General features: G+C 44.1%; 3 protein-coding genes, 1 long non-coding RNA gene and 1 pseudogene across 9 annotated transcripts; 1 reads left to right on the top strand and 4 right to left on the bottom strand.

Moving 5' to 3' along the window:
- On the bottom strand, positions 7,419-10,113 carry ADAM20 (ADAM metallopeptidase domain 20). The gene is given in 3 exon segments (XM_005709718.3): positions 7,419-9,979; positions 9,981-10,083; positions 10,086-10,113. Coding segments are annotated over 3 exon segments (2,376 nt in total). The 3' UTR covers positions 7,419-7,734.
- Positions 48,758-68,482, bottom strand: MED6 (mediator complex subunit 6). 2 transcript variants are annotated; one of them, XR_001918648.1, is made up of 9 exons: positions 68,380-68,482; positions 62,804-62,963; positions 61,648-61,739; positions 60,277-60,359; positions 59,871-59,979; positions 58,380-58,495; positions 54,345-54,409; positions 49,625-49,652; positions 49,082-49,164 (listed from the first exon to the last, which is right to left on the bottom strand). XR_001918648.1 is itself a non-coding variant. In XM_005686030.2 (8 exons), exons 1-8 carry the CDS (start codon positions 68,399-68,401, stop codon positions 49,034-49,036), a joined length of 741 nt encoding a protein of 246 aa, XP_005686087.1. In that variant the 5' UTR covers positions 68,402-68,482; the 3' UTR covers positions 48,758-49,033. The 2 variants fall into 2 exon arrangements, 1 of the variants encoding a protein (XP_005686087.1); XM_005686030.2 differs by lacking the exon at positions 54,345-54,409 and having other exon boundaries at positions 48,758-49,164.
- Positions 52,417-53,602, bottom strand: LOC102172816 (annotated as a pseudogene).
- On the top strand, positions 120,006-201,906 carry TTC9. 2 transcript variants are annotated; one of them, XR_001918647.1, is made up of 3 exons: positions 120,006-120,587; positions 148,715-148,897; positions 150,958-155,351. It is a non-coding gene; the product is annotated as a tetratricopeptide repeat domain 9 (long non-coding RNA). The 2 variants fall into 2 exon arrangements; XR_001918646.1 differs by lacking the exons at positions 148,715-148,897; positions 150,958-155,351 and adding an exon at positions 199,550-201,906.
- MAP3K9 (mitogen-activated protein kinase kinase kinase 9) lies at positions 201,974-287,848 on the bottom strand. Of its 4 annotated transcripts, none has more exons than XM_018054016.1 (12): positions 287,101-287,848; positions 279,263-279,676; positions 239,012-239,192; positions 228,338-228,486; positions 227,226-227,401; positions 221,945-222,185; positions 219,407-219,532; positions 217,551-217,704; positions 215,240-215,308; positions 213,699-213,811; positions 211,634-212,440; positions 201,974-210,073 (listed from the first exon to the last, which is right to left on the bottom strand). In XM_018054016.1, the coding sequence occupies exons 1-12, from the start codon at positions 287,498-287,500 to the stop codon at positions 209,589-209,591; spliced, it is 3,315 nt and encodes a 1,104-aa protein (XP_017909505.1). In that variant the 5' UTR covers positions 287,501-287,848; the 3' UTR covers positions 201,974-209,588. The 4 variants fall into 4 exon arrangements, with proteins under 4 accessions (XP_017909505.1, XP_017909506.1, XP_017909507.1 ...); XM_018054017.1 differs by having other exon boundaries at positions 219,407-219,529; XM_018054018.1 differs by lacking the exon at positions 215,240-215,308.

Raw genomic sequence — 288,358 nt, 5'->3', positions numbered from 1 at the left:
CCATCCCAGGGAGGTTTCCTGGGTTATCTTTTTTCATAGCTGATTTTAAGAATTGATTGGCTCTTTCTACTTTTCCCGAAGATTGAGGCCTCCAGGCACAATGGAGATAATAAGTAATGCCCAACGCTTTTGAGACCCCTTGGTTTGACCTTGGAAGTAAATGATGTCCCATTGTCACTTTGTAATGACCCGGGCAGACCAAATCTTGGAATGATTTCGTGGAGCAGTTTTTTTACCACTTCCTCAGCCTTCTCAGTCCGGGTGGGAAAGCCTTCAATTCATCCTGTGAATGTATCTATCATGACTAATAGGTATTTATACCCTTGAGAAACTGGCATCTGGGTGAAGTCCATCTGCCAGTCCTCTCCTGGGTAGGCTCCACGTCATTGGATGGGCTGGGCCAGCTGGGGTCTTCGAGCTCCTTGGGGGTTGTTTAATTGGCAAGTGGGACAAGAGGAGACCACCTGTCTTATAGCCTGTTCCTCTGAAGGACCTTTCTAGTAATCTTTGGAGGGCCTTTCCTCCTAAATGAGTAGTGGCATGTAAGGAGTTAACCAACTTCCATTGGAGGTTCCCAGGCAGAAAAAGGAGTCCCTCCTTTTGGAACCACCCCATATGATCTTCTTGAAAGCCCTCGCTCTTAGCTTTAAGAGTCTCACCTTCAGTATATGAAGGAGTTTCTGGCAAATTAGTCTGTGGAACTAAGGTGCCAACCCCTATTAGGTCATAGTTCTATAATGCTGCTCTCCTAGCTGCCTGATCAGCTGCTTGGTTCCCTTGTGCCACTTCTGTGCTCCCCTTTTGGTGTCCTTTACAGTGGGAGACTGAAACCTCAGTGGGCAGATGGACTGCCTCCAAGAGTGGAAGAATCTGATCACCATATTTTATTGGGGACCCTCGGGTGGTCAAGTGGCCCCTTTCTTTTCAAATAGCTGCATGTGCATGTAGCACCAGAAAGGCATACTTGGAGTCAGTGTAAATGGCTATTCTTTTTCCTTTTCCCAGCTCCAAAGCTTGAGTCAGGGCTATGAGCTCAGCTAATTGGGCTGAAGTACCTGGTGGCAGAGGCTTAGCCTCTATGGTCTCAAAATTGGAGACTACTGCATACCCGGCTCTTCTTTTTCCATCCAAGACAAAGCTGCTTCCATCAGTGTACCAGATTTCCTCAGGATTGGTCAGAGGATCTTCTGACAATCCCTCTCGGGGTTTTGTCCAGTGGTCCAAGGTTTCTAGACAAGAGTGAAAGGGGAGAGAGCCCTCGGGGGTAGGCAGGAGGGTGGCTGGGTTAAGAACCTCACAAGGGGATATAGTGAGGCCTGGATTTTCCATCAGCATTACTTGCTATCTGAGGATTCTTTGATCAGACATCCATGTATGGCCTCTCCCATTTAGGAGTTGTTTTACTTAGTGGCTGGTAAAAATAGTTAATTTGCCCCCAAAGGAGAGTTTTAAAGCATCTTCTTATCATGATTGCAATAGCTGCAAGATTCTGAAGGCAGGGGGGCCAGCCTTGGGTAGTTGGATCAAGCTTTTTGGATAAGTAAGCTACAGGCTGGGGCTCAGATCCCAACCTTTGAGTTAACACTCCCAAAGCTATTCCCTCTCTTTCATGGACATAAAGTTGGAATGCTTTTTTCCGGGTCTGGCAACCTCAAGGCAGGTGCTCGAGTTAAGGCCTGTTTTAGTGTAGCCTCTGCCTTCTTTTGAGGAGTTCCCCACATCAGTGGGATTGAATCATCTCGTCCCTTTAAGCTTTCATATAAGGGCTGGGCAATTAGACCATAGTTGGGTATCCAGATTCTACAATATCCAGTTAGTCCCAGGAAAGCTTACAATTGTTTTCGAGTCATGGGGGAGGGAAACTGGAGGATTCCTTGTACCCGATCAGAGGACAGCCTCCTGGACCCGTGTGTAATCTGAACTCCCAGGTAAGTGACCTTTGTCTCGACCATCTGTGCCTTAGCATGGGAGACTTTATATCCCCTTTCTGCCAAGAAGTTTAGAACCTGAATTGCATGTTGTTGGGCACGTTTCTCATCTGGAGAGCAGATCAGTAGGTCATCTACGTATTATAATATTTTTCCATTAGGTCCCAGGTCCAGATCTAGGAGATCCCGGCTAAGGGCCTGTCCAAACAGGTGGGGGCTATCTCTGAACCCCTGAGGTAAGACTGTCCAAGTCATCTGTTGGCGTTTTTCTCCTGGGGCCTCCCACTTAAAGGCAAAAAGATATTGGGATTCTTTAGCCAGTGGTATTCAAAAAAATGCATCTTTGAGATCCAAGACTGTAAACTACTTGGCACTGGGTGGGATTTCTCCCAAGATTACATAGGGATTGGGTACTGTGGGATGGAGGGGGACTACAGCTTCACTTATAATCCAGAGATCTTGAACCATTTGCCAGGTTCCATCTTTTTTCTTTACTGAGAGGATTGGGGTGTTACATGGTGAACTGGTGGGGACTAATAGCCCACAAGCAAGGAATTTATTTATTAAAGGCTGTAGTCCCTCCCGAGCCTCTCTTTTGAGAGGGTATTGTTTTTGGTTAGGAAACCGAGTGGGATCTCGGAGGACAATGATGACCGGTTCGGCTTGGTGGGCTTGTCCAGGAATCCCCTGGTCCCACACCTGGGGGTTAATTTTGCCTTTCCATGGTTTTTGGTCCCTCTCTATTGAAGGTGTAATGGGTTGCTCAGTAATAACCAGGAGCTGTAGAGCTCTAGGGGCTGAAAAACTTCCCATCACAAGGGTGGTCCCCAGTTTAGTGAGTATATCTCTTCCCAATAAGGGAGTAGGACACTCAGGGACCACCAGAAACTGGTGGGAAAATATTTGTCCATCCCAGCAACAAAGAAGTGCTCGGGTGAATCTTTTAGTAGTTGCTTTTCCTGTAGCATCCAAAATGGTACACGTTTGAGAGGAGAAGGCTCCGGAGTAGGAGATCAAGACAGAGTAGGTAGCCCGTGTCAAGCAAGAAATTTTCGGACCTACCTGCCACATCCAGTTGCACCCTTGGCTCCAGCCCCGTGATGGTTATCTGTAACAGGCGGGCTGGCTGGAGCGGACTGCTTCAGTCCTCTTGAACCATCATGAGGATAGGCTTGGCACTTGACCTTGAGGCTCTTGGGTCCCAAGGACAGAGTGCCGCCCAATGTCCCAGTTGATGGCATTTGTGGCAAGCCATTCTAGGAGACTTGTCCCGGTTTGGACACTCTTTGGCCCAATGCCCCGCCTGTCTACAGATCAGGCATTTGTCTCGTGCCTTGTCCTTCAAGGACTCGGGGTTTGCCATAGGGCTTCTCTGGAGGGCAGCCAGCATCTGGGCATGCCTTGTCTCTTTCTTTTTCTCCTTCTCCTGGGCCTTGGCCTCCTTCTCCTGTTCTCTGTTATAAAAGGTATTGGTGGCTGTCTGGACCATCTCATCTAAAGAGGCAGCAGGGTCCTGCTGTTGTAGTTGTTGTAACTTAATTCTGATATCTGATGCACATTGGGACAGAAATTTGTCCTTTAAAATCACCTGTCCCTCGTAAGAGTCTAAGTCCAGATTGGTAAAATTTTGGAGGGCCTCTTTCAGCCTTTCCAAAAAGGCAATGGGGTTCTCATTGGGCTCCTGAGTTATTGCTGAGACTGGGCACAGTCCCACAAGTAATAGGCTTCCTTCTGTCTCCATAGGTAGACTTCCTTAGGGGTGAGTCTTTCTGAAGCTTATGCTACCCAGAACTGTTGCAACCTGAGAGCCAGGCATCCCTGGGTCAGGGTGCAGATCCCCAGGCAGGCTGAGGCATGACAGCCTCCTAGAGATCGAATCCCTGGGCAGGTCGAGGTGTGACGGCCTCCCGAGAACTGGGTCTCTGGGCAGGTCGAGGCGTGATGACCTCCTGGGACCCCTGGGACTAGCGGATCCCCGAGCAGGTTGAGGCGTGACAACCTTTCGAGGACCAGATCCTTAGGCAGGTCAAGGTGTGATGACCTCCTGGGACCCCTGGGACTAGCGGATCCCCGAGCAGGTTGAGGCGTGACAACCTTTCGAGGACCAGATCCCTAGGCAGGTCAAGGTGTGATGACCTCCTGGGACCCCTGGGACTAGCGGATCCCTGAGCACGTTGAGGCATGACAACCTTTCAAGGACCAGATCCTTAGCCAGGTCAAGGCGTGATGACCTCCTGGGACCCCCAGAACTAGCGGATCCCTGAGCATGTTGAGGCGTGACAACATTTCAAGGACCTGATCCCTAGGCAGGTCAAGGCGTGATGACCTCCTGGGATCCCCAGACTGGAGTTGGGCATCCCCGGACTGGAGTTGGGCATCCCTAAGGTCTCCAGTGTGACCAGTACTAGGTAGGATTAGAGGGTTGGGTATTATAGAGTATTTCCTTCCCAAGGCCAGCTATTTTGTGGTTGTCTCTCCAGAAGATTGTAGAGGCAACCTTGTGGGTCTGGATCGGGCTCAGGCAAAGAGCATGAAACAGGAGGGAAGGGGGCAGAGCACAACCTTTGAAAGAATGACATAGCACAAAGGGATAATGTAAACCAATTAAAACCAACTGGGTCCAAGCTGAAAAGTAAAATTAAAGTATTTAATCCCCAATCTATAAGCCAACAGACACACCCAGTGGTGGCAGGACAGCTCCAAGGCATGGTCAAAAGAGGGAGGAGTGGGTGGTTCCCCAATGGTAGGGATGATCCTCCCACTCATTAGCATATGAATTCCACCCCCTCACAAAACCTAGCCAGGCCTAATTCTGGGGCCCAGCCCTTGCCCTCGGCAATGGTTCACACCCTGAAGAGTGGCTTCTCTCTGGATCCTAAGGAATCCACCTCTTATCACTTTGTCTCTCAATTAATTTTTGCAATGAGACATCAAGGCCTGAGTTACATTAGTTTTGGCCGAGCTTGAGTCCCAGGAGAGAGGTGAAGGACAGGAGGAAAAAGCAATGGGAAAAACGTGCCAAGGAATCCCCTTCATAGCCCACCGGAAAATTTGCTAAATATCTGACTGGTGCTCACAATTTCATTAGTCTGATCCTTTGCACAGAGATGAGAAAGGACAGAAGAACCCCCACTGGCTTGTGTAACAGCTACTGGGGCTCAGCAGATAGTGCCTTTGGGACATGCTGAGGAGTAGCCTCTCCAGAGTCCTTCAGTTGTGCCCCCTGCCACCTGCCTGTTCGCAGGAGGTTTGAGGGAACAAGAAACAAGAGATTGTAAAGGAATTAAGATTTCGTTGGGCATGTCCCTCCAGCGAGGACCTCTTACCTTAACCAGTGGTCTTCTGGGATCTGAGACTGGGCCACGTGAGCTTTCTGCCGAGTTTGTTTTTCGCTGTCCCGGTTTCCAGCACGATGGGCCTTCCCATGCTGGGTTTCTTTGCCTTCCGCTTCTAGCATGGGAGCTTCACTGAGTTGGGCTCCTGCTGTGCTTGGCCTCTTTCCACGCGGAGGTTGTTTCAGCCTGGTTACATCTGAGTCACGGCACCATAGATGTCACGCGAGTGTTATGTTCCTCGGTTCTTTGTCTCGTCACAACAAACATTTGGAGCAACGGACATTAAAGCCCTCGGCGCGTCACAGCTCTCGGGTCTTGGACAAACTGTGTTATAGCTCTTGGGCAAATCAGTGTTACAGCTCTGTTTTATTTAGAAGATAGCAGGAGAATACATCCTTGAAGCGTGAGGGCATGCCAACCCAAAGACTTGAAGAGAAGAGAGTGGAGGAGCACGTGGGAGAGAGAGGAAGAGAGAGGAAGAGAGAGAGAGAGAGGGAGGGAGGGAGGGAGGGGGAGGGAGGGAGGGAGGGAGGGAGGGAGGGAGGGAGGGAGGGAGGGAGGGAGGGGGGAGGGGAGGGAGGGAGGGAGGGAGGGAGGGAGGGGGAAGGAGGGAGGGAGGGAGGGAGAGAGAGCAAGGCTTTGGCTCTTCCTTTTATATGTTTCTCCTCCACCTGGGCCTGCCCTATGCAAATTGGGCTTAGCCAGGAGTGATGTTTGTTCTACCTGAAGTCTTCACTCTGGTCCTCGGACCTTCTTTTGTTCTATTTTCACGGGCTTTTCCCTTCCTCGTCTTTTAGCCACCGCCATTTTGGACTCTTTTCCCCTATTCTACCTACCTAACAGATCACTGTAGTAGCAAGAAGAGGGCACAGTCTTGACGGGCATAGCTGAGCCTAATCATAGGAGGCAGGGCAGGTGTGTGGAAGCCAGGTGGTCTCAGGTGCCTCTTCTTATCCTCCAGCTCTACTGTGACTGTGACTGGATAGATTCAGCAATCCCAGTCTGAGAAAGGCAACGTGATCAGACGTTCGGGGACCTTAAAGATAAAGACCTGGGTAATAACACAGGGTGAATATCCCATCCAAATCATCAGAATGCTCTCTAGAGATGAGGGAAACCTGAAGGCATAGTGGAGAGAGGCAGTAACAATCAACTTCAGCTCCAAAACCAACACAGTAGTAGGGTCCATGCTTCATCCCACTAACTTCCCTCTTCTGTGGTTCTCCAAAGGCAGAGGTGCCTGCCAGAATCCCGGAGAAGTTGTTTTAAGACATAGAAAGATAAGCTGATCCGAGCAATGTTAAGGTCACACTGTGGAATTTCCAAATCAGCCACCTTCATCCTCCTTCAAGGAAAGTCTTGCTGACCAGCTGCTGAATTATCAGCATAGAGCCTCCAGATATTAGCTCTTTGGGGTCAGCCTAAATTGCCAAGGTGCACGGCCCAGTTCTTAGTCTTCTTGGGGCACCCACATCCAGTGAATGGGCATGGAGAAAGCATGAAGACCTGTCCATTTTAGCCCAATTCAAGACTAGTCTGTCAGATAATATTCATTTCAGAGCTTGCTGCCATGTTGGCCAAGGCTGAAATGGTAGTATTATTTCTCATCTATATAGCTAACTTCCTCCACCCTTTGTCTTTAAACTCTTATTTAGTGTCTGCCCCTGGACAATTCAAACTATCACAATGAACTAACTACTGAAAGCACCTTGCAGCCACAGGGACAAGGGAACAAAAGAAAGATGTTGGTTCATTGAAGTACTGGTGATTTTAGGCGCTCCTCTGCAGAGCAGGGACCAAGACTTCTAAGGAGGGCAAGTGACCAGCTACTGCTGGTGCTCCAGCACTCAGAGGAGAACCACACTGCTAACCCCAGAGCTACAACGGTGACCTCTCAAAGTATCACTGGTCAACTGGTGCTTGTACTTCTAATGAAGAATGAGGGTGGTTCTAACAGAGTCAACAAAACTGGAGTCCAAAACCAAGCTTGGCTACCAAAATGACAGAGTAACTTTTAGCACACAAAAGGGTAAACTCCCTTCGCTCTTCATCCATCATTCCAGGCTACTTTTACTGGCCCCCCTTGGCACAGATCCCCAGAAAAGAGTGGGCAAAACAGAAAGAGGGTATATAGTGGCACATCTTGGACATGACATTTTAAGAGTACAAAGGTGGGAGGATGTTTACAACTGATAGACATTAGCTTACAAATGTGACTGCCATGTCTTTGCTCAGGAAATATAAAGAGATGACTTCCAGAGGGAAAAAATGAACTTTTAATATTGCTTAACACACTGAAGAGTAAGTTAAGAACACGATAGGAATCCTTCAGTGAAATATTACTGCTTATGATCCTGCCATGAGAGATCCTTAAATTTTTCTTGAAGCAGTCAGACATGCCCCTAATGCTCCTCTACTATTTAAAAGGAAAACTAGGGATTTCTTGTTTGTGTGTGAATGAATCAGGAGCCTTAGTCACTTTCTTCTTCCATATCCTCTTCTTCCGTTTCCTCTTCCTTCTTCATTTCTGGCTTTTCCTTTTTATGCTTCTTACAAAGCACAAGGAAGCAACATACAAATAAACAAATCAAAGGAATAAGCCACAGTAACATGTGACTGTTCTCTACCATTTTTGTCTCCTCTACCTGTTCTGCCTCGTCGTCCTCGTCTGCCTCTTCTTCCTCATCTCCTTGGGGATTACCAGGTGGGCCACTACTATTACTACCTCCACTGCCTTCATCCTTGCAGTAGGGAGGTGCCCATCCAGGGTTGCAGTGGCACTCTTGCTTACTATTGCAAACCCCCTTCATGTGGCAGGTCTCGGGCTGACAGGCTTGTGGCTCAGGAACCATACTGACACACCTGCTGTGAACACAGATCTTTTTTTGACCACATATCGTACCATCTTTCACCTGGCCGACATCAGGTATGGACATTCCTATGTGATAGTCGGTGCCCCAGCAAGTGGTGTCATTGACTTGAAACTGATGCACTGTGGAATGTTCCATCAGATTTGGAATTACTTCCACATTTTCACACTGAACTCTCCCACACAGGATATCAGGGACTTCACATTTTATGTACTCTATGTCTCTGATACCACAGTGACCAAATCGATTTCCTTGGGTGTTGATTTCTTTGTAGCAACTCCGAGATGCACTCCTTGCATCTTTGCCAAAAATCTCCCTGCACTGTTCATCATGGTTAGCACAGTTCTTTTTATAGCAATAGGCACTGTCACTACAGGGAATCCCATCCTGCACATATACATCTTCTGGGCACTGATGCGATGCCCCATTGCACCACTCTGGAAGGTCACATGCATTGATCTGTTTTCTGCACAAAGTCCCTGCAGACCTGACCTTGCAGTTTTCGCAGCAAGACCCAAAAGCACAAGCAGCTCCAGGTTTCAGAGTGCAATCCAGCAGACAGCAGTGATCATGTTTACATTGCTGTACGGTTCCACAGTCACACTCCTCTCCTTCTTCGACCACTAGGTTCCCACAATACTTTATCCTAAAGATATTCGCTGGATTTGGAGGAGAGATGAGACAAAATCCATTCCTCATCACATTGTTCCAAAATTCACCATAACTGCAGTTGCTGAATTTACTCGTTACTGCTTTGGCAGGATACATTATGCAAAACTCAAATTCACACACACAAAATTCAGTATCATGCAGCATACCTAAATTATGACCAAGTTCATGGGTAACAATAAGCCCAATATCAAATAAACTATCATCTTCGAAAACAACAATTCCACAATTAAGAGGATTCTGGCATACTCCACCAACATAGGCCAATCCAAGCTGCCTGCCAAAGGATTTCTTTATAAAAAGATGGGCTGCATCATGCGGCAGTCGGTTATCAAGGTTAAAAAACTTCCAAAGAGCAAAATCCTCCAACATTTTTTCCATGTTTTCAGTGGCAATTTGGTTTCCTTCAGTCCAGATTTCAAGCCCAGTTAAAGTTACATCAACTTCCAAAGGGTGATACAGGCTATTTATTACATTGACAACAGTAGCTATCTCAATTTGTACTACTGACACATTGCTTCCCGAGTGAACGAATCGAAGATTGTCCACAACCACTACCAGCTCAAGAAACAGCAAGTGGGTCCACCAGCCTGTGTAAGAACTTTGCTTCAGAGTGAAATTGTGCAACTCCAATTGGCGTGCTATTTCCTCTTCTGTTAACCCACATCTCTTACGTGGGAACTGAGTATCATCGCTGTCTATTCTATACACCCAGTGTTCAAATGTGGCAGAAGACCTAACTGGTTCAATTTCATAAGCAAGATCATTTATCTGTAGTACTCCTCGAAAACCTCCAGAACAGGTACTGAGGGCAACCAGGGACTTGGGAACACCCTCCACATAACCATGATAGTAGCAGTCATCAGGAAGATAAGGCTGGTCCTGGTGCAGGGAACGCTGGTCTGTGTAGGTGAACACTGGGAGGGGTCTGGAAATCAAGAGCTTCTTGACCTTCATGTGGGTGATGTGTCTTTGGCCCCCAAATCGCAGGCTATAGGAGAGCCAGCCTGGAACCTTTGCATTTCTGCCCCAGCCAGTCACCTTCAAGGGGATCACCAACTCTGGGGAAGAGAAGTGCTGGGAGGGCCTGGCCTGACAGTGACCAGAAATGAACAGACACACCCCAAACCAGAGCAGCAGGGGAGTGACTCTGAAGTGTACCAGGGCCTCACCCACTGTCATTATGGAGCCACCTGCTCAGGGCAGAAGAGGGCGGGACATCAGGCACTGCTGGTCTGGCTCCTCCCTCTGAGCTGTTGAGGGTTGCAGGGATGACCTTTATGGATCTGTGTCCTGGAAGAACTGGCCCATCAAAGCTGCAACGCTGAAGTGAAAATAGAAAGAAGATCTAGGATAGGGTGGTTGGGGCAGAGAGGGTAGGGGAGAGAGGGAGAGAAAGAGAGTGATTTCAATTGGGACAAGGCTTGAATCAATAAAATTCCAGAGATTGTCTCATATCTATGTAAGGGCAAGGGATAAGGGAAGAGCAGGTTTTCAGAGAAAGAAATGAAGGAAATTCATCATAGATGGGTAATTGTTGAATCCTGTTTTAATACAAGGACTCATTAATATACTATTCTCTAAGCATGTACACTGGCATGACATTTTTCATATTAAAAAGATTGACATCTGACTCCCAATTTACTCTTCCACCCAAAGTCGACTGGTCCTCTGCTAGCTTCAGTAAGCATGTGGACAGCCCATCCAAAACTCACCATTTTTTGGTTTCTTTATTCAGTTTGCTCCATCGCCCCTTCTCTTCTACAGACATCTTATCTAGCTCCCGTTCTGTTTGAGGTGAGCAGTCAAAGTCAGTCTCACTTAAGGGACTCATTAGTTTTGGAAGTCCCCACCCCCATCCAGACAAAGATGTATTTTATAACACACGCTTATCTGCAGTAAACCCCTGGACATTCCAAGGAAGGCAGCTATGTTGACAGAGTAATAGGAATGAGGCTGTTATTTGGAGACTAGTCAACAACCCAGTTGCCTCTAATCACAGCATGGAAGCAGCAGTCTTCCCTGCACCTAGCCCAGCTGCATCATGTTCTCAATCATAAGAGACTCACCTTGGCTGTGTTTAGATATATCCCATTCTATATTTTACATGCATGGTGAGTTAGCTGAATTCTCTAGAGAACATTAGACTGAAGAATTTAAATCTAGAGTCAGTTCACTAAAAGATTCAGAGATCACAATTTGAATGGACTTATTTCATACCTGTTGAAACACAAATTTTAACTCAAGTAAAAGCCAATTTTCTTCATTTGCTGACTTTCAGTTAAAAGTATCAATAATTTCCTTAACCTTTGAAAACAACAGATTTTAAGAAATTGGAGACACATCAGACATACACTGGTGGCCTGAATATTCTAAACACGGACACAAATGGGGTTGACAGTAGAGCATAAGAATACTCCTGGCATTACGATGTCAAGAACACCTGGATACTCCTAGATACTTTGCCAGAACTAATGGATAGCTCCTGGAAGCCAAGAATACAAGATGAAACTTCTAACAGAAAGCATCTCTGATATAGGTCAAATCCTAATGACCAGATTTCCTTTCCACGTCTCCCTACATGATATCCTTGGTATCTGCTACAGACTTGGGGATATTAAGATGGAAATGTGTGAGGTGAAAGAGGACTATTAGAAACAAAGCATTATAAAGAGGAAAATAACCTATATTATTTCATCAGAAATAGGATGTGGTAACAAGAGAAAATTTCATTGCCAAGGATCTTTAAGTCATACCAGTATTTGTCACTATTGTACCATTAAATACATTGAACTGGTGTCACTCCAAAGCCCTTCCTCTCTGTCATCACCTGCACTTCAAGTAGTGTCAGAATCTTCCTCGGCATCAGTAATTAACTCTTTCTTCTATTCCCAGCAGCTACTTCAACTCCTCAAAACCTCTATCTTACCTTGTCTCCACTCACTCTTGCTACTGCTACTGCTAAGTCACTTCAGTCCTGTCTGACTCTGTGCAATCCCATAGACGGCAGCCCACCAAGCTCTGCCGGCCCTGGGATTCTCCGGGCAAGAACACTAGAGTGGGATGCCATTTCCTTCTCCAATGCATGAAAATGAAAAGTGAATGTGAAAGTGAAGTTGCTCAGTCGTGTCCGACTCTTTGTGACCCCATGGATGGCAGCCTACCAGGCTCCTCCGTCCATGATTTTCCACTCACTCTTAGTCACAGCTAATTCAGGGCTTCTTACACTTAGGTCACAAACCATTCAGGCTCATGAGAAGAATGTAGTGAGCCACAACTAAATTAAACAACAGAAAATATCAGACAGCATCACACCAATCATTTATCACCTCCTACATATCACCTGTCACCACAGAAGCTATTAGCAGAGCTCTGCTGACATAGCTTATACTGATTATCAACTATTTTCTAAGTCCTAACGCTTTGTCTATGGAGCTAGAGATTGGAATCTACAGATGATATTTCCCCATTCTAGCTGGATTCCTGAAAAGTGCTGTCAAGAAAAGCCTGAGAGGGAGAATAAAAAGCAAAAAGGAAGGACAAGGGACTCTTCCTGTTTGCCTGCTGTTACTGTCAGTGACCTTCCCCCTACGCCCAGAATGGTATCTTGCTCTGGTGCTGAGAGTCAGCTACCACATTCCCAGAACCAGCTCCATCAACCCCTACCAAAGGCACCTAGTGTCAGTGCCCCCTCCCCAGAGGGCTCAGAACCAGATGTACAGAGCCATCTTCCAGTACCGTGGACAACCCATACCAGCCAGCCAGTATCTCCTTCTCAGATGTTTCAGGCTATACCACAAAGCTCCCTGATACGGGCTTGAATCACTCCATGAGAGGAGTAACCCTCTGTCTCTGAAATCTGTCAGAGTCCTGGAGGACCTTCTTCCAAGTGCCTAAGGAACCAGTACCAGCTCAATATTACCTAATAGGAAGTACAGCTATCAACTCCACACTGCTTTTCTGAGTTCCTAAATTACCAGCATCGCCTGGGCTTGTAATGCTCTATCTTCTATTGTCCCGGTCCAGACCTATGAGGCCACTGTGAGAGCTTCTAGGTTATGAAAATCTCAATCTCTTCCCTTCATTCCCACAATCTCAGGGGTGCAACTCTCTGTGGTAATTCATACTTCTCTGTACTTCTGTGCTCCCTTTTTACCTTGTCAGCTCTCTAATACCTTTCCAAGAATTCCCTATAGTAATTACTCTTGGTGGATTTTTCTTTTCTGGACTAGATCTTGACAGATACATACAGGACTTGGTACCAAGAGTGCTGCCAAGTGAGACAGATAAAATGGGTCTTTGAGATCGCTTAGGTATGTCCATGGCCTTAACACACTGCTGAACTCCTGTTGAATGGGGGATGGGCTCATAATAACATCACAATTAGTTAAATTTCTACTCAGCATTGATTGTGATGAAGTGCCCTGTTGAAGCAAGTGTGTGGGGGTCCAAGGGAGGGCTGTGATGATGCCTAGAAGTATTTCAAAGACTGAGGGGTGGAATGGGTGTACTAAATTTTAATGGACATTTTGCACAATGAGGCTCAAGGCTCTAAGGTCTCAGCTCAGATTGCTGATAATAGGAGACTTAAAAAAAAAAAAAATCTCTCCTTTAGCCACAGACCCAACTTCAAAGAAAACCAGAATGTAACTGTGGAGTTTCAGAATCACAGCGTAAGTTGAATACTGAGATTTGCCAAGACTGTAGTGGGAAATCTGATTGAGACAAAAAAAAAAAAAAAGTTTGACCTTGATAATGGGATTTCCAGGTGGACTGGATTGGTTCTGAGTATCTAGGTACTCCCAAGATGCCTGACGTTCCTCTACCAGGGAAGATGCCTAGACTTTTCTTGTCTGAAAAGCCTAGCCACCTCTAGCTAGAGACCCTATGATTATCTCAACTGGGGAAATTATCCCACTAACCCATGATGAGATGGCTGGATGGCATCATGGACTCGATGGACGTGAGTCTGAGTGAGCTCTGGGAGATGGTGATGGACAGGGAGGCCTAGGCATGCTGCAATTCATGGGGTCACAAAGAGTCGGACACGACTGAGCAACTGAACTGAACTAAGGGCATGTCTAGTGTCCTCAAGACATACTCCTACTGCCCTTTAATGGCTCTAAATGCAAACCAGAATCTAATTCAATATGCTCCAGAAGAAAAGGTTCTTTCCTCTGAACTGAGAGGAAAGAACTTCTACTCTAAAATAATGACAATAGTTTACTAATTTATATTGACAAGAGAGGAAACAAACCATATTAATAGCAGAAAAGATGAAGTCATTACAGATATAAAGATATATTCAATATGATAAAATTCAGCAGGAGTTTGTATCTACTTAACAAATAGCTTTGAAATATATAAAGCAAACACCAACAGAACAAAAAGGAGAAACAGAAAAATTCAAAATCTACTTGTAGGTGTTAACATACTTTCTTTCACCAACAAATACATCAGACACCCCCCCCCCCAAAAAAAAAAGAGAGTTAAGTAGAAGATTTAAGCAAACTTAATCAAATTAACCTAATTGAAACAGGCTTCCCAGGTGGCCCTAGGGGTAAGAACCCACTTGCTAATACAAAAGACATAAGAGACGTGGTTCAATCCCTTGGTCGGGAAGATCTCCTGGAGGAGGGCATGGCAACCCGCTGCAGTATTTTTGCCTGGAGAATCCCATGAACAGAGAAGACTGGCAGGCTACAGTCCATAGGGTTGCAAAGAGTCAGACAAGACTGAAGCAACTTAGCGCACAAGCACGCACATGATATTTACCAAAACAGACAATATTTACTGTCATAAAGAAAGTCTCAACAAATGCTAAAAATAAAAACTGCTTAACCTTCCTTACTTGCAGAATTAAAATTGTAGAAAGAAGAAAAACAAACTAGAAAATAGTAATTTGCTTCAAAGTGAAAGAACAGCCAAGATCCAAACATGGTGTAAATGTGTAACTGAAAATATTTTGGTCTGAATGAAAATAAAACATATTACACATGTAGAATGGAGTTAAAGCAAAAGCTTACATGAAAATTTCTGGCTTTGAGGATACAGAGTAGGAAAGGAGAAAGACTAAAAATACTTTGTATAAGATATAATGTCACAAAACTTGAAAGATAACAGCTAATCAATCTTTAACAGCAAAATTAAAAAATAGAGTACCAAAGACATAAAAAACAAACACTAAAAAAAAAAAAATTAAAGCCAGTTCCTTGTAAAGAACTGACAAACACCCACCAATGATGATCAAGAACTACACTGGAGAATCAAACTGGGGTCTCCTGCATTGCAGGTAAATTCTTTACCAGCTGAACTACCTGGGAAGCCCATCTTTTCACAAAGACATAAAAAATAATGAACATATAAACAACTTTATATCAATAAATTTGAAAATTTTAGCAATATAGGAAAATTACTTGAAAAACCACACTAACAAACATAATAAGAAAACTAAATGGTTTTATATTAACTAGACGTTGGATCTATAGTAAAAATATAAATTAAAAATAATATATCTTTTCACAAAACCCCTAGTACAGTAGATTCTTCCAACTGTTTTTGGCGGTAATATAAATGACTGAAGAGTAATAAATCAGAGATCCTTATCAAGTTTTATTAATAAAGCTTCAATTGCTTCAACAATAGTAACCTGAGAACAACCGTTTGAATCTGGAGGAGTTACAACTGTCTGTGCTATGATAAGACCCTTAACGATACTGGGATAATGATACCAATTACACTTGTATTTAATTCACCTGTTTCACGTGTACAAGTGGGTTGATCTTGAAGAGTTACTATTGAGCTTCCTAAACTAGGCAGGCTGGAGAAGGCAATGGCACCCTACTCCAGTACTCTTGCCTGGAAAATCCCATGGACGGAAGAGCCTGGAAGGCTGCAGTCCGTGGGGTCGCTGAGGGTCAGACACGACTTCACTTTCACTTTCCACTTTCACACATTGGAGAAGGAAATGGCAACCCACTCCAGTGTTCTTGGCTGGAGAATCCCAGGGATGGGGGAGCCTGGTGGGCTGCCGTCTATGGGGTCGCACAGAGTTGGACACGACTGAAGTGGCTTAGCAGCAGCAGCAGCAAACTAGACAGGGGTGATTATATTTACACTTGCTATTTCAGTTGTGATTTCTTTACTAAATAAGCCAAACCTAATAAAGGTAATTATGCAAGGCTGAAAGCAAACAATAAATGTGGATATTAAAAAGTAAAGAAAGCAGTCAATGCAAACATTATAAAACTAAATCTTATTAAAAGATGACAAGGTACTGACAGTAATAGAAAGGTATAAATCAAGTAGAGAAACACCCAGTATGATTAAGAAAACAGGGACCATTCCAGTATTTTATATGCACGTAACAGCATAGCTTCAAACCATACAAAGCATATGTTGAGAGATGAGAGATCATGAAGCAAGAGTTGAGAGATCAAAAAGAAAAATCCAGGATCATACTTGAAGAAGTTTACCAAGAGTAAGCATGCAAAAAAAGTAAAGACATAGAAGAGTTAAACAATATTAATCAAATTGACCTTGATATATATAAAATACTATACTCAAAAACTGTAGAATAAACATTACTTTCAAATGGATGTGGGATGTTTACCAAGATTGATGATCTTGGTAAAGATCACTGGCTTCTGCTAAGCCACAAAGCATCTACACAAACCTTAAAACATACAAATGGCACAGTGGATGCCCTTCCAATTTCCATTCTGACATGTAGATCTTGCACTCCCACTCTCACAAAAAGAACAAAACTAAACTGAAAAGCAATGAGTTTTCTTCAGTTCACTTCAGTCGTTCAGTCTTGTCCGACTCTGTGACCGCATGGACCACAGCACGCCAGGCCTCCCTGTCCATCACCAACTCCCGGAGTTCACCCAAACCCATTTCCATCGAGTCAGTGATGCCATCCAACCAGCTCATCCTCTGTTGTCCCCTTCTTCTCCTGCCCTCAATCTTTCCCAGCATCAGGGTCTTTTCAAATGAGTCAGCTCTTCACATCAGGTGGCCAAAGGATTGGAGTTTCAGCTTCAACATCAGTCCCTCCATTGAACACCCAGGAGTGATCTCCTTTAGGATGGACTGGTTGGATCTCCTTGCAGTCCAAGGGACTTTCAAGAGTCTTCTCCAACACCACAGTTCAAAAGCATCAATTCTTTGGCCCTCAGTTTTCTTTATAGTCCAACTCTCACATCCATGCAAGACCACTAGAAAAACCATAGCCTTGACTAGATGGACCTTTGTTGACAAAGTAATGTCTCTGCTTTTCAATATGCTGTCTAGGTTGGTCATAACTTTCCTTCCAAGGAGTAAGCGTCTTTTAATTTCATGGCTGCAATCACCCATCTGCAGTGATTTTGGAGCCCAGAAAAATGTCAGCCACCATTTCCACTGTTTTCCCATCTATTTGCCATGAAGTGATGGGATCAGATGCCATGATCTTAGTTTTCTGAATGTTGAGCTTTAAGCCAATTTTTTCACTTGCTTCTTTCACTTTCATCAAGTAGCTCTTTAGTTCTTCTTCACTTTCTGCCATAACGGTGGTGTCATCTCACACCTGAAGTTGTTGATATTTCTCCTGGCAATCTTGATTCCAGCTTGTGCTTCCTCCAGTCTAGCATTTCTCACGACATATTCTGCATATAAGTTAAATGAGCAGGGTGACAATATACAGCCTTGACGTGCTCCTTTCCCTATTTGGAACCAGTCTGTTGTTCCATGTCCAGTTCTAACTGTTGCTTCCTGACCTGCATACAGATTTCTCAAGAGGCAGGTCAGGTGGTCTGGTATTCCCATCTCTTGAAGAATTTTCCAGTTTCTCATGATCCACAGTCAAAGGCTTTGGCATCGCCAATAAAGCTGAAATAGATGTTTTTCTGGAACTCTCTTGCTTTTTCCATGATCTGGCAGATGTCGGCAATTTGATCTCTGGTTCCTCTGCCTTTTCTAAAACCAGCTTGAACATCTGGAAATTCACAGTTCACATATTGCTGAAGCCTGGCTTGGAGAATTTTGAGCATTTCTTTACTAGCATGTGAGGTGAGTGCAATTGTGCGATAGTTTGAGCATTCTTTTGCATTGCCTTTCTTTGGGATTGGAATGAAAACTGACCTTTTCCAGTCCTGTGGCCACTGCTGAGTTTTCCAAATTTGCTGGCATATTGAGTGCGGCACTTTCACAGCATCAGCTTTTAAGATTTGAAATAGCTCAACTGGAATTCCATCACCTCCACTAGATTTGTTCTTAGTGATGCTTTCTAAGGCCCACTTGACTTCACATTCCAGGATGTCTGACTCTAGGTGAGTGATCACACCATCATCATTACCTGGGTCATGAAGATCTTTTTTGTACAGTTCTTCTGTGTATTCTTGCCACCTCTTCTTAATATCATCTGCTTCTGTTAGATCCATACTATTTCTGTCCTTTATTGAGTCCATCTTTGCATGAAATATTCCCTTGGTATCTCTGATTTTCTTGAATAGATCTCTAGTCTGTCTCATTCTGTTGTTTTCCTCTATTTCTTCGTACTGATCACCGAGGAAGGCTTTCTTATCTCTCCTTGCTATTCTTTGGAACTCTGCATTCAGATGGGTCTGTCTATCCTTTTCTCCTTTGCTTTTCACTTCTCTTCTTTTCACAACTATTTGTAAGGCCTCCTCAGACAACCATTTTGCTTTTTGGCATTTCTTTTTCTTGGTGATGGTCCTGATTCCTGTTTCCTGTACAGAGAAATGAGGCCACTGCACTGACTGGAGAGACTGGCTAATACAGAGAATACAACGAGCTTACCTGAAGCAGAGTGGCTGGAGCCAGCAACAAATAAACAATGATTTCAACAAATTCGTGGAGGCTAAGTGTAGACTACCACCAGAGTTAAAAACTCATGGGGGCCCATTATAAAGGGAGCTTCTACACTGCCATAAGTTTGTGCTGGGAGCCACCACAGGAGATCCCACCCATGGCAAAGGTCATGAGGATGAGGCCTGATGGGCAAAGGCGAGATCAGGCCTTTAGGGGCCCCCCTTCTCAAGCATCTACCCCAAGACCAGAATCTGTCTGTCTTACTATTTCATGTCTTTCACCAACTCTCCTGACATTAACAGGGGGCTATCCCCAACCACATTTCTCTGGAGAAAATCAACTTAGGGTTCTAGCTAATAAGTCTCCTGGACATGAGAGGAATATTTCAAATCAAACTCCCTTTGTTAGCATTCTAGCTTGCTTGGCAGGTTTATCCAGACTCTTGCAGCTATGCATATGATTGTTCACAGCCCCCCAACTGTGACAGGCGGGAAGCCTAAAACATAGAGCCTTTCAAAGAGTTAAAAGTTATTAGAGTAGGGCTGGTGTAGGATTTCATTATTGGGCCAATGCTTGTTGCTAAGCTCCCATATCTCTTATCCACTGTGCACCTGGGAGTGCATTAGTTAACATAGTTGGAATGTAAGAAAAACAAGAAATAGCCTTGAAATTAATCACATCAGACTTTTGAACTAATAAGTTCTTTTTTCTGTTGTAATTCACTGCACATTTGTTCCTTGAGAAATGTAACTCTGTTTAGCATTTTCTGAGGCTGACACAGATTAGAAATATAAAGAAAAAACATTTCAAGGAAAAATAAGTTTTCTGGTTGAGCAGGCTTTATCAAAAGAGGGTCATAAAATGTTCACAGGCCTCCAAGGCCAGAAGATAATGTACACAATATTGTTTATGGGAAAGGCTTGCAGAAAAAATCATGGTTTTGATAAAGGCAAAACAGATGTAATGTTTGGGCTGACTCTATGAATTTGTATCTTTCATTTCCCTCTATGTATAAGTTAAGGTATAAAAGTCCCTTTTAAAATAAAGCTATTGGGCCTCGCTCATCGAAGAAGCTTGGTCACCCCGTGTCTTTCTTTTTTTCTTTCTTTCTCTCCCCCCCCCCCCCCTCTCTCTCTCTCTCCCCCTCTCCCTCCCTCCCTCCCTCCCTCCCTCTCTTTTTCAGGCTGATCCCTTGGAACACAGAGGCTCTCTGCATTCACTTTCCTGTCTGGGCTTCTAAGACTTTATTAGCTTTCTGTGTAAACCAAGGAATATCAGTGTCTTTCTCTCCTCTATTCTCTTATCTGCAACATTCTTTCCTTATCTCTCTCTAAATCATTTGCCGACACCGTTTCTCCTTCGGGTTCCCCTGGATCCTGCGGGGGCTGGACCCTGGCAAGTTTGACCTCCTAGACACCTACCATGTTCTCACAGTAGAGCCTAGGAAGAAATTCATCATGTTTGACCAAGAAATGTGACCTTTCTGATATATGGAAAGAGTAATAGTCACCATTTGAAATACACCCAAAGTGTCCTCAAAGTAATGGTCTAATCAACAAGGTAAAAGACTTCATTCACCATAGCCTTTTTCAACTTGAGGGAAGGGAAATTACCCAACTTCAGCCTCCTCTAGCCTTCTTATCTCACCTAGGGGAAGAAGGGTGCAGCTTAAATGCACTTGTGAAATTCACAGCCCAGAAGCACAAGACCATTGTAAGACTGAGACCTAACCTTAAGACTAGAGAACGCTTCCCATCCTCCCATACCTTATACCATATCAAAGGTGCTCTTGTAATAAGTGGATTATAGAGGAAATAACTACAGGCATAGGCTCTAATTAAGGGGTTTCTCAGAAAATCCTAAAAGGACATGGGAAACAGAAATAAGAACATTAGAGGAAATTGAAACCTCTGACACCTACAACTAAAGGAAACAGTAAACACAGACTAACACCTAATCAGATAAACAATAAAGGCTTATTTACTTCAGTTTCTATTACTTAAACTTCATATCTGGTTTTCAACAAAAAAGTTGCAAGGCATGCTAAAAGGCAGGGTTAAAAGAAAAACAGTCTGAAAAGAAAAAACAAGCATAAGAACCAGACTCAGATATGGCAGAGTTTTTTGGAATTATCTGGGAATTTAAAATAATTATGCTCTATATGCTAAGGGTAACAGAAAAAGTTGACAACATGCAAAAAAGATTAGTAACATAAACAGAAAGATGGTAAGAAAGAATCAAAAGGAAACCATAGAAATAAAAAAACAGAACTGGTATATTTTAAATGGATAACCAACAAGGTTCTACTATACAGCACTGGGAACTCTGCTCAGTAAAATGTGGTAGCCTGGATGGGAGGGGAGTTTGGGGGAGAATCGATACATGCATATGTATGGCTGAGTCCCTTTGCTGTCCACCTGAAACTATCACGACATTGTTAATTAGTTATACTCCAATATAAAAAGTTTTTTAAAAAGATACTGTAACAGATAAGAATGCTTCTGATGGGCTCATGCTTAGACTGATGGGTCAAGGAAAGAATCAGTGAGCTTGCAGTCAGTTGGAAGGACTGATGCTGAAGCTGAAGCTCCAATACTTTGGCCACCTGCTGTGAAGAACTAACTCATTGGAAAAGACCTTGATGCTGTGAAAGATTAAAGGCAGGAGAAGGGGAAGGCAGAGGATGAGATGGTTGGATGGCATCACTGACTTGATGGACATGAATTTGAGCGAGCTCTGGGAGTTGGTGATGGACAGGGAAGACCAGCATGCTACAGTCCATGGGGTCATAAAGAGTTGGTCACGACTGAGAGACTGGACTGAACCGAACTGAACATCCAAACAATAAAATACTATTCAGTGCTTAAATAATAAAGCTATCAAGATATGGAAGGACATAAAGAAACTTAAATGTATATTACTAAGTGAAAGAGCCAATCTGGAAAGGCTGTACACTGTAAGACTTTAACAATACAATATTCTAGAAAAGGCAAAATTTTGGAGACAATAAAAACATCAGTGAGGGGAAAAAAAATCAGTGGTTGCAGAGTTAGGTCAAAGGAGGGTGAACAGGGCACAGAGGACTGTTACAGCAATAAAACTATTCCATATGCTTCACTGGTGAACATATGTCATTATACATTTCTCCAAACCCAAATGATGTATAACATCAAGAGTGAACCCTAGTGTAAACTACAGACTTTGGATAATAATGACAAGTAATGTAGGTTCATCAATTATAACAAATGTGGCACTCAGATGCAGGATGTAGATGGTAGCAGAGACTATGCTTGTGTGGAGGCAGCAGGGTGCAGTATGTGAGAATGCTGTACTTTTCACTCAATTTTGCTGTGAACTTAAAACTGCTGCAAAAAAAAAAGACAATCTATTAAACATTTCAACAACAAAGAAAATTAAATAATATTTTGAATTAAAATAAAAACATATCACAATATATTGAATGCTACTAGAGCAATACTTAGAAGGAAAGTTATAGAATTACATGCCTAAGTTAAGAAATAATAGGGAGAAATATGCAGCAATACAATAATAGAAGGGGACTTCAATACCCTATTTTCATCATCTGGACAGAAAATCAACAGGGAAACATCACACTTAAGGTACATGTGATATCTGATGGACTTATCATATATATGCAGAACATTTCTTCAAAAACAGCAGAATACACATTCTTCTCAAGAGCACAAGGAATATTCTCCAGCACAGCTTATATGCTGAGCCAAAAGCAAGTCTCAACAAATTTAAGAAAGTTGAAATCGTATCAAGCATCTTTTCCAACCACCATGGTATAAAACTAGAAATCAATTACAAAAAGAAAACTGGAAAATTCACAGATAAGTGGACATCAAACAACATGCTATAACAACCAATGGGTCAAAGAAGAAATTTTAAAAAATATCTTGAAAGAAATGAAAATGGAAAGACAACATACCAAAATTTACGGGATGCAGCAAAAGCAGTTCTAAGAGGAAAGTTCATAACAATAAGCGGCTACATTAAGAAACAAGAAAAATCTCAAATAAACAGCCACCCTTTACACCTCAAGGAAACAGGAAAAGAAGAACAAATTAACTCCAAAGTTCACAGATGGAAGCAAACAACAAATACCAGAGTACAAATACAAGAAATAGAGACTAAACAGAAAATAGAAAAGATGAATAAAACTAAAAGTTTATTTTTTTGAAAAGATACACTAAAGAAAACTTTAGCTAGAATTATAAAGAAAAAAAGAAACAGCAGCCTAATAAAACTAGAAATGAAAGAGGAGATATAACTGATACCACTGAAATACAAAAGATTGTAAGACAACAATATGAACAATCAAATGTTAACAAAATGGACAACGTAGGAAAAAATGGATAAATTCCTAGAAACATACAATCTACCATCTACTCTGGCCACCTGATGTGAAGAGCTGACTCACTGGAAAAGATTCTGATGATGGGAAAGATTGAGGGCAAGAGGAGAAGGGGGTGACAAAGGATGAGATGGTTGAATGGCATCACCAACTCAATAGACATGAGCTTGAGCAAACTCCAGGAGACAGTGAAAGACAGGGAAGCCTGGAATGCTACAGTACATGGGGTCACAAAGAGTCAGACATGACTTAGCAACTGAACAACAACCATCTACTAAGACTGAATCATGAAGAAACAGAAAAGTTGGACAGATCAATTACTAGTAAGGAGTGTGTGTTAGTCACTCAGTCATGTCTGGCTTTGCAACCACATGGACTGTATAGCTTGCCAGGTTTTTCTGTCCATGGAATTCTCCAGGCAAGAATACTAGAGTGGGTTGCCATTCCTTTCTCCAGGGGATCTTCCCAACCCAGGGATCAAACCCAGTTCTCCTGCATTGCAAGCATATTCTTTACCGTCTGAGTCACCAGGGAAGCCCCACTAGTAAGGAGACTGAATTAGTAATCCAAAGTGAGTGAAAGTCACTCAGTCATGTCCAACTCTTTGGGACCCCATGGACTATACAGGGGGTCCCCCTGGATTCTCCAGGCCAGAATACTGGAGCGGGTAGCCTATCCCTTCTCCAGGGATCCCCATGGACTATACAGGGGGTCCCCCTGGATTCTCCAGGCCAGAATACTGGAGCGGGTAGCCTATCCCTTCTCCAGGGATCCCCATGGACTATACAGGGGGTCCCCCTGGATTCTCCAGGCCAGAATACTGGAGCGGGTAGCCTATCCCTTCTCCAGGGATCTTCCCAACCCAGGAATCAAACTGGGGTCTCCTGCATTGCAGGCAGATTCTTTACCAGCTGAGCTACCAGGAGTAATCCAAGTAGTAATCCAAAACCTCTCAACAAAGAAAAGTCTAGAACCAGATGTCTTCACTGCTGAGTTTTACAAAACATTTAAAGAATTAACACCAATTATTCTCAAACTTTTTACAAAAGGAAGGAATATTTCCAAACTCATTTTACAAAGCCATCATTACCAATACCAAAAATAGACAAGGATACTATAAGAAAACTACAAGCCAATTATCTTTAATGAATATCAATGCAAAAATACTCAATAAAACAGCAAATCAAATTCAACAATATATTAAAAAGGTCATACAATATGATCAAGTGGAATTTATTCCAGGATAAGTCAGAGAGAGAGACACACACACAAATATTGTATGATCTCACTTATACGCAAAATCTAAAACCAAACCCAGTGATACAGAGAACAGACTGTATTTGCCAGAAGCAAGGGTGGGGGATTGGGTAAATGGGTGAAAGTGTAAAAGATATAAACTTCCATTTATTTATAAGATAAAATAATCCTGTCTGTTCAGTTCAGTTCAGTCGCTCAGTCGTGTCAGGCTCTTTGTGACAAGCCAGGCCTCCCTGTCCATCAACAACTCCCGGAGTTCACTCAGACTCGTGTCCATCGAGTCAGTGATGCCATCCAGCCATCTCATCCTCGGTTGTCCCCTTCTCCTCCTGCCGCCAACCCTTCCCAGCATCAAAGTCTTTCCCAATGAGTCAACTCTTCGCATGAGGTGACCAAAGTACTGGAGTTTCAGCTTTAGCATCATTCCTTCCAAAGAAATCCCAGGGTTGATCTCCTTCAGAATGGACTGATTGGATTTCCTTGCAGTCCAAGGGACTCTCAAGAGTCCTCTCCAACACCACAGTTCAAAAGCATCAATTCTTCAGCCCTCAGCCATCTTCACAGTCCAGCTCTCACATCCATACATGACCACAGGAAAAACCATAGCCTTGACTAGACAGACCATAGTCGACAAAGTAATGTCTCTGCTTTTGAACATGCTATCTAGGTTGGTCATAGCTTTTCTTCCAAGGAGTAAGTGTCTTTTAATTTCATGGCTGCAATCACCATCTGCAGTGATTTTGGAGCACAAAAAAATAAAATCTGACACTGTTTCCACTGTTTCTCCATCTATTTCCCATGGAGTGATGGGACTGGATGCCATGGTCTTCGTTTTCTGAATGTTGAGCTTTAAGCCAACTTTTCACTCTCCTCTTTTACTTTCATCAAGAGGCTTTTTAGTTCCACTTCACTCTCTGCCATAAGGGTGGTGTCATCTGCATATCTGAGGTTATTGATATTTCTCCTGGCAATCTTGATTCCAGCTCGTGCTTCTTCCAGCCCAGCGTTTCATGACATACTCTGCATAGAAGTTAAATAAGCAGGGTGACAATATACAGCCTTGACGTACTCCTTTTCCTATTTGGAACCAGTCTGTTGTTCCATGTCCAGTTCTAACTGTTGCTTCCTGGCCTGCATACAGATTTCTCAAGAGGCAGGCCAGGTGGTCTGGTATTCCCATCTCTTGAAGAATTTTCCACAGTTTTTTTGTGATCCACACAGTCAAAGGCTTTGGCATAGTCAATAAAGCAGAAATAGATGTTTTTCTGGAACTCTCTTGCTTTTTCCATGATCCATCAGATGTTGGCAATTTGATCTCTGGTTCCTCTGCCTTTTCTAAAGCCAGCTTGAACATCAGGAAGTTCATGGTTCACATGTTGCTCAAGCCTGGCTTGGAGAATTTTAAGCATTACTTTACTAGCATGTGAGATGACTGTAATTGTGCAGTAGTTTGAGCATTCTTTGGCATTGCCTTTCTTTGGGATTGGAATGAAAACTGACCTTTTCCAGTCCTGTGGCCACTGCTGAGTTTTCCAAATTTGCTGGCATATTGAGTGCAGCACTTTCACAGCATCAGCTTTTTTTTTTTTTAATTTTAATTTTTAATTTTTTTTTAAATTTTAAAATCTTTAATTCTTACATGCGTTCCCAAACATGAACCCCCCTCCCACCTCCCTCCCCACAACATCTCTCTGGGTCATCCCCATGCACCAGCCCCAAGCAAGCTGCACCCTATGTCAGACATGGACTGGCGATTCAATTCTTACATGACAGTATACATGTTATAATTCCCATTCTCCCAAATCATCCCACCCTCTCCCTCTCCCTCTGAGTCCAAAAGTCTGGTATACACATCTGTGTCTTTTTTCCTGTCTTGCATACAGGGTCGTCATTGCCATCTTCCTAAATTCCATATATATGTGTTAGTATACTGTATTGGTGTTTTTCTTTCTGGCTTACTTCACTCTGTATAATTGGCTCCAGTTTCACCCATCTCATCAGAACTGATTCAAATGAATTCTTTTTAACGGCTGAGTAATACTCCATTGTGTATATGTACCACATCTTTCTTATCCATTCATCTGCTGATGGACATCTAGGTTGTTTCCATGTCCTGGCTATTGTAAACAGTGCTGCGATGAACATTGGGGTACATGTGTCTCTTTCAATTCTGGTTTCCTTGGTGTGTATGCCCAGAAGTGGGATTGCTGGGTCATAAGGTAGTTCTATTTGCAATTTTTTAAGGAATCTCCACACTGTTCTCCATAGTGGCTGTACTAGTTTGCATTCCCACCAACAGTGTAGGAGGGTTCCCTTTTCTCCACACCCTCTCCAGCATTTATTGCTTGCAGATTTTTGGATCGCAGCCATTCTGACTGGTGTGAAGTGGTACCTCATTGTGGTTTTGATTTGCATTTCTCTAATAATGAGTGATGTTGAGCATCGTTTCATGTGTTTGTTAGCCATCCGTATGTCTTCTTTGGAGAAATGTCTACTTAGTTCTTTGGCCCATTTTTTGATTGGGTCGTTTATTTTTCTGGAATTGAGCTGCATAAGTTGCTTGTATATTTTTGAGATTAGTTGTTTGTCAGTTGTTTCAGTTGCTATTATTTTCTCCCATTCAGAAGGCTGTCTTTTCACCTTGCTTATATTTTCCTTTGTTGTACAGAAGCTTTTAATTTTAATTAGATCCCATTTGTTTATTTTTGCCTTTATTTCCAGAATTCTGGGAGGTGGATCATAGAGGATCCTGCTGTGATTTATGTCTGAGAGTGTTTTGCCTATGTTCTCCTCTAGGAGTTTTATAGTTTCTGATCTTACATTTAGATCTTTAATCCATTTTGAGTTTATTTTTGTGTACGGTGATAGAAAGTGATCTAGTTTCATTCTTTTACAAGTGGTTGACCAGTTTTCCCAGCACCACTTGTTAAAGAGATTGTCTTTACTCCATTGTATATTCTTGCCTCCTTTGTCAAAGATAAGGTGTCCATATGTGTGTGGATTTATCTCTGGGCTTTCTATTTTGTTCCATTGATCTATATGTCTGTCTTTGTGCCAGTACCATACTGTCTTGATGACTGTGGCTTTGTAGTAGAGCCTGAAGTCAGGCAAGTTGATTCCTCCAGTTCCATTCTTCTTTCTCAAGATTGCTTTGGCTATTCGAGGTTTTTTGTATTTCCATACAAATCTTGAAATTATTTGTTCTAGTTCTGTGAAAAATGTGGCTGGTAGCTTGATAGGGATTGCATTGAATTTGTAAATTGCTTTGGGTAGTATACTCATTTTCACTATATTGATTCTTCCGATCCATGAACATGGTATATTTCTCCATCTATTAGTGTCCTCTTTGATTTCTTTCATCAGTGTTTTATAGTTTTCTATATATAGGTCTTTAGTTTCTTTAGGTAGATATATTCCTAAGTATTTTATTCTTTTCGTTGCAATGGTGAATGGAATTGTTTCCTTAATTTCTTTTTCTACTTTCTCATTATTCGTGTATAGGAATGCAAGGGATTTCTGTGTGTTGATTTTATATCCTGCAACTTTACTATATTCATTGATTAGCTCTAGTAATTTTCTGGTGGAGTCTTTAGGGTTTTCCATGTAGAGGATCATGTCATCTGCAAACAGTGAGAGTTTTACTTCTTCTTTTCCAATTTGGATTCCTTTGATTTCTTTTTCTGCTCTGATTGCTGTGGCCAAAACTTCCAGAACTATGTTGAATAGTAGCGGTGAAAGTGGACACCCTTGTCTTGTTCCTGACTTTAGGGGAAATGCTTTCAATTTTTCACCATTGAGGATAATGTTTGCTGTGGGTTTGTCATATATAGCTTTTATTATGTTGAGGTATGTTCCTTCTATTCCTGCTTTCTGGAGAGTTTTTATCATAAACGGATGTTGAATTTTGTCAAAGGCCTTCTCTGCATCTATTGAGATAATCATATGGTTTTTATTTTTCAATTTGTTAATGTGGTGAATTACATTGATTGATTTGCGGATATTGAAGAATCCTTGCATCCCTGGGATAAAGCCCACTTGGTCATGGTGTATGATCTTTTTAATGTGTTGTTGGATTCTGATTGCTAGAATTTTGTTGAGGATTTTTGCATCTATGTTCATCAGTGATATTGGCCTGTAGTTTTCCTTTTTTGTGACATCTTTGTCAGGTTTTGGTATTAGGGTGATGGTGGCCTCATAGAATGAGTTTGGAAGTTTACCTTCCTCTGCAATTTTCTGGAAGAGTTTGAGGAGGATAGGTGTTAGCTCTTCTCGAAATTTTTGGTAGAATTCAGCTGTGAAGCCGTCTGGACCTGGGCTTTTGTTTGCTGGAAGATTTCTGATTACCATTTCAATTTCTGTGCTTGTGATGGGTCTGTTAAGATTTTCTATTTCTTCCTGGTTCAGTTTTGGAAAATTGTACTTTTCTAAGAATTTGTCCATTTCTTCCACGTTGTCCATTTTATTGGCATACAACTGCTGATAGTAGTCTCTTATGATCCTTTGTATTTCTGTGTTGTCTGTTGTGATCTCTCCATTTTCATTTCTAATTTTATTGATTTGATTTTTCTCTCTTTGCTTCTTGATGAGTCTGGCTAATGGTTTGTCAATTTTATTTATCCTTTCAAAGAACCAGCTTTTGGCTTTGTTGATTTTTGCTATGGTCTCTTTGGTTTCTTTTGCATTTATTTCTGCCCTAATTTTTAAGATTTCTTTCCTTCTACTAACTCTGGGGTTCTCCAACTCTTCCTTTTCTAGTTGCTGTAGTTGCAGAGTTAGGTTATTTATTTGAATTTTTTCTTGTTTCTTGAGGTATGCCTGTATTGCTATGAACTTTCCTCTTAGCACTGCTTTTATAGTGTCCCACAGGTTTTGGGTTGTTGTGTTTTCATTTTCATTAGTTTCTATGCATATTTTAATTTCTTTTTTGATTTCTTCTGTGATTTGTTGGTTATTCAGAAGTGTGTTGTTCAACCTCCATATGTTGGAATTTTTAATAGTTTTTCTCCTGTAATTGAGATCTAATCTTAATGCATTATGGTCAGAAAAGATGCTTGGAATGATTTCGATTTTTTTGAATTTATCAAGTTTAGATTTATGGCCCAGGATGTGATCTATCCTGGAGAAGGTTCCATGAGCACTTGAAAAAAAAGTGAAATTCATTGTTTTGGGGTGAAATGTCCTATAGATATCAATTAGGTCTAACTGATCTAATGTATCATTTAAAGTTTGCATTTCTTTGTTAATTTTCTGTTTAGTTGATCTGTCCATAGGTGTGAGTGGGGTATTAAAGTCTCCCACTATTATTGTGTTATTGTTGATTTCCCCTTTCATACTTGTTAGCATTTGTCTTACATATTGCGGGGCTCCTATATTGGGGGCATATATATTTATAATTGTTATATCTTCTTCTTGGATTGTTCCTTTGATCATTATGTAGTGGCCTTCTTTGTCTCTTTTCACAGCCTTTGTTTTAAAGTCTATTTTATCGGATATGAGTATTGCCACTCCTGCTTTCTTTTGGTCTCTATTTGCGTGGTATATCTTTTTCCAGCCCTTCACTTTCAGTCTGTATGTGTCCCTTGTTTTGAGGTGGGTCTCTTGTAAGCAGCATATAGAGGGGTCTTGTTTTTGTATCCATTCGGCCAGTCTTTGTCTTTTGGTTGGGGCGTTCAACCCATTTACGTTTAAGGTAATTATTGATAAGTGTGATCCCGTTACCATTTACTTTATTGTTTTGGGTTCGAGTTTATACACCCTTTTCGTGTTTCCTGTCTAGAGAATATCCTTTAGAATTTGTTGGAGAGCTGGTTTGGTGGTGCTGAATTCTCTCAGCTTTTGCTTGTCTGTAAAGCTTTTGATTTCTCCTTCATATTTGAATGAGATCCTTGCTGGGTACAGTATTCTGGGCTGTAGGTTATTGTCTTTCATCACTTTAAGTATGTCTTGCCATTCCCTCCTGGCCTGAAGAGTTTCTATTGAAAGATCAGCTGTTATCCTAATGGGAATCCCCTTGTGTGTTATTTGTTGTTTTTCCCTTGCTGCTTTCAATATTTGTTCTTTGTGTTTGATCTTTGTTAATTTGATTAATATGTGTCTTGGGGTGTTTCGCCTTGGGTTTATCCTATTTGGAACTCTCTGTGTTTCTTGGACTTGGGTGATTATTTCCTTCCCCATTTTAGGGAAGTTTTCAACTATTATCTCCTCAAGGATTTTCTCATGATCTTTCTTTCTGTCTTCTTCTTCTGGGACTCCTATAATTCGAATGTTGGAGCGTTTCATATTGTCCTGGAGGTCTCTGAGATTGTCCTCATTTCTTTTAATTCGTTGTTCTTGTTTCCTCTCTGATTCATTTATTTCTACCATTCTATCTTCTATTTCACTAATCCTATCTTCTGCCTCCGTTATTCTACTAATTGTTGCCTCCAGAGTGTTTCTGATCTCATTTATTGCATTATTCATTATATTTTGACTTTTTTTTATTTCTTCTAGGTCCTTGTTAAACCTTTCTTGCATCTTCTCAATCCTTGTCTCTAGGCTATTTATCTGTGATTCCATTTTGATTTCAAGATTTTGGATCATTTTCACTATCAATATTCGGAATTCCTTCTCTGGTAGATTCCCTACTTCTTCCACTTTTGTTTGGTTTGGTGGGCAACTCTCCTGTTCCTTTACCTGCTGTGTATTCCTCTGTCTCTTCATCTTGGTTATATTGCTGCGTTTGGGGTGGCCTTTTTATATTCTGGGAATTTGTGGAGTTATTATGGAGCTTCCTCACTTTGGGTGGGGTTCTATCAGTGGCTTGTCAAGGTTTCCTGGTTAGGGAGGCTTGTGTTGGAGTTTTGGTGGGTGGAGCTGGGTTTCTTCTCTCTGGAGTGCAATGGAGTGACCCGTAATGGGTTACGAGACATCAAAGGTTTTGGGATAATTTTGAGCTGCCTGTATATTGAAGCTCAGGGGAGTGTTCCTGTGTTGCTGGAGAATTTGCGTGGTATGTCTTGTTTTGGAATTTGTTGGCCCTTGGGTGGAACTTGGTTTCGGTGTAGGTATGAAGGCATTAGATGGGCTCCTATTGCTTAATGTTCCCTGAATTCAAGAGTTCTCTAATGTTTTCAGGCTTTGGATTTAAGCTTCCTGCTTCTGGTTTTCAGTTCTATTTTTACAGTAGCCTCTAGACTTCTCCATCTATACAGCACCGTTGATAAAACATCTAGGTTAAAGATGAAAAGTTTCTCCACATTGAGGGACACTCAGAGAGGTTCACTGAGTTATAAGGAGAAGAGAAGATGGAGGGGGTAGTTAGAGGTAACTGGAATGAGATGCGGTGAGATCAAAAGAGAAGAGAGCAAGCTAGCCAGTAGTCACTTCCTTATGTGCGCTCTATAGCCTGGACCGCTCAGAGGTATTTACAGAGTTATACGGGGAAGAGGAGAGGGAGGAAGTAGACAGAGGTGACCAGGAGGATCAGAGAGAGGAATGAGTAGGAGCGAGACAAATCCTGCCAGTAACCTGTTCCTTAGGTGTTCTCCACCGTCTGGAACACACAGAGATTCACAGAGTTGGATAGAGGAGAGATGGGGGAGAAAAGAGACAGAGGCCACCTGGTGGAGAAAAAGGAGAGTCCAGAGGAGGAGAGAGTGGTCAAGCCAGTAATCTCGCTCTCAGGTAAACTGGGATAGTGAAGTTTGGGTTTTTAAATGTACAAAATTGACCACAAAAACCTAAGAGCAAAGATTAAAAATCTAGAGTAGGGGTTGGATTTTCAAAGATACAATATTAGAGAGAAGCAGAAGGAAAAAGGAAGAAAGAAAGAAAAAAAAAAAAGAAAAAGAATTATTAAAAAACAAACAAACAAACAAACAATCAAAAAAAAAAAAAAAGCCATCAACAACCATCCAAAGACTGTATATGGTGTTTGCCTTAAAAAAAAAAAAAAAAAAGTCTTTTTTAAAAAACAAACAAAAAAAATATAGTAATAATAGGTTATAGAAATAAAAATTAGAGGAGAAATAGAAGACTTAACAATTAAAAAAAGTTAGAAAAAAAAAGCAAAACAAACAAACAAACAAACAAAAAAAAGGAATGATTTTATAAATATTAAAAATATCTGGCCCTTTCTGGTGTAATGGGCCGTGTGGGATCACTTCCAAGGTGGTTCCCTCTGTTTAACTTCTTCTGTTTGCTGGCTTTTTAGGCTCACAGCTGCGCTGTGGGGAGGGGGGCTGCTGCTACCAAATAGCACTGTCGTGTGCATGCAGTATCTCTGCCCGGCTTGACCTGTCCTTTTTCGCGGCGCACAAACCGCTCCGGCTCTAGGATGCTCAGCCGGGAACCGTCTGGGGCCGGCCCTAGGCTGCGTGCACTTCCCCGGTCCAAGCCGCTCAGGTTCGGCGCTCAGGCAGCCCTCAGAGGCACAGATTCGGCTGGAACTGCACTTTGTGCCCTTCCCAGGTCCAAGTAGCTCAGGAGTTTGGCGAGCTCGATCGCCGCGGCTTGTCACCTTTTCTGCCGCTGCTGCTCAGCTTTCTGGGCGGGCCGCTGGCGCACCCCGTGCGGTAGATTGTGACTGTCCAGCACCCCCAGAAGTCTTAGCAAAGGAGCTTGCTTGCAGTTAGGTAAGTAAAGTCTCTCCGAGTTTGCAATTGCCCCTTTCCAGTCCTTACGACTCTGGCTGCCTGTCCCCGGCGGGGGATGGTCTGCAGCCGGCTTTTCCCGTTCCGTCCTTTGTTCTGTGCTCGGTCCTGGCGGTGTCTTATGTTCGAGCTTTTCGCGTGGTAGCTATCCCACAGTCTGGTTTGCTAGCCCAAGTTAGATCGTTCTGGTTGCGCGTGGGGCGTTCCTGCCCGATTCTTACAAAGCTCTGCAGCCCGCGCCTCCCGCGCGTCCCTGCCCTGCCCCCACTTCCCAGTGGCGGATGCAGGCGTCTGTGCTGCTTTTCCGCTGGGGGAGTTACTGTTGGGCTTGTAATCTGTTGGTTTTAATTATTTATCTATTTTTCCTTCCTGTTATGTTGCCCTCTGTGTTTCCAAGGCTCGCCACAGACTCGGCAGGGAGAGTGTTTCCTGGTGTTTGGAAACCTCTCTTCTTAAAATTCCCTTCCCGGGACGGGCTTCCCTTCCCGGGACGGAGCTCCCTCCCCACCTCCTTTGTCTCCTTTTTCGTCTTTTATATTTTTTCCTACCTGTTTTTGAAGACAATGATCTGCTTTTCTGGTTGCCTGATGTCCTCTGCCAGCCTACAGAAGTTGTTTTGTGAAGTTTGCTCGGCGTTGAAATGTTCTTTTGAGGAATTCGTGAGGGAGAAAGTGGTCTTCCCGTCCTATTCCTCCGCCATCTTTCCCTCCCCCCTCAGCATCAGCTTTTAAGATTTGAAATAGCTCTACCGGAATTCCATCACCTCCACTAGCTTTGTTCGTAGTGATGCTTTCTAAGGCCCACTTCACTTCACATTCCAGGATGTCTGACTCTAGATGAGTGATCACACTATCGTGGTTATCTGGGTCATGAAGATCCCTTTTGTACAGTTCTTCTGTGTATTCTTGCCATCTCTTCTTAATATCTTCTGCTTCTGTTAGGTCCATACCATTTCTGTCCTTTATTGAGCCCATCTTTGCATGAAATATTCCCTTGGTATCTCTAATTTTCTTGAAGAGATCTCTAGTCTTTCCCATTCTGTTGTTTTCCTCTATTTCTTTGTACTGATCACCGAGGAAGACTTTCTTATCTCTTCTTGCTATTCTTTGGAACTCTGCATTCAGATGCTTATATCTTTCCTTTTCTGCTTGGCTTTTTGCTTCTCTTCTTTTCACAGCTATTTGTAGGGCTTCCCCAGACAGCCATTTCGCTTTTTTGCATTTCTTTTCTATGGGAATGGTCTTGATCCGTGTCTCCTGTACAATGTCAGGAACCTCATTCCATAGTTCATCAGGCACTCTATCTATCAGATCTAGGCCCTTAAACCTATTTCTCACTTCCACTGTATAATCATAAGGGATTTGATTTAGGTCATACCTGAATGGTCTAGCGGTTTTCCCTGCTTTCCTCAATTATAGCATGGATACTATAGTTAACAATACTATATTGTATTCAAAAGTTGTTAAGAGAATAGACCTTAAAAGTACTCATCATAAGAAAAAATATTTGTCATTATGTGTCATTATGTGATCTTAACTAAACTTCTTGTGGTAATCATTTCACAATATGTACACATATCAAATCATTATGTTGTATACCTAAAATTAATACAATGCTATATGTCAATTACATCTCAATAAAAAAGAAACAATAAAGGTCTCAAATCAATTATCTCTATTTCCACCTCAAGAAACTAGAAAGATGACAGCAAATTACATCCAAAGTAAATAGATTAAGGAAAGTAATAAAGATCAGAGTGAAAATTAATGAAATAAGAAACAGAAAAACAGGACTTTCCTGGTGGTCTAGCAGTTAAGACTCCAGGTTTCTACTGCAAGTGGTGTGGGTTTGATCCTTGGTTAGGGAATTAAGATCCCACATGCCACATGGCCAGGCAACACACACACACACACACACACACACACACACACACACACACAGAAACAGAGTGGGGGGGAAAGTACACAGAAACAAATGCTGGCCTTTTTTTGACAAAGCCAGTAATAATCGTACACCTCTAGTCATACTGATCAGAAAGTAAGCCAAAAATTACCAACATGAGGATTGGTTGAAGGATAATGCCATGGTTTCTATGGTTACTGAAAGGATAATAAAAGACAATATGAACAACTTTGTGCCTATAAATTAGACAACTTAGAGATGAAATGGACACACTCTTTGAAAGACACAAACTGTGAAAGTTAACACAAGAGGAAATGGATGACCTAGATAGTCCTGTATCTTTCCAAGAAATTGAATTTGGAACTTAAAACTTTCCCACAAGGAGAACTCCAGGCCCACACTGATTTCACTTATGAATACTATTTTAAAAAATACAAGAAAGAAAATGAGAACAATTCTATATAAACTTTCAAGAAAACTGAAGAGTAGAAAATATGACCCAACTAGTTCTTTGCAGCCAGCATTACCCTGATGTGAAAATCAGTTTAAAACATTAATACAAAAATTCAGACCAATGTCCCTCACAAATACAGATGGCAAAATCCTAAGCAAAATGTTAGCAAGTGAATTCAACAAAGTATAAAAAGGATAATATAACACGACCAAATGAAATTTATCCTATGGACACAAGGTTGGTCTGAAAATCAATCATTGTATATTACCATATTAACAAACTAAAAATGAATAACCATAATGAAACAGGAAGACAAGAGTACATAGCCATCTTGGAAAAGGACCGAGGAAATGACCTGGAGCAAACAAAACTACAAGCCCACTGAAACAAAGTGCCCGAGGGCTTAGGTCTTTGAGACAACAACTAGAGGTCTACAAAATTACAAGATTATTTCTGTTCCACTGATGTATATACAGTTTCCAAAGGGCAAAAGCTGGACTGTAAATCCACCACACAGTAGAATCACAGAACTCCCCATTTCCTGCAAGACAAAGGCCTGACACACAATCCTAAGTTGTATTTTCAGGAAGTAGACCCCGACCAGATGAAAACTGCTGACTGCAAGCATGCAGACCTCAGACCAATTGAAACCAGTATGTTGATGAAGCTCAAAATTTCACTCTTATGCCAAAAATGATGCCAAGCTAATCAGGCATCCTGTGGCCCCCTCCTTCACACTGCCTTTAAAATCCTATTCCTGAATGTCCTTGGGGAGCTGGGACTCTTTCACCATCTCCCTTGGCACACATTATCCCTCCAATAGAAACTACTGCTTGGCTAAAAATCTTTTGGGAACAATATTCATTTTTGTGGTATTTCTGTCCAAGAATCTGGAGCAAGGCCAGTAACAATATGATCACATCAATAGATCAGAAAATTCATTTGACCAAACCCAACATCCAATCCTATTAACTCCCAGATAACTGATAATAGAGGGAACTTTTCAACATGAGAAAGGAGATCTGTGGAAAAATCTACAGCTAATGGTAGCTTCCAATGGTAAAAGATTGAATATCTTCCATCTAAGATCAGAAACAAGAAAAGAATGTCTACTCTCATTACCTCTACTAAACATTGTACTAGAGGTTCTGAGCAGTGCAATCAGGGAAGAAAGAGAAATAAAAGGATTCCAGATAAGAAAGGAAGACTTAAATTTGTCTTTATTTATAGATAACATTTGTAGAGGTCTATGTAGAAATCTGAGGGAATCTACAAAAAAAACCTACTAGAACTAATGAGTTTAGCAAGCTCAAAGGATGCAAGATGAATATGCAGCAGTCAATTCTGTTTTTATAATACTAGCAACAAACAACTGGAAATTAAAAATTTTAAGGGATATTATTACAGAGCAAAACAGTTAAGTACTTAGCAATGATTCTGACAAAAGTTGTGAAAGACATGTAACTTAAAACTATAAATATTGAGAGAAATTAACACCAACCTAAATAAGTGGAGGGATCTTATTCATCAATTGAATAATTTACATCAATTGTCAATTTTCCCCAAAAGATCAATCACAAGGTTTTTCTTATAGAATTTGACAAACTGATTCAAAAATTCACATAGAAATGTAAAAGATCTAGAATAGCCAATCCACTTTGAAAAAGAAGAAAAAAATTGGAGGACTACCACTTTCTGATTTTAAGACATATAAAGTCACAGTACTCAAAACAGTGGGGTATTTGTGTAACAATCAGTTCAGTTCAGTTCAGTTCAGTCACTCAGTCGTGTTCAACTCTTTGCAACCCCATGAATCGCAGAACGCCAGGCCTCCCTGTCAATCACCACCTCCTGGAGTCTACCCAAACTCATGTCCAATGAGTCAGTGATGCCATCCAACCATCTCATCTTCTGTCATCCCCTTCTCCTCCTGCCTTCAATCTTTCCCAGGAGCAGGGTATTTTCAAATGAGTCAGCTTTTCATGTCAGGTGGCCAAAGGACTGGAGTTTTAGCTTCAACATCAGCCCTTCCAATGTATATTCCAGACTGATCTCCTTTAGGATGGACTGGGTGGATCTCCTTGCAGTCCAAGGGACTCTCAAGAGTCTTCTCCAACACCATAGTTCAAAAGCATCAATTCGTTGGCCCTCAGCTTTCTTTATAGTCCAACTCTCACATCCATACATGACCACTGGAAAAATCATAGCCTTGACGAGACAGACCTTTGTTGGCAAAGTAATGTCTTTGCTTCTTCATATGCTATCTGGGTTGGTTATAACTTTCTTGCCGGGACTAAGCGTCTTTTAATTTCATGGCTGCAATCACCATCTGCAGTGATTTTGGAGTCCCCCAAAATAAAGTCTGACACTGTTTCCACTGTTTCCCCATCTATTTGCCATGAAGTGATGGGATCGGATGCCATGATCTTAGTTTTCTGAATGTTGAGCTTTAAGCCAACTTTTCACTCTCCTCTTTCACTTTCATCAAGAGGCTCTTTACTTCTTCACTTTCTGCCATAAGGGTGGTGTCATCTGCTTATCTGAGGTTATTGATATTTCTCCCAGCAATCTTGATTCCAGCTTGTGCTTCTTCCAGCCCAGCGTTTCTCATGACATACTCTGCATAGAAGTTAAATAAGCAGGGTGACAATATACAGCCTTGACGTACTCCTTTTCCTATTTGGAACCAGTTTGTTGTTCCATGTCCAGTTCCAAGTGTTGCTTCCTGGCCTGCATACAGATTTCTCAAGAGGCAGGTCAGGTGGTCTGGTATTCCCATCTCTTGAAGAATTTTCCACAGTTTTTTGTGATCCACACAGTCAAAGGCTTTGGCATAGTCAATAAAGCTGAAATAGATGTTTTTCTCGAACTCTCTTGCTTTTTCCATGATCCAGCAGATGTTGGCAATTTGATCTCTGGTTCCTCTGCCTTTTCAAAATCCATCTTGAACATCTGGAAGTTCACAGTTTATGTACTGTTGAAACCTAGCTTGGAGAATTTTGAGCATTCCTTTGCTAGCATGTGAGATGACTGTAATCGTGCAGTAATTTGAGCATTCTTTGGCATTGCCTTTCTTTGGGATTGGAATGAAAACTGACCTTTTCCAGTCCTGTGGCCACTGCTGAGTTTTCCAAATTTGCTGGCATATTGAGTGCGGCACTTTCACAGCATTATCTTTCAGGATTTGAAATAGCTCAACTGGAATTCCATCACCTCCACTAGATTTGTTCTTAGTGATGCTTTCTAAGGCCCACTTCACTTCACATTCCAGGATGTCTGACTCTAGATGAGTGATCACACCATCGTCATTACCTGGGTCATGAAGATCTTTTTTGTACAGTTCTTCTGTGTATTCTTGCCACCTCTTCTTAATATCTTCTGCTTCTGTTAGGTCCATACCATTTCTGTCCTTTATTGAGCCCATCTTTGCATGAAATATTCCCTTGATATCTCTAATTTTCTTGAATAGATCTCTAGTCTGTCTCATTCTGTTGTTTTCCTCTATTTCTTTGTACTGATCACTGAGGAAGGCTTTCTTATCTCTTCTTGCTATTCTTTGGAACTCTGCATTCAGATGGGTCTATCTATCCTTTTCTCCTTTGCTTTTCACTTCTCCTCTTTCCACAGCTATTTGTAAGGCCTTCTAAGACAACTGTTTCGCTTTTTTGCATTTCTTTTCCATGCGGATGGTCTTGATCCCTGTCTCCTATACAATGTCATGAACCTCTGTCCATAGTTCATCAGGCACTCTGTTTATCAGATCTAGTCCCTTAAATCTATTTCTCACTTCCACTGTATAATCATAAGGGATTTGATTTAGGTCATACCTGAATGGTCTAGTGGATTTCCCTACTTTCTTCAATTTAAGTCTGAATTTGGCAATAAGGAGTTCATGATCTGAGCCACAGTCAGCTCCCAGTCTTGTTTTTGCTGACTGTAGAGAGTTTCTCCATCTTTGGCTGCAAAGAATATAATCAATCTGATTTCAGTGTCAACCATCTGGTGATGTCCATGGGTAAAGTCTTCTCTTGTGTTGTTGGAAGAGGGTGTTTACTATGACCAGTGTGTTGTCTTGGCACAACTCTATCAGCCTTTGCCCTGCTTCATTCTGTACTCTAAGGCCAAATTTGCCTGTTACTCCAGGTGTTTCTTGTCTTTCTACTTTTGCATTCCAGTCCCATATAAGGAAAAGGACATCTTTTTTGGGTGTTCTTAAACTATTAACAATAGACAAATCAATAGACAAGAACAGAAAGCCTAGAAATAGACCCACACAAATATGGCAACAGATTTTTGACAAAGGTAAATCACTGGAGAAATGATAGCCTTTTTATATACAGTGCTGGAACAAATGAATGGAAAACAAAAGAACTTATTTCATATCTTGCATCACATACAAAAAATAGTGTAAAATAGACCACAGACCAACATGTAAAGCCGAAAACTATAAAACTTCTGTAAGTAAACACAGGAGAAATCTTTTAAACTGAGAGCTGAAGATTAAGCAAAAATTTCTTAGATGTGGTAGTGAATAAAAAATTCAGGAAAGAACAAAGTGATAAGTTGAACTTCATCAAACATACAAGCTTCTCTTTAAAATATTTCATTAAGAGAATTAAGAGACAAGCCACAGACTGGGGTAAAATATTTTTAAAATGCATATTTGCTCAAGGACAATTCAAAATATATATTTTTTTAAAAAACCTCAGAACTCAGTAAGAAACAAATCCTCGAGAAATAGGCTAGAGATATGAACATATACTTTACCAAAAAAGATACATGGAAGGCTAATAAGCACAGAAAAAGATGCTCAACATCACTAGTAATAGGAAAATGCAAAATTAGCCACAACGTATATCACTACACACTTATTAGAATGGCTAAAATTTAAAAGACTGACCATACCAACTGATGGTAAAGATGCAGAGGGATTAGAATTCTGATATATATACTGCTGACGGAAATGTAGAATGGTACGACTTTGGAAAACAGTTCTGCAGTTTCTTTAAAAGTTAAACATTCAACTGCTATATATCCAGTCATTCCACTCTCAAGTTTTTACCCAAGAGAAAAGAAAGCCCAGGTTCATACAAAGATATATGGAGGCTCAAAGCAACTTCATTTGTTTAATAGTCTTAAAGTGGAAACAAAAAAACTGTCCACCTGTCGACTGGAAAACTGATAGCAAATCATGGTGGTTTCAGGGATGTACACATATATAAAAATTTAGCTAGTTATGTTACAGAAATCACAAGTCTGTGTGCCCAACACACAGTGAGGCCCATCAATACTAAACATTAGAGTTTAGAATAGAGAAAGGTTCATTACAGATTCATACAAAGAGATGGGTGGCTCATGCACTAAGAACCTCAAAGCTGCTGAAAGCTTCCAGCAAGTCCATGTAAAAGCCAAAGGTGAGGGATGGGTGTGGTTAGTTATTGCAGACTTCTCAGTATCAGGTGCTTTGTTCTTGAGGCCCGGTCATAGTCAGGTAATGATATTCCTGTAAATCTCTACCAGATGAATGTTATTCTCTGTCCTGACCAGAAAGGGCAAAGTCCCAACGCACAACTTTCACCCTCCAAGCTTCCAGCCCTGGCTAAGAGGAGGCAGATCTCAGTTGGCAGCTCCTTCAGGGCCAGATACCCTGCCCACTTGTCATGCCTGAGGGAGCCAGGCATCCAGCTCAACTGGCCCTCAGTCTCCTCAGACCGCCCAAATGGGGAGACCAGGGCCCACAGACTATGACCAAACAGATGGCTACTGCTAATAGGTCGCAGAGACAGGGATGAGGAAGACGTTCACCGCTGCCTCAAGGCCTGGACCAAGGCTAGTGGAGGGCCTTAATGAGGGCTCTGGAGCCCTGCAGGACACAGGGCCCAGTCTGTTTCCTGGGCCCTCCAGCTCACCTGCTGGCCCAAGGCTTGGGTGAGCTGGAGGCCCTCCAGGAGAAGGCCTGGTTCTGCCTCTTACCTCACACTCCACCTGATGACCACCACACCACCCACCCTTGACTGAATCACTTTCCCCAGTGGTCCCTCACTGAGATACCAGTAGGCAGGGCCCACTGAGAACCCGGAGCAATGGCTGAGCAAGACCTGTTGCCTTTAGTTACAGGGTGCAGAGTAGTGAGGCACAGCAATGGCTGCCTGCTAGGAGCTGTGCTCTTTCTGCTCTGTTGCAGTTACACAATGTATGTGTAGTTTGCTATAGAATAAATAAACTGCAGTAAAACTTTTATTAAAATAAAATTTAAAGGGGTGAAAAATTATACTGTATTAAACTATTAGCACTCTCTGTCTCTCTCTCACACACACACACAAACATAAACACACACACACACCCTATTTACTCTTTACTGCAGGAGTTCAGCAAAAATGCAGTTAACACTCTCTTAGACTTCCTCACAGAAACAGACTTACCTTATATCCCTTTTAGGAACAGCCAGCAGCTGGCTTTAGTAACATTTTATCAGCCCATGGTGGGAACAAGTTACTGAAAATTTTGTTTTGCCTATTTGTTCAGGACCAATACCAAGAAGTGAAACAGGCTTGATCTCTCAATTTCCATAGCCTCTTCCAGTATGCTGACCCCGTAAACTTCTCTCTTCCAAATTAAATTCCCTTCGCCCCAGCGTACCCTTTTGCTGCTGTCTCTTCCCTACAACTCCTCACGCCTCCCCTCCAAACCGCTTCAGTTGCCTGCTCAGCTCCCTCTTGTTGTCACTCTACTTTTTTTTTCCTGTACTTCTCCCTCTGGCCAGCTTCTAGACCCTGGAACCCCAGCCCCAGTTCCTTTTACCGGACCAGCACTGAGGAACCACCTTTTCTCAGGGTCAGGGCGGTGGCCGCCCAACCCAGAAAGCTGGGTTCCCGCCTTGCAAAGGGTTTGCCTCGGAAGCAGATTTTCATACTCAAGCCTCCATTACCCACCTTCCCAAGACTGCAGAGAGTTGCGCTGCAGCCCTCCGAAAGGCCGCGCGATGGAAAACTTAGGCGCCTGCGACTGCGCCCTCCTGCGGCTCAGGCTGCAGGTGCTCCTGACCCGCCCACAACACAAATCCAGCCCAAAGTGGGGCTAGCCCAACGTCGCCAGTGCACGTGCAGCCTTCGAGGGTGGCTCAGGGTCTGGCCTCCAGCTGCACTGGCGTCATTCGTCTACAGCCCAAGAAGCTCTTAAGCAGGGTGGATTCCAAGAAAATTAGCCCTTCATCCAAGATAACTGCTACTATCATGGTTACGTGAAAGGGCTCCCAATTCTCTGGTTGTCCAGCATTGGGGGGCCTTTCGAGGGATGCCACAGATAAATGACCTCACTGACGACATTGAGCCCTGAAGCACTCTACCACATTTGAACACCGGTTGCGTTAGATAAGATAGTAACAAGGGTCCGTTTTCATGAAATGCAGCTTCAAGGAAGAAATAACTATTTCAGAAGCTGGAGTTCAAGGCAGAGAGTTTAAAACTGCCACAATGCCACAAAACTGCCATTCCCGTGGCTGCTGGACTCACTGGCCCTTTGTAGAGTGTGCTTATGGTAGTGGACAATTACTGTTTCAATTATACAGATGTCTCCAAGGCCACAGAAGATATATTAAATGTGCCTAATGTAACAGATCCAATCTGTCTACTGCTATGTCTTCACGTTTCTGTAATTGGGACTGAGATTTGGAACCACAGGAATCTTATTAATGTCGACCTAAACATGAGTCAACTTCTTGACAGCTTCAAGTCAAGGGAAGTGTTCATCTGTACCCCCCGTTTGCCACGTTTCTGGGCATCTGTTTGTGTGCAAGGACTTTTCTAATGTATTTAAGTTGGCTTGAATCTCAGGGATATGCTACCGTCACTTTGGGCTAGCCTCAAAGGTAAATCAATTGCTTTCATTCTGCAGTGGTCATTGTTCAACAAGGGTCATAATCTTGGTATGTCTCATACATAGGAATTGTTTATGTGAGAAAAAAACATTGCATCATGAATGCCTATAATACAAACACCAGTGCTCCTGGCAACTGCTGCTATGGAAGTTACTTTAATCTCATTAATCACAAGAGACTCTGTGTGATGAATACATCAGCTTCTCAAAACATCACCCATCAGAATAATGTCATAACAAGGAAGCGGAAGTTGAAAAAGTATGCTGTGACTATGGATCAGAATGTTAGTGCAGAAAGCATCCTTGTGTACTTCTTGTAAATTGAAATCTTGGGCAGGCTGCTTTTGGATCTTGCAATGTAAAATGTAAGTTTACTTCTCTTAGAATGCTCTGTAGAGCACAAGAATGTAACCTTCCTGAGCGGTACAATGGAAGTTCAAGGTGATGCCCTGACAATTTCTATGTGCAGGATGGGATGCCTTGTGGTGACACCATCTACTGTTAACACAAAATGTGTAACAACCACAATAAACAAGGTCAATACATTTTTTATCAAATAGCAAGGAGTGTCCCCCGAGGTGATACAAAACAATTAATGTACAAGAAGATAGTTGAGGCCAATATGGTGTGGAAATTCTACATACAGAAGATGTCTTCCTTCAAATGTTTTGTGTGAAGGAGTAAAGCGTGAATATATAAATAATTCCCAATCTAAAGTAACACAATGATATAATTCAGATGACACTGTTAAAGGTATCAAGTATTAGGAAGCCAGCTCCCACTTCAGGAAAGATACAGTTGATATTGGAGAAGTAAAAGATGGCACCCTGCGTGCTCTAGGCAAGGTATATATAAGGAGCTGTGTCAGTTATTCGACCCTCAACTCTGTAAATTAGAGAAATGTCATTAAGAGAGTATGTAATGATGAAAAACATTGCAACTATTGGTTGGAGTATGCTCCTCCCTATTGTGACTTTACAGGCAATGGAGAATGCAAAATAATGAAGCTTGTAGATGACAGAAGAGTACATTTTCATAACTGCAATGTAGAGAAAAACCTCAAACAAGACATAAAAAAGCATTAATAACGGAGGAGAATGACTAAGCTATGTTAAAATTAGAAACGCTTGATCATTTTTCAGTTCAGTTCAGTTGCTCAGTCGTGCCCAACTCTTTGCAACCCCATGGACTGTAGCACACCAGGCCTCCCTGTCCATCATCAACTCCCGGAGTTCACCCAAACTCATGTCCATTGAGTCAGTGATGCCATCCAACCAGCTCATCCTCTGTCGTCCCATTCTCCTGCCCTCAATCTTTCCCAGCATCAGGGTCTTTTCAAATGAGTCAGCTCTTCACATCAGGTAGCCAAAGGATTGGAGTTTCAGCTTCAACATCAGTCCTTCCAGTGAACACCCAGGACTGATTTCCTTTAGGAAGGACTGGGTGGATCTCCTTGCAGTCCAAGGGACTCTCAAGAGTCTTCTCCAACACCATAGTTCAGAAGCATCAATTCTTTGGCACTCAGCTTTCTTTATAGTCCAACTCTCACATCCATACATGACCACTGGAAAAACAATAGCCTTGATTCGACAGACCTTTGTTGACAAAGTAATGTCTCTGCTTTTTAATGCTGTCTAGGTTGGTCATAACTTTCCATTAAAAGGAGCAAGCGTCTTTTAATTTCATGGCTGCAATCACCATCTGCAGTGACTTTGGAGCCCCCAAAAATAAAGTCAGCCACTGTTTCCCCATCTATTTGCCATGAAGTAATGGGACCAGATGCCATGATCTGAATGTTGAGCTTTAAGGCAACTTTTTCACTCTCCTCTTTCACCTTCATCAAGAGGCTCTTTAGTTCTTCTTCACTTTCTGCCATAAGGGTGGTGTCATCTGCATATCTGTGGTTACTGATATTTCTCCCGGCAATCTTGATTCCAGTTTGTGCTTCTTCCAGCCCAGGGTTTCTCATGATCATTTAAAGTCACCATTAAAGGGTAAGAAGGCAAGCCACAGTGGACTTACACTCTGGCTTTAAAGATACATTTAAAAACAATACATGTAAGGACTCTTGTCCATGCATACAAAGGACTCTTTTGACTCTGGGAGACAAACAGACAAAACATACTTCACAAAAATGGACACACTTCACAAAAAAGAATATTCAAATAGTCAATAGTCACAGGAAAGAATGCTTAATTAAGATCACTAAATCATCAGGAAATACTAATTTCAGCCTCAACAAGATACATATGATGGGTGGTAATGGTGCTGTTCAGTCACCTGGTCATGTTCGACTCTGTGACCCCATGGACTGCTGCAAGCTAGGCCTCCCTATCCCTCACCATCTCCCAAAGTTGGCTTTTCACACCAAGTGGCCAAAGGGTTAGAACTTCAGCTTCAGCATCAGTTCTTCCAATGAATATTCAGGCTTGATTTCCTTTAAGATTGCTTGATCTCCCTGCTGTCCAAGGGACTTTCAAAAGACCCTTCTCCAGCACCACAGTTCAAAAGCATCAATTCTTTGGCGTTCAACCTTCTTTATGGTCCAACTCTCACATACGTACATGACTACAGGAAAAACCATAGTTTTGACCATATGGACCTTTGTCAGCAAAGTGATGTCTCTGCTTTTTAATATGCTGTCTAGGTTTGTCATAGCTTTCCTTCCCAGGAGCAGTGTCTTTTAATTTCATGGTTGCAGTCACCATCTGCAGTGATTTTTGGGGTACCTTTTAATATATACAGAATAAACAGATACGTGTGCGGACGTATGTGTATTCATTCATGTCACACACACACACACACATTTCTTTTCTTTTTTTTGGCCATGCCATGCAACATGCAGGATCTTACTTCCAGAACCAGGGATTGAACCCATGCCCCCTGTAATGGCAGCATGGAGTCTTAACTACCAGGCCACCAGAGATGTCCCAGTATTTATCTATTTCTTAATTCTTTATCAGCTAGAAAAGCCCAGAAGCCATGGCACCCCAGTAGCAAATGAACACACCTAGCACACAGATCTTGATTTCCAAATATATTCTCTATTAAAAAGAAGGAGGGATCCTTAGAGAAATGGCTGACTCTAGGGTTTTTGAGATGAACTTGGGGTATCTTATTGTGCCAAAACACAAAAGAAGATACTCAATGAATGACAGGGTTATGTCAAAAGGACCACAGCAATCAGTTTGAACCGGTTCCCACTGGCCCAATCTGGCACAATTTGAGCATCAGTATAAGTTAATGACAGTGAAGAAATAACAACACATTGAACAAATACAATTCCAGGTGTCTATAGTGATATAAACAAGTAAGTACGGGGGGGAGGGTGCGGGTGCAGCTCTTATTTATAACAGAAAGCCAAGTAATAAGCACAGAAAGAAAGCAGGAATTAGAAAACCACCATCTGGCAACCCTAATAGTAATAAATGATTCAGGTAAGAATGATCAATGAAAGCTGCCGGAGGGTAAAGTTTTGAGGAATAACATGGTATTTACAGAGCCTCAAACTACTCCCCCACCCACTACCCCCACCTCATGATACTTAAAATTATGAAAAGAAAAATTCTAACTTTACAGTGGAGTACCTGACAAACACTACCTTAACCAAGTATTCCAAGTTAACATCACCAGCAATGGAATAAATAGACAGCTCATGGCTCCATAAGCATCTTTTCCATAGTATTCCTAACAGAAGTACATGAGGTGAATTTAATTATGAAAACATATCAAACAAACGCAAACTAAGAGACATTCAACAAAATAACTGGCCCAAACTCTTTAAATATCAAGTCATGAAAAACAAGGAAGATTAAAGAACTGTTCCAGATTAAAGCAGACCAGAGAGACAAGGCAACTAAATCTAATGTACATTTCAGGATATTCTTTTGCTGACATTCTTGGCACCACTAGCAAGACCTAAAAAAGACCTACAGATTAGATAATGGTATCATACTGGTTTAATTTTGGTAACTGTGCCAAGACTACATAAGAGAATGTCCTTGATCTTAGGAAATGTACAATAAAATTCTCAGGGGAAATGGGTATCATGACTGCAGCTGTCTCTCAATTCAGAATAAGAGGTGTATATATGTATTATACATATGCATACACACTCACGGGGCTTCCCTGATGGCTCAGTGGTAAAGAATCCACCTGCCAATGCAGGAGACACAGGCTTCACCCCTGGGTCTGGAAGATCCCCCGGAGAATGAAATGGCAACCCAATCCAGTATTCTTGCCTGGAAAATCCCATGGATGGAGGAGCCTGGTGGGCTACAGTCCACGGGACTGCAAAAGAGTTGGTCATGACTGAGCAACTAAACAATAATACACATTCACACACATACAGAGAGAGAGAGACAGCAGGACTGAGGGACAAGGAGAGAGACAAAGATTGAAGAATAAACAAACGTGGAAAATGTTAATACACGAGGAACGTGGGCAAAAGGTATATATGGAGAAATTATTTGTACTATTTCTACAATTATCTGTAACTTTTCTATAAGCCTGAAATTGTCAAAATTAAAAAATCTTACACAATTCAGAAAATTAGATATTTCAAATCAAAGATAAGAAATTATTCAACCAGTTAAAATAATGAAACACCATTTTTTTGTTACTTTGCACTAAAAATGTGTACTACAATACTTAGTGTTGGCGAGATTCTGGAGAAGTTAGTATTTTCATATTTTGCTGTTACAGTAGTAACAGCAAAACTTTTGAGAAAAACAACCTGGCAATATGGACTGACAGCAAAAAAAAGTGCAGATTCTAGTGATTCTACTGCTGGGAGTCTATACTAAGGAAATAAATGCTAAATGTAATCACTGTGTGTGTGTGCGCTAAGTAGTTTCAGTCGTGTCCAACTCTGTGCGACCACATGAACTGCAGCCTGCCAGGCCCCTCTGTTCCTGGGATTCTCCAAGCAAGAATATTGGAATGGGTTGCTGAGTCCTCCTCCAGGAGACTTTCCCAACCTAAGGATCAAACCTGTGTTTCTTGCATCTCACCTGCATTGGCAGGCGGGTTCATTACCACTAACACAACCTGGAAAGCCCCGAAATCACTAGTCTTATTTAAACAATGCAGACTGGGAAAAGCTTGAGTGCAACACAGGGAGAGTTTAAGAAAACAGAGACAATCATTCACAGGAACTATTTGGTCAATAGACTATAAACAGTCTATAAAAACTAAGTAACCATGGCACAGTGCATGCAACAGACAAACCACGATACAGCGAAACAGTATGGAGAGAAAAATTACAAACTATGGTTTTAAAAATATCTACACACAGGAACTTTCCTGGTGGTCCAGTGGTTAAGACTCCATGCTTCCATGCCACACAGTGAAGCCAAAAAAAAAAAAAAGAAGAATCTATACATAGAAAAAGAAGACAAGGAAAATTCACACATTGCTACAGTATTTGTGGGACAGTGGTTTCAATGAATAAGGTTGTTTTCCCTTTATCTTTCACATTTCCCTTTATTTTCACAGTATTAACTTTACTATTTTAATACTGAGGAGTATGCAACTAAGAATAGAAAATCAGCTTAGTTACTACTTTAACAAAAATCCTTTGTGTTTGCAAAATGTACCTGGAAATATTTCAGAGGGAAAATGGGGGGGGGGGGAGTCAAGATACAGTAATTTATGCAAACACCTTTATTTTGTTTTTAAACATATATAGCAGTAAACATGTGAGACAGGAAGCTCCTTAAGTCCAGAAGGGAAAAGGTTACAAAAGATACATTAAAAATATTTAGGTTGAAAGCATGAGCATCCTTAACATTCTTTCTTAAAGGATAAGCACATTCTATACAAATGATTGTGACAAAGAATTTTAAAGTTCAAGAGCCTGTCACAATAATGAGGTAAACCGTGGACAAGAGGAGTCTTGCCAGCTTCTCTCTTCTCCAATACTCACTGAAGTCTCATTCGTTTTTCAGGCGGGCCTTTAGTGCCCACTGTCTGTTGCACATTCTTTGCGGTCTCCTTCTCCTCAGATTTTACAGTCTCTGGTAGAGGCTCTGCCTCTTTCTTTGTCTGATCCACTAGACACCAAAGCAGATATTTTTTGGAGGGGATGGTGGGTGGAGGGATGAGACCAGTTTAGACAATGGTTAACATGAATGGTTCAGACTCTCAAATTCATTTAAACTACTTATCCCAAGTTCTAGATTTAGCTGTTTCATCAGGCAGATGTTTAAGAACCAATTCATTTTACCTGGTAAAACCCCAAACCTGGTAATACAAGCAAATTATGATACAACCTCAGATCACCTCCGCTTTTCCACACATCCTCAATACCTATTCATCCCACTCTAATTCATCTTTTAAATATTACTATAATTACCACAAAAGCACCATCTTTTGGCCATTCAGCAAAGCAAAATAAAGGTTAGGAGTAACAAATTACCATTAGAAAGTCTAAAAGGACAAAATGACCATTCATCTCACATGTTGTAGTTATTATTATTTCAAGTTTAATAAGAATTATCAGATGAACCATACCTGGGACAGGCTTTTCTCCAGACTTCTGCTGTAATTTTAAGAAAGAATAGGGGAGGGAGGTGGAGGAAAAGGAGAAAAAAAACAGGGAACGTTAGCAAAGCTTTCTTCTTCTTGACTTCATAATTTTCATTAAAATTATACTTGCATGCAAATTATATTATAAATGACTTCATGAAGAAGAACTACTATCCATGTACCATAAAAAGTAAACTTATTTTCTACTTCTTATCCCCTAGTTCCAAAAAGACACAAATGTAAAACTAGAACAAAAGAATCAAAAGTTTTAAAAAGGGAAAAACCTTGAACATCAACAAAGTCCTTTGTGTCTGCACTGAGGCTACAATATTTTTAAAAAGTAGCTAAGAAGAATCCAATGAGAGGGAATAATGAAGCTTTTCAAAACTCCATAGACTTACTTGCTTAGGGGAAACAAGCGGAATGAAATCTGGATGACTGATTTTTAAAGTTGGCAGGTATTGGAAGTAAAGAAATAGAGGTATTTTTCTCTGAATATGAGACTTCTGTTGAGTGAGGGCACTATTAGAAATCAAACTGCAGGAAAAAATGACGGGTGCACTAGGCGTCAGCAACAAGGTCAGATCCTTCATTCAGCATGGCAATTCTTTTACTTGAGTGGGCCCTGTCATCTCTGGGATCTCACTACCCAATTTAAATGCTTTAAATCATTTTCCTCCTCCCCTGCTCCTTCTTCATCCTCAAGGCTCACAACCTACCCTTCACCATCAGCCAAGGAAGGCGTGAACATCCCAAACTCTCTCCCTTCTACCTACCTTCAAACTTATAATACTTTTACATGCAGACATACATACATGGAAAATACTTCTCTATACTTCCCTGTCATCTCAGAATAAAAGTGTTCTTTAGAACACTTAATGCCTCTATTTCGGAGAAGGCAATGGCACCCCACTCCAGTACTCTTGCCTGGAAAATCCCATGGGCGGAGGAGCGTGGTAGGCTGCAGTCCATGGGGTCACTAAGAGTCGGACACGACTGAGTGACTCCACTTTCACTTTTCACTTTCATGCATTGGAGAAGGAAATGGCAACCCACTCCAGTGTTCTTGCCTGGAGAATCCCAGGGACAGGGGAGCCTGGTGGGCTGCCATCTATGGGGTCGCACAGAGTCGGACACGACTGAAGTGACTTGGCAGTTGGCAATACCTCTGTTTGTTTTCTGAATTTCCTTCTGAATTTACATGCCCTCCCTAAGCTTTCTTTTCTATTCCTATGAATAAAGGCTTCAAAATTTTCTGTTATCACATGCTCCAGAGTCAGGCTGTCTACTGCCTACCAACCCACTCCAACTACAAGTTCTGGGAACCACTACACTTAATAAGCCCAAAACTGAATTCCCCATTATTACCCACTGTACAGAAAAGGTTAACACAGAAGGCCTGAGGCTTCAATCCTTAAAAGGGCAACTTGCAAGGTTGGCCTCTGATGGTATCTGGAAACTTGGATTTCAGGAAGGTTCCCACCATTTCCTAACTGATAACGGCAGTTAATTATGCCTAGACTGTATTTACAACGCTGTTTTTGCTTCCTTCAAAGAGTGTGGTGGAATTTTGGTATGTGCTAGGTGCGTGGGTGCTAAGTCCCTTCAGTTGTGTCCAACTCTGAGCCACTCTATGAATTAGAGCCCGCCAGGCTCCTCTGCCCATGGGATCCTCCAGGTATGAATACTGGAGTGGGTTGCCAGGCCGTTCTCCAGGGTATCTTCCCAACCCAGGGACTGAACCCACATCTCATGTCTCATGCATTCACAGGCAGGTTCTTTACCACTAGTGCCACCTGAGAAGCCCACGTGTTAGGTAAAGGGCGCCTGAAAAACCTCCCGAAACCTGGGCACCAAGTCTCTAACAGACTTCCTAGGGCAGAAACATCACAAACATTGCTGCGTTTTCACTGTTTAAACAAAAGAGTATATCCCGTATGACTCTTGGGTTATGGGTTTAAAATAGTGACAACACTGGACTATAGAGTTAACAATAAACTCCTTTGTGGAGCATATAAAGTTCTTCTAAATATGACTTTAATCCAATTTTTAAGTCTCATATTTCACCACTCTTTCCTTCATAAAACATGTAAAAGTAATCAAACTTCAGAGTATTTTCTGGTTCCTTTTTTTTTTTTTTACAACTACACTGCAGTATAACTGACATGCAAAAACACAGCACATATTTGATATACACAACTTGGTGAGTCTGGACATATACATATACTGTGATACCATCATCACAATCAAGGTAATAAATATACCCATCACCTCCAAGATTCCTTTTGCTCCTTTAGTTTGGAGTTCTGTGTGTTTGTGTGCGTGCACTGAAGAACACTCAACATGAGATCCACCCTCTTAGCAAGTTTTTAAATGCACAACACCATACTGTCAACTATAAGCAGTATGTTATACAGCCTATCTCTACAACTTATTCATCTTTATAGAGCTGTAACTACATCCTTTTTACAACTCCTCATTTTCCTCTTCCTTCATCCTCTGGAAACCACTATAATGTTTTCTACACCTGTAAGTCTGACTATTGAATACTTTGGATACCTCATATAAGGGAAACCATACAGTATTCATCCTTTGGTGACTGACTTATCTCACTTGGGACAATTATCTCCCAGGTTCATCCATGGTATCACAAATAGTACAATTTCCTTCTTTTTCTAAGACTGAATAATATTTAACTGTATGTCTATCCCACAGGTTTTTTCTTTTTTGGAAGTTAATTTAAGAGTTTATTATGAGTTATAAAAAATATCAGTCCATCAAACAATGTAGAAATAAGTATGCAAAAAGTCTGCAAAACAAAAGATACTTTAAACATGTTTAAGTAGAGAAGTTATCTGAAGTTCTGGATTTTCAGTCACTTAATTATTTGCATTATTATGCAATAAGTGAAGTCGCTCAGTCATGTCTGACTCTTTGCAACCCCATGGACTGTAGCCTACCAGGCTCCTTCATCCATGGGATTTTCCAGGCAAGAGTACTGGAGTGGGTTGCCACTGCCTTCTCCAGGGGATCTTCCCAACCCAGGGTTCGAACCGGGGTCTCCTGCATTGCAAGCAGATGCTTCCAAATAATCCTTAACTTCAATTGGAGTAAGCCTCCTAAATCCAGCTTCGTTGCAGATTCCAACTTCTATATTATCTTCTGTCATCTGCCCTTCAAAGCTTTCCTTTAGGGTTAATATGACTGTATGAATGGCATCTTCAAGTTCCAGATCTTCACTGTATCTTTTCTCAAGGAAAGTTTTCCCATTCACATAGTTCTTTCCCATTGCTGTGGCTTTCCAGACAAAGTAAGCTCCAAATGGATCTGACTGAAATAAATATGGCCATCCCTCATTCCAACCACAGATAAGTAAAGAAACTCCAAATGGGTGAACACCACCTGACTGGGTATATTCCTGCATCATGGAAGCTACTCTCTGGACCAGCTGAGCTGTGGGAATGGGTTCTTGGTAAACAAAATAGTACTGTGGAGCTAGTTTTCAAGCTCTGTGCACAAGCATCCTGTAATCTGGGCCCATGCCACTATACACCAAACCTATATGCCTGGTGATGGTTCCACTTTGTGGACACTTCGCTCATCATACAGAATGGATTTGTTTCTCCTCAGTTGCCAAGACCATGCCATTTGCAGCTTTAATTCCCACTGAAGGAGCTCCTCCAGCTATAGCAGCCAAAGCATAATCTATCTGGACAAGTTTACCAGACAGGCTGAATGTTGTCAGTGAAAAGCTGTAACCATGCTCTGCCATCTTTACCCAAAGGCCTTATCCCAGTTTCTTTATCCATTCATCTGTTGATGGACATTATGGCTGCTTCCAGATTTTGGCTATTGTGAATAATGCTAAAATATTCACAATAATTACAAATGTGGGAGTACAGATAACTCAGATTTCAAACTATATTATAAAGCCACAGAAACCAAAACAGTATGGTATTGGAATAAAAACAGATACAGAGCAATGGAACAAAATAGAGAGCCCAGAAATAAACCCATGTTTATATGGTCAATTTACACCACACACAAAAATTAACTCAAATGGATTAAAGACCTGAATGTAAGACCTGAAATCATAAAACTCCCAAAAGAATAGACAGTAAGTTCCTTGACATTAGTCTTGGTGATGACTTTTTGGGTATGACACCAAAAGCAAACATAAACAAATGGGACTATATACATCAAACCAAAGAGCTTCTACACAGCAAAGTGAATCATCAACAAAATGAAAAGGCAATCTACAAAATGGAAGGAAATATTTGCAAATCTCGTATCTGATAAGAAGTTAATATCCACAATATATATGAAGAACTCATACAAGTTAACAGCATAAAACAAACAACTCAGTTAAAAACTGGGCAGAGGACCTGAATAGGTATTTTTCCAAAAAGACACAGATGGCCAACAGATACATGAAAGGTGCTCAACATCACTAATCATCCAACACAGCACTGTGAAACAATGACACTTCAATTAAAAAAAGAAAAAAGACAACTGGTGAGAATATTTTTAAAAAAAAAGGAGGGGAGGAACACTTGTGCACTGGTGGTGGAAATCTAGTATAGCTACTATAGAAAACTGTATGGAAGTTCCCCTAAAAATTAATAACAGGACTATCATATGACCCAGCAACCCCATTTCTGGGTATATATTCAAAGGGAATAAACACAAATTCTTGAACAGATACCTGCATTTCCACGTTCACTGAAGCATTATTCACAAAAGTTAAGATACAGGAAACCACCTATACATCTGTCAACAGAAAGGATAAAGATGTGATGTGTGTGTGTGTGAGAGAGAGACTTCTGTGATACACACACACACTGGAATATTATTCAGCTGTGAGAAAGGATATCCTCCCATTTGTGAAAAAACAGATGAACTGAAAGAGCATTATACTAAGTGTTGAATAAGTCAGACAGAGAAAGCCAAATATGGTATCATTTATATGTGGAAATCAAAAATATTTAAACTCAGAGAGAACAGAGTGGTTCCCGCCAGTGGTTGAGGAGTGGGGAAAATGGGGAGATGCTGGTCAAAGGTAAAAGAAGAAATAAGGTCTGGGAATCTAATGTGCAACTTGGTGATTACTGCTAATATTACTGTAGTATATATTTGAAAGTTGCTAAGAGTAAGGAGATCAAACCAATCAATTCTAAAGGAAATCAACTCTGAACATTCATTAGGAAGATGCTGAAGCTGAAGCTCCAATACTTTGGCCACCTGACGTGAAGAGCTGACTCACTGGAAAAGATCCTGATGCAGCAAAAGACTGAAGGCAGGAGAAGAAGGGGACAACAGAGGATGAGATGGTTGGATGGCATCACTGATTCAATGGACAAGAGTTTGAACAAACTCCAGGGGACAATGAAGGACAGGGAAGTCTGGCGTGCTGCAGTCCACGGGGTTGCAAAGAGTCAGACATGACTGAGTAACTGAACAAGAGAGTAAAACTTAAATGAACTCTCCATAAAAGAGAAATAGTAATTATGTGACATGACAGAGGTATTAGCTAATGCTATGGAGGAAATCATTTTGCAATATATAAGTGTATCAAATCCACAAGTTGTACATGTTAAACTTACACTACACTGTACACCAGTTATATCTCAATAAAGTTGATAATAAAAAGTTTATACCCAAGTGTTGTTTGATGTTATTTTATATGGAATTTTCTTACTACTTTTACTGATAGTTTGTTGTTAGTATACAGACATGCAACTGATTTGGGGATATTGATTCTATATCCTGAAACTTCACTGAATTCATGTATTGGTTCTAACAGTTTTTTAATGGAGCCATAGGTTGTGCTATGCAAGCAGACAATTTTACTCCTTTCCTATTTGAATCCCTTTATTTCTTTGTTGCCTAATTTCTCTAGCTAGGCCTTCTAATACTGTGTTGAATTGAAGTATGGAGAATGTGATCTTTGTCTTGTTTTTCATCCTAAGAGAAAATGCTTTGTTCTTCACGACTGAATATGATAGCTGTGGGTCTGTTACAAATGGCTTTTATTATGTTGAGGTATGTTCCTTTCATACCTTTGTTTTCATCGTAACAGGATACTGAATTTTCCCAGCTGCTTCTTCTGCATCTATTGAGATGATTGTGGGATTTTTATTCTTCATCCTGATAATGTAGTGTACTATAATGATTGATTTTGGTTTGTTCAACTATCTCTGCATCCCAGGGATAAATCCCACTTGATCATGATATATGATCCTCTTAATGGGCTACTGCACTTAATTTGCTAGTATTTCACTGAGAATTTTTACACCTATTTTTACTAGGAATATTGGTCTGCAGTTTTCTTGTCTTGTAGTGTCTGTGTCTTTGGTATCAGAGCAATGCTGGCCTCATAAAATGAATCTGGAAGTGTTTGCTCCTCTTCAGTTTTTTTGAAGAGTCTGAGAATGGTGTTAATTCTCTTTAAATGTTTGGTAGAATTCACCCATGAAGTCATCTCTTCTTGGACTTTTCTTTGTTGAGAGGTTTAAGATTACTGATTCAGTCTCCTTACTCAATTATTGGTCTGTTCGGATTTTCTATTTCTTAATGAGTCAGTCTTTGGTAGGTCATGTACCAAGGAATTTCTTATAGGTTATCCAATTTCTTGGCATATAAACTGTTTACAGTAGTCTCTTATGATCATTTTATTTCTGTGGCTTCAGTAGTAATGTCTCAAATTTTATTTGAGTCTTTTTTGTTAGTCTAGCTAAAATTTAGTCAATTTATCTTTTGAAAACACCAGCTCTTAGTTCCTTTGCCTTTTTATTGTTTGCTTGTTTTTTAAATTGAAGCATAGTTGATTTAAAATGTTGTGTTAGTTTCTGGTGTACCATTGATTCTTTTCTATTATTTTTCTAGTCTCTATCAGTGGAAGTTAAACAACACACTCCGGAACAACCAATAGGCCAAAGAAGGAATAAAAAAGGAGAATCAGAAATTATATGGAGAGAAATGAAATTGAAAACATAACATATCAGAACTTATAGGACAGCAAAAGAAGTACTAAGAGGGACGTTTACAGTGATAAAACCCTTCATTAAAAAGAAGGAAAGATCTCAGAAAACATAACTTTCCACCTCAGGAAATTAGCAAAAGAACAAACAAGGGATTTTCTTGGTTTCTGAGTATATTTTCATCATTTTCATGTTTCTTGTTTTGCATTTTCCATTTCCCTTTTCTAAATCAACAATGCCAAAAAAAAAAGTGAGCCACAAATGCAACTATATATGTAATTTAAAAATTTCTAGTAGTCACATTTTCAGAAACAGATGAACTTTAATATTTTTAACCAAATGTATTTCAAATAGTGTCCTAGACATATAACCAATATTTTTAAACTAGATATTTTATACATATTCTTACATACTAAGTCCTTGAACCCAGTATGTCTTCCACACATATCACAACTCAATATGGACTAGGTGTGTTTCAAATGCACAATAGTCACATGTGCTGAGGGTCTATTGTACTGTGTGGGTCTAGATGTTCTGCCTCCAACATTCCTAGTATATATTATGTACTCACAGAATGAATGGTCAACCACACCTAATCTCTTACACTCTGTAGTCACTACTCATTGTCTTACATACAGTTGTAATTCACTGATATATTTATTCAACAGACACTGTTTCATCTTCAAGTGTAATTAATGAGATTTCCCTAAACTGACTTTGAGTTCCAACCGAGCCTCTGCTCCCTTCAGTACCGTATCGCCATTCCAACAGCACATTTCATCCAGCAGAGTCAACGAAGGGGGAAGGGGAGGTCTGTTCTACAGTCATCTCAGGGTGTGAAAAATCTCAATCAGAAACTACCCTTGAAAATCTCTCAAATAGGCCCTCAACAAGAAAAACAGTATCTATGATCTTAAGTCTAAGTATCTAAGTTGTATCTGACTCTTGCTACCCTATGGACTGTAGCCCACCAGGCTCCTCTGTCCATAGCATTCTCCAGGCAAGAATACTGGAGTGGGTTGCCATTTCCTTCACCAGGGGATCTTCCTGACCTGGGATCGAACCCAGGTCTCCTGCATTGCAAGCCAATTCTTTACCAACTGAGCTATGAGGGAAGCCCATCTATGACTGTGTGTGTATACAATCCTGTAAAGACAAATAAGAGCTGAGACAAATCATAAGAATAACATGTTCACATATTCCATTTCACACCTACTTCTCTGCCAAAGCTCATTCAGTAGACCTGCTATTGCTGTTGGAATACCCAAAATAACATAATAGAATTCATTTTAATTTCAACACCAGTACGATATAAGCCTATTTATTTTTACTCTTGCCTCCTCCATTTGTCGTCAAATGTGCTATTGTGTTACAAAAGTTTAAACTATTCTATAATTTAACGACTTAAATATCCACTATATTCAGGCTAGAAGGTAGCATACAGAGTGACAGCAGGAGTTCCAAATTCCAGTTTTGTTACCAACACTTTCGGCAACCTTCTGAATATATTATCTATAAGCAGGCCTCACAGTCTGTGAGGATTCCATGAGGAATTAAACTTAAGAGCACAGAACAGTATTAATTAAGATTCCCTTTACCCACTTCTCCCATTAAGTCCTTGAAAAACTTTCTTTTGATTCAGAGTTTTTAACTAATGAGGAAATCAATATGTTTAGATCACATCCAAAACAGTTCTTACTTAAAAATTAAAATGTCAGAAAAAGTGTTGAATCAAAATTAACCACATGCATTCTCATTACCTGCACAAATTTGGGTGGAAATTTTTGCCTAAGATCTAGAAGCAAAGCATCCACACGCTGTCTCTGGAAAATAGAGCTTGGTTCTTCTTTCCTTTTGACTTTAGGTTTGACTTTATCTATTAAAATATGAAGTCCAAATCAAAACACTAATTACTTTGATGCCTTATATTTTACAAATCTTTGTCTGCCACAAATGTATTCAAATTTCATTTTTTTAATAGCTGCTATTCCAAAGGCAATCCCCCCAAGTACATTAAACATAGCATAAGGACAGAAGCACTGAAACTCTGAAATGAGGTTAAAATTCTAACATTTATAAAGCTGACATATCTTTTAAAGATATTTCAATTTTAGCATGGACAGACACTGTTCTTACGTTTTCATAATTATTTAATTATGAAAAACTTTAAGGCTACATTTTCCATAATTATTTAACACATTCTGATTATGTGTGAAATTATCTTATGTTTACTTTAAGTGTATTAAATTTGTTTTTCCCACAAATGGAAAATGTAATTTTCATAAACTTTAGTTACCATACTCAATTATGAAGACTATAATCCACTAAAAATCAGGACAAACCAGACAACAAAAGATCATGAAGAGAGAAAAGAACTTACAAGAGAAATTCTGAAATTAATCATGTGTGGGAGTTTTCCTGGGAGGGCAATGTGCTGGTGGGTTGTTTCTAAAGGAGGGGTTCCATTTAAGTTTTATTTCAAATACTTCATTAGGGGAAAGAGCTCTTGGGAGAAGTTTATTCAACTCATGCAAACTTTCCTAAGTCAAATGTTGTTGCCAGCACCTACTATCAAGAATAAATACAACTACATCTCAAAGACCCTTTATTCCACGGGTCTGAATTTTATTTCAAGGCTACCTTTTCCATAGTAATTCATCCTAAGTTGCTATTTCTCTAAAGAGAAATACAGAATATAGGTATACTGCTGTGGATATGTTTCTAGAAGTATTTTTATCGGCAAAATATGGTGCAAATCAAGTAGTGGATTAGCAGCTATGGAAACTACACCTGGCATCACAACAGGTGCTAATATGGAAAAATCAGAAACAGACTGGTAATCATCTGGAGATATGGCTTTAAGAGCATCTCCCCTAGTTCAAAGACTCAGATTTAGGTTCCAGGCTTCAAGATGACTCAAGAGTTAAGTACGAAGGAAATATTATCACTACTCTTTCTTCATCATTGATTTCCCTTATGTTTTCTAAATATTTTAAAACCTTGAATCAACTTATCAAAGATGTCACTTACCAAAGAGATTAAAATGTATGCCTGCTGTTGCTAAGGGAATGCTATGACTACCACATCTAGTTACAGGAAACCTAGCTCTGACAATGTTATCATGCTATGAACTCTTCCTATAAGAGGTAAAACACACCAAGAAATCACTGATAGCCATTTTTTGAAAGAAAAACAGCTTCATCCTCCAAGTAACAAAAAGTGTTTTAGGAGGGTCCAGGTGTCCCACCTACCTTGCTCTTCGTGATCTTTGAAGTGCCACCAATACCCTTTGGAAGGGTGATATCGACAGTATGACATAGCTTCATCAAAAGCTGACTGAATGCCATGCACTGCAGTAAGCTGATAAAGGGAAAACCAATTTTGAACTTTTCATCAGTCATCCATAATTTACAAAGTAACTACAGTATTACATGTGCAAAGACAGTAATTCTTCTGTTTTTCAGAACCTGAATCACTATGTATCTGGGGCTGTTGTATATACTTTGAACAGGGAGCTGGCCCACAGGAAGCAATGCTTAAGACATTCTAATGGTCAACACTTTATTCCAAGGGAGAAGAGTTCCTGTTTAATTCTTGGAAGCAAGGTAGGTCAGCTAGAAGTTTTCTGTAATGTTTAAAGAATGTAACGACACTTACCACTCTAGAGTTTATAACTGACCCCAAGTCTGGTGCCTGATAGATCACTCCAGCAATAATATAGTAATCAGCCAGTGGGATAACTAAAGTAGTGGGAGAAACAAATGCTTATTAATACAGCTATGCACACAAACTGCTAAATACACTTTCTTGAGAACAAAACTTTGACCTTTTCCCATATTAAAGCTTAAGGTGGGATTTGCCAATTCCTGTTTTTGTAAATAAAGTTATATAGAAAAATCACCACACCCCTTCATTTCCATCATTATCTAAGGCTGCTACAGCACTAGTGGAGTAGTCTCAGAGACCGTGAGGCCCACAAAGCCTAAATACTTCGTCTTTGTAATGTGGACCACCACAGAAGTGTACTAACTTTTGCTCCAGGAGCAGTGCTTCTTAAACTTACTGATCATCTGAATCATCTGAGTATCTTGTTAAAATTAGACTCTGAGTAGTAAGGAAGGACAATGCATTTCTAACAAATTCCTAAGTGATCCAATGCTGCTGTCAGTCAACCACACTTCAGGGAATAAGACCTTAGAGCACGAGAGATTTGGGGTCCAGGATGAAGATATCAGACGCACTGAACTTGGCTCTGTGCTCCAGTCCAAGGTTCTAAGGAATAACAGCTGCTAGTGAGGCTGGTGTCATCATGGGTCACTTCTGTACCTGGAATCCTTCCATCATGTAAACTGTGTCCCTGGGGAGGGACTCTGATCTTTGATTATGAAAGTTAGTTTGGATTCTTGACTCTGGAACACAACTTCATTAGCAAAGTCATTCTCTGGAATCAACACCAGGGTGAAGGTTGTTCTCAAAGGTCTTGAAGAGAGCATGTGATTTAGGAGATGTAGCTGATCATCTCTGGAATGAGTGACTAGCTCTTTGATTCAAAATCAAGTCTGAACTCTATACTCTCCATACGATTTCTAAAGCAAGTTTTTATTTGGTAACATAACCCAAAAAAGACTTCTGGTTCAATGTGTCGATGAGGGTTTTCAACTGATCTTTTATGAATCTGGTGCAACTGCATCTACCAGGAATTAGACATGATTTCCTTCTGAGAGACTAGACTTCTGACAGGCAGAGGATGTCTACACGATCAGCCCTCAGTAAAAACTCTGGACTCAAGAGTCTCCAAGGGTCTTCCCTGAGCAGACATCTTATGCACATGGGGGTGCATTTCACTACTGGAGGGAGGGTGGACTTGGTGTGGCCCCTCACAGAAGGGAAAGCATGGGAAGCCTACACATGGATTCCCACAGACCCCTAAAACAGAAGGCAATCCAAAACATAAGAACATACAGCTCAGGAGTCAATATATCATGGTATTTTAAGAAGAAAATAATACCTGAAGTTTGCACATCTTACCTTGAGTAGGGGACTGCCGCTGTTGCTTCCGAATGATAAAAAGAATGGGCTCTTGAGCATGTAAAAGGATGTATTCCACTCCAACCATCTGACTGAAAACAGGAGGCAAAAATTCAGAGATCTATGAATGCCCTACAAACAATTCTGCAGAACATTCAATTATTATATAAAAGCAGAGCAACATTGTAAATAGGATAAACTGCCTATGTGTGATATTAAAAATTGGCTGTTCAATAAAACTGGCTGTTTTTCCCAAGAAGGTGGAGCACAGATAAAGGAAGATTTGGTTTTTAAACAACAATAAAATTTCTCTGTAAAAATTCATGATGAACTTACGTTAGAGTACTTTCAGTCATGAAAGTACACTGAACTTACATTTCAAAAAAGGCAACTAAAATACCCATGATGCTTCCTGAACAAAAAGATATACAAATATATATAAAACATAAAAATATACATGAACACTATATCTGTCCTAATTATATATCTCTACTATATATTCTACCCAAACAGAAAACATCAAACCTTATCCTCACCTCCAAAAAATTTTCTTCTGACATACTACATTTAAAAGCAACATCAAGATGCTTCAGTAAACATAAATATTTACCTCACAACAAAAGCTATTTAAAATACCAGAAATTTAATTACCTGGAATCCACGCTCCCCATGTTTAGCTGACAGATGAAAAACCCTATTACACAGCCGTTTCAGAAACTTCTGTATCAGTAATAAATTCTTAATTATTTAGCATCTGAAGTCTGAAGAATCTTGCTTTGTATTTGTATGGCTAAAATTTTACTTGTCATACAAAAAAAATTTCTATAAACGGCACTATGGTTTAAGACATTAAATTAGATGTAGAGGAGATAATAAATACAGTTACCTGGTTAAGGACAACAGAGCTGCATTGTTAAAATCAATGACATCTACATCTACTGCATTTTAAATGGACTATAATATAGGAAGTTATAAAAAAAAGACTTCCTAGGTTCCAAGTGACTACTAATAATTTCTTTGCATGTCAAACTTGTACAAACAAAACTCCGGTTCTTCCAAAACTTCTACTCTGTACTTCATGACCCACAGCTGGAAAGAAATATTCATTACAAAATCTGTAGCTGGCAAAGATGCTACCTTCTTACTAATAACTTACTTTAAGTGCTCTAAAGTTAGCCTCTGCATTTTGACAACTTCGTTATTACATGTCCTGTCATAAAAAGGATTACTTCTTTCTGAAAAATAATCCAGGACACTTCCACTGTTCAAAATAGGGATCCAGGAACTGTCAACCCAAGAGATTCCCAGCAGATTATCTTCAAAAAAAGAAACAAAATGATAAAAGATGAGAAAAGAGAAAAAAAATCCAATCCAACAAACATTTATTATGCATATAACAGAGGAGGCACTATGAATCTAAGAATGTCATGGATCCTAAACTATATACCCTCACAGTCTAACAGAAGTGGTAAGTATGCAAGAAAACAATGAAAACACAACATTAAGAACTATAATAAAGATGTGAATAAGTATGTTATGGGAGCACAGTGGAGCGAGCAGAATACCTCACCTGAGGGAACAGAAATGAGTTTTCCTGGGGTGAGGAGAAGGTGGGTTTTAGCAGGTGAGTTTTAACACGATATGTTAAAGAATAAATAGAGGCTCACCATGGAGAAAAGAGAAGCAAAGCAATTCCAAGCAGAGAGAATGTAAATACAAAGGTAGGGAAATATAAAAATACATGATTAAAGGTCTAGGTGAAGAAGTTATAAGACTTGAAATCTAGAGAAGTCTTTATTGGAAATCCTGAGTTTTTATAATGTTGGCAACTAATACAAAATTTTTCAAACAATACTCATGCCAAAGAAAACACATCCACTGCCACTAGTCTGAGACCTTCCAATTAAAGAGACAGAAATAAGTTAGGAAGCTATTATTATAGATGAGACAATAATGTTGTAAAGGGGGCAAATGAAAAGTTGAATGCCCTTAATTACAGCCATACAATGTCATATTTTAAAGAATTAAACCTTAAATTGTTCAAAATGGAAAAAGAAAAAGACAGACATGGAAAGTAGGGCTAGACAGCTTTAACTGAGCTTTTACTGGTTAACAGCTACAATGTTTCATAACACTGACAGTACCAAATCCCACTAGGTATTAAGTCATGGATGTCAAACTGCCTATATAATACTGGTTGAAGGAGGCAGAACTGAAAACTTCAATCTCTTCTAAACTGTAATTATTTCTGGCATCTATAAAGAAGTCAGACCTAATTCAAGGTGACAAGCAATTTAGAGGAAAACGAATCAAATTGAAAAAGCAATTACACAAAGGTAAGACATGCTGTGCACACTATAAAATGAAGGAGGAAGAATAGATGAAGCATGTTAACGACCAAACAATCAGTAGAGACCACTGAGATGGCCCATCATAAATGGACCATGCCATAAACAAATATCTAACAGGCCAGGAAAAAACATTTTCAGAAAGAGAAAGGTTTTCCAATGAAAAACAACTAAAGATAATCATTATTTTCAGCTTTAAACACCACAGTCCAGTTACTAAAGTTGTTTTCCTTAAAGCAACTTTCTCACACTTTTCTTTTTTATTTACTTAGGAACAATCATATAAAAGCATCTGCAGAAGAACAATTTGAGGTTGGTTTCTCCTTTACATAGTAACTGTGTATATATGGTGTTAAAAGTTATTGACAAACCATTACAGTATCACAGATCATTTCAGCATAGGCAGAAAAATAATCTGCAAAAGCAAATAAATGTATAATTATAGATTCTTCCTCTCTACAATTATGGAGCATTAATGATATGGGCATGAGGTGATGAGGACCTAGTGGAAGGCAATGGCAATATACAGCAAGATAAAAACAAACATTTTTTAGGGGGGGAAAGAGACAATTTTCTGAATGACCAATTATAAAGTCAGCGAGCTTAGGAACCAGCAAATGATTTATGAAGGTATAATGAATTTGGCTTGAATACACTGAGTTTACATATGGAATCAGACTCTCAGAATTAGGAAAAATTACAAATGTCATATTATCCAAGAGACTGTTCAGTAAATTCTCTCTACAATTTTCTTCATCTGGCTGTTTCCTGATCAGCAATTTTATGTCATATTTTCTTCATTTAGTAAACTAGTCAAAGACAAAAAGGTGAGTATGACCTGGAAATAAATACAGAGAACAGTATTTACCACTTTTGAACACTAACAGTACAGATACTACTTTACCCAATAACTCAAGATTGGTACTATTATTAATATTAGCTTATAAAAGAAAAACCTGAAATACAGCAAGGTTAACTCGTCAAGGTCACAGAACCACTAAATGGTAGAGTTGAGATTTGAAACCAGGCAGCTCAGCTCCAGAGCCCACACACCTCTACACTCGGCTGCCTCAAAATCAAAATACCGAGTCAGGAGAATTTCTGAGAGAAGCTAGGGCTGATACCACAGATTTGGAGACCACTAGTAGAACAATCGGAGAAGGCAATGGCACCCCACTCCAGTACTTTTGCCTGGAAAATCCCATGGATGGTGGAGCCTGGTGGGCTGCAGTCCATGCAGTCACTAGGAGTCGGGCATGACTGAGCGACTTCACCTTCACTTTTCACTTTCATGCACTGGAGAAGGAAATGGCAGCCCACTCCAGTGTTCTTGCCTGGAGAATCCCAGGGACGGCGGAGCCTGGTGGGCTGCCGTCTATGGGGTCGCACAGAGTCGGACACGACTGAAGCGACTCAGCAGTAGCAGCAGCAGTAGAACAATGAGTGCTGTCCTGTAGAAGAGGCAGTCTAATCAAATTCATTTCCTCTTCTCCGTTCCTTTTGCCAGTATCACATCTAATCTTCCAAGTGTCACTTGGACAGCAGCCTCCTTACGGGGCTTCCTGTCTCCAGATCTTCTCTCAATCCTATTCAGCCTTAAAAATGCCACTTATACATTAAAAAAAAAAATTGATTGATTACTTTTGGCTCTGCTGGGTCTCTGTTGCTGCGAGTGGGCTTTTTCTAATTGCTTAGAGCACGGGCTACGCTTCGCTGCAGTGCGACAGCGTCTCACTACAGTGGCTTCCTGGCACATGGGCTTAGTTAGCTGCCCCATGGCATGTGGAATTTTCCCGAACCAGAGATCAAACCTATATCCCCTGGATTGGCAGGCAAATTATTAACTACTCGATCACAGGGGAAGCCCAACTTGTACATTTTTCAGTGAGAGCTGCGTAATACATCATGATATTCTATGCAAAATTTAATTATTACTTTAATCTTCTTAAAGAACGGCAGTGCATCCACAGTCTAAAAGAACAAGGTCCAAATTCTTTAACACAGCATTTCACAATCTAGCTCCAGTATTCCTACTTCACTGCCCACAATTCACCATCACACAGCAGAATGGCACAAGGAAAAAGTATTGACAACTATAAGACAGCAGGCGAGTTAACCTCGTCATGCCTCACTTTTCTCATCTATAAAACAGGTATTATTATGTATGTAAAAGGTTTAGTACACTGTAAAAATTCAGTGTCAACTATGACGATGATGGTGGTACTGCTGGTAGTCAATTTCATTTAAGATCAATACAACTGACCTTATTTCTGGCTCAACCAAAGGTGTCCTAGTTTGGGCCTCTTTTTTCTTTTTTTTCTAGTTTATACACTTTTATGGAAAAAATAGAAACCTTTTATTCTCAAAAGGGTATAGGTTTACCAGAAAATTCAAAGGGTCATGTTAGATTAAACTCATTTCAAATGTTACTAATCTCTGCAAAGTCTTTCTCCAGTTTCCAAGGTAGAAATAATGGTTTCTTTCTCTATGTTCTCAGAGCAGTTTCTATATACTTCAATTATTAATTATTAATAACCCACAAATACAAATGTGTTCCTGTTAAATGCTGACTTTTTAAGAAACTGGGGCTGTGGGTTACTAATCAAAACTAGCACAGGATCTGACTGGTAAGAGTTAGAAAAAGCTCATTAATTCATGATTAACGGCTAAGGATAAGTTACTCTACTGGTCATAAATTTACACATACTCCAGTATCCAAAGATGTTCATCTACAAAATAGTTAACTGGGTGGTGTGTGGCTGTAAAATAGAATACCTTAGCTCTCCCACATAGAAACTACCTAAGGCCACAGCCCAATAAAGAAAATACACTACCAAAACAAGCAGACTCCAATAACTTCTTGCCATCTGCACTGTTACCACCCTAGTCTGAGCTATCCCCAAATCCCCATTCATTACAAAAATGGCCTTCTAACTAGCCTCCTTAATTTCACCATTGCCCTCCTACACTGTTCTCAGCAGCCAAAGTGACCCTAAGAAAAAGTAAGTTACATTATGTTCATCCTCTCTGGTCAGAACCCTCCCGTGGTTCTCCGTTTTTACTCAGAGGAAAAGCCAAAGCCCTTACAACCGCCTACAATCTCTAGATGACCAGGCCACCAATTCTCTCTGACCGCCTCTACTTCCGGCCTCCTCACTCACTCGGCTTCAGTCATACTGGCATCCTTGCTCTTCTGACACACCATACACATTCCCACCTTAGAGTCTTTGCCTTAGAGGCTTTAACAAATCTAAATAAAAAGTGAAAGTGAAAGTCGCTCAGTCGTGTCCGACTCTTTGTGACTCCATGGACTGACTATACAGTGATGGAATTCTCCAGGCCAGAATAATGGAGTGGGTGGGTAGCCTTTCCCTTCTCCAGGGGATCTTCCCAACCCAGGGATCGAACCAGTTCTCCCCCTTTGCAGGTGGATTCTTTATCAGCTGAGCCACCAGGGAAGTCTAAAGTTATGAAAACTAAACAGTCTGATACACTTTTTATTTTTTATTCAATTGCAAGCGAGAGCGCGTTGACGTGGCCCTAACAAAGCTCTCTGACAACAAGCGAGTAATGAAATTAGGTGCTTGATAGTCTCACCTATAATGAAAGGAAAACATATAGTAAGCATTATTCAGAAATGCTGAAGATCACTAGACATTTTGACAATATATAAATGACAATATATTTGCAATGAACGTGCCAGACTTCAATTTGGTCAATAAAGAAAAAGGAGTATCAAACGTCAGGATTAAGGCGGCCCCCAGGAGAAGGCAATGGCACCCCACTCCAGTACTCTTGCCTGGAAAGTCCCATGGACGGAGGAGCCTAGTATGCTGCAGTCCATGGGGTCGCTGAGAGTTGGACACGACTCAGTGACTTCACTTTCACTTTTCACTTTCATGCACTGGAGAAGGCAATGGCAACCCACTCCAGTGTTCTTGCCTGGAGAATCCCAGGGACGGCGGGATTCACGACTGAAGCGACTTAGCAGCAACAGCAGGCCAAGTTCCAAGGATGAACCAAACCCTGTCAGCGGCTTATTACCCCACCCCCTTCTCTACCCAAAGGCCGTTCCTTCACCCGGATAGAGAGCCCCAACCAATACTGATGGAGACGTATGCAGAACAACACCGCAGCTATCAGGGCTCAAAGCCCAGGGTTTCTTCCAAGCCCCTTCGTTTTAACGTTTCTAAGAGACTCCTGCACAACTGCGAAAATCTAGGCAGTTTTCCGCCAGATTTGAGCTTCGAGTCGTTCAGAAAAAAAAAAAATCAAAAGAGCTTGGCAGATATCACAAAGGAACCAGAATTTTGCCCTCAAGAGCTATAAATCCCTAAACCAGGTCCCAGACAATCAGAAAACAAAGGATGATAACATAGGTTACCTCGGATATCGACCGCCGCCATAACTCCGAAAGTGTTTTCAGGCCCTTCTTCCGGCGCAGAGAAATCGTCACAACTCAGAGACGAAAGAGGCAGCCTGCAGAGCGGAAGAACGTCGAGGAGGAACCAAAAGAGGGCGAGGCGGACAGAAGAGGGGGTGGAGCGGCGACGGGGAGAGGGCGGGACTGAGACCGAGTGGGCGGGGCTAGGAGGCGGAGTTGGGAGGGGAGGAGGGGATAGGAGAGCTTTGCAGGAAAGAGCTGCTGCTGCTGCTTAATCGCTTTAGTCGTGTCCGACTCTGTGCGACCGCATAGACGGAAGCCCACCAGGCTCCCCTGTCCCTGGGATTCTCCAGGCAAGAGTACTGGAGTGGGTTGCCATTTCCTTCTCCAATGCATGAAAGTGAAAAGTGAAGGTGAAGTCGCTCAGTCGTGTTCGACTCTTAGCGACCCCTTGGACTGCAGCCTACCAGGCTCCTCCGTCCATGGGATTTTCCAGGCAAGAGTACTGGAGTGGGTTGCCATTTCTTTCTCCATGCTGGAAAGAGGGAGCAGATTCAAAGAAAAGAGAGGTAGAAGCAGGAGATGCTATCGGGTTAAAAATTTGGGGACTTTGAGAAAAAAGGGAATGAACAGAGGCCTGCCCAACGCCCATCACTGAGGGATTCGAAAATTCCACCTTGATTTGTGATCGTTTTAAAAAAACAAATTCTGATTGTGCAGAATTGGAGGTGGTAACATTTTTAATTTTAATAACTCTTTCAGGCGTATTCAATGAACTGCTCAGTTTAGGAGCCACTGTACTGTTCTTAGTCGTTCAGTCGTGTTGGTTTCTTTGTGACCCCGTGGACTGTAGCTTGCCAGGATCCTCTGTCCATGGGGATTCTCCAGGCAAGAATACTGGAGTGGGTTGCCATGCCCTCCTCCAGGGGATCTTCCCAACCCAGGGATGGAACCCAGGTCTCCCACATTGCAGGCAGATTCTTTACCATCTGAGCCACCAGGGAAGCCCAAGAATATTATAGTGTGTAGCCTATCCCTTCTCCAGGGGATTTTTCCCACTCAGGGATCGAACCAGGGTCTCCTGCATTGCAGGTGGATTCTTTACCAGCTGAGCTACCTGGGAAGCCCTTAGGGGCCACTGACCATTCTATTTTTCACCCTACCTCAAATGTGGGGATAGGACAGGACTAAGCAGGAGGAATTTGACAACTATTAGATTTATGTAACTAAGCCCATTAAAATATTACATACCTTTGAGACAAAATTTTCACAAAACAAGGCTTCCAGCACAAAACATTAACAAAATTAAAAGAAAGGGAATACCTTGGGTCCCTGAGTAAAGACCTGGTGTCCAAATTCCGGGTAATCTGGGCTAGATAGCAAGATGCCTTAGAGGGAACAATTCTGGAATGGGGAAGCTATAGGAAGTCTTAGAAAGATTTTCAAGCTCCAGTGTGTCTCCATAAAAGCAAAATGTTGAGGATATTTGCAAGCAAGACACAGATGCCAGGAAGAGAACCCCAAAATCTGAAGAAGCCCTTTTGTATGGGGATGAAGTGTTAGTGCCTATATCTTCTCCAGAATTTAGGTAGTGTGAAGGTTCCCCCAGAATTTAAGCACAGAACAGTGGTAAGGGGTGGGGAGTACAGCAGTGGGGGGTGAGAGCCAGAACAGCCGTGAATTCACTGGAATTTTCTACATTATAGACTGGGAATTCAAAGCTTTTAACTCTAAGTGGCATAAAAATATATTGCTTTGTTTAACTCCAGTTTTTGAACTGGGATTTTATGCTTGAGATTATATGTATACGTGTCCCAATAAAAATATGCACACACATAGAGCAAGTTTACTTTTCAAAGGAGGAAGGCCTGGTGGGGCCTGGTTGAGGAGGCATTCCAAAATAGTGGTTATCGTATCCAATAAACAGAACTGTGAAACATCAAGCTTTCTGTTTTGTTTGTTATGTTTTCTTGAACTTTTATTAGGAGAAAATAACAGAACACAGATCCTTAAGTAATGAAACATATGGTAAGCATAGTAAGCCAGACCTGGGAGCTCGGCCTTTATCTTGTAGGCAGTGGGAGAAGTGTAATTGTGATTCCATTTTATCAATATGGAGATTATCCAAGGAACATGAGTTGGAGGCATTTATAAGACTAAGAACAGGGAGTTGGTTTAGGAGACTGGCAAACAAATGTCTACACTCATACAAAGGTAGTAGTAGCCGAGGGAAGAAAAAGGATGACAAATATTTAGGAGATAAAATCAAAAGATAATTAGTGACTGGTAGATGAGCCTGATGAAGGAGAGGCAGGAAATAAAAAATTATTCCTAGGATATTGCTTTATAAGACTAAGTGCTCCTGGAGAAGGAAATGGCAACCCATTCAATATTCTTGCCGGGGAAATCCCATAGACAGAGGAGCCTGGCAGGCTGGACTCCTGACAGCTGGAATCAAGATTGCTGGGAGAAATATCAGTAACCTCAGATATGATACCATCCTAATAGCAGAAGGCAAAGAAGAGCTATCTTTCACCTTGATGAAGGTGAAAGAGAAGAATGAAAAAGCTGACTTAAAACTCAACATTAAAAAACAAAGATCATGGCATCCGGTCCCATCACTTGATGGCAAATAGGTAGGGAAAAAATGGGGAAAGTGACAGATTTTATTTTCTTCAGCTCCAAAATCACTGTGGACAGTGACTGTAGCCATGAAATTAAAAGACACTTGCTCCTTGGAAGAAAAGCTATGATAAACCTAGACAGCGTATTAAAAAGCAGAGATATCGCTTTGCTGACAAAGGTTCGTATAGTCAAAGCTATGGTTTTTCCAGTAGTCATGTATGGATGTGAGAGTTGGATCATAAAGAAGGCTGAGCACTGAAGAATTGATGCTTTTGAACTGTGGTGTTGGAGAAGACTCTTGAGAGTCCCTTGTACTGCAAAAGATCAAACCAGTCAATACTAAAGGAAATCAAATCCCTAATATTCATCAGAAGGACTGATGGTGAAGCTGAAGCTCCAATACTTTGGCTACCTGATGTAAAGAACTGACTCATTGGAAAGGACCCTGATGCTTGGAAAGATTGAAGGCAGGAGGAGAAGGGAACAACAGAGGATGAGATGGTTGGATGGCATCACCAAGTCGATGGATATGAGTCTGAGCATGCTCCGGGAGTTAGTGATGGACAGGAAAGCTTGGCATGCTTTAGTCCATGGGGTTGCAAAGAGTCAGACACGACTGAGCAACTGAACTGAACTGAACTGACACAAATCTGGAGTATCTATTGATTCATGGACAAACTGCTAGGAGAAACAATTTGCCTTCTCAGTATTCATTCATCTAATCATTTTCATTTATCCATTCAGCTGTCTGTTGTGGGTGAGTATCAAGTGGCCTTGTGAACCAATATTGTCAAACAAATTGGAAAGTGATATAATAGATGTTACTATTACAGGCTTACCAAAGACAAATCAACTGTAAAGCTGCTGAGGAGCAGTGGAATAATGGGGAATTCATTCTATGCTTAAGATGTTTAAGGTTGTATTTTTAGATGATAAAACATAGTTGTACACATGTCTAGGCTCAAAGATGATATAAATAATTCATAGTTAATTCTTGATGCAAATGTTATTATCCTTCTTACCAGAAAATTCTATCGTCATATAAGAGTTTGTCAGGTATTAAAAGCTAGATTAGAAATCACAATGAGGGACTGACTTCTCTGGCAGTCCAGTGGTTAAGAATTTGCCTGCCAAGGCAGAGAACATGGATTCGATTCCTGGTCCAGGAACTAAGATCCCAAGGAGAGAAGCAACCACAATGAGAAGCCAGTGCACTGCACCTAAAGAGTAGCCCTTGCTCTCTGCAACTAGAGAAAGCCCTCATGCAGCAACAAAGACCCAGCACAAGCCACTCCAAAAAAAAAATTTAGAAATCACAGTGATATTTGTAGCATTTTGATATAGAATGAAAATAAATTTAATTTTGATGCATAGTTAAAATTGAGATAAATGAAATTTGAAATTAAAAACAAGTTCAAAGTGGTATATAAAAGTCACAGTTGTGTGTATAAATTCAGTAAAAATATTTTCCCCCATACACACATAATGAACATAAGTAGAAAGAGTTTTACTAAGGTAGACTCTTTGAATTATTTGGTTATGTTAATATTGCTTATTATTAATGCAAAGCATTAAAAATACCTGACTGGACTCTAAGAACCTCCAAAATATGAAAGCTTGATCCTGGCTCAAAAGTTCCTGATGGAATTACAGTTAAAAATATCATTATCACATGGCACATGGCAATTCAATATCATTTGTTCAACCATAGTCCATGAGATACAACTGGAATAAATGCCAAGGAGAAAAGAAACTACAGTTGGTAATGACTGTTACCTTGGTCATTCGTTTCACCCAGATTAATATAATTCTACACATAAAAAGTGGCTAAGTTAAAACATAAAAGTTAGAACACAATTGAGTTGGAGAAAAATGTCAGCAAAAATAAAATAATAGTCAATATTTACATATTAAGTACTTACAATATGCCAGGCACAATGCTAAGCCCTTTAAAAAGATGACAACATTTAATCGTCTTAACAACCTCATATGGTTTAAGAGTTTCCCTCATAGCTCAGTCGGTAAAGAATTTGCGTGCAGTGCCGGAGACCCAGGTTCAATTCCTGGATCGGGAAGATCCTCTGGAGAAGGAAATGGCAATCCATTCCAGTATTCTCACCTGGAGAATCCCATGGACAGACAATCCCAGCTCACAGAACCAGAAAGTAGAATGGTGGTTGTCAGGAGCTAAGGAAAATGAGGGAGAAATTGGTCAAGGGTATAAACTTTCAACTATAAGATGAATAAGTTTGGGGACTCTCATGGTGGTTATAGTTAAGTAATACTGTACTGTATACTTGCAATTTGTTATGAGAGTAGATCTTATCTTCTCACTATGCAAGGCGATGAATGTGTTACCTAACTGGACTGCGGTAATCATTTCACAAGTGTATGTATCATCACACTGTACAACCTAAAAATATACCATTTTTATTTGCCAACCATACTTCAGTAAAGCTGGAAGGAAAAAGTTGTCACCTTATGTATGAGGAAACAGAAGCTGAGGGAAGTTAAACGAGTCACTTGAGGTTACAGTAATCAATGGTCGAACCTAGGTCTCCAGTCTCCTGTTAATCACTCAGTCATGTCCAACTCTTTGCGACCCCATGGACTGTAGCCCAACAGGCTCCTCTGTCTGTCCTCTTGCTTGGGATTCTCCAAGCAAGAATACTGGAGTGGGTTGCCATGCCCTTCTCCAGGGGACCTTCCCCACGCAGGGACTGAACCTGAGTCTCCCTGCATTGCAGGCAGATTCTTCACTGTCTGAGCCACCAGGGAAGCCTCCCTACTCTTTCCCATTTTGCTATTTGCTTTTAACATATTGAACACAACAACCAAAATTAGAACTAGTATGAAAAGATGATTATGACTTTTTTCCTAGAAGAGAAAAAACAATGGGCACTTTGACTGGGAGAAGAGCTGGCACAAAGTCACAGAAGCGGACAAGATTTTGTTCAAAAGAGAGCAAGTATGTTGTGCATTGAGTGAACAATATGATAATGCTGGAAGATGATGGTGAAAGATAAGATCCTTGGGCCCCGTTTGTTTCAGACTTTATTTGCTTAAGAGTTTTGACTTGATCCTAAAGGCATTGGCTAGTCAATGGAGGTTGTTATTTAATCATGGGAACTCATGTCACTGTGGAGGCTGAAATAGATGGAACCTGAGTGATAGCTCCTAACAGTCCAGACAAAAGCTGATGATGGACAAAACTAAGGCAGGAACTACCAAAGTAATGGAGATACAGACCTTGGAGGGGTCAAAGAAATTTGCTCTCCTCTTCCCCCAAGCCCATAGATACAAATACTTCAACTGGCTGGTGAATATGTGCAAAAATGGGGATGGTCAGCAAAAAAGTGCTGTTTTTCCACACAACAATATTTCCTGCTGTGGACTCTTCTTTACCAATCCAGATGGGAAATTATTACTTGTAGACTTCAGAGGAAAAGGTAATTAGAAAATTCATTAGACTTTCTGAGTGAAGAAGTGCAATGTCTTCCAAGAAAATAATTAAACCATCGGGGCCAAGAGCCTCATCTGTATAATTTAAAGCTATGCAGTGGGTCATTGTTTATGTCTCAAATCTAGTCTACATGTAGCTAATTCATAATCATGCTCCATCTGGCCAAAAAAATTACATTATTCTGTAGGCCAAGCAAAAATATTTTTTAAAGAGATTTCAATATCCTATCCAGTGTAGTTTAATGTGCATCTAGAGTATCCATTCTCCTTTTCTCCGAATATTTGAATCTTGCTAGAGTGAAAAGAAAAAAATAGAATATATGGCATGTATAAGACAAAGCTCTTGTTTCAAGAGCCCGGAGTCCTTAATAGAACAAAGTCAGGATGGAATATTCTTGTATCTATTTAAAGGTCAGGGGACAGGGAAAACAGCCAGATGTGTGCCAAGCTGCCAGGTGTTGAGGTGTTCGATTAGGATTACAAGCCAAGATGAAAGTAACAATCAAACCTCTTTATTCATTTCCTGCGACAGTGCAAGTGAGAGGTGAAAGAAAAAGGCATTGCCTCACTTCCCACCCCCCCATGTAATGGCCCCAGGCAGGGATCAATGGAAGCACAGATGGGAGATAAATCTCACTGTCAAGGAGCCTTGAACAAAAAGCTCCTGCTTTTTAATGGACCTGTGTGGCTACAGGAAAAAAGGAAAGAGCTGGGTGTGAAAAGTACTGAGTCAAAGTGAGAAAAACGGGCTCAACCAAGGGTCCCGGGTCTTGGTAGAGGGCCTTGGAAAACATCTCAGCCAAGGTGGTTTAGTGGTTTAGATGTTAAGTCGTGTCCAACTGTGTGTGACCCTATAGACTATAGTTGGCCAGGTTCCTCTGTCCATGGGATTCTCCAGGCAAAAATACTGGAGTGGGCTGCCATTTCCTTCTCCAGGGGATATGGAGAACCCAGGATATCCCTGGGTTTCCTTCCCAACCCTGGGATCGAACCCAGATCTCCTACATTGCAGGCAGATTCTTTACCAACTGGGCAACAAGGGAAAGCTACTATCTCAGCCAAAGCCCCGGATAAAGAGGCTTGGTCTGAATGGAGGTACCAGGCTGGGGACGCAGATATGAGCATGGCAGCCCAACAGGCCTGAGTTCATTGACTGCAACTCCCTCCAGAAAACTACAAAGCACTGGCTGTGCACCAGGTACGATGTGGGGAGGGCAGCTTCTCCTATGAGGCCTGCCAGGCCTGACCATACACAGGATTCTGTCTTAGAGCCGCACTACTCAGTGTGAATCCAGGAGAAACCAGACCTGATAGTAAGTTGAAATAGATTCATGTGTCCAGCGTGCCAATCTGCCAAAAGCCATAAGTTGTGAATAGAGAGCATAAAGGAAATTTTGGGGTCTAATGTTATGCAACTACTAAAGGTTGCCATCTTGATTTTGTGCTTTTTATCTGAGAAGCCCGAGTACAGAGTTTAGGCCCAGGGCTTGGGTAGTGAAAGGAGAAACTGAGATTTTCCCTCCTGTTTCCAAACTTTGCTGATTTCTCAGCATTCTGTACATTAGACTTTGAGAAGAGAAGGGAGGAGAGAAGGAGTGGTGCTCTGAAAATATCTGACCTTCTCAGTCTGGTGAGCACTCACTGGGTCAGCCTTCACCACCTGGGAAGTAGACATCAGCACATACAGCATAATTTCAGAGCAGTGGCAGAAGGTTCTGCATCTGGCCTGATGCAACTTGTTTCACTAACATCTCTTCAATTTGTTCCCTAATTTCCATTCTCACTGCCTCTCGCTTAAGTTATTGTAATAGACTTTGGATTACAGTCTCTGCATCTGGTTTATTTTCCCCACTGGACCATTTGATAAGCCTTAAAAGACATAGAACCAGAGCTTCTCTGGAAGCGAGTTATGTAGAGTTGGTAATTGAAGCTCATGGGAATGAGTAAGCTTTCCTAGATAGTGATGTAGTATTAAAAAACAATAACCAAACTTTTCCACTAACAAACTATGGAGAGAGGACGCATCCATTTTTTCCACTTACTCGATAGATAATTATTATGAATATTTATTTATACCATTACCACACTAAAGATTAAGAAATCCTATCCAGGAAGTAAGGAGGACAATAGGGTGGAGTTTTCAGCAAAGGCTTTGTGTGACATTTGAACTGACATGAAAGATGAAAAAGGTTTTTTTCCAGATAAAGTAGGAAGGGGAGGAAAGAGAGGAGTAGGAAGGTGGAAGGAAGGGGAACAAATATTTAGACATGAAGCATCCTGGAATATTCAAAGTCTTGCAAACATTTCTCTATGTCTGGATAAGATAGATTTTAAGTGAGATGAGTGAGCTAAGATACAACAGGAGGCAAACCGAAGCGCCATAACTGGAGGGCTTATAGCCCATGATAAGTAATTTGGGTTTTATCCAGTAGGCATTTGAGGAACCATTGGAGAACTTTTTACCTAGAGAAATAGTAAGGTCAGATTTTTATTTTAGAAAGCCCATCTGGCAACTGTATGAAAGATGAGTTGAAGGATATAAGTGACTGAAGAGATTACTGCCAGTAAGTGTAAGTGAAAAAGAATATGGACCTGAGTAGGGAAAATAGCAGTGGAATGAGGAGGAAGGAATGGATGTGATGGGCATCGAAAAAGTAGAATTTAAAGAACTTAGTGATTGAATGGATGTGAAGGTGAGAAAGGTCCAGGCTGATTCCCCAGTTATTTGGCTGGGGTGAATGGATATATATCATTTGCTGAGAAAGGGAATAAAAGAGGAAAAGGGAACTTTTTAACATATTAAGCTTGAGATTATTATAGAACATATAAAATAGTGTGGTCCAGATGGCAATTGGAATAAGAGCTAGAGGTCAGAGGAAAGCTGTACCTGGGTATAAAAGCAAAGAGATCTCCTATTTCCTCTCTGTAGCCGGGCCTGTGACTTTGTTCATGACCTCATCATCTCTCATAGCCTCCTCATTGATCTTCAGTCTCTACCCTTTCCAGTTCATTCTTCACATTCCCATCAGAGTTATATTTCTAAAACACAATTATATACTCTACCATTTAAAACTTCTCATGGCTCCCTACAAGTCTGCAACAGACAAATCCATACTTCTTGCTTTGGCTTTTAGAGAATAGAGCAGCCTCACTAAAGACATTTATTTTTACATCATCCATTGTTAGGCTCTAACACTTTACAGTTATTCACAAGTTATCTTGGGAAAGTGGTTTCCAAACATATGTATGTTGATTACCCTCTGAAAAGACAAAATCAGATGGCTAAGATATTCTTCACAGTTGTCTTCTCAAGATCTTAGACACATTAAGAAAATAATTGCTCTTCATTACCAACTATGGCTTTGAATCCAAACCCTAATGCATCATCCTGGAGAACTTGAATTGCCACCCAGAATGGGCAATTCTCAAAACTCCGGGTGAAACACAAGTGGAAGGGTTTCCTTGGCCCCCTGCCCCAAGACCTATTCCCTAATCATTACCCTCAGATATTTGTCATCTTAGTGATAACAAGAAGGAACTAAATAAATGACCCAAGGGAAGAGAAATTTCTCCCTGCTCTGTAAATTTCTTAGAGATTTTACACTGGCAGCTGCTACAGCAAATTCTACTTAAAAGCATCTTTTGTTAGCTAACACAGTGAGGCTCCACAAAATATTCTTTGTAAAATCTTTATCCCTTCCCTTCCATAAAAACATGAAAAATGAACTTGCAGAGGGGTGCTGGTGCTCTTTACACTTTAACATCCCACAATCACCTGCAGCTAAAATAGTATTCCTCTTAAGATGGAGTATTTGTCTTCCAGTCCATCACCTCTGACCCGGTTCCCTCACGGGGGTTAGGCCAGTGCTTCTCAGTCATTAATATACCTTCAAATCATCTGGGGAATCTCATTAAAATTCAGTTTCTGACTTGACAGGTGTGGGACGTGGTCCAAGATTTGCTCCAGGTAATTCTGCTGCCACAGTCCAGAAACCACACTTTGGGTAACAAGGAATTAAACAGGTATCATAGTAGTTAAGGGGCCTCTCTGGTAGCTCAGCTGGTAAAGAATCCACCTGCAATGCAGCAGAGCCCATTTCAATTCCTGGGGTGGGAAGATCCCCTGGAGAAGGGGTAGGCTACCCACTCCAGTATTCTTGGGCTTCACTAGTGACTCAGACAGTAAAGAATCCACCTGCTATGTGGGAGACCTGGGTTTGATCCCTAGGAAGATCTCTTGGAGGAGGACATGGCAACCCACTCCAGTATACTTTCCTGGAGAATCCCCATGGACAGAGGAGCCTGGCAGGCTACAGTCCATGGGGTCATAAAGAGTCAGACTCAACTGAGCAACTAAGCACAGCACAGCAGCATATAGTAGTTAAGTGCTTCTCTGTGGAGTCAGCAGTCTGATTTTGGATTCTAGTTCAGCCACTTACTGTTATAGTTGAATCTCTTGGGAAAATTTTCTACATTAGCTGTGCCTCAGCTTCCTCAATTACAAAGTGGGTGCTAATAATTGTTCTTAAAGAATTCCAGAAAAGATTGAGTCATTGTGTGTGACATTGTCAAAAGGATGCCTGGCACACAATAAGAAACCAATGAGTGTTAACCATTATTATTCATTATTGAAGTTATAGTAGGTCACTCGCTTGCTTAAAATGATGGACTGATTTTCCATTGTCTTCAAGATGAAGTCCAAACTCCTTGGCATGGACTATAATCCCCTTTATGACTCAATCTCTATTTTCCTCTCCAACTTCTCTCTCTAACTTTTGTCCCTAGCAATGCACTCTCATCTTGATTCCTCTTCACGTGGAGTTCTCTCTACCTAGAATATCCTTCCTTTTCTCTACCCTGCCAACTCCTAGAAGTCCTTGAAAACTTAGTTGAGGCAACTCAAGTTAGTTGAGTTGGAATTCTTCCCAGAGCATCCCCCATACCACTGTGAGTTAGGTAGCTCTCTCAAACATTCCCGTAGCATCCATAGCACATCTCTCTCCATAACGCTTATCACATTACATTGTATTAGTCCAATTGTCCATGTCTTCTTTGGGGAAACTGTTGTGGGCCTGAGCTTTCAATTTGTCCAATGCAGAATTAATAAATGGATAAATGACCAAGTATGTTTCTTGATGCTACTGTAGATCTCTATTGGCCCAAATCCTTTGATTAGACCTCTTTTTTTATGATATGTGGATCTCTGACCTTTAGGGATCCAGACAAGCTATGGCCCATTCCTTCATCCCAGGATGCACCCATATTCACCACTGCCATGATCCTGCCAAGTCACTGGTATCATAGCAGCCCCGTGGGCAAACAATGCACATGACATTGCACAGGTTCTTACATGTCCAGATTCAAGAAGATGACTCATGGATGTGGAAGGTGGTGGTGGATGTGGAGCTCAATCATCAGGTAAATGAGTACCCAGCACAGTAATTTCGAGGGATTCCCAGGTGACTCAGTGGTAAAGAATCTGCCTGCCAATGCAGCAGATGCAGGTTTGGTCCCTAAGCCAGGAAGATCCTCTGGAGGAGGAAATGGCAACCCATTCCAGTATTCTTGCCAGGGAAAATCCCATGGACAGAGGAGCCTGGTGGACTACAGTCCAAGAAGTCGCAAAGAGCTGGACATGACTGAGCACACATACTCAGTAATTTTAAACCTAGATTTAGCAACTTCGATTCAAATCCATGCTAAGTGCTTTCCATAAGCCATATTCATTTAACCTTTTAAATTCATTTTCATGACTTGTGAAACTGTTTATGATATACCTCCAGTTCACCTCTCCAACCAAGTTTCACTACACTTCCTATGCTCCCACCACATTGGCCTGTTTTTGGTTCCCGAAATAGCCAGCTGACTTCTGCAGGATCTTCCTACCAGCTAGTTCCTTGGCCTGAGCTCCAGCTGCATCCCACACAGCATTCCCACACCCTCAGAGTCTACAGACCATCTCTGCCCCCTTTTCACTTCCAGAATGCAAGCTCCTTGAGTCCAGTTCTTTGTTTCCCCCCACCCCGCACTGCTCTATTTCTAACACCAAGAGTAGTGCCTGGCCCATAGGAAGAGCTCAATAGTTATTTGTTGAGTGCTGGCGTGGGGTCGCAAAGAGTCGGACACGACTGAATTGAACTGAACTGAGTGAATTAAGACCTCCTGTCAGGTCTCTCAGAGAAGGCAATGGCACCCGACTCCAGTACTCTTGCCTGGAAAATCCAATGGACGGAGGAGCCTAGTAGGCTGCAGTCCATGGGGTCGCTGAGAGTTGGACACGACTCAGTGACTTCACTTTCACTTTTCACTTTCATGCATTGGAGAAGGAAATGGCAGCCCACTCCAGTGTTCTTGCCTGGAGAATCCCAGGGACGGCAGAGCCTGGTCGGCTGCCGTCTATGGGGTCGCACAGAGTCAGACACGACTGAAGCGACTTAGCAGCAGCACCAGCAGTCAGGTCTCTGTTTGACTGTATCCTTCATTCTTCCCCCATGTGAAGGGCAGCCTCCCACCGCCTTTAATTCCTATGAGTGCTCACTGTCTAACTGTATCCTTCCTTCTTGCCCCGTGTTAAGGGCAGCCTCCCTCCGCCTTTAATTCCTATGAGCTCTCACTGGATTTGTTTTATGTTATGGCATGTATCATGGCTTCTGAATATTTTTGTTTGTTCATGTCTGTCCCCAGCCCCTACCCCAAGCTGTGTTCTCTCCAACAGATTCTAAGTTCCACGTGGGAAGAAATGATATTAGTTTTGTTCAATGTCTGGCACCTAGTAATTAGTTGGTAAATTTCTTTTTATTTAATATAAATTTATTTATTTTAATTGGAGGCGAATTACTTTACAATATTGTAGTGGTTTTGCCAGACATTGACATGAATCCACCACGGGTGTACATGTGTTCCCATCCTGAAACCCCCTCCCCATCCCATCCCTCTGGGTCATGCCCATGCACCAGCCCCAAGCACCTGTCTCACGCACCAAACCTGGACTGGCAATTCATTTCACAAATGATATTATACATGTTTCAATGCCATTCTCCCAAATCATCCCACCCTTGCCCTCTCCCACAGAATCCAAAGACTGTTCTATATATCTGTGTCTGTTTTACAATCTCACATATAGGGTTGTCGTTACCATCTTTCTAAATTCCATAAATATGCGTTAGTATACTGTATTGTTTTTCTTTCTGGCTTACTTCACTCTGTATAATAGGCTCCAGTTTCATCCACCTCATTAGAACTTATTCAAATGTATTCTTTTTAATGGCTGAGTAATATTCCACTGTGTATATGTACCACAGCTTTCTTGTCCACTCCTCTGCTGATGGACATCTAGGTTGCTTCCATGTCCTGGCTATTATAAACAGTGCTGCGATGAACATTGGCGTACACGTGTCTCTTTCAATTCTGGTTTCCTCTGTGTGTATTCCCAGTAGTGGGATTGCTGGGTCATATGGCAGTTCTATTTCCAGTTTTTTAAGGAATCTCCACACTGTTCTCCATAGTGGCTGTACTAGTTTGCATCCCCCCAATAGTGTAAGAGGGTTCCCTTTTCTCCACACCCTGTCCAGCATATATTGCTTGTAGACATTTGGATAGCAGCCATTCTGACTGGCATGAAATGGTACCTCATTGTGGTTTTGATTTGCATTTCTCTGATAATGAGTGATGTTGAGCATCTGTTCATGTATTTGTTAGCCATCTGCATGTCTTCTTTGGAAAAATGTCTATTTAGTTCTTTGGCCCATTTTTTGATTGGGTTGTTTATTTTTCTGGAATTGAGCTGCAGGAGTTGTTTGTATATTTTTGAGATTAATTCTTTGTCAGTTGCTTCATTTGCTATTATTTTTTCCCATTCTGAAGACTGTCTTTTCACTTTGCTTATAGTTTCCTTCGTTGTGCAAAAGCTTTTAATTTTAATTAGGTCCCATTTGTTTATTTTTGCTTTTATTTCCAATATTCTGGGAGGTGGGTCATAGAGGATCCTGCTGTGATGTATGTCAGAGAGTGTTTTGCCTATGTTTTCCTCTAGGAGTTTTATAGTTTCTGGTCTTACATTTAGATCTTTAATCCATTTTGAGTTTATTTTTGTGTATGGTGTTAGAAAGTGTTCTTGTTTTATTCTTTTACAAGTGGTTGACCAGTTTTCCCAGCACCACTTGTTAAAGAGATTGTCTTTAATCCATTGTATATTCCTGCCTCCTTTGTCAAAGATAAGCTTTCCATAGGTGAGTGGATTTATCTCTGGGCTTTCTATTTTGTTCCATTGATCTATATTTGTCTTTGTGCCAGCACCATACTGTCTTGATGACTGTGGCTTTGTAGTAGAGCCTGAAGTCAGGCAGGTTGATTCCTCCAGTTCCATTCTTCTTTCTCAAGATTGCTTTGGCTATTCAAGGTTTTTTGTTTTTCCATACAAATTGTGGAATTATTTGTTCTAGCTCTGTGAAAAATGCCACTGGTAGCTTGATAGGGCGCTGGGGTCCAGCCCCTGCAGGATCCAGGGAAACCCGAAGGAGAAATGGCGTCGGCGATTGATTTAGAGAGAAATAAGGAAAGAATGTTGTAGATAAGAAAATAGAGGAGAGAAAGAGGCTGATATTCCTTGGTTTACATAGAGAACCAATAAAACTTCAAGACAAGAAGTTTGCCCTGTTCACGGAGGCCACAGGTGCCCTCGCGGTCTCCCGAGGGAGTGAAGATGCAGAATGTCTTCCCGTTCAGGTCTTAGAAACCTGGGCAGATAAGTGAATGCAGGGAGTCCCCATGCTCCAAGGGATCAGCCTGAAAAAGAGAGGGAGAGGGAGAGAGAGAGAGAGAAAGAAAGATAGAGAGAAGAAAAAACACGGGGTGACCAAGCTTCTGTGAGGCCCAAAAGCTTTATTTTTCAAAAGGTACTTTTATACCTTGTCTTATACATAGAGGGAAATGAAAGATGCAAGGTCATACAGAGTCAGCCCAAACATTCCAGCAGTTTTGCCCTTATCGAAACCAGGATTTTTCTGCATAACTTTCCCACAAATGATGTTGTGTACAGTATCTTCTGGCCTTGGAGGCCTGTGAACATTTTATGACCCTCTTTTGATAAAGGCTGCTCAACCAGAAAGCTTATTTTCCCTCAAAGTGTTTTTTCTTTATATTTTTAATCTATGTCAGCCTCAGAAAATGCCAAACAGAGTTACGTTTTTCACAGAGCAAAGGTGCAGTGAGTTACAAGAAAGAACCAATTAGCTCAAAAGTCTGATATAGTTAAATTCAAGGCTACACTTCTTTTTCTTGCATTCTCACTATGTTAACTAATGCATTCCCAGGTGCACAGTGGATAAGAGATATGGGAACTTAGCAACAAGCATTGGCCCAGTAATGAAATCCTACATCAGCACTAGCATTACTCTAATAACATTTAACTCTTTCAAAGGCTCTGTGTTTTAGGCTTTCTGTGACTCTCACAGTTGGGAGGCTGTAAATAATCACACGTGTAGCTGTAAGAGTCTGGGTATACCTGCCAAGCAAGCTAGAATGCTAACAGAGGGAGTTTAATTTGAAATATTCCTCTCATGTCCAGGAGACTTGTTAGCTATAGCCCTAAGTTGATTTTCTCCAGAGAAAGGTGGTCAGGGTTAGCTCCCTGTTAATGTCAGAGGAGTTGGTGAAAGTCATGAAACAGTAAAACAGACAGATTCTGGTTTTGGGGTAGATGCTTGAGAAAGCCTAGGGAGCCCCTTGAGTTCTGAAGGCTTGCTTAACAGTTCTCTTCCACATGACCTTGTCATGGGTGGGATCTCCCGTGGTGGCCTCCAGCAATAGGGATTGCATTGAATCTATAGATTTCTTTGGGTAATATACTCATTTTTACTAGATTGATTCTTCCAATCCATGAACATGGTATATTTCTCCATCTATTTGTGTCCTCTTTGATTTCTTTCACCAGTGTCTTATAGCTTTCTATATATAGGTCTTTAGTTTCTTTAGGTAGATATATTCCTAAGTATTTTATCCTTTTCATTGCAATGGTGAACGGAATTGTTTCCTTAATTTCTTTTTCTGATCTCTCATTGTTAGTGTATAGGAATGCAAGGGATTTCTGTGTGTTAATTTTATATCCTGAAACCTTACTATATTCATTGATTAGCTCTAGTAATTTTCTGGTGGAGTCTTTAGGGTTTTCTGTGCAGAGGATCATGTCACCTGCAAAGAGTGAGAGTTTTACTACTTCTTTTCCAGTCTGGATTCCTTTTATTTCTTTTTCTGCTCTAATTGCTGTGGCCAAAACTTCCAAAACTATGTTGAATAGTAGTGGTGAGAGTGGGCACCCTTGTCTTGTTCCTGACTTTAGGGAAAATGCTTTCAATTTTTCACCATTGAGGGTAATATTTGCTGTGGGTTTGTCATATAGCTTTTATTATGTTGAGGTATGTTCTTTCTATTCCTGCTTTCTGGAGGGTTTTTATCATAAATTGATGTTGAATTTTGTCAAAGGCTTTCTGGGCATGTATTGAAATAATCTTATGGTTTTTATCTTTCAGTTTGTTAATGTGGTGTATTACATTGATTGATTTGTGGATATTGAAGAATGCTTGCATCCCTGGGATAAAGCCCACTTGGTCATGATGTATGATCTTAATATGTTATTAAATTCTGTTTGCTAGAATTTTGTTAAGGATTTTTGCATCTATGTTCATCAGCGATATTGGCCTGTAGTTTTGTATTTTTGTGGCACCTTGTCAGGTTTTGGTATTACGGTGATGGTGGCCTCATAGAATGAGTTTGGAAATTTACTTTGCAATTTTCTGGAAGAGTTTGAGTAGGATAGGTGTTAGCTCTTCTCTGAATTTTTGGTAGAATTCAGCTGTGAAGCCTTCTGGTCCTGGGCTTTTGTTTGCTAAAAGATTTCTGATTACAGTTTCAATTTCCATGCTTGTGATGGGTTTTTTAAGATTTTCTATTTCTTCCTGGTTCAGTTTTGGAAAGTTGTACTTTTCAAAGAATTTGTCCATTTCTTCCAAGTTCTCCATTTTATTAGCATATAATTGCTGATAGTAGTCTCTTATGTGGAGAAGGCAATGGCAACCCACTCCAGTACTCTTGCCTGGAAAATCTCATGGATGGAGGAGCCTGGATCTCATGGATGGGATCGCTGAGGGTCAGACACGACTGAACGACTTCACTTTCACTTTTCACTTTCATGCATTGGAGAAGGAAATGGCAACCCACTCCAGTGTTCTTGCCTGGAGAATCCCAGGGACAGGGGAGCCTGGTGGGCTGCCATCTATGGGGTTGCACAGAGTCAGACTCTGATGAGTCCGACTTAGCAGTCTCTTATGATCCTTTGTATTTCTGTGTTGTCTGTTGTGATCTCTCCATTTTCATTTCTAATTTTGTTGATTTGATTCTTCTCCCTTTGTTTCTTGATGAGTCTGGCTAATGATCTGTCAATTTTATTTATCCTCTCAAAGAACCAGCTTTTGGCTTTGTTGATTTTTGCTATGGTCTCTTTTGTTTCTTTTGCATTTATCTCTGCCCTAATTTTTAAGATTTCTTTCCTTCTACTAACCCAGAGGTTCTTCATTTGTTCCTTTTCTAGTTGCTTTAGGTGTAGAGTTAGGTTATTTATTTGACTTTTTTCTTGTTTCTTGAGGTAAGCCTGTATTGCTATGAACCTTTCCCTTAGCACTGCTTTTACAGTGTCCCATAGGTTTTGGGTTGTTGTGTTTTCATTTTCATTCATTTCTATGCTTATTTTGATTTCTTTTTTGATTTCTTCTGTGATTTGTTGGTTATTCAGCAGCATGTTGTTCAGCCACCATATGCTGGAATTTTTAATAGTTTTTCTTCTGTAATTGAAATCTATTCAATTCAATTCAATTCTATTTAATTCAATTCATTGTGGTCAAAAAATATGCTTGGAATGATTTCAATATTTTGGAATTTACCAGGGCTAGATTTATGGCCCAAGATATGATTTATCCAGGAGAAGGTTCCTTAGCACTTGAGAAAAAAGTGAAATTCATTGTTTTGAGGTGTAATGTCCCATAGGTATCAATTAGGTCTGACTGGTCTACTGTATCATTTAAAGTTTGTATTTCCTTGTTAATTTTCTGTTTAGTTGATCTATCCAGAGGTGTGAGTGAGTTATTAAAATCCCCCATTATTACTGTGTTATTGTTAATTTCCCCTTTCATACTTGTTAGCATTTGTCTTACATATTGCTGTGCTCCTATGTTGGGTGCACATATATTTATAATTGTTATATCTTCTTCACAGTAATCCAAGCCTATGCCCCAACCAGTAACTCTGAAGCTGATGTTGAATGGTTCTATGAAGACCTATAAGATCTTTTAGAATTAACACCCCAAAAAGATGTCCTTTCCATTGTAGGGGACTGGAATGCAAAAGTAGGAAGTCAAGAAATACCTGGGGTAGCAGGGAAATTTTGCCTTAGAATACAGAATGAAGCAGGGCAAAGGCTGATTGAGTTTTGCCAAGAAAACACCCTGGACATAGCAAACACCCTCTTGCAACAACACAAGAGAAGACTCTACACATGGACATCACCAGATGGTCAACACTATAATCAGATTGATTATATTCTTTGCAGCCTAAGATGGAGAAGCTCTATACAGTCAGCAAAAACAAGACCGGGAGCTGACTGTGGCTCAGATCATGAACTCCTTATGCCAAATTCAGACTTAAATTGAAGAAAGTAGGGAAAACCACTAGACCATTCAGGTATGACCTAAATTGAATCCCTTATGAGTATACAGTGGAAGTGAGAAATAGACTTAAGGGACTAGATCTAATAGATAGAGTGCCTGATGAACTATGGGCGGAAGTTCGTGACATTGTACAGGAGACAGGGATCAAGACCATCGCCATGGAAAAGAAATGCAAAAAAAGCAAAATGGCTGTCTAGGGAGCCCTTAAAAATAGCTGTGAAAAGAAGAGAAGCGAAAAACACAGGAGAAAAGGAAAGATATAAGCATCTGAATGCAGAGTTCCAAAGAATAGCAAGGAGAGATAAGAAAGCCTTCCTCAGCCATCAATTCAAAGAAATAGAGGAAAACAACAGAATGGGAAACACTAAGATCTCTTCAAGAAAATTAGAGATACCGAAGGGACATTTCATGCAAAGATGGGCTCGATAAAGGACAGAAATGGTATGGACCTAACAGAAACAGGAGATATTAAGACGAGGTGGCAAGAATACACAGAAGGACTGTACAAAAAAAATCTTCATAGATAATCATGATAGTGTGATCACTCACCTAGAGCCAGACATCCTGGAATATAAAGTCAAATGGGACTTAGAAAGCATCACTACGAACAAAGCTAGTGGAGGTGATGGAATTCCAGTTGAGCTATTTCAAATCCTGAAAGATGATGCTGTGAAAGTGCTACACTCAATATGCCAGCAAATTTGGAAAACTCAGCAGTGGCCACAGGACTGGAAAAGGTCAGTTTTCATTCCAATCCCAAAGAAAGGCAATGCCAAAGAATACTTAAACTACCGCACAGTTGCACTCATCTCACACGCTAGTAAAGTAATGCTCAAAATTATCCAAGCCAGGCTTCAGCAATACGTGAACCGTGAACTTCCAGATGTTCAAGCTGGTTTTAGAAAAGGCAGAGGAACCAGAGATCAAATTGCCAACATCCGCTGGATCATGGAAAAAGCAAGAGAGTTCCAGAAAAGCACCTATTTCTGCCTTACTGACTATGCCAAAGCCTTTGTGTGGATCACAATAAAATGGAAAATTCTGAAAGAGATGGGAATGCCAGGCACCTGACCTGCCTCTCGAGAAACCTATATGCAGGTCAGGAAGCAACAGTAGGGAACTGGACATGGAACAACAGACTGGTTCCAAATAGGAAAAGGAGTACGTCAAGGCTTTATATTGTCACTCTGCTTATTTAACTTATATGCAGAGTACATCATGAGAAACACTGGACTGGAAGAAACACAAGCTGGAATCAAGATTGCTGGGAGAAATATCAATAACCTCAGATTGCATATGACACCACCCTTATGGCAGAAAGTGAAGAGCTAAAAAGCCTCTTGATGAAGAGGAGAGCGAAAAAGTTGGCCTAAAGCTCAACATTCAGACAATGAAGATCATGGCATCTGGTCCCATCACTTCATGGGAAATAGATGGGAAAACAGTGGAAACAGTGGCTGAGTTTATTTTGGGGGGCTCCAAAATCACTGCAGATAGTGATCACAGCCATGAAATTACAAGATGCTTGCTCTTTTGTGAGCGTTATGACCAACCTAGTTATGACCAACCTAGATAGCATATTCAAAAGCAGAGACATTACTTTGCCAGCAAAGGTCCATCTAGTCAAGGCTATGGTTTTTCCAGTGGTCATGCATGGATGTGAGAGTTGGACTGTGAAGAAAGCTGAGCACCAAAGAACTGATGCTTTTGAACTGTGATGTTGGAGAAGACTCTTGAGAGTCCCTTGGACTACAAGGAGATCCAACCAGTCCATCCTAAAGGAGATCAGTCCTGGGTGTTTATTGGAGGGACTGATGCTAAAGCTGAAACTCCAATACTTTGGCCACCTCATGCGAAGAGTTGACTCATTGGAAAAGACCCTGATACTGGGAGGGATTGGGGGTAGGAGCAGAAGGGTATGACAGAGGATGAGATGGCTGGATGGCATCACCAACTTGGTGGACATGAGTTTGAGTAAACTCTGGGAGTGGCAATGGACAGGGAGGCCTGGCGTGCTGCGATTCATGGGGTCGCAAAGAGTCGGACACGACTGAGCAACTGTACTGAACTGAACTGATGATCCCATTGCCATTTTCTTTGTTGTTTTAGGTTCAAGTTTATACACCCTTTCTGTGTTTTCTGTCTAGAGAAGATCCTTTAACATTTGTTGGAGAGCTGGTTTGGTAGTGCTGAATTCTCTCAGCTTTTGCTTGTTTGTAAAGTTTTTGATTTCTCCTTCATATTTGAATGAGATCCTTGCTGGGCACAGTAATCTGGGCTGTAGGGTTTTGTTGTTGTTGTTGTTTTAATCCCTTTAAGTATGTCCTACATTCCCTTCTGGCCTCAAGAGTTTCTATTGAAAGATCAGCTGTTATCCTTATGGGAATCCCCTTGTGTGTTAGCTGTTGTTTTTCCCTTGGTGCTTTTAATATTTGTTCTTTGTGTTGATCTTTGTTAATTTGATTAATACATGTCTTGGGGTGTTTTGCCTTGGGTCTATCCTGTTTGGGACTATCTGGGTTTCTTGTACTTGGGTGACTATTTCTTTCCCCATTTTAGGGAAGTTTCCAACTATTATCTCCTCAAGTATTTTCTCATGGTCTTTTTTTGCCTTCTTCTTGGACTCCTATGATTCGAATGTTGGGGTGTTTAACATTGTCCCAGAGGTCTCTGAGGTTGTCTTCATTTCTTTTAATTCTTTTTTCTTTTTTCCTCTCTGTTTCATTTATTTCTACCATTCTATCTTCTACCTCACTTATCCTATCTTCTGCCTCTGTTATTCTATTGTTGGTTCTGTCCAGAGTGTTTTTGATCTCATTTATTGCATTATCCATTATATATTGACTCTTTTTTATTTCTTCTAAGTCCTTGTTAAACATTTCTTGCATCTTCTCAATCCTTGTCTCCAGGCTATTTATCTGTAACTCCATTTTGTTTTCAAGATTTTGGATCATTTTCACTATCATTATTCGGAATTCTTTATCAGGTAGATTCCCCATCTCTTCCTCTTTTGTTTGATTTGATGGGCATTTATCCTGTTCCTTTCCCTGCTGAGTATTTCTCTTCCTTTTCATCTTGTTTATATTGCTGTGTTTGGGGTGGCCTTTCTGTACTGACAGTTTGTGGTTCCTCTTTATTGTGGAGTTTCCTCACTGTGGGTGGGGTTGGATGGGTGGCTTGTCAAGGTTTCCTGGTTAGGGAAACTTATGTCGGTGTTCTGGTGGGTGGAGCTGTATTTCTTCTCTCTGGAGTGCAATGAAGTATCCAGTAGTGAGTTTTGAGATGTCAGTGGGTTTGGTGTGACTTTGGGCAGCCTGTATATTGAAGCTCAGGGCTATGTTCCTGTGTTGCTGGAGAATTTGCATGGTCTGTCTTGCTCTGCTACTTGTTGGCCCTTGGGTGGTGCTTGGTTTCAGTGTAGGTATGGAGGCATTTGATGAGCTCCTGTCGATTAATGTTCCCTGGAGTCAGGAGTTCTCTGGTCTTCTCAGGCTTTGGACTTAAGCCTCCTGCCTCTGGTTTTCAGTCTTATTCTTACAGTAGCCTCAAGATTTCTCCATCTGTGATCACTAATCTAGAGCCAGACATCTTGGAATGTGAAGTCAAGTGGGCCTTAGAAAGCATCACTACGAACAAAGCTAGTGGAGGTGATGGAATTCCAGTTGAGCTATTTCAAATCCTGAAAGATGATGCTGTGAAAGTGCTACACTCAATATGCCAGCAAATTTGGAAAACTCAGCAGTGGCCACAGGACTGGAAAAGGTCAGTTTTCATTCCAATCCCAAAGAAAGGCAATGCAAAAAAATGCTCAAACTACCGCACAATTGCATTCATCTCACATGCTAGTAAAGTAATGCTCAAAATTATCCAAGCCAGACTTCAGCAATACATGAACCGTGAACTCCCTGATGTTCAAGCTGGTTTTAGAAAAGGCAGAGGAACCAGAGATCAAATTGCCAACATCCACTGGATCATGCAAAAAGCAAGAGAGTTCCAGAAAAACATCTATTTCTGCTTTATTGACTATGCCAAAGCCTTTGACTGTGTGGATCACAAGAAACTGTGGAAAATTCTGAAAGAGATGGGAATACCAGACCATCTGGCCTGCCTCTTGAGAAATCTGTATGCAGGTCAGGAAGCAACAGTTAGAACTGGACATGGAACAACAGACTGGTTCCAAACAGGACAAGGAGTACGTCAAGGCTGTATATTGTCACTCTGCTTATTTAACTTATATGCAGAGTACATCATGAGAAACGTTGGACTGGAAGAAACACAAGCTGGAATCAAGATTGCTGGGAGAAATATCAATCACCTCAGATATGCAGATGACACCACCCTTATGGCAGAAAGTGAAGAGGAACTAAAAAGCCTCTTGATGAAAGTGAAAGAAGACAGTGAAAAAGTTGGCTTAAAGCTCAACATTCAGAAAACGAAGACCATGGCATCCGGTCCCATCACTTCATGGGAGAAAAAATTGGGAAACAGTAGAGACAGTGTCAGACTTTATTTTTTTGGGCTCCAAAATCACTGCAGATGGTGATTGCAGCCATGAAATTAAAAGATGCTTGCTCCTTGGAAGAAAAGTTATGACCAACCTAGATAGCATATTCAAAAGCAGAGACATTTCTTTGCCGACTTAGGTCCATCTAGTCAAGGCGATGGTTTTTCCTGTGGTCATGTATGGATGTGAGAGTTGGACTGTGAAGAAGGCTGAGCACCAAAGAATTGATGCATTTGAACTGTGGTGTTGGAGAAGACTCTTGAGGGTCCCTTGGACTACAAGGAGATCCAACCAGTCCATTCTGAAGGAGATCAACCCTGGGATTTCTTTGGAAGGAATGATGCTAAAGCTGAAGCTCCAGTACTTTGGACACCTCATGCGAAGAGCTGACTCACTGGAAAAGACTTTGATGCTGGGAGAGATTGGGGGCAGGAGGTGAAAGGGACGACCCAGGATGAGATGGCTGGATGGCAACACGGACTCGATGGACATGAGTCTGGGTGAACTCCAGGAGATGGTGATGGACAGGGAGGCCTGGCATGCTGCGATTCATGGGGTCACAAAGAGCCGGACATGACTGAGCGACTGAATTGAACTGAGCTGAACTGAACTGATACAGCACCGATGATAAAACATCTAGGTTAATGATGAAAAGTTTCTCCACAGAAAAGGACACCCAGAGAGGTACCCAGAGTTACACGGAGAAGAGGGAGGAGGGAGATAGAGGTGACCAGGAGGAGAAGAGGGGGAATCAAAAGGGGAGAGAGCAAGCTAGCCAGTAATCACTTCCCTATGTGCTCTCCACAGTCTGGACCGCTCAGAGATGTTCACACAGTTACACAGAGAAGAGAACAGGGAGGAAGGAGACAGAGGTGGCCAGGAGGATAAAGAGGGGAATCAAAAGGAGAGAGACAGATCCAGCCAGTAATCAGTTCCCTAAGTGTTCTCCACAGTCCAGAACATACAAAGAGATTCACAGAGTTGGGTAGAGAAGAGAAGGTAGAGGGAGAAGATAGAGGTGATGTGGTGGAGAAAAAGGAGAGTCCAAAGCGGGAGAGAGCAGTCAAGCCAGTAATCTCACTCCCAAGTAAAAATGGGTACTGAAGATTGGGTTCTTAAAGGTACAGAATTGATAACAAATATCAAAAAGCAAAGATTAAAAACCTAGAGTAGAGTTTAGGTTCTCAAAAATACAATATTGGAAAAACAAAACAAAGTCACAAAAATTATAAAATACATATGTATGAAGTTTGCTTTAAAAATAGGGTCTTTATTTTTGCACGGTAATAATAGGTTGTAAAAATGAAAATTAAAGGAGTAATAGAGGACTTAAAAATAAAAAAAATTTAATTTAGAAAATGATACTAGTAAAAATATATCTGATAAAATTCTTTCTTGAATAGTTCCATGAAAATTAATTAACCAAAGAGGAATAATGGCACTATTTTTCCAGTTTACTTATCTGGTGTAAAAAAAAATCCTACAAAAGTTTAAGTTCCATTTGTAGCTTTGAAATAGAAGCAATTAGTATTAACCACAGAAAGCTGGAATGAGAAAAAATCTTAGATATCATGAGGCCCATTTTCCTTACTTTGTAAATGAGTAAATTAGGGCATAAGAAGGAGAAGTGACTTGTGCAGCTAATTAGTAACAGGATTGGAAGTAAAACCCAGCCTTTCTAATCCTACATGATTCATCCCCTGAGTTAAAAAATGTATTAAGTACCTACCCTGTTGAATGATTTTGACTTATGTGCTTTGTCACCCTGATGGCAACTCCAGGTGTCCATTCAAAGGCAGATGCAAGTAAAAATGGAGTCCAGATTGCTACTTCTAAGGATAAGGTTTTTCTATTTATAAAGGCATATTTGGCTTTAGTCAGAAAAAGTGCACCCACTTCCATTTAAGCTAATGAAGAGCTCACTTGTAGCCAATTTCTGGGGGTGGTGGTTGTAATTAGAACCAATTACACAAAAACCTCATTTTGATAATCATGTATTGTCAACAAATGACTCATAGTTTTGATATCTGCTGTCAGTTAGGGAAAAAGTAAATGCACACTGGATCATACATTCTCAATGTGGGCAATGAATGGTTCTTGGGGGAGTGTAAAAAAACCTCACTGTCTTTATGTATAAAGTACAGATATATATGCAGTGCATAAATAAATATACAGTATATCTGTCATAAGACCACATATTATATAATTCCTTTCATATGAAAATAGTGGGAATGAAGGTAGGGACCTGGGGTGATAATTAATGGGTACAAGGTTTATTTGGGGGTTGATGAAAATGTTGTTAAATTATTGTGGTAATAATTGTACAACTCTGTGAATATACTAAAAGTCATTGATTTGGACACCTTAAACAGGCAAATTTTGTGGTATGTAAATCACATCTCAATGAAATTGTTAAAAAAAAAACACACACACACAGACACAAAACTTCCCTCAAAAGGGGGAAGGAGGGAGGGTGGCAATTAGGAGAAAGCCTCTAAAAAGTTTCTTTGATGAGTCAGTAATGGAAAAAAAAAAGGGGAGAAACCCTGCCTTGGACCAAAAAAAATGAATTTCATTTTATATCTCTGTATTCCAAGTTCAAACATCCATGATGACACAGTTCACTTAGCCTGAACAGTTCCTGGGTTAATCCTCCCCAAGCCAGCAACGTCCTCTAGACCTCATCTCTACCAGTAGGTGGAGTCTGGAGTTAGTTTTGCTGCCCAGCACCTGGTCTGTAAGAATGGTGGGGCTGAGAAAAGAACTTGAGGAATCATGGCTGCCCTGCTGGAGTCGTATTAGAAACTGTCTCCTAAAAACTGGGTTGTTTAGTTTGCTTGCCACTTCTAGAGGGTCTTTGAGCACTTAACTGTCTAACTCAAAGTCAGAGGGTAAGTTCTCAGGCAGATAGACTCTGAGGTGGTTAACAAGCATGGCTTTTCTTAGGGAATACTCTGCGGATCAACTTCTGTGGAAAAGAGCAGGAATCAGCTGGCGAAAAGGAGCTGTGCTGCAGGCCTGACAATGGTTTTAACCAGCCTCAAGAGAAGCGCTACCGCTGGGATAGCCCTTCTGAGTTGTCCCAACAACTGAGCATAAGACCTTCACTTCTGAAGGGGTGTCTGAGTGGTGTATCACAGCATTCGGCCCACTCAGCATCTCACAAGGGTCAGAAGTGGAGTGTTAAAGAACACTAACAAACTCATTGAGTATCTTGGTTGTTATAACTAAAGTTGACAGCAGGAAGTGACCTCCCAGATGAATTCATCCTTGCAGTCACAGAACCATAGAGAGTGAGTCTGTATAGCATCACAAGGAATATGCAACTAACACTAGCTAATATCACAAATTTATATTGATATTATGACAAAATAGATGACCCAGCCATCAAGGAAGCCACATCTATCAGTGTACAAATAGTTCATAAATACTACCAATAATGTACATTCTAATACTATACATCTATGTGCATGTGTTGTGTTATCTGGCATGCAATATGTTGGGTATGATATACCCTAAGACATATTGCCACATATAATATAAAAAGCTATACAAATATGTTTAGTTTTTTCATATATAAATAATAATGTTGCAGCAACATGGATGGACTTGGAGGGCATTATGCTAAGCGAAATAAGTCTGACAGAGAAAAACATATACCGTATGACATCACTTACATGTGGAATGCAAAAACTAAAACAAACCAGTGAATATAACCAAAAGAAGCAGACTCATAGAGAACAAGTTAGTGGTTACTAGTAGGAAAAGCAAAGGGGAAAGAAGCAATAAAGAGGTAGTGGATTAGGAAGTGCAAACTATTAGTATAAAATAAGATGCAAAGATATTTTGTATAACATGGGGAATATTGTTGTTCGGTCACTAAGTTGTGTCTGGACTGCAGCATGCCACGCTTCCCTGTCCTTTACTATCTCCCAGGGTTTGCTCAAACTCATGTCCATTGAGTCAATGATGTTATCTAACCACCTCATCCTCTGCCACCTCCTTCTCTTCTTGCCCTAAATCTTTCCCAGCATCAGGGTCTTTTCCAATGAGCTGGCTCTTTGCATCAGGTGGCCAAAGTCCAGGAGCTGCAGCTCCAGCATCAGTCATTCCAATGAATATTCAGGGTTGATGTCCCTTAGGATTGACTGGTTTGATCTCCTTGCAGTCCAAGAGACTCTCAAAAGAGTCTTCTCCAACACCACAGTTCGAAAGCATCAGTTCTTCAGTGCTCAACCTTCTTCATGGTCCAACTCTCACATATGTACATGACTACTGGAAAAACCATAGCTTTGACTATACAAACCTTTGTTGGCAAAGTGATGTCTCTCCTTTTTAATACTCTGGCTAGGTTTGTCATATCTTTTCTACAGCCAATATTTTCAATAACCATAAATGGAATATAACCTTTAAAAACTGTGAATCACTGTATCATATACCTGTAACATATAATATTATACAACAAATATACTTCAATTTTTTTTAAAAAGAATGTATTAAGTTTCCCATGTTCTGTCAAACATAGTTCTGGGAAACCTTGCTCTTACCAAAAGCCACTCCCATCCATAAGCCTTCCATGCTGTGCTGCTGTTATGTCTTCCTGGTCCATTATTACTCTCTCTGTTGAAAACTCTCTATTTAGAAGACATAAAGAACTCAGAAAGTTTATAGAAGGGCTTCTAGATTGTGAACTCTGTAGAATTGAATGAAAAATTTGTTCTTCATCACCTATGTACATGTTTTGAGGACAAGAGTCCATAACTTCATCAGATTCTCAAGTGGGTCCATCCTTTTGAGTTTATTAATCATTTCATCTTCCATAATGTTCTTTATCCTGTGTTCTTATATTTACTTGGTATTGTGTTTTCCATCATGTTTTGAACTAGAATAATTCCCTCATTTCTTCAGAGTGTCCACTGAGGACCATCTGGTAACACACTCTGAGTTCCCCTGAAAAAATATTTCTCTTAAACAGATACTACTTGGCTGAAGATATTTGTTAATATTCACTGCCTAACAGTGGACCTATTCCAACTGGATCCATCTCTAATATATTCAAGAAGCTCCCTAGAGCTGTTGACATGACTGTCCAAAATGACAAAGTCTTTATTTACATATATTCCAGGTCTGGATCCAGAGAGAAATCCACTGGGCCTGGTAAATTATATAACCAGAGCCACCCCCCGCCCCCGCCCCGAAATGGCATTGTATTTTGGTCTTTTATGTATAGCTGCCATGCATCAAGCACTTCACCAAATTCTACATAAATAATCTCATTTCACTGACATAACAAGCCTATGAGATGTGCATTTTCTGAAATTAATTCAGCAGAGTTCACAGAAGAAATGGGGTGCGGGGAAAGAAGATCAGTAAACAGAAATTTCCTAGAAAGATATTCCCTATAAGTTTAGTTGTGCTACACAGGAAAACTTGTCCCAGACACAGGAAGAATTTTCCACTTTTCAGGTTATAAAAAACCAAATCTACACAGTGACCAAAATATACAAATCTAATAAAGTCTTTCCCACAGATGTAATTTTATAATTAGTAATGAAGGGTTTAAGAGGTTTGGTTTGTCAGAGGATTAACTAAGTCACAAGAATGAAAGCTCCTCCAAGGATTTTTGTCTGATGTTCAGAATAGGGTCCAGCACGTAGTAGATGCTCAATGAATATTTGTGGGTTGTACAATGCAAGCGTAGTGTGTCAAATGTCATTTCTAACTATTTCAAGGAGAAGCCCAATAAGCTTATAGATTCTTGAAACTGTAAGGGATGGAAACTTGACATCTCAGGCCATTGCCATAGTCAGCATTTCAGTGCTCCTGCATCAAGCAGTTGGCTCACTCTTTCTTCAGCTACTTGCACTGGACTGAGCGTGCGATGAGATGACAAGCCTCAGTGGTAGACTTGTTGGAGATGCAGATCAAGAGAGAAGTTCAAGATCATTCAATTTCTGGTTACATGTGGATATCTCTAAGTGTGGTTGATTTTACCTTAAGAGAGACGTAATACTTTTAAAATATTTTGTGTTATTATTCATAATTTATTTAAAAATAGTTATTTGTAACCTCTTGTGCCAACCACTATGCTGGTGACAGAGAAATACAGTGAATAAGACAGACATAGTCTCAATATTTCAGGCTGTGGAGATATATGGACAAAAAATAAGAATTAAATTCCATTGTAATTGGAGCTATGATGGAGGAAGCAGAGCAATCAGAGAGCATAAAAAGAGGGTGCAAAACAAAGGAGGGAGATGAGGAAGACTGCCTGGAGGAAAGGATGTCTAAGCAGAGACAAGAAAGAAGACTAGGAATTCACCAGCTGAACAGGAGAGGTAGGAAACTGCAAGGCAGGGAATTCCTTGGGAGTTCCGGTGGTTACGACTCCATGCTTTCCCTGCCAAGGACCTGGGTTCAATCATTGGTTGGGGAACTAAGATCCCACAAGCCACTTGGTATGGCCAAAAAAGAAAAGAAAATGCAAGACAGAAAGAGGAGCATGAACTAGAGCTAAGAGGCAGGAGAGAACAGGAAAGTGGATGTTCAGAATGACTGGAACATGGAATATGTGAAGATCGGGAGGGACAAGGCTAGAACAGAAATCAGGTGCAAGATTACTTAGACTACATCAAGGAACTGAGAGCAGTAGAGTACTAAGGGAAGATTTTAAGGAAGTGAGTGACAAGGTCAGGCTTGCATTAGGAAGTGTGTTACTATAAACTAAGCCTGAAAAGACAATGACCTCCACTAAAGAAGTAACAGTAAGAAAGGAAGGAAGTAGAATAGGTGGGTTTTGTTTTAGTTGTATTTCAAGTACCACTGAATTGTCCAAGTGAATACATCTACTGGGCAGTTAAAGCCAAGTAAAATCCATGGATCCCATATATAAATTTAGGAGCTCTGGTAATCATGGAGTATAAAGTAGAACACTGCAGCTGTATCAAAGATATTAAAAGAAACAGGTACGATGGATACTTTTTATTGTTCCATCATGAGCTTGAGTTGATTTAATATTCTATTCTGGCTTCCTGCCCTTACTTGCTGTATCAAGACCTCTCCAAGGCTTAGTGTTTATTCTGAAGCAGATCCTATCTGCTCAACACTTCTACATCCTTTTCATTCCAGGCAGTTACCAGGGCTACACGTGAGAAAAGTGAAGAAGCTCACATTGTTTGCTAGAAACACAAACAACTAATGCGTTAAGTGTTTGGAGCAGGGTAACACCTAAACATCTTTTACTGCTGCCACAGACACAGTCTCATAACTCTCTCTTCTGATCCTAATTCATCCTTGTAAAACCTTCAGGTGTTCTAGGGAAGAGCCCAGCCTTGACTAGAATGATGGTATCCTCTGTCTGAACATAAGTTAGGTTGACCTCTATTGTTTAGAAAACATGTTAGACCATCAAATTCAAACTTTAGTAAGCTTCTTTCAACTCCAAACTCCTCTGCATGCATGGGCATACTGAGTCGTGTCCAACTCTTTGCAACCCTATGGACTGTAACCCACCAGGCTCCTCTGTCCATGGAATTTTCCCTGCAAGAATGCAGGAGTGGGTTGCCACTTTCTCCTCTAGGGGATCTTTCTGACCCAGGGGTTGAATCTGCATCTCCCGTGTTTCCTGCATTGCAGGCATATTCTTTACCTCTGAGCCTCCAGGGAAGCCCCAAATTCCTCTATATCCCCCCACTTTTAGAAAGCACTAAACTGGTTTTCTAGTTTGGCACCAAACCTCTCTATATTTCAGTTTATATCTCAGTTACTCAGATATTGAGGTAAGTACAGACAACATTTTTTTTCATGTAAACCTCACAATGATCCTAGAAAGGATACTGGGGTTTTAAGAGGTTAAATAGCTTTCCCAAGCTCATGGAGCCCACATTCTTTAGCTATAGTGACTCCCATTTTCTATTATCTTACTCTTTATGGTAACAATAATTACCACAAAGACAACTAACATGTTGCTGCTGCGTAGTCGCTTGAGTCATGTCCAGCTCTGTGTGACCCTATGGTTGCAGCCCGTCAGGCTCCTCTGTCCATGGAATTCTCCAAGCAAGAATACTGGAGTGGGTTGCCATGCCCTCCTCCAGTGCATCTTCCCAACCCAGGGATTGAACCAGGTCTCCTGCATTGCAGGCAGATCCTTTACCGCTGAGCCACCAGGGAAGCCCAATTAATATATACCAAGCATTTATTATGCCCTAGAAACTCAATGAAACACCTGACATAAAGTTTGGCATTTAATCCTCTCAACAATTTTATGAAGTGTTGGGTTGGCCAAAAAGTTGATCTTGTGGAAGTGTCTGAATGAACTTTCAGGCTACCTCAATACTATAGTCTTCAATCTTAAGATAAGGATTCTGAAGCCTATAAAAGCTGTCACTTTTTGACTGCGCACAGATGATAAGTGGCAAAGCCAGGATTTGAACCCAAAAGCCTGGCTTCAGAGTCCTCACTGTAATCACTACACTTTGGTCAGGGTAGCCTCTGATGTCCCTCTTCCACTACTTAACCCCGGCTACCACCTATTCAACGATTCAGTGATTTGTTCCTATACCATGGAGCCTTATCATATTTTATTTCACACAAGTTACATCATTAAAATTATAGGTTTTGAATGGTTGTATTGAGTTCATCTGGTTTAACAAGTTTTGTCTAGCTTAAGCTCTAGAAGTAGCTAAGAAAGAAGAAGCAGGTAGAGCCAGTCACAGGTTGGCCCAGGACAAGGTGAGGCCAAGAGATTTATTTTTCAACCCTGAAGGTACATGGAAAGAGCTGAGTCTTGGCTTTCCCTCCACAGCTTGGAGAGCTTAGTAGCTTCACACGTAGCAGAAGCCACCTTTACCAGCAGGAGTCTCTGCTTCACAAAGCAATATTCTCTCTGGCTCCATTTTTGGCTCCAGAAACATGGAGCTGGCTGGATTACCTTTGCAGTGCTCAGGAGGAACTCTAGAGCCCAGATTTACCAGGAAAAACAAAATAAAATAACATTTCATCTTTTCTGGCTTTTAAAGGATTTTTTCAAAAATATCCTGAGCTTGAAAAGTGAAAGTCACTCAGTCATTTCCGACTGTTTGTGACCCCATGGACTACACAGTCCATGGCATTCTCCAGGCCCGAATACTGGAGTGGGTAGCCTTTCCCTTCTCCAGGGGATCTTCCCAACCCAGTGATCAAACCCAGGTCTCCTGTATTGCAGGTGGATTCTTAACCAGCTGAGCCACAATGGAAGTCCAAGAATATTGGAGTGGGTAGCCTATCCCTTCTCCAGGGGATCTTCCCAACCCAGGGATCAAACTGGGGTCTCCTGCATTGGAGGAGGATTCTTTACCAACTGAGCTATCAGGAAGCCCATCCTTAGCACCGTGCTACCCAAAGTCTTCAAGCTAACGCACAAAACTTGGAAATGAAAACTTGGCTTGCTTTTTTGTACCTGTACCCCTAAGCTGTCTGGTAGTCCTCACCGCCTACTATGATAGCCCTCATAGTACCTATGTATTGCCTTTCAAGCCCCTCATTCAGGTCTATTCATGCTGAACATTCTGAACTCTTCTCTAGATCTCCTTTCCCACATGCCAAGGTGTCCCTGATAATGCTAGAATTTTTGAGAATTAAATAACAGGCAACTCAAAACAATATAGATCCTTACTTTCCCAGTATAGAAAAGTACGTGACGAATATGGAATAAATGGATCAACCACAGTACAACTTGGTTGCTGGAAAATAGAAGTAAAGAAAGACTGGAAGGATGAAAAAGGAAAGCGGTAAAGAAAAAAGAGAAGTTGTTAATAAGCTTTCTCTATATGGTGTAATATATGCTTTCACATGTTTCTCTCTTAACAGTACCCTTAGGCAGCCTCCTTGAACCACACCAGTGAACATGAACTTTGATTTATTGAGAAAGTTCGGAGAGCCCTGGATTTCTGGTGTTAATACGTCAGGTATTTTACAATCCCTGTATAAGATTATCTGATATACATAAGAGAAAGAAGTATAAATGAAGCTTTATGTTCATCCTAATTCTTTTCCTCTGCCCTACCAACTTTTATGTCCACATATGTCCCTCCCAGGCACACACCTCAGCCCTGAATTTACTGACAAAGCCTCTGCAGCCTGTGAGTGGGAAGGCTGAGACAAAGTGTAAGGAGAGGAAATAAACAATGAATGATAAGCTTGGCTGGTGACAGATTGTTGCCACAGCAGCAGAATCTGCAGAAGTTTAGATGCAATTCTGCGGATTTGAAGAGATCTTGAGAACAAGAGAAGGAAAAGAAAATATGTCCATCTTCAGTAGCTCCTTAACGAATCCACTCTTCACGTGTGGTTGTCACAAGGCAACAAGACAGTCCCATGCAGTCCAAATGTTTGTGGCGGTCAGTAGTGTGATTGAAGTTGCGTGAGAACATCTGCCTGCTCAGGAAAAGCTCACCTACTGGGCCTGAAATGTTCTATTCATTCACTAAACCTTGATGATTTCTCAGTTTCAACATCATCATATCAGGGCAACCATATTATACCAGTTAGGTGCTCACATTTGAGTGATTTGAATAGAAAAGGGATTGATTCAAGGCTAAGAGTTGGACTATAAAGAAAGCTGAGTGCCAAAGAATTGATGCTTTTAAACTGTGGTATTGTAGAAGACTCTTGAGAGTCCTTTGGACAGCAAGGAGATCCAACCAGTCCATCCTAAAGGAAATCATTCCTGAATATTCATTGGAAGGACTGATGATGAAGCTGAAACTCCAGTCTTTTGGCCACCTGATGTGAAGAACTGACTCATTTGAAAAGATCCTGATGCTGGGAAAGATTGAAGGCAGGAGGAGAAGGGGTCAACAGAGGATGAGATGGTTGGATGGCATCACTGACTCAATGGACATGAGTTTGAGCAAACTCCGGAAGTTGGTGATGGACAGGGAGGCCCGGCATGCTGCAGTCCATGGGATCACAAAGAGTCGGACATGACTGAGCAACTGAACTGAACTGAACTGAAAGGCGAGGGGGGAAGGAAGAGAGTGATGTCAGCAAGATGTTGGACTAAGAAGCTTCAGGCCCTCCTTCCCCAGAGAGACACCAAGTTAACAATATATGGACCAGAATACCTTTGTGAGAACTCTAGGGACCAGTTAAGAAGCCACAGCACCCAGGTCACTGTGAAACAAGAAGAGCTTTCAACAACAGGGGTAGGTAAATTTACAGCATTTGGCATACCCATCCCTGTCCTTCCTCTGTGCAGCATAGCACTGAGCAACTGGGAAATCTCTCAGACCAAGGCTCCCTTTTAATATGGAATCAAAAGAGTGGGCCATATGTCTAGCATTCTAGCTTGTCTGGAGGGTTACCTGAAGGACTGGTTTCTATCTAGCCTGACTTGGACCACTGAAGGCACTTGTACCAGAGTTTGGAAGCTGCTGAAAACAGAGGCAAGCAGTGTGTCAGAGCTGCAGAACCACATGTAGGCACTAGGAGGAGCAATAGGTCAGAAAAGGTTTGAGATTTCCTACAACTTCCAGCGGCACTGACTGGTGAGCACACAAAGACAAAGAGAGGTGGTTATTCTTTTTAAATCCTAGCAAAATATTATAAGGCACACAAAGAACATTGGAAACATGGGCCAATTCCATAATAAAAGTAAAACTCCAGAAACCGACTCTGAAGAAACACAGAATTATGAGCTGTCGTAATTATTATTAACTGGTATAAAGATGCTCTCAGTGAGGTAAAAGAGAACACAAGCAGAAAACTAAATGAAATCAGGAAATGATATCGAAACAATATGAGAATATCAACAAAGAGAAACTATAAAAAGAAGAACCAAACAAAAATTCTGGAGTTCAAAAATGCAAAAGTACTGAAAAATTCATTCAGTTCAGTCGCTCAGTCATGTCTGACTCTGTGACCCCATGGACTGCAGCATGCCAGGCTTCTCTGTCCTTCACCATCTCCTGGAGCTTGCTCAAACTCATGCCCTTTGAGGTGGTGATGCCATCCAACCATCTCATCCTCTGTCATCCCCTTCTCTTCCTGCCTTCAATCTTTCCCAGTATCAGGGTGTTTTCCAATGAGTCAGTTCTTCACATCAGGCGGCCAAAGTATTTGTCTAAAAAGTCATTAGAGGAGTTCAATATCAGATTTGACAGGCAGAAGAAAGAGCCAATGAACTTGAAGATAAATCATTTGAAACCATTGATTCAGAAAAGTAAAAAGAAAAAAAAAATGAAGAAAACCAAAGATAAGGTACTTAATGTACACTGTCTGCAGGAGTAATATACATATTAGGGATCCACAGAATAAGAGAGAGAAGTTGGCTGAAAGCTTATTTGAAGAAATAATGGCAAAACTTCCCAAATCTGAGGAAATAAGTGAACATACAGATTCAAGAAGCTGAAAGAAATCAGTCCGGATAAATCTAACATAAACCACATTGAGCTTCATTGCAATCAACTGTCTAAACTCAAAGATAAAGAGAGAATCTTGAAAGTGGCAACAGAAGACAGTTTGTAACACGCAAGAGAGCTTTCATAAGATTATCAGCAGATTTCTCAGCGGATACTTTACAGGCCAGAACAGAGTGGCATCATATACTCAAAGCACTGAAAGGAAAAAAAAAAACAATCTATCAACCAAGAGTACCATATTCATTAAAACTATTCCACAAAAATTAAGGAAAAACTGACTCTTCCAGATAAACTAAAACTAAAGAAGTTTATTGCTACTAGACTTGCTCCACAAGAATTATTAAAGAGTCCTTCAAGTTGAAACAAAAGGAGAACAGACAGCAACACAAAAATGTATGAAAACATAAGATTCTCCAGTAAAGGTAAATACATGGACAAATATATTAATAGTAGCCTGTACTATTGTAATTTAGGTACACAGAACTTAAATGACAAAAACATTTTAAAGAAAACTATAGATCAGTATTAAAATATATATATAATATCAAAAAATATAGTGTGATATCAGTAATATAAAGTGGAGTGGTAAGGCTGTAAAACAGCGGAATTTTTGTGTGCAATTGAAGTTGTATCAGTTTCAAATAGAATGCTATTACTTTAAGATGTTTTTGTAATCGCAGTGATAACTACAGGAAAATGTTATGGGAGGTACCTAGTCAAATTCACAAAAGCCAAAAATGGAATGGTGATTACCAGGGTCTGGAAAAGGGGGAGGAAAGTTGTTTAATGGGTATGGAATTTCAGATTTACAAGATGAGCAAGGTCTGGGGATCTGCATTAGAACCATATGAATATATTTAACACATCTGAACAATGCACGTAAAAATGATTAAGATGGTAAATTTTATCCTTTTACCACAATAGGAAAACGGCGATGCATGTGAAGGGAAAGTTCATGTTTAATAGGTATAGAGTTCCAGTTTTGTGAGATGGAAAGTGTTTGGGAGATGGATGGCAGTGATGCTTGCATAACAATGTGCATGAATGTAATGCCATTGAACTGTGCACATAAAACTGGGTAAGATGGTATGACAAAAAGTCCACACATGCACAGCCTCACACACCAACATCAGAGCAGGTCTCAGCACTTGACTGAATAGACTACTGCCAAGCAGATAGAATTTGAGAGTAAAAAGGTTGCGAATAGCTCCAAATACTTGCCCTATTTACAAGGCTTCCGTCATAGCTCAGTCGGTAAAGAATCTGCCTGCAGTGCAGGAGACCTGGGTTCTATTCCTGGGTTGGGAAGGCACCCTGGAAAAGGAAATGGCAACCCACTCCAGTATTCTTGTCTAGAAAATCCCATGGATAGAGGAGCCTGGCAGACTACAGTCCATGGGATCATAAGAGTTGGACACGACTTAGTGACTAAACCACCACAATTAACAAGAAATTTTACCATTAAAGACTTAACATCTTAAAACAATATTTATAATAGGGTCATGACGGAATGGACTTCTCTGATGGCTCAGATGGTAAAGAATCTGCCTGCAATGAGGGAGACCTGGGTTTGATCCCTGGGTTGGGAAGATGCCCCGGAGAAGGGAACAGCAACCCGTTCCAGTATTCTTACCAAGAGAATTTCATGGACAGAGGAGCCTGGCGGGCTACAAAGGCTACAAAGGCTGTGCACCAAAGAAATGATGCTCTTGAATTGTACTGCTGGAGAAGACTCTGAAGAGTCTCTTGGACTGCAAGGAGATCAAACTACTCAATCTTAAAGGACATCAATCCTGAATATTCATTGAAAGGACTGATGCTGAAGCTGAAGCAGCATCAGCAGTCCATGGGGTCGCAAAGAGCCAGACACAACTGATAGAATAACACACACACACACACGACAGAATACAGAATCTTACTCTAATGGTTCATCTGAAAAGCCTTTTAGTACAGAGACTACTTATAAAAGTATGGGCATGATTATTAGAATCAAGAAAGAATGTTGAAGCTACCACAGATCATCAAGAGAAGGAAGATACTGGGGCAAAAGGCAGAAATTGTGTTTGCTGTTGTTCCACAGTCACTAAGTTGGGTCCAGCTCGGTGCAGCCTCATGGACTACAGCAGCCCAGGCTCCGGTGTCCCTCACTATCTCCCATAGTTTGCTCAAATTCATATCCATTGAGTTGGTGATACTATCTAACCATCTCATCCTCTGCCGCCTCCTTCTCTTTTTGCCTTCAATCTTTCGCAGCATCAGAGTCTTTTCTAGTGAGTCGGCTCTTCGCATCAGATGGCCAAAGTATTGGAACTTCAGCTTCAGCTTCAGCATCAGTCCTTTCAATGAATATTCGGGATTCATGTCCTTTAAGATTGAGCGGTTTGATCTCCTTGCAGTTCAACGGACTCTGAGAGTCTTCTCCAGCAGTGCAGTTCAAGAGCATCATTTCTTTGGTGCACAGCCTTCTTTATGGTCTAACTCTCACATCTGCACATGACTACTGGAAAAACCATAGCTTTGACTAAAAAGACCTTTGTCAGCAAACTGATGTCTCTGCTTTTTTAATACACTGTCTAGGCTTCTCATAGCTTTCCTTCCAAAGAGCAAGTGTCTTTTAATTTCATGGCTGCAGTCACTGTCTGCAGTGATTTTGGAGCCCAAGAAAAGAAAATTCGTCACTGCTTCCACTTTTCCCCCTTCTATTTGCCATGAAGTGATGGGACCAGATGCCATGATCTTAGCTTTTTGAATGCTGAGTTTTAAGCCAGCTTTTTCACTCTCCTCTGCCAGAGTCCATTGACAGGCAGACCCAAGGAAAAGGGGCCACAGAATCATAACTACCATATTGTCAGGACACAGCCACCCCCTAAACCAGGTGCCTCAGGGAGGGAGAAAGTGGGAAAGAAATGTATTCCATTCTCTTCCCTCATCCTCCAGTCTCATGTTGGGGCTCTCCTCTGTGCAAATCCGACCAGAAGCAAGAGGGCAAAGGAGCCCAGTCAGTGCAGAGGTCAGTCTCCCAGAGCAAAGCTAGACAAAAGCACAGCAAATGGATGGTGAGGCATGGCACAGTATTAGAGAATTTCTAGAGTCTTAAAGAATCTTTAAGGTCATCTGGGACAGACCACCAGGAAGTCTGTGTAAATTCTCTTTACTTTTCTAACTGATGTACCAAAACCTCCAAAGGCAACAAAAAGCATGGCCTCTGGAGTTAGGTAGGCCTGTTCCCCACTTCCAAGTTGTGTAACCTTGGGCAAATTACCTAACTTCTGAAAACAGGTTTCTTCTTTGTAAAGCAAGCGTCATAATAACAGCCTCATGAGGTTGTGGTGAAATTAAAAAATTAATACAGAGGTGAGGAGACTGGGCCCCTCCTTGACAGGGAGCTGTTGACCTAGTTAAGCATGGACAATTTGGTCACCAGATTCACAGTGCTACCTGAATTCCCAATTAGTTGAGTGGTTCATCAAAACATCTTTGTTTCTACTTAAACACCCATCAACTGATGCCTGGTAAAAAACATTCTGATACATCTGCACAAACAACTGTATAATAATATATAATATATATAATAATATATATAATATAATATAATATATAAAACATACAATATTATATAATTATTAATTTATATTACATTAATATTAATAATATAATATTGGTGGTAGTGTTAATATTAATAATTATTATATTATATATTAATATATAATAATATATAATATACTGTATACTGTATATTTTACAATGTGGTAGTTCTATATGTACATTGTATCTGAAATACAATGATCTCCAGATAATACTTATAATGTAAGATAGGGAAATAGGTAGATAGGTTGATAGATTATCTCTGGCGCAATTCACAAAGACAAATAACACTGGATACCATTGGAAAGGATTCAGGAAGATTGAGTTCAGGGGTAAAAGGAAATTTTCATTTTTATTATATAATCTTGATACCAAAAGTATTTTGATTTAGTATCTTATATTCTTCTGTTTATTCCATTTTCCCACAACTGTTACACAATGCCTACTAGGTACACAAAAAGGAGATCAAACTAGTCAATCCTAAAGGAAATCAACCCAGAATATCCATTGGAAGGACTGATGCTGAAGCTGAAGCTCTAATACTTTAGCCACCTGATGTGAAGAACCAACTCATTGGAAAATATCCCGATGCTGGGAAAGATAAAGGGCAAGAGGAGAAGAGGGTGACAGAGGATGAGATGGTTGGATGGTATCATTGACTGAATAGACAGGAGTTTGAGCAAATTCCGGGAGACAGTGAAGAACAGGGAAGCCTGGTGTGCTGTAGTCCACGGGGCCACAAAGAGTCAGACATCACTGAGTTACTGAACAACAACAATACTAGGTGCTGGGAATACAAAAAAAAAAAAAAAAAGACACTATCCCTACTTGCGAGCAGCTCTAGCCTAGGTGACAAAAAAGCAAGTAGAGAACCATTATGCAATGTAATGTATGGCCTATCTGAGTTCCCTTATTCAAAATTTGAAGACACACACACACACACACACACACACACTCACCAATCGCCCCTTAAACTCCTTTTTCATTGCATGTATCACATTCTAACATCCTATATATTTATTTACTGATGATATTTCTTGTCAGTTTTCTCCCCTTCCTTGCGGGTGAAAATTTTTGCCTGTTTTGTTCCCTGATAGATCTCCGATGCCTGGAATGGCAAAATTTTTCAGTGGATGATTGTTGAACTAATGTTGAATGAATAAATGTTATGTAATATAAAAGTATGAAAAAGAAGCTATCAGAACATAGCAGAAGAACACCAAATGTATACCTGGAGTTCAGTAAGGCTTCACAGAAGAGACATTTGTCCTAAGTCTTGAAGCAAACATGAGTGGCACTGGCTGAAAGACCTAATGTTCAAAGAGCAAGTAAATGAGACATATAGAAAGATGAAACATACAGGGAACTGGAATTCCAAAGGTATAAAGGTATGAAGGAATGGCAGCAGAGAAAACTGAGCGTATGCCAACAATCACGTGTTCCTGTTAACTGTTTATGTTGGGGAGGCAATGGTTTGTTGAAGACTTGTTATAGTGTTCTTTCTTCTATGTATGTTTATTTTTTTTTTTCACAATACAAAGCTAAGAATAAATGAGGGGCTTCTGTGGTGGTCCAAGGGTTAAGACTCCATGCTCCTGGTCCCTGGTTGGGGAATTCAGAGCCTGCAAAGATTCTGCCTGCCACACATTGCAGTCAAAATAAATAAATAAAAAGTTTTTTAAAAAATAAACCTTTGTAAAAGAAAAAAAGAATAAATGAGCAAGCAAACCACTTTTGGAAAGTATAAAAATGTTTTCTAGGGACTTTTAAGGAGTATAAAAATGCTTTTCTAGGCAAGGGAACATGACTGGTTACCAGCCACAAGTAACAGCAGCTAAGCTAGGGTGGCAGCAAGTGGTAGGTGAAAAAGGTAAATACCTTAGAGGAACACATAAGTCCGTAGTTTTTCCATTGTAAATGACAACTCAAGATTAAGTGTGAAAGGGAATTTTTACTGGTTCACACACTAGGAAGTCCAGGGAAGTATCTGGGCATTAAAAACTGCTGAATCTATAGCACAAGGAACTCTCCTCAATGCTCTGTGGTGACCTAAATAGGAAAGAAATCTAAGAACAAGTGGATATATGTATACATATGATATATGTAGATCAGTATATATGTATACTGATTCACTTTGCTGTACAGCAAGAAACTAAGCAACATTATAAAGTAACTATACTCCAGTAAAAATTTTTAAAATGAAAAAAAAAAACTGCTAGATCTAAGAACTTCATGGATAACACTAGAGCTTTGTCTCTCCCTTAAATCCTTTTTGCTTCTATTCCAATTCAGTTTTCAGATAGGATTTCCCTAGATTGTAAGAAAGATGGCTGTCAATTGCCCCCACCTCAAATCCTCCCAACTTAAAGAGCCACTGTCTCCTATTGTCTATATAACTCTCAGGGAGAATTCTAACTCTCTGCCTGGGTCATGAGCTCCTCCCTAACCAATCACTATGGGGTAGAGAGATGGAATAATACGACTGGCCAGGCGAGGAAGAGGCACTGGCTGGAGAGGACGGAGGCCCAGACACTCTTTATGGTGTACTGAGCACCCAATTCCAGTATGAGGGAAGGGGAGTTCCCCTGCACCAACGAGCAGTTCTTGAGACACCAGCAATTAAGCTCCATTCTGACACTCTCTACCCAGAGATAGCATCAGATTCTACAGGTCCTACAAGACTGCCACACACACACCAGCCCCTCCCTCCCATGTCAGATGCCACTCACAATTCCAGGTTGTTATCTGTGCTTCTGACTAACTGGCTATAAATCAAAGGTTGCTGTGATCCCCCTCCCCACTTCTCCTCCTGTTTGATTAATTTGCCAGAGAGGTTCACAGAACTCAGAAAATCCACTTACTCTTTAGATTACTGCTTTATTATGAAAGGACACAACTCAGGAACAGCCAAATGGTAGAGATGCATACGGCAAGATGTGTGGGAAGGAGCATGGAGCTTCCATGCTCTCTTCAGGCATCCTATTCTCCCCAAATCTCCATATGTTCAGCAACCCAGAAGCTCTCTGAACCCTGAACCCTGTTTTTTTATGGAGGCCTCATTACCCAGAAATGATGGACTAAATGAGTAACATCAGTGATTGGACTCCAGCTCCAACTCCTTTCCCTTTCCCCAGAGGTTGGAGAGCTGAGGACTGAAAATTCCAACCCCCTAATCACATGGTTGATATTTCTCCTGGCAATCTTGATTCCAGCTTGTGCTTCATCCAGCCTGGCATTTCGCATGATGTACTCTGCATATAAGTTACATAAGCAAGGTGACAATATACAGCCTTGATGTACTCCTTTCCCTATTTGGAACCAGTCTGTTGTTCCATGTGTGGTTCTAACTGTTGATTCTTGACCTGCATACAGATTTCTCAGGAGGCAATTGCCGGGAGAAATATCAATAACCTTAGATATGCAGATGACATCATCCTTATGGCAGAAAGTGAAAAGGAACTAAAGAGCCTCTTGACGCAAGTGAAAGAGGGGAGTGAAAAAGCTGGCTTAAAACTCAACATTCGGGAAACAAAGATCATTGCATCCGGTCCCATCACTTCATGGCAAATAGATGAGGAAACAATGGATTCAGTGACAGACTTTATTTTTCTTGGGCTCCAAAATCATTGCAGATGGTGACTGCAGTCATGAAATTAAAAGAAGTTGCTCCTTGGAAAAAAAGCTATGACCAACCTAGACAGCATATTAAAGAGCAGAGACATTACCTTGCTGACAAAGATCAATCTAGTCAAAGCTATGGTGTCTCCAGTAGTCATGTATGGATGTGAGAGTTGGACTTGAGAGTCCCTTGGACTGCAAGGAGATCAAACCAGTCAATCCTAAAGGAAATCAGTCCTGAGTATTCAAAGAAAATAAGTCCTGAATATTCATTCAAGGGACTCTCAAGAGTCCTCTCCAACACCACAGTTCAAAAGCATCAATTCTTCTGTGCTTAAGTGAGTTCCAAAAGTCATCTCATTAACATAAAAAAAGACACCTTCACTGCTTTCTTCATTCAGGAAATTTCAAGGGTCGTAGGAACTCTGTGTCAGCAACAGAGATAAAGATCAACTGTATATTTCTTGTTATACATCATAATATCACGGACACTGTGATTGACAGCTCTACCATGACCCCATGGAACAGGGGAAGGAAGAATCCCCCAAGGAAGACATGCTGACAGATCCAAATAGCTGAAATCATAGCCCCTGTGGAGGGCTACAATTGATAGCGGAAATGGGAGGATTGAGGGGTGCAGAATGGACTGAGTAGTAGGAGAGGGTAAGGATAGGCAAAGAGGGTTTGTTTTTCTAAATAAGACCAGACTGAATGAGACTGTGATAGAGGAATTTCTTGTTGGGGTAGCAGTGGGGGATGAAAATATGAAACTCACAATAGCCTTATATGATTAATACTACATCTGAGCATGATATAGTTAAAAATCTCCCACTTTCCCACAGAGGGATTTTTGAAGGTTGAATATGGATTAAAAGCTGGTAATGAAAACGTTGTAATTTTCTCAGGTAAATTGTGAAGCTGAATGCAATTAGAAAAACATCCCCCAAAATAGCGTTGGTTTTGTTGGCATGGGACCAAGCCCTGAACAGCTTAGATTAGTATAAAGAAGATTCAAATATATGTCTTTCACATATGCTTAAGAAACTGAGCTAAAGGAAGAGAAAAAAGCAGCACATGCCATCTGTTTAGGAGGTATGAAAGCTCCAGAGAGAGATTGGAAAGAAAGGGAAGCTTCAGTCTTCTAAGACCAGGAGGCAGTGAGAAAGGCCGAGATGCAAAGAAATAGAAACAAGGTCAGGACCAAGGGCAGATACAGAGCCTGAGGCCCATAAAGTCAGCAGGAGCACTGTGCCTTCTGCTGTGCATCACACCAGATTCTTCCCATCAAAATAATGCATGAACATCTCTAAGAAATCTTGCAATGCGTCTCAGTAGTAATGAGCTATTACATTAGTGATAAGATCACCCATAGGATTCACTGTCTTATGTCCAGTGCTGGCCTGTTAGGAATGAAGGGAGAGGTTTTGATGACCTTGGGCCAAAGGATCAATGAAGCCAACTGTGTAGCAGAAATACTGTGGCTCAGTCTTCGTTCTCCCCTGTGAAATCCACGAGCAAGCAATACATTCAAGGACCACCTACAGATGAGCAGGCCAAATACTATTTTCACCTGAATAGGTGCTCAATTTCTTAGTGCAGAGTTCTCTTGCAAAAACAAGATTGGAGCAAAGTAAAAGCCAATAGTAAAGGCTAGATGAGCCTTGCCCTCTCCATCACATACCCAAATCTTCTCGCTCTCTGTCCTGCCATCAGTTCAGTTCAGTTGCTCAGTCGTGTCCGACTCTGTGACTCCATGGACTGCAGCACACCAGGCCTTCTTGTCCATCACCAACTCCCGGAGTTTACTCAAACTCACATCCATTGTGTCGGTGATGCCATCCAACCATCTCATCCTCTGGCGTCCCCTTCTCCTCCCACCTTCAATCTTTCCCAGCATCAGGGTCTTTTTCAATGAGTCAATTCTTCATGTCAGGTGGCCAAAGTATTGGAGCTTCAGCTTCAGCATCAGTTCTTCCAAAGAATATTTAGGACTGATTTCCTTTAGGATGGACTGGTTGGATCTCCTTGCAGTCCAAGGTACTCTCAAGACTCTTCTCCAACACCACAATTCAAAAGCATCAATTCTTTGGCACTTAGCTTTCTTTATAGTCCAATTCTCACATCCATACATGACTACTGGAAAAACCATAGCTTTGACTAGACAGACCTTTGTCAGCAAGGTAATGTCTCTGCTTTGTAATATGCTGTCCAGGTTGGTCATAGCTTTTCTTCCAAGGAGTAAGTGTCTTTTAATTTCATGGCTGCAATCACCATCTGCAGTGATTTTGGAGCCCCCCAAAATAAAGTTGGACACTGTTTCCACTGTTTCCCCATCTATTTGCCATGAAGTGATGGGGCTGGATGCCATGATCTTCGTTTTCTGAATGTTGAGCTTTAAGCCAATTTTCTCACTCTCCTCTTTCACTTTCATCAAGAGGCTCTTTAGTTCTTCTCCACTTTCTGCCATAAGGGTGGTGTCATCTGCATATCTGAGGTTATTGACATTTCTTCCAGCAATCTTGATTCCAGCTTGTGCTTCATCCAGCCTAGCATTTCTCATAATGTACTCTGCATATAAGTCAAATAAGCAGGGTGACAATATACAGCCTTGACATACTCCTTTCCAGATTTGGAACCAGTCTGTTGTTCCATGTCCAGTTCTAACTGTTGCTTCTTGACCTGCATACAGATTTTTCAGGAGGCAGATCAGGTGGTCTGGTATTCCCATCTCTTGAAGAATTTTCCACAGTTTATTATGATCCACACTGTCAAAGGCTTTGGCATAGTTAATAAAGCAGAAGTAGATGTTTTTCTGGAATTTGTTTGCCCTGCCATACTGGGCCAGAAATGGAAGCAATAAAAAGTCTGCTTGTCTATGCATCTGAGGAAGAGAAAACAAGATGGCCTGACCCCCAAGAGGAGGCTCTGACTTAGTTCACCCATTCCCACTGCATGAAATAGAAGAGAAAACTGCATGGAGGTTCAGAATCCTGCCCTTGTGAAGTGTGGACCAATTAATTTTCTGGAATCTGTTCAATCTAGTGAATATGTCTTCTCTGGGAGAAAGCAAAGGCCAGGAAAGAAGGGAAGAAATGGAACGTCCTTTCTTTTAAATACTTGCTCCCCAAAATGTGGGCCACAGACCATCAGTATCACGTTCCCCAGGTGGTTTGTTAGAAATACACTCTTGGGTCCCACCCTAAACAGTAGAATCAGGGAATTGCTTTTTAAAAAGATCTTCTGCGGAGTCACATGCAAGTTAAAGTTTGAGACGCACTGAGTTTGTGAATCCTAAATCCATGCCCAAATTGTCTGTCACTTGGATCTTCACTCACTTCCTAAGACAGTGCTCTGTGTACAGCCAATAGTTACTGAAAAGAGTGTTTGAGAAATTCTCTTTGGCACCTATTTAATTTCATTTGAAGGGAGGAGGCCATTTCTGAGAAACAAGCACACACTTATCAGGGAGTAGTTTAGACAGAGACAGAAGCATACTAAATACAAGCAAACAAAACAGTTTTAGACATACACACACAGCTCTGCAGAGTGGGACAGATGGGCATAGTAAGTTTCCTCTCACACTGTCCCCCCGCCCATAACATTCCCTCCCTTCCTCACTCCTGCTCTCCTTCATCCAATCTAGTCCAAAGCTCTTATGTTGAGCTGTTTCCTACACAGAATAGTTACCATGTGTATTACATGTCTCTTGCCACTCCATCTCAGACCCAACATTGAAGAATGAGATGTTGGACCATTAAGCCAGGACAGAGTAAAAACAGACAACAATTGGGCACATGCTTCTCACATTTAAATATTGTGACTATCATGATCAAATTCACACCTTATTACTGAGAGTAACCAAACCCCAGGCCTGGATCTCCATCTAATATTTGCCTTCGGTAGCTCTTCCTACCTAAGTAGGAAGTTTAAAATGTATATAGCACACGGAACTTATTCAATATCTTGTGATAAACCATCATGGGAAAGAATACCAAAAAAAGAATATGTGTATAGTCACTGTGTATGTGTATAGTCACTCTGCTATTCAGTAGAGACTGGCATGACACTGTAAATCAACTGCACTTCAATTTAAAAGGGGCTTCCCTGGTAGTTAAGAATATGCCTGTGATGCAGGAGACCCAGGTTCAACCCCTCAGCTGGGAAGATCTGGAAAACAGAATAGCAACCCCCTCCAGTATTCTTGCCTGGAGAATCCCATGGACCGAGGAGCCTGGAGTGCTACAGTCCATGAGGTCGCAAAGAGTTGGACATGACTGAGTGACTAACACTTTCACTTTTTCAATTTAAAAAAATTTAGAAAAACAGCAACTCAGAGTACACAACTCCCAGTATCTTCTCTTTGCTTTATCTGACATAATGCCGTAAAGTGAAAAGGGCCAGGGGGTCAGCAAATATGGACTGAGTCTGCCATAACATCTATTATGGAATCTAATCATGATGGAATTTAATGAGTCATAATTAAAGTTATAATCTGTTGAGTACTTACAACGTACTTCACCACAATCCTATGAAGTAAACAGAATCCCTATTTAATGAATAAGGATATTTGAAGTTTTCAGAAGTTGAATAACTTGCCCAGGAAGCAGCAAAGATAGCATTCCAACCTATACCTGTCTAAGTCCAAATCTTAACCACTAAACTAGTATGATCTCTCACTGATCAGAAACTACTACAAACTCACCGTGTGAGTAGAGAATCATTTTCCTTCTCTGGGGCTGTGAGGAGGATTAAATAAGATTAAAGATGTTCAAGCACTTAGAAAAGTAAGGTGCTGTAACATATAAGGTATAATTTAGTACATTAAGGCTGTGTCCAGATAAAAACCCTCAGTACTATATAAATGGCAACTAACGGGAAAAATGTTCACCCTTGAAATTGGCGATATCCCAGTTCATTCAATACACAGTTCTTATGTATCAAATTAGAAAATATTTTTTTAAAGTTTAATCCTTCATGTTGGCAAGGATGTTGGGAAACTAGCATGTTCCTGGTGAGAGGTCAAGTACTACAATCTTTCTAAAAAGCAAATTGAAAGTATGTTTCAAGACATTTTTAGATATTAACATAATTTCTTGTGAAGAAATACAAATTAGGACAAAAACTAAGTATGCATAGAGTTAGTTAAGAGCATAGATACTAAAGCCAGATTGCTTGGATTTAAATACCAGCTCGACTTTTTTTTTTTTTTTTAATTTTTTTATTTATTTGTCTGTGCTGGGTCTTAGTTGCAGCATGGGGGATCTCCTTCCCTGACCAGGGACCCAACCTCAGCCTCTCACTTTGGAAGCGAGGAGTCTTAGCCACTGGACCACCAGTGAAGTCCCCCAGTTCTATTTATCAGCAGTGTGACCTTGGGCGAGTCTCTGTGACCTGGTGTCTAAAATGGGGATAATAACACCACCTATTTCACTGGATTATTATAAGTGGTATCTGTTATTTTTATTATCTCAGTGTTCTTTATAATAGCAAACACTTGGAATCAATCTGTTTGACCACAGAAAAATGATTAAATACACTATGCTACAAACACAAAAGGAATAGTATGAAACCATTAAAAACAAGACTTTAAAAAGCTATTTAATTACATATAACGTAAAGTAAAAAGAACAGGAAACTGTATATATCCTCCCATACCACTCATGTTTGTTAAAAGAGTACTTTGTACAAACATAGATGCTTAGAAAAAAAACAGAGAGGAATTATATTGAAATATTAACAAAGAATATACCTGGGTGACAGCATAGACTGGGGGGTTTCTTTGTACGTTTCTATACTTTGCAAATCCTCCAGAGCAGGGTTTTTCACACTCTTCATAAGCATATGAATCATCTGGTGATCTTGAGAATAGATCTGGGTCAGCAGATCTGGGATTTTGCAGATTCTTCAATTCCAACAGGCTCCAAAGTGATGCGGATGCTACTGGCCCAAGGCCTCCACTTTGAGTAGTTAGGTTTTGGAGCCCGAGTCTTCAAACTTGGCTGTGCATCTGAATCAAGGTGGGAGTGGGGGTCAAAACACAGATTACGGGACCCATGCCTAGAGTTTCTGATTTTAGTAGGTCTGGAGTGAGACCCTAGAAATGGCATCTCTATTTTCCAGGTGACACTGATGCTGCAGGTCTGGAAACCGTGCTTTGAAAACCAATGATGTAAAATACATACATCTTTTTCTCAGCATCATGAAGGAGGCAGGAGCACTCAAAAAACAGGCCACCCTTCTCCTCTGTTTACAAAATCAGATGCAACCCCTTCAAATGCTTCCATAATCTAACCCAATCATTTTCAGCTACTTCTGTTTAGACCACTAAACTCAAACCACTAACGCCATAAACATCCCTACGATTCCGAACATCAGGACCTCTGCTGTTTCCTCACTGTGGCTGAGATGTCATTTTCTTGTATTTCCTCAGGATCAGATCTTACCCATCCTTCAAAGCCTCAAATGTTTCCTGCACAAAGCTTCCCTTCCTCAGGGCCCACAGGACTTTCTTTTCCTTCTGGTGACATTTACCAATTTCTACCTGGCAGAGTGAGTATATGGGTAGGTGGTTTATCTCCTCCAGTGGACTGGGAGTTAGTTAAAGAGCAGGATAGTCCCTTCCTGGACTATCTTTGCCCCTTGACCTCAGCACTTCCCCAGCAAACAGCCAGGGCAGTCTGAAAGAATGAATGAAGTAAGGGATGGAACCTTCCGAGGCAGGGCAGAACTGCCCTGTAAATGGAAACCAGGACATATGCCCAGCCTCAGTGACCAACAGTAACAGGTGTTTTCCATCTTTGATGTCTGTGATTCATTCTGCACAGCTGCCTGCACACCCAGGCGTCAGCACACGGCAGCTCTCAGAATATACAACGCCCTACGGGGTGAAGTGCCCACTGTGTTCCCGGTGCCTGGGCAGCCATACACGGGGACACATCTCAGTGACAACCTGCATCCACAAAAAAAGAGGCCTTGCCACCTTAAAATTATTAACAAAAAAATATTAACACAGCTCCTGGTTCTTACCGCAAAGAACCAGGAGCTGCGGCTTGTGCCTACGTCCCTTGCTTCCCGCCACACCTGTCCTTTCAGTTTTTAAGAAATCTACTGAGGGTGAGTCTGCATGTGCTTCACAGCCCTGGGTCCCCCATCCCTACAAACACACACACACACACACACTCACAATACATCCCTGCACACACATATACACACACACACAGACAATACATCCCTACACACACACTCACAATATATCTCCCCCACACACTCACAGTACATCCCTACACACAGACACACTGACAATACATCCCTACACATGCACACACACTCATAATACATCTCTACACACAATCATGATACATCCCTACACACATACACACACACACACACTGACAATACATATCTACACACACATACACACACACACAGACAATACATCCCTACACACACACACACTCACAATATATCTCCCCCACACACTCACAGTACATCCCTACACACACACACTGACAATACATATCTACATACACATACACACACTCATAATACATCTCTACACACACTCATGATACATCCCTATAGACATACACACACACACTGACAATACATCCCTACACACACACAATACATCCCTACACACGCACACACACTCATAATACATCTCTACACACACTCATTATACATCCCTACACACACACACTGACAATACATCCCTACACACACACACAATACATCCCTACACACGCACACACACACGACAATACATCCCTACACACACACAATACATCCCTACACACACACTCATTATACATCCCTACACACACACACACTGACAATACATCCCTACACACACACACACACTGACAATACATCCCTACACACACAATACATCCCTACACACACACACACTCATAATACATCTCTACACACACTCATGATACATCCCTACACACACACACACACACACACTGACAATACATCCCTACACACACACACACGACAATACATCTCTACACACACACAATACATCCCTACACACGCACACACTCATAATACATCTCTACACACACTCATGATACATCCCTACACACACACACTCACAATACATCCCCCCACATACACACTCACAATACACCCCTACACATGCACGCACACACTGACAATACATCCCTACACACTGACACACAAAATATATCCCCCCACACACACTCACTGTACATTCCTACACACGCACGCACACACACTCACAATACATCCCTACACACACACACATTCACTCACAATACATCCCTACACACACACACACACACACACACACACACACACACACACACACACACACACACACACACACACACACACACACACACACACACACACACACACACACACACACACACACACACACACACACACACACACCCTCCCCTATGCGTCTCTTTCAGACTAGGCGCGCCTCCGAGGGCTGGATTGAATGGGAAAGAAAGGGCTCGTCTTTGTCATTAATCCTCCCCTCCTTCAGGCGAGCCAAGCTTCTTCCGGGTCAGCGACAATCCCCGCCAAGCCCCTCGGGCCCCTGACCCCCAGCACCGCTAGCCCCGGAGCGCGCCGGGGCCAGGTCGCCGCCGCCCGCAGGTTGCGGGAGGGGAGGAGGGCGAGGCGGAGGGCGGGCGGCGCGGGAGTGGGGGAGGGAGGGCGGAGGGAAGGAGGGGAAGGCAATCCGAGGAGGAGGAGGAGGAGAGAGCAGCCTCCCGCAGCTGGCGAGGAGAATGGGAGTGCGGGACACCGGACCGCCGCGGGGTGTCACGGCCGCGGCCGAGCTCTCCAGGCGCGGGGCCGGCGCCCGCCGCGTTTAAAGCCGGGAGGGCGCGGCGGCGCCGGGCGGCGGCCGAATGGAGAGGAAGGGCTCGGCGGCCGGAGCCAAGGGGAACCCGAGTCCGCCCGCGGCCGGGGAGGCGCAGCGGCCCCAGCCGCCGCTGTGCGTCCCGGGCGGCGGCGGCGGAGGGACCCCGGCGCGGGGCCAGGCTGGGGCGGCGGCCGAGCCCGCCGAGTTCATCCGGCGCGCGCACGAGTTCAAGAGCCAAGGGGCGCAGTGCTACAAGGATAAGAAATTCCGCGAAGCCATCGGCAAATACCACCGAGCGTTGCTGGAGCTGAAGGGGCTGCTGCCGGCCGCCGGGGAACGGGAACGGGACTCGCGCGGGGCCTCCCCGGCCGGGGCTCCCAACCCCGGCCGCCTCTCGGAGGAGCAGAGCAAGACGGTGGAAGCCATCGAGATCGACTGCTACAACAGCCTGGCAGGTGAGCTGCACCGCGCCGCGCCGCGCTCCCGGCCCCTCCTTCCTCTGCCCTCCCCGGCTCCAGCCCGGAGCGGGTCCCTATTCTCCGGCCCGGGTCCTCCGGTCGCCGCGCCGCGCCCCGCACTGCCTCGCGGGGACCGTGCCGCTCCGGGAAGGAGAACCCAGGAGGGCGGGCGCTTTGGAAAAAGTGTGACTTTTAGGATTAAACCTTTTGAAACTCGTGGTCATCCCGCATTCCTCCCCCGCATCCTCGTAAATCTCGCCTATAAATAGCTGGACGGACAGATGGGGACCCAGCCGGCCTGGCGGCGACTGCTGCTACTACTGCTCACCAGTGGACCCGGGTCCAAATGCGGGAAGCGGCACCCGGGGTGGGCCGCCTGCACCCACTGCATGCCCAGTGGCTGCTGGCCTCGGGGATCTTTGGCACCAGAGCTGGCCCTCACCTTCCCCCCGGCTGACCGCATCTCTGAGCCAAGTCCTTGCCCGAGTCCCTTTGGCCCCAGTGGCAAAGGGCAGTTTGCTACGATGCTTTCAGCATCTCAAGCAAAATGGATTCCAAAATGCACTTTCTTCTCTCCGAGCTCTGCTGGGGCCTCGGTTGCCAGGTGAAGAGAGCAATCTCAAAGGGAAACTAGTTCAAGGTGGGGCTTGAGCTGTGCTACATTCTCGTCCCCCGCCCCCCACTCCGTGTAGCGCTGGTTCTCACACCAGCTGGCTGCTAGGCTTTGAGGAAAAGAGAGTCCTTTTATTGGGATAAGAAATTCCCAAGTACACTTTGGAGATTAAGGTCAAAGTCGGGCATTTTAAAAAATTAACTTCGGCACAGGAAATTTTAAAGTCTCTAAAAACGGAGGAGTCTGGGTCATTCCAGAGCCTTCCTGAGAGAAGGTGGAAGAGGTTGGCAGAGGCCTTATATTCGAAAAGCACTCTTTGGTCTTCTCCCACCCCATCTGGTGGGATTTGGGAATGACCCACCTCCTCTGATCAAATTAAAGGCCATCACTCCTGGTCCCTAACCCTTGAAGTTGCCCAAACTCTTTAGCTCTGGACAGTTGGAGCAGAGTTAGGTGAGGAGAATGGGTGTGGCTGTGTATGGTGGATTTGTCTGGAGGCCAGACAGTTGGGGGATGAAAAATATATGTGGATAATTGTGCTCTAAGTGTCAGTCAGCTCTGTTCCCTTGGATGTCTCTAGTGCCTGCCTACCTCTGCTTCCATAAAGCCATGTCCAGTGTCATCTTTAATCAGGCAGAGCCAGGCACTTTGTAATTTGTTAAGCAGTTTACAAATGTAAAGGATTAATAATAATAGTAGTAGCCACGGTGGGGATGGTGCTGCCGATAGTAGTCCTACTGGTAACTGCAGCAGGTAAAGTAGTAGTAATATGGCATAGATGTATTTCAGTCAATCACAAGGCACATTGTTATTCCCTTCCTTTTCCCCGCAAGTCTCTGGCATATTCACTACTGCCTGATGAATGTAAAGGGCAGAGTGGCCATGGGTGGAGAAATCACTAATGCAGTGATTTCAGAGTGGCAGTAGAGTCTTCTATTTAGTATTTTCCATGGGCATTCTAGGGTTGCCCCTCACCCCATGCTATTGGCTGCCAGCCTATGGCTAGCACAGCCTACCTTCTACCCGCGAAGTGGTTACATTTCCATGGTGAAACTGAAGCTGTGTCTTCCTTGGTCGGGCCAGCCCAGTGGGTGGGGCTAAGATCTGGACAGTGCCTCCACTTCCACGCCCACCCCCACCCCCCCAACACACACGCAGGAAAACTTTAGTGGTGAGAGAATGGAAAGTAGCAACGGCACATTTCCCCCTCTGCTGCTTGTTCCAGTGCTCACCACTTATTAATATTAATAATTCATGGATTGCAAAAGTAATGCATGCCTATCAACTGTATTTTCTTTTAGAAAATGCAAAATTACCTATGGTCACAGCAACCTGAAGAAATTCATTGTGATATATTTCCTTCCTCTATCTTTTTCTTTACTTAAATGTAAACTGTTTACAAAGTGAGGGACCTCCTGCATCCTGTTTTTATGCCCAGTCGCCATTGTATCTATCAGAGCATTTTTTACATGTCACTAAAATCTTTTTGTGAAGATTATTTTCAAGGGCAACCTAAAATTTTTAAATACGTATTTACAATGATCATTTGATGGAAAGAGGAAGAAATATGGTTCCTATTATTGTTGTTAAGACCAGAGCAATGCAGTGTGGCCTGTAAGATAATCTTTCCCCCGTGCCTGATTGAAGGGAAGAGATAGCAACCGCAAGTTTGTCCTGGCAAAAAGGCAACTGGCCCTTCCATCCGGGCTGCAGTGCTGGCTGAGCAACCCAGTGGGCTCCAGGTAGGAACAGTCTGAAGATGTGGGTCCTCTCAAGAATCTGTCCTTCTACACAGCTGTGCATAGAGGAAGAGCTTTGGGGTTTAGAAGCAACATGGACTAGCTCAGAAATACCTGGAGGATTAGGCCATGTTGCTAAGGGCATCTCAGCACCAAACAGAAACTGTTGTGAGGCTTCTGGAGGAAATCTAGGTTCCGGTGGTCCTTGCACTCTGCATGGAAGGCCCCAAGAGAACAGCAAGTGGGCAGTTAGAATCTGCTAAGAGATATTCACCTAAAAATCCATTTAGATGACTTGAAGTGACCATTTGAAGGGTAGGCAGGCAATCTGCAAGGTGCCTATGGTTGTGGTCTGTTCTGGCTTATAGTTTCTTTCTGATTAGTAGGGATCTGGCCAGTGGTGCAAGACTTCTCAATTTGATTGTGCATGTCTTATTCGCTAAGAAATTCAAGGGGAAAGATAGGCAGCATCTTCTTCCTTCAGAATTTCTAATAATTTTGATACAATGATTAGAAAAAATATTCTGACCTGCCAGGGGAGATATAGACATGTAATTCTTACCAAGGCTATAAAAGAGGCATATACTGGCCAACTGATCAACTCCCATTGACCTCGAACAAGACACAGGGCTCCCCTGGGGCCTTGGAATGGTCTGTGCAAAACCTCTTGAAGGACAGAGCCTTTTGCTTTACATCTGTTCCTGTGGGATTGTGAGGGCCCCAGCTGGGATGTGATCAAAAGGTTGTAATGCATGACTTTGTGGGTATTTTCAAATGATGTTCAAGACTCAGATGCCCACAGTGGAGATGAGTGCTGACAGGCTATGGCATTGAATCTGAAGGCTAGATGAGAGTCAGCTTAGGCCCCTATTCCTGTCACACCCTGTGACTTTGTATAAGTCCCTACCACATTATTTTATGTCCATTTTCCTATCCATTTAGAGCTATGCTTTGGAGGGGTTTTATTTGTTTTACCAAAAGGGCCAGTAATTTCTATTGAATTAAAAGTCCCAGGAGAGGGGAATGACACGGCCTAAATAAGTCACACCTGAAAAAGGCCTAGGTGAAAGTCAGTGTTATCACTATTTGTTTTATCTTCAAGCCACAGAACCGGAGCCAGCTACATAAATTGTGGGGCCCAATGGAAAATGAAAATGTGGGCTCCTTCTTCAAAAAGCAGGAGAAAATTGTCCGTAAAGGTCTTAAAAGATAAAGCTTTTCCCCTTTCATGATCTCTCTCTCTCGACATGGTGTTTTTATCTGCTATTTAATGTCATTATGAGAAAATTATAATTTTAAAGGATTGGCGTGAATTAACCATTCATCTTTATAGTGTGCAGTGCCAGTTTTAAGTGGAAATACAAGAGCACTTAACTGGTATGTGAAATCACGTAAGTTCCACAATTCACGTTTTGCAGTTGGTACATGCATATGTAGTTTATTCCTGTTGGAACTCTGGAAATGCTGACAAAATGAACTCAACTGCTTTTATTTCACTTTTTATATGCATACTTTTTTTGTGCACTCTTTACCAATCTTGCCTTTCTGATGAGTAAGGAAAGGAAAGGGAGCTATTCCTTACTCCCACCCAAATCTTTCCTTCTCTGTCATCATTTTCAGCCTAAGTGGTTGGCTAGCACAGGGAAGTAACTTAAGCAAGAAAGGATATGCTGGGGTTTTAGGTTATTTGTGTTTCTTAGAACATTGTTGCTTCCTTTCTGCATTTGAAGCAATTTCTGGGTTGAATGGAAAGCCTGGCCTCTTTGGGCTGTCCGTGTATGTGCTGACTTAGTTATAGACCAAGCACCCTTACCGTATGCTCGCTGAACTCCCCTTCATCGTGGAACCACTGTATGTTTCTGGGGCATGTGAATGCTAGGGACCACATGGGGTTGCAGAGAGTGTTTGTGCCTGTCTTCTGACCATGTTTGTGCTCCATTATCCCATTGGGCTTCACTTAAAAAAGAAAGAAAGAAAGTGAAGGTGCTCAGTCGTGTCCGACTCTTTGCCACTCCATGGACGGTAGCCCACCAGGCATCTCCGTCCATGGGATTTTCCAGGCAAGAGTACCAGCATGGGTTACCATTTCCTTCTCTGGGGGATCTTCCCAACCCGGGGATCAACCCCAGGTCTCCGGCATTACAGGCAGATACTTTACCCTCTGAGACACCAGGGAAGCCTTCCAAAACATAGTTTCAAAAATAAAATAAGAATTTCAGGAACTCAACAGCAGAGCATTAAATCAAATACAAGGACCTTCTGCACATGGGTCCTATGTGACTGTACCCTTGAAGCTACCTCGCAATGGGACACCCGTAGATGACTGAGCGCATGCATCTAAGGCGAACAAAATTAGATACAGACTCTGAGGCAGATTCTAAGACAAAGGTACCTGACTGAAATCGGTGTGGGAACCAAAGGACTGAGCATGAAGATGGATAAATTACAAATATGAGAATCAGTTGTTAAAAGAAGAGGTCAAGAGCTAGAGACAAGCAGTAACCTGGTAACCAGAAGATGAGTTGTTGGGATAAGAACTGGCAAAGGAAGGGGAAAGAAGAGAGAGGTTTCATGTTAAGAAGCTCCGCCAAGATCTTGGCATCTGGATGGGAGACCTTGACCCGCCAAGCCATTGTTGACCTGAGACTGGTCCTCGGGCAGCCCCTTGACCAATAAATCTTAAGCCTGTAAACACGGCTTTGAAGATCATCTTCCAAGAAAGAATATGAGAATTTAAACTTGTAGAATGCTTTCAAGAAAAGAATATGCCAAATATAGACTACAGGCTGAGTTTCTAAAGTGGATTCTGAAGTTCCTTAGTTTACCTACAAAAGTAGTGAGTTGGATGGCTTGTAGCCAGCAACTCTCTAGGACATCTTGAAGTAAGAGTGCCTACAGCCAAAATGCAGGGGAGTGCCCCATTCAAGTCACAGGGACTTGCTGCAGGGTGGACAGGAAGGCCAAGATGTGGAGCAGCCAGAAACTGTTCCCAGAGCTTCACAGGTTGAGGGTGACCCGTGAGATGGAACATTCTCTCCTGCCAGCTATTTTCTTTCATCACCAGGTTGTACCTCCTGCATACAACTATGATGAAAACCCAGTGTTTCACCCAACCAACCAGCAGTTTCCTAATTTCCAGATATTTGGCTTTGGGAAATTAGATGTTCATGCTGGGACCAGATTGTCACTAAGACGATACTGCGGTCCATTCCCAATCACATAGCAGCAGCCACAGCTCTAGCGTGGACAATGTACCAGATATTAAAAAAGCCAAAGCTAAGGGAATTTCCTGGCTGTCCAGCGGTCGTATGTGGTGCTTTCACTGCCAGGGACCAACGTTCCATCCCTGGTTGGGAAAGTAAGATTGTGCAGGCCACACGGTATGAGATGTGTGTGTCAGCGGGGAAGGTGCTTTTAAAAAAAAAAAAGGCCAAAGATAATACTACATAAGATGAAAAGTGTTTATGGGCTTCCCATGTGGTGCTAGTGGTAAAAAATACGTCTGCCAATCCAGGAGATGAAAGAGATACAGGTTTGACCCCTGTGTCGGGAGGATCCCCTGGAGGAGGGCATGGCAACTCACTCCAGTATTCTTGTCTGGAGAATCCCATGGACAGAGAAGCTCTGGCGGACTACAGTCCATATGGTCGCAAAGAGTAGGATATGACTGATGCCACTTAGCAAGCACATACAGTCTTCCGCATGGATTTCATGTGGCCTTGAAATAATTACTAGCAGGGTAAAGCTCATTTTCTTCCTTTTATGCATACATACACATTTTCATATCAGCAACAAAATGATGCCATGTCTGGTAAGACTCAAAACCAACAGTTCCCAAATTTTATAATAAACTATACTGAAAAATTATAATATATATATATATCTGAATCACTTTGTTATATAATACCTGAAACTAACGCAACATTTGTAAATCAACTATACTTCAATTTTTTAAAAAAAGGAAGCGGAATGTGATATGTAGTGCCAAGGAGAGTTGACTTCAATCAGAAGAGTCCTGGGTTGAAATATATCCAAGTGGACCTTCTCTTCTTGTTCAGCCAAAAGGAGTTTAAAACAGCACTCAAATTACAGACAACATTACACAGAGGAAGACTGTGGAGCAAAGGTTTCCCTTCCACAGTGTGTCTGTGTGTGAAAAATGAAAGTGCTAAGGAAGTGCTAACTAGCTAGCTTGAGTGTTGTGTAAAATCAGAATTATGATTTCGGATTTGGATATGACCCTTACAGTGGTGTGTGAGTTTCCTTGTCAACATCGCCACCTTGTCATCAACATGAGCTTAGACACTTCCAAAAATAGGGATACTCACCACTACCTAAAGTGACTTATTTAGCAACCACCACCACAAAACAATAGCTACAGTGTAATAACAGTCACGGCAATGGCAGAACAGACTACCGTAATGGGCCCCGTTTCTGGCATCCAGTAGATTTTCCATGAATGTGTTTGAAAAGAATGAAAATGCTTATCCCAGCATTTGTCTCATATTAAGGATCCAAGAAATTCAATCATTTCATTAATATTAATCGAGCAACTAATAGGCGCTAGACACTGGGCTTGAGAGCTGGGTACACAGACAAGGTCACTGCCTTTCATGAACTTACATATATACCTACATAACTTTGTGAGACAGAAAATCCAAGCTCAGAACAGTGAAGTCCCTTGCCCATGGTCACATACTAGTGTATGGCAAACTGGAATTTCTCATCTGCCAGGTCTCTAATTTGAAAGCCTATAATTCTAAACACTCACCCCACACCCTCCATCTTTAGAAGTTTCTTTCTTAGGTACAGAAATTTGCCTTCTTGAAATTTCTATCAATCCATTCGTATTCTATCTACCTTTTGAAGCAACACAGAATACGTCTCATCAGTGTAACAAGGAAAAGCCTTGACATTTTTAGGGCAACTCACTTGCCCATCCTCCAGTTTTGTCTTCTGTAAGTTATTCCCTTTTTTTTTTAATTACCATGATGTATGTGCCTTGTATGTTTAGGATTCCTATGTCATGACCATCCTGGGTGGTTAAGGGGAAAGTGTCCTATACTCTATACCAGGTTCTATGTCACTAGAAAGGAGACTTGAATTTATATGGACAGAGAGGAATAAGAATCTAATGAGTCACAATTTCTAATGAACCCCTCTATCCAGAGTGTGTGAATTCTAGTTGAGGTCTTAAGAAATTTAAGTGGATCTGTTAAAGAGTAGAAATTCATTTCAGCCATTACTTTTTCAGTGATCAGTTTTGTGGATACAATGAGGGAAATGACCCACTAGAAGAGGAGCATCTGGACACGTCCAGATGCATTACTGCAGACCTGGTCAGTTTTAATGTCACGAGAGTAATGATTCCATCATTTAAAAATATGTTCCAGTTTAAGTGCTAAATGAGATTGGACACAATATTATTCTGTATGGCGTGGAACATTTGCTCTCCTAACATCCTCTAAAGTAGTATTTATTTTTAAGTTTGTGTTTTTGTGCCTGACTGATAAGTTCTAACTTTGGGAGCCAAAACCTCATGTCCCAAGAAACGAAAACAATCCCTCCCCCAAACCCAGCAGTAAGCAGGCCAGTTGGCCCTGTGTCTAGTGGGACGGGAACTGAAGGAGGCTCCTGTGACAGCTGGTGGCACAATCTACGTGAACTTAATCTGGTCACAAGACCTCTAGTCTTGAGTTTCCTCACTTGCTAAATGGGTATAATCATGCCAGCTTAACTCACAGGGTAAGGGTGAGAAGCAAGAAGACAATGTATGAATGTACTTTATAAAGTATTGAAGTATAAGTTAGCCTTTCAAGTGAATGGGGGTGTTTAGGAGAAAGACAAAAGAATACAAAAAAGAAAAGTGGGGGGCTTCCTGGGTGGCTTGGTGGTGGAGAGCCCACCTGCTAATACGGGAGACACGGGTTCGACCACTGGTCTAGGACAATCCCACGTGCCGCGGAGCAACTGGGCCCCAAGCACCACAGCTCTTGAGCCTGTGCCCGAGAGCCTGGGGGCCACAGTGAATGAGCCCGTGTGCCACAACTACTGAAGCCCAAGTGCCCTAGAACCCATGCTCTGCACCAAGAGAAGCCTCCACCACAGTGAGAAACCTGGGCACCACAAATGGAGAGTATCCCTGCCCTCTGCAACCAGAGAAAAGCCCACGCAGGAATGAGGACCCCCGTACAGTCAAAAATAAATAAATAAAATTATTTTTTAAAAAAAGAAGTGGGGGCAATACCATGGTGGTCCACTGTCTAAGACTCCAATCTCCCAATGCCAGGGGACCCAGGTTTGATCCCTGGTCAGGGAACCGGATCCCACATGCCAGAGTGAAGACCTGGTGCAGCCAAGTAAATAATAGATATAAATAAAATAAAAAGAAATAAGAAATGGGAACTGCCCAGTGAAGGAAATTCCCACTAATTCTAACTATTTGAAAAGGGGTCCTTGAATAGTATCCCTAGTAGATACTAGGGAAATCTCCTGATGTGTGGTTTCTACATTCAGTAGCTATCCCATGTTGTTTCAAACACACACATTCAAACAATTCCCCAAATGCAGGTCATCCACAAAAAGAAAAGCACTTGCTAATAAAACAAAAGTGTTTCTGATGAGAAGAATGTGACGGCCGTTCTTTGCAAGCCAAGTTCCCCCGCTTGTCTTCAGCCGTCCCCATCGAGAACACAGCAGAAGTGTGACTTGATGGAGTGATGCAGACAGCAAGTTCTGTCTCTCATTGGTCAGCTGCCTGGAATCAAAGGATCTTGCCTCAAGTTTTCTGATGTCCAAGGGTTGGAGTCCAGAATCCCGGAGGTCCTTTCTAGCTCTGCAAAGAATAATTCTCCATTCTTTCTGAACTGGGTGGCCATTACCCAGAATTGGAGAGGTCTGTGTGGATGGATAGGAACCAGTCTCCAAAATCTATCATTATGTGAAAAAGCAGGGGTTTCCCTGGTGGTCTAGTGGTTAAGAATCCATCTGCCAATGCAGGGGACACAGGTTTGATCCCTGGCCCAAAATGATTCCACATCCCACGGAGCACAGTGCACCACAACTACGGAGCCAGTGCTCTAGAGCCCACGGGCTGCACCTACTGAGCCCAGCTGCTGCAGCTGTTGCAGCCTGCACGCCGGGCCTGTGCTCTGTCACCAGAGAAGCCACCGCAAAGAGCAGCCCTCGCGCCACAACCAGAGAAGAGCCCCACTCACCACAACTAGCGAAAGCCTGTATGCAGCAATGGAGACCCAGCTCAGCCAAAAATAAATAAATAAAAACCTTTTTTTGGAAAAAAGGCAGAATGCAGAACAGTGTTTAAAAAGTATAAACTAGCATCAGCATGTACACTAGTACAGTATTTGCTTTCAAGAAGATTATCTGAAATTATGCAAGTGAAGCTGTCCATTTGAATACAGAACTGGACATTTTTCCTTTTCTTTTTGATGATTACGACTTCATTGTTTTTAGAGCAATTAAAGGTTTATAGACCTGGAGAAGGGAATGGCAACCCACTCCAGGATTCTTACCTGGAGAATCCCACGGACAGAAGAGCCTGACAGGCTGCAGTCCATGGGGTCGCAGAGTCGGACATGACTGAGCGACTAAGCCTAAAGATTTATAGCAAAACTGAGGGTAAAGAATGGAGATTGCTCGTATACTGCCTGCTCCCATACATGCCTAGCCTGCCCTGGAGTGGTACGTTTGTTACAGATGATGAATCTGTATTGACCCAGCACGATCACCAAAAGTCCATGGTTTACTTCGAGGTTCTCTCTCCTGTTGTACATTCTGTGGATTTAGACAAACGTATGATGACATGTCCCTGTCATTGTGGTACCATACAGAGTGCTTTCCCTGCCCTTAACATCCTCTGTGTGCTTCCTCTTCATCTCTTAACCTGCTCCAACCCCTGGCAACCACTGACCTTTTTACTGTCTCCATCGTTTGCTTTTTCCAGAATGTCCTATAGTTGGAATCATACAGTGTGTGTAGCCTTTTCAGTCTAATTTCTTTCACTTAGTCATATGCATTTAAGGTTCCTCTCTGTTCCTTTTTTAACTTTTTCTTCTAAATCTTTCTATAGTGTATGACTTTTCTAAGTATATGCATTATTATTTTTATTTTTAACAAAAAATGATGACAGGATTATCTGTATGGAAAGATTATGCATAGTTTTGCTGCTTTTATTTTCCCCCTAAAAAAAGCCCACCTTATACACATAATTTTTAATGCTGTTCTGCATATTACCTGAGTCTTGTCTAATCATGTCAGAATGTGACACAAGATGTCAAGCAAAATTATCCCAAGCCCCAAACTTTCTCTTATTAGCCCATCTTATGACTTATCCTTTCTACAGTGCCCACCACCCCAAAGCACACACAGGGCTAGGTCCTGGCAGCATGGTACCCCACAGCAGGGGGATGGATGCCCTTCTGCGCTCAGTAGCACATGAGTGATGATGTGAATCTGCTGGTGAGATAGGGAAGAAAGTTGAGTCAGAGCTTGTGATACAGACTGGTCCTGAGCATTTGTGATGTGCCTCTGGTGTAGAGGAAGGGACCGTATCGGGGGTCCATGACCAAGATTCTTTTCGGCCCCGAGTCTAGGAAATCCTGCCCCGTCAGTAGCTCAGACACAGCACCCGGAAGGAAGCTCACTCACTCATCAGATCTTTATTGGATGCTTGCCATGGCTGTTCGCAGCCCAAATCTCAAACCCACTGTGTTCTCTTCAAAACATGGCACGGGGTTGTGGGAGCAGGGTTCTCATCTAGACTCTGCCGCTCACACTTGCACTATGATTTTGGAAAGGTCACATCACTCTGAGCCTCAGTTTCCCCATATGTAAACAGCAAGGTGTTGGGTCAGATGCCCTCCAAGTCCCCCTTCAGAAGTGTTGAGCTGTCTAGGATTTTGAAAACTGTCTAGTGTCCCCACCCCACCCCCACCCTCTTCTAGCCTCTCTCTCTTCTGGAAGCAAGCAGATTTAGAAAGGAAACAGGAAACAAGCTCCCTTTTGTTCTAGTTTACTGATACGTGCTGACAAATAGGCATCAAAGATCTCAACCAAGATTTCCAAGGTAACCTTGCAAATCTGAAGGTAAACCAAAATAAAGGAACCCACAGTCTCGCAGAGTGAGAGTCAGACAGAGGGTCTCTGAGAGGAACGAGAGTGGGGTTGGAAGCCTCTGTAAAATATTACCTGGGCTCTGGAATCTAAAGTGATGGCACCAGATATTACGTATTGCTGCTAGATCTTCTCAGATTATTCCAAAATTCAGACTTTGATTCTTGGCAGGCCGTCATTCACCCTAGGAAATCTGGCAAAACTAGCTACCATTAGACCAGGAAGTTCTGATGGAGCCCGTAAAAGGCTTTTAAGAAATGAGCTGGCAGTGGCGGGGCCAAGTGTTTCAGGGAACGGTTGCTAGCTAAGCTGTAGCATCTCAGAGAGTTGCTGCCCTTGGCTTAAGACTGGAGAGCCCTGAGGAGTCTCAGCCAGGTCCTGAGCACATCTGGACCAGGATGTGATTCTGGGCCTATTGCTTGTGCAGAGTCAGAACTTAGCTCCTTTCTCAAATGGACCTGAACCTCAGGTTGCAGATGCCACCTGGTCATTGGAACTGGTGTCTCTGACACCTCCAGGGAGAGAAAGGCTGTGTCCCTGTGTGTGCCAGTGAAAATGGGGGGGGCGGTGAAGCGAGGAAGCAGAGAAACAGAGAGGAGCAGGCAGGCAGCAGGCTTAGACCCCAGAAAACCTAAGGGCAAGGAGGCCTAATGGAAAGGAACTTTACTTAGCATGACAGGGTCTGGCTTTGACCCCTGACTTCCCATCTACTCCTCCATTAACCTTGATACAGTCCCAATCTTGACAAGCTTCTGTTTCCATTATAGCATGGGAGCAATAATATGCACCAGATCGGACTGTGATGATTGAAATTAAAGGATACATGCATGCATGCCCACTACAGTGCCTAGCACGTAACTGATGCTTAATAGATGATGGCTATGTGTAAATCTAGTTTCCCTGGTGGCTCAGGTGGTAAAGCGTCTGCCTACAACACGGGAAACCGGGGTTCAATCCCTGGTTTGGGAAGATCTCCTCAGAAGGAAATAGCAACCCACTCCAGTATTCTTGCCTGGAAAATCCCATGCATGAAGGAGCCTGGTAGGCTACAGTCCATAGGGTTGCAAAGAGTCTGACATGACTGAGTGACTTCACTTTCACTTTCATGTGTAAATCCAATTCCTACTCCAGTAAGTGCTATGGCACGAAAGTGTGCAAGAGGGGAGGACAAAGGACTCAGCAAAGAAGACGGGGGGAATATGGGAAGCAAGTGAGCAAAAGAGGGATCAGGGCAAGTCTCAGCTCTTAAGTGTCTGCAGGGCAGAGGAGGTGAGCAAAATGTGAACCGACAGCCTTTGGTGTGGGTGTTTCCTTCCTGGGCCCTCAAGGCTGGATGAACAATAATCCACCAGGCTTCCTCTGAAAGGCAGCTGGTCTCCTGCAGGACCAAGGGCCATGGGACCCCTAAGGTTTGTGCCTGCTTCCATTTTCTCAGGGTGTAAGTCAAGCCATTGACTTGTAACATTTAGAAACTGCTGGGTTCTAGGCAGACATGTCTCTGGCCTGAGATTGTGCAGGTGAATAAGCCTCAGATAGATGGTGTCTGTTCTCCACCCCTTTCCATCCTCCGCCCCAGGATGCTCTGACCCGTTCTTTGAACTGAACTAGCAGAGAAAGAACCTTGGACTCTCTCACAAGTCAGACCAGTTCAGAGTCTGAGAGCAGAGAACAAGGATGTGCCAGGAAGAGAAGATTCATGCTGTGATCTGCTGGGTTCCCTGGGGAGCTTCGCAAGCAAGAAAGCGGACTGACGGGCTTGGGAGAGGAGGCTGTGGAGGAAGTCAAGGCCCCTGGGAGAGGGAGAGGGTGCTAAGCCAGCAGCCTCATGCCCACTCTGCCTGTTCCCTGGTGACCTGTGCTGGAGCCAGCTTACTGAGCTGCCTTCCACTGTCTGATGAGGAAAGCCCCTGGGCTTGATCAGGGGTCCTGGGAATAAAAGCTCTCACAGGTGTGTTTCTTGGCATGCGTGCTAAGTTGCTTCAGCCATGTCTGACTCTTTGTGACCCCATGGACTTTAGCCTGCCAGGCTCCTCTGTCCATGGGATTCTCCAGGCAAGAATACTGGAGTGAGTTGCCATGCCCTCGTCCAGGGGACCTTCCCGACCCAGAGATCAAACCCACATCTCTTAAGTTTTCTGCATTGCAGGTGGGTTCTTTACCACTAGCGCCTCCTGGGAAGCCCTGTTTCTTGGAGCCTCCCTTTAATCCCAGCTTACAGGCCCTCCTCTGCCATGATGCCTCGGGTCCTCTTATGATCCTGGGTCTCTCCAGATGGGCACTTCTCGAACAGGCAGTGCTTTCTGCTCAGGAAACCCTTCAGCAGCCTTCACTATGTCTCTCCTCCCAGGGTCTTTCCCTGCTCTCTTTGAAGACATAATGGGCAGAGGTTATTTCTTAAAAAAAATAAAAGCACAGTTGATGAGAATATTCTAAAAAAAGATCATTTCTCCCCTAAGAGGAACTCTGATGCCTGTTAATACAAATTCTTCCCCCTGATACACACGCACACATTTATTTATTTATTTTTTCACAAGATTTGGGTTGTACTTGGTTGTGCAACGTTTGGGTTGCACAAATGTTAACAAGTTTTTCCACCAATGTTTTCCACTAAAAACATTTTTCAGTGTCATTATCTGTTTTTATACAGCATGATTTTCATGTCCATGTCATATTCTTATACCAATGCCCCCATTATTTATTTAACCACTCTCCTATGGGTGGATCCATAAGTTATTTCCAACACTTTGCTAATATGCACAGTGCTGCCACAGAGAAGCCTCAGAAGTGTTCTTTCTGCTATATGTGCCTATTAACTAACTTATCCCTAAACATATCTGATGCCATGGAAGAATGGTGGGAGAGATGATCAGAACAGGAGAGGTGTTTTTTTAAGTCTAAAAAGAGTACAGGATGGCATTTTGGCTTCTGAGATTCTTTTCCCCCATCCTGATTCAGAATTCCTGCCGATGGGCATGACATGGGTACTTGGCCAGAGCTGACAAGATAAAGATAACCTCAGGTAATGGGTTTCTTCTGAATCTATCTGGGTATATACCCATCATCACATTCCAAATGACCCAACTGGTTCTTTCAGAGTCCACTTCTAACCCAACAGGGCGCGAATGAAGGCAAGCAATAATCCTGGCCTACCTTCTTCCTCCTGCTCACTCCTCTCTGCGTATATACCACAATGAAGTCATGTAAGAGGTGGGGGCTGGGGATGGGATAACTCGTAAGTAAGGTGCTGTAGCACCCAAGTCTACTTCCTTCATGAACAGGAGCACGTGACAGGCAACAGAAGGCTGAACTGACCTCAGACTTTGACATTACAACTCTTGAGCAGATTCCAATATCCATCACAGGGATTCCCAACCTCCTCTAATGCCTGATGACCTGAGGTGGAGCTGATGTAATCATAATAGAAATAAAGTGCACAATAAATGTAATGCATTTGAATCATCCTGAAACCATCCCCCAGCCATCCTCACCCCCCCCTCCCCCACCGCCAAGAAGTCCAAGGGAAAATTGTCTTCCGTGAATCTGGTCCCTGCTGCCAAAAAGGTTGGGGACCTTAAAGGACTGTCAACATAAGCCTTTAGCTTATAAGATTTTAGAGTGGCTTTTCACCTTCGTTCTGCTTGCCATTTTGTAAGCCAAGTACTGGTCAACAAGGGTATAAAGAATACAAGGGTATAAGAATATAAACTCCCTGAAGATACCAATATCTTTTGAATATCTCCATTTCTTAATGAAGCCCTGGCACAGCCTGTGGTGAATGAGTTCTCATAAAATAAGTTTACGAAGAGTCTGTACCCAGGATTGTACAGTGATCGTGAGAGGCATGCCACAGCCCTTGAACACTGGGGGCATCCATCTGAAGAATACAAAGGGCAGGGAAAAAAGGGCAACGTGGGAATGGTGAAAAGAAGAGACCTCCAAAAATAATGTTGCTAAAACAAAATGAAAGAAACACTTGGCAATGTTTATTTGAATCCAGGGCAAGCATGTGCTAGAACTGGAAAAATACAAGATCAGAAATTAATATGAATGGAATCCTAGGAGATTTATCCCATGAGATAAAGCCAAACGACTCATGGTTGTGACAGTAGCATCAGCAGTAGTGGGGGAACTCTACCTAGGTGCCAGGGGGGCAATTATGGTGTGAATGAAGATACTGCCACCTTAAGGGTCCTGGCTCCCTGAGTCAGCCAGCTTCCCATCATCATAGGTTCTTAGTGCCTTAGACTTGGAAAAGACCTTTGGGGATCTGTGAGTCTAGGTCTCTTTACCCACCAGAGCCAATGTGGACTTGGGCTTAGATAATCCTGGCTCTTTTTCTAAAAACCCAATGGCCCTAGCAAATCACTTAGCTTCTTTCAGCCTCAGCTCTTAGATGCGAGACACAAAAGACCTGTTTTCCCAGAGTCACTGTCAAGGTCAGATGAGTCGTGAAACACTGTACAAATGTTTGGTGTTGCTACTTACTGAGAATACAATGTATGTAAACCAGTAGGATTTAGTTTTTCTGTGTGGGGGTTTAAAGATGCCCTACACATGCTTGTCTGGAAGGCAAAGAAGATATGTGTCAAAATAACTACACTGATGGGCATGAGCTGAGTCTCTGGCTGTAAAAAATGATTTCATTCTTTGGAAAATGAAAGGGTCCACTTGTTGATCATACCTGTAGATCTGGCTTCATTAGAAAAAGACCTCCCTACATGTTCTGTCAACTTGCACTTTTGGGCTTCCCTGGTAGCTCAGTTGGTAAAGGATCTGCCTGCAATGTAGGAGACCCCATTTCAATTCCTGGGCAAGGAAGGTCCCCTGGAGAAGGGATAGGCTACCCACTCCTGTATTCATGGGCTTCCCAGGTGGCTCAGATGGTAAAGAATCCAACTGCAATGCGGGAGACCTGGGTTCAGTCCCTGGGTTGGCAAGATCCCCTGGAGGAGGACATGGCAACCCACTCCAGTATTCTTGCCTGGAGAATCCCCGTGGACAGAGGAGCCTGGTGGGCTACAGTCCATGTGGTCGCAAAGAGTCAGACACGAGTGCGCGACTAAGCACAAAGCACACACGTTCTGTGAAATTGTTACCCTTAGGCAGGGGTGTGCTGTAATTTATAATTTACAGGCTTTAGAAAAATAGTTATTTCTCAGCAAATTTGAAAAGAGGGAAATTACCTGATCTTGATAAAAAGCATCTACCGAAGAAACTAAAGCTAACATCATACTAAATGGCAAGAGACTTAGTGCTGTCCATGACTGTTCATAGCAGCATCACTCATAATAACCCAATACTGGAAATGACTTCAACAAATTAACAGTTTAACAAAGTCTGGCGCACTCATACCGTTGAATACTACTCAGCAATGAAAAGGTGTGAACTATCAATACTTGCAACAGCTTGGATGTATCTCAAGGGGGGTTATGCTGAGTGAATCAAAGCTAATTTCCAACAACTTCATACTATATGATTCCATTTATATAACACCTTGAAATGACAAAATTTAGAAACGGAGAACAGATTACTGGTTGTCAGGGGTGAAAAAGGAGGTGGACATATAGGAGGGACTCTTGATGAAACTGTTCTGTAACAACTTTTGGGGACAGACAGAGGAAACTATGTTTGTGATAAATGGCATAGAACTAACATATACACACAGTGTGTGCCAGTCAGCCCTAAAGGAAATCAACCCTGAATATTCATTGGAAGAACTGTTGCTGAAGCTGAAGCTGCGGGACTTTGGCCACCTGATACAAAGAGCTGACTTATTGGAGAATACCCCGATGGCTGGGAAAGCTTGATGGCAAAAGGAGAAAGGGGAGGCAGAGGATGGGATGGTTAGATAGCATCACTGACTCAATGGACATGAGTTGGAGTAAATTCCAGGAGATAGTGGACAGAGGAGCCTGGTACGCTACAGTCCATGGGGTTGCAAAGAGTCAGACCTGACTTAGTGACTGAGAAACAACAACAAGGTTGGAATATCTGAATAAGATCTGAGGATTGTATCAGTGTCAACATGATAGTCAATATATTATACTGTGGTTTTATTAAGATATTATCATTGGGGAAACTGGGTAAACGGTGTGAGGGATCTCTGTATTATTTCTTACAAACTGTATGTGACTTTAAAACTATCTCAATAAAAATTTGAATTAAAAAAATAGTATCACTGGGGTTAGTCTTGCCAGCAGCAGCTAAGATAGATGTTGTTTCAGGAAGAAACCAGAGACATGTCACATCGACCTATTAGTATCACAGTCGACTCTCAATGGAACCGGAGATGCAGGTGGTTTTAGGACATAAAAGGGAGAAGCCTTGGTGGAAACTCAGCACTTGGTTTTGTTTGTTTGTGTTTGTCTTTGAATGCAGAGAAACAAGAGGAGTAGAGAGTCCTGGAGAGTTACATAGGAAGCTTCCAAATGATATGCATACAGATAAAGTACGCAAATAAAATGAACACAGTCTCCATCAGGGTTCCACAGTTACACCTGACAAGAAGCAGAACTCAAGCCTCAAAGCTGCCTAATGAAGGAACTGAATTAAAATTCATTATAGGCAGTTGAACATTCTAGGAGAGCACTGTGGGTAATGCTTAAAAGCATGGTCTTAGGTGACAGTGGCTTAGAATCAATCTCAGCCCTGACATTTATTTAGCTTTGTGACCTTTGGCAAGTGACTGAACGTCCTTGGGCCTCAGTTTCCCCATCTGGAAAATGGACAAAATACTAGAACCTACCTCACCGGGTGCTGTCAAGATTAAACAAGTTAATGCTCAGAATACTGCCTGGCCCATTCATGCTTGATCAAGGTTACCTGCTCTTACTCTTATTACCCTTTCTAGGAGGATAGATGAATACCATCTCCTGGTGCAGGGCTGGATTCTCCAGCATGTCAGCCTTCTCCCTGTTTCTTCATTTCCTTGACCTGGGCCTCTGTTCACCAGTCAGAAGTCTGTAATCACCATGAAGAAAATAACCCTTAATGTTATATGTTGACTAAAAACAGTTGTTTGCTTACGTGTGCACTGAACTGAACTGAAGGTCTTCTGGGACCTGTTTGCCCTTGGGGTAATCCTGGGGCTCCCAGTAGCTATTCTGGACTCTCATGGTTTAACAGTGGATGTTCCTTAGGAAACATACATTGAAAATGCTAGAATGTAAAGCACTAGCTCAGGTGAGGTGGCCCACCTGCAGGTGCCCACAGGGGACTTATTAAACCTGTGGATTACAAGGACTTCCCTGGTGGTCCAGTGGTTGAGATGCTGCACTTTCAACACATGGGACACAGGTTCAATCCCTCCATGAGGAACTAAGATCCCACATCGGTGCAACGTGGCAAAAAAAAAAAAACCACCAGAATTAAAAAAAAAAAAATGGCAAAAACTGGATTACAGGTTCTTCCCTAGATCTTTAGAAGCTGCATTGATGGACATGGGGCCTGAGAATCTCCATGTTAACTACTGATGATTAGTTAGCACGGATGATTTAATAAGAAACACTTGTCAGATGTCTGGCACTTGAGAAACCCTGACTTTTCGTATCCTGCACACAAGCCTTCAAAGTAGTGCGTGCGCATGTGTGTGTGTTTGTGTGTGCCTATGTGCTTGCGTGCTCAGTTACTTCAGTCCGACTCTTTGTGATCCCATGGACTGTAGCCTGCCAGGCTCCTCTGTCCATGGGATTCTCCAGACAGGAATACTGAAGTGGATTGCCATGGCCTCCTCCAAGGAATCTTCCCAATCCAGGGACTGAACCCATGTTCCTTATGTCCCCTGCACTGGCAGACAGGTTCTTTACCACTAGTGCCGCGCGGGAAGCCCCCCTTCAAAGTAGACAGCAGCTGTAATTACCTTTGTGCTGTGCTGTGCTTAGTCGCTCTGTCATGTCCAACTCTGTGACCCTATGGCCTGTAGCCCACCAGGCTCCTCTGCCCATGGGAATACTCCAGGCAAGAATGCTGGAGTGGGTTGCCATGCCTTCCTCCAGGGGATCTCCCCAACCCCAGGAATCGAAACTAGGGCTCCCACACTAAAAGGTGGATTCTTTACTGCCTGATCTTTATTTTTACTCGATTCAAAACCGAATCTCTGAGAGGCGAGCTCTTTTAACCCAAGGACACCAGGTGAGTGCCAGTGGTGGGGACATTGTCTTGAATCAGCTAACTCAGAGGCACCGAAACTGGCCAGCCACTTCTCTACTAAAAATATTTCCCTCCTCCCTCAAAGGCCATCTCATGCTCTGTAGAGTCAGAAACCAGACCTGTTCATTTTTCTGCCACATCTGGCAGCTCTGAAAAGAGCTCCTTGCTTTCCCGAATTGTTAGGACTCCAGAGGAGCCCAGCAACTTCGGGTCTGTCTGCTACGCCATCCATAAAGCTATCAGTGAAATACAGACGGTGGTTTCCAATCATCCACTTGTGATGAGAGAAGGGCTGAGAGTAGGCAGGAGGCAGGATTCCTGTCTGGAGTTTAAGGGTGTAGATGGGTGGAGGGGGGAGTGTACAACCAACTGTGGATTCAGAGGCTATCTAATCTATAAGTGAAAAGAAAATAGTCCCAGAATCCTTCCCCATTCTTTCCCTAAGCCTCTTTTTCTGGCTACAAAGCTGCTTTTATTATGCTCTCTGCGTATACCCACCCACCTCCCCCACAAACACACTTTCAAAAAGAAAACTGGTAAGTAAGACTAAGCATCAAACCTAGATATGGGAAACGTTTGGGTCAAGAGTGAGTTTATGTACATCCAAGACCAGGAAACAAAAAATGAGAAATTAGGGTTAGGCTCTGCCCTTGCTGCACAGGTTTGTGGGTGGAGCATTTTTGGCTGATCTTTGAATCAGCTCATGTCCACGAGCATGTGCCATGGGTCTGGCCCTGCGCCCAGGCTTCCTTCATGGCTCAGTGGGTAAAGAATCCGCCTGCAGTCCAGGAGACGCAGGAGACGAGGGATTCAGCTCCTGGGTCGGGAAGATCCCCTGGAGTAGGAAATGGCAACCCGCTCAAGTATTTTTGCCTAGAAAATCTCGTGGACAGAGAAGCCTGAAGGGCTGCGGGCCACAGGGTTGCAAGGAGTTGGCCACGACTGAGCGCGCAGCCCTGCACCCAGCTGTGTGGCGCCCTTTCTCACTGCATCCTCAGAACAGAGAAGTGAGGTTGACAGAGTCACTATCTTTATTTCAGAGACAGGGAAACTGAGTCTCAGAGAGGGCCAGTCACTTTCTAAGGCCACACAACTGGCCAGGAGTAGTCAGCATCAAAACAAACAAAAAAAAATGGGTTACAGGATTCCACCCTAGTAACTCAGGTCTGCTCTTAAATTCTTTGTGCCAACTGGAGATGGCCCATCTCCTCCCAGCTGTCTTCTTTGCCCTCCCCACAACCCAGTGAAATAAAAGCAAGCCAAACAAAGATGATTTCTGAAATGAAGATTCCTAAGCATTTGGGAGGGCCCAAAGCTTTAACTAAACAGCCACTGTCGAGGGGAAAGATCAGTGTGTTACGTGGCAAAGGCCATGCAGTCACACACCCTGACCTAGTAATTATAACCCTGGGATTATAGGTTATATTTACCATAAACAAAACCTCCATGAGTATATTTATCATAAAGCTACTTCAGTATCTACAATTTAGAGGCAACATAAATGTCCAAAAAGAAAAAAAAGAATCAAGAGAAGAAAGTTGTTTTCAGAACTCTTAAGTATTCATGTACACTGAGCGGAAAATCAGCACTGTTATGGAAAGGTGAAATTGAGTGGGTCGTAGCAGTCCTGGGTATGAAGTCTAATAAGTAAAAATACCCATCATTTCACTGCACATGCTAAATTTCCATTGCTAAGCCATAGAAAGACCCTCTGTCATTTTGCAGTGTATACAAATATCAAATCACTAGGTTGTACACCCGAAACCAACAAAATATTTTGTCAATTTCACCTCAATTCCTCCTTTAAAAAAGGAATCAAGATGCTAAAGAAGACCCTCTAAATTACCTTCCAAAATGTGTCTGACCTATTCTTGAAAATTTGCTTTAAATTAAGCTGTAGCTTCCTGCAGTGTGTGTGCAGGATTCGGAATGGAAATTTTCTCTGATTAACATACATGTTGCTGGGGAAACCACATTTGACCAGTGATTTCCTGAAGAACGAGTGTTTATGACAATCGGTTTTTGTGCCTGGCGCTGTGTGAGGCATATAACATACGTTAATTACCTCATTTTATCATCACAGGAGTTCCTGCAAAATAGGTATTATTATCTTCATTTAACGCATGAGAAGGAGGCCAAGGGAGATGAAGTAACCTGCCCAAGGGCCTGGGCTAGCCCGTGTTGGAGCTTGGACTCCAGCCTAGAACTCTGTCTCCAGATGCTGCCCTAATCTGCAGCCGGCACTGGCACAGTCCCCTGAGCCTGTTCAGGGTGGTCGTGACCTAGACCAGCTATGAGATGTCCTGAGTGTCACCTCTCTCCAGATCCAAGCTCTTTCCACTTGACTGCTATGCCAGCGCCCCCTGAAATCAATCTGAAAATGGCTCAGATCGTTTGGTTTGGGAAAATTTCCCCCAGGAATGTAACAGCCACTTTTCAGGCCCACTTCCAAAAGAAGAGACCAGCAAGGTGTATTAGTCTCCTAAGGCCGCCATCGTAAAAGGCCACAAACTGTGTGGCTTAAAATAACAGAGATGCGTTGTCTCACAGTTCCGGAGGCTAGTCGTCCAAGACCGAGGTGTTGGTAGGGTTGGTTCCTTCCGAGAGCTGTGAGGGAGAATCTGTTCGAGGTCTCTCTTCCAGCTCCTGATGGCCTCCAGCATTCCTTGGCTGGTAGCTGGCCATCTTCTCCCCGTATCTCTTCACGTCGTCTCTCCTGGGTGGGTCTGTCTCTGTGCCCAGATTTCTCCTTTCTATAAGTCATATTGAATTAGGGTCCATCCCGCTGACCTCATTTTGACTTGACTGTCTCTGTAAGAAGGTTGCCAAAGGAAATGGCAACCCACTCCAGTATGCTTGCCTGGAGAATCCCAAGGACGGAGGAGCCTGGTGGGCTGCAGTCCATGGGGTTGCAAAGAGTTGGACACGACTGAGCGACTGAGCATCTCTGTAAAGACCGTCTCTCCATGTGGGATCACATTCTGAGGTGTTGAGGATTTGGACTCCCAACATACCTTGTCGGGAGGACATAATTCAACTCCTAATGGCAAGGCAGCCTTGGGGAGTGGGCTCCTCCTCCTCACTCCTGGCCCTTGGTAGGTCTTTCCTTTGCTCCCGTCTAGCCCATGCTCGCCTTTGGTCCAGCAGGTAAGGGCAAATAGCAGTGAATCAACTGTCAGAAGGAAACCAATGGCTCCATGAACTGGGTCTTCCGCCTCCCATCTAGTTTCCTTCATCTCATGCCAACAAGTGGCATGTTGCCCAGGCTGTCACCATGCCCTGCATGCACCAGAAAAAACAGAAGCAAAACAAGTGTTGGAGCCAAGAGAGCCTGACATGTTTTAGCCAGAGGTCTCGGTGTGGTTGCCTTGGGCAACATCTAACTTACGATTTCCTCTGTCTGAATGTGTGAGTGCTTGTACGAAGGGGTTCTTCAAGTTCCCGATTCTCTAACATGCTTTACTGCAGACTCCTGTATGGAGCTAAGAAAGCCTGCCAAGCTCTTTCTATAAAACCATACCCTAACTCCCCAAGGTTGGCAGTGGAAGAGGAATCTCCACAAGGGAGGCGTGGCTGAGGATTCACAACCCCAGCTCTTGTCCTCCAGATTTACCTGTCTCTTAGAAGTTGCACTAGCCACCACTGCTGTCACCAGGTTAGGCTCAGGGAAGGCACTCCTTTCCAAGTATGAAGGGAAGCTTGTCTTAATTCTCCCCTGCTTGGCTGGTTCCGGGATGCAGCATTTATTCAAACTTGTCAGAAGACGCCAAACCAGAAAGTCCAAAATATTTCTTTCAAAAGGGCTTCTATCAATAGATAAGGTGGTCTGGGAGCCCAGGCCCATCTCCACCTGTCTCCCTACCCGCCTAATAACTGCATCTTCAGATCCAAATATCCACTGAGGTCACAGGCAAGGACAAGCCCCCTTTCCATCCAGCCTGAGACCTGCCTTCCCAAGTCCACTGTCTCCTCTGCAGAGACCGGCCGACAGTGGCAGCACTCATTCCCTGCAGGGAAAAATCCTGCAGGAAAAAATCCGGGGCGTTAGCTTGGGAAGACCTCGTCGGAACATCATCTAGTCTCTGTGCCCAAACACATCTCCACAGGGAAGTGGCGGAATTGTGTTAGACAAGCCCTTTCTTGCCCTTCCCACCAGTTCTGATGGTCATTGCCTACAGAAGATGCCTGCCCAAAGTAACAGAACAGAATTCCTTTGGAAGAGGAACCAGTGAAACAATTTCATCCTTCTATTAGGTGGCGAGCGTTTATATTCATAAGCTGTTAGATTGAAGTGCATGGTAGAGATTACTCAATGAGGTTGAGTCCTTGTGTTACAGGTAGGAAACTGAGGCCCAGAAAGGGAAAGTGATCTGCATAATGTTGGCTAGTGGTAATAGTGAATCCAGCTCCTCTGGTTCCCAGCCCAGCACCCTTTAGCATATTGATCCCTGCTGTATACTAGAGCACTGCTGCTGCTGCTGCTGAGTCGCTTCAGTCGTGTCTGACTCTGCGCGACCCCATAGACAGCAGCCCACCAGGCTCCCCCATCCCTGGGATTCTCCAGGCAAGAACACTGGAGTGGGTTGCCATTTCCTCCTCCAATGCATGAAAGTGAAAAGTGAAAGTGAAGTCACTCAATCGTGTCCGACTCGTAGCGATCCCATGGACTGCAGCCCACCAGGCTCCCCTGTCCATGGGATTCTCCAGGCAAGAGTACTGGAGTGGGGTGCCATTGCCTTCTCCATAGTAGAGCACAGAGACTTTAAACCGTAATTCAAACAGAGATCAAGTTGCTACAATGTGGAAGAAAACTTTTCATGGATCATCAATGAACCCAAAATGGCAGTCTAAAATCTCCTGAGATAAAGGGCTCTAAGCACATGAGTGTAACAGCAGAGGAAACCTATTTCAGGGGGTTCCTAATGCTAGTCCTTTCTAACTCCTGGATGCCACTTATATTAATCCCTTTCTCCTGCCTTTCTGCTTCCATTTGAGTCAACCTAGTCACCATCATTCCATCATTCAAATACACTCTTGCCCTAAGAATAAAATCCCAGATCCTCAACATGAACCAGAAGGATCTGTGTGTCCTGGTTTCATCTTGCTTTTCTAGCTTTATTCCCTTTTACCCTTCCCTTCAGTCTCTCTGCTCCAGCTGGGCATGGCTTCTCAAATCTCCTCAAATAGGTGTAATCAGTCTTTCTTTCTTTCTTCCTGCCTCCCTCCCTCCCTCCCTCTCTCCCTGCCTCCCTTCCTTCCTATCTTTCCTTTCCTTTCCTTTCCCCTCTCTTTGTCTCTCTCTTCCATATGTGTGTGTTAATTGCTCAGTGTCCAACTCTTTGCAACCCCATGGACTGTAGCTTGCCAGGCTATATGGAATTTTTCCATGAAAAATCCATGAAATTTTCCAGGCAGTAATGCTGGAAAGGGTTACCATTCCCTTCTCCAGGGGATCTTCCCAACCCAGGAATCAAACCTGGGTCTCCTGTATGGCAGGCAGATTCTTTACCGTCTGAGTCACCAGGGAAGCCCTGTTCCCTATAGAAAGGGCTTCTATAGGGAACAGGGCTTCCCTTCTCCTTTCCACTTAGATCAGTGGTTCTCACACAAGGGTGATCCTGCCCCTCCCAGGGGACACTTGGTGATATCTGGAGATATTTATTTTTTTGCTTGTTACAACTGGCGTCTAGTTGGTAGAACACAAGGATGTAGCTAAACGTCCAGCAATGCGCAGGACATTGCCCCACCCCCACCCCACTAACAAAACATAAAATATTGATAGTGCTGAAGTTGAGAAACACTCAACCTTTGGAACCCAGCTTAAACACCACTTCTTCCAAGAAGCCCTTCCATGACACTTGATATTGGTTTAGGGCCCCTCCCCCCTCAGGAGGCTCCTACTCATCACTTCTCTTTCATAGCACTTGGCACATGGGAGTATTTGAGATAATGTACCATCTGCTTTCCACTGCAGTGTACCAGCTCCAGGATGGAGTGGAATGTTAGGTCCATCACCTCATCCCAGCGCCCTATGCGGTACTCTGTGAAGTTAGGCATCACTTTTTGTTTTGTTGACCCTGGGACACAGAGGAGGCCAGTTTACACAGGTGCCCTTTTACCAGGTGACATGGTTTCTAAGGGCTTCACATGCAGACCCACAGATACCTGGGACAAGAGCACGGTCTTGGCAGCCAGGTGGAAGGGGGAGGATATCACAATTCTGCCACCTCCGGCAGGTTACTTAATTTCTCTGGAACTGGATTTCATCATCAGTAAAAGAAGCATAACATAGAACCTGTCTCCTAGAGTTGCTGTGAAGATGAAAAGATGAGTACCACCTCTGACATAAGGTAGGAGATTAGTAATTGAGAGGAAGGAAAGGCAGGGGGACAATAGACCCTTAGATCTATTCTAAGGGTCTCCTGTAGCCCCCAGGCCCTGGGTAGCGGGCAGAGGAATGTGGAGGGGACATCAAGAGACTGCTAGTCAACCTGTCTTTCTCGACTTCTTCAGCTCTAAAATGTGCCTACCAACCTCTCATCTTACTTATCCCATGGGCTTGTTATATGCACCCCAGATAACTCCCCACCCAAACAAGAGAGGTGCCTAAAAATTACCTGTAGGTAGGGCTGAGTGCAGTCCAAACTGTCTTACCTCCTCCACCCTGGGTCTTCTTAAGAGCTCTGGCCTGCCACCGTTTCTTTCTTACCTGGATTCCCCATCTCCATCCAGATGTTTGGAAAGGCAGCCCATCTGAATTAGAGCCAACCCCAGATTCCTCCGTCTTCCTGGGCTCTGCCTCTAGTGCCAGTAGCGCCTCCACCCCTGTAACCTGCCTGGCCCCACCCCCTACATGGTCTGGACCCTGGTCCACAGCCAGGTCTCACAGCCCACACCCAATCAGCAGGGGAATTCCAGACATTTTCACCGAATGAGACCTGGAAATTGATTGCTATCATTCTTTCGCCCCAGGTGGGGAGGGGAAGGACTTCCCGTTTTCAGGCCTTTTAGCTTCCCCCTCAATTTTAGACATTCAAAACCTGTTTTTAAAAGAAGCAAAGGTTCTTTGCCTTGACTGCTCTTGTCAGCAGACAGAAGTGTCTGAGAATGGAGGGCTGGACTGGAAGAAGACTCTCAGCAGAGAACAGAGGACATGAGATGGGACACAGAGAAGTTTCGGATAGGAACCCCTTTAGCCCTGGGGGCAGCGTTTGGAGCCAAGTCCCACACAGGTAGCAAGCAGCCAGTGAGGTTCAAGGCTCTTGACAGAACTCCTCTCCGTCCGCAGAGCTGTGTGAGCACCAGGGCAGACTCCAGCAGCGTGGGGGCAAGGCAGGGGGCAGAGGGGCCTTGACTCCACAGCTAAGGGAGGAGAGGGGAGCGTGCTGGTGGCATCAGCTTAGCACGATGGACCCTACCGTGCCAGCAGCTCCGTGTTCTCTGTGACCACAGCCGCCCACACCCACGCCACCCACGCCCACAGGATTAGCAGCCTGCTGCTTCCATCAACAAGTCTGACTTTCCGCCTTTGTGGCTGGCGGAACCTGGTGGGGCAGTTTCCCAATCTGGATTGCTTCTGTTCCATTTCCTGGTTCTCATACCTTCCACTCAGTCTGCAAAAGGATGTTTCTCGTTTGGGTTTTTTTTTGGGGGGGGTCCAAAATGCTTGACAAAAGATGGTCTCTTAATCAGTTCAGATCCCTGGGAAGTTATTTAAGGAATCAAAACAGCTCTAGTTAGATCCCCTAAAGATTAAAACCCATGACTTGCCTCTATCCAGAGGATGGTTCTTCCATGGTGGGAGAAACCTTGGTGCAAAGGACCAGGGCATCGGCAGCCTCCCCCATCCCACCAGCCAGGTCTTGACAGGAAGCAGCAGTTTGACCTCCGAAGTCTCTGCTTTTATTTGCTTTGAAGAAGGTGCCCTGCTCCCCATGCCACCCACCCCCTTTTGAAACATCCCTCCAGTGTGTATAACACATCTTTTTGTCTTCCATTAATGCTTGCTAAAGGCTTGAGTGGTAGAAAGGAGGCCAAGGGAGCTCAGAAGGGCTGGGATTAGGGTGAGGCAAATGAGCCCCCTCCCCGCCCCGGGGCGCTCAGTCTCCAGGGGCAGGCTTCCTCACCCTGACCCTGGCCCTGCGACTGATGGCTGGTGAGAGAGAGCTTCCAGGGGAGACGGTTTACTCAGAGATGACTGAAGGGGCCCCACATAGGCACTGGCCAGCCTCAGCGGGGGGCACAACTCAACCCATAATGCAAGGCCAAGTAACTTGCTTGTGAAGGATATACGGCTTGTTGAAGAAGAAACTGCATCCTAGAACCCAGGATTATTTGATGACAGATTCCATGGCATAAAGCCCACTGTAAAGCCCCGGCACCTGTGATATATATACCTCTACTGGTCCGAGAGGAAGAACCGAAGAGAGATGTTCAGAGGCTGCCGCTATTGTGTTGATGACACCTTCCCTTTTTGCTGCCTTCCTCTGTAGCCTGCCTGCTCCAGGCCGAGCTGGTGAACTATGAGCGAGTCAAGGAGTACTGCCTCAAAGTCCTGAAGAAAGAAGGGGAGAATTTCAAGGCCCTTTACCGGTCCGGTGTGGCCTTCTACCACCTTGGAGACTATGACAAAGCACTCTACTACCTGAAAGAGGCAAGAACCCGACAGCCAACAGGTAAGGCAGCAATTGCTCTTTTCTTACCAACAGCCCCCTGGGGCAGCTCCCAGACCATCTCACCGCCAAGGTCAGCTTTTTCTGGCTGGCAGGGCCAGGCAGAGGTAGAAATGGCCAAGTGAGGGATCAGATGTGTGCTAGGTCTTGGAAGAAGCAGAGCACATAGAGTCTGTGCCTTTGGGATCTGAGTTCCAGGGAGCTTGGGCACCTCTTCTGTTTAAATAGGATATGGATTTCTTCATTTTTTCCATCCCAGAATCCATCCCTCTTTACTTATTCATTGAATCCATATTGCGTTCTTACTACGTGCCAAGATTTGTGCTGGCTGCCAGGGATGTAGGTAAGAAGACGCAGTTCCTATACGTGAGGAGTTCACATTCTGGTTGATAAGACAGAATACAAGTGGGTAATTTGGAGGGTAAACCCAACATTCTTCCAGGAAGAATACTCCTCCAGGCAGATCCCAGATAACAGAGCATGCATTATCTGTACCGTTCACTTAAGTCACGGCCACCAGCCCCACCATTCATTATATATGCCACAGATATGTACTGAAGCAGGGCCAAGAACTCTTCCAAGTGCTGGGCAAATAGCAGGGAATGATGCTCAAAGATGCTGCCTTCAAGGAAGAAGACAAACAGTAAACAGACAGATTGATAATGTAATATTTAATAGTAATAAGTGCTATAAAGAAAATAAAGCAGAGTCAAAGGATCAAGACTAAAGTGGGTGCTATTGTAGACCAGGTGGTCAGGAACACCCTCTCTGAGGAGGCATGTTTTAAACCTTGACTTTGACTTGCTGTTGCCATGGTTGTTCATATGGCTGATTTTTTTTAAATGCAATTCTCCTTCCAAGGAATCTTGTTAGAATGAATTTACAAATACCCAATATACTGGTTTTTTTTTCTTTTTTTTTAAAAAAAAGAACACTAATATCTTTATCCGTTGTTGATTTGTTTTCTGTATATAATTTGTGTTCCCCCAACTACACTATAAGCAACTTGAGGACCAAGAATGAGATTCATTCAACAGAATTTTCTTGAGTACCTGCTGTATGTCAGTACTATTCTGAATGCCCTGCCTGGCATTTTGGAATATTATACACGATTCATTTCTACTCCTGGAAGTAAACATCTCAGACAACCCTGAAACTCTTATATTCTGGTGTGTGTGGGGCTAAACAGCTATTCTCTGTCCTTCCCCACTCACTAACTTGAGGACTGGAATTGGGGGAAATTCTTCTATTTGTGGTCAGGTGGTTGCCTAGAAGAGCAAAATCGGACAATGTAGCACAAGTCCTTTTAAACTCTCCAATTAAAAAAAAATTGCAGTCAGTATTTACTGATCATTTGGACTGAGCACTTTTAGACATCTATTTTGATCCTTTCAGCAGTCTTATGAGAAAGGTTTTATAATCCCTGGGAGAGGCAGCCTTTGGAGTCGGGTGCAGTGACTGTGTTATCTCCTTGGGCATCTGACTTGATCTCTCCGGTTTTAATTTTCATCACAGTCAGGATGATGAGACATACCTTACAGGATTCTAATGAGGGCTCATTGAGGCAATGAAAGTTAAAAACAGGACCCAAAGTAGACACTCAAAAATGGAGGTTGTTTCTTGCAAGATGAGACAGGAGATTCAAAGAAACTGGTAGGTTGCCTGAGATTAAACAGTAGCTCACTCCAAACTAAAAGTCTCAACTCACTGAGCTGACTGAGGACCACTGGGATTGCTGCTGCACAGAAATAAGGGAAGAAACTCTCGCTCTCTCCTCTCCTTCCCGTCTGCCCTCTAAGGGAAGAAACTCTCGCTCTCTCCTCTCCTTCCCGTTCTGCCCTCTGGGTCCTGCCCTCTCCTTCCCGTCTGCCCTCCTGGGACCTGTCCCCATGGAGGCAGGGAAGGAAAGGGACTGCACTCCAGTTGCCTTCTCGGTTGCCCTGGACCGTGGCTGAGTGAGCCTGCCCTATCCACGATCTGCAGATGCAGCTTCGGTCTGATCCCCTGTAGACCCACCAGTCCCCTCACCAGCTGTTCCCTAAGGTGTGTTTCTCTCCTCACAGACACCAATGTGATTCGATATATCCAGCTGACGGAGATGAAGCTCAGCAGATGCTCCCAGAGAGAGAAGGAAGCCATGTAACCAGAACACCTTTCTAGAGCCGTGCCTGGCCCAGGACATCCAAGCACCGCATGGTGGAGAGCCCCTCCCTGGGTTCTGGTCCTCTCTCCTCACTTCCTCCTCCTATTACCCCTCACCTCCGTATCTACTCTCCGTGGGCACAGAAGGAGACCTGCGGATTTGGAATCTGGTGGGTTGCCCTGACAGTGGAGACAGCCTCCTTTCAGTAGGGGCAGCCGCTGAAAGAGCCCTGGCTTTGGCGGGAACAGCCAGAGAGGACTGTCACAGGTTGGCAGTGCCCTTACAGCTCCGACTTGGGCCAGCACTCCTGACAAGAGGCAGAGCCCGGCAGGTGCACCCTCCCAGAGGCGTCAGGCATGGAGCCCACGGGCTGGACCCCTCCACAGCTTCTTCACAGCCTGGAGCATCTCAAGGCAACTGTGATGGATCCAGGAGCCAGACAGACACCAGAAGCATCGGTTAAGCCCACAGAGTCCGAGAATTTGTACACTGGATTTCTGCACACACACACGCGCCCGCTCCCCACCCCCAAGAACCCGCAGCCCCTGCCTCCCTCCCTCCCTCGTGGTCTCGTTCTGTGCTTTCTCCTCTCCCCCTTGGGGATCTGAGACTCCGCCAGGATTCACATGCCATCGAAACCCACTCTCAATGCCCTCTGGTGACCACACATACCATTCCCCCAGACTCCCAGCCAGCAGGCAGCTGTGACTGCAGAAGGTCAGGGTAGAGTGGGCCAAGGACTGACCACATAGGGCTGGGGGGAGGGAGAGGTGACATCTAGGGGACAGAGCATTGTATAGACTGGGAGACTGAACTGTAGACGAAGTTAAGTGTGAATAAAAATAAACGAACAGGCAGCAGTCCCTGTCACTTCTGTTGGAAGCAGCCCACTCCCTCCCTTTTACTCCCTCCCCCAATCCTCAGTCAGAGTTGCTTACAGCCAGGCAGGATGGGGCTTCCCCCAGAGCAATGGGCCGCTTCTCCAGTGGTGCACAATGCTGGCTGCGCCTTTGTGCTTTTAGAGTAGGCTGGGATTATGGAGACCGCCCAGGGACTTGGCTGGGTGGGAACCCTGTAAGACCCTTTTTGATGAAATTATCTGGACTCAATATCTAGCACGTAGAATGTGTTCAACAAATATTTGTTGACTGAGTGAATGATGACTGCAGACTGGTTCTCCTGCCTTAAACTCATTTGATCCCAGCCTCGTCTCCAGATACCTACGCTCTTTTTGCGATGCCATGTAGCTTCAGTCAAATAGGAAACATTTACTGAGGGCTCGTTGTTTGCCTGTCATTGTGCAATATGCCCTGGGACGAAGGATGTAGTCCCGGTCTTCAAGGAGATGGAAGAGTTGAGAGATAGTCATAGGAGATTATTACCAATGACACCTTTAATATTTATGATGCTTTAAGATTTTCAAAGCACTTTCATGTATTTTTTGTGTGATCAGTGAGACAATATTGTACAGAGTAAAATATATACAGATGCAATAATGTTAATAGTGAGCATTTATTAAATGCATTCTCCTCAGATCTTTACATGTATAATCTCATTTCTTTCATGTAATTACCCTACTATTCCCATTTGATGGATAAGGAAGCTGAAAAACAGAAAACTTGTCCAAGGTTGCATGGCCTTAATTGGCATAGCTAGGATTTGAACTGAGTCTGTCTGACTCCAGAGTTTCAGCTGTTAACTATTCTGTAGTTAGTTGCTGCCCTGAAAAGTACTGGATTGGCCAAAGTTTTGTTCAGGATTTTCCATAAGATGTTATGGAATGAAATTTTTGACCAATTCAATATTATATTGGATAGTTGTTATTCTTTAGTCACCAAGTCGTGTTTGATTCTTTTGTGACCCTATGGATTGTAGCCTGCCAGGCTCCCCTGTCCATGGGATTTCCCAGGCAGGAATACAGGAGTGAGTTGCCATTTCCTTCTCCAGGGGATCTTAGCAGGAGAGTGTGTGTGACAAGCCCTGATGATGCCAATGATGGTACATGGGCCACCTTTTGTCATTTAGCCCTAATTGAAAAATGGCCCGTAGCACTTGACTCCCTAGTGGTGGAAAAGACAGCTGAGACCCAGCAGTTCTTTCCGTGTATTGTTCATTCTGCTTGCTGATGGGCCAGTGTGTATCCCAACAACCCACCACGCACTCCTCACTCCCTCCCCAGCTTTGGGAAAGAGTCACAATTATAGGTAGAGAATGAAAGGAAACACAACATTAATTATGGGTTGTTTATTTAATCAGAGGCTCCGGCACTGCAGGATCCGATCACTGCTCAGGGTAGAAGCCAGCAGCACAGGTTATATTCACACAGTTCCTCAAAGGCTTCCAATGGGGTCTGCAAGAAGGTGCTAGAAATATCCAGGGGCTGGCAGCTGCTTGTCGGTAGCTCAGCCTCTGGAGAAGGGAAACGGGGAAAAGCTGTTATTGCTGCCATGTAATCCCCAACCTCAACCATATCCTTCTCTCTCTTCTCTTCCCTCAAAATGGTTTACACGTGACCCCAACTCAAAACCATGCTACCGCACTCACAGTACAGGCAAACGTGCAAACCTCCCCCCTTTCCAAGCCTCCATCCCAGAAAGTTTGTGAATTGGCAGATGGCTCGTTAGGATCTGAAGATGAGGTCAGAGGTGGCCCGCAGAACCAGTTCACATCGGCAGGGTCTCTCTTTGGTCTTCACGCAGTGAGGACGGACTCAGAGGAGCTATTCTCAATGTGGAGCGAGAGGGTCTTGCCTCACCGAGAGTTGGGGCAGGGCTGGACAGATGATGTTAAGATTATTGCCATCCTTCCCAGAACTAGGTGAGGACAACCTTGTGGGACCTCATAGAGCAAGTAACCAGGCCGTCTGCTTGTCTAGTGACGTAGACATGCATGCTGGGAACTCCATTCACTGTGACCCACAGTTCAGTGATCCCAAAGAAGAAGCTGCCTGGGGAGATGTTTGAGGTGGTGGGACTGAATTTTCTGTGCATTTGTCCAGAGACTTCAGACAGCTGGTAAGCAACATGAGGTTTGTTCATCTTCCCAAACCTTCAGCTTCCTTCTCCTCATCCTGCCCCCAAACAGAGACTATCATTTAATACAGGTTTTGTTTGCAAATGTCACTAACTGAGCTGAACTTGGAGTGCTCACTCTGGATTTGACCTGCTTTGTCATCTCCTGCTGGGACTTTGGTGATAGAGACTTTGGAGAAAAAAAATTACACTTTTGTTGTAATTATTATGAGAGCCTCAGATGTGTATGGTAGAAATATTAGGGGAAAAAAAAGACAAATTCTGCCCCATAATCCTACTGCTGGAGACAGATATTGTTATCCTTCTGAATGTTTCTTTTTGGTATAAATGTATACATGCACATCCTTTTTAAACAGAAACTGGATCATACTGTACATACTCCTTAATAACCTACTTTTCAAAATGTGTATTTATATTTTAGAATATGTAATACATACACAGGTACAAAGTTCAAGAAGTATGAAAAGCTCTAGCATCAAAAGTAAATCTCCTTCCCACCCTGTCTGCCAGCCTCTAGTTCTTCAACTACTTCTATCTCCTTGCAGAGACAGTTACGCATTTTCAAATGTCTGTATCTATTGTGTCACAATTGCCAGCATATTGGACACCCTTTCTGCACCTTGTGGTACTTCATTCACAATATCATGAACATAACATGTTTTGTGCATCTCCCAAGCTTTTTCAATAGCATCCTCACTGGGTGAGTGGACCTTCATTTGGTAGCCAATCTTGTAATAGTGACTATTTCATCTGTTCCCAATCTCTACCGTAAATAATGTTGCAACAGACATTCTCGTAGCTAAATTTTGCACATATCTAGGACTATTTCCTTAGGATAAAATCCAAGAAGGAAATTACTTGGCTATCTTTAAGAAATTTGATATACGTTACCAACTGCCCTTCAGAAAGTTTGTACCAAAGTACTCTTCTTTTGCAGGCTTGAGAGTGCCCTGTTCCCTGCACCCTCACTACCAGTGGGTATTATCACTTATCAAATCTTTACCAATTTGATAGGAAAATAATAGTGTATCAACGTTACACGAATTCACACTCCTTTATTAGTGAATAGCATCTTCACGTGCCTATTGGCCATTTGTACTTCTTTATTTGTGATTTTTCTATTTATTTGATATTGGTATGTTTATCTTTATTATCAATATGTACTTTTATTAAGAATATTGTTTTTGGCAAGAAACATTGCCAATATGCTTTCCAAGTGCTTTGCTTTCAAGTTTTGTTTATGGTGCTTTTTGACATACATAAATCTCAATTCTGCAATTAATTTGTTCCTCTGTTGCCAGCTTCTTCTGCCTACTGTTTGTTCACGCTCTCATTTCTATCAGAATGGTCTTTCCAAAGCACAATCTGATTATGTCACTTCAGCTTAAAAATCTTTATTGACTCCTCATCACTTTTAGGACAAAGGCCAAACGCAGCATAAAACACAAGGTCTTTCAAATGATTTCTCACACAGACTCACCTCCTGGTCCTCTTGCCAAAGTTCCCTGCATTCCAGTGCTACATAGCTTCTTGTGATTCCCTGAACCCATTGTTCTCAGGTCTCTTGGCCTTTCCATGCTTTCCAAAGCCATCTAGCTGGCTATGACTCACCCTGCAACTCACTCTGCCTTGTTAATTCCTGTAGGACTTGTCAAGGCTCACTGCTTGCAAGTCTGCTTGACTCCTTAGTCTGCATTCCTAAAAAAACAGGAGCCTACCTCTGCCTAGCATTTGCTACAAATAGGAATTAGAACTTCCTATGTCTGTTTCTCTTGTCCACTACCTGGATGTTCCTCAAGGCGGGTACTATGGTTTATTCATCTTCACAGCTGAATGCATAGCACAATGCCTGGAACATAGTAAATGTTCAGTAAACAATGGGCATTGAACTTGAAATGAATGATGGATTCAGTAGCAAATATCACTTGAAGTAAGTGCAGACTTGGACTGGATCTGTCCTTCTAAGAACTGAAGAAATCTTAAGAGACTTGGTTCAAAAGAGAAGCTACACATTCCAGCGCTATGTGTTCCAAAATATCAGAATCACTTGAAGGAGCTGTTTTAAAATACATCATCTCAGTCTCAGCCTTAGATCCACTGAATCATGGAGATGATGCTCAAGATACAAAAGTTTTTTAACATCCTAAAGAGTTTCTGCTGACCAGCCAAGTAAAGGAGCCAGGGCCGAAATAGACCAGCAGAAAATCAGAACACGCAGCTCCACTCTATCAAATCATGTGATCTTTCAGCATGGATGTCTTTTGGCAGAGATAGGTGGAGCTTTGTTTCAACACCAGTTTGGTGTCTACTAGCTGTGTGACTTTGGGGCAGTTACTTGACTTTTCTGATCCTCATTTTCCTGACCTTTACAGGGGATACTGTCTTATCCTTTGAAAGGCTGTTGGGAGGATTAAGAAATACCTGTCTTCTAGGTCAGTACTTGGCACAGAGTAAACATGAAATAAACAATAGTATCCTCCCCCTCCCCAGCCTCAGCTTCCTCATTTATGTTTTCTTCCTAGCTTTATGCTCAGTCCTGTCTGACCCTTTGCGATCCCATAGACAGTAGCCCGCCAGGCTCCTCTGTCCATGAAATTCTCCAGGCAGGAATACTGGAGTGGGTTGCCACTCTTTTCTCCAGGGGATCTTCCCCACCCAGGGATCAAAAGCAAGTCTCCTGCATTTTAGGCAGATTCTTCAACGTCTGAGCCACCAGGGAAGTCCTCCTCATTTACAGTGTGGCTACTAATACCTGTATGTTTAGCTTGGGTATTTTCCCAGACTGAATTCTAGAAGAAAAGAGACTTTCTCAACAGTCCCGTGGGTTACTCTCTGATCAAATAGAACAGCTACTTGGGGGTTAGGGGAGCAGAGGAAGCCCCATCCTCCATCACACGCCTTCTCCAAGCATATCAGACTCCACAGCAATCGGTTGGAGTAATTCTGATGGCTTTCAGAACCCAGTGTTTCCTAGTCACATCCAAAGATCAACATAGTTTTCTTGCTGCAGTTGCTCCCAGAGGCTGGCAGCTTCTAGGCTGCAAGGAGAAGGCTATTGTCAGGAAAGAGGATAACCGCTGCCCACTCTCCTTCCAGTGCCCTGGTCACATGCCTCAGAACAGGAAAGACAAAGCTGGCCGCGAGGCCAAAATAGCTGATCTGCAGCTGCTTAGATTAAGATGCCCCTGCTGCCCACTCCCACTGCCTACACTTGCTCTCCCCACCAGCCCAGGGCAGGCAGCACAGACTGGGAAAATGCATTCAGTCCATCAGGCATGACAGAGTTCAAATTACCAAGTCAGCATGAAAAGTCTCCCTCTAAATGGACTGAAATTGGATTCTATTAAAAACCACATTCAGCGAGGCCCTTGGCTATTAATATTTGCTAAGACACAGAGAAGGGGGAGAAGGTAGAGGCCCCTGCAAAAGGTTGGGAATCTCAGCTGTTCTGTTGAATTGCTTGTCTGGAAAAAAGCCAGCAATTGAAAGCCAGATTTGCCCTGTCTTCAACATCTCACAGAATCTTAGAGCTGGAAAGAATGTTAAAGTTTGATCATTCAAACTCTCATCTTATAGATGAGGGATCAAGTCCTGAGACGATAAGTGACTTCTTCAAGGTCACATAACTAGTAAGGAACAAAGCCAGAACTAGAACTCACATCAGTTTTCTAACAACAAATTTATATTCTGTCCACTGAATCAACATACATTTACAAAGCATCTTTCTTCTTTGAATGTAATGCTGTGATGTTACTCTCTTCTAAAGAAAGAAGGAAAATAATACTCATGCAATCATCCTCTCGCTCAGAACTTATCATTCCCATCACTCTAGTATAGGTGGTTAACAAGGTATTGTCTCTGCTTGTGAAACTCAGTCTATAGGGAAGAAGGAAAAATAAACAGGCAACTTCAAAACTGTGTAATAAATGTTATAGAAACACCAAGAGAAGAGGCATCTATAGCAATCCTGGAGGATCAAGGAATATTTTCCCAAGGGAGTGCCAATTGGAGGGGCAGAAATGGTGAGAGAGGAGTCAACTTCAGACCAGGGTCAGTGGCAAAGCTCTGTTACTCCTTTTCCTGGGTACAATATGAAAAGATTTGGGGCTGCCATTATGAGCTGTCTTTCTCTACCCTTTCTCTGGGTTTCATGCCTCGGTTCAGGTAATGTCACTATACTGCCCGTATAGGCTCAGGGGCCGAGAAGCCACAGAAAACTCTGCAGACTCTTTATGATTAAACCCCCTCTGTGCAGAGTAGGGACAGGTACACCAGTTATCTCTGAGCTCAATCAATCAGAAGCTCTTCAAGACTTGTGATTTCCACAGTAGGTGAAAATTCTACACTAGGTTTCATGAATGCAGCCCCAGAGGCATCATGTCATGCGGACCTTTGATATATTCCATAGTTTTTTTCCCCCCCTCTGTTCTCAGGCTCTTTATTCTAGAACAGCATTGTCCATAAGAAATAGAATGTGGGCCACCTGCATAATTTTACATTTTCTAATAGCCTTAAAAAGGTAAAAATAAAAAGAGAAAATGACTTTATCTTCATGTATTTATGGGTTAATAAAAGTCAGAATCCTGTCTGGATATCGTAATCACCCAGTCAACATTTAGAAAATACAGACGGTGGGGTCCTGGAAACAGCATTTTTAAGAAGCTGAAATTCTGGCAAGAGAAGGGGACGACAGAGGACAAGATGGTTGATGGCATCACTGACTCAATGGACATGAGTTTGAGCAAACTCCAAGAGATGATGAAAGACAGGGGTGTCTGGCTTGCTGCAGTCTGTGGGGTCACAAAGAATCAGACACGACTGAGTGAGCAAAAACAAGAAAATTCTGGTAGTGGTTCATAGAGTCATATTTGGGAATTGCTGAACTATTGAAAGGGCTTCCCTGAAAGGTTTCTGACAGTTCTAATAGTCTATAAATATGTAGTAAAAAAGCTAGCTAACACAAACAGAATCCATTCTTTCTGGTCCATGTATTTGTTTCATTAATTTGCATGAATCAGTATACATACTGGGGACTTCCTTGGTAGCTCAGTGGTAAAGAATTCTTCTGCCAATGCAGGAGACACAGGTTTGATCCCTGGTCTGGGAAGATCCCACACGCCACAGGGCAACTAAGCCCGTGCACCACATCTGCTGAGCCCACGTGCTGCAACTACTGAGCCCATGCACTCTAGGGCCCATGCTCTGCAACAAGAGAAGCCATCACATCACCACTAGAGAGCAGCTCCTTCTTGCCACAGCTAGGCAAAAACCCACGCAGCCACGAAGACCCAGCACAGCCATGAACAGTCAAATATGCATATCAGTCAAAAGTGAGAAAGCTTTCCTTTTTCAGAGCTCTAGAGAAGATGGAGGGATAGACATAAAGACAGTGGCGATGGAGTGTCTGACCATCAGGCATGGTTACAAGTTCATGGTAGACTGATATTTGATGGAAACTTCCATGACAAGGAAATGAAGAGATTAAAAAGGTATGCCAGGGGAGTTCCCTAGTGGCCCAGTGGTTAGAATTCCAGGCTTTCATTGCCATGGCCCAGGTTCAATCTCTGGTCAGGGAAACATAATTTAGTATAAGCAAGGTACTGACATTCCATCCCCAGTGGATCCACCTGAAACCTTTGAGCATGCATGAGGTTACTTGGGCCTCTTAGGTACCATCAGAGCCATGACTGGACTTGTAGAAGAGCTGAATTCTTTCACTTCTTCCATTCTCCTTCTGCTCGCAGCCACAGCTACCTTTAAGCCACTACGCCCTACTTTCCTAGCCCGGGTCTAATCTTAGACCTGCCCAGGTTTGCACCAGCCTCTAGTTAAAAGAAACCAAGGTCTTAACTGAAGTGTGTTCTGAGATCCAGAAAAACGAAGGGTAAAACAGAAGAGGAAAGGGAGCTGAGAGAAACGAAAACTCTTTTTGTCAATCAGGTTGCTCATTTCGCAGTTGAGAGACTGAGGCACAGAGCACCGATGAAACCAGGAATGTTGCTAGCCTGGTCTTCATTTCCGGGATTCGCTGCACAGAGACCTCCGAGTCTCTCTTTAGGACTGCTGGAAGTGGCTTCCATTGGTTTCCTGCGTCTGTTGGCAGGTACCAATAAGAAAATTTTGAATAAGACTATGAATAGAAGGTATGCATTAAGAAACGTCTAGTGAATCCACTGATAGTAGAATTATGTCTGGTGATTAAAAAAAAAAAAAACTCATACTAAATGTTGCTGATGTTAAACTGTGTCTATATGCCAAAGCCAGGAATGTTTGATACGGCAAAGGCATATTGGTGATGTGGTTCCCTTTCGCTGCTCATTTCTATACAAGAACTTTATTTGAAGATGAGTCCACTAAAGTATAAAGTTAATTTCAATGTAGCATATAATCTAGTTCTTAGCATCAGCTGATGGCATTATATCCTGGCATAGAGTTTAAAAATCCCAGCAGTTCACACATCCCCCATGGAGAGTCAGGGACCTAGACAGGTGAACAGCAGTGCTTCTCAAGCTTTTCTGTGCCCAAGAATCACCTGGAGATATTGTTACAATACAGACAAATTACTGAATGGGAGAAAATAGTTGCAAGTGGTACGACTGATAGGGGGTAATATCTAAAATTTATAAGCAGCTTATACAACTCAATATCAGAAAGAAAACAAAGAACACAATTTTTTCAATGGGCAGAAGACTTGGACAGATTTTTTTTTTCCACAGAAGACATACAGATGGCCAACATGCACGTGAAAAGATGCTCAGTATCGCTAATCATCAGAGAAATGCAAATCAAAATCACAATGATGGTTAAAAGTCTGGCTTAACCTTTGAGCATTATCAACACTAGAGAAGTTGGCCAGATTGAGGTCTGAGATCCCTAGCCTCTTCTTCCTGACCCTGTCTGCTGGCCTCCACAGGACCATCTTACAGCCCCCTCCTCCTTCTCACTTCAAGAGCTTCTGTATTCCTGTGTTCTCTACTCTCTCCACATCAAAGGTGGCTTTTAGAAGAAGATCTGAAAATATTTCTCAGTGTCTCCACCTGTATGAGTTTTTTGAGGAAGTTTGCATTTTAAGCCTTACCACTTAATCAAGAGGGAAAAGTTTAGGAGAGCTTAGGTCCCAAGGATAAATGGCAGTTGATTAGGCTCAAGCTGGAGAGGGAAGTGGGGGAAGAAAGGGCATTCTAGACAGGAGGACCATGCTTACATATCCTAGTCACTCAATAAATGTTTGTTCACAAAGCGCTAAAGAAGAAAAGTGTGTTTAGTCCACTGGGACCAGAGAGGGATCTCTCTGAAAAAAATCTAGCCTCCTTTCCTGAACCTTTATCCAACTCTAAGTGTGTTTAGTCCACTGGGACCAGAGAGGGATCTCTCCGAAAAAAATCTAACCTCCTTTCCTGAACCTTTGTCCAACTCTAAGAGAAGAGAGTTGGACAAAATATGCTTCATACATGTTGTTTTCCCCTCTCTATTGGCCATGTAGGTTGATTTTTCCTTTAATTCAGTATTTTAAAAGTAAAAATAACCATTCCACCAGGTACGACTTAAACAAGAGGAAATATCTTGCTTTCAACCAAAGGTATTTGTTAGAATGGGACAGGTTGGAGTTGCCTGCTTTTTACCCTCTCAGTAGCTCCCTTAGTTATTCAGGCCTCTACATAGTTTCTCCTTCTAGAAGCATGGTAAAATCCTTTGGAATCTGGCTTCTGACCTTTGGAGTCTTGTCAGGAATAGGAACTAGAACCTAGAGCTTTGCTGGGAAGACCACAGTTCAACCCAGGGCATGATCGGGCAGCTCCGCCCATTCTCTTTGTGTGGTTCATTTCTCTGACCCTCACTCTCCAACCCCTTGGCTTGCCTGAGTTGTGGGGCCCTGTGACTGCTCTTCTAAGAGAGAAGCAAGCAAGAAGACAGCAGCAAAAGCAGCTTTGGGGTAAATTTCAAGCAGCTGGGGGGTTCTGCAATTGGTTGATGCTAGTACACAAGGGAATGGAAGTGTATTAGACCAGACTAGAATAGAAGATTGGAGAAGGTAATGGCACCCCACTCCAGTACTCTTGCCTGGGAAATCCCATGGATGGAGGAGCCTGGTAGGAGCCTGGGGTCTCAAAGAGTTGGATACGACTGAGCGACTTCACTTTCACTTTTCACTTTCATGCCTTGGAGAAGGAAATGGCAACCCACTCCAGTATTCTTACCTGGAGAATCCCAGGGACAGGGGAGCCTGGTGGGCTGCCATCTATGGGGTTGCACAGAGTCGGACACAACTGATGCAACTTAGCAGCAGTAGAATGGAAGATAGAAGTGTGAGGAATGGGCACTTGGGGACAAAAGGGGATCGTATGTATGAGTCAGGGAACAAGGATCCAAACAGTCAGTTTCTTCTCATCTGCAGAAACAATGGGGATTGTCCTTGGGTTGAGAGCCAGGGACACTTGGCTGATAAAGGCCTACTTATAAGAACACAGAGCAAGCTGAATGACACAGACATTTAGAAGAAAAATTCTGAGCTTTTATATTGTGAAGTGTGGGATAAGAGATGTTAACCAGTAGAACATCTTACTAGTTATACCAAGAAAGACTCTCATCCACAGAATGCTTGGGCAACTTAGAAAAGAACTAGTTTATTCTATGAACAGCCAGGTTGAATTTTTTAAGTCATTTCTGGCTGTTCAGTGAAGCTGATCGTCTAGTTGTCAGTCTCCAGGTTTCTGTCCCCATGTGTCTTGCTCTCTTTTGCATCCTTGATGACAGGCATATAGTAAGTAGTGTGGGTGATCCACCAGCCTTCCAGCAATTAATAGTCAGGGGAAAGAGTTCATAATAAAGATCAAGAGCAACAAAAAAGTTGAATAGCTAGAAATACTTCTGCACCACCTACTCCTGCACAAAACTTAAGGCAAGGGAAAGGACTTCCCTGGTCATCCAGTGGGTAAGAATCTGCCTTGCAATGCAGGAGACATAAGTTTGATCCCTGGTCAGGGAAATAAGATTCCACATGCCTTGGAGCGACTAACCCCAGGTGCTACAACTACTGAGCCCGGGAACTATAACTAGAGAGTCCCTGCCCCTCAGTGAAAGATTCCACATGACGCAACAAAGATCTTGCCTGCCACAACTAAGACCCTATGCAGCCTAATTAATTAATTAAAATATGAGATAGTACATACATTTTTTTAAAAAAAAGACAAAGGAAAACCTAGGCCCTAAAGTTGCTCTAATGGAAAGGTGGTCTTCCCTCAGCCTCTCCTGCTGTCATGTTGCATTTCACCCATGTCATCACCTAGTCTTACAGCCTTTGCCCCCCACAGCAAGAGGCTTTGATTAACCAGTTGAGTCACTTAATCTCATTTGGGAAAAACCAACTCTACAGTCTGTGACTCCTCCTCCGATAACCCCTACAGAGTCACCAGCAAACCAGTCATTGCTATAGCCCTGGAGCTGACAGAGGAATTTCATCTGCCTTTTGAAACACAATTCATATGAGACATGAGGATAAAGACAACTGGCAATGAGAAATCAAAACTCTGCAAGCGTCACCTGCTCTCATCCCTCCTTTCTGCTGACTTACTCCTTCTTGTCTCAAAGATGAGCATCTTCCACTCAGGCTGCTGAGCGAGGCCCGTTGACAGGGCAATGAGCTTTCCCAAGCCTTAGCCTGGTAATCTAGCTTGAAGGCGTCCTCTGTCATCAGGCCATTTTGGAAAAATGTAATTCACCGAGTTCTGATTTGTAGGAGGCTAAATCTTAAAAGAATGAGCACTCTGAAGAAACCATAGGCAGAGAAATAACTATGTCAGATAATGAAATGCTTTTATTGCATAAACTTCACAGGCCTCTAGAGCTTAAAAGGAGCTCATCTAATTGAACCTTTTATAAAGAGAGGGAGGCTCATGGTGACAGGGCTGGGACTCAAATTCATTTCTTTCAGAGTCCAAGCTCCATACTTCTTAGTGACCCTGGGCCTTCCATGCACTTCTAGGTTGGCAACTTGTTTCCTAGGGTAGGAATTCCATCCTGGAACCCCTCAATTTTTACCTCAAACCTAAGAAAAGAAGGAAGAAGTGACTTTGGGGATTCACTGTTAGGCCACTGAGTTGAAAGAGAGCTGTCACTATAATAAAAAAATCCCTCAAGCCTCCTCGTCTGGGGGCTCAGCTTCAGAGCTTCCCAACCCCAGAAGCCATGGCTATGACCTTAGAGGTCTTAGCAGTTCTCTATGTCTTAGGTCACCATGGAAAGGGGGTGACCCCTGAGCATTTGATGGAGACAGGCATGGGAAGGATTGAATGGCAAGAAAGACCACGCACCAAGTTACTGTTGGCTTGGAATTAGAATTTATGTCACTGCTAACAGATCACAGCAGTAGTTAAGCTGAACGAGTCTCATCAGTTCTATTTTCAAAATCTGACTGCCTCTTTCCACTTCTACTAGTAACACTCTGGTCCAAGACATGATCTCTACCCTCTTAGCAACACTAACTAGATCCATTACCCCTGTGCTTGACTTCCTCAGTGTGTTCCAAAGTGATTCTGTTAAAACTTGATTCCAATCAGGTAACTCCTCTGCTCAAAACCTTCCATGGCTTCCCTCTCACTCAGAGTAAAAGCTGAACTATCAACCATTTACTATGAACAACAAGATCTGACAGGATCTGGATCTATAGCCTCTGACTTCATCACCTGTCTGCATCTCCAGCGACACTCGTCTCCCTATGACTCATCGCTGGTTCCCACCTCAGGGCTTTTGCATTGACTGTTTCCTCTATCTAGAATTCTCTCTGAACCCCCCTTCCCTGCCCTCATGCAATAACGTGACTAGCTCTATCACTTCTTTCAAGGTCTTTACTCAGAAGACACCTTCTTAATAAGGCCCTTCCTGACTACCCCCTTTTAAATCTTAACACTGGTCCCAGAAGGTGATATTTCCTACATCTCTTCCCCGTTTTACTTCTTCTCCTTTGCACCTGCCAGTGACGTATTACAGAGAAGGCGATGGCACCCCACTCCAGTACTCTTGCCTGGAAAATCCCATGGACGGAGGAGCCTGGTGGGCTGCAGTCCATGGGGTCGCGAAGAGTCAGACAGGACTAAGCAACTTCCCTTTCACTTTCCACTTTCATGCATTGGAGAAGGAAATGGCAACCCACTCCAGTGTTCTTGCCTGGAGAAGCCCAGGGACGGGGAAGCCTGGTGGGCTGCCATCTATGGGGTAGCACAGAGTCGGACACGATTGAAGTGACTTAGCAGCAGTGGTGACATATTACATATTTTACTTATCTTTCTTTGATCAGTTTTTATTAAAATTTTTTTTGCTTATGGCACGCAGGATCTTAGTTCCCTGGCCACAGACTGAACCCGTGTGCCCTGCAGTGGAAGCGCGGAGTCCCAACCACAGGACCATCGGGGTTAATTTATCTTACTTAATGGTCTTCCTCTCCCACTGGAATACAAATACCATGAGGGTCCCTGTTGCTTCTCCAGCAACCAGAATGGTATTTGGCACAGAGTTGGCATTCAATTAACATCAGTTACTTTCTGAAAGGCTAGCGGATCACCCACACTACTGCATGCTTATCATCAAGCATGCGAAGTGAGAAAGATGCATGGTCTCTGCTCTTGAAAACCTTGCGTCTGATGAGGGACAGAAACATGAAGACTGATATCTAGATGATCAGCTTCGCTGAAAGCCAGAGATGACTTTTTTAAACTGGAGAGAACAGCACTGAAACATGTGTATTACCTTGTGTGAAACAGATCACCAATCCAGGTTTGATGCATGAGACAGGGTGCTCAGGGCTGGAGCACTGCAATGACCCTGAGGGATGGGATGGGGAGGGAGCTGGGAGGGGGTTTCAGGATGGGGAACACATGTATGCCCATGGCTGATTCATGTGAATGTATGGCAAAAACCATTCAGTTCAGTTCAGTTCAGTCACTCAGTTGTGTTCGGCTCTTTGCGACCCCACGAATCACAGCACGCCAGGGTTCCCTGTCCATCACCAACTCCCGGAGTCCACCCAAACACATGTCCATTGAATCAGAGATGCCATCCAGCCATCTCATCCTCTGTCTCCCCTTCTCCTGCTGCCCCCAATCCCTCCCAGCATCAGAGTCTTTTCCAATGAGTCAACTCTTTGCATGAGGTAGCCAAAATATTGGAGTTTCAGCCTCAGCATCAGTCCTTGCAATAAACACCCAGGACTGGTCTCCTTTAGGATGGACTGGTTGGATCTCCTTGCAGTCCAAGGGAAAAGGGTCTTCTCCAGCACCACAGTTCAAAAGCATCAATCTTCGGCGCTCAGCTTTCTTCACAGTCCAACTCTCACATCCATACATGACTATTGGAAAAACCATAGCCTTGACTAGATGGACCTTTGTTGGCAAAGTAATGTCTCTGCTGTTGAATATGCTGTCTAGGTTGGTCATAACTTGTCTTCCAAGGAGTAAGCGTCTTTTAATTTCATGGCTGCAGTCACCATCTGCAGTGATTTTGGAGCCCCAAAAAATAAAGTCTGACATTGTTGCCACTGTTTCCCCATCTATTTGCCATGAACGGTTGGGACCAAATGCCGTGATCTTCATTTTCTGAATGTTGAGCTTTAAGCCAACTTTTTCACTCTCCTCTTTCACTTTCATCAAGAGGCTTTTTAGTTCCTCTTCACTTTCTGCCATAAGGGTGGTGTCATCTGCATATCTGAGGTTATTGATATTTCTCCTGGCAATCTTGATTCCAGCTTCTGCTTCTTCCAGCCCAGCGTTTCTCATGATGCACTCTGCATATAAGTTAAATAAGCAGGGTGACAATATACAGCCTTGATGTACTCCTTTTCCTATTTGGAACCAGTTTGTTGTTCCATGTCCAGTTCTAACTGTTGCTTCCTGACCTGCATATAGGTTTCTCAAGAGGCAGGTCAGGTGGTCTGGTATTCCCATCTCTTTCAGAATTTTCCACAGTTTTTTGTGATCCACACAGTCAAAGGCTTTGGCATAGTCAATAAAGCAGAAATAGATGTTTTTCTCGAACTCTCTTGCTTTTTCCATGATCCAGCAGATGTTGGCAATTTGATCTCTGGTTCCTCTGCCTTTTCTAAAACCAGCTTGAACATCAGGAATTTCATGGTTTACGTATTGCTAAAGCCTGGCTTGGAGAATTTTGAGCGTTACTTTACTAGCGTGTGAGATGAGTGCAATTGTGCGGTAGTTTGAGCATTCTTTGGCATTGCCTTTCTTTGGGACTGGAATGAAAACTGACCTTTTCCAGTCTTGTGGCCACTGCTGAGTTTTCCAAATTTGCTGGCATATTGAGTGTAGCACTTTCACAGCATCATCTTTCAGGATTTGAAATAGCTCAACTGGAATTCCATCACCTCCACTAGATTTGTTCATAGTGATGCTTTCTAAGGCCCACTTGACTTCACATTCCAGGATGTCTGGCTCTAGGTGAGTGATCACACCATCATCATTACCTGGGTTGTGAAGATCTTTTTTGTACAGTTCTTCTGTGTATTCTTGCCACATCTTCTTAATATCTTCTGCTTCTGTTAGGTTCATACCATTTCTGTCCTTTATCGAGCCCATCTTTGCATGAAATGTTCCCTTGGTATCTCTAATTTTCTTGAAGAGATCTCTAGTCTTTCCCATTCTGTTATTTGCCTCTATTTCTTTGCATTGGTCACTGAGGAAGGCTTTCTTATTTCTTCTTGCTATTCTTTGGAACTCTGCATTCAGATGCTTATATCTTTCCTTTTGTCCTTTGCTTTTTGCTTCTCTTCTTTTCACAGCTATTTGTAAGGCCTCCTCAGACAGCCATTTTGCTTTTCTGCATTTCTTTTCCATGGGGATGGTCTTGATCCTTGTCTCCTGTACAATGCCACAAACCTCTGTCCATAGTTCATCAGGCACTCTATTAGATCTAGTCCTTTAAATCTATTTCTCAATTCCACTGTATAATCATAAAGGATTTGTTTTAGGTCATACCTGAATGGCCTAGTCGTTTTCCCTACTTTCTTCAATTTGAATCTCAATTTGGCAATAAGGAGTTCATGATCTGAGCCATAGTCAGCTCCTGGTCTTGCTTTTGCTGACTGTATAGAGCTTCTTCATCTTAGGCTGCAAAGAATATAATCAATCTGATTTCAGTGTTGACCATCTGGTGATGTCCATGTGTAGAGTCTTCTCTTGTGTTGTTGGAAGAGGGTGTTTGCTATGACCAGTGCGTTCTCTTGGCAAAACTCTATTAGTCTTTGCCCTGCTTCATTCTGTATTCCAAGGGCAAATTTGCCTGTTACTCCAGGTGTTTCTTGACTTCCTACTTTTGCATTCCAGTCCCCTATAATGAAAAGGACATCTTTTTTGGGTGTTAGTTCTAAAAGGTCTTGTAGGTCTTCATAGAACCATTCAGCTTCAGCTTCTTCAGCGTTACTGGTTGGGGCATAGACTTGGATCACTCTGATATTGAATGGTTTGCCTTGGAAATGAACAGAGATCATTCTGTCGTTTTTGAGATTGCATCCAAGTACTGCATTTTGTACTCTTTTGTTGACCATGATGCCTACTCCATTTCTTCTGAGGGATTCTTGCCCGCAGTAGTAGATATAATGGTCATCTGAGTTAAATTCACCCATTCCAGTCCGTTTAAGTTCGCTGATTCCTAGAATGTCTATGTTCATCCTTGCCATCTCCTGTTTGATCACTTGCAATTTGCCTTGATTCATGGACCTGACATTCCAGGTTCCTATGCAATATTGCTCTTTACAGCATCGGACCTTGCTTATATCACCAGTCACATCCACAACTGGGTATTGTTTTTGCTTTGGCTCCATCCCTTCATTCTTTCTGGAGTTATTTCTCCACTGATCTCTAGTAGCATATTGGGCACCTACCAACCTGGGGAGTTCCTCTTTCGGTATCCTATCATTTTGCCTTTTCACACTGTTCATGGGGTTCTCAAGGCAAGAATAGTGAAGTGTTTTGCCATTCCCTTCTCCAGTGGACCACATTCTGTCAGACCACCACAATATTGTAATTAGCCTCCAAATAAAATTAATTAATTAATTTAAAAAAATTGAACCCGGCTCTTCAGGAATAGACTAGTTCTTCCCCAGGTCTCTGACCAAACTTTCTGTGGATGAATGAAGCAAAGGGTTGTTTGTTTGCCTATGACATGGCATCTCTGACCTGCCTTCCAGCTGGGAATGAGCAGTCAGGCCTCCTGAAATAACAATATTTGAGCATCGCCATCTCTGACTGTTTCCAACTCTGTCTCTCTCAATACGCAGTGAATAAAGACATATGCCTCATATCCCCATACTCCGTCCTTTAGCCTGATCCTCCTTTCCTACTCAGGCCCGTCCAACTCAGAGATCTTCCTGTCAAGTCCAGTGAATTTCAACTTGGTTAAGAGCAGTTGTTTAAAGGGCAGCCTTTACTATGTCAGCCACAATGATAAGCACTTTACAAACAGTACTTCATTTCATCATCACAAGGTAGGTAATATCATTCCCATTTTTCTATGATAAAACCAAAGCTTAGAGACTGCCCTGAACACCCAACTCAGTGATTTCTCACCTCTTTCTCTTCTCCGAGATCCTGCCATCTACCCACAGAGGTGGGTCCTTGCTGACATGCTGATACTAAGCATGCACACACTCCCCAGGCCAGGGCAGAAACTTGACCCCACTGCGGCAGGGTCAGTTTCTTTTTCCCAGAAATATAGATGTGGATATAGTGGCATTACTATAAGGTCCTTCCTAAAGGGAGGACTGGAACATCAGGTGTGGTCCTGGGTACCATGGAGTCCAAGCAAGAAAAAAGTAAGAATCAGATGTGCTGAAAATCAGATGGGCAGAGCACAACTATGGGGAAGGAAGAGGAGGAAGAAAGAGGTCACACCATGGTCCACAGTGGCTTTTCCCGGCCTCCCAGGTTTTCTGAGACTGTCTTTTACTCTTCCAACTAAGTGCTCTATTCTGATCGAGATAAACTGAATGGTTTTCAATTATTTGTAACCAAAGGGGCTTGACTCAGAGAAGTTAAGTAACTTACCTAATATCACGTGGCCCCAGAAGGATGAAGCTGAACCTCCAAAGCTCATGCATGTCTGTAAATGCCAAACCACTTGGATTTTGTCTTCTCCCAGAGGCAGGCAGGGCAGCCTATAGGGCAGTCCCTACCTGGTCACACATGTCTCCTTGTCCCTCCTTTCACACCCAACATATTTTCCCAAGGAAAACTGAGATCACTCCAGGGCAGACTCAAATAGAGAAAGAAGTTAATGATGAGAATGTGGGACTTCCCAGGCAGTCCAGCAGTTAGGAATCTGCCTGGCAATACAGGGGACATGGGTTTGGTCTGGGAACTAAGATCCCACTAGATCTCAGGGCAACCAAGCCTGTGTACCGCAACTACTGAGTCCGTGTTCTCTAGAGCCCACATGTTTTAGAGCCTGTGCTTCGCAACAAGGAAAGCCACTGCAATTAGAGGCCTGAACACTGCAACTAGAGAATAGACCCCACTCACTAGAGAAAGCCCACATGCAGCAGCAAAGAGCCTGTGCAGCTCAGTGAAGACCCCGCATAGCCAAAATAAGGAAGTGAAGGGGCGACAGAGGATGAGATGGTTGGATGGCATCACGGACTCAATGGACATGAGTTTGAACAAACTCCGGGAGATGGTGAAGGACAGGGAAACCTGAAGTGCTGCAGTCCATGGGGTCGCAAAGAGGCAGATACGACTTAGCGACTGAACAACAATAACAACAAATAAATAAATGTTGAGAATGCATAGCAAGTAGAAAAGAGCAGCACCATATTGTGGGTCGGGAGGAGACATCCTGGGGTTGATGTTTTTACCAAGTCTTGGGTCTTTGGGGGAACAGGTAGAACTATTCCTTCCCTCCATCAGACCTGGCTAAGCAGGTGGCTAATGTGAGGAGTAGGGGGGCGCCCAGTAAGGAGTCCCGGGGCAGTCTTTGGAGCAGTGACTTTGTTCATGAGGCTTTCAGGCCCAACTCCACACATGAAGAGAACTGCATTCAGACTTGCCCCCAAATATGCAATCAAGCCAGGCAAAGCCCACAAAAATGTGGGCCAAAGGCTTCTCCGGGCAGATCCATTAGAGGTAGCTGCTCCCTTGGAGCCACTTGAAGTCTGCAGCTCCTGGAGCTCCGTTTATTGACTCTGTTTATTTCTCTAATTTGTCAAGTACTGTCTGCAAGCTTGAGCTTGCCTCCTAAGTGCTCAGCTTCTATCCTGCCTCCCAGGCTTCTCCAATTTGATTAGCGTACTCTGCACTCCATCTTTGGAGTCATTAATGAAAACACTGATGAATATTGGGCATAAGTCACATCCCTGGGAGGCCTCTCCTCAGCTGGCTACCAACCCGGCAGGGATGACCCCTCTTTTCAGACCCCTCTTTTCAGCTTTGTCTATTGTTCATGAGTTTTTGCCCTCTCTTTCCATTCATCCATTTATTTAATCACTCACTTGCTAATTGTGCTAGGGCTAGAGACTTCCTACAATTTCTGGCAAATGTAAATTCATGGAAATATTAATTATTACCACCATGAAGTGCTCTAGGGACACAAAGATGCACTGCAAAATCCCAGCCCTCAGTAATAAGAATGAGAATAACAGTTGCCACCTACCAGTGATGGGCTAAGTATCACACATATTACTGAGTCTGTGCTGGACATTATCCACCCTAGTGGGGATAAGTGTTAATAAGGATTAAGAGGAAGGAGTCTTTAAAAAAAAACAAAACAAAACAGTAAGGATTCTAATCTTACAATAGCCTATAATGGAAAAGAAACTGAAAAATAATGAATATATACTTTGCTGTACACTTGAAACTAACATAATATAGTAAATCAATTACACTTGAATTAAAAAATAATAAAGACAATAGTAAGGATTTTTATTTTGGTTCTTCTACTTACTGGCTCAAGCCTTCTTTATCTTATATTCTCCTCCCATAAACTTACTTAATAGGATTATTATAAAACACTTAAATGACATAAGATAATACAGAAAAGGTGCTCGGAGCACATATAACAAACATTCTGCAAATGTTTACTATTATTATTTCACTCAATACAACTACCTGATACAAAGTACCATTATCTGGGTTTTACCAACAAGAAAAGTAAAGGTTAGCAAGGCTAATTTGCCCAAAGTCCTATGGCCAATAACAGAACCAGGATCCAGGCCTGTCTGTTTGAGGCCAAATCCCATTTGCTTAATTATGATAACCTGAAAAGGAAGATAATATGGCCTAAATAACTACTCAACAAGACAGCAAAGCAAATAAGACTGTAAGGAACAGAATATATTCATGATACAAATAAATCCTCAGTGAATACTACCAAATGGTGATGATGATGATATACAGTTATTAATAGGAGGTGCCATACCAAAGTTTTAAAAGACAGTGTTTTATGGTGTCAGAGGAAGGAGAGATCATTTCTGAACAGAGGACTTTCAGAGAGGAGGTACTATTTGAGTAGGACTTAGCAGATGGATAGGAGTTGGACAGAATGAGAAAAGAGAGAACAGCCCCCCATGTAGAGGAGGGGGACATGGGTGAAGGTAAGAAGATGAGGACCATTTAGGGTGTGTTTTAAAAAAAAATAGCAAGAAGTTCCATTTAGATAGTAAGTGGCATGTGCAAGGAGATAATTGGGAATGAGCTAGAAAGGAGGGGGAAAAAAAAACCACACCGGTTTTAAATAAATAAAGCCTTGAATCAAAAAACTGGCCAATGCAGAGAGATTCTGACACTCCAAGAGTCTCCTAGAACTCACTGGGGAAGGAACGATAATAGGGATTTGGGGATGAAGAATGGGATTTCTAAAGCGTCAGACACGATTAAGCACATGCACACACACACACACACACACACACACACACGAGTAATTTCCAGAACTTATGCACAACAGGGCTTAAGCTTGAGGTGGGGGCTGGGCAGAGCTGACATTCAGCCAACCCATGACTGTAAACACAGGCTGTTAAAACATTAATATGCTTTGAACCTCGAGGACATCATGCTAAGTGAAATCAGCCCGTCACAAAAGGACAAATACTGTATGGTTCCACTCCTGTAAAGTATCTGAAGTCGTCCAGATCATAGATGTAGAAAGGTGGTTGCCAGGGGCTTGGGGGAGGGAAGGGGGGAATTCATGTTTAGGGAGTATAGCGTTTCAGTTTCACAAGATGAAAACGTTCCAGAGGTCTGTTGCACAACAATGTAAATATATTTAACACAACTGAACGGTACTTCAAAAATGGCTAAGATAGTAAATTTAATATTATGTATTTTTGACAAAAAGGAAAAAAAAAATGTGAATATTCTCCCAAAATACTCTCCTTTCAGATGGTGAATGACACTGCCCCTTCCCCGGGACCCCTGGGCCTCCCTGACATCCTGCTATGAAAGGACTCATGTCTGGCACTATTTTGAAAATCACCCCTGGGGCTAGCGGACTTGGCTGAAAGATGCTTTTGTACTGCATTTTTCTTAGGATAGAAAAACACAACCATTATATCGATGAATGGGGGAAGCGGGCAGGGCCATGCTAAAGAGTGTGGAAAAAGCAAACAGGCCCGACCACTACACTCTGGCCTCAGACATTCCTCAGGAGGGATCCCTGCAAGAGAGAGCTAGCACTGCCTGGAACTCTCTTCCTGCTGAGTCACCAGGGCGGCGGCCCCACCCAGTCATGCCACTGTGTTCTTTGGAGTCTGGAGGTACAGACCCCGAGACAATTTCTTCCTGGGTCCAGAAGGATCACAAGGACCATCTCAGGACATTGGGCATGCCCACCCCACTGGGCACACACCTGACTGTTCACCTTGCAGGCACCTGGCTTTCCTGTTGCTTCCAGCAGATACCCAACCCCTCCATTAGCTTGGTAATGCTGTGGAAGGTGCCAGGAAAAAAAAAAAAAAAAAAACAGTCCCAAAGAGCTGGTTTTTGGCAGCTCTGGCTTAGTCATTTCTTTTCCTAATGAACCAGTGGAGAGATGGATCTGTCGGCCCATCCCGCTCCCTGCCCAGTGCCCAGTTCATCATCTGCCAGGCAGGACAGGAGGGGAAAGGAAAGGAGATGGAAGCTTGAGGGTTGCTCTAGCCTCTGTTGTAACTTCCTCCTCCTGTCCCAAGCAATGGCCTCTCTCAGTCCTGCATTTTAATGATTCCTCCTACTTCCCACAGTCACCTCATCAACTCCCAGCACTTCGCAAAAGAGAATCAAGAAGAAGGAGGAAGGGATTCTGAGACAGAGCTTCTGGTCAGCCAGGGTGCAAGGGGTGATACCAAAAGTCAGATGTCAGTGGTCTTCCAGGATGGATGGGGCCCCCAATCCCTGACTTTTGGGGACCCTGCATGCTACATACTGCTCCTCCCTTGGGAAGTGGCTCCATCCTTGAGCCAGGGAGCAGTTAGAAGGAGCCTGTATGTGTTAGTTGCTCAGTCATGTCTGACTCCTCGTGACCCCACAGACTGTAGCTCACCAGGCCCCTCTGTCCATGGAATTCTTCAGGCAAGAATACTGCAGTGGGTTGCCATTCACTTCTCCAAGGGATCTTCCTGACTCAGGAGCCTAGACATCTGATATCTGCCCTTCGGCTGGGTGAAGATATTATTTCTTTAAGAAAGGTCAGAGGCTCCCATCCTTCCCATAGAGAAAACTTAGAGGATAACGTAGAAGGTCTTACCATTTACCCTAAGCCATGGTGACTTTCAGGGCTTTTCCAAGGGTCCTCCCCTGGGAGGGGAAAGGAGAGCCCATGAATGGCAGAGATCTGGACAAGGGAGAAAGGGGCACAGGAAATGGAGGGTCTGGGGCTGTGACAGTGAGAATGGTCTTTAGCACAGTATGAAATTTTCTCAAAACCTAAAAATGGAGCTTCCATATGACCCGGCAATTCCTCCCCTGGGTGTATATTTTTTTTTAAAGAAAAATGCTAATTTGGAAAGATACATGCACCCCATAGCAGTGTTCTCTACAATTACCAATATATGGAAGCAACCTAAGTGTCCATCAACAGATGAATGGATAAAAAAGATGGCTTATATTGAAATACTACTCAGTCATAAAAAAGAATTTAATTTTGCTGTTTGCAGCAACATGGATGGACTTGGAGAACGTAATGCTAGGTAAAATAATCTAAACAGAGAAAAATAAATACTGTATAATATCACTTATCCGTGGAATCTAAAAAAGACACAACAAATTAGTGAGCACAACGAAAAAGAAGCAGACTCACAAACACAGAGAACAAACTAGTGGTCACCGCGCGTGGGGCTGCAACACAGGGGTAGGGGAGAGGAAGTACGAACTATTAGGTGTAGAGTAGGCTCAAGGATGTATTGCACAGCACAGGGAATACAGCCACAGTTAGTAATAACCGTAAATGGAAAGTACCCTTTAAAAATTGTACAGCGCTTCCTTGGCGGGACAGTAAATGAGAACCCACCTGCCAATGCAGGGGACATGGATTCGATCCCTGGTTGGGAGGATTCCACATATTGCAAGGAGCCACTAAGCCTGTTCACCGCAACGACTAAAGCGTGCGTACCCTAGAGCCTGTTCTCCTCAACAGGACAAGCCCGCACACCGCAATGAAGAGCAGCCTCTGTTCACTGCAACTAGAGAAGGCCTTCACAGCAATGAAGACCAGAGCAGTCAGAAATAAGTAATAATAATAAGTACAAGTTTTTAAATTGTATAAAAATTTAAAGATGTTTTTAAAAAGAAATAACGGGGTGGGGGGAAGGTCTTTACCGGCACATCAGCCTTCATTGCGCAGTGCCTGCCACGTGTCCGCCTGCAGCAGGCTCCTAGGGAAGCATCCGTGTTTTCCATTTTGGCCATCCTCCCCCTGCAGGGGCATATGCTGTCGGTTCCCTGCCCACCTCTGGCCTGATGCACCGGTGAGCTGGAATGACATCATCTCTGCTCCTGCAGAGCCCACTTTCAGTTCCTGACGTCAACTCCTCTACCGCGGCCCCTGCGTCTCAAGCCAATGGTGCTGATTTGGGGATTTAGTTCAGCCTTTCCTGGGCATCACCAGTGTTGGCTTAGCCACCCCAATGGCAGCAGACTCTGACTTGGCCACCCCTGTAGCCTGGTCACCCTGTCATGGCCTATGATTCAGCTTGACATGGCGAGAAGGCAGCCTCTTCTACATGTAGAAGGACTCTTGTTGAGCTATAGTATAACAAGTCATATTTATATAGATAACAACACCTAATTTTTAAATAGAACTTCTCAAGTACCAGGCACTATCCAAATGTTTACATGTATTGTTCATTTAATCCTTACAACTTCGCAAGTTCTATACTATTGTTGGCCCCAAGGAAACTAGTGCATAGAAGTTAGCTAAGATACTCAAAGCTGCATGTAAGAAACAGAGCCTGGATTCCAGTCCAAGTTATTAACTCCAGAAAATGCAAGCCTTTTCCAAAACATCATGCCATGAAGCCACCAAAAGTACACAGGACTGGTACCCAATTCTTTCCTCAAAACAGGTGGTGATGTGGTGGATGGAGAAGTGTAAGAGGAGGCAGATACCCGAAAGATGGAGGGAAAAGGGCTCAGAAAAGGGACTGGAGTCAAAGGCCAAAGAGGAGCTGAGACTTGTTCCCCTGTTTCCCAAGACCTGGCTCCCACAGCGGATGGTAGGCTGTGGGGTGGGAGTGAGGAGAAAATTAAGGACCTAGAAAAAGGATAAGCAAGCAGAGGAGGCCTAGAAGCAAGAAATGCAGGAGGCTGACCCAAGGGAAACGGTGAGATGGACAGCACATCAGAAAACCATGATGGGAGGAGCTGGGGAACCAGTGCTAACCCCCGAGTCTGGATCCAGGGCAGAACCAGGCAGTCCCTGGATTTAACTGTAAGCCATGACAGCAATCCAAAGAAATGGAAGCAGTAACAGATTTTATTTTCGTGCGCTCCAAAATCACTGCAGATGGTGATTCCAGCCATGAAATTAAAAGACCCTTGCTCCTTGGAAGAAAAACTATGACAAACCTAGACACTGTATTAAAAAGCAGAGATATTACTTTGCCGACAAAGGTCCGTATAGTCAAAGCTATGGTTTTTCCAGTAGTCATGTATAGATGTAGGAGTTGAACCATAAAGAAGGCTGAGCAGCAAAAACTGATGCTTTTCAACTGTGGTGTTGGAGAAGACTCTTGAGAGTCTCTTGGACTGCAAGGAGATCAAACCAGTCACTCTTAAAGGAAATCAACCGTGCATATTCATTGGAAGGACTGATACTGAAGCTGAAGCTCCAATCCCTTGGTCGCCTGATGCAAAGAGCAGACTCGTTGGAAAAGATCCTGATGCTGGGAGAGATTGATGACAGGAGGAGAAGGGGGTGACAAAGAATGAGATGACTGGATGGCATCATCCACTCAATGGACATGAGTTTGAGCAAACTCCAGGAGATAGTGAAGGACAAGGCAGGCTGGCGTGCTGTAGTCCCTCGGGTCACAAAAAGTCAGACACATCTGAGCGATGAAACAACAATGAAAGCAATCAGTTCATCACTGCAGCCCTCTTGTTGACCAAATTTTTCCGAAAACAGGAGACAGCAGCAACCCCCAACAGGGCTCCCAGCTCTTGGGGAAGAGAGAGAACCAGGGATGCAAAGATAGAAAACAAACGCTAAGCCTTTGGCCAGCAGGGCTCAGGAACTGCCTGGTATTGCTGGTTCCTTGGCCCTGAAGCAGGCTGTCAGCCCAGGCCAGGCCAGGGGTGAGGAAAGGGAGGAAGGCCACCCCCACCAAAGCCCTCGGGGGGCCATGTCCACAGGCTGGTGTCCTCTGGAAAACACTCCAGAAAAAAACAGCAAGAGTGAGACAGAGGATTTCCTTCCTCCAGCCTGCCAGAAATTCCCTCAGGGCTCTTCCAGGAGCCACCAGTCTGCATTTTGTAACCAAGTTTTTAATCCACCCTGTGAGCAGGAAATGGAGAAGGAAGTAAGATGGAAAAGCCTCAGAGTCCGTCACTGTTGCCGGTTCTTGTCACTGGGATAAAGCTGAGGAAACACAGATTTTTCTGAGTTGAATTTGATGAGGATGGAAACTGAGAACCACGGCCTAGAACTGAGGGTCAGGGGGAAAGGGCTTAGTAGGAAAGAAAGCAGAAAGGGGAGGAGCTGCAGGAGAAAAGGAAGGATGGGAAAGGAAAGATGGGAGGAGGGGAGGAGGGGGGGGAGTGAGATGGAATCCTCAAGGACTAGTCTGTCTCACTTTTCCCTGCCTCTTTCATCCTCTATATACTCTCCATCAGCAAGTTCTTGCCACTGACACTTACAATTCTCTTCCCTTTATTGGCCCCACCACCCACCCCTCCAGGTCCTTCCTGCCTCTCACCTGGACCTTGTCAGTGGTCTCCGTTAGTCTCTTAGTTTTTCTCCCATCTGCTCCAGCTCATCTTGCACCCCTCTAGCCCTCCTAAACTAATTTTTTCATGACTTCCTTATCCTACCGTATAATTTTTTTCATAACCCCCTCTTCACTCCCACCACCCAATTTGGTGCAATAGAAAGAACATGGGCTTTTTGTAGAACCAACCTTAGTGGCTGCCGGTCTCAGCACTATTGATGTTTGGGGCCCAAGCATCCTTTACTGGGCGGTGGGGTGGGGGTGGGGCTGTCTTGTGCACTGTTGAATGTTTAGTGCATTCCTATTACCCCGTAGATTGGAGAAGGAAACGGCAACCCACTCCAGGGTTCTTGCCTGGAGAATTCCAGGGACAGGGGAGCCTGATGGGCTGCCGTCTATGGGAATGCACAGAGTCAGAGACGACTGAAGTGACTTAGCAACAGCAGCAGCATTACCCGGTAGCATGACTCTATCTCCTCAGCCTCAACTTGCGACAGCCAAAAATTTCTCCAGGCATTGTCAAGTATCTCCTGGGGCAGAAAACCGCCCCTAGTTAAGAACCCCTGCTTTTGTTGTTGTTCAATTGCTATGTCAGACTCTTTGCGACCCCGTGGAGTGCAGCCCGCCTTGCTCCACTTCTTCCGTTCATTCTATTGGCCAAAACCCAGTCACATGACCATACCTAACAGCAAAGGACCTATCTGGCTGGGCAGCCAAGTGCTTGGCTAAACCTTCTATTAGTGTGGATGAGAGAACAGAACTTGAGAGGACCTGTAGCTGTCAGTCTCTGTGTATACCCCATATCCCACAGTTCTACTGAAGGAGCTGCCCCTTCAGCCAGCCTGAGCAATGGCTGTCTCCCTCAGCAACCCCGACTTTCTTCTCTCCACCCCTTTGCCAGCTTTGTCCATCCGCAGGGGTTTCTTTCCCCTTTGCCCTGCCAATCTCAGCCCTGCACATGCTTTCAAGCTGCGCTCACTCACTCGGTCGTGCCTGACTCTTTTTGACCCCATGGACTGTAGCCTGCCAAGCTCCTCTGTCCATGGGATTTTCCAAGCAAGTATACTGGAGTGTGTTGCCACTTCCTACTCAAGGGGATCTTCCTGACCCAGGGATCGAACCTTCCTCTCTCTCGCCTCCCGCATTGGCAGGTGGATTCTTTACCGCTAGCGCACCTGGGAAGCTCCATGCTTTGAGGTTGAGCTCAATAACACCTCTTCCTTGAAATCTCCTCAGATGACCTGCCCTGCCCCCTTCCCCGAATAGAGCAAGTGCTCGCTTCGCTAACCTCCAACAGGGTTTATTACCAACCTAATTACAAAACCCTGATTTACCTTGGCCAGTTGCTAATCTATGTGCTGCTTCTCTTCCTGAAAGAATTCTTTGAGAGCCTTAGCCCATGCTGCCTGCTTTTTCAAATCCCTATGTAAAGCACAGTATTAATTTGCTAGGGCTGCCACAGACTGGGTGGTTTAAACAACCAAAATCTATTTTCTTACAGTTCTGGAGGTTAGATGTTGGAGGTAAAGGCATAGGCAGTGTTGGTTTCTTCCAGAGGCCTCTCTCTTTGGCTTGCAGATTGCCATCTTCTCATGGTCTTCTCTCTGCACCTGTCTGTATCTTAATATCATCTTCTTATAAGGACATCAGTCCTATTGGATTAGAACCCACCCATTGTTGTTCAGTCCCTAAGTCTTGTCTGACTCCTGGACTGCAGCACACCAGGCCTCCCTGTCCTTCACTATTTCCTGGAGTTTGCCCAAGTTCATGTCCATCGAGTGCGTGATGCTATCCAACCATCTCACCCTCTGTTGCCCTCTTCTCCTTTTGCCTTCAGTCTTTCCCAGCATCACAGTCTTTTCCAATGAGTTGGCTGTTCACATCAAGTGGCCAAAGTTTTGGAGCATCAGCTTCAGCTTCAGCATCAGTTCTTCCAATGAGTATTCAGGATTGATTTCCTTTAGGATTGACTGGTCTGTTCTCCTCCATAAAGGCCCTATCTCCAAATATAGTCACATTCTGGTACTTAGGGGTGAGGGTTCTAACGTATCTACAGGACACAATTCAGCCTGTAACAGCCATACTGTGGAAGCTCAGGAAGTATTTCTTATCTATCTGATTAAAAGGCACCGAAGGAGAAAGGACAGTCATGCTGTTAACCAACTCCTGTGCCCAGGATCTCTCTGTAATGTCCAACATGTTTACTTCTCTTGCCTCCTCTCAGAACTCAATATCCCCTTTGGCTCTATGACTGCACTCTCTCCTGGGTCTCCTTCTCAGGCCAGTCCTTCTTCATCTCCTTTATCAGTTCCTCTACTCTGTCATCCTCTAGTCGGGGTTTGTTGGTGCTCTTTTCTCCTAGCTCTAAGCTCTTTCCGTGGTCATCTCAGATACTCTATTCCCATAATCATCCCTTGCATTCTGATGGTTCTCACATCCATAGCTTCCACCAAAACCTCTTCTGAACAAAAGGATGGTCATGTCCTAGGTCTCGAGTGAGTCCCTGGGATGGGCTACTATGTGAGGGTCCTTGGCTTTGAGCAGGAAAGAATTCAAGAGTGAACCATAGTAAAGTGAAAGTAGGTTTATTTTGTGAGATACACACTGAAGCTGAAGCCCCAAAACTTGGGCCACCTGATGCGAAGAGTCGACTCATTGGAAAGACCCTGATTTGGGGAAAGAGTGAAGACAAAAGGAGAAGAGGGTGAGAAGTTAGCTAGCATCACTGACTCAGCGGACATGAGTCTGAGCAAACTGTGGGAGGCAGGGAAGGACAGGGAACCCTGGAGTGCAGCAGCCCATGGGATGGTAAAGATCGGACATGACTCTCAGTGACTGAACAACACTCCATATACCGGGTGTGGGCAGTAGCAAGGGAGAGCAGTGGGCTCAGGGCATGGGATTGTCTAAAAATGTAAGAGCAACCGAGGTGTGGGAGTGGATAGTTTTTATGGTCTTGGAAATTTCATAGGCTAGTGAGTGGGAGGAATGTTCTATCTTGGAGAAGGGGCGGGAATTCTGGAATTGGGGCACCATCCACTTTTTGGCTTTCTGTGGTCAAGAATCCACCTGCAATGTGGTAGACCTGGGTTCGATCCCTGGGTTGGGAAGATCCCCTGGAGAAGGGAAAGGCTACCCACTCCAGTATTCTAGCCTGGACAATTCCGTGGACAGAGGAGCCTGGCAGGCTGCACTCTATGGGGTTGCAAAGAGTTGGACACGACTGAATGACTTTCACTTTTTCAGAACTGTCATGGCACCTGTGGGGGTGCCACTTAGTATGCTAATGTATTACACTGCACTTAAAACAAGGCGCTGGGTGTACTGGAAGTTGAGTCTTCTGCGATTTTGGGCCTAGTAGGTTCCAACCAGTTATCATATTCTGCTCTTCTTAAAGGTTGTGTCATTCTTTGATGGTTGTGCCCTGCCCCCTCTTTCTTCTAGGCTCACCACCAAGTTATATTTGGTCTTCCTACTGGTGCCATCACCTCAATATGCCCAAACTGGATTATCTATCAATTCCCTCCATCTTCTCCACCATGACACACTATCTTCCCAACACACACACACACACACACACACACACACACACACACACACACACACACACACACATTCCTTCTTCTCTAAAGATCCTTACCTAAGTAAACTTTATCACCATCTCCCCAAAACTAAACTCCCTCACTCCTACATCCAATTCCCAAATCCCACCAAGCTTCACCGTCTTAATACTTCTTTTCATCACCTTTTCTACCAGTTGACTTTAGTCCACTGTCATCTCTCACTTAGATTACTGAAAACAACCTTCTTTCCAATCTCCCTACCTTTAATCCACTCTTTTCCTCTTCAACCAAAATGATTTTCTAAAACATAAATACAATGATGCCACTCCCCTGATTAAGACCTTTTAGGGACTTACCTAAAAACTGCAAATTATTCCTTAGTCTGGCAAAAGAAGTTCTAGAAAAAATTGCAAATTCCTTAGTCTGGCAAAAGAATTTCTTCGTGCTCTGGGCCCTTCTATATTCAGCTTCATCTCTCACCCATCCCCCTCAACACGATTACATTACATTACTTTATTACATTACATTATCCTATTACATTACTTACAGTTTCCCAAAGAGTTCTATACTCTGCTTCAGCCTCCAGCTTTTAGACACATTTTTCACTCTGCCTGTACTCCTTTTCTTTCTCTTCTTCTCCTGGCCAATTCTTATTCATATTTTAGGTCTCAGTTCAGATATTTCTTCCTCCAGGAAGCCTGATCATCATTTGAGAAACAACTTTGTCTGCAAACCATTTTCCAGGAACTGGCCTCCTCTCTCATCCTTCACACCCAAGAACACCCTCCCTGGCGAATTCCGTTTCCTAACCCCTGAGATCCTCTTGTCCTTTGTTTATGTCTTTGTTAAAGCATTTATCACACTGTAATTGATTTTTGCACTCCTGTCTCCCCTTCTCATAGGCAAGCTCCTTGAGGACAGAGGCTGTGTCTGATTTCTATGCTAGAAATCTGCTTGTCCTTCCAGATCCCCACTCTGCTCTTCTCTGCTCTGCTGTGAACCCCAAGAAGCTGATTCATACTGACAACATCAATCAATTGTCCAAGGAGACACACGTACTGACTAAGCAAGACTTTACTGGGAAGGGGCACCCGGGCAGGGAGCAGCAAGGTAAGGGCACCCAGGAGGGTTGCTGTGCCACGTGGCTTGCAGTTTCGGGTTTTATGGTGATGTGGTTAGCTTCCAGGCTGTCTCTGGCCAATCACTCTGACTCAGGGACCTTCCTGGTGGCGCACACATTGCTCAGCCAAGATGGATTTTAGAGAAGATTCTGGGAGGTTGGCAGGGCATATGGACTGGCATCTCCTTTCTTCTTTTGATCTTCCCCAAATTCTTCCAGTTGGTGGTAGCTTGTTAGCTCCACATTCCTTACTAGGACCTCCTGTTATAACTCATGCAAGCAGTTACTAACTTGCCTGGCCAGGGCAGGTGGTTTGGGTCAGTGGTTTCCCTAACAGAGGGAAGTGAGGGAGATCAAGGTTTTCGTTTCACCAGAGAGATGAGTCCTTCAACCTAAGGCTACACAAAGCTCCTGCCAGGTGTTCCTCTCCACAGGGGTCTCTCCTGCTGGATTCTGGAAACATTCTCTCCTTTTATCCCTTCAGCCCAGGGTTGATAATACCATCCTGATGTTTGTAGTTCCAGGGAACTACAATATCCCCTGTTTTCCTATATCTATCCATCTTTGAAAATATCTCTCTATTCAGTTCAGTTCAGTTCAGTTTAGTCTCTCAGTCATGTCCAACTGTTTGCGACCCTGTGCACTGCAGCACCCCGGGCTTCCCTGTCCATCACCAACTCCCAGAGCCTACTCAAATTCATGTCCATCGAGTCGAGGATGCCATCCAACCATCTCATCCCCTTCTCCTCCTGCCTTCAATCTTTCCCAGCACCCGGGTCTTTTCCAGTGACTCAGTTCTTCGCATCAGGTGGCCAAAGGATTGGAGTTTCAGCTTCAGCATCAGTCCTTCCAGTGAATATTCAGGACTGATTTCCTTTAGGATGGACTGGTTGGATCTTGCAGTCCAAGGGACTCTCAAGAGTCTTCTCCAACACAACATTTCAAAAGCCCAAATTCTTTCTTTATAGTCCAACTCTCACATCCATACATGACCACTGGAAAAACCATAGCTTTGACTAGACAGACCTTTGTGAGTCAAGTAATGTTTCTGTCTTTTAATATGCTGTCTAGGTTGGTCATAGCTTTTCTCCCAAGAAGCAAGTGTCTTTTAATTTCATGGCTGCAGTCCCCATCTGCAGTGATTTTGAAGCCCAAAAAATAAAGTCTGTCACTGTTTTCATTGTTTCCCCATCTCTCTATTAACTCTCCTCAAATGACATGACCAATTAACCAATTTAAGTTTGCCAGGACTTGACTAGTTTCCTGTTTGAATCCCTTGCAAAGAATCTAGGACGTAAATGTCAAATGAATGAATGAGTAAGTGAATGATTCAGTGAGGGAAACAACCTAAAACATTGACTAGCTCGGCTTAATCAACCTCCAGCTCACCTCTTATTTCGTAAGGAGAATGGGGTGGAAATCCCAGTTTAGAATTTGGTACTAAAGTGAGAACGTTTTAGGGTTGGCAAATAAGGAGATATGGGGGCCTTTTGGCAGGAGGTGTGGTGGGTAATTGGTAAGGGGCTGTTGGGCAGATAGATGGGCTTTTACAAGCATCCCCCAAGTTCTTTTGCAGTGTTTTCAGAGGGTTGGGTACATCCCTTCTGTGAGCCTCCAAGGGAAGTCCGTGTCCTGCGGTGACTTTGTCCCAGGCAGTGCCTATCGGTGGGAAGGGCTCTCAAGCCTTCTTTTCTTCCTCTTGGTCTCACCCTTAGAGAAGTGCTTAGAAAATCACTAGATGCTTCGGGTCCTCCATCCTCCCACTCAAATCCAGCAGCCAGGAATTCAAACTCTAGAGGTGTGGGAGGGGAAAGGTCAGCCATTGTCAAAACAGGATCCACTGTACTATTGAGGAGAGTGGGGTTAAGGCCACAGCCTGGGGGCAGGATCTTCCGGTGTGATTCATGCACCACACAACCCAGAGGTGTCCTCCCACTGTCCTGAGGGCTGTGGCTGGGAGAGACCTCAGTGCTCATCAAACCAGTGGAACCTGGGGCCCAGGAAGGGGAAGCAATTGCCCAAGATCACACAGTGGGTTAGTGGCAAAGGAGGGGCCAGAACCTAGGTCTCCCAACCAACAGGCCTACCATCTCCCTGCTAAACACAACTTGCTGCCTCCTGAGGTCAGGGGATGCCCCCAAGGTGCCAGGTCTCAGTGGGAGGGACAGGTTTACAATAGAAGAGGGGCAGAGCAGCCACAAGGGTCTTTCGCTGTGTGTCTTGGGGAAGGAAATTAGCACTGGCCGAGGCCTGGCTACACCCCAAGCCCTATGCACGGGGCTGTCAGGGTTAAGAGCACTGGCTCTGGGCTCAAACAAATATGGATCTGAATTATGTGTGACCCTGGATAGATGAGTCAACTTCTCTAAGCCTCAAGTTCCTCTTCTGTAAAATGAAGATGAAAAGAATACCTCATAGGATTTGGGGGAGGATGAAACAAAATAATCCCCATTAAGCACTTAGCACATTTGAAAACTGACACCGATTAAGCCAGCATGCAATATATGTTGGCTATTACTTTCAACTACAACAGTTGTCTTAATTCTCACTCCAACCTCTAAGGGAGGGAGGACATAGGATCAGAAAAGATGTGACTTGCTCAAATTTACGTATCCATTTATATCTGTTAAGTTCCTACCAAGAGCCAGACACTGTTCCCAATACTGGGGGTGAAGCAATGAACAAAGCTGATGAGAATCCCTGCCCTCATGGAGCTTCCGTTGTAGTTGGGGAAGACAGACAATAAGTAAGAAACAGAGCTGAAATGCATAATATGCCAGAGGGTGGTGGTAAATGCTGTGGGAAAGCACAGCAAAGAAGGGAATGGAATGAGGGCATGGAAGACTGCAATTTTATTTTAACTGGATTATTATTTTTTAATTGAAGTATAGTTGCTTTACAATGTCGTGTTAGTTTCTGCTATCCAGCAAAGTGAATCAGCCACATGTATTCATATATCCCCTCTTCCTTGGAGTTCCTTCCCTTTAGGTCAGCACAGAGCATTGTGTAGAGTTCCTGTGCTGTACGAGGACTGCAGTTTTAAGTGAGTGAGTGAAGTCGCTCAGTCGTGTCTGACTCTTTGCGGCCCCATGGACTGTAGCCTACCAGGATCCTCCGTCCATGGGATTTTCCAGGCAAGAGTACTGGAGTGGGTTGCCATTTCCTTCTCCAGGGGATATTCCCGACCCAGGGATCGAACCTGGGTCTCCTGTATTGCAGGCAAATACTTTACCCTCTAAGCCACTCTTACAACTTTTAAAGTGATCATGTTTTAAAGTGATCATGATCACGCTGATCAAAGGCTTGAAGGAGGCAGGGGTGTAATCATGTGGGTCTCTAGGGGAAAAGCATTCCAGAGAAAGGAAAGCACACGTGCAAAGGCCCTGAGGCAAGCAGCAATGATTAGGAGGATAACCCAGAGGCTAATGCTCTGAAACAGCCTTGAAGTGAAGTGAAGTGAAGTTGCTCAGTCATGTCCGACAGCCTTAGAAAAATATTATCAACTGTGGCTCTGGAAGCTTGGGTTTGAAGCCAGAACTAATTGCCAAACCCAGGCTCACAAACACACTCTGCCTTGCTCGGCCGCAACACAGGCTCCCTAGATTATCAGCTCCTATGATTGTGGGGTGGGGGGAGAGTTGATTCTGTTCTTCCTGTGGTTCAAAGTCAGATACCAGGAAGGGGGTGAAGAATTTCACTTGCAAATATGTGTAATATCTCTATCTTCAGAACCCCAATCCAGAATATAAATTCCAGTAAGTATAAATACAGAATATCAGGACATCCGGGACATGATCACCATAAACAAGCAAAAATGCTTTTCAGTCCTGAAGATGCTCAGTTATTTCTCCTTTATCCACTCCTAATAAGGAGCATCTGAGAAGCTTCTTTACTTGACCCGAGGAAGGAGAAACTGGAGAAAGGGGAAGCGCCCCAATCCTCTATCTGCTGTGGTAGCAGCAAGGTCCAAGTAGGAAGCATGCAGAAAGGGTGGCCAGGAACCCCAGAGACCCAGGCCTGATTTCTGATCCCTCTCAAGACCTTCTGCATTGCCTCCCTTTTCATCCTCTAGGAAGAAGCCCTCCATTGGCCCCTAGCCCCCACACCTGAGGGTATTGCTAGGAAGGATCAAAGAGAACCTCTTGAAAGGGCTGGTCCCATTCCAGATAATTGCCAGGTAAACACGCAGTGTCTTTATGATGTAATGGGCCTGTGCTGGCAGAGCTGAAATTGCTCACTTTGGGGAGGGGCAGGAACTCTTCCAGGCCATTACGGTCCACTAAGTAAGTTGCCTCTGCCAAGGTGAAGTAGTTCCCTCATGACTTGAAAACTGAACTATCATCTACCGTTCCATAAAGCTTTTCAGTTCCCTGGGCCGTGACCTTCCTCTTCCTTCTCCATGAAACATCTGCTGCAGGGCTGCCATACTTCGGGCCAAAAGACTGGGAGAACAGCAGCATCTCAGGAGGGTGGGAGTTCATGCCGAAGGAGGTTGGGGCAAGGAGAGGGTGGCAAAGAGGTGACCTGCAGCTACGGAAGGGGCCTCAGGGATAAGACAGAGAGGACCCTAGCCCTGGCTCCAGTCTGGGCATTTCTTGATTCCAGCCATCCGCTAAACCACCTACAGGAAGTCAGCTCACAATTCTGGCCCTCGGATTTCTCATATACAAAGTGAGAAGATAATTGCCAAGTTCATAGTCAGCTCTGGAATGCCAAGATGATAATCAGAAGAAGAAACTGCGTGGGGCTTTTATAATGGCTGGGGTGGCTCACGGCTGGGCTGAGATGATCTGTCTCTGTTTCCAATCTGGAAGCCCCCTCTGCTGACTTTATCGCCGCAGGACAGACCAAGACCTAGAGGAGGTTTTCATCCAGGCGGCAAAAACGAAACAAAGGAAGCGGGCTGGTCATTTTTACGTGGAGCTTGGAGGCCCAGGGGAAAAAGGTACAAAGAGGAGAGGGACACACACACACACGTAGTCCCTGAAATTTTAATATCAGAAGATCATAAGTTGCAACAACACCCTGGTATCCCAGTTGGTGCCAACAAAACCCTCTCGCTTAATTACATGCCTAGAGCACCACAATTTAAAATCCTGGCAACGGTGTTCTATGCAATTAAAAACAAACTAACAAACAGCCTTCCTTGCACCCTAGTATTTCGTTAGTTTGTTCCTGCTGTTCTCCCACGTCCCTGGTAACACTTAATGCTTTTCACCAAACAGCCTCCCTGCCCTGTTCCTCCAGTGCCCACCCATCACTCTCCGACTTTAGACAAGAGACCCATGCTCAGCTATGGTTTACTGCCATAAACAACAGTTTTGTTTACTCCCAGCCCCAACTGCCAGGTCACTGTGTTTCCATTTTTTCCTCATCAAGGAACAAGATCTTTGGACTGAGTTGAGGATGCTGAGTGAATTTTGCATTATCACTGGCTTTGAAAGTGAGGCTTGAGCATCCAGCTTTGATTAGCCTCCATTCATTAAGCAGCTCTGTTTTTTCTGCCTTTCCAGTTTTTTGAGCAGAAATCTTGAGTGCTAAAGAGATGCTGTCCATCAGCCAGAATCACAGGGAACAAAGAACTCTGAACCCAGCACACACAGTTCCAGACATCATCCCAACCAAATGTTAACCCCAACTACATATTCTTGTGAGAGCTATGAACCAGCAGCTAGCTATTGGGTTGGGCTTGAAGCTTAACATTTCCCCAACCTCCCCACCCCCTCCCATCCCAGCAAATGCTTCCACTTCACCAGGGAGCAACGGAAGCCCCGTGGAGCTACCCTTAGTGATGGAATCTCCACATCAAGTCCATCAGTAAGACTTGGGTGTTCTCCTTTTCTTCACCTAAGGTTAGTTCATTAGTTAGTTCAGTTGCTCAGTCATGTCTGACTCTTTGCGACCCCGTGGACTGCAGCATGCCAATCTTCCCTGTCCATCACCAACTCCTGGAGTTCACTCAAACTCAGGTCCATCAAGTCAGTGATGCCATCCAGCCATCACATCCTCTGTCATCTCCTTCTCCTTCTGCCCTCAATCTTTCCCAGCATCAGAGTCTTTTCCAATGAGTCAGTTCTTCGCATCAGGTGGTCAAAGTATTGGAGTTTCAGCTTCAGCATCAGTCCTTCCAATGAATATTCAGGACAGATTTCCTTTAGTATGGACTGGTTGGATCTCCTTGCAGTCCAAGGGACTCTCAAGTCTTCTCCAGCACCACAGTTCAAAAGCATCAGTTCTTAGGCACTCAGCTTTCTTTATAGTCCAGCTCTCACATCCATACATGACCACTGGAAAAACCATAGCTTTGGCTAGACAGACATTTGTGGGCCAAGTAATGTCTCTGCTTTCTAACATGCTGTCTAAGTTGGTCATAGCTTTTCTCCCAAGGAGCAAGCATCTTTTAATTTCATGGCTGCAGTCGCCACCTGCAGTGATTTTGGAGCCCCCCAAAATAAAGTCTCTCACTGTTTCCATTGTTTTCCCATCTATTTGCCATGAAGTGATGGGACTGGATGCCATGATCTTAGTTTTCTGAATGTTGAGTTTTAAGCCAACTTTTTTACTCTCCTCTTTCACTTTCATCAAGAGGCACCTAAGGTGCCACGGCCTAGTCTAGGCTGCCATCCTTTCCTGGGTGTTGGGCAGACAACTTCTACAACAGCCTCTGTTGACAGCCACGGCTTTCTCTGCTACCCTAGTTAATCCACCCTTCACTCCACAGCCTAAAGAAGCTTTTCAAAATTCAGAGTAAATGATGTCACCCATGACTGAAAACAATGATTTCTTTCTACTTAGAATGAAATACAAATGCCTTACTATGGCCTCAAAGACCCCCAGAGCAGTCCTCTTTTGGTGGGTTCCTCATCTTTCAAATCTTGGCTTCAATCAGTGGTTCTCAATCAGGAACAATTTTGGTCCTGAGGGACTTTTAATAATGCCTGGAGTCATTTGTTTTTTCATTCTTACAAATAGGGGTGGAAGGTGCAGCTATTGGCATCTAGTGGGCAGAGGCCAGGGATGCTGCCAAACATTCTACAACACGCAAGGTAGTCACCAGAACAAAGAAATGTCTGGCCTAAAACGCCAGTGGTGCTGCGGCTGAGAAACCTTGGCTTAAATTCCTTTCCGCAGAGAGGTCTGCCCTGACCTTCTTTATCTCAAGCTGGTTCCAACCCCATTGTCCTTCACATCACTAACCACAATCTGTCCATACGTTTTTGTTGTTTACATACTTGGATGCTCCACCAGGTTAGAGACCAAGTATGTCTTGTCCAGCTTTGTTGCTGGATAAGATATCTCACTTAGTAGATGCTCAATAAATATTCATGGAAAAAGAAGGACAGAAAGGAAGAAGGAAAGAAGAAAGGGCAACCAAGATTAAACAGCATCCCTTCCTACTGTTTCTGAGCCTCTTGTATTGTCATGCCCACCTTCATCTTTATGTAGAAAATCTTTCAGTCAACTTGACCAGTTGCACTGATGGTTTCCTAGAGAATAAGCTCAGCGGATTTCGAAACATTTTAAAAAGTCTATGCCTGGGTAGTGGCATGAAGATATGTAGATTTCTTCAGTATTGACTTGTGTTTTTTCAAATAAGCCCACCTCAGGGTAGGAACTGCATCTGTTTCAGGCTCCACTGTAGACAGAGCATGTTGCCTAAGGCCTGGCACATGGATGGTAACTTCCAAATGATGTTTATGAATGAGTGAATGAATGAATAAATACCAGAGGAGGGGACACATAAACTCCCAACCTCGAGGGTGGGGAGAGCTGATACCACCCTGCATCCGTTTCTCTAGCAGCTCGTAGGCCCATTCAGAGAGCCAGTTCCCAGTCTAGACTCTAGTTCCTCTTCTTGGTGACCTTTAAAAGAGCATTGCCAATAAACACTTCACCTCTGGAAGAGAATTCTGTCCTTTGTCAGCGATTTCAGACTGCTCTTAAAGGAAAAATATATTTGGCTTGAAGTTTTCCCAACGCCTATTTGTAGTCCATCACACAAAACCCAGACATTTATACTGTTTTGTCATCCAAAAGCCTGCTAACTCTCTCAAAGGTGACCTTCTCTCCACCCCCACCCCAACAACTCCAACTCAGTCACTTCCTCCCCCACCGGGGGCTGCCAGGACCTGTGGGAAGGAGCTGCTGGCTGTAAGGTTACCACAATGCACTCCTTACTGGAATGAATCTGCCTACATTTCACTCCTAAATCCCAGAGATTAATGTTATCTTATTAACAACACAAAATGGAAAAAGACTGAGCTCTTTTGGTTTAATCTGCTTAGTTTCCAAGACTTCAGGGAGCTTCTCCAAGGAATGTGCTTGGCTTTTGTTAGAAGTTAAAAAAAAAAAAAAATCCAATATATTATTTGGCATAAATCTGCCTATTTAATTTAGATTGTGAAAACCCACTGATTAAGTCTTGGGTCTGTCACTTACTTTCCTCGGAGTCTACAAATATCAATGCTATTAGGAAATCTCATACCTTAAAACTACTGCAAAGCCCACTTTTATTCTGTCTCCCATTACTCACGCACACACAGTCTGCTCTTTATTCTCATCGGCGCCATCTGGTGGTCACTCAAATCCTCTAGGGCTTCTAAAAATTACTGAGGCCCCCAGAGTACCTGTTTATGCATGTGCTTTATATCTACCATATTCAATAAAGTTGAAAAAAATTTTAAATGCATCAATTCATTTAAAAATAACGATAATAAACTTGTTAAAGTGTAAACACAAAGAAATTATCAATGAACATAACCATATTTTTTAAAAATTCTACGAAAAGAGAGTCATTACTTTACATTTTTGTGTGTCTCTAATGTCTGGATTAATAAAAGGCAGCCAAATTCTATACCTTCTGCCTTCAGTCTGTTTCAGCATCTTGTTTTGGTTTAAACGTATGAAAAAAATCTTGCCTCACACCAATATGTATTTGGAAAAAAAAGGGGCTTATTTTAATAGCCTTTTCAGATAATCGTGGGTATTCTTCTCTGATACTATACCAAAACTCAACAAGCTATAATTTCTTAAATGCCAGTTGGAATGTGGAATTTGAAACCACAACCTTGAACTTTTCATACTACGCTGTATTAGAATCCATTGGTCATCTTGGGCTTTGCGTGGATTTCTGAAGGCTTGATTTGGTAACTTCATTACTGTCATATGGAAAATATTGATTCACTGAGTTATGCAGAACTTCTAAGGGTTGACACATTTTATTATATGACATAAAAGAAATCACACTCATTAACATTGCTACCAATCGCATCAGAAAAATCTCCTGAGTATCAGCAGGCTGTCAAGCTCATGACAGACTCAATTTTCCAAAATCCTAATTTTTACCTAAAAGTTTGAATTTTATCATTGGAGACAAATACTGTCAGTTGTTTTCCTTGAAGTAACAGTCTCACTTTATTCATGTTCAAGAAAATATCTACCAAATACTCAGGCCTGAATAATTGTAGTTGTCTTGATGATCATTCTCTTGAGTAAAACTGGTGTCCTATGGAAAAAAAAAAAAAAAAGAGGACGCAGCCAGCTCAGCTGGCCACTCAATCACGTGTATGCTTTCCCTGAGACAAACCTTGTGTGTCTACAGGCAGCAGATACGGCTTTATGTGAACTTCACATTGCATCACACAGAACGCTAAAAAGATGAGTTCACAGTCAAGATGCCATTAAGTTAGTGATGTCCACTGTTTTATCATGGACGTTCTTCAGTGGACCTGACATCCCCGCTGCTGTGAGTACATGATGGTGAAGAATACCGGGAGTTCTGTCCAGTGTGGCAGGTGCTAAAAGATGCCGGTAATGTTACCCATTATTGTTTAAAGTCAACATTCAAAAAACTAAGATCATCCGGTCCCATCACTGCCTGGCAAATAGAAGGGGAAACAACGGCAACAGTGACAGACTTTATTTTCTTGGGCTCCAAAATCACTGCAGATGGTGACTGCAGCCATGAAAGAAAAGCTATGACAAACCTGGACAGCGTGTTGAAAAGCAGAGACATTACTTTGCTGACAAATGTCCTTCTAGTCAAGGCTATGATTTTTCCAGTAGTCACGTATGGATGTGAAAGTTGGACCATAAAGAGGCTGAGTGCTGAAGAATTGATGCTTTCAAACTGTGGTGCTGGAGAAGACTCTTAAAAAAGTTTTTTGAATTTGTTTTTTAATTGAGGGGTAATTGCTTTACAGAATTTTGTTATTTCCTGTCAAACCTCAGCATAAATCAGCCATATGTCCCCTCCCTCTTGAACCTCCCTCCCATCTCCCACCCCATTCCACCCCCCTAGATTGTTACAGAGCTCCTGTTTGTGTTCCCTGAGACATATAGAAAATTCCCACTGGCTGTCTATTTTACACATGGTAATGTAAGTTTCCATGTTACTCTCTCTATACATCTCACGCTCTCCTCCTCCCTCCCCATGTCCATAAGTCCATGTTCTCTATGTCTGTTTCTCCACTGCTGCCCTGAAAATAAATTCTTCAGTACCATCTTTCTAGATTCTACACATATGCATTAGTATACAACATTTATCTTTCCGACTTACTTCACTCTAGGTTCATCCACCTCATTAGAACTGACTCAAATGCATTCCTTTTTATGGCTGAGTAATATTCCATCGTGTATATGTACTGTCAGCTACAAACGGGCGCTTACCCAGAGCATTGCCAACGACCCAACCACAAAGGCATTTGCCATCTGCCTCTACGGAGACTGAACGCCATGCTGCTACAGCTGTTCACCTTCAACAGCCCCTGAGGGAGTTCAGGGCGCAGTGAGGCACTCTGTGCTCCAGGGAATCTGGTGGGACAGGTCTTTAGATAGTTGGATGTTTTTAGCAACAGATTTGATGATCTCAATCCTTGCATCTCCTCATATCTAGTTCAGTTCAGTTCAGTTCAGTTCAGTTCAGTCGCTCAGTCACGTCCAACTCTTTGAGACCCCATGAACCGCAGCATGCCAGGCCTTCCGGTCCATCACCATCTCCCGGAATGCACACAGACTCACGTCCATCGAGTCCGTGATGCCATCCAGCCATCTCATCCTTGGTCGTCCCCTTCTCCTCCTGCCCCCAGTCCCTCCCAGCATCAGAGTCTTTTCCAATGAGTCAACTCTTCGCATGTCTAGAGAAGCACTAAATCCCTTCATGGTGACATCAGACCCTCATGACTAGCAAACTCCCCCTTCACCCAAATCTTATATATTGACTTTCCCCACTGCTGCTTTGGAGCAGTCTCTCAGAGCTATCTGAGATGCATAGTCTTCTTTTTGCCCCAAATAAAACTTAACTCACAACTCTCAAGTTGTACATCTATGTTTAGTCGACAGGGTGAAGATTTCCAGGCTCTGGGCCACTATCCACTCCTTGGTCTTTTGACAGTGCCTTGGAACTGTCATAGCGCCTCAGTTCAGTTCAGTTCAGTCGCTCAGTCGTGTCCAATTCTTCCCTGTCCATCACCAACTCCTTACTCTGACTCACATCCTTGGTCCGTGATGCCATCCAGCCATCTCATCCTCTGCCGTCCCCTTCTCCTCCTGCCCCTAATCCCTCCCAGCATCAGAGTCTTTTCCAATGAGTCAGCTCTTCGCATGAGGTGTCCAAAGTACTGGAGTTTCAGCTTTAGCATCATTCCTTCAAAGAAATTCCAGGGCTGATCTCCTTCAGAATGGACTGGTTGGATCTCCATGCAGCCCAAGGGACTCTCAAGAGTCTTCTCCAACACCACAGTTCAAAAGCATCAATTCTTCGGCGCTCAGCCTTCTTCACAGTCCAACTCTCACATCCATACATGACCACAGGAAAAACCATAGCCTTGACTACACGGACCTTTGCTGGCAAAGTAATGTCTCTGCTTTTCAACATGCTATCTAGGTTGGTCATAACTTTTCTTCCAAGGAGTAAGTGTCTTTTAATTTCATGGCTGCAGTCACCATCCTCAGTGATTTTGGAGTCCCCCAAAATAAAGTCTGACACTTTTTTCACTGTTTCCCCATCTATTTCCCATGAAGTGATGGGACTAGATGCCATGCTCTGTTTTCTGAATGTTGAGCTTTAAGCCAACTTTTTCACTCTCCTCTTTCACTTTCATCAAGAGGCTTTTTAGTTCCTCTTCACTTTCTGCCATAAGGGTGGTGTCATCTGCATATCTGAGGTTATTGATATTTCTCCTGGCAATCTTGATTCCAACTTGTGCTTCTTCCAGCCCAGCGCTTCTCATGATGTACTCTGCATATAAGTTAAATAAGCAGGGTGACAATATACAGCCTGACATACTCCTTTTCCTGTTTGGAACCAGTCTGTTGTTCCATGTCCAGTTCTAACTGTTGCTTCCTGACCTGCATATAGGTTTCTCAAGAGGCAGGTCAGGTGGTCTGGTATTCCCATCTCTTTCAGAATTTTCCACAGTTTATTGTGATCCACACAGTCAAAGGCTTTGGCATAGTCAATAAAGCAGAAATAGATGTTTTTCTGGAACTCTCTTGCTTTGTCCATGATCCAGCTGATGTTGGCAATTTGATCTCTGGTTCCTCTGCCTTTTCGAAAACCAGCTTGAACATCAGGAAGTTCATGGTTCACGTATTGCTGAAGCCTGGCTTGGAGAATTTTGAGCATTACTTTGCTAGCATGTGAGATGAGTGCAATTGTGCGGTAGTTTGAGCATTCTTTGGCATTGCCTTTCTTTGGAATTGGAATGAAAACTGACCTTTTCCAGTCCTGTGACCACTGCTGAGTTTTCCAAATTTGCTGGCATATTGAGTGCAGCACTTTCACAGCATCATCTTTCAGGATTTGAAACAGCTCAACTGGAAAGCCATCACCTCCACTAGCTTTGTTCATAGTGATGCTTTCTAAGGCCCACTTGACTTCACATTCCAGGATGTCTGGCTCTAGGTGAGTGATCACACCATCGTGATTATCTTGGTCATGAAGATCTTTTTTGTACAGTTCTGTGTATTCTTGCCACCTCTTCTTAATATCTTCTGCTTCTGTTAGGTCCATACCATTTCTGTCCTTTATTGAACCCATCTTTGCATGAAATGTTCCCTTGGTATCTCTAATATTCTTGAAGAGATCTCTAGTCTTTCCCATTCTGTTGTTTTCCTCTATTTCTTTGCCATGATCACTGAAGAAGGCTTTCTTATCTCTTCTTCCTATTCTTTGGAACTCTGCATTCAGATTCTTATATCTTTCCTTTGTCCTTTGCTTTTCGCTTCTCTTCTTTTCACAGCTATTTGTAAGGCCTCCTCAGACAGCCATTTTGCTTTCTTGCATTTCTTTTCTATGGGGATGGTCTTGATCACTGTCTCCTGTACAATGCCAGGAACCTCCATCCATAATTCATCAGGCACTCTATCTATCAGATCTACGCCCTTAAATGTATTTCTCACTTCTACTGTATAATCATAAGGGATTTGATTTAGGTCATACCTGAATGGTCTAGTGGTTTTCCCTACTTTCTTCAATTTGAGTCTGAATTTGGCAATAAGGAGTTCATGATCTGAGCCACAGTCAGCTCCTGGTCTTGCTTTTGCTGACTGTATAGAGCTTCTCCATCTTTGGCTGCAAAGAATATAATCAATCTGATTTCAGTGTTGACCATCTGGTGATGTCCATGTGTAGAGTCTTCTCTTGTGTTGTTGGAAGAGAGTGTTTGCTATGACCAGTGCACTTTCTTGGCAAAACTCTATTAGTCTTTGCCCTGCTTCATTCTGTATTCCAAGGGCAAATTTGCCTGTTACTCCAGGTGTTTCTTGACTTCCTACTTTTGCATTCCAGTCCCCTATAATGAAACGGACATCTTTTTTGGGTGTTAGTTCTAAAAGGTCTTGTAGGTCTTCATAGAACCATTCAACTTCAGCTTCCTCAGCGTTACTGGTTGGGGTATAGACTTGGATCACTGTGATATTGAATGGTTTGCCTTGGAAATGAACAGAGATCATTCTGTCGTTTTTGAGATTGCATCCAAGTACTGCATTTTGTACTCTTTTGTTGACCATGATGCCTACTCCATTTCTTCTGAGGGATTCCTGCCCACAGGAGTAGATATAATGGTCATCTGAGTTACATTCACCCATTCCAGACCATTTTAGTTCACTGATTCTAGAATGTCAACGTTCATTCTTGCTATCTCCTGTTTGACCACTTCCAATTTACCTTGATTCATGGACCTAACATTTCAGGTTCCTATGCAATATTTCTCTTTACAGCATTGGACCTTGCTTCTATCACCAGTCACATCCACAACTGGGTATTGTTTTTGCTTTTGCTCCATCCTTTCATTCTTTCTGGAGTTATTTCTCCACTGATCTCCAGTAGCATATTGGGCACCTACTGACCTGGGGAGTTCCTCTTTCAGTATCCTATCATTTTGCCTTTTCATACTGTTCATGGGGTTCTCAAGGCAAGAATAGTGAAGTGTTTTGCCATTTCCTTCTCCAGTGGACCACATTCTGTCAGACCTCTCCACCATGCCCACCCGTCTTGGGTGGCTCCACAGGGCATGGCTTAGTTTCATTGAGTTAGACAAGGCTGTGGTCCTAGTGTGATTAGATTGACTAGTTTTCTGTGATTATGGTTTCAGTGTGTCTGCCCTCTGATGCCCTCTTGCAACCCCTACTGTCTTACTTGGGTTTCTCTTCCCTTGGACGTGGGGTAGCTCTTCACGGCTGCTCCAGCAAAGCGCAGCTGCTGCTCCTTACCTTGGACAGGGTTATCTCCTCACCGTCACCCCTCCTAACCTTGAATGTGGAATAGCTCCTCTAGGCCCTCCTGCGCCCATGCAGCCACTGCTACTTGGATGTGGCGTAGCTCCTCTTGGCCATTCCTGTGCCGTCGCAGCCTGGCACCCCTGGCCGCCGCCCCTGGCCTTGGGCATGGGGTAGCTCCTCCCAGCTGCCGCCCCTGACCTCGGATGTGGGGTAGCTCCTCTTGGGCGCCACCTCTCGGGCATGGGGTCCTCCCGGCTTCTGCCCCTGACCTCAGACGTGAGGTGGCTCCTCTCAGCCGCGCTCTGTGTGCCATTGCAGCCGCCCGCGTTCTGTGCCATCTTGTGTGTCTGTGTGTCTGCCATCTTGGACCCATTTAATTCTAATCAGTTTATGTTGTGTCCTTGGGCTATGTTATTCTTTCAAAAGTTGTGCCCTGCCCCTTTCCCTCCTGTTACAATCTGATTTCCTTGCTTTCCAAGGGATTCTCAAGAGTCTTCTCCAGCACCACAGTTCAAAAGCATCAATTCTTTGATGCTTAGCCTTCTTTAAGGTCTAACTCTCACATCCGTATATGACTGCTGGAAAAACATAGCTTTGACTAGATGGACTTTTGTCAGCAAAGTGATGCCTCTACTTTTTAATATGCCATCTATGCTTGTCATAGCTTTTCTTCCAAGGAGCAACTGTCTTTTAGTTTCATGGCTGCAGTCACCATCTCTAGAGATTTTGGATGCCAAGAAAATAAAGTCTGTCACTGTTTCCACTTTTTCCCCATCAATTTGCCATGAAGTGATGGGAAGAGATGCCATGATTTTAGTTTTTTGAATGTTGGATTTTAAGCCAAGAACCTGAGCTAATCATTAAGTCCTGAGACCAAGTATGTGATTGCAATTAGAAGACAGTGGGTTCAAGTCCCAGTCTGAGTTCTGGCCAATGGGTTCAAGTCCTATTTCAGTTGTGTGGTTTCATGCTCATACAAAGGAGAATGGTTTTCCAACAGGAGGTCTCTGTTCCTGAAAGATCAAGTCTTACAGGTAGCAGAGAAGGGTAGCATCTTAGGTATGGGGATGGCCTGGGGCAGGGACAATGTGGTAGGAGTTTGGGAAGGTAGATTGGGACCAGATGGTAAAGGGCCCTCAAGGTCATGCTAACGAATGTGAATCTTCTCTTACAGACCTTAGGGTGTAACATGATCAGACCTGTATTTGGTGAGCATATTTGCTAGGGCTGATCCCCCTTACCCCTTTCACAAGGAAGTCTCCAGTGCCCGCCATTGAGACTGCACAAGAGACTCTCCCAGTTGGGTAGCTGCAGTGTGACCAGCCTCTGAGAGGAGGGGCAGGGCAAAGTGCAGAAGCCCACTCTTCACCACCACCACCCCCATGCCCCTACCCCAGAACGTGTTCTCCAACTTGAGCTGGTCAGACTAGATTGGGTGGGGACTGGAGGGCTCAGAGGATTAGCACATCCCAGCCTTGAATGAAGCACATTCCATCATCAACTAAACAGGGTGTGGTGTGCCTTGGCCCAGCCCAGTTCCTTTCATGGAGGGGTGTGTCTATGTGTTGCAAACCTAAGAGCTCATGACAGGCCCATCCACAACCAGACATTCCTAACCAGCTATGCCCTGTTGAAGACCTCCATGTGCCTTCTCTCTTAGGACTTTTTTCCTGTCTCCTCACCAGGTTTCGCTTGCATTTTGCAGGCGGCTCACCAGTCCAGCACCATCTCTCCATTGGGAGGAAATGATGAGCAAAGGAGTAAGGAAGAGAAGAGATACCATTTGGAATGGGAAGCTGGCCCTGGCCCCAGCACCAATTTCATCTTCCAAGAGCAGGGCTTCTGCAGTTACTGTGCTGTGTTACTTGGCACAAGGGGGTCAGCCTCAAAGCAAGGGACCTGTGGAGCATCTGCAGGGACCCCTGGGGTCATGAGGAAGTACCCCAAACTGCTATAGTCATGATTGTTTTACTGATTGTAAAATGAACATATATTCTTTGAAAAAGGCCTTAAAAGTTTTGAAAGTAAAGAACATTTTTAGGTTATCCATAATACCTCTCCATAGAGACATCAATAACTGACTATCTTCCCATCTTTTACTTATGCTTATCAAAGGAATTTTTTTTAAACGATGGAAAGGAAAGGAAGTATATTTTCTGTATTAGGATCAAGTTATTTTTAAAGCTTTTGGTATCCTGCCTTTAAACTTTTGAATGCTTCCCTATCTTCTTAATTATTCTCGAACAATCTGATTTTAATGGCTGTATAACCTCACATATGGTTGAACCGTAAAATCAGAACCTATGTGAGGTATCACCTGGGGTCACTTTCCCACAAGAAAGAGACAGGCATGTACTGCTTGCTGTGAGAGGAAGCCATCTCATGCCTTTGTGCTCCACCATCCCTTAAGACTCAATTCAGATGTCACCACCTTGGTGAGGTCTGTGAAGCCCCAGCTCAGGCTGATGCCAATCCGTGGTGCTCCTGTAGCACCATCATAACACTGACCACCTTAAACAGGTGTCTGTATATTTCAGTCCCTTCTAGCAGACCATGAAGTCTTGCAGAACTGGCCTGTATCCGAACAAGCTGTAAATCTCCAGTGTCCAGCTGGCACCTGGCACAAAGATATTCAATAAATGCCTTGCAGAGCTGGAAAGTTTAAGCAACCCCGTTGCCAGGCATTTAGACTGTTTTTAATTTGTAATTAGAAACATGCTTTCATATTGTTAGATTCCATGTTGACCGAGGAAGAGGGTAGAAGTAGACCCCCAAAATCTTGTTTGGGTCATTTGTAGTCACTAGAAGCCTAATAACACTGAGATGACTTGTAAACAAGTCTTTGCCTGCATCTGACTCATTCCTATGATATGAAAGCAGAGGCTAGAATCAGACAAAGCCCAGCTGCACTGTTTGATAGTTCTGTGGCCTTGGGCCTGTTCCTTGACTTCAGTCTTCATTTTCCTCAGTATAATGTGGAGAGAATAATGGGATCTACTCTTAGGATGCTGAGATGTTGTAAATGAAATAATGCAGGTCAAGACAGTGCAAGGCTTGGCACACTGTAGCTAGTTGTGTTACTAAATAAAATTTCTGAGTCCATGTTATAGAATTAATGCCACAAGATCAAACTGCTCTGCAGAAACATGGAGCAATTTATATACATATGTCTCTCATAGCATTTTTTTGAACAAGGAGTCAATTTTCTCAAGGAAAAATTTGAGTCAATTTTTTTTATCTTTGCCCAGTCAGCCTGACAAAGGTCATATGGCCCTGGTCAAACCAGCTTTGAAGTTCAGCACAAGGTCATCTTTCTCCTCACAGTCTAAGCATCTAGCACTCACCCCGGACATCCTCCCCAGGTAGCAGAGAAAGGGGCTAAGAGGTACGGAGTGAGTAAAGGTCGAGGTGTTAAAGCATGAGCGGGTCAACATGGAAGTTCAGAAGCCACTTTTCCACATGCCGCTGAGTGATGAGAAACAGTGGACTAAAGAATGGCCCCAAACAAAATTCTTCTGCTTTCACCCTCAGCCTCACCCAATGCACAGTCACAGAAAGTGAGCACAAAGGCTGCTTTGTGGTGAGCTTGCTCCAGAAGAGACGCAGAGAGATTAAGCGGCTTGCCCAAGGTCACACAGCTGGCAAGTGCCATTCAGAGTATCAAGACCACAAGGAGCCCATGACTCACAGCTGGCAAAACCTTGTCCACAAGTGCATGGCTCCACTCGTGTTTGTCCTCTCAGTTACATTCCCAACTTCGCCAGGAACGTCAGAGTGGACACTGATGGGGGTGAGAGAGCACATCCTTGCTAGGAGTTCTGAAAGCCAAAATTTACTACCTGGGCAAAGTCAGTTGTGCAAAGAGACTGAACTGCTTCGGTAGACACCTGTTGGTGGGTCTCCGTGGTCTGGTTGGGGGGTCTCTAAAATCTTCAAGGAGGTTCCTCACCTACCTCCTCTTTCCTGCACCATATCTACCCCTCTCTCCCATTATTTTACCCCTACATATGGCAGTCGTCAAGAAACAGTCAGTTACTTGGACATCTTGTGTACTTATGAAGAAAAGATGGGAAAGGACAAGTTTACAAAGCACCACGGCAAACTAAAAGTCATGATTGTAACAGTTTTATTCAAGTCTGTGTGCTCTGGTGGTGAGACCAGGCTGAGATCAGCCTTACGCTGTAATACGATAAGAGGTTTAGCCATTGAACCAAGCCTGCTTGGCATCCCTAGTTAACAATTTACAGTACCTTGAAAAAAAAAAAAAGCCAAAGAAAAGAACCTGATAAGTTTCCTTCAGGACTTTTCTATTTTTAAATATTGTTGACAAATTACAATAACTTAAATCCCAAAGCGAAATGGGAATTCAAGGACACAGGGTCAGCACACAAGGAAAGGACACTGGAGCAGGGAAGGCCTGGAAATGAAAATTAGGAGCTACACACACAGGAACAAAACCAGCAGGGTATGTGAACTTCCATTTTACCTGGACGCAAAGGCTCTAACGGGGAGGAAAATCCCAAAGAAAGGTTTTCTATGAGTTAAATAAAACCCATCTCCAGCTCCTTTCCTTAACCTCCCTAGAAAATACTGATACAGTCTCAGACTAAATCTGCGTGTATGTGTGTGTGAACATGTGTGCGAGTGTGAGTGTGACTGTGTGAGCATGAGTGTGTGTGTTTAGCGTGGGTAGTAAGGAAGATTAGAGGAAGAAGTAGACAAGTTCATCACCTTCCTTCTTTGCCACAACTGGGTAACAAGGGCACGTGATTTGATACGATAAAAAGACAAAAGCCTGATTTCAAGTTCCCAAGAGGAGCTACAATAAGGCTTCCAAATTCGAGAGGCCCAGAGGGATGTGGGTCGAAGCTGCGGTAAAGAGTGGTCAGTCATGGGGCAACTGTGGGCTGGAAAGAGAAGCGAGAGCCCACAGGTCTTCGGTGATGCTGGGAGAGGAGCTACGCAATTGACGTATTCGACACCCCCTGCACAATCATAAAGAGGAAACGATGGAGAAGAAAGTAGCAGGTGCAGAGAGGAGGTCAGCTGAGCTCCAAGGAGATTGCAAGCCCTGTTGGGTGTCTCCAGTCTCAGAGGCTGGTGGTAGATTAGTCACAGGACAACTCCTCCTTGGATAGAGAACCATCTCAGAGCCATGGCGGACCTAAGCTAGGCTAACTTTACCCCAGAGTGTCTAAACAGTGGCCTAAAATGTGCTCAGCAGAAAACAAGAGATGACTTTGGAGCCAACAGATCAGCAACACTCCTAGCTGTGTGACCTTGGGCCTATAACCATCTGAGCCTCGGTTTCCACATTCTTAGCTGGAGGTAATATACTCCCACCCCACGCCCAGGGTAAGTGAGTCAAAAAGGAAGAAAAGAATAGACACTTTCAGAACAGCACCACTCACCTAGAAGAAATACAATGGTTTCATATAATTTATTGTTAGTCCTCATACCCAGACCAGGATGAACCCATGCCTCATTCTGACAGTGATGAAGCAAAGAGCCATAGCCAGCATGGCCTCTGGAACTGGAGGGAAGGATAAATGATGAGAGTAAAATAAAGATGACAGAGAATAAAAACGGTAGCGAAAAGGATACCGATGGAGGTGACGTGATGGCTGACATTATGAAGGTCACTGAGGGCCAGGCAGTAGAGTGCCTGTGGAAGGGAATAAAAATGTCTCTGTCCATTTTGGTCCTTTCTGGAAGTGGGAAAATGGTTTATTCACTTCTCTGCAGGTTCAGAGATGTCCCAGAGTTTTCAGATGGAGACTCTAAAGCATCCTTCCCACTATAATCCCTTCCCTTTACACATGCACTCCTCTAAGCGGCCTCAGGGTTTCAGAGAGGCTGACAAGCAGCTAGGGGCCATCCAGGAAAAGTCACCCCAGCCACAGGTCCAAGGCTGAAAACTGCCCTTGGTGTTTCACTGCTATTAAGTCAACACATTCCTATGCAAACACTCCCAGGGTCACCACCCAGCTCAGAACCTGAAAGGAAGGAAGCCCAGAAAAGACCTGAGCCTGCCTCACAGCTCTGCCCTCAGCATGTTCAGGTGAGGGGCAGGCAGAGCTGAGATCAGAGTAAGGTGAGGCAACTCGCCTTGGATGTAAGATTTAAGGGGGTCACAAAAAACACCAAAAAATCCCTCTGCTATCCAGATGAATCATATTTCAAGGCAGTACTTTTAAAAATTGAAATGAATGAAAAATTCATGATGAACATAAGATCAGAATTTTCTTAAATGCCATCTCTCTCAAAGCAAGTAGTTAGAGGTGAAGGATTTCAGGAACACGGGCAACAGGTTATTGGACTGGCCAGAAAGTTCCTTTGCATTTTCTGTATTTTACAGAAAAATCCTAACTAACTTTTTGGCTAACCCAATACTTATGAAACTTGGTTTTAGACTTCAGGAAGTGTAGAGAAAGACCACTATCTCCGTGGGGCCATCATCCACCAGGACCCTTCTAGATAAACCAATCTGACCTCTGGGTTCTGATTTCCTGGACATCTACCCAACACAATCCAACAGGAAAGGCCTGTCTCTGAGCCTCTGGCACTGTACTCTGGTGTCCGTCCTGAGATTCCTATCTAGTTGCCAGGTTCACGCCTGCCCATCAGGCAGGTAAAACTAGATTGTGGGTGTTTGCGGGGAGGGTGGATCAGACCAGTCAGGAGGGAGACTGGGTCAGGGGAAAGGCAAGTCTGTTTCCAAAAGAAACAAAGAGAGGAGCAGACAAGCTCCTGGCTCTGCCAACAGCTGGGCCCTGAGACGCTTCTCTATTTCCAGCTGTGGTGATGAGTGGAAGACCCAAAGCCAGGCCACGGGCGGGAGATGCAGAGAACCACAGCCAAGAAAAATCAGGAAGGGCCAATCCTACTGGCTCCAGACCATGGAGTAGCCCAACCTTCAGAAGAACAAATCACGGCTCCCTGAGCAGCCTCTGGAGGCCAGGGTGCTCCCCTAGGGCCCAAGATCTGAAATGGACAAAGGAGGGGGTGAAGCCTGTCTATAGTGCATCAGGACAAATGGAAAATAATCTAAGCGAATGTGAGGCTCACCCGGGCCATAGGGCCATCCAGAAGCGCAGGGCCAGGTCAGGCTAATTAGACACCTACCCCCACCCCCCATTAATTAGCCTTAATCAGCCAGGACTCCAGTTTCTGCCTCCTGCCCTTCCAACGCCAGTGACTGCAGTGGTGGGTGCTGGGCAGCAAGGCCAGGGCATAGCCAGGGAATGAGGCCTCCCCAGAAGCAGTAGAGGGTTTCCCCTTCTGATGTGGAGTTTTACTCATTTGAATTCCTGATCTAAGAAAACAATGATACGTCTGACCAAAGAGAGACATTTGGGAATGTGTTCCTCATAATAACTGTGACTTGACAAGAAGGCATCTCAGGCCTGAAGCCAAGGAGAGAAGCAGGTGGTCTAATCAGTCAAGCCACATGAGACTGCCAATATTTGACTTACACACACACACACACACACACACACACACACACACACAGTCCTCTACAAAGGGAAGCAACCCAGCCAGGGGGGGCTTATCAGTGCTGGAGGAGGGGCCCTGGGACTACAGACTTTCAAGCTAGAAAGGTCCTATGCTACAGGTGGGGAAGGCAGCACCACCCTGGGCTCACAGCTGGGCTCAGAGAGAGAGAGGGAGAGACTTGTGTGACATCACACTAGTGGGTGGGTAGCTCTGATCACCAGTTTCCTGCTGCCCCGTTCCCTTACAAGGCACCATGGGCGGCTCTCTCCCGACCCCAGTCCACAGTCTCTGGCAGAGACCTCACAAGAGCCTGGCACTACAGAAGCGGCAGCACCTGCCCCCTCCCCAAAATTCTTTAAGAGACAACAGTGTTTCTGACCTGCCCTCACACGCCTGAGTCAAAGAGGTGGGCTAACTGAGACATGTGTGGAAATCGTCAAGGTTCTGCATTCACAGCAGGGCCTGCCCCACCCGCACGGACATACCAACCCCGCAGTGTACCACTCACAGCCATCCTTTAATACCCGCTGCTCTGTACTTTGAAGAGTTAGGAAGGCTCAAGATGGGGTTCCTTCCTTCTAGGGGAGGGGGCGGGAAGGAGTCTCCCACGGGGGGCTGTGAGCAAGAATGCTGACACGGTATCAGGCCTAGATGCTCTTGGGGTGACTTGTGTCCTGAGGGAAAAGCAGCTTTGTGATGAAGTCCCCACCATGACATGTGTCCCATGGGCCAGCAGACCCTTTCCTAAAGATTGTTTCAGGAGCTGGCCTGATTCCTGCCTCAAAACACATCAGACTCCGGGAAATGACTCCAAGAAACAAGAGGCCCCGAATCGTCATTTGGGTGCTGCTTCCAGCTCCCTGTCACCCACTTCCTGCTCCATAAGACACTCAGGACAGCGATGATCAGCCTAACGACTTAAATGGGCAATTAGGAGTGGTGCTTGTAAACACCAGGTGCCATATAAATACAGTAGAAAAGCACATGCCTGACCACGGTCCCCATTAGTCATTAGGCCAACTCCAAATCTTGCCTCTTCCAGAAGCCAGAGGAAGTAGGCAAGTCCCCCAGAGGCAAAGGTGGTGGGGGCCGCACCGTCAACTTCAGCAGTTTGTCCTGTTTGCTGGCCGGGAGCCACGGCTTCTCGGACCTGCTCTGATACATGCTTTTTTTGCCCTTGTGAGGGAAGCAGGTGACGGCTGCTCTTACAGGAAGGAAATCTGAGAGGGACTGAGAGACAAGTCCGAGGTCAGACAGCAAAAGCAGAACAGAGAACAGAGCCAATGCATTCAGTCTTAGAGCTGGGTGCCCAACTCAGCCATCAGTCCAAGCAGCTTATTAACTTCTCTTCACTTGGATCTTCATCTTTAAGCATTTCCCCTTCTCTACCACCAAGTATATCAAAGGTAGAAGGCAAATAACGTACTTTTGTAAAGGTTAGGAGGAAGGGTTAGCCCTATTCTGAGTCATCCAAATGTCAGGTACCATCACCATCATCATCACAATAGACGCTCCTGATACTAAAGGATGTGAAGCTAAGGGCATCCTTCAAAGCCTTTTAGACGTAACATATTAAAATAACTGGGACATCTATTCAGCCCCTGGCAGTGACCTGGATCCTCAAGGACAGAGGACAATCCTATGTAGAATCAGTGGAATGAACTGAAGAAGCCAGAGGGGCAGAGAGCAGTATCTGTTTCCCATCACCATCTTCCATGAAGGAGCATCTGCCAAGAGCAGTGGAAAGTGTCTGAGGAAAGGGAAAAGGGGGGCAACCCAAACCTTATTCTATAGGATCCTATCCCACCCAAGCCTTGCCCCAGAGAGAGAGAGAGTGGCAGATGGGGGCCCCTCAGAGACCCAGTTTGAAGGAGCTGAGAGATGGAAAGTCCTCCATCATCATGGAAGCCCACAGAAGCATCTTCAGAATAACCCCGCTTCTGCCTCTTGTAGGTATAGCTCCTCCCACAGTTGAGCCCCCCCCTTCCCTTGTCATCCCCTAGGCGGATGAGGAAGAAATGGGTTCAAGCTGCCAGCCAGTGGCAAGGGTTTACTCTAGACAAAATGACAAAAAGCAGAAAATGACTAAAAAGCTAAGACTCCTCGTCTCATTCCAGAGCACTGGCCAGAGCCAGGGTGGCCTGGACTACAGTGTAGGCTGCACCCACCAGAGGACCAGAGACTGGGGCCAAGGGTTTAGAGATGTGAAGGTGGCTTAGGGCCTGGGGCCATGGAGAGCCCTCGGAAAGGGCACAGGCCATCTGAGGATGAAGAGCAGTCACTTGGTTGGCTGAGCTGATGAGATTCAAGCACCGCCCCCCCACCCCACCCCCTCTAGCCAAGGAGTGGGGTTGGGAGCAAAAATCATCTCTTTTGGACTGTCTTCACTGAACAAAGAAACAGAAATGAGACGCGACAATAGAACCCTGGGCAACAAAACCAACAGTGCCTCCCCGCCCAAAAGTAGGTGGGGCCCTTGAACCTAAGTGCCTGCCAGTGGGCTCGTAAAACAAGGAACAGCTTGAAAACCAAGGCCACGCATTTTGTCATCCTCAGGGCAGGACTTCTAGCAGTCACAGAGAGAGCAGTGACCAAATCCATCACTTGTGCCAACAGCGCTGCTCTCCTGTCCTGCACCCGGGCAGCAGACGCAAGGAAGCTGCAGGTGGGCCCCCAAAGCCTGCAGAGAAACAGCCCAGGATAAATGACGAGGGAGTGACACAGAGAGTCTTGGGTCGGGAGGAGCGTGAACTAAGGACTCTACTCCTGTCTTATCCCCACTCAAAGACAACTGTTCACACCTGCCTCGGGAGCCTCAGGGTAAGAGGAAGAGAGGAGAGAAAGCTCCAGAAGATCAACATTCAAGCCACAGAAATGAATTCCAGAAAAGCCAGGATTGGCCTCTGTTCCTTCCTATCCAACTCATGGTCGGGGGTCCCGCAGTGGGGGCTACCTGTGCATGGAGACAAAAAGCTCTGGTCGGTCTCCCACACTCGCACTTGAAGATGAGGGTACATGAGGGGCTCACAGGGCACCTTACAGGTATCGTCAGCCACCACATCCATTCACGCAAGGAACTACTAAGGGCTCGTTTGACTTTAAGGGCTTTGCAGAATGACAACGGGCGAGCAGGAAGCCCCATGGCTCCAACTCCCAGTGACTAGGACCCAATTCTACATGCTATTCTGGTGCAGGGTAGAGATACCTCCCCACCAAACACATAACCTCAAATCCACTAATTCCAGGGACTGGAGGGCAGATCAAGGCAAGGGAAGACACATACAGATCAGATGACAAAAGGGCCAAACACAGGAACTTTGTCTCTGGTTTCAGAACTGACACCAGAGATTGAGCCTCCCCAGGCAATTCCTGGGATGGGTGCATATTTGATTCAGAAGCGGGTCTGATCACATCTGGACCCCCAAGCAGGAGATGGGTGCTGTCAACACGTGCTGGTTTCTGCCCTTTTTTGAGTGTTTATGAAAGGAACGAGGACAGACAGACTTTGTTACCCTCTTTACTGCAACTCGACTGTATTTCCTAATTCCCTCCTCTTTCCAGTTCTCACCGAGGCAGGTCCCGAACCACTGGGAGGCTCAAATAAAGAAGTGGGGGTGCATGGAAGTGCAGCAGGTGGTCCCAGCTCCCTCAATTCCTGTGCCCAACGCAGGGGCACTCTGTCTTCCATTCTCTAGCCGGCACCATAGGGCTTAGGACGCAGAAAAGCTCACATCTCACACCAAACGAGATTCTCATTCATGGGTGTCAGGAAAGCACGTGGAAGAGGAGCAAAATCAATCAGAGAACATCCAATACTGGGTGTGTGAGGAAGGCTGAACTCAGGGCTAACAGAGGGACCCCAGGAGGGCACCCCCTGGGGGCTGAAGAGAGGGAGCAGCAGGCAGATTTGGCTGAGTGACTGCAGTCACCCTGAAGGCGAGGAAGACTGTGGAGGGTGGGGGACATGCACGCACCCCTCCCTCCCCAACACAGCCAGAGCTGATGGCCACAGCCCCTCCAGCGGACCTGGGGAGAAGGGCCCTGCAGGGTGAGAAGCCTTCTGAAGGGGCCCTGCTTCCATCCCTTCCATCTTCAAAGTGCATTATCAGTGCAAGAAGTAGGGCGGGAGGCTCTGGGGGGTCCAATTCTGAGAAAGGGCTGTGCCAGCCAGCTCCCCTCCCCATCTCCTCCTGCGTCCCCCCTTGCCCGCCCTCAACCCTTTGCATGCTAAGACCAGAACTCTTGCTGGATCTCATAAGGGGCAGGCCGGTGTGTGTTCAGTTCAGCTCTGCACAGCGGCACAGTGCTGTCCTGACTCTGGCCCTCCGCATCCAGGTCTAGAAGCGTCCGCTCGGTGGGCGGCAGCGGCCCCGCCTGGAAGGGGAGCAAGGCTGGCAGGCCCGGCCGCTCCTCCACAGTGCTGCTGCTGCTGGCCAAGCAGGAGTCCAGGTTGCTGGGTGTCTCTGTGCTGGAGCTGTTGGCCGGGGAGGCGCTACGGGCGTGGCTGGGGGACACAAACCACCACGGGTCCAGCCGTTGCCGGTTGGCCGAAGGACGTGGCCGAGGCAGAAACTCCAGGGTCTTGGGTCTCTCCAAGGTAGAGTCCTGCTGGGTGTTCCAGCGCCTTGGGGTCGGGGGAAAGACCACATTGGGGTCAGGGAGACGGGGGAATTCACCTGGGTCTCGGCTGGGGCTGGGGGTTTTCAACATTCCTGGTCCAAGAGACAAGGGGACAGGCATCAGATGACAGAGCACACTCACGGACCACACGCCACTTACTCCCCGCCCCACCCTCCCACACTCACGGACCACAAGCGCCACTTACTCCCCGCCCGTGACCATGGCCCTGACCACCTGGGATAACTTGAAAAATGAGCGCCTACTCTGTCATGCAGTGTGTTGGCAGGCACTGGGGGTGTAACAGTGAACTACAGACCATATCCAGGGGACAGACCATGGTCCCTGTATCTTATAATAATGGGACACATGAGGTCATATCTGTAATGAAACAACTTAAGGAAATGTCTTTCATTCTCAGTTCATCCATTTAATAAACATGTGACAAGAACAAGGGCTTTCCAGGTGGCGCTCATGGTAAAGAACCCGCCTGCCAATGCAGGAGACATAAGAGACGCAGGTTCAATCTCTGGGTCAGAAAGATCCCAGGAGGAGGGCATGGCAACCCACTCCAGTATTCTTGCCTGGAGAATCCCGTGGGCAGAGGAGCCTGGTGTGCTATGGTCCATACAGTTGCACAGAGTCAGGCACGACTGAAGCGACTCAGCATGCTCGACAAGGACAAAGCAGGTATCAGAAACCTGCTGCTGCTGCTGCTGCTGCTGCTGCCAAGTCGCTTCAGTCGTGTCCGACTCTGTGCGACCCCAGAGACGGCAGCCCACCAGGCTCCCGGGTCCCTGGGATTCTCCAGGCAAGAACACTGGAGTGGGTTGCCATTTCCTTCTCCAATGCATCAGAAACCTAAAGACTAGTAATCTGGGGGTCTCCTTTTCCAAAGAGGCCACCTGATTTTAACAAAAAATCTGAGCAGGAGAAGGGCAAGCTGAATAGTAAAGTACAGCTGTCACTCATATTCGAGTCTCACTGAAAGGGTATTGCCACGCCCTCCTCTCCTATGGGATTTCAGGTGGTTTTTATGTCAGATAGAGGTCTTCTAGGGAGCAAGGGATGGGGCAGGAGAGTGTATGCTCAGGTGTCTCAGATGTCAGCCAGAGAAGGACTGGGTGTGCTGTGGCCCAGCAGTTCACCTGGCCACATCTCCACGTCTGAGCGTCAGGTGTGAGTAAGGGATGAGAGATGCAGGGTGTGATGCTCATGGTCTGTACTCACTCTGTAATGACAGGCAAGAGCCGGGCTACGTGCAAAAAATACTGCCCTGTGTGTGGCCAGATTCCTCCCTGTAATTGCAGTCTTCTTTCCAGGCAACAAACAGAGCTTGCCTCCTACCCTTGATGCGCCCTCAAAGTACTGGACCGTACGCTCCCAGATCCGGGGCCTGAGCATCTCACAGGAGTCCCGGTCAGATTCTCCCCAGATCCTGCCTGTCTGCTTCCCCTCTTCAGGGAAGGCCGCCCCGAGGCACAGGATGGACAGACATCAGTCCCCTCCCAAGGCCCAGAACAGCCTGTCTCAACTGGCTGAGGTAGAGGAGGAACTTGAGGTTGGCCTGATATCTCCACTCCTGGGAGAGAGGCCCCAAAGCGAAGGAGGCCCCAAGAGAAAGGAGTAAGGAGGAGGAGGAGGGCAGGTCTCACCTGCTCCAGGGCTGGGACTCAGCCCATTGCTGGAGGAGGGGCTCCTGCTGGCTGGAGGGGCAGCCGGCTTGAGGGCCCCGTCGGAAGGAGTCCGCCGGTGGGCGCTGGGCTGCGCGGGGGCCGTGAGGGTGACGTGGGTGGGGGTCAGGGACTGCTTCGGGTCTCGTTTGAAGCGCTCCACTCGGACGTTGACCAGGGGGTTGCGGGTGCAGGGGCTCAGGGCCGGGGCCTCCACGGGGCTGACGGGCATCTCGTACACCACGATCTCATCGCTGTCGGATCTCAGCAGGGAGCGGGTGGAGTTGCACTCGGAGATGGAGGAGAGAGACAGCAGCGTCAGCGAGGCGGAGGGGTCTCCTAGCAACAGCACGGGCTCCTCCTTCTTGAAGAGCTTCCGGGATGGGGGGCTGGTGCTGCGGCGGGGCCGGCTGGCTCTCAGGAAGAGCCCCTCGCGCCTCTTCTTCTCCTCCCGGGCTGGTGGCTCGGGCTCCTCCGGGGGCGGCAGCTGGCACTTGCCAGCTTCCAGCAGGTCAAACCCGAGGCCCGTGGCGGCGAGGACGGCCCCGCAGCCGAGCAGAGCCACCTCGCAGCGGCGGTGGTGGGGGCCGCCCCGCTTGAGGCTGTTGGTTGGCGTCAGCTGAGGGGTACTGGTGGCCGAGTTGACCGGGGTGGGCTCCTCGTGACCGCCGTCGCTGAGGGGGCCATCCCCATCTTCCCCGCGAGGGAATGGGATACAGAGGTAGGACTGGCTGGGTGATGGCGGGAGATGACTCTCCCCACTCCGTGGGCCTTCGCTGTCTTCGTCCTCTGCGGAGACGAGAGAAGTGGAGGGAGAACAGAAGATGGGAGTGAGGCGGCAAGAATGAAAATCTGGTCCTTCTCCCCTACCCCAGGTCCCTGGCTTAGTGCTAGGGATCCAGAGGTTGAATAGTCAGGGGTGCAGGACCAGGAACCAACAGGAGTTCACACTCAACAGTGACCAACATGGGGAAGTCGCTCTCCATCTCAGAGCCTGTTTTCCCATTTGCAGAAAAGGGGATCTGCCAATTTGCTCCTTCTGTCATAGAAGTGCCCTGTCAGTTTCCCAGAACAGGTACATCCTTAATTATTTTACGACTTGAAACTGGAAGGGAATGGGAAGGGAGTTCAAAAGGGAGGGAATATATGTATATGTATAGCTGATTCATTTTGCAGTACAGTAGGAACTAACACTGGGCTTCCTTAGTAGCTCAGATGGTAAAGCATCTGCCTGAAATGCAGGAGACCCGGGTTCGATCCCTGGGTCGGGAAGGCCCTCTGGAAAAGGAAACAGCAATCCACTCCAGTATTCTTGCCTGGAGAATCCCACGGACAGAGGAGCCTGGTAGGCTCCATGGGGTCATAAAGAGTTAGACACCACTGAGCGACTAACACACAGACAGGAACTAACACAATATTGTAAAGCAACTATACTTCAATAAAAATTAATTAAAAACGGGAAGGGACCTTGAATTTCTAGAATTGACAATCTACAGACTTGTCTTAAGACCCATTTCCTGCAAAGGATTAGAATACTCGGCATGGATGAAGGCCAATCTACCCTATGGACTGACTGATTATGACCTTGGAATTCTAGAGAGAGGAATACTTTCTGAGAGACAGCCTGGAGAAGGCCTTCCACATTTAGTAATCACAGGGCCATACTGGAAGAGCTTCCTTGGAGGAACACTGGGGTTCTATTGCCATCTCCCATTCTATGGACTCCCCAAGTTAAAATACAAGGAAGCAGACCCAGGAAAGGCAAGTGCCTGATTCCACGCCTCCCTGTGCCTCACTGCCCTAAGGAGACTATAACCAGCCCCTTGGGACAGGAGGTCAAGGGCAGAGTCCATGGCAGCGGTGGTGATGTGGAAATATCCCTGTAATGGAGTAGGGCAAACAGAGAGAATAGGGTGCGGGGCCAAGAGTTGAGGAAAGGAGGAAACAGCCCCACGAAGCAGTGCTAGAGGTCTTGAAAGAGTCCAAGAAGCTTGGCCACGAGTTCCCTGAGGGATCAGGGGAGAGTTAAGACAAAGGCAATGCTTACCCATCTCCATAAGGCTGGTGAACGCCGGCAGGGCTTGACTACTCCTCGGGCCCTTCCCCAGGTTGGGGGCACTGGACGACCACTGTTTATATCCATCTACCAGGGACTTGAGGCTGAATGAGAGGGAAAGATGAAACTGTCAGAACTGGTTACTCCCTTTACCCTCAGCTCCGTGGGCCTCTCCCCATCTGCTTCATTACAGCAAAGCCCAAGAGCCTCAGGGTACAGGCAACAAAGCTTGTTGAGCCCACTTGCTTCTTTAACAGAAGTGCACATGCTCTAGGGACAGAAAAGCAGGGGCATGACACACCCCTACACATGCTGCCATGGAGCTGTGGGAAGACCTCCTGGGCAGGCTGGCAAGAGAACAGAAGGAATGAGGACTGCCCGGCCCTGGCCAGGGTCTTGCCTAAGCCCAACTTAAGGGACAAGCCAAGACTCCACAGACACCAACCATAATATAACACACCGGTGACATTAGAAAAACTGCAATGCTGAGATGTGCAGGGCAAGGCAAGCACTGGGCGATGAGCTCACAGAGATGGGCCAGGCCACTCCACTCACACCACTTCTCGATTTCTCCTTCCAAGCCTCCAGCATGCTTAGGCAACTTCCAAAGCCATCCATGTTTCAAATACAAAAATCGACCGACAAAAGCTGCGTCAACCCAGTGCACTTTGGGACAGACCTATGTGGGTAGCACATAAGGCTGGACTCGAACCCTCGGCCTGTCTGGGAATGGAGAGGAAGAGGACAGGAGCTGGCTTTCAAATCCCCATTATCAGCTCCCAGTGGCAAGTCAGTAATTCCAAGGACACAGACTGGGTACCCCGCCAACCCTCTTACAGGACAGGGCATCAGAGGCCCACAGGCACTGGTCTTTTTCCTAAAGAACAGTGAAGGAGGCCTGAGGAATCTGTGGGCTATGATTGCCAAGGAGATACTGGGATTATAATCAGGGGCAGCTCTCATTTTAGCACTAGAGAGAGCCATTCAACTAAAGCCCACTCTTCCCAGCCTATCTCCAGGGAGGGAGAAGGACCAGCTTTTTCCCCCGCCTGCAGATCTCTGTTTCCAGTGCTATCAGAAATACCAGTGATTAAAGTACATTCCAGACATCAGTGATTTCAACCAAAATACACAGCCAGAGAGAAATATGCTGCCAAACCCACAGCCTGAGACTTCTGACTGAAAATCTTATAAATCCCTTCCAGCTCTGGATCCAGGGAATTCAGATCAGCAGCATCAAAGCCTGTGCTGAAGACCAAAGGATAAACAGCCATGTACTGACTCCCTAAAACGAAGGATGCTGGGAGAACCTTAACAACAGGAGTGGTCAGGGCAATGAGGAAACGTTAAGTCGGACCAACACAGGAATTTTCCCAAGGTGCACGATGGTACTGCTTCCCAAAAAAAGAGTCAGCATGGCGCTGGCAATAATGAGGCTTGATTCTGCGGGGTGTGCTGTGAGGACAAGGAAACGGGGGCGGGGAGGAGGATTATTATAGTACATGTGATGAGGTGGTGAAGATCAGACTCACCCCAAGTGGAAATGTGGAGACTCTGATGGGGTACTTAAACCATTAGCTTTCTCCCGTCTCTGAGGGGATCTTCAATGAATAAAGAGAATCAGTAGCAGGCAACAGTGGCTACATGCCGCTCAGCCTCTCCCACCTGAGAACCCTCAAGGCTGGGCTCCTGTTACGTCGCCAGCTGCCCTCCCCTTGCAAAGCCCACACCATGAAGGGATCACAACAAGATGGCCCTGCTGGAATGGTCACAGGTCCATGACCTCCCTATCTGTGGGATAAACATCCCAGGGGCAGCCACAGCTTAATTAGCGGGGGTGGTGGTGGTGGGGGGGCTGTGAATCCATAGATAGCTGCTGATTACAGACAGGTGCATATGTTTCCTATAGAAACATACCGTTTTTTTTTTAAAGGATGGGGATGCAAATTCACCTAACGTTGCTGAATTCAGTACAGCTTTTTGTCATTATATATTTTCTTCAGTCAACAGGGACTAACATTAGAAATAGTATCATACGGAAGCTCTCAAAAATTCCCAACATTAAGTCTTTTCCTGAGAGTTTATTTCTTCAGAGGAATTGATAATCATGAAAAATTAAGTCACATATTTTGAACTGCTTCAAAAGTGTTGAGGGCAAATCTATGTAAGAAGGAAGAAAATTCTAAAGTTAATGTTTTGTGTAATGTTGAAATGCAGTGAGTTTACTGGCAAGACAAAACATACATTGAAATGAAACAGAACCATTGAGACTGTTGGGATCCATAAGCCAACCTGGCAAAGCCTACCTGGAATCACACTAATGTCAGAAATACCAAAGGATTCAGGGTGACTAGGTTCCTCAGCCCGAGCTCAACCCCACTCTAGCCAAGGCTCAAGGGACAGACTGGGGAGTGCTTGCACTTCAGAACTTAGTACAGCAGAGCAACCAGGGGACTCCATCACTGAATTCTTACATAGCTTAGGGAGGCCTGCCCTACATATCTAAATTTTCTGTTCCAAGGTAACTAGTGATTTCCAAAGACTGGCTTCAAAGAGTCCATCCTTCATGAACCAAAACTTATTTTCACCTTCTAGCATAGCAAAATAGATTTTGGACATGAAATCTTAGTATTCAGAGAAATAGCAAGGCCAAGGCCAGTTACAGGTTGAGGGCACCTTTATGTCTAATAGTCAACCTTAGAAGCTCTTTGGAAAGCCACTAAAAAGGAGGAAGAGGGCTGCTGCTTATCCTCACACTCAGAAAAGTCAAGAAATATGGTTCTAGATTCTAACACAAGAATAAGAAGTATACCCCATCACGTGCATTCTTCAGGTATGAAGCAGAATTGCATGAGAAGCGTGGAAGAATCAATCAGAGTAAGTCTTTACATAAGTTTATTTATGCAAGTTTACTATGAGCTAGCCCACCTTTTAAGGGACTTCCCAAAGATAAGCTTACTCAGGGTCAACTCCATGAGACGGGTATGGAGAGAATCCCCATTTAACAGATGAGGATACCTAAGGCCCCACTGCTGGGTGTGGAGGAGTCGGGATTCACACCCAGGCAGCCTGGAGTCAGTGTTCATGCACTTCACTACCACACTGCAATCAACTGGTCTATGAAAGACCAGGGCCCGTGGGCCACAAACCCTCAGTGAGAACACGAGCACATCCAAGGCAACAGGGCCTGCTGTGTGCTTTGTCCAGAGGGGTCTCTCACACATTAGCGTGGTTATGGGGTGGGCTCGTAGAGAAGGGTTAGTGGCCGTGGAGTGACCTCCACCTGCACCTCCAGGGCCGGGTAGCTCCGCCTGCCTCTGGTTCAGGACAAGCCTCTGCTCAAGAGCCCTGTTGTCTCGCCTTTCCTTCTCTCTCCTCTGGGCAGATGCTTTAAGGACAAGAGCCAGGTGTACGTAAAACACAGGCGGAACTCCTTGCAAGTGCCAAATGCTTGGGCTACTTGCTCCTCTGAACAGGATGCTCCAGGGGCTGGCAAACTAACTCATGAGCTACATCCTGCCCATCACTTGTTTTTGTCCCATTTTACTGGAACACAACCATGTTCATTCATTCACATATTGTCCATGGTCTGTGGCTGCTTCTGCATTACCACCATGTGGGGCTGAGTAGTTACTACGGAGACCACATGGCCCACAAAGCCTAAAATACTTCCTACTGGGCCCTTTATGAAAAAACTGTGCCAACTCCTGAACAAGGCAATTGGAAAACCTTCTTGTAAAGATCAAGAGGCATGTAATTTCTTTGAACAAGGTGAAACACACAACAGAGAAAAAGGTATTTCATGCCGCATTTTTAAAGCATTTCCCATCATCTGGCTCTTACCCTTCGTCTCCTGAGGCAAATTCCTTCTGACCAAGTGTACTTGGCCCCCACGTCCGCCCCTTCTTCTTGGGGGCCCTCTTCTCCTCCTCCTCCCCCTCTTCCTTGGGGATCACAGAGCTCCGGCCCCAGGTTTTGCTGCTTTCGCCTGGTGTCACTGTGAATAATAAAGGTCACATGGGATTAGGAAAACAGAGTGGTGTCCCCCTAAACTAGCCTCTCCCCGACCAGACACACACACTCACATAACTGGAGCTGCAGGTGTGGGGGAGTCAGACTTTGTGCCCAACTCTGTGCCCCGCCGGGCATGTAAGGGAGTTCCCAGCCACCATTCACTCTGCGCCCTCAAAGTGCCAAATGTGGGAAAACCACCCAGATTCTTGAGTCCAGTGGAAGGTGGACACCCTGGCCAGCCAGTCACCAGAGCTCCAAACAGACCTGACTTCGGGAACATGTTTTATTGGGGTTGGGTGGGTGGGAATTGGCCTGGGGGATGATGTTGGGGGGAGGGAGGGAGAAAGTAGGTGGGAGAGATTAGGAGTAAAGATGATGTAAAAGTGAAGAAATTTTGGTAAGAAAGTGCTGGAAAGCAAGGAAGTGAGAAGTTCAACACTATGGAGAGGGAAGTTAGGGACTGGGAGCGACAGGCCTGGAGAAATATAACAGAGAGGGGAGGAGGAACCTTCTCCTGACCCTGACACCTTAGAGCAAGGGCTAAAACCCAAATTCTTCAGAGACTGGCCTTTTATCATCAATGAGGAGAAGGAGTGTGTTAGTTGCTCAGCCATCTTCGACTCCACAACCCCATGGACTACAGCCCTCCAGGATCCCCTGTCCATAGAATTCTCTAGGCAAAAATACCGGAGTAGGTAGCCATTCCCTTCCCCAGGGGAGAATGGAAGGAGCCAGTTATCAAAAAACAAAGAGTTAATGGGACTGAGGCAAAATACAGAGCACACGAAAAAAAGAACCCACTGATTTGACTTGATTTTTCAAGGAAAGCCAAAAATTCAGGTCTTGGGGGGTTTTCTCTGGGATGAAATCTCTCTATCTTTAAATTAGGGCATATGCCCCTCCAACCTCTCCCTCCCACACACTAGGAATATATGTATATATGTGTGTGTATACCTAAGTTTTTTTTAATAAACACCATCATAAAATAAAATTGGCTCAGATTTGGACTATTGTAAAGTATTTGGCAAGTTTACCTTGGAACCTGCACTTTGACAAAGCCCCTTCCTAGGAAGCATGGACCAAAGAAACACCACAATGCCCCAAATATAGCAGAGGTCCCAAGTCCTAAATATACCAGATCCCAAGTCCAGGGTACCTTCATCACATCCCAAATTACTCTGTAATTCACTAAAGATCCAGCCAACACCCACAAACCCCTCTGCAGGTATCTGGCTAATAGTGAAAGGTAGAGGAGGCAGGGTCAAGTTCACAGAGAGATGAGGTAATGGGGGTAAGGGCCTGCATACATATGTGAGTGAAAGCATGCTAAGTCGCTTCAGTCACGTCTGACTCTTTGCAACACTATGGACTGTAGCCCACCAGGCTCCTCTGTCCATGGGGTTTTCCAGGCAAGAATACTGGAGTGGGTTGCCATGCCCTTCTCCAGGAGATCTTCCCAACCCAGGGACTGAACCTGCGTCTCCGAGGTCTCCTGCATTGGCAGGCGGGTTCTTTACCACTAGCGTCACCTAGGAAGCCCTCACACGTGTGGATGTGTACACATATTGTCCAAGAGAGGTGGCAGAGTTAGGACGGAGCCAGCCTGACCAGTCTGTGGCTGGACAGAGCAGGGGACAGGTGGCCTGGTGTGTTCTGGCCCCAGCTAACTTGGGAAACAGACGTACACTGGATGGCGCGAAGGCGAGGGATGATGGTGGGGCTCGCAGGAGGACTGGACCGGCTGTTGATCAGACTCTTCCTTTTATCCATGGTGGGCGAGGCCTGTACCGTGAACTTGTGCTGGAAGTCTGCTTAGGGGAAGACAAACAGAAGTGTGTGTGTTAGAATTTTCCCATCATCAAATTCTTATGAACTACAGGGATATAAGGGCTCCCCTGGTGCCTCAGTAGTAGAGAATCTGCCTGCCAATGCAGGAGACTCAAGGTTCGATCTCTGGATTGCGAAGATCCCCTGGAGAAGGAAGTGGCAACCCACTCCAGTATTCTTGCCTGGGAAATCCCATGGACAGAGAAGCCTGGTGGGCTACAGTCCACGGGGTCACAAAGGAGCTGGACACTAGCAATTAAACAACAACAACAGAGATATGTGGTCCAAAACAGGAAATATAGCCAATATTTTATAACTATAAATGGAATATAACCTTTAAAAATGGTGAGTCATTATGTGTGCACCTGAAACTTGTATAATATTTCACATCAACTCTACTTCAATTGAAAAAAATTCCTATGAGAGAAATGACACTTGCTGGCAGCCTTGAGGGATGGGCACTATGTCCTGAGAAGCTCCGTTTCAACTGGGAAATGTTCTCTTTTAGAATCATTTCTTTTTCCCATAGGGATGTGGCAGCTGGATGTATGTAGAGACGGAAGCTTCATTACCCAAGTGAACTTCATTAGACTGTTTTCATAAAGCTGTCCATGTAATGTACATAGAGGTAGCAAGTACCTACTTGGAATAAATTTTTAAAATATCATGAGACCTTGTCGATTATTCTGTGTGTGTGTGCTTAGTCACTTGGTTTTGTCTGACTCTTTGCGACCCTTTGGACTGTAGCCAGCCAAGTTCCTCTGTCCATGGGATTTTTCAGGCAAGAATGCTAGAGTGGGTTGCCACTTCCTTTTCCAGGGGATCTTCCTGACCCAGGGATAGAACCCACATCTCCTGTGTCTCCTGAGTGGTATGTGGTGTCTTTACCCACTGAGTCACTGGGGAAGCCCAGTTGATTATTCTAGGAAATCTAATATAAACTACATAAACTACTCTGTCTCATATAATCTATTAGTATACATCTCCTTTTCTCAGGGACCAAAGCAGGGAGACCGATGCTTCTCATTAAGTGCAGGGTAACAGGATTAACCCATGGAACCTGAGAAAGTGAGGGAGATGCAGTTAATGGTCCAAGTTCCGGTTTATTCCAAAAGCGTTTACATCAGAGCATGAGGAATGTAAAATGTACATTCTCTGAGTTTCTAGGCTTCATTCTCCCCGACTATTGAAGGGCTTATCACAAAGATCTGCCTGTGGGCACCTAGGTTTCCCCTCTAGATGGTGATCTCCCTGGAGGTGGGATCCATGGCTTTTCTATCTGCTTCCTTAGCACACATCAAGATGCTGGCACGTTGCTTCAGAGATGCTTAAAGACTCTGTGTTGCCTGAAAAAAAAAATGCACAGCAACACTCACTGAATTTCACTAACTGGATTCTCTTGTCTGTACCTAAGCCACCATCCCAGTGCTTAAAATCATCTACTACTGCTCCCGTTATGCTATTTTCCTTTGATTTCTTACACTTCTAATAAGCCTGCTTCCTGGGGACTGACAGGCTCAGAATACAATGAACTTTTTGATCTACATAAACACACACTTGAGTACTCACCTCTCTCCGTGGGTATGTAAACTCCAAAGACTCTAATTCATAGTTTCTTACTTCTTTGCATTTTCCCAAGGTGGTACCTACTGCAAATGTACCTTTGCTCAACTAATGTGTTTCTGAAAGGTTACGTGTAAATCAGATTCTTAAACACTCATCCTAATCTCAACTGCACATAGAGAACTAATTATTACGGAAACCCTGAGTTATTTTGCAGAGCCAGGAGTCTTCTTATCTCATAGGCACATATGCACACTCACCCTGGGATTCTTTTACCCCAGTGACATCTTCATTCTCCAGGTTTTCCTACAGTAAGAATTGCCTGTATGCACGGCCATGCTTTCTAGCAGATTGGACCTCGCCACGGTCATGGCCTTGCCCTCATGTTCTGTGTGCAGTCACACTCCAAAATCCCCCTTGGAAGGGTGGAGCTTCTCAGCAGGCCAGGCTTTCCCTGGAATAGAACCTGGGGTTTCCAACCAGCTCTATAAGGAACCTGGGATCGCACGTTTCTGAGCCCAGTCCCTGGTTCCCACAGACCCCATGGCGCATGAGCCCCTCGGCCCACTCATGCTTCCCCTAGGCTGTGCGTGCTCAGCTGCTTCAGTCGTGTCCGACTCTTTGTGACCCCATGGACTGTAGCCCACTAGGCTTCTCTGTCTATGGGGATTCTCCAGGCGAGAATACTGGAGTGGGTTGCCATGCCCTCCTCCAAGGGATCTTCCTGATCCAGGGATCGAACCCACTGGTCTTACATCTCCTGCATTGGCAGGTGGGTACTTTACCACGAGCCTCACCTGGGAAGCCCTCCCCCAGGTCTCCCAGGTACCAACCAGAAGGGAGGCTAATACGATTTCCGTCCTTGAGCTTCAGCCGGCTCTTCCTGAACTTGCCCTTGCGCTTCTTGACCCGGGGCTTCTCCTGGCATAACTGGTGGATGATGATGTTGAGCTCTCGTTCCAGAATGTCGATCTCCCGCTCAGCCAGCTCCTGCTCCCGGCGCCGCAGCAGCTCCTCCTGGTTCTTCTGCTGGAGCGCGGCCCGTGTCAGCTCCTCTTCCCAGGTGCGTAGCTCCTGCCGGGCAGGTAGAACCATCAAAGGGGGCACCCCCTGGGACAGTGTGGGGGCTCACCCCTGGGAGAGCAGTGCTCACAGCAACCTGGACAGCTCTCCTCTAATGCCCCACACTTCACTCTCTGGAGGAGATGGAGGTGCTGGATAGCTAGTCAGCAAATGAACACCTGACCACCCCAAATGGTAAGGGAGGACAGGCTCAGAAGAGACATCCTGAGTACACAGCTAGGGTAGCCACAAGCCAAGCCCTACAGAAGGGGGCTGAGAGTTCCTGGTGCTGGAGAAGACTCTTGAGTGTCCCTTGGACTGCAAGGAGATCCAACCAGTCAAACCTAAAGGAAATCAACCCTGAATAGTGATTGGAAGGACTGATGCTGAAGCTGAAACTCCAATACTTTGGCCACCTGATGCGGAGAGCTGACTCATTGGAAAAGACCCTGATGCTGGGAAAGATTGAAGGCAGGAGGAGAAGGGAGCGATAGAGGATGAGATGGTTGGATGGCATCACTGACTCAATGGAGATGAGTTTGAGCAAGCTCCAGGAGATAGTGAAGGAGAAGGAAGCCTGGCATGTTGCATCCATGGGATCACAATGAGTTGGACACAACTTAGGGAGTGAATAACAACACCACCTTGACTGATTGATTAAAATTATCTGTGACCAGGAAAAACAACAAAGTTTAGGTAGAAAATATAATCATAATCATATGATGATGATCATATAATCATATAATAGTCTCGGTTCTATTTTGATTTGTTTTTCTGTTACATAAAGGAAATTTTTTAAAAACCAGAGCCAACTTAAGGTAATCTAGCTTAAAAATGAGCCTGCTATAAATGAGTCATACTCCAGGCATCACCTAACATGCAAATAAAAATAAATACATTCCCAGGGTGGCTGTTCAAAAGGTTCATGAGGCATGTCATCTAAATCTTGGTTCACCTTGGTTCAGTGAATCCACTGAAGCATGTGGTTGAAACTTTCATCTTATCTTAAAGGGCAACCACGTGCTCTAGAGGGACAGAGACAGCCCAGCAAAGAGAAGCAAGAACACTTCCTGAAGTCTTTGCCAGGCACTTGCTCTAGAAACACTACCACACTGGGTGGGCAGAACCTCTTCCTTGCCTTCCCTTTGTCCTTCTGCGTGAATTTATAAATGAACTCAGCATGGAGTTCCTAGGAAGAGGCAGGAAATTACAGCATCAGGAAATAGGATAGAACCCCGGAAAGAGAATAAAGCATCCGTAAACAACTTTATAGATTCTAAACTATTAACACTGGTTACTGTAGGCCCATGATGAAGTGAAGAAAGGCTGTGGCTCAACTGGTAAGGAACCCCACCTGCCAATGCAGGAGACACAAGCGATTCGGGTTCAATTCGTGGGTTGGGAAGATCTCTTGGAGAAGGGATGGCAACTCACTCCAGTATTCTTGCCTAGAGAATTTCACAGACAGAGGAGTCTGGTGGGCTACAGTCCACGGGGATGCAAAGAGTCGGACATGACTGAGCAACTAACACTTTTACTTTCAGGATTGAAATGGGGTGGGAGCAGAGGGTTAAAATTTCAGAAGCTTTCATGTCAACAACATGAGAGAACCAGGTCTAAAAAGCGGGGACTTATTTTTTCTCCCCAATAAAGCAGCCAGAGCAACACTCCTGTGATTGGAACTTAAAATTCTCAACGAAATGCTCCACTCTAAGAAGTCATTCTGCTCTCGAAAAAAATATAGAAATAGAACCCAGGGCTAGAAAAAAAGTATGTGAACACAATACTGGGGAAGCCGAGCAGCAGGCAGAGAACAGAAGACAGAACAGAGGCAAAATGGGAATAAAATATTCTGATGAAAGGAGTGTTTCATTCAACTTGCCTTCTGTTTGCAAGACTACCTGCTAATGTCCATCAAAGTGATAGAATAGAAATGAGAAGAGGGTGAGCACTTTGAAGGCTGGCTCATTAGTTGCTGATTCACCTTTGAATCAATGAACGAAAGAAATGAGGAAAGGAGAAGACAGTGTTATAAACGCAACCCTTCTTTATGGTAATATGCATTCATCACAAGTGCCTGAGAAATGAGCCTGAACTTCTGAACTTCTTCTCTGATGAACAGATTGACTGCTGTGTGCCCTCCAAATCCTTGGCTTTCTTGTTTTCACCATCAGAACAAAAACATGTAGAAGATTCAGAAAAATTATTCTTGGTTGGTTATTTTGCTGCTAAATGGGAAAGCTAAAATTAGTTCAACCTACTCTCAGCCTTCCTAGGTCCTCTCTCCTACATGCTTTTGTCTAAGGAATGGCTTGAGTCTAAACTCCTTCCTTTAAGGAAATTCGAACCCCAGCCCAGAAACCAATCCATCCTCACATACAAGGGAGCAGCAGGTTGAGCTAACCTGAAGAGTGAATTATATGGGAAACCAGGACATTTATGGAGTACTGGCCTATGGCACCATATACCTGGCACCCCTCCAACATGGTAAATCCCCTTCTTGTAGAACATCTATTTGGGCATCAACTCCATACTATATAAATCACGCCTTTCACATACAATGATTTAAGAGGAATCTCTCCAGAGAGAAAGCTCATCATCTATCCTTACCCTCACTTGCTGAACTCCAAGATTTATAATGGAGAGGCATCCATGCTCAAGGCAAGGACTCCAAAACAGAGTGGTTGAATCTGTGGCCTTGGGCAAGTTAAAATGGGCATCACATTTAATATGGAGGTAATAGCACCAACCTCACAGGGTTGTATTACCTAAAACAATTACTAGCTTTTTATGCAAGATTATGTAAGAATTCATATAAATTACTTAGAGCATGGCATATAGCCCATGCTCTACACGTGTTAGCTCTTATGAGAACTGGTTTGACTTTTCCTAGTATCTACTTTCTGACAAAATCCAGCTTTCATTTTTCTTACTGGTTGGTACCCTTATAGTGTTATCAATCAAAAGAAATAATCAGAGAACTATATTCAATATCCTGTGATAAACCGTAATGGAAAAATATGAAAAGAATATAAACATATATATATATACACACACACACACGTATACTTGCATCACTTTGCTGTACAGCAGTAACAAACGCAACACAGTAATTCAATTTGTTTTTGTAGTTCAGTCACTAAGTTGTGTCCGATTCTTCTGTGACCCCATGGACTCTAGCCTGCCAGGCTCCTCTGTCCATGAAATTCTCCAGGCAAGAATACTGGAGTGGGTTGCCAGTCCCTTCTCCAGGGGATCTGCCCAACCCAGGAATCGAACCTGAGTCTTCTGCATTGGCAGGTGGATTCTTTACTGCTGAGCCACCAGGATAGCCCATAATTCAACTACACTTCAATAAAAAAAAAAAAAGAAAGAAACGAAAACAGGAGTTAGTGATTCAAAAAAGGTCAGGAACTCTGGGGTTCTTCTAGTTGGAATATAATTAGTAATTGGAACAGTCTCTTTTAATCATTCCGCTCAATGGTCAGTGAGGGTCCACCCCCTCTCCGAGCTAAAGAACTGTCACAAGCTCATTGCATCCCCCTGCAGAATGCTCCTTGACTTGCCAAACAGTACCCTGGTGGCCCGCTGGTAAAGAACCCACCTGCCAGTGCAGGAGACATGAGTTTGATCCCTGATCTGTGAAGACACCCTGAAGAAGAAAATGGCAACCCACTCCAGTATTCTTGACTAGGAAATTCCACAGACAGGAAATTCCATAGACAGAATTAGAGGAGCCTGGTGGGCTACAGTCCATGGGACCACAGAGTCAGACACGACTGAACAGCAAAACCAGGCTTAGGATTGCTATGTCGCAGCAAAACCTCTGCATCCTCAGATCAGCTCTGGAAATGATTTTTAAGTCATTTGTTTAGGGAACGACAATGATATTGGAAAGAAGAGACGGTTTTGGAACCAGAAGGCCCTGGTTCAAGATCCTGCCTTCTCACTTACTAGGTGTATGACTTTAGGTAGATACTGATCTGCTAAGATACTGCTCTGAGATGCGAAAGTTAATAACACCTGCCCTACATGCTGTAGCAGAGGGCATAAGACTCCTGGATAAAACGGATGAAAAGGTCTCTTCATACCTTCCAAGTGAAAGAACTGGGAAGCCATGAAGACAATTTTAGACACTGCTATTATATTGCTTTCCGAATTTCCACAGTGGGGAGGGAGAATGGAAAGAAGAAATTAACCAAGTCTACCCATGGACATCCCTCATGCCCCGAGCTGCAGGTCCCGAGGAACAAGCAACATAATTGCTTTGATTTGGATTAGCTTCCTCCATGTGGACCCTGACTGTTAGCTAGATACTACGGCATAAAACGGGGCCATTCAGAGAATGGTCACCAAAACTAAAAGGCAGATCTCTAATGGGCTATGAGTCTCTGAACTCCTCAGTTGGTTCAGCCTTTGAGCCCTTTCTCATGGTATTTTTAACCCATGTGCTGTTTCTGATCCTGATCCCCAAAGACACTGGCAGGATGTTCTGCTAACTGTTCTCAGTGTTCAAGTATCCCTATATCCTGTTAACCCCCTTTGATGAGTCCATTGCAGAACCAAGACACCTTTCTAGAACCTTCTTGTAATTTGTCCAGCTGCCAGAGTGAGACAACCTGTCGGTACTTGCCCAGTGGTGCTCCTCCTCCAGTTTGGACAGTGAAGTAGACACTCTGCAAGGACAGCTTTGGACTCGACTTCCCTTACTTATTCCTGTTATTACTTCAGTTGTGTCCAACTCTTTGTGACCCTGTGGACTGTAGCCCACCAGGCTCCTCTGTCCATGGGATTCTCCAGGCAAGAATACTGGAGTGGGTTGCCATGCCCTCCTCCACTTATTCCTACCACATCTCCAAAAGAGAGAAAAACTCTCTTATCATTTCAGGTCTCACTTGAGGCCTGGAGAACACTCCACATAAAGCCAGGAAGGAAAAAGCTGCTTTGATATCACAAACCAAGCAGGAAGGTGGCCACATCACAGACTTGCTCAGAGGCCCCAGTGGAGAAGGTCCACTGAGTCAACACACGCCTTCCGCTTCTCTTTCTTACCTTTTCTTTGGCCCTGAGTTGGTCAAACATCTCCTGAATCTCGTGCTTCCAGTCATCCTGCAGGCAGTGGAAGGAGTCCTTGGGCATCTCAAAGAAACCAGACTCCTCTATGGTAGTTAGCTGGTCCAGGATACTCGTGAAAGATGGGCGTGAATGGGGGTCAGGATTCCAGCAATCTGCATGGAGCACACGAGTCAGGAGGCATGAATGGACAGAGGCAGACAGAAGACTTAGGATGTCACGGGACCTCATCTGACAGAACACCATCTCTCATTTCTTCTTGCAGAAACAGAGAAACGGGCATTGAGGGAAGCCCCAACAGGTCTCAGGAGGTAAAGCAAGCTGCCCAGCATCACAGTCATCAAGACAGAAACTGGAAACACAGCAGAGCAACTCTGCACCCACTCTGTTCTCCTCATTTAGCAGAAGACAGGCAAGTCCAAAGAGTTTTCATGCGTCAAGTACCACCACCACACTTTATCAAGTTAGTATAATACGTGATTCCGAGTGTGACAATGGGTAGTTATACCTTGGGCCTCGATTTCCCGCAAATAAATGAGCTACCCTTCCCCTCCTTGATGTGCTGATGAGATGAAAAGCACGAGCAGGGGGCCCAGAAAAAGCGAATTCTAGCTACTCGCAGCTCAGTCCCTAACTAACGGAGTGGCCACCTATCCATTTAACCTCTCTCAGCTTAGGGTTTCTCACTGATAAAAATCACAGGACCTAACTAGATGGCTTTTAGAATTTCTCTCTTCTTGGATCGCCTTCATTTCTACACATAAGACACTCAGAGGTCTTGAAATAAAAGCTACTATCCTTTCTTATTTTGCATTAACTAATATACCGCAGCACTGGATAGCAGCCTTTAGTTTCTAAGTTAAGTTCTATAGTCACTAGATGGACAGAAGGGACGTGGGTGACGCCAGTGCAGCAGGGTGCTGATATCATCTTGAGCTAACTCTTGTAACCATCTTTAGGATTCCTCCTCGAGTGACTCCTACTTCACCTCCTCTTCCAGTTACTGGTTATGCAGAACTGGCCACACTCTATCCAGTGCTGACAGAAAGGTCAAACAGTCTCCAGTTTTGTTCCAGCCAGGGGTCACTCACCTTCCATGAGTTTGGCAAAAGGTTCCGGGCATGTAGAAGGAATGGGAAGGGCGAGCTTGTTCATGGCCACTCCATAAGCGACTGCTAAGCCATCGATTCCCCGGAAGGGCACCTCACCAGTCAGGAGCTCCCAAAGCAGCACCCCGTAGCTAGGGAGAGGAAGAAGACAGAAGTCATACAATGAACCACAGCTGTTAACTTCATTGAAATAGCTCATGAGGCTTTGACGAGCATCCCACATCTTCTCTAACATGTAGGGAGACTTACAGAACAGACATACTGCCATAATATAAAAGGGAAGCCAAGCCCTACTGGCTATGAGCAAAAACTCTGGAGTCAAGCACACTAGGTTTCAAAGTCTTATTCTTCAAATCCCTCATCTGTGAAGTGTGAATAACATGAGCAGTTGGACAAGGCTATCGTGAAATGAATGCTCTATTGTTTAAATCACTGCTCAAGGGCCACAGCTATTCTGTGGTTGCTATTGTGAATGTAATAAACTGGATGAAGAGGAAGGCTCCCAGGAATCTATTTTTTTCTGCTTTAAGAAAACTTCAGCTTTAGTCACAAGATATATTATTTTCTTTTAAATTTTATTTACGTATAGTTGATTTACAATGTTGTATTTAATTTCTACTGTATAGCAGAGTGATTCAGTTCAGTTCAGTCACTCAGTCATGTCCAACTCTTTGTGACCCCATGGACTGCAGCACACCAGGCCTCCCTGTCCATCACCAACTCCCGGAGTTTACCCAAACTCATCTCCATTGAGTCGGTGATGCCAGCCAGCCATCTCATCCTCGGGCGTCCCCTTCTCCTCCTGCCCCCAATCCCTCCCAGCATCAGAGTCTTTTCCAATGAGTCAACTCTTCGCATGAGGTGGCCAAAGTACTGGAGTTTCAGCTTTAGCATCATTCCTTCCAAAGAAATCCCAGGGCTGATCTCCTTCAGAATGGACTGGTTGGATCTCCTTGCAGTCCAGGGAACTCTCAAGAGTCTTCTCCAACACCACAGTTCAAAAGCATCCATTCTTCGGTGCTCAGCTTTCTTTATAGTCCAACTCTCACATCCATACATGACCACTGGAAAAACCATAGCTTTGACTAGATGGACCTTTGTTGGCAAAGTATTTGCTTTTTAATAGTATACACACACACACACACACTCCCCCCACATATATACTTTTTCATACTCGTTTCCATTACGGTTTGTCACAGGATATCATGTATAGTTTCCTGTGCTATACAGTGTGTGTGTGTGCTCAGTTACAGTCATGTCCAACTTGACCTCATGGACTGCAGTCCACCAGGCTCCTCTGTCGATGGGATTTCCCAGGCAAGAATACTGGAGTGGGTTGCCATTTTCTCTCCAGGGGATCTTCCCAACCCAGGGATCAAACCCATGTCTCTTGCACTGGCAGGCCGATTCTATAATACTGAGCCACTTGGAAAGCCCATACAGTAGGACCTTATTGTTTATCCATCCTATATATAATGGCTTGCAATGCTAATCCAAAACTCCCCTCCCCTTTGGCAACCACAAATCTGTTTTCTACATCTGTGAGTCTGTTTTTATTTTGTAGATATGTTCATTTGTGTCATATTTTAGATTCTATGTATAAGTGACATATATAGTGTTTGTCTTTCTCTTTCTGACTCAGTTCACTTAGTGTGATAATCTCTAGGTCCATCCACGTTGCTGCAAATGGCACTACTTCATTCTTTTTAATGGCCAGGTGATAGTCCATTGAATATATATACCACCCACATCTTCTTAAACCAATCCTCTCTTGATGGGCATGTGGGTTGTTTCCATGGCTATTGTAAACAGTGCTGCTTTGAACATAGGGGTGCATGTATCTTTTCAAATTACAGTTTTGTCTGGGTATATGCCCAGAAGTGGGACTGCTGGATTATATGGCAACAGATACATTGTTTGTTTAGCTTTAGAAAAGCAGAGAGATGACCACCAGAAATAAACAGATTTTGTTCCTGTGAAAGATTTCTTTCAGTGCCCATTAGGCTGAGTAGATTCTTGCCCATGACCAGCATGAGTACATCCATAACAATGAACTCTGTCTAATTCAAAGGGGCGAGTTTCACAAGGGTGGACTGCAATGGTGCAGCGGGGCAAGCTTCAAGTTCCCTCCCTCCCTTTTAAATGCGCATGAAGAATTTCTTTTCATTTGTCCTTGGAGTTAGAGAACTGGGAATACAGAGTTGAGTGGAATAATTATCCTATGAATTCACAATCACAACCAGGCAAACTCATGTAGTGTTATTAACTACTCATGTAATTATTCCTTCCAGGAATAACTCAGGAACAGAAACCTTGAGGCCATGGGCAGTCGGAAGAGGGGCTTTCCTTTTATTTGCAACACGAACCTCAATTTTTTGGTAATACTCATCGGTAGTTTACAATCAACAAGAAGACATATTAATGTTAAAAAGAATAATAAACCCAGGAACTATTTGACCACGGTATCTTGTACATACCGCACGCTAAGACATTTACCAGTGTCCTCTTGAATCCCTACAACAAACCTGCAAGATAAATATTATCATTTTTCAGAAGAGGAAAGTTAAGTTTTACCCACATCTATTAAGGGCGTATTGGAGAAGGAAATGGCAACCCACTCCAGTGTTCTTGCCTGGAGAATCCCAGGGATGGGGGAGCCTGGTGGGCTTCCGTCTATGGGATCGCACAGAGTCAGACACGACTGAAGCGACGTAGCAGCAGCAGCAACAGCATTAAGGCTGTATATAGAGTAAGTCATAGTGGACCTGGGCCAATTCTCAATTCTTTCTCCCCAGCATGCCCTTCTACCATTTCTCTCTGCTTGGTAAACTCTGCTAATTATCTTTCAAGATCTGATTCAAATGCACCACCATTTATTCATTCATTTTAAACATCTAATATGCATCAAACTCAATGCCAAGCACTAGAATATAGGATTAAAATACACAGATCTTATCCACAAAGAAATCAGTGAGAGGAACAGAAAAAACACTACTTAGAATACAAAGAGAGAAATCACAACAGAAATACTATGAGGGCGCAAAGGAAGGTCACCTACATCAGACCAGGACAGAGGCAGGAGGCAGCTAAACCCTGAGCAAAACTTTGCTAAGGGAGGAACAGAGGCCAAGGATCAGCATTAAAAAGGGTGTGGACTTGCCCTCAAAGGGCTCCAAGTGGCCTGGCATGGCTCCAAAGGAAAGCAACGTGCCTACCTCTGTGCCAGGGCATCCCAGGGGTCTCTACAGAGGGACCCTCAGAGTGGACTGGCCAGTCTCCTTGGGCAATGTCTTTCTCCCAGTGAGCCCTCCAGATACTATACGTTTTTTTCATGTATTTTGACAGAGTGGGGGGAATAGCCTAGTAGACTGGTAGTTACAGGTCTTGTCTTGTCCTGACAGGAAGTTGGATTTTAGTCTGACACTGATGGGAACAACTGGACGCTTCAGGAAGCCTTCCCTGACACCCCGACGTGTTACTCAGCCCTTCAGTTTGTTTGTTTACCAGCCTGTGGTCTCCTAAAGGGCAGGGACAACCGGTTCATAACCTTTGCATTCTCAGGACCTTGCCCAGGCTCCGGTACGCCTACACCCTCACATAGTGAATGAGCTGATGCGTGGATGTAGGAGTGAGGGCACAGCCAGACTGTTCCACAGGCTGCACCAGGTGCCACAGAGTAAGCCCCAAATACCATCAAGAACTGCACCAGGGCACTTCTGGCCAAACCTCTCAGGTGACTTATCCAGACAGCAGCCATGCTGGGCAGCACCCATCAAGGGACCTCTACGAGTTCTAGGCATTGCTACCTAGATTCCATGCTAGAGTCATTCCCGTGTATGGCTGTGTGTTCCTGGCACTACTGCCTACTTCTAGTCTGAGGAATAAAAACTCAATGTTCCCCAAACCCCTTTCATCCATATAGGTAAAGACAATCGATATCCCAACCCTAATGACCTGGAAAAACAGGGTGTTTTCAAAGATCCAAACGTATCCAAAGATCCAAACGTATCCTGTCTGTGTCCTCGAGTCCTGCCTGCTATGGTTTTCACACTGTGTTCTACTCCAGGGTGATGTTTCAGGCCACCAGGAAGAGGGAGGAGCCAGGGGCCCTCCCCTCCAGCTTCCACAAGGGCAGCTCTGCTCTCACCTGTCTTGGTCCTTTGTTCATGGGCATTCCACTCCATCTGAAGGGCTCTACAACAAGGAGAAGTGGGAGAAGTGCTGCTCAAGAAAGACTTAGACTTAAGCCAAATGCCTGCTTCAACACTTACAGCCGTGTGACCTTGAGGAAGCAAGTTCACCTCTCCAAACCTGTTTCCTCAACCGTGTAACAGAGCCAGCAATCCCAACACCTCACAGAAAAGTTGCAAGGAACAAATAACAATAACTATCCAGCATCCTGAAACTGCCACCTATTGCTGGAAAATGCTGCGTGCTTCTCCACGGCAAGGGCCTGAGATGAGAAAGCGTCTGGAGGGGCACTAGCATTCAGGGAAGGAGCCCTTCTGGGGATGAATTAACCAGTCAAAGTGTTCCTCTGCCAATGTTCCTCTGTATTTTTATAACAGAAGGTGGGTGATATAAATGAAGGTCTGGTGTTCCTTTGGCAGGAACAGAGTCCAAAATGGGGACTCAGAAACACCCAGTAAGTGGATCTGAGCCACTGGGGAGAGGTAGACATGATTTACCTTGGGTTTAGCCTATTTTCTTGCCCTCCCAGGGTTAAGAGAAGGTCAAGAAGTCTGTTCAAGACCATTTACAAGTGGCCTCCCGGAACCAGCTCAGCTAGAACTCTGCTTCAGCATCCCTTCCACTGAGAGAACTGCCAGCTCTCACAGGGCTGCCAGTAATTTCCCAAGAGTCCTCAGAGCCCAACCTCAAACCCTCGGGAATGCACCCTGTGTCAATCATTAACCACCTTCAGAGATGCAGTAATCCTTTCCACGGGTAATGCTGGATGTGGGGGAGGGGTGAAGGAAAGGCTGAGAGTGAACACCTTCCGAACCAAAGGTACAGCAATTCTGCACCTGTCCTGGGCCAGAGCTGTTTTTCTTATTAACCTGCATGGACTTTAAGACTGTCAGCTCAGGGGTCCACTCTCTAAAAGGAGATGGTGTCCTTTGAATGGGCTCCTGCACTTGGTCATCAGCTGGGACCCCAGGTTGCAGGAACCACACTGACCATTTAATAATTTTGGCAAAGACAACTGAACTACTATACGTGAATGCACTTTGCAAGCTGTGAGGTAGCTACAATTGCTCTTCTTATTGTTAACCAGACCCTCATTCAAAATGACAACATATTTACTAATTTATTTACAAATATACATGTTAATATATTTATTGACATAATAAATACTTATTAACATGGCAATGTGGGGACTTCCCTGGTGGTCCAGTGGCTAAGACTCTGTGCTCCCAATGTAGGCAACCCAGGTTCAATCCCTGGCTGGGGAACTAGATCCTGCATGCTGCAACTAAAGATTCCACATGCCCCAAACCAAAGATCCCATGTATGACAACTAAGCCCTGGCACAGCCAAATAAATAAGTTAATTAAAAATAAATACTGGAAAAAACCAAAGAGCAAGAATCATAAAAAATACACATAACCATTTTTTAAAAAAAGCATGAGCATTCATGTAAAAAAGGATAAATACCAAAAAAAAAAAAAAGGCAATATGTTCATGCTGTATTACATTCAAAAAGTTAGCTTACAAAACAGAAATGATCCCATTTTAAGGGACGGGTGGGTGATCATGGGAACAGGAATAAACACACCAAAATGTCATCATAGATTATCTTTAGAAGTGTGCTGTGGGTGATTGTCTTCTTTTCTTTCTTTTTCTCTTTTGTTTATCCATATTTTCCAATTTTTTTTTCTGCAGTGAACATGTTTTCCTTCTATCATTTAAAAAACTTAAAATCGTTAACAAAATGCCCCCACCTCATCCTACACACCACAGGTAAGGAGTTACCATGGGAGGATGCCTTCCGACTATCACCACTGCCCTCCCTACACAGCACAGCCAGAGGAAAAGAATGTCTTCTTGAGGGAGTCTGGGCCATTCTCATCCTACCCCCCATCACAGCATGGAACAGGTCCAGAGAACTATCCTTGAAGAACACTGAGACACACTCTGCTGGCCCTGGGCACCTGGCAACTGCAGTAGCCCAAGGCCCTGGATGAGTTCAGCAGAGTGAAGGCAGGTAGGGGAGTGCAAGGAAAGGTGGTTGGACTCAGGCTCAGCCCAGCATCTGACACTGAAACCATACCATTACCTCCCGCACTGAAGGCCCATAAGGTAGAAACGAGATAGGAATAAAATGACACCTGGAGGATATCAAGCTTGTTTTGCAGAAAACCAGGGAAACCACAGATACAGAAAACAACCTGCTGAGAGCCTCCTTCAAGGCACATTGAGGGACTAGGACAACCAATAGTGAACTTAGATAATGAACTTCACACATTACAGGCTGAAAATCCACCTCACATAATGTAAGGAAGCCCCCTGAATTTGCACATGCAACCCACGCAGTGGCATGAAGAGCAGTCGAGACTGTGCAAAGAACTCCAGAAACTGAAAATCACTTTCCACCAATCATTTCCCAGTCCCTTCCCCTCTTATCCCCTACTTCCCCATAAATGTCCCACTCAACAGCTGACTGATTTGTTGTTGTTTAGTCACTAAGTCATGTCCAGCTCTTTGTGACCCCCTGGACTGCAGTACACCAGGCTTCCCTGTCCTTTACCATCTCCTGGAGTTTGCTCAGATTGATGTCCATTGAGTTGGTGATGCCATCCAACCATCACATCTTCTGTCGTCCCCTTTCCCTCCTGCCCTCAATCTTTTCTATAGCATCAAGGTCTTTTCCAATGACATGCCATCAGGTGGCCAAAGTATTGGATCAATTGATTAGGGAGACAGATCTGAGCACTGCTTCCTGCTTGGCTGCACTGCAATAAAAACTTTTTCTCTGCAAAAGTCTCGGTGTTAGGTCTTTCTATTATGCAGCAGGAAGCGAGCACACTTGCTTGGTCATAACACAGAGTAAGTAATTTTTAAATAAACATTTCTTGAAGGAGTAATGCATTATAAGTCAGTTTGGGAACCAGTTTGTCCTGAGTTCCTAGACATGCTTTGGCCCTCTTGGGACATCCTGCTAGGTCTCAGGCATGATGGACCATGGGCCAATCCCCCTGGAAGAGGGTGCCCAAAGTACAGGATTAAGAGTACACAGATGGTGAAGTGGCTGCAAGCACAGATTTTCAAGAGACACATATCTAATTCAAATCACAGCTTTACCTTTAGCACCTGGGTGAACCTAGGGAACTAACTTCAATCATCTAAGCCTCAGTTACCTCATCTGTAAAATGGAAATAAAAATACCTACTTTTGGAGTCATCTCCAAATTAAAGACAAGCTGCTTCCTATGGATAAGCTCTCTTTCCCCTTTTCTGTGGGATATAAATACAATACTTCTGCAGAAGTAACTGTCACTCAGATGTAACTGTTCAGATAAGAACAACATGCTGAGGGATCCTGAAAGAATCTGAGTTCCTAAACCATCTCAAGGTGCACAGCTCTTCCACCAGTTTGGACAGGCTGGACTACTCCTTGAAAAAGAAATACATTTCTTTCATTGATAGGTCTCTTTGTAATAGCCAATTAGATTAACACATCAACTAATCTAATTAGCCAACAGTCAAGTAAAGAAACTGTTAAGTTGAAGTGTATGAAATTGCTGTTTTTGTAGGTCAAAAACAGTTGACTATCAAGATATAGCTTAACCTAATGAGATCTGGTCAAATATTTGAAGGAAAGGAAAACTCTTTTCTTTGCAATAGCTACTTCCCCCTGTAATTAATGTGCATGGAAATAAGATTCAATATTCAGAAGCTATAAAGCATCATTGAAAGAAATTAAAGAAGGTCTAAATAAATAGGAAGATATCCCATGTTCATGGATTGGAAGACTTAGTATTCCTTAGATGGCAATACTCCCCAAGGTGGTCTAAAGATTTAACACAATCCTTACAAAATTCTAGCTGCCTACTTTTCAGAAAAGGACAAAAAGATCCTAAAATTCATGTGGAAATTGAAGAGATCCAAATAGCCAAAATAATCTTGAAAAAGAAGAAAGTTGGAAGACTCACACTTCCTAATTTCAAAATTTACTAGAAAGCTATAGTGCTTAAAAACAGGTGACATTGGCATAATGGCAGACACAGATCAGTGGAGTAGAGGTGGGTCCAGAGATGAACTCTTACATTGTGGCGAACTGCTTTTTGACACGGATGTCAAGACAATTCAGTAAGGAGAAAAACAGTCCTGTCAACAAGTGGTTCTGGGACAACTAGATAGCCACAGGAAAAATAATGAAATTATGCCCCCACCTCACACCACATACAGAAATTAAGTCAAAACGGAACAAAGACCTATACGTTAAGAGCTAAAATTATAAAACTCTTAGAAGAAAACAAAGGTATAAAACTTCATGACTTGGTTTCTTGGATAGGACACCAAAAAGCACAACCAATCAAAAAACAGCTGATAAACTGGACACCAAAATTTTAAAATGCTTGTGTTTAAAAGGATAACGTCAAGAAAGTGAAAAGAAAATGCACAGAATGGGAGAAAATGTTTGCAAACCATGTACCTGATAAGGTTCTTGTATGTAGAATATATAAAGAACTCTTTCAACATAAAAATGTAAGGATTCAATATAACTCAATTTTAAAACTGGTAAAGGATTTGAACACATTTATTCAGAGAAGATCTACAAATGACCAATAAGCACATGAAAAGATGCTCAAGATCATTAATTAGGGAATACAAATTAAAACCACGAGATACCACTTTACATCCACTAAAATGGCTACAATAAAAAATAACTAGTGTTGAGATGATATAGAGAAATTGGAACACTCGTGTGTTGCTAACAGTAAGCCATGGTAAACAAAAAAATTGTTTGGCACTTCCCAAAAAAGTTAAATAAAGAATTACCATATGACTCAGAAAATTTCTCTCTTAGGTATACACCCAAGAGAACTGAAAACATATGTTCACACAAAAACTTACACACAAATGTCTGCAGCAGCATTATTTACATTAGACAAAAAGTGAAACAACCCCAAAGTCCAACTAATGAAATGAATAAACAAATTGTGGTATATCCATACAATGGGATATTATTCAGCTATTAAAAAAATGAAGTTCTGATGCATGCTACAACATGCATGAATCCTGAAAATACGCAAATGAAGGAAGTCAGATGCAGAAGACCCCTTACCGTGTGATTCCATTTATACAAAATGTCCCAAACAGGCAAAGCCATCGAGACAGAAGGTGAATTAGTGGTTTCCAGAGAGTGAGGGCAGGGATAGGAGATATTGGGGAATGACTGCTAATAGGTATTGAAGGCTTTTTTGAGTGATAAAAAATATTCTGCTTGTCATGGGTTGAATGGTGGCCCCAAAAGGTATATCCAAGTCCTAATACCTAGAATCCTTATTTGTAACAGAATCTGTCCTATAGTCTCTGGAGAGAGCACGACTGGAGAGAGTCCAGAGAGTCTCTGGAGAGAGACTCGACTGACACCCATTTCACACTTCTGGCCCCTCGACTAAAACTTTCTACTGTTGTAAGCCATCAGGTTTGTGGTAATGTGTTAAAGCAGCTTTAGGAAACTAGTAACAATGATGATTAGTGTAAAACCATGTAAATTCACACACACAAAAAAACATTGACTTAAATATATTTTAAAAGGTACACCTTATGGTATGTGAACAATATCTCAATAAAGCTGTTATTTAAAATACACACACAAACAAGCTCGCTTTACAACACAGTGAGAAGCAACAACTTCATAGACAAAATATAATGATGATCTATAAGTCCTTGGACTTCTAGATATAAAGATGATCTAAAGTCTTTTCTTTTGTAAACCAAGGTGATGCTCCTGTCTCACAGCCATACGGATGCTTAGACTCTGTAGATATTCATTCTCCCATTAGTGGGAACAAGATCTTTAGCTCCATGTCTTTGTGACCTTTTGGGCTGACATTTACTAGAGGGAGGGTTGGTCTAACCTTTGACCCTGCAGTTCTGGGCACATGCTTGAGACCCATCTTCTCATGTCTTTATCAGTGCTCAACAGACAAGACAGATCCTTAACCAAAAGCTTAACTGGATAACTGGAAAGGATAATTTCCAGCCCACCCAGAAAAAACAGACAGCACAAACAATACTCATCAGCTGAAGAGCGTACAGTGAGAACAAGTTCATCAGTAACAGCCACTGATGCTAAGGAGTCCAGGGTGACTGTGGGGAAGGTCTCCAGGAGTGCCTGGGTCCCCCACCATCCCGTAGGTCAGTACACACTGCCCCTAGAATCTCCTGGTCTTTCTTAGGAATCAGTCGCCAACACAAAGAAGCCTACATAGAACTGATACCACAGCACTGGGGGGGACTTCTGGTTGATAAAGCATTAGAAATTGTCATTCAGCAGTGCGGAATTTAGTATAAATCGCTCTGAAGAGGTCACCCAGGCCTTCTTTGGGGTGCCTGGGATTGTACACCAATTCTCCAAGGCCTGAGGCATCTGTGCAGTGAAAATACATCTGGGGAAGGCTGACTGTTCACCTCTGGACCTTACCTCCACACATCGCTGCCTTTGGAAAACATGGAGGCACGAATGACTTCAGGGGCCATCCAGGCATACGTCCCGGCTGCGCTCATCTTGGTGGTTCGGTGCCATTCCCGAGCCAGGCCGAAATCAGTGATCTTCAGAACCTTGTTGCTCAGATCTCCATTCTCCACCTTCTGGAGGATCAGTACTGGACAAGGAAAGGAATACAGAAGAGACCAGAGAGTCTGCATTAATGACAGGAAGCCACCCAATACAGAGCCCTCCCGCCTTCCTCTGGGCCCCACCTGCAGGCTCCGTCGTGCGGCTACCGTGGGTGGATGGTGGAGCCACCATCCGTAAACACCTCGGATGTACTCATTCTGGTGCCAGGTATATTGCAGGCATGATCTTCCACCCTCACAACAACTGTATGAGGTAGATACTATTGCCATGGCTACTCTAAAGATGAGGAAACTTCAGTGCCACTAAATACATTTTCCAAGGTCACTCAACTAATAAGCCAGGACTGAAACTCCGGCAGCCTGACTCAAGAGCTTCTTCTGTTACCATGACACCATAGGGCCCCGTCACACCCCAGGACAGAAGAGCAGGGGGTCACAGCCCACTCTCCTGAGAAGCTCCCTGGGCTTCCTGTCTCTTCCAGGGCACTCCAGGGCTTTCACCACTCTCAAACCATCAAGAGTGGAGGTGCTTGTTGGACTTCTAAGGTTTTCAGACAGTGTCTGAACAGTTTCCATGAGCCTCTGCAAGTGACTTTATTTAGAGTCTTATGAAAGTATATCTTGCGGGCAGAGATTTTCCCCTTAATTTGAGCTCCTGAGACATGAGGAAGCCAAGCCTCCATTTCCACAGCTGGGACGGTTCCCAGGGCCCCTGGGTTAGCACCCCTCTGAGGCCCAGATGCTGAGCCACCTGGAGTTCAGAGCTCTGTGCACAGGATTTCAGAGAAGGGAAGATTCTCTCTGCCATTCAAGTCTAAATGGGAAGAGCAGGAGAAGGGGGTGGGTTTTAGGACAAGAGCTGAAGTCAACCCCTCTAGTCATACAACTGTACTTTTCTTTTCCTGCCCCCTGAACTGCATCCAGCACACGTCCACTAAATTGTTACACAATGAAAGGATGTGGGTCAAAGTTTTCTATGTCCTGTGTGTATCCCAGAAAATCAGCAGTAGAGAGGGATTGTTGTTGTTTAGTTGCCAAATCTTGTCCAACTCTCTGCAACCCCATGGACTGTAGCCCACCAGGTTCCTCTGTCCATGTAATTTCCCAGGCAAGAATACTGGAGTGGGTTGCCATTTTTTTCTCCAGGGGATCTTCCTGGAGAAAACCCACGTCTCCCGCTTGGCAGGTGCATTCCTTACCACTGAGCTACCAGGGAAGCCCCAAAGAGGGATGACAAGCAGCTATGGGGATAGAAGCACAAAAGAAAACAGCACCAGCCACTCCCTGGATCTAATGGACCAAGTTTCTTTCCTCCACACCCTCTCCCCTGCTCCCCTGACCCCTGACACACCCCCGTCCCACTCCAAGCTTCCATCATCCTGAATGGGTCCCAGCCTTGGAATGCTTGGGAGATAAAAACAAACAACAAACAACTTTCTACATCTCATCTAATCACAAATATCTTCCCGGATTCTTCTGTGCCTCTCTCCCCTTCTCTGAGAGAGAACAGACTAATAAGCACTCAGACTGCTGGGGAAGCGGCACCACAGAAGCCACCATGCCCGCCGCAGTGGCGGTGACTGGTGCCGAGCATTTCTCTGAGCCACCTGTAAATCGAAGACTCTGGGAGGGCCCTTCCCCTTACAGATCCAATGGGGTGACAGGACCGGACAGGTGGCTGGGACGGGGTGCAGTGGGAGGAGGGTTATGGTTTCACAATGCTTCATGAGTCCAGCTGAGCTTTCTCAGAGCCTATGCTGGAACGGGAAGGCAGAGACGTTTAGATGCTATGACAGGAGACGGACTTTTAGAAACAGGATGGCCTACTGAAGGTGATTTTCTAAACATATTAGTCTCTGGATGGCTTAAGAGGGATAGCCGAAAGACGCAAACAGGCAAGAGGCAGCCCAGGGCAGTTTATGTGAACTGGGATGCCTTTAGGCAGTGCCCGTCCAGCCCAGCTCCACCTAATCTCCATGACTCTGCTGCCTTACATCCAGACGACCTCAAACATCTGTTCTAACAAGTTGGGCCCCTGAAGGCATGGGAGTTAGAAATCTCTGGCCTAGAGGTCCTGCCCACAGCAAAGGAGAGAAGTTATAATCCTGGCAGTCAGTAATTCTAGCAGATGGTTGCAGTCAATGGGTTCTCAAGAATAGTGTCCTGAAATACTGGTATCTACCAAATATGTATTACTATTAACAATCAAAGCAACAAAGTTTGTGAAAGCCGTTTTTTTGGTAGTTTTCTAAAACTGAGATGCAATCCACAAAGCAGAAAATTAACCATTTTGAACTGAACAATCCAGCAGCATTTAGCACACTTGCAATGCCATACAACCACCACCTCTGTCTAGTACCAAAACATTTTCATCACCCCCAAAAGGAGACCCCATATCCATTAAACAGCTATTATATGCAGAGTACATCATGTGAAATGCCAGGCTGGATGAAGCACAAGCTGGAATCAAGATTGCAGGGAGAAATATCAAGAACCTCAGATATGCAGATAATACCACCCTAATGGCAAAAAGCAAAGAGGCACTAAAGAGCCTCTTGATGAGGGTGAAAGAGGAGAGTGAAAAAGCTGGCTTGAAACTCAGCATTCAAAAAACTAAGATCATGGCATCTGGTCCCATTACTTCATGGCAAATAAATGGAGAAAAAGTGGAAACAGTGACAGACTTTATTTTCTTGGGCTCCAAATCACTGCAGACGGTGACTATAGCTGTGAAATTAAAAGATGCTTGCTCCTTGAAAGAAAAGATATGACAGACCTAGACAGTGTATTAAAAAGTGACACCACTTTGCCAACAAAGTCCATATGGTCCAAGCTATGGTTTTTCCAGTAGTCATGCATGGATGTAAAGAGTTGGACCATAAAGAAGGCTGAGTGCCGAAGAAGTGATGCTTTTGAACCGTGGTGCTGAAGAAGACTCTTGAGAGTCCCTTGGACAGCAAGGAGATCAAACCAGTCAATCTTAGAGGAAATCAACCCTGAATATTCACTGGAAGGACTGATGCTGAAGCTGAAGCTCCAATACTTTGGCCACCTGACATAAAGAGCCAACTCACTGGAAAAGACCCTGAGGCTGGGAAAAATTGAGGGCAGGAGGAGAAGGGAGCAGCAGAGGATGAGATGGTTGGATGGCATCACTGACTTAATGGTCATGAGTTTGAGCAAGCTCCAGGTGATGGTGAAGGACAGGGAAGCCTGGTGTGCTGCAGTCCATGAGGCCACAAAGAGTTGGACACAACTTAGCAAGTGAACATTATCATCACACATCATTCCCGTTCTCCCCTCTTCCTAGCTTCTGGCAACCACCAACTTGCTTTCTAACGTTTCCCAGCTTCACCCACGTGGTAGCTCACACCAGGACTTTAATCCTTTTTTGCGACTGAATAGTATTCCATCATATGTATATACCATACTTTGTTTCTCCTTTTGTCCACTGATAGACATTTGGGCTGTTTCCATCTATTGATTATTGTGAATCTGCTGCTATAAATATATGTGCACATATACTTGTTTGAGTGCCTGTTTTCCATTTTTGGGGGTGTATACATAGGAGTGGAATTATTAGGATATATGGTAATTCTCTGCTGGACTTTCTGAGGAAGCATCAAATTATTTTCCACAGTAGCTGAACCATTTTACATTCCCATTAGCAACATATGAGGATTCCAATTTCTCTGCATCCTCACCATACTTGCTATTTTCCTTTTCCTTTTTCTTATTAGAGTCATCCTGCTAGATGTAAAGTGGTATCTCACTGTGGTTTTGATTTGCATTTCCCTAATGACACTGGACATCTTTTCTCATGCTTGTTGGCCACTTGTACGTCTCCTATGGAGAAATGTCTGTCCTTCTTTTGCTGAGTTATAAGTTCTTTATATAACCTGGATTCTAGACCCTTATCAAACACATGATTTGCAAATATTTTCCCCTCTCTATAGGCGTTTTACTTTCTCGATAATGGTCTTTGATGTACAAAAGTTTTTAATTTAGATGAAGTCCACTCCAGCTATTTTCCCTTTTGTTGTTTCTACTCTTGATGTAATCCCAAAGAACTGCCAGATCCAAGTTCATGAAGATTTGCCCCTATGTTTTCTTCTAAGAGTGTTCCCGTTTCAGCTCTCACATTTAGGTTGTTAATCCATTCTTAGTTAATTTCTGTATTCATATGAGATAGGGGTCCATTGCCAGTCTTTTGCATGTGAATATCCAATTTTCCCAGCACTGTTTGCTAAAAGGGAAAGCTTTACCTTTTAAAACAGAGTGGAGAGAAAAGGGAACCCTCCTACACTGTTGGTGGGAATGCAAACTAGTACAGCCACTATGGAGAACAGTGTGGAGATTCCTTAAAAAATTGCAAATAGAACTACCTTATGACCCAGCAATCCCACTTCTGGGCATACACACCGAGGAAACCAGAATTGAAAGAGACACATGTACCCCAATGTTCATCGCAGCACTGTTTATAATAGCCAGGACATGGAAACAACCTAGATGTCCATCAGCAGATGAATGGATAAGAAAGCTGTGGTACATATACACAATGGAGTATTACTCAGCCATTAAAAAGAATTCATTTGAATCAGTTCTGATGAGATGGGTGAAACTGGAGCCAATTATACAGAGTGAAGTAAGCCAGAAAGAAAAACACCAATACAGTATACTAACACATATATATGGAATTTAGGAAGATGGCAATGACGACCCTGTATGCAAGACAGGAAAAAAGACACAGATGTGTATACCAGACTTTTGGACTCAGAGGGAGAGGGAGAGGGTGGGATGATTTGGGAGAATGGGAATTCTAACATGTATACTGTCATGTAAGAATTGAATCGCCAGTCCATGTCTGACGTAGGGTGCAGCTTGCTTGGGGCTGGTGCATGGGGATGACCCAGAGAGATGTTGTGGGGAGGGAGGTGGGAGGGGGGTTCATGTTTGGGAACGCATGTAAGAATTAAAGATTTTAAAATTTAAAAAAAATAAAAAATAAAAAAAAAATAAAATAAAAAAATAAGTTAAAAAAAAAAATAAAAAAATAAACTTGAATCCAAAAAAAATAAAAAATAAAAAAATAAAACAGAGTGGAGCATAGTTTCCTCCAAACATGTTTTCCTAGGTAAGAGAAAAAGGTTATATTCATAGCAGCTTACTTATCTACACCACTGCTGTGAGCCCATTCCAAGCATCTACTGCTGATAAGCACAGGTGCAGCAGTAGCAAGCTATTGTGCTTTTACTTCTTGGAAAACTTAAGGATGTTTTATCAAAATCTGGTGAATTCCATGAAGCGTATCGTATAAGCCCCTCCTCTCGTGGCGGGTGTGGTAGAACAAATGCTGAAAACTAACAAATACAAGTCAAGAGGGGTCTGGCCAGGCAGAGGAAGAGAAGAAAAAGATGCATTGAACTGAAATCCTAGTGATTAATCAGGTAAAGGGGCTTGACAGAAGGAAGACATCTCTTGTCTTTCAGATATGGATAACAAGTAGAATGGCAGTACCCCAACTGAGAAGTTGAAAGACAAACCCATTTGAGGAAGCCAAGTTCAGTCTGGGACATAATGGGTTAGGGTGACAGTAACAAGAGTCAGTGAGAAAGAAAAAAACAAAAACAAAAACAGGCAATCTAAATTCCGGGCTTGACATTTTCCATGCAATGCTTGTTAAGTTTCATAAACACTACATCAGTATTCCTGATTCTATAAAATGGGGATAAAGATTAAAAGCAATACAGTGACAAGGCACCCACCAGAGTACCTGACACATAAATAAATAGGCACGCAGGACATTACAGCTATCGTTATCACTATTACGATTAAGGGGCTCATATGTATGTGGAAACCATGGGACTCTGAGCTCAAAGTATTGAGAACTCTATTGGAAAGGCTGGCAGGCCCTGACCCATAATAACCATGCAATACATCTTTACTGTATAAAAACATGGGCTTCTCTGGTGGCTGAAACAGTAAAGAATCTGCCTGTAATATGCGAGACCCAGGTTCGATCCCTGGGTCGGGAAGATCCCCGGGAGAAGGGAATGGCAACCCACTCTAGTATTCTTGCCTGGAGAAGTCCATGGATAGAGGAGCCTGGTGGGCTACAGACCATGTGTCGCAAAGAGCTGGACATGACTGAGTGACTAAATCAAATGGTTGATTAAATAATAATGATAACTAACCATTATTGATCACTTATCATATACAGACTTAGCTCGTTTCATCGTACTTTGCCTTATTGTGTTTCATGCATACCACATCTTTCTAAACAAAACTGAAGATTCGTGACAACTCTGCATTGAGCAAGTCTACTGGTGGCATTTTTCCAACAGCATTTGCTCACTTCATGTCTCTGTGTCACATTTGATAATTCTTGCAATATTTCAAACTTTTTCATTATTATCATGCTTGTTATGGTGATCTGTGATCAGTGACATTTGTTCTTACTGTTGTAATTGTTTTGGGGAACCATGAACCATGCCCACAAAAGATGGCGAACTTGATTGGTAAATGTTGTGTGTGTTCTGACTGCTCCACCGGCTAGCTGTTCCCCTGTCTCTCTTCCTCTCCTCAGGCCTCCCTATTCCTTGAGACACAACAATATTGAAATTCGGCCATTTATTAACCCTACTATGGCCTCTAGGTATTCAGGTGAAACTCTCTCACTTTAAATCAAAAGCTGGAAATGATTAAACTTAGTGAGGAAGACATGTCAAAAGCCAAGACAGGCCAAAAGCCAGGCCTCTGGCATCAGTTGTCCAAATGGCGAATACAAAGGAAAAAAACTCTTGAAGGAAATTAAAAGTGTTACCCCAATGAACACATGAATGATAAGAAAGCAAACAGGCTTATTGATGATATGAAGAAAGTTTGAGTGGTCCAGATAGAAAAATCAAACCAGTCACAACATTCCCTTAAGCCAATGCCTAATCCAGAGCAAGGGCCTAACTCTCTTCAATTCTATGAAGGCTGAGAGAGGTGAGGAAGCTGCAGAAGAAAAGCGTGAAGCTAGTGGAAGTTGTTTCAAGAGGTTTAAGGAAAGAAGCCATCTCCATAACATAAAAGTGCAAGGCGAAGCAGCAAGTGCTAATGTAGGAGCTATGGCAAGTCTTCCAGAAGATCTAGCTAAGATCATTAAGGCAGGTCACTCCACTAAACAGCAGATTTCCAATGCAGATGAAACAGCTTCATATTAGAAGAAGCTGCTACCTAGGACTTCCATAGCTAGAGAAGAAAAGTCAATGCCTGATCTCAAAGGACAGGCTGACTTTCTTAGGGGCCAATGAAGCGGATGACTTTAAGTTGAAGCCAGTGCTCATTTACCATTCCAAAAATCCTAGGGACCTTAAGAGTCCTGTTAAATTTACCCGGATGGGTATCAGGCAAGCCTGGATGACAGCACCTCTGTTTACAACATGGTTTACTAGTTATTTTAAGCTCACTGTTGAGACCTACTGCTCAGAAAGATTCCTTTCAAAATATTACTGCTCACTGACAATACATGTGACCACCCAAGAGCTCTAGTGGAGATGTACAAGGAGTTTCCTGTTGCTTTCACAACTGCTCACACAACATCCATTCTGTACCCCATGGATCACAGAGCAACTTTGCCTTTCAAATCTTAAAATTATTTAAGAAATACATTTCTTTAGACTATAGCTCCCACAGTGATTATCTGATGAATCTGCACAAGGCCAATTAAAAAACTTCTGGAGAGGATTCAACATTCTCGATGCCAATAAGAACACTAGTGACGTTCAAAACATCAACATTAACAGGAATTTAGAAGAAGTTGGTTCTGACCCTCGCGGATGATTTTGAAGGGTTCAAGACTTCAGTGGAGGAAGTCTCTGCAGATGTGATGGAAAGAGAAATAACATGAATTAGAAGTAGAGCCTAGAGACATGACTGAATTGCTGCCGCCTCATAATAAAACTTTAACAAATGAGGAATTGCTTCTTAATGGATGAGCGAACAAAGTAGTTTCTTGAAATGCAATCTACTCCTGGTGAAGACTGTTGAAATAACAAAGGTAGAATATTACATAAAACTTAGTTGACAAAGCAGCTGCAGGGTTTGAGAGGATTGACTCCAATTTCATTCTACTGTGGGTAAAAAACTATCAAACAGCATTGCGTGCCACAGAGAAATCACTTGTCAAAAAAAGTCAATCAATTCTGTCAACATCTCTGTCTTATTTTAAGAAATGGTACAGCTACCCTGATCAGTCAGCAGCCATAAACACTGAGGCAAGACCCTCCACCAGCAAAAAGATTATGACTCACTGAAGCTTCAGATAAGGGTTAGCATTTTTTTAGCAAGACAGTATTTTTAATTAAGGTATGTACCTTGTTTTGTTCCATTCTGAAGGAGATCAGCCCTGGGATTTCCTTGGAAGGAATGATGCTGAAGCTGAAACTCCAGTACTTTGGCCACCTCATGCGAAGAGTTGACTCATTGGAAAAGACTTTGATGCTGGGAGGGATTGGGGGCAGGAGGAGAAGGGGACGCCCAAGGATGAGATGGCTGGATGGCATCACTGACTCAATGGACGTGAGTCTGAGTGAACTCCAGGAGATGGTGATGGACAGGGAGGCCTGGCATGCTGCAATTCATGGGGTCGCAAAGAGTCGGACACGACTGAGCGACTGAACCGAACTGAACTGACCTTGTTTTGTGGACATAACAGACTACACTCAATAGGCTACAACACAGTATAGCCTGTGTTTTATATGCACTGGGAACCCAAAAAATTCTTGTGACTTGCTTTATGGTGATACTTCACTGTGGTGGTCTGGAACCAAATCCGAAACATCTCCAAGGTGCATGCCTATAGTGGAGTTACACTCTTTACATGATGTATGTAAACAGCTTGCCATCACCTGAGTTAACCCTTAAACCAACCCTATGAAGTAGACATAATTATTTTCCCTATTTCACCCATGCTGAAACAGACACAGAGAGGTTAAGTCAGCTGCCCACAGTGAGTGAGGGATGGAGAGGTGTTCCAAGGCCGGATCTCTCTTCACGTGTTGTGCCATCCAGAGAATAGGAAAAATCCTATACATCTTTATGGCTTAGCTCAATTTCCACCTGATCCCTAACGCTGTCATTAATCAACTAGTCTTCACTGCTCTCCTTTTTCATGAAGTATTCCTTCAGCAACCAAAACCAGTACCACATAATTTAACACTATACACTATTTTTTTTAAGATTTTTAAAGATTTTTTCTTTTGCTGCACCAGGTCTTAGTTTCTGCCCACTGGGTCTTAGGTATGGCATGCAGAATCTTAGCTGCAACATGCAGAATCTAGTTTTCTGACCTCCAACCCCCTGCACTGAGAGAGCAAAGTCTTAACCACTGGACCACCAGGGAAGTCCCCTATATGCTTCTTTTAATTATTCCCTGCTGCATGTACTTGTCTCATCATTCCCTCTAGAATGTGACGGAAAATAATTTCTAGAAGGCAGAAACTCAATTCTCTTTTTTCTGAGACTCATGCCAACGCCGCTCCAGGAACCAAGCAGAAGACCATGCTCTCAGAAAGAACCGACTCCTCACTGGTCCCTTATTTCACTGAAGTTAGTCCCTGTGCACCTTCTCAGACTATCCACTTCCTCATCCTGTTGCTGCCAGGGCTGGAGGGACACCCCTCCTACATTATCCAACCGTGAGGCACTAGGGGGAGTCGGGTGGGTACCAGGCAAGACAACAAGACCGGAGAAAGGGGGAATACCTCAGCCAGGGTTACTGGTGACGAATACATCCTGCTGCTATCAGCCGGGCCGGGGGACCCAAGGATAGATAAGATAGAGATGTTGTCCTTAAGCGCCCCTGCATGATGTATGCAAAGACACGTGACAAATCTGAGGATCAGCTCAAGACGACATGTGCTTCAACTGAGGGCTCACGTTTTACTATCAGCAGTAAGATAATCACAGTTTTCCAACCCTCAGTAAATCAAGGACACTATTTCCAGACAGGCCACCACCTATATACCATTTACTTAGTATTTTTCTTTAATCTGACTTTTAAAAAATTACAAAAAGAAGAAATTTTATATCATTATTTTAAGTGGAAAAAAACAAATATTCTTCTAGTATCAGGTAACCTGTGCAAATAAATAAAACAAGAACAAAAATTAATGTTAGTCGTTTCAGCAGATCCTGCATTAGTCAGAGTTCTGAGCCTAAGACCAGCTGCCTCTGTTAGAAAGAAAAGATTGCAAGGGCTAAAGAGGAATAAAGGCAAACTCGCACCAAAATGAACCTTGATCCTCCATGAATTCAGAGGGTGAATGACTTTCTACTGGATTTGATGTTCTCTAACACAGACCACCAACAATGATCTCAAGTCCATCCCCTGCTAGAACAACAGAGGGAGAAATGAATGAGTTAGGCAGGGGTGGCCACAAAGGACATTGTGAGTCCAACCAAGCATCATTTAGCTGGAGGCCAGGCTCTCAAAACTTGGCATAACTGAGGACACTTTCCCATATGTCCTAATGGGAAATTGAGCTTTGGTTGATGATTTATCATTTTGAGGTTTCTTATTAATTATTCATCTCCATTAGCACAAGGGACTTTGATTCGCTAAATGTTCACCTTGGCGCCAAGGTTCCCACATCCCCAAGCTTTTATTTGGCCCAAATGATTCAACATCATCTCTCCCAGATTAAACAATAGGTCCAATTCTGTTTTGAGTGCTGTGTTTTGCTTGGTTTAGTCTTTTTTTTTTTTTTTTAAAGCTTACTGTCAAATATATATACACATGAAAGGGTGTATAAAACACATAGGATTTAAAGAATAAGATGAAAACCCACCTGACTCCGTCCAGTCCCCACACGTTCCTCTCCATCACATCCATTCCCCTCTCTCCAGATATCTCACAACCTTGACTTCTACTGTCGTTGTTCAGTCACTAAGTCCTGTCTGATTCTTTGTGACCCCATGGACTGCAGCACACCAGGCTTCCCTGACCTTCAGTATCTCTTGGAGTTTGCTCAAACTCATGTCCATTGAGTTGGTGATGCCATCCAACCATCGCATCCTCTGTTGCCACCTTCTCCTCCTGCCCTCAATCTTTCAAGGCATCAGGATGTTTTCCAATGAGTTGGCTCTTCTCATCAGGTGGCCAAAGTATTGAAGCTTCAGCTTCAGCATCAGTCCTCCCAATGAATATTCAGAATGGATCTCTTTTAGAGCTGACTGATTTGATCTCCTTGCTGTGACTTCAATTATTCGCCCCTGTTATCTTACCCCCTATGTATACATCTGTGAATTAAGATGTAATTTAGTTTTGAAAAAGTGAATGACAAGCACAAATGTAGCTAGGTGTACTAGCTTCCTGGGGCTGCTGTCAAATTAACACAAATATGGTGGCTTAAAACAACAGAAATCTACTGAATCTCAGGTCTGAAGCAAGACCTCTGGTCCAAAATCAAAGTGTTGGCATGGCCATGCTACCTCCAAAGGCTGTAGGGAAGGACCCTCCTGTCTCTCTTCAGGCTCCTGGTGGCTGCCAGCAATTCTGTGTTCCCCAGCTTAGGGCAGCGTGACTCCAGTCTCTCTACTGGCCATCTGCCCTCTGTGTCTGTCTCTGCTCTTCACATGGTACTCACACCACTGTGTGTCTCTATCCAAAATTCTCTCTTCTTATAAACACACCAAGCATTGGACAAGGGCCAGTTCTCATACCACAGGACCTCATCTTCACTTGATTACAGAGACCCTATTTCTGGGAATTCCCTGGAGGTCCAGTGGTTAAGACACCCTGTACTTTTGCTATAGAATGTTTGAGTTCAATCCTGGCTGGGGAACTAAGAGGCCACAAGCCACGTTATATGGCCAGAAGACAAAAAGAAAAGAAAAAATAAAGACTATTTCCAAATAAGGTCCATCCACAGGTTAGAACTTCAGCATGTCATTTTTAGGGAGACACAATTTGACCCACAATATAGTAAAAAATATTGCCTCTGCTAGACGAAAGCTCTCAAGGAAATAAGCTAAACAGTGTCTGGCCATGGTCCCAGAGAACTGACAAGAGCCCTTCCTGAGAAAGTCAGTAAGCAAGATCATATATGAGGGCTAGAAAAACTGGGTAGGTGGCCACGGTGGGGAAAGTTGACTGCAGCGAATTGTGGAGAGAGATGTAGACACTGGGCATCCATCAGAAATATGTTTGCAGGGGGTGGGCTCCCTCTATTTTCTGTTTTGAAATTCACTTGGGGGCCTACTTCAGGTTCTTGGGGTTGGTCAGAGAAAACATTTTTGTATATCCAGGCAACAGAGTTTCACGAGCACATGAGCAAGACAGCCAAGGATGGATAAGAATCCTGATGAGACTCCCCAGGTAGTCATTCCTCAGGTTAAACTGCCGGAGCAGCGGCAGCAGGCGAGCTGGAGATGACAGTCCTGAGTCACACTTCGGGATCTAGACTGCCCCCTCTATGTCCCATGCACAGCTCCTCTCCCAGGGTCTCCTTTCCCAGTCCTCAGGGGCTTCCCTTCACTGCTGTCCTCTGTCCTATACCTTGCTTTCTCTTTCTGCTGCTTTCTTCTCCTACTTTAGTGATAGGCATTCTCCAACAACTCCTTAGAAAGAATGCACAGAAGGTACACTTTTTTGTTATAAAAGTTCTACATTCTATCCCCATACTTGGCATAAAAATGATGAGATTTCCCTTCATCATCTTGAAGGCATCATGCATCAGTTTCTTGCTTCCAACATTGCAGTTCAGGAATCCGGAACCACTTTGCTTCCTGATGCTCTGTATGTGACGTGTCTTTTTCTTTCAGGAAAATTTGAGTCTCTTTTTAATCCCCAGTGTTCTGAAATATCAGAGGGATGTGCCTTGGGTGAAGACTTCGTGAGTCCTCTCAAATCTGAACAAACTCATGTTCTTCAGTTACAGGGCGTTTTCTTGAAGTATTCCACTGTTGCTGTCTTCCCCATATTTCTCTATTTTCTCTCTCTAGAGCCTCTATTGCTTAGGTCTTAGGCTTTCTTTATTGGTCTTCCAATCTTCTTTTCTCCTCTACTTTTTCATCTTTTTTCTCTTTTTGATCTTCCTGAAATGTCATCACTTTGTCTTCTAACCCTTCTATTAGGTTTCTCATTTCCCCTCTCATGACTTTAATTTCTAAGGGACCTCTTTTTTGTTCTCTGAATTTTTTTTTTTTTTTCAATTGAGAGGCAAGCTCCTTCCCAGAACAATCTCTGAGCTGCAGCAAGGCAGAAAGGGGAAAAGCAACAGATGAAGAAGCAGAATGCCTGGGTTTCTGGCTTCAGTACTATGCAATCTTCACCAGGCCCCTGTGGTCCACCTCCGACCTTCTCAAGAGTCTATAATTCCTTGAAAGCTGTGATGGTCTCTCCCGGGGGTCAGCGCAGCTCCCCCAGCCATCTGAGCTGAAGGCCAGCTAAGGGCAATTAGGCCAGAGGCATTAGACCAGAGGATTCTAGTCCAGAGAAAAGCTCCCCTCGCCAGACCCAGCCAGGCCTTGGGGCACCTGAGTCAGCACCGAAGACACTGCTTCCTGCAGCCCGTTGTCTCCAGTGGAGGAAAGACCACCTCCGGCTCAGCCCCATCCAGCGTTCCAGGGAACCGGCAGTAAAACCCCACGGCAGGCTCGCTGTAGGGCTGAATCCGCCGGAGCCACGTGGAAGAGCCTCACTTCACTGGCCACTCGCGTTCGGTGAGAGCACGGCCAGCACCCAAGCCCGGCCTCTCCCACGGCCTGGCCCTCGGCCCACTCTGTCCGCACCCCCGGGCGAGGCCAAGAGAGGCTGGACGGACCTGCTCACCGAGGCAAATGATTCACCGCCTAGGCTCCCTGACTGTCCGCCTCGGGAGAGGTGCGGCGTTGCCGGGAGATGGCAGAGAGATGCCGGGGCCGCTGCGGCCCCAGCCGGGTTCAGCGCTGTCAGCAGAGCTGCGCCGAGCTCCGCGGGCACAGCCAGCAAAGAACACACGGCTTCCCGGCAAACCCGGGGCGCAGGCAGCCAGAAATCCCTGTCGAGAGAACTACAGAAAGATGGAGCGAATCGGCTGCTTGGGGATTTAGGATCCACTCGCTGTTAGTACAAAAGAGGAAACCAAAGGGAAGGGACGTGTGCAGTGCACTCCTAGCCAAGGCAGAGAACTCGGTAAAAGGAGGGACTTCGTCCGAGTGCCAGGGCAAATCTGAACTGTAATGGCCCCCTGCTGTAACCTGAAGAGGCCTAATAAGTGTTCAAAAAATAATGGTCTTGAACGAATGAATGAATACAAACTATCCCCAAAGACTTCTAATTAAGTCAGTTAAGGCAGTAGCCCCAAATATGTGTTTGAGGACTGGTTACACTAGATTCACCAGAGGCTACAGCAATCACTCCTGATCTTTTAAAATATGTCCTTTCGGCTTAAGAAGAAAAATGCTATTATGATGGCAGCTGTACTTATAGTGTGTGTTGATTAAGGAGAAAACACTAACCAGAGCTCATGTTTATGGGAGCCTTCGTGTGTGCAGGGCACTAAGTGATTCATGTGCATAATCTTATTTAATTGTCTCAACCATTCTGGAAGGCACTGCAGATATGGAGAGTGAAATGAAGAGAGGCTGGTCCACAGGTGGCAAGAGGGAGGACAGGACACAACCCAGGTCTGAATGAAAGCACAAGGAGAACCCCAGACTACCAGGCTGTATTAAACACCCTGGAGAAAAGTGTTTAAATGAGTTTGCATTTTATCAACACAGTAGCACCTACATACCTTTTAAAAACAGGAATATGAATACTTATCCTTTCTACAGTGCATTTAGATTCAAAGGCACCTAGTAGCAGTCCCCTCCCCCAGGGTCTGCAGCCCACCCTTGGGAATCGCTGATGGCCAGGCTGCCACCGGAAGCCCATTCTGCAAAAAAACAGCTGGTTACTGCCCCTGGGGAAAGGGTCCACTCATCTGCTATCATCTCCCATTGAAGAAACAGGTGTCCCAAAGCCTCTGACTCCAGAGGGGTGGATGGGTGAGCACCTCCAAGGAAGGGTTAAAAGAGAAGGACAGACTCAGCAGCATTTGTGAGAAAGAAAACAAAGTGGAAACACAGCAGAAACGAACTGCCACATTAGCAATCCTGGCAACGTATCATGAAAGGACTAACAAGGGATTAATGGTAGGAAAAGAGCTTAAAATGTGTGACCCAGACTGCCAGTCGCCCTGCAGTGGTTATGCACCCCTCCTCCCATAGTAACAGAACCCTCCATTTCAAGATGGGCACCAGGCCACGGATAACATTAACATTTCCTAGGCACCTTGTTCCAAGGTACGGCCAGGTGCCTAAGAAGTATCATGTGACTGCTTTCTGTAACCTGTCTTCAAGGACATCAGCTCAGGGTTTTTGGCCCTTCTTTTCATCCCTTCCTACCCTGTCCTGCCTGGAACATGAATGTGATAGCTGGAGATCGAGCTACAATCTTGGACTAGGAGGAGAAGATCATGCCCAAAGGCTGGCTGAGGTACAGACAGGAAGGAGTCTAGGGCTCATGGAACAGAGATGTTGTGCCAGCCATGGATTGGTCTCCTGTTAAGACCTTTACATACAAGAGAAACAGATTTATTTCAGCTACTGTTACTTTGGGTGTCTGTTTCTCATAGCTAACCTAATCTAACTAATACAAAGTTCAATTTCACTACTATAAAATCTCTTTATAGCAAAACAGAAATAGACACATTAAAACTGAAAATCTAAACCAAAAGCCACATTCTAGGCAATAAGATCTCCATATGATTTAGCCAAAGATTTGGACAGCCTCTCCAAACTGCTATAAAATGATTCTATTTGAAACGGGTTTCAGCTGCATATTTTTTTCTTAGTAGAATGTCATGTTCTATAATAAGTGTTGACTTAAATCCTTCCCCCCCCCAAAGCCCACATGTATAAAGGGCCCATATGCATTGTGCTAAGTACAGAGTGTTCAAATATAAATAAAACCAGTACCTCCCCTCAAGAAGATCACTAGCCAGGATGGAGATTCAGGGAGTAAGAAGGGCAAGAGCAGGAGAGCTTTGTTTATTATGAGCCTTGTGATATATCTGGCTTGTCAAACCAGATGATACACATGTGTTACTTTAAAAATATGCATAAAAGATATATTGCTGTTGTTGTTTAGTTGCTCAGTTGCGTCCATCTCTTTGCAACCCCCTGAATGGCAGCACATCAGGCTTCCTTGTCCTTCACTATCTCCTGGAATTGCTTAAACTCATGTCCATGAGTCAGTGATGCCACCCAACCATCTCATCCTCTGTTGCCCCCTTCTCCTTCTGACCTTAATTTTCCCAGCATCAAGGTCTTTTCCAGTGATTTGGCTCTTCACATCAGGTGGTTAAGTATCAGAGCTTCAATTTCAGCATCAGTCCTTCCAAAGAATATTTAGGGTTGATTTAAGATTGACTGGTTTGACCTCCTTGCAGTCCAAGGGACTCTCAAGAGTCTTCTCCAGCACCACAGTTCGAAAGCATCAATTCTTTAGCACTCAGCCTTCTTTATGGCCCAACTCTCACATCCATACACGACTACTGGGAAAACCATAGCTTTGACTATATGGACCTTTGTCAGCAAAATGATGTCTCTGCTTTTCAATACACTGTCTAGGTTTGTCATAGTTTTTCTTCCAAGGAGCAAGCATCTTTTAATCTCATGGCTGCAGTCACTCTCTGCAGTGATTTTGGAGCCCAAGAAAATAAAGTCTGTCACTGTTTCCATTGTTTCCCCATCTATTTGGCATGAAGTAATAAATAGGACTTTCCTGGTGGCTCAGACAGTAAAGTGTCTGCCTACAATGCAGGAGACCTGGGTTCAATCCCTGGGTCGGGAAGATCTTCTGGAGAAGGAAATGGCAAGCCACTCCAGTATTCTTGCCTGGAAAATCCCATGGATGGAGGAGCCTGGTAAGCTACTACAGTCCATGGGGTCGCAAAGAGTCGGAGATGATTGAGCGAATTCACTTACTAACTCACTCACTCACTCAATGGGACTGGATGCCATGATCTTAGTGTTTTGAATGTTGAGTTTCAAGCCAGCTTTTTCATTCTCCTCTTTCACCTTCATCAGGAGGTTCTTTAGTTGCTCTTCACTTTCTGCCATTAGAGTGGCGTCATCTGCATATATGAGGTTATTGACATTTCTCCTGGCAATCTTGATTCCAGTTTGTGATTCATTCAGCCCAGCATTTTGTATGATGTACTATGCATATAAGTTAAATAAGCAGGGTGACAACACACAGTCTTGGCGTATTCCTTTCCCAATTTGGAACCAGTCCATTATTCCATGTCTGGTTCTAACTCTTGCTTCTTGACATGCGTACAGGTTTCTCAGGAGGCAGGCAAGGTGCTCTGGTATTACCATTCTTAAAGAGAATTCTTATTCTCTTTATGAATTTTCCACAGTTTGCTGTGATCCACACAGTCAAATCCTTTAGCATGGTTAATGAAGCAGAAGTAGATGATTTTCTGGAAGTCCCTTGCTTTTTCTATGATCCAAGGGATGCTGACAATTTGATCTCTGGTTCCTTCTAAATCCAGCTTATACATCAGGAAGCTCTAGGTTCACGTATTGTTGAAGCCTAGCTTGAAGGATTTTGAGCATTACCTTGCTAGCATGTGAAATGAGCTCAATTGTTCAGCTGTTTCAACATTCTTTGGCATTGCCTTTCTTTGGGATTGGAATGAAAACTGACATTTTCCAGTCCCGTGGCCATTTCTGAGTTCTCCAAATTTGCTGGCATATTGAGTGCAGCACTTTAACAGTATCATCTTTTCAGATTTGAAATAACTCAGATATTTAAAAGATACGTAGAAGGCAATTTAATGATATATGTGACTATATATTAAGAAAATATTAGTATACAAAAATACATAATTTGATCAGTCCTTTCTGTTAAGAATATACTATCTACCACATAGAAAAACACCTGAATGCTATGGGACTGGGACTTGGGGTGACAGGCTTTTCTCTATGTTCATCTATATTGTTGAAATCATTTAAAATAAGCACATAGTCTTTGTTTAAATTTTTTAAACTTAGGTCATTTAATAACACTAGTAGCTACCATTTCTTGCATGCCTGCTATTGTCCTAGGTACAAGAACTTCTCATACATCACCTCATTCAGTCCTCATGACAACCCTGCAAGGGGAGATGACATCCTTATTTTACAGATTGGAAAGCTGGGCTCAAAAGTCAAGTAACCTTCCCACATCTAGGCAGAGAGAGAGAGGCAGGACGTGAACCCTGCACTGGATTCTATGCCCATGCTCTTTCCCCTGTACCACGCTGACCCTCCCCTCTGGGGTTCTGATGTTTAAGAGATCCATCTCTACAAGACCTTGTGTCTCTATAATGCTGGTCTCTCCTACACCAGTGTACAAACCACATCTGCATTTGATGTGTCTTGGGGCGGCCTCAGATCATAAATTAATTGGGCAGACTGCTCACCAAATTCTATATCCTGTATGGACAGAGCCACTGCTAAGGGTAGTTTTCTCTGTCAAGTTGAAGGTTACTTCTCAATGGAACAGACAAGGAGGGATAATTGTGTTCAGAGCGGAAGAAAGCTGACAGAGAAACCCCAGAAACTAGGAGTCAAATGTAATTCTGAGTCCACTGTCCTTTCCACTAGAACCTGGGGGACGAGGGGGGAATCTCTAAAGCTAAACCATCTGAGCATTGCTCTAGATGCTCCTAGAGAAGGGAACCTGCCCTTTATATGTAAATGGGAGGGCTTTAGAAGTGAAGTCTGTACATATTTGGGGAGCTAGAAGCTACTCAAACTAGGACCGCTTTGGCAAGGTGAGGTGGGAAAGGCTTGCTGGGGGGCAGCTTCTCACCAGCCCTAATTCAGGGCACAGATGTGCTAGAAGCACCAGGGCTAGCATGTTAGCTTGAGGGTTGGGACAAAGGTCTCATGGGCAGGACAAGCAACCCTCCTGCACCAGGTCTGACACCACTTCAGAAGCTGTGAGATTTGTTTTGGGTTGTACAAGCCAACCCTGCGAACTCAATACCACCGACCATCTCTCAGTCACAGCCCTCTAGATGGCACAGCTAGGCAAACCATCAGTAAGGTCAGTGGAGAGCTGGGGAAAGTGGAATGTTCAAAAGTGTAAGGATAAGAAGTCATAAAGCAGAGACACCCTAGGCTCTTCAAATTCACTATCACCCCTGGACCGTCATCCTCGAGACAGGTGAGACAGGTGCTGAGCGTAGCAGGTGGGACCAATATGGCTGTTCATTGGAGCCCAGAACAAAATGTGCTTGATCCAGGATCTCCACTTCAATTTACAGAATCCTCTCCCAGGGGCCATTCAGCCATGAGGCTGTAAGAACCATGAAACGCCTCTGATGACTCATCCAGCTGTCCGCCTGACTCTAGGTCCTGGTGCTTGGCCCAGGGCAAATGTCATTAACCCTTTCACAGGCGAGTCTTCAGTTCCTGCCACCTCCCATACCAAGCCACCATCCACATCTCTTTTTCCTTTTCTGAAATGTGTGCCCTACCCAGTGATTCACCTTCAGATCAGCAGAAGCATCCCCCAGAGAGTGGTAAGAAAGGCTGAGGTTCATACATCAGAAAAGCAAAGAATAAGCATCAACGCCAAAACTCTGCACCTGGGTCTACCAACAGAGAAATGTAACTCATTGCTCATCCACCCCAGGAAGGACAATTCATCGTGTTCAAAAACGAAGGGAAAGGTTATTTTAGACAGGAAGATTCTCCTCGCTCCATTACACTCCAGGGCTCAGAAAGACTCCTATCAGACCAGCCTGGTGCTATTAACAATGGTCAGGGTACCCTGGATGGAATTCTGAAGCCCCTCATCAGAGGGCAACGTGCCCCAACTAGTCAACTCTTGAGATGCTGGGCTCTGTCCACAGACCTTAGGACCCCACCCTGACTAACTGGAGCATCCACCCTCCTCTCCAGGAAGGAGCCAACAGGGATGGAAACTGATTTGGTTGACTAGTCTCTAAAACACAACCTACACCCAGGATCACAATGAGAACTGAGAGAATATCCAGGCTGTTACTCCAAGAGATCAAGACTCATCCCCATTAAACATTCCTGTGTGAAAGTCCACTGAGTTTGGCCAGTAAAAGATACCAACTGCTTCAGTTATTGGAAAAAGTCAGCTGACAGATAGGCAACGGGAGAGGAAGAGAATGGGATGAAGAGATGATCTTATCAAGGGACACAGGATGGCAGTTCGCTCATTCTCACATTTCCATGCCCATTCGTTCTGGCCACAAAGCTACATCTATAACCACTTTCATCATCATTACTGGATTTATGTATTTATGAAGCCCTTCCTACATGCCGGGCACTGTGCTAAGCATTTCACAAGCACTCTCTCTTTTAAAAACCTCAAGAGATGGGCAGTGTTCTCATCTCTATTTACAGATGAAGAAACTGTGGCTGAATCAAGTGAGGATCTAACTCAGAGTCACACAGCCAGGAAGCGGCAAAGCTGGATGAGTGGCTCCAGCTGCCATGTGCTTGACGATGATCTGATTCTGCCCCACCTTATTTGAGCATCTCCTGCCGAATAACAGGCAAAGGAAGAAGCTCCTCGGAAGAAGGTCACAAAATATACATCTGCTCTTGCACCTGTAAAGAAGGTTCAGGGCTTAGTCCATGGGAGAGCATCAGAAGGCCACTCTAGGGAGGGGGAATAATGTGATTCCAAGCCAGAGAGGGGGAAAAAAAACCTTGATGCCGCAAAGAAATAGGAAAGAGTCCCTTGAAGCTGGAGCAGAACCTTCATGAGGGGAAAAAGGAAAAGATGGAGCTGGAGCACTGGGCTGGGGCAGGACCGGAAGATGCAGGCCACACGGAGGGGGAGCTGGTGGAGGGGCTGGGATCTACCCTGGAGTCACAGGCAATTTTTAAGCAGGGAAGCGGTGTGAGCAGATTTGTGTTTTAGTCAAACAAGCAAGGCTGCAGTGAGACAAATGGAACTGAAAAAGCAAGAGGTTGGCAGCAAGGATACAAGAAGTAACCTATTAACTGTTCAGGGAAGGCGATGAAGAATGAACTAGGTACTGGGGGTGGGGATGATGGGAAAAGAGACGGAGTCATTAACTACGCTAAAGGGAGACGGAGTGGCCAGCAAGTCCTAGGGGCATCCTCTGGGTTTGCATGACCCGCTTGCTCAGACAGGGACTCTGTATGTCATCAGTCTCATAAAAAGGTACCAGCATTCAGTGAGTACAGGGGGGCTTTTAGACGCCCCACTCCCCTACCTCTGTGCCAACATCTGCCCACCTATTCTTTCCTTCCAGCAGGGACCAAAGCTGCCCATCTCCTTCCAGCCCCTCCACAACCACCAAGGAACATGGTTCCTTTGCTTTCAGTTGTAACTACCAATTCACACCTTACTAACTGTCCCCGTCTGGACCACACGCCACTCCACAGTCCAGACACGCTAAGACCAGAAGAGCTCCGTGCTGCACTGGTCTGGCACAGTGGGCCAGCCCCAGATGCCAGGGCCCTGTGCTTCACAGTGTCAGCCAAGGGTGTGCAACCGAGAGCTCAGGGAACGGCGAGGGCTAAGAACCAGGCCAGAGGGGATGGATTTGATAGATGAGCTTCCCTCGGCTGGCTAGGATGTTGTCCTGGAGAGCCAGTCCTCAGTCAGGTACCTGGGCCTTAAGATAGCTAATGGGACTGCGACACAGAGGCCTTGGTTCACACCCCAAGTGTGTCCAGGGTTCCAGGCCAGTCCTAACTGGCTGGCCATGTCGTGATGACAGGCCACAGGGGGCAAGCGAGAATCACATATACACGTGTGGACCAGCACTTGAGAAGCAGCTCAAAGCACCAGGCTTCTTCATGACGTGCCCACGTCTGTGCTTGCCACGTGATTTACCAACAAGAAGAGTGGCCTTCTGCTACCTTTCGGGGCTGGAAGAGAGAAGAGAATGTGGTAGGGAATTACTTTGTTTAGAGACTGACAGTGGCTCCAGTAGGCACAATAATTCATCGGCCTGTTTCAAGCTATTTTTCAGTGACCCCTTGACTAGCCTGTTTTCCACAGAAGCTTCCCTTTCATCTCTTCTCTGGATGTCGTATCCACTTCTTACCTCCCTCATGCTGCTAAGGAAAAGTTTTCTTACAGCCAAGCTTCCTGTGATTAAAACAGAAAAACTGGTATCACCTCCCTGATCAGAGTGGCCAGCACATGTTTGCTGGATACCTTGCTCTCAGCAATATCCTAAAATATGACTATTTCAAAAGTCAGATCTTTTGGGCACCTATTGCCCAAAAATCTCAGATCCACTTGGGCACCTATAGCCATTGCTATCTTGTACAAATTAAGCTCAGATAACACAGCTGGGACTCCAGTCCTGAGCTCTTCCAGACACAGATGGCAGCAGCAGGAGACAGAAAGCCAGAGACAGAGCCCCCACGCAGCCACTTTCCTTATTAAAATCATCTCCAACACCCGCCTGCCCCGAATATCCCTACCACCCGGCTCAAAGTGACTGAGGACAGTGGCCCGATCTCTGCCATGCCTAGGAAGCACCCAGCTACAAACTAGATAAAAAAATAAAATAAAAAAGAGTCAGCACATCAGACTCTTGATGATTTTGTCAACAAAGAGTCACTCTTCTTTCTTGGCATATGGGTGTGGGGGGCTGCTGCATGACTGGCTCCCTAAAATCTTGTCACACACTCACTCACACACACACACACACACACACACACACACACACACACACACACACACACACACACTATCCTCAGCTCTGCCATCAGAGTTCCTGGGGCAGGCCTGGCAAGTTGATTTTCCAAATGGCACAACACCTCCCATCTTAAATGCTTCCTCCAATGAGACCCATCACCCCTCCCCTTGAAAGATGTGTCTATGTGGCCTGTCTGTGAACCTGGGTGGGCCTGAGACTCGCTTCCACTGCCAGGAAGCAGAGGAAGTGACATTGTGTGATTTCCAAGCCAGACCAGAGAGGATGACGCAGCTTGGTCCCTGGAGCACTTGTGCTTGAAGTCTTGAGCCACCACATAAGAAGGCTGAGAACCCCGAGATACCACACTCCTGGAGGAGCAATACACCGGCAACCTCACCAGCCATCCTAGCCTTCCAGTCCTTCCAGCCCAGACACAGATACGGACATGAACAAGTCTTCCAGATGATTCCTGCCTTCATCTGCAGCCTCACCCCAAGCCTTCAAATCTTCCCAGCAGAGGCTCCAGACACCGAACGGCAGAACAAGCCATTCGCACTGAGCCCTCCTTTCCTGACCCCAAATCTCCATGAGCATAATGCAATGGCTCTTGTTTGAAGGGTGGTGCATTCCGAGGCAACAGTCATGGAAGCAGCTGGTGACGCACTTGGGAGTCTATTCTCAGATCTGCTGCCACCAGAGAAGCAGCTGCTCTTGGAAACGGAATTTTAAGAAAAAGAAAAGTTCCCTTTTATTGAGCGTTTACTTTGTGCCAGGCACTGTGCTAAGCTAAACCTCAGTTGTGTCTGACTCTGTGCGACCCCATAGACAGCAGCCCACCAGCCTCCCCCGTCCCTGGGATTCTCCAGGCAAGAACACTGGAGTGGGTTGCCATTTCCTTCTCCAGTGCATGAAAGTGAAAAGTGAAAGCGAAGTCGCTCAGTCGTGTCCAACTCCCAGCAACCCCATGGACTGCAGCCTACCAGGCTCCTCCATCCATGGGCCTTTCCAGGCAAAAGAGTATTGGTGTGGCATGCCATTGTCTTCTCCACTGTGCTAAGAGCTGGTGTATAATTTCACTTAATGCTCATTCTGGTGCTGTGAGTTAAAACTAGGATTATCCCCATTTGACAGAAGAAGAAACGGGCTCAGAGGCTGAGGACCTTGCCCAAAGCCAGGTCTGGCTGACTCGGAGCCCCTAACGCTGTACCACACTCTGCTCTTTGGCCATGCAGAGACAGAAGCTGTTTCTATAGCGAAGACTCAGTTCCTTACCACAGACAGCCTGGCTTTCCTGTTCAGTAGGCCAGGTCTGGGAATTCCCCAAAGAAGCCAGGCAACAGGGGCACGGCACTGAGAAACACTTGGCCTTATCTGAGTAGGGGCCGGCTCCTTTCCCTATAAAGCCACTGCTGTGGCCTACCACCCTTTTGGGCTCCCCAGGTGGCGCTAATGGTAAAGAATCCTCCTGCCAATGCAGGAGGCATAAGAGATGTGCCAGTTTGATCTTTGGGTCAGGAAGATCCCCTGGAGGAGGGCATGGCAACCCACTCCAGTATTCTTGCCTGGAGAACCCCATGGACAGAGGAGCCTGGCGGGCTACAGACCACAGGGTTGCAAAGAGTTGGACACGACTGAAGTGACTTAGTGTGTGCGCACACACACACACCCCATCCTTTTATTGATTCTCCCTGAATCCCACTCCTTCTTTAAGGTCTATCCATCAAGGCCTTCCAGAGAAGTCTCTATACCCCTGCCCGTCTCATATACACCTGGCACACTATTCCATATGGCTTCATACTGTTCTGGTTGTTGGGGGGTGTTTACACAGCACGGCTCTGAGGATGGGGAGAAGGTGGTGGAAGAGACATCTATATAGGCATGATAAAATGACTGACCCATCATATTGCCTACGGCATCGTCATAATAGCAGACACAGCCATCTCACACGAGGACCAGCTGGGCTGAGAATCATCACCCAGGCACAACACAAACACTCCAGGCTCTGTGACTTGCGCTTCACCCAAGGCATCAAGAGGAGAAAGGATTTGAGGGTGGAGGAGGAAACGGCACGGCACACCATAGAGACCCATCACATCACCTTGCGATGGAGGGAGCCCCAGCCACAAAGGCTCAAAACAATGGGGGCTGCCATTGTGAACCACAAGTCCTTAATCGTCCTAGGAAGCTAAGAGACACAGATTAAAGCTTCCTGTGAGTCATTCCTCAACCTCTCTGCCTAAGCAGGGAGGGACCAACCTCCAGACCTCCTCAGGTCAGACTAGCTTTGTTCTGACTCACCGTCTTCCTGTTGGTGCTATGGATGCTCTTGCTAGTAACTTCCTTCCACCTCCATGCCCACTGGGATGGGTGAGACAAGGCGTGTTGCCTTCACCTTTCCAGCCTGCCTCCAAAGAATACTGTTCTTCCTCTGGGATGGAGTGGGAGATCTTACTATGGCAGTAAAACTCAAGGCCACACAGATTCTCAAGGCGGCACAGTTCAGTTTCCAGGAGAAAGCCAGCCTGTTCCTTCCTTCCTTGGTACCTGGGAAAGTGGGCATATTGGGCACAGCCAGAAACTGCTGGGAATAAGCGCCACTGCCTTATGTGCTGTTCTTAAAGAACTTCTTTCTTTTTCCTGAGCAGGGACACTCTTACTCTTCCTGGAAGGTTATTATTGGTACACTTTCCATTCCCAGTCACTTCTCCTATATACTACATATCAAATCAAGCACCAAAAAGCTTATGATGGGCCTAAAACTGGCCAGATTCATGGTCCATCCAACCTAGAGCCACGCAAATAAGGCCAAACTCACATGTTACAATCATGGGGCAGAGATGTGTTTAATGGCCAGAGGAGGATCCTAAGTAATTCCAAATTAGGTGGACTTGACTTATTTCATTAGGCAGGGGGCTCATATGGTCCACTGCAACACTTCTTTAATCCATTTTTGCCTCCCGCTCATTGTCTTCCAACAAAGCAGCCCACAAATGTCCTGCTTAAAATTCCATTTTAAAAATGTTTCTATTGGGCTGAATGTGCAGGATTCTAGTCCTTGCCCCCTTGCCTGTCCTCCATCACAAAAGCACAAAGTACCAGGAGCAACAGAGTCAAAATTCTCTCTGTGAGGCAGGAGAAGGACACAGTTGGGAAGCTTCACTTAAAAGAGGTCTGTGTGTGCGTGCTCAGTCCGACTCTTTGTGATCCCACGGACTGTGGCCCTCCAGGCTCCTCCGTCCATGGAATTTTTCAGGCAAGAATACTGGAATGTGCTGCCATTTCCTCCTCCAGGGGATTTTCCGGAGCCAGGGATCGAACCCGCATCTCCAGCATCTCCTGCGTTGGCAGGTGGATTCTTTACCTGTAAGAGTTTGGGTACTACTCCCTCAGCGATCAGTCCTAATCAGGGCAGTAAGGAATGAATGGTGAAAAGTCTACAGCAAATCCCCTACATACAAACCTTCAAGGTGCCAACTTTCACATATCTGGTTCCAGCAAGGAATCAGAACCTGTGTCATCAATACCAGGTGTGAGTGAAACTGCAGCTTGCCCTCCATCTCCTACAGCTGAGGATTCTTCAGCTCTACTATCTTCCACCTCCTTCCCCACCTCCAGTCAGTAACTCTTCTTGCCTGTGTGCTTGATGCCAGACTCTGTATTCTAGCTGTTGTACTTTTCAAGATACTGTACTATAAGATTAAAAATCATTATTTTTTGTGCTTCTCTTTTATATACTATTTGTATGAAAAGTATTATAAACCTATTACAGTACAGTACTATATAGCCGTTTTAGGTAACTAGGCTAACTTTGTTGGATTTAAAACTGGCCTTATAAATGCGCTCTTAGAAGGGAACTCATTCATATATAGGGGATTTATTGTGACTTCTATTTCACAGCATTAATCTAAGAATATAAGCGGGCACCACAAAGCACGCCTAGCAATCTGTCTTCCACAGGACATGGAATTGCCATACTGGTGCAACACAGTCCATCTGGTTACACACTCAGCTGCAAAAGCAGTGCCCTAGGAAGGCCTGCTTACCTCCCAGATGACATGGAGCTAAGAGTTGTGACATCTGAACAACCACGAAGGGCTGTGCCATTAATAAATGTGTCCAGACACTTTCTAAATGTTTACATTACTCTTCGGGTTAGAAATTTTTAAATTCCATAAACAAGCATCTGTGAACTTATCTGGAAATCTAGCAGACACGTCCCTTGTTTAACCAAACACAAGACCATAACACAAACACAAGCAAAACCAAGATAAAACCAATAGAGCAGAAACTTCCAGAGGCGCCAGAGGTGCCAGAGGCCCCTGAGCTGGAACAGTGCAGGCTCACCTCCCTGCAACTCCAGATGTGGGGACAATCCGCCCCACAAAGCCATGGGATTCGAGTTTAGGCACCATCATTCTCTAGTTCTGTTCTTGGGCAAGGCGTTAAACGTCTCTCAACCTCAGTTTCCTCTACTGTTAAATGGGGGTGATCACCACCTCTGCCTGGAGTACCTTAGATACTGTTCCAAATCAAACCCTATAGTACCAAATACAAAATACGGTTATTCTTCATCCTAACTCTAAGAATACGGGGGGTGGGGGGGGGGAGGGCGCGGGGAAAGTAAAGGGACACGTATTTCTTCACCATAAATAACAAGCTAAGGGAACAAAATCAGATAGTGCCACAGCACATTAATCATCTTAAATCACCCTAGAGAAGCTTTTACTGGGAAAATGTAAGTTGATTTTCCATTACCATCCATGGCACTTGATGGAGTATCCTTCCATGTCACCAGCTGCTATGCACTTGGGACAGACAAGTAATTTAATCCAAATAATTAGGAAGGTAGGTCTCCTATGGCATTGGGGGTAGGGAGGGGAGAATTGCCAATGGTAGTGAGATTACTGATCCACTCCTGGGCCTCTTATATCTAAATTCAGGTAGCCAGGAATTCACTGCTTAAGACATAAAAATGTTTTTCAATCTGATTAAAAAATGGGCCAGGATAGAAATTTTTCCTAGGAAGATACACAGATGGCCAACAGGCACATGAAAAGCTGTCCAACATCACTAACCATTAGAGAAACGCAAATTAAAACCACAATGAGGTATGACCTTGCACACGTTAGAATGGCTATTACCAAAAAAAAAAAAAAAAAACAAGAAACAAGTGTTGGTGAGGATGTGGAGGAAAGGGAATCCTTGTGTATTGTTGGTGGGAATGTAAGTTGGTGCAGCCACTGTAGAGAACAGTATGAGGTTCCTCAAAAAAATTTTAAATATAGAAGTACCTTATGGCCCAGCAATCCCACTTCTGGATATATATCCAAAGGAGATGAAATCACTATCCAGAAGAGATATCTCCACTTCCATGTTCACTGTAGCATTAATGAACAATTAGCAAGTTACATAAAAAACTAAGTGTCCGTCTTTGGATGAACGGATAAAGACGAAGTGTATATATATTATGGAATACTATTTAGCTATAAAAAAAGGAAACCCTGCCATTTGTGACAACATGGATGGACCTTTAGGGTATTACACCAAGTGAAAAAAGTCAGAGAAAGACACATACTGTATGATCTCACTTACCTGCGGAATCTTATAAGAAGTGAAAATCACAGAAACAGATCAGAATGGTGGTTCCCAGGGGCTGAGAGGTGGGAGAAATGAGATGCCGGTCAAAGAGTACAAAGTTCCAGTTATACGATAAATAAGCTCTGGGGATCTAATGTACAGCATGGAGACTATAGTTAACAACACTGGATTATACGCCTGAAAGCTGCTAGGAGAATAAATCTCAAATGTTCTCACCACACAAAAACACAGTAATTATGTGAGGTGATGGATGTGTTAACTACTCCTATTGTGGTGATCATTTCACAGTATTTATGCGTGTCAGGTAATCTTGTATACCTTAAATGTACACAATGCTATACGTCAATTATATCTCAGTGAAACGGCAGGGGGAGGGTGGCGGGGGGAGAGACAAGGAGAAACAAAGATTTTTTTTTTTCACTGTTTTTTCCCTCCTGAAAATTAAACCCCCTAGAAAAACAGTGAATACTGTTATCCTTCTACATAATACAGAGAAGAAAATGACCAAGTTCATGTTGGCAAGCAGGAAAGACAGACTTCACTCCTCGGCTCCTACCACTGGGTCCTATAAGTTAGTCATCACTGATTCCCTGGTTGGTGTTAAGAGCCTCATGCCACCACTGCCCACCACACTGGCTGGAAAGCCAGGCAGAGTAACTGGCCATTGTCAGGGTCTGGGAGTGGCTGAGAGAAAGAACACAGTCATGAGATTCAGGAACCCCAAGTGGATGGCTTTTAAGCAAGCCACTCAACTTCTCCGGGTCACGAAAGAAGGTTCCTTTAAGCTCTAACCTTACCAATAAACACAAGAGAAAATCAGGATCACTGGAAACTGAAGGCTATCTCTATTTCACTCAACCATGGCCCTTTGCCCTTCCTCTTGAATTCTGAAAATTAACAGAAGGCAGGAACAAAAAAATATAATAAATGTCCAGACAGTGTGTGAACTATGACTATAATGGTAGAAGAAGATGAGGTCTATTGGGCAAATCATATACAACCACTGGAACAGCCAGATTTGCACGGTAGAATCTGGGATAACTTATTTTTTTCCTAATCATCATCCTTCTTCCTGTTACACTGCTGTATCAGGCACATCAGGTTGGAACAAGTCGCTAGGATTTGCAGGGGAAGGTTTTACCTACAAGATCCCTTACTACCTTGCCCTTGTGCCAGGTTTGGGGTGTCCCAACTCTGCTCCCAGGGAGGGGGAAAAAGACGGAGCCTTCAGAGGTAGGCAATTCTGGAGGCCGACATTAGGCTTCCAAGCAACTTCAAGGAACCCTTTCCGTAGGGCCCCCAAGCTCCCAAAAAGTTTATGAAATGGATATATAAAAGCCAAGGCTGGATAACCATAAAGGCAGCTCACCCAGTAAAGGAGTTTGAGTCCATCCAGAAAGGAAGTAGGAACAGAAAAGGCAAGATTTCACAGCAAAATCGGAACTGCTGCCCAACATCTGGACTGCCATGTGTAAGTCCTCTGTTAGGCAGGGTTGGGGAGCGGGGGAGGCAGGAGCAGGGAAGATGGAAGAAGGAAAAACAACAACCCTTCTGCTATCGAGAATCCTAGTGGGCGGGGTATAAATTAGGAGATTGGGATTAGCATGTACACACTATACATAAAACAGACAACCAACAGGGACCTACATATACACTGGTTCTCCAGTGGTTAGGGCTCTGTGCTTTCACTGCTGAGGAACTAAGATCCCACGTCACACGAGGTGCCCCCCAACCCCAAAAAACTTACTGAAAAAAAATTCTATAGTGCAATTGGAGAAAACAGAAATAAAATACTGAAAATACAAGTATAAGACAAATCATACCCAAAAGTACAAGAGCACTAATTGTGGATGTAAATACCGAGGGAGTATAGCTGCTGGAATTACAGTAGATGTATGCACCACTCACTATGTGTTGGCCACTGCTAAGAGCTACACCTACATGATTTTATTTAATCCTCACTTCTACCCAGTAAAATGAGGGAGGTGGGATTACAATTATTCCCATTTTACATTTGCAGAAATGAAGAGAGTACATCCTTTTCCGAAGGTCCCAGCTAGCATCAGAGAGAGGATTCAAAACCAATGTTACCCAGAGCTCACGTGGGTTCATTTGAAGTGGAAAAGGGGGTTCATCTCTCAAGTGTGGGCTCTAAAGCAGGAGAGCTTGGGCATTGTCTGGAGAAGGTCTCTGGGGGCAAGGGGATTCATGCACAGGAAAAGGCCCCGGGGTGGAATCTGTGATGATCAAAACCACAAACATTTCTTGAGGACCTTTTAAGTGCTGGGCACAACCAGATTTGGAAATAAAGCTGTAATACAGAGAAGGAAAAGAGGAAATCATACTCCATTCTCCTTCCAAAAGAAGACAATAACACTTAAAATAAAATCTCTTTTGCCCACTCTGAATATTCCAGGGTCTCAAAAGAGACCATGCCACAAGAATGCTACATTGATTTGGGTAAGTCGGGAGGGGGATGCAAGAAAGGGCATTCCCTTTGACCTTGGCAGCAGACGAAAGAGCGAGAGAAATATATTGCCTTCCTCCTGGGGCAAAAGCATTTTAATTATCAGCTGAGAGGCCAGCAGAGCCATAAAACTGGCCAGCTGTCCCATTCAATCAGGTCAAAGGCCATAACAAGACAAGGCAGTGTTCTCAGGGGGCCAAGTGCTCGGAGTTAAGGCTGGATCCGGAGAAAGCAAGAGGCCCGCACACAGTAGGAAGGAGCGGCTGGGGATAGATGCCTTCTGTGGCTTCAGCTGAAACAAATCTGCCTGTTTCGGTGGAGAAGGAAATGGCAACCCACCCCAGTATTCTTGCCTGGAAAATCCCACGGACAGAGGAGCCTGGTAGGCTACAGTCCATGGGCTCGCAAAGAGTCGGACACGACTGAGTGACTTCACTTTCTTTTTGGTGAGAGGGATAAAACTACCCCTGGCTGACTTGGCAGAAAGCAGGGCTTTCTGGCTGCCTAAATCCCCATCCTACTTTAAAAAGGGAAACCCAGCTAGAGCCTGTGTATACCTAAAATAACAAGAGATAGAAAGAGCAGGGAAAGGGGCAGCCCTTCACTGAATGTGGTTCCAGGTGATACCTTCATGGTAAGTTTCTTCGGTCGTGTCCGACTCACTGCGACCCCACGGACTGTAGCCCGCCAGGTCCCTCTGTCCATGGAATTCTCTAGGCAAGAATACTAGAGTGGGTTGCCGTGCCTTCCTCCAGGGGAATCTTCCCAACCCAGGGATCAAACCCACGAATCTTACATCTCCTCCATTGGCAGGCGGGTTCTTTACCACTAGCACTACCTGGGAAACCCAGGTGATACTAGGCACACATCATTTCAGGCCATCTTAAAACAGCACTGCTCTCTTTTGTCTTGTCCACATGTTACAGATGAGAATCCTGGAGCTCCAAGACACACACCCAACGTCAGAGGCACAAGAAGTAGCCTAAATCCGAGTCTCTCTGACTCCCAAGCAGTGTTCCTTCCGTGAGACCACATGGCTCCCAATGTCAAGCTTAAGGGGGAAATGCTTACTTCTCAAAATCTTCGAGTTTCCCACAGAGAGCAAAAATCCTGGGAAAGTTAGGAAAGAAGGCAAAGTGTGATCCACAGCCTTAACATTTCTCATTTCTGTGTCTCATGGCCACTTCTAGTGTGCTGCACAAGCAGTCTCCCTCACTTCTGTTGGTGATGGGCACAGAGGCACAAGATTAAAAGCGCCTAAGTGGACTGGAGGGCTTCCCTCATGGCTCAGCGGTACAGAATGCCCCCGCGAATGCAGGAGACATGGGTTCGATCTCTGGGTGAGGAAGATCCCCTGGAGAAAGAAAGACAACCCAATCCAGTATCCTTGCCTGGAAAACCCCTTGGACAGAGGAGCCTGGCAGGCTACAGTCCATGGGGGTCGCAAAGAGTCAGACACGATTTAGTGATTAAACAAGTGGTCTGGAGCCCTGCCAGAAAAAGCCTTGTGTTGTTGATTCAGAGGAGTGAGTGGGAAACCAGCCGCAGAGCTCTGGCAGGCCAGGATGCCCCCTTGCTCAGCTCCAAGGACAGAGGTGGCCTGTGATGAGCTGTGTCCTGCTTCCAGGAGGAAGGCTGCCCTTGGTATATTGTAAGTCCCTGGCATGATTCTCACGGCTGGAGCATCTTGTGTCAGCAAGGCCATCTGTCACGCTCCGAGCAGCAAAGAGAGAAGGGAGAACCTGTGGGCTCCGGTCAGCTGTTTCCCCACTGAACCGCTTGGTGAAGACTCCCCATCGGGGAGCCCAGGCAATGAGCCCAGGCAGCGGGGAGCCTGGGCGCACTGTAGTGTGACACAGATTTAGACAGCACGAGGTCATCATCCACCCCCAACACACACATACTCCCTAGATCGTGTAATGTCAGCCCCAGGAGGGAGGGATCTCAGAGACCATCTCATCCAAACCTCCCATTTCACAGATGAGGAATCTGAGGCCCAGAGAGATGATGAGATGTGCCTGGGACCACCCAGCCCATGTGCCCAGGGGGCACCTGGTCAGTGCGCCTTCCACTGCCCCATCCTCTGCTTACCCAGACACCCAACTAAGCTCTCCTTTCGCCAGAACCTTCTCTGAGCCTCAGATGAGTATAAGCTGTAACCCTCTTCTCCCAAAATTAGTACGAGCTGTAACCCTCTTCCTTCCAAACCTACACACATTTTGCATAGATCCTTCCTTAATAAGAGGAGCAAGCGTGGTTGAGCAGGAAGCTGATGGGGGTCCTGACAGGGACTTCTAGGTAAAGAGATGGGTGACCTGGGAAGAAGCTACCTTTTCCTTTTGCCTCAACCAGACCACGGTCTCCGCTCTGTGTCCCAGTTTCCCATCCATAAGTGACCCCGAGCTACCTCCTGGGAATTGGGGAAAGCACCACGTCGGGAAGGGAAAACTGTCCAAGAGCCGCAGGGGGTAGGGAGACACAGACAGACTCCTGTCTCCTCCGAGATCCCGAAGCACAAACCTTGACCCTGAGCAATGACAGTGCCACAGGCCATCCGCAGAAAGGGGAGATGGCTACTTAGCTGTTACCAGGTTTGGGAGGGATGTGGGGAAGAGAAGACAGAACAATCTTCCTGACTTTCAAGGTAACCAAGGCTCGAATCAGAGGAAACAGAAATAGCGGAGAAGGGACAGAAGAACAGTGCGGAAATTCACGATTTCCATCCTTTATCCAAATCCTTTCCTGCCCTGAACCTAACCCTTACCATGGTGTTCTCCCCAAGCTCAGGGCTCAGTCATAGTCCAGGGACACCTACCAAGATCACCCATACGACACAATCCTCTGACCACTCCAGCACAGGCTCTGCAGGTACCTACATGCTGCCCAGGGCTGGCTTCTCCCTGCACCTGAGTAAGTTACAGAGCAGAACCCAGGATCGCCAGAGGAAAAACAGGTGGACAGCCTCCCCAAGCAAGCTGGGTAGAATGAGGGCAAATGTTCCATGAAGAGGGCAGCGCCCTTTGCGAATCCTAAGAAGGGGACCCGAGCCCCTCCAACTTCAGGAAAGGGCTGAGGCAAGAGAATCCATGGGGATGTCCAGGCACCATCACCACCTGGGGGGCCATGCTTGCACTGGGCTGGTTTTAGGTCCTTCTCTGTGACCCCACAGGGAACTCCTTGAGGGCAGGGCTGTGTCTACTATAGTCCCAATACCAAGCGCTCAAAATGACGCACCAACGAGAGCCATCTCTGCACAGGAGATGGTCATGTCCAGGCGAAAGTGGGAAAGCAAGGCTTCCAGGCAAAGTTGAAGAACTGAGAGGTGCACGTGGCCCGCAGGTCAGACCTCCCGGCCTCGCCTGCTGAGTCACACTCACCAGGATGGTTCTTTGCTTCATTTCTGCTTTATTTACTTATGTATTTATTTTGACTTGCAGAATGTGTCTCTGTATCCACAGAAAATGCAATCTATCCACTGAACACAATACTTTAGGACATGCCTGGTATACCTGCTGGGTAACCTTAGAAACAGCCTCCTGCTTAGCACTGACTCCAGAGATGGGCTCACAGGAAGTGGCCAGGTGTGACTTGAGTACAGGAAAATGAGTGGGGTTTGGCCAGGCAGAGAGATGAGGTGAGGGTACCTCTGAAAGCAAGCTTGATCCCACAGCAACAGTAAGTGTGATGAGGGCCCAATGGGTGGGAAGTAATACACAGCATATTCCAGGGAAAGACGAAACTGGCCTGTAAAGGGAAAACACCTTCAGAGGAAGAAGAGGGAGATAGGATAGCAAAGACCCATGAGAAGTTGACATCTGAAAAGAGGAAGGCTAGCTGAGTTCAAGCTGACATTTGAAAAGGCGTGGCTAGTCCTGAACCAAATCCAGTTCATCGCTCACCTCTGCTCTTTCAGCTATGAAATTAACAATGAGTTCTCATGTGTTAATGACATGTGGACACTAAGGCCCAGTGAACAGAGTAACATTATTCCTAATTATATAAAACAAAAGCACTATACGAAGTAAGTAGCAGGGTAGTGAAACACCCCAGCTAACCCTTAGCAGAGTGCAGCCATGAGGAGTCAGACCTGGGCTCGGGACCAGCAGCGAGAGCCCAGAGCAATGGCTGCCCACTTTGAGCCTCTGCTTCCTATTTGTAAAATAAAGACACGCACAGTCTTCACTCTGCAGGGTTGCTGTGAAATTTAGACGGGAACCCACATAAAATGCTCAGACCGGGCCTGACCAAAAGAGCACTCAATAAGCATTGGTTGCTTGTTGTTATTATTATTTAGAGGTTTGGTGATGATGATTATATACGGGTTTGGTTTAGTTAATATATTATATCTAAATACTGTAGATGTTGTTGCTGTTTAGTTGCTAAGTCGTGTCCAACTCTTCTGCGATCCCATGGACTGTAGACAGCCAGGCTCTTCTGTCCATGGGATTTCCCAGGCAAGAATATTGGAGCGGGGTTACCATTTCCTTCTCCAGGGAATCTTTCTGACCCATGGATCGAACCCGTGTCTCCTGCTTGGCAGGCAGATTCTTTACACTGGGCCACCTGGGAAGCCAAAATAGTGTAGTGGAAAACTGTAAAACCTTTAAATATCTTGTGGTAGAAGGATATTTATTTAATAAGAAAGTGGTCACAATATAGCAAGTTGGCAGTGGGGAGAGACAGCATGCTGCAAGCAATGTACTTATTAGGATCTCCTGTGTAAGATTTGGGGCTTCCCAGGTTACTCTAGCAGTAAAGAACCCACCTGCCAATGAAAGAGACATGGATCAGTGTAAGAGACATGGGTTTGATCCTTGGGTCAGGAAGGTCTCCTGAAGGCAGGCATGGCAACCCACTCCAGTATTCTTGCCTGGAGAATCCCAGGCATAGAGGAGTCTGGCAGGCTACAGTCCACAGGATCACAGTCACACACAACTGAAGTGACCTAGCACACACACACAGTTAAGATTTAGGGGAGAAAAGAAATATGCAAAAATGCCAAAAAAAAAGGAAAAACACACACTGGGTTTAGCTCTATGTTCTTCCATGTATTTTAACGGGAGGAAAGAAGTTAATAACAAAAGCAATACCACTACCTTCACTTTGAGCAAGGCTTTTCATTTTCCATCACCTCATTTTTATACTAATTTTATTTTTAATAGCCCCTATTAAACTGTTATTTCGCCAAATGCCCTTAAGCCAAAACCCTGAAATCCACTTACCTACCTCCAAAAGGACAATCTTTCCACTAAAAGACCATCTTTCACTAACATCTTTGCTAACAATCAAGTGGCTGGTTTTCCCCAGTGTGAGGAGCAGAGACACATAAATCCACTTTTATAGCCAGGACTTCAGTGAGTAGTTTCAAGAAGAGATGTTTAAGTTAATGATGCACTGCAGTAGAGTAGTAGAAACCACTCCTTAAATCAGAAGTCTGAGCCACACGTCCCAGCACCTGGCTAACCCTGCTTTATTGGCTGTATGACGGTAAATATCTAATCAATACCTAAGATAACACTTCTTCCCAATGCATGTTCCCAGATTTCATGGTAAGACGGCCAGCTGTGTCCCCACCATCCGTGTTCTCTCTCTTCCTTGGTAACAGACCCTGATTATTAGCCAGGATCCATGCCAACCCAGAATAAAACCCTCCACCACCCAGTGGCCCTTGTGCTAGCCATGGCTATGGGACTCCACTCTAGCCACTGAATACACACAGATGTGTCGTGCTGGATTTTTAGGAAGCTAATGGGAGACGACTCAGCCACAGGAGCAGCTTCCTCTACGCTTCTGCTTTTCCTGCTCCTTCAGGCCTGTGACTCAGACCAAATAATTGGCATTTCAGAAGTCATCTTGTATCCTAAGGCAACCCTGAGAGGCAGTAGAGATGTGGAGACACTTTAAACACCCCCAGCCTTCTTTTCAAACACAAATGAATTATACCTTGTTTTAGCCACTGTTACTTTGTTTTGCTTTTTTCAAGTTATGTGCATTAAACCAAAACTTACTTCAGATGACACATGAACAACCTAAGATGTTCTATGCTACACATATGTCGTAAATAGCACATGACTTTTTAAAACGGATGATCAAGATATATTAAGCCTTTTAAGAAATCACTTTTTTACTGAACTTTTTGTAACAGATTTTATCACCAGCTACTTTCTTTTTTCCACAAGACAGCCCCCATGTGTACCTTACTCTTTTCTCTAGGGCTTCAAAGTCAACTAACACATGTAATTCACAGAACTCTGCCCTCACATGACTATGAACAAAATGCGACTCTCTGGAGCTCCTAATAAAAACCAAGAGAAACAGGCCAGTATCCCCAAGTCTGCAAAACACAAAGAAGTTACAACTCTCAAACTGGAGGCAAAGAAGTGACGTAACATTTCTAAAATGATTTTCAAGTTGTGTACACACAGCAATGGAATAAGAACAACAGTGTCATCGGGGCTCATACTGGATAAATCCAATCACAGACAAACAGCCACCCACAGACAAATACCAAGGAGTTACCACAACTCGCATGTGAGATTTACAGCAGGCATCAACATCAGCACCAACCAGCAGCCCAGTGGACTATGGACATTTCAGGGCATCAACTGTCTTGCTGGGTGAGGTCCTTTAAAATAGTACCCTATGTATGCCCTGCCACCATACATTGTACCTGAAGGTCCCCCTTGGGAATCCTAAAACCCACATTAAGACAAAGGACCAGGGTTTTGTCTCCAAGGAGACAGAATGACAGTCAGGTCCCCTGCACCTCGTCAGCAAGTTAGCTTTCCCTTCCTAAGAGTCTAGACTTCCAACATAAATAAGAAAATGTAAAACCTTGTATCTGCAGCTTGAAATTATACCCAGATGTAAAACTTCATAGAGGAAATTATTAACTTTTACAATCACCCACCCTAGCCCAAGTTTTTAAATGGGCCCAATTATGTAAGATTAGTGCACAATGCCTAGTTCACCCAGCATGATAAGGATATAAGAATGCATTCTTTTTTTAATTCAGTTTCTATATCACATTTTCTACCAACACATCTGCTTATTCTCACTCCATCATCCAAAGCAATCTCTAGGTAGAAATTTTTTTTTTTTTCTTAAAAAGGAAGTCAGCAGAAGTTTTAACTTATTTTATACATTTAAAGGTTAAAGGGCTTCCCTGGTGGCTCAGATAGTAAAGAATCCATCTGCAATGTTGGAGACCTGGGTTCAATCCCTAGGTTAGGAAGAACCCCTAGAGGAGGGCATGGCAACCCATTTCAGGATTCTTGCCTGGAGAATCCCCATGGACAGAGGAGCCTATAGTCCACAGGGTTGCAAGGAGTTGGACACAACTAAGCACACACACACACATTTAAAGAACTGAACTGTGCAGGAAGGATAAGAATAATCACATAGTAAAGAGATAGAATAATGGCAGAAGGAAAAGAGAAACCAGATTTACTTTAAGGAACTGAAATCCTTCACATGCATTATATCCAAAATATATATCTAATGCTCCATACTCACCAGGAGGAAATTTGCTCTTATTAAAGGGGAAGAGGATGCATGTAGATGAGGTAAGGGTAACAGATGCTATTTTAAAGTAAGTTGGAGAGTATATTTCTGTATATATGGGCCATATATGCTTTTTAAATGTCTGGTAAAATGTGCCAAATGTAATATATACACTTCCAGAAGGAAAACTGGACAAGGCAATGGCACCCCACTCCAGTACTCTTGCCTGGAAAATCCCATGGACGGAGGAGCCTGGTAGGCTGCAGTCCATGAGGTCACTAAGAGTCGGATACGACTGAGCAACCTCACTTTCACTTTTCACTTTCATGCGTTGGAGAAGGAAATGGCCACCCAGTCCAGTGTTCTTGCCTGGAGAATCCCAGGGACAGGGGAGCCTGGTGGGCTGCCGTCTATGGGGTCGCACAGAGTCGGACACGACTGAAGTGACTTAGCAGCAGCAGAAGGAAAACATTATGGGTGATCCTTCTTTCTGTTTATCTACACTTCCTAATTTTACAAAAGCACTTACTACTTATGTTATTTAAAACGTATTTTTTAAAGTTAACAGATTCACAATAGCATCAACACAAAAATAAGCCACATGTGGAACAACCAGGAGGAAAACAAGGTCTAAAGGATTTCTGGGCTCAAAGCTGAAGGACACAGAGCGTGAAATTCCTGGAACCCCAAACTCCTAACGCCCTCCTCTCTGGACAGGATGCCCAAAGTGACTTCAGGCATATACCACTTAGCAAATTGTATCCTCTCTACCATGCAGTTTAGGTCAGGGAAAGTCCAAATTACCACACAAAAGAAGCATACTCCCAAGGCCTGCTGATTCAGCCAAGGAAAGAGACTGAAGTTTATACCAACCCACCATTTAATTATGTCTAACACTTGCTTTACAATCCAGTTTATGGGTTCTAGATGTTTAATAAACAGTTACTTCTCAGTTCCCTGCTATTAAACACTATGTAGTTATGACAATTAATTAATACCACCTTGAGGCTATCAGGAGAGCTGTAGGTCTACCAGTGAGGTCGTGTTCCCCAAGCTGACACCGTCACCTGAACGGGCTTCATGGCTTAAACAACACGTGTCCTCTCTCGGAACTCAGGTTGGATAGTTCAGACAGAAATGCAAACAGATGGTATTGGTTTGCTTTATCTATTGTTTCACTGAAGAGGAAACCTGCTTTTGTGTTCAGAAGCACCCACCCTTTCCTCAAAATGGAAAAATGAATCTATGTTTTGTTTGAACAGTACATCACAGAGTTACACACTGCCAACCATGCCTGCTAATTGGGTTTTTTCTTTTTTTGGTACTTTTCTTCTTTTCTTTTTTTGGTAATTTTTTTTTCCTTTTTCTTTCTCTTTTTGGCTGAGGTTAAAGTGTCTGCCTCCAATGTGGGAGACCTGGGTTTGATCCCTGGGTCGGGAAGATGCCCTGGAGAAGGAAATGGCAACCCACTCCAGTATTCTTGCCTGGAGAATCCCATGGATGGAGGAGCTTAGTGGGCTACAGTCCACGGGTCGCAAAGAGTTGGACACGACTGAGCGACTTCACTTTCACTTTTCATGCGGCATGCAGGATCTTAGTTCCCCAACTATGCCCTCTACAGTGGAAGCACGGAGCCCTAACCACTGAACCACCAGAGAATTCCCAAAGGATGGACTGGCTTTAAGCAGGGCATTTCACTGCCCACTAAGATTCCTGAGACATTCACTTCAACCCAAGCTACGGACCGGGTCTGAAAGTGATCTCAAGCCCTCCAGCCCCACCTCTCTGTACTCACTGTTGCTGGATTTAAGGTCACGGTGGATGATGGGGACAATCGCCTCATCATGTAAGTAGTTCATCCCTCTGGCAATCTGCACGGCCCAGTTCACCAGGATGTCTGGGGGAATCCTTTTCCCAGATAACACTCTATTCAAAGGCCCTCCACGAGCAAACTCCATGACCAAGCAGAGGTTGGGTTCCTTCAGACACACCCCCCGAAGGGCAATGATGTTGGGGTGCTTCAGCATGGCAAAGAGCTTGGCCTCCTGGCGGACGTTCTCTATGGTCTGGCTGATGTCCTCGTCGGGATCATGGCGAGCTGCTTTTACAGCGACCTCATCCCCTATCCAGAAAGCACGATAGACCTTCCCAAAGCCCCCAATGCCGATAATCTCTTCCAAGGTCAGCTCCGCAAAGTCAATCTCTAACACTGAGAAAGAAAAGGAAAAAAGGAGCAAGTCAAAACCATTTGAAAAACACCATTTAATCACCCATTTGCCTAGCTGGGTAAACACAACAAGCTGTCTGTCCACTTGGCTTTTCAGTCTCCCCACAATAAACTCCCCAAGGACTGGAAAAGTGGGTAACATTTTTTTCTGTGGCCAGCGCGTTATCTTTAGTGACCGGAGCATTGTAGGTATTCAATAAGTATTCACGAAATAACTTCTACTTGGAACTTCATGAAGAATACTGTACTGAGAGCAACCATTTTAACTAAAAGAAAAACTGGGGGAGACCAATCATTGTGTGGCTTATTCACATTTTACAGTGTATATGCTAGGTAGCAAGAAGTATATAATACAGTGCCAAGGCAGACAGACAACAACCAAACTAGTATAGAAGAGCTTTGGTGGTGGTATGGTCCAAAGATGAGGGAAATCACTCCCTCCCACCATAGGACAGGGATTAAGAGAGTGGGTGGGAAAAGGATTCTCAAGGAAGGAAGCATCTGAAATGGGCCCAAAGAATGAGAGGAAGGGATACCATCAGAAAATGAAGACCAAGGTGGAGGAGACAGTCACGGCAGATGGAAGGTCATGAGCCAGAACATAGGGCACGAAGCACTTATTCACAGTAGACATGACATGGAGACAAACTAGATGTCCATCGACAGATGAGTGGATAAAGATGTGATGCACACACACAATTGAATGTTACTCGGCCATAAGAAAGAATGAAATCATGCCATTTGCAACAACCTGGGTGGACCTGGAGATTATCATAGGAAGGGAAGAAGTCAGACAGGAAAAGACAAATACCGCATGACAGCAAGTGCACATGGAATCTAAATTATGACGCAAATGAACTCATCTACGAAACAGAAACAGACTCAGAGACAGAGCAGACTTGGGGTTGCCAAGAGGGGGAATGAATTGAAGAGGGATGGAGTGGGAGGCTGGGGTTAGCAGATGCAAACTAGTACATATAGAATGGATAAACGACAAGGTCCTGCTGCTCCTACAAGGGAACTGCATTCAGCATCTCGTGATAAACCATAATGGAAAAGAATTAAGGAAGAAAGTAAGTATATGTGTAACTGGATCACTTTGCTATACCGCAGAAATTAACACAACATTGTAAATAACTCTGCTTCAATAAAGAGAAAAGGGGGGGAAAAAAGAACATGGGCATGAAGGCATATAGTCTATCAGGAATTTCAGGGAGTCCAGGGCAGCTGGATTATATATGCATTAGGGTAGATGAGGCTCAAAGTCTTGCTGGGGTCAGACTTGTGACTTAGAAAGGAAACCAACTCTGGCAGCTATGTGGAACGTAATAGCAAAAGGGACCACTAAGGAGAACACTGCAGTAATCCAGGTACACAAGCACAGAGTCAAATCTCAGGAGCCATGAAGACTGAGATCAGGAAAAAAAATCAGGAGACCTTCAAAACTTGGTTTTATCAGGACCTGGTGATTAAAGTGTGCAAGAAAGAGGAGTCTCCAAGGCAACATCTTACCCTCACCACAGTTCCAGCCCTGAGGTTCCCAGTGACACCCCCACCCTCTCATTTCCCATCCCAAATCCAGAGTTTGAATCTACCATACTTGACTGTATCTTTAGCTATTTGGAAAGACTCCCACGGGTAGGGAATAATAACCAGCAGTGATTATGAATCTTGAGTTAGATATGGTGTTGCTGTACAAGTGAAGTGCTATTTCAAGTTTCTCTCATGAAAACCCTATTCTCTGTCTTCTCAGTCTCTTTCCTTGTCTTCACCCAGCTGACCCAGCTGGTCTCAGGTCTCAGCTTAACTATAATCTCCTAGAGAAACTTTTCCTAACCCCTCTACTAAACGAGGCCAGGCCCCCATCAAGCACTCCCATGGCAGTCTCTATTGGCAAGACTCAACAATGTTATAGTTGCTTATTCAATGCCTATTGTCCTACTAGACTGCAAGATGCATGAGGGCTGATCCTCTCTGCCTGGTAAAACCACCACTGTCCTGTACGTGCTGAACATTCAGCTGGTGACCAATAGAGGGTAAAGCAAAATGGGGAGAATCTACTTCAGTATGAAAGAAATCAAACTCAGATCTGTGGACCTCCTGAAACAAACACAGAGAATAGTCACACTGCTACAAAAGCAAAACCTGAACATAAAGATCACGTATTTCTGAACTCTTGGCAAGAGCGAAAGAGGAGATGCCCACTGCAGACTGTTCTTTTCTATTCTCACCCAGCCCCACGATGTCTCCATTCTCCATTCAGATGCTGGTGGTGCTCAGAACTAGGTTCCTGCTCAGTTATAGCACTTCCATCCTATCTAGGGCTAATATTCATTTATATTTTGTAATTCACCTGGCAGTCTGCACAAAGAAAACTCTTAGGAAGTTAGTTGGACTGCCTTTAAGTATACAAAATATGTCGCCCATTTGCACCCTCAAAGTTCCAATTGTTTAGGATTATCACCTCAGTAACCAACACAGCATTGTAAAGCAATTTTCCTCTAATTAAAAAATAAATTTAAAAGTTTTATGAGAACAAAAGTAAATAAATGATAGCAACAACAAAAGCTCATCACCTTATCTAGCACCCTTCTTGAAAAATAAATGGTGTGTCCTGCAGACTAACAATCTACATCCATTCTACAATCCTCCAGTATACCTTTCAGTACTACAGAAGCTGGAAAGTTTAAAAACTATATTTCCCAGACTTCTTGACAGAGTGCTGGTTCAGCCAATGAGATGCATAAGATTCACAAGGCAGAAGTGATATGGAGACCATCTCCTTGCTGATTCTCCTGGTAAGCATGGCTGTGGAGAAGTGGGTTTTCTATAATATCATGTCAGTGTCCAATTATTAGGGTTCCCAAGTGGCGCTAGTGGTAAAGAATCTTTCTGCCAATGCAGGAGATTAAGAGATGTGGGTTCAATCCCTAGGCCAGGAAGATCCCCTGGAGAAGGAAAAGGCACCCTATTCCAGTATTCTTGCCAGGAGAATCCCATGGACAGAGGAGCCTGGTGGGTTATAGTTCATGGGAGTAGCTTACCAGTTTTGCAGATGTGGAAGGAATGTTGCAAGGCCAAGTAGTCACCTAATCTCCAGACAGCAACTACAACAGGGTATTGGAGAAGTCAACTTTAATGATAACTCCTGATTCTGTACCTTCTCAGAGAAGCAGCAGCTTGTCTGGTAGGCCAGGTCTGCAATGGACTAGGAGTTGGTCCCATAATTCTAGCTGAGAGCCCCTTCTCCCTGCCCTTCCAACAAATCTACAAGCACCCAATTTCTTCTACTAAATTGTTTTCTGTTTAAAGTAGCTTGAGTGTTTTTAGGTCCTAAAATGAATCCTGACTGATTACTAATTCTTATCTTTTCTATTACATGAATAAGAAAAAATACGCCTACCTCAAAAAGAGATTAGAACCTTCCTGGAGAAAAATGTAAGTTATGTTAGGAATCCCTTGGTCATGGAGGGAGCACTCATATTTTTTCCTACCAGATTTTTTTTCATGGATGAAAAGGTAGGTGCCTATTTAATAAATGCACATTTACATATCTTATTCCTCAGATATCTGAATTCTCCTTAAGGAAATTAAGTGCTATATTTTCTTGTGTATCCACCCTCTTCTTTCCTCTGGTCTGAAGCATAGTTGTTAACACACAGGAGGTGTTAAATATTTATTTAAACACTTATCATCGTTGTTTAGTCACTAAGTCATGTCCAACTCTTTGCAACCCCATGGACTGTAGCCCACCAAGTTCCTCTGTCCAGGGGATTTCCCAGGCAAGAATACTGGAGTGGGTTGCCATTTCCTTCTCCAGGGGATCGTCCCAACCCAGGGAATGAACCCATGTCTGCTGCATTAGCAGGCAGATTCTTCACCACTAAGACACCAGGGAAGCCCCTTATTTAAACATACGAGGACTTAAAAGATGTGATTCTGAACGAAGGTGCTGAAAGGACAGCTCCTCTGATGGCATTCCACAGAAGACAGAAAACCTCTGTGGGGAAGGCAAAGCCATGACCTCTCTCTCTCTCTCTCTCTCTCTGCGTAGAACATAAACTCTCATGTTCTTGCTATTTAGTCAAGGAAATATTTTGACCAGCCTTCAAGAAAAGCACAGAAGAGTACTTACAAGCAGACAGAAGACAGAATAGTGGGGGATGTGGGGAGGGTCCTCTCCTTTCTCTTCCCTGTTAGGAAGTCCTTGTGGATAGAAACTAGACTATCACTGCAGCTGAGAGCATGTGGGACTCCTTCCCTTCCCTGCTCCAGTCAAGACCTGGTTTTAAGTAAGAATCAGGTCAAGTCTCATGCAGCACATATTTCGGTTTCTGCGGAAGAATATTTCCAGGAATATCAGGAAAAAATCCTTATTTCTTTCAGTCTTGGAGTCAAGACATTATTCCCTCTCAAATGTATCCTTAGAAACTATAGACATATAGGCACATTCTGATGAGTTTGGGATAAGTGAATAGTACACACATCACTCATTTAAAAATCTTAAGTACATCTGAAAATACACCCTTATACTTCTAGTGAGTGCAAGAAAAAGAAATGTAAATCAAACATATCCTTAATTTAAGCCCTGCTTGAAAACAAAAACAGCTCTCCTGAAAAAAAACTTTTTCTCAATACCTACGGTTATAGATCTCCAAAGATGATATAACTGTACATTTTCCATCTTTCACTAAAATAAAGAAGATGAGTATGCTCTTGGGTTATTTATATTTGTCAGCCCCACGGACAGCTAAACTCTAATACCTACATTGGAGATGATAAAAGCACTCTATGAGTGTTGGATGATTTATAATATCCTTCCTATATGTTTTCCTTGTCACAAGATTTAGCAATTTCCTCCTCTTCTGTTTTGATTAAAGACTGCAACAAAAGTTTTACTCTGAAAAGCAGTATTTGAAACTGAAACTGAACATTATTCATGCAACCCACTCCAGTATTCTTGCCTGGAGAATTTCATGGATAAAGAGGAGCCTGGCTGACTAGAGTCCATGCAGCCGAAAAGAGCCAGACACGACAGAATAACTAACACTTTTGTGTCTTTTATTCACAATCTAACAGCAAAATTCATGCCCCAAAGAGGAAGTTCAAAAAACCAACTGGAGAAAAGTTGTCAAAGGCTCGATTTCATTCAGAGTCTTTGGAGACAAGGTCGTCAATCACCTTTATTTTCTGAGTGACAGTAACTGAACCGATGGACACAGCTTACAGACCAGAAACACTTGATCAGATCAGCAACTTCCTTTTGCAAAGCACTGCACTGAATTTATATATTTTCCTTCATGCGTGACTTTTAAGTACCTCCTCACTTTCTCATTTCTTTAACCCCTGGTATTTAACACAGTATCTCTCTTTCGCTAGGCACTCTAATTGGTTTTTGATTAGAACTAAATTTTCTGAATTATCAAGAATTAAGCCCAGTCAAGATCAGAACTCCCAGTGTGGCTAAATAACAAGACCTTCAAAGGGAATGTTGTTCAAATCAATTATTTCAGTAAGTATAAGATGCTTCCTAATTTCTCATCATCTGAGTTTTAGATATAGGAATCTATTCTATCCAAGGTAACTTTTGTTATCGCAAAGGTGAAGTCCTGGGCACCCAACGGAGAAGGCGCTTCTAACGTGGTGCAGTGAGTGTGGACCTATCTGGCTTTCTGTGCATGGGGTTCTTCCAGCCTCGGTCAGGTTCACTCCTGACTGCTCTGACAGCAGGAGCACAAGCTACTAAAGAAACTCAGTTCCTGCTCACGAACCTCACAGAGCTCTTCTACTCTGACACCAGATGTCTCTAAAAACCAAACATCACCCACAAAGAACCTCAAAATATGACATGTTTAGACTACACTACTCTCTAACATGCCAGGCCAACATCTCTTCCAGTATGCGACCAAGTTCATCTTCAGCACTATTTGGGACATTATATGCTAGGACCTTTACCCTTCACTTTTCCAGCACTAGTGCCAAAAATATGCAACAACTGGAAACAATTTAACTTGTCACCTCCTGGTATTATAAAGATCAACTAGCAGAAGCAGGAAGCTTTTAATTGAATAAAACAGAGAAAACAAAGGAAGCTAAATACTTGAATGTCAATTTGACAGTCAAAACAAGGAAAGAGGCTATGATTTTTTTTACTAATGGCTGTTATTTAATAAACAGGTTAAGATATAATACAATTGTTTGGGTGAAAATAAGTCATAGGATCAGAGAAATAACTGTTACCACTGAAAGTTTTAAACTATTTAAAGTTATCCCTTGGTAATGATTTCTTAAATCAGCTAAGGGGCAAAGTACATAAAACACAGAATAAAGATACATGTGTACTAACAATACATTTTTAACAGGAAAGAAATTATGGAAACCCTCAAATACAAAATAGTGTAAACTGTACCGGGAGATATTTACATCTTTCTTCTAAAACCACCTAGCATCACGGATTATAGAATTCTAATGGCAAGTTAACTCCTTTGAAAAAACAAAGAAAAATTCATTACAGGGTGTGTTACAGGGGGCTCCTGGGAAATTGGTGAAAACCAGGACACTGCAAGAAAGGCCCTGGGAGGGACCCCTGGGTATCATTCCCCTGAGATTTGGCAAATACCAAATATAGGCAAGGATCTAGGGTGAGAAGAAAGAAGAAATATATTGTCTAGGTGTCAATGGGCTGGGATTTAACCACTATACCCTGTGCTCCTGATCTCTCTGGGGGGAATGACATACTTTACCCTTTCTATCATTTCTCCACTCATCACCTCCCCTCCACCCACTCTCTCTCTCTCTCACACACACACACCCTTCTTCGCACATTATTCAGTGAGACTCCTAAAGGTACCACTTTTGAGATACAAGATTAGGATCGAAGAAATCAACACGGTATTTCAAAGGTGTCTCAGAGGTTTCCAAGACTTGTGAACCAGCTCGGCCCTGAGGGAGACACCACCATCTCCTTTAAAGCAAAAGTAAGGGGCGAGGACAGGCGATAAAAGAGGTAGGGAAGGTCCCCGATTTGAGGACTAAGGTTATTACAGAAACCACCAGCTTGCCTAAAATCCTGCCAGATTTGCGGGGCGGGGTGGGGGCGGGGTGGTGTTGGGGCTTCAGGATGTGGAATCGAGCTGCTGCTGAGGTGGTCAGGTGAAGGTGAAGAAGCCCAAGCGCCCGAGGTTCCAGGCGAGGCCTGCCTGCGGCGTGTCTATCTTACCCGCTGCACCCACCAAAGCCCGTGCAGCCTGAGCGCGCGCGCGCGCACACACACACACCCAGGTCAATCATTGCCCACCCCAACCTAACCCTCAGGGAGGTCTCCTCTCCCTCCGCAATCATCCCCAGGCCTCCATCATTCCCCGCCCCACTCCAACGCCGGGCTCCCGGGCCCGCCTTCGCCTTACACTGAATGGGCGGGTAGCAACTGGGGTCCTCGCCGCAGGGCTGGCAGCGGCTGGAGAAAGCGCTGCGCGGGGTCACGTAGTTGCTCGGGAAGATGCCCACTCGCTGGTTCAGCTGCCCGGTCCACCAACCCTCGTCGCCGGACACCTGCGAGTCCTTGGACAGCACCTCCACCACGTCGCCCAGCCGCAGGGTCAGCTCGTCCTCGCCCGCCGCCTCGTACTCGAACACTGCCGTCCAGTAGGGCAGCGGCGCGCCGCAGCCCAGCTCCCGGGGGGCCGCCACCGCCTCCTCCTCCTCTTCTTCCTCCTCCTCGGCCCCAGCCCCGGCTCCATCCTCCCCCGGCGGGGCGGCAGCAGCGGCGCTCGCCAGGCAGCCGAGAAGCGCTCTGGAGGGCTCCATGGAGCGGCCGATCCATAGGGTGCGGGGCTGCCGCCGCCCGCAGGAGCCGCCGCCGCCTATTGTTCATGCGGCTCCGCAGAGCTGGGGGGACACCCCTCCCCCGACGGCGGCCTCAGGTAGGGCCGGGGTTGGCGGGGCGGGGAGCGCCGGATCGTTCGGGGCTGGGGCCGGCCGGGCGCGGCGACAAGTGCGCGGAGCTGGAGTGCTCACCGCAGCATCGGGGCGAGGCGGGCCGGAGCCCTAGCCTTCGCGATCGCCCCCCTGGGGCGGCCTGGCTACCTCCACCGCGGGTAACCTGCTCGCGCAGCCGGTGCCAGCAGCCGCCCGCCGCTGCCGCCACCGCCGCCCGCCGGCCGCTGCTCCCCGCTTCGCGCTGCGCCCCGCCCCCTGCGCCGCCCTCACGCCCTGGACCACCTGACGCGGACCTGGCTCCACCCCAGCCCTGCGGACCCGAGGGGGCGGGACCTATCTGCTCCCGGGCCCGCCCCCGGGCTATCCGGCCTTCCCATTGGCCGCCACCGACCCCCGCCAGCCATCCACCCCGCCCCTCTCCACCCATCCTGCTCCTACGTCACGGGTCCCCCCTGTCCCTGGCCCCCGCCCTGTGCGGGCTCGCTCATTCTCAAACCCCAGGTTGACCCATTTCTCTCTCCCATTGGCCCGCCGCAGCTCCAACCATTGGTCTGAGCTACCTGTCCGTTTCCTGGGAGTGTTCAAGGAAGAGGCTGCGGCTTCATTGGGCGCCTGAGGAAGGATGGGTGGTTCCGCAAAGGTAGAACCGAGTCTTCCTCATTCAGACCAAAACGGCTGAAGGAGACCGTTCCCTTTGTTTGCTGCGAAGGGGTAGGGACTCCCATT

Source organism: Capra hircus, chromosome 10, assembly GCF_001704415.2.
Source record: "Capra hircus breed San Clemente chromosome 10, ASM170441v1, whole genome shotgun sequence".
In the NCBI taxonomy this organism is placed as follows: domain Eukaryota; kingdom Metazoa; phylum Chordata; class Mammalia; order Artiodactyla; family Bovidae; genus Capra; species Capra hircus.
This window is presented reverse-complemented; position numbering and strand designations above follow the sequence as displayed.

What these genes read in the sequence shown, in the direction of transcription:
- MED6 (XM_005686030.2), bottom strand. Translation starts at nt 68,401, where the DNA reads ATGGCGGCGGTCGATATCCGAG. An exon ending in CAAAGATCACGAAGAGCAAG is followed by an intron (nt 58,496 to 59,870) that starts GTAGGTGGGACA and finishes ATATTTTAATAG; the next exon opens with ATAAAGTCAAACCTAAAGTC. An exon ending in TGGAGAAAAGCCTGTCCCAG is followed by an intron (nt 49,165 to 49,624) that starts GTATGGTTCATC and finishes TTTGGTGTCTAG; the next exon opens with TGGATCAGACAAAGAAAGAG.
- MAP3K9 (XM_018054016.1), bottom strand. Translation starts at nt 287,500, where the DNA reads ATGGAGCCCTCCAGAGCGCTTCTCGGCTGCCTGGCGAGCGCCGCTGCT. An exon ending in AAAGGCAGCGATGTGTGGAG is followed by an intron (nt 228,487 to 239,011) that starts GTAAGGTCCAGA and finishes TCCTCTCCCTAG; the next exon opens with CTACGGGGTGCTGCTTTGGG. An exon ending in CACCAGCCTTATGGAGATGG is followed by an intron (nt 212,441 to 213,698) that starts GTAAGCATTGCC and finishes TCGTCTCCGCAG; the next exon opens with AGGACGAAGACAGCGAAGGC.